At 41.0% G+C, this 206,887-nt stretch overlaps 1 protein-coding gene across 10 annotated transcripts; it reads right to left on the bottom strand.

The window, feature by feature from the left end:
* Positions 1-5,244: 5,244 nt before the first annotated feature.
* Positions 5,245-197,752, bottom strand: CPQ (carboxypeptidase Q). Of its 10 annotated transcripts, none has more exons than XM_040546594.1 (11): positions 197,617-197,752; positions 176,350-176,801; positions 165,535-165,742; positions 140,503-140,710; positions 98,282-98,393; positions 81,906-81,997; positions 70,589-70,790; positions 37,672-37,828; positions 14,066-14,150; positions 8,703-8,747; positions 5,245-8,326 (listed from the first exon to the last, which is right to left on the bottom strand). In XM_040546594.1, exons 2-11 carry the CDS (start codon positions 176,774-176,776, stop codon positions 8,162-8,164), a joined length of 1,701 nt encoding a protein of 566 aa, XP_040402528.1. In that variant the 5' UTR covers positions 176,777-176,801; positions 197,617-197,752; the 3' UTR covers positions 5,245-8,161. The 10 variants fall into 10 exon arrangements, 7 of the variants coding, with proteins under 7 accessions (XP_040402528.1, XP_040402529.1, XP_040402530.1 ...); XM_040546595.1 differs by lacking the exon at positions 197,617-197,752 and adding an exon at positions 177,034-177,388; XR_005816634.1 differs by lacking the exon at positions 197,617-197,752 and adding an exon at positions 13,716-13,914 and having other exon boundaries at positions 8,234-8,326.
* Positions 197,753-206,887: the final 9,135 nt, after the last annotated feature.

The following is a 206,887-nucleotide window of genomic DNA, read 5'->3' as shown; positions in this document are numbered from 1 at the left end:
ATTATCTCCTAAAGCACACCCTTGGGAAGAGACAGATACACTGCGCTGTGTACTGCGACCACACAAAGAAAGCCAAGCGTGCTGATAAGAAACTGGAGCTTTGTTCTTGTTCATAATCCTCTCCTCCTATCAGAAATTTGAATTATTACAACTCCACTAATTAAGACAACGTTGAACAGCCCCACAGTTAAGACATTACTTTGAATAAAAGAGTAAACTTTGGATAGTTTAACAGTTAAACCTTCACTCAGTGAAATGATTTGGGTTTTAACTTAACCTCAGCTATTGGCATCAACTCAAACAATGCAGGACTGATGTTCGGTCCTACCTGCAAATGAGGGAAGTAGAAGCACAGAGACGAAGTGTAAATATATGGACACTATGCTGAAGGTTGGCTCTGATTTCCAGCAACAGGAAGAAAGCCAGCTCAGCTACAGCTACTATCAAATTGCTATTATTGGGCATTCTTGAGAGAGAAAGCACAGAGACTTCTTTAGAGCCTGGCTGAGTGGGAAGATTTGAACTAAGTTTGTGGACTTGTCTCCATTGCTGACACAAAACTTCCTCTTCAGCCACTACAAGGGTCTCAGTTAGATTTCATTAACTGTAGAGAATAGCTCAGAAAGAGAAGCTTGGGTTATAAAAAATATCAATCCATCAGCCAGGAGAAGCACAAGAGCAGAAAGGGCTGTGTGTACGTGCATGTACTGTGATTTGCTAGATGTAATCATATTCGTTAAAACAAAACAAAGGAAAAAAAACAACATGTTCATCTCTTCGAAAGAAAGCGTGGCCTGCTTGATGCATATCACCTAGCAACTGGATGCTGATTTCCCCTTGTGCCTTGAAACCCATCACTTGCCTCCCGCTGGCTTTTCAGCTTTATCAACATTTTTGCCTGTCACAAGTCAGATCTCATCCATGGCTGCTGAACCATGGAGTTCTACCAAGAATTGATTTGCCCTCCAATCTGGGTCCTGCAAATTACCTATTAACCCCCCTTTCCCCTTCCTCAAATTACACAGCAAAGAAAGCGGCTTTCTGTTTAGATTTTCACTTGGTTATGTATTGACTCAACAGAGATAAGACTCTGAGGTAAGTTTGGAGAAATCAGCTGAGCAAAGATGTGCAAATTATTTTTTTCTGGGAGAAGATAAGAGGGGAAAGATTACAACTGCAGAGCAACTGTTCTGCGGCTTATTGCCCGTATCAGTGCAGAATCAAAGCCGGACTGAGTAGCACAGGCTGCTATTTAGGACTGACAAAATGCCTGGAGGGGTCAAACCCGACAAGGGAGGGCCCTCTCCTGTATGTTATCTCCATGATGATGTCTCGAAGGCAGCACTGACCCGGGGAGAAAGGGATGGCAATGATGATCAGGCTGTGTGCCAGCCAGGGAAGTGCAAGCTTGCTCTGGAGTCCATCACCACCTCCCTGAGTACTCTCCAACCCCGATGTGGGTAGGGGTAGGCCTCACTGTCACCGATAGCATCTAGAAGCTGCTGATGGGTCTCACCTCATCTCATCTCAGCTGACAGACTCCAGAGCAAATAGCTGCCAAAGGACACACAAGGGAATGCAAATGATGGGCTGCTTAATCACTGTGAATACTTTTGTCCAAGTTCTGTCTATATTACTGCTCCTACTTCAACCTTAAGATTATCTGGCAGAGTCAAGAGTCTGCCTGAATTGCTCAGCTCAGAGGTGGAGTCAGGTTTGTAACTGCAGGAGTCCTGGATCCCTGTCAGCTTTACCCATGACACTTGATTAAGTTGTTCTTCATAACTGAAACAGTCAAAAATCAAGTCTATTCAGTCCCTCTGTAGTCTCTAAACTCTCTGATTCTGCTCTTAATCAAAAGAAATATCACTTTTCTAAAACCCTGTCACAGCTTTCTGTGCAGGTTACTGTGGTGCTCGCATCCCTTCGGGAGAGCACATTATTCCTCCTCCTGCTCAGCCACCACGTCCAGCTACTTCATGAGCTACCTTTCAGCCTAGGCAGAACCCATGGGCTCCTTTGAACAACTCCTTCAGCTGGGTTGGATAAAAGAAGATTTACATTTCTTTTAGTCACTGACGTGGGACACGAACACTCAGGTGGACACATGCAATTTGCCGTTCCTGGAAATGCCACACAGATTTTGTAGCAAAGTGGTGGATGTTGGCAGAAGGATGATCCCAGCGTGGGCACCTCTTCTTCACAGGGAATTCCTTGAGAACCTGCTGTCACTGAACATCACCGAGCTTTCCAGATGTGCCCTTTCAAACTGTTCTCTTTCTCAGGAAAACATCAATAAAGCTAACACTTTAATGGTTTTTAATAAGGAAAGGCCATAAACTAAGGTTTTTCTTTGCTCTGAATGACACATTTTGGTTTTCAAGCTTTAGACAAATATGTCACTATCTATCTTTATTGCTGTTGTGTTCTGCAGAAATAAGTAGCTAGCTCAACAGAAAGTTGATATACTACATGGAGAGCTGATATACTACATAGAGAGTATACCAGAAATAGCTAACAAAAACACAAAATTACAGGAATACAAATTAGGAAAATTAACAAAAGATTAGGGGTTTGGTAAGTATTATCACTGTGATGTATTAAGCTAGATTTCTGTTACATAATCCTACTAAATTAAATTGATTTACATCACTGGATAAGTCTGAACCCTGTAAAGTAGCTATTTTTAACTTCTGAAATAAGTTTTATTCCATTTCACATTTTGTTTAGTTCTCTGCATTTTATACAGATATTTGCTTCACTGCAAATAGAATTTGGTGGTAAGGCTTATTACTAGGATTCTGTTTGCAAACAGAGCTTAGTATTACTGAAGCCCTAGAGGAAGGAAAGTGTTTGGAGCATTTGAGAATTAGGACATTTGGATCATTGAGAGATTTGGCCCTCTGTCAGCTCTTCCCTTCAGTGAGGTGTGTGATCAAATAGTGTGATGCTGAGGTGTAGGGCTGCTCTTTATGCAATCAGAAGGTAGAGTGATGAGTTTTCCTTGTAAATACAAAGACCAGTGTGTGTTTGTTTGGCCATTGATCAGCTGTGTGCCATCAGGCTATTTACACTCATCAGCCTGCCCACCTTGGAATGGGCCCATATTAGAAATCCTTTTGTCAGAAGTTCCAGTTTGAATTTTGGAATGAATACCAGACCCATAATTTCCAGGGTTCACGTCTATGCATCAAGATGCCTGTTTAGCAAGACTAACGTCAGCAGACTGAGCAGTCACAAGAACATCCTTTCACATGCCTCATAAATGCATTTTGAGCTCCTTTCTTCTCAACCAAAAGCCAAGCATCACTCAAGGGCCTCATAGTGAAGAGAAGCGAGAGTGATAAAGCACAGTTATTTTTCTTGCTTGGCAACATTTCAGTCTATAGAAGATGTATAGAACTAATACAGACAGATGTTAGCTGTCCTAGCAAGAACTATGAGGAGGACTTACAAGAAGCTTAAGCCTGAAGGTAAAGGCTTCAGAAAAGCTCAGATCAGATTTGGGGTCAGGGCCCACTTCATCCTAAAGAGGTCACATAAATCGTATTTGATACAGACAAAATGTTTCAAAAGCTTTCGCTACTTGCCAATAAACTCAGCTGCAATTATGTATATTTAACATCACCTGGAAGTCTCCATATTTATTCCATGGAAGACCACAAAGGTGATCTGAACTACATAAATAAACCTTTTTCTAAAGCGTTTCTGATTAGATGACTATTGACTTGTTGAGATGTTAGAAATTTTGACTAAATACAGTTCCTGATCAAATTTTCGTGCAGAAACAAGGCATGCGATTTTTAATGACATGATCTGATTATCTTTTAGGACAGTCAGAGATACTGACTTCCAAGCAGTAGGTATGTTAAATGTGATTTTGGTGCTTCATGTGGAATAAAAAGCAAAAAAGTGTTATGCTTTAAAAATTGTTATTTTCCTTATATTATTAAAGCTTGGTATTATTATAAATCCAACAACATCTGATACTAAGACACTGCCAGTTTTAGACACTAAGACAGCCAATTTCTTCCAGTATACTTTGAGAAAAGTATTCGAATAAGTGTCAACAGATCTTTTACAATACAAGACCTTTTCCTTAAAAAGTAAAGCAATGTTTCATTTTCACACATTTTTACTTCAGATTAACAACTCCTTTGGACCACATTATTCACTTAAATCCCAGGCTAGGACTAGGTGCAAATCCCAAACAGCTTAATAGCACTGCTGACTTAGCTTTTCATTGAAACATATTTTGTGTTTGTTTTAGTTCATTTGAATTAGAGAACAAGTACTCTTCACACAAGGAAAGACGTTTTCAGTTTCAGTATCTATTTATAAAAGCTGTAACATCTATCATGGTACAGAAATGTCAGGGTGTTTGCAGTGGAACGGCTACTGTGTGTTTCTCCTGGTTTTCCATCCTCAAGGCTCAAGCCTAGGGTGAATTTCTTCCTTCTCGTCTGTGAAATATGATGCTCTTCACCCACTGTGCTCCTGGTAATACTTGAATTACTTCAGACTCTCCAATGCAATTAGCCCATGGGAGCTGAAGTGAAAAGACAAACAAAATGAGTTTTCTCTCCCCTGCCTTCTTGTGAGTAAAACTAGGATTTAATGAACTACAAATTTAAAATTAAATTTAATGAATTACCTGTTCTTGTAAAACGTGGTCTGCATAAAGAAGTAGACACCAGTTACTGCCCCTTCTCCCTTCTGAAAAATGACAGAGCAGATCTGACAGAGCTCATGGAAAAGAGGATGTTTATCCAAGCTTTTATTCCATCATGAGTTCATGTGCTGTAAAATTTAGTTTCATTCCAAAATTCACTATCCTCTTATTCTTCATTTAAGGAATAAGACTGAGACCTTGATGCTATATAGTACTGTGATAACTTCTGCAAGTGTTTCCAAAAGCACAGAAGAGCTGAAGCTTTCTGGAGATCAGATGATTTTTCCCCATCACCACCGACTTTAACAAAATGTAGGACTTGGCCAGGGCAGTACGTACATATTGCAAGCTCTGCTGTTTCCATTAACCACAACCCAAGGTCTCTGCAGAAAGAACTGTGCTCCGGTTTGTTTGACTTTCTAACTCTGGGCCCCCTGAAGAATCAAATATCATAGCTTAAAACCTGTTAAAATATATCTTGGTTTCAGAGCTTAAAAGTTGGTAATCCGTAACTCAGCATCTGAAAACACACTTATTAGCAGAAAGGAGGGATCCCTAAAGATGGCATATGAATGATGAAAGGTATTTTATTTATGTGTGTCAGATCAGTTCACAGTCTCTCAAACATCAATGTTCTTGACTTTGTGTGCAGGTCAGAGCTCTTTGCTTCTTCACGCCCTCAGAGAAACCTGATGCTTTCCTAAGACTGCTACAGATGATTAAAAAGGTGATTTCCCAGAAGCCTGTTATACCAACACACAGCAAAAGTGTCACAGCACGTTCTGACACACGACTGTCTACTGCCCTATGCTGTCTTCTTGATGAGCAAACTCCTTCCAAGTTGTCATACTGCAGTAATGGGGTTGGAGGGTCAGGCAGACATAGATGCTTTTTAAACTTCAGCAGTAGGTTGGTGTAACATGTTTCTCTGGGAGAGAGCACCTTCTTTAAGGGTAGGACCAAAACAACAATAACAACAAAAAACACAAAGAACAAAGAGGAGGGGTCTTCCCCTTCAAGGCTGGAGGAGTTATTGCAAGTGCATGAAGCAGCCCTTGGAGTTTTCCTTGGCAGGTCATTTATTAAACCTTTCCACTTCTATTGCAATGTTCAAGAACCCAAACCTAAAGTGGTCCTGGGTCTTCTTAGTGGTGGTGTACCTGTGCTAACTAGGAAATCAGTTTGCAAGATGTCATGCGAAAAACTGACCTTACCTCCACCATCACAGGTCTGTGTGTGTACCTAGGGCGTGTTGGGATCAGTTGCAGAAGGAGGGCTGGAAATTTGTCATTGGATGTAGTTGCACTTTGTAAGTGGCTGGCACTGTGGTTATCTGTTGTATTGCTGATACCAGTCCTGGATATGTAGTTCAGTGATTTCCAGTTCATTATGTATCATTAATAAATTAACACACCACTCCAACCTTGATTTGGTTTGAACTGTATGAACCAATCAGGTTTTGCAATAATGTTTAGCCACCAAGAAGAGCAATGAGCTGAATTCTGTCCAACCCTCCTCAATCTGTCTGGAAAACACTGAGAAATGAGAGCTTCCCATGAGGAACAGCACCACTTCTTCCCTCCAGTGCTAATCTTCCCTCCATGCACCATTGTATGCGCCCCTGAAAGCAGCATGCCCGGATTTCACTGCATGAATACGGCTGACCCCCTGCATGGCCAGAATGGGATTCCTTTGGTCTGGGAGCAGTTGGCCGATTCTAGTTACACCAATTACTCAAAGCATTGTTCTGCCAAACTATGACACCTGGAGTACCTTCTTTAATCTTGATTTCTCCATATATATTTATTTTTTTGTCAATTTTCCACTTATTTCCAGTGAAAAGGGCAGAGTGATAGAGGCACACCAGCCCCTTTCTGTGTATTTCCACAGAGATGACAGCATGCCACAGCACGTTCTGAAAGCACCAGCAAAAGTGCTGCTCACAGAGTGACAGCAATTTGTTTGCAGAAGTGGGTTTGAATACAGTTTCTATTGGGAGATGCCAGCAGGGGAGATGCAGGGAAAGTTCTCACTGCACTACCAGCATCCAGCACTGATTGTAAGCTACCTGCAGTCATTCTGCTCAGAAAAAATGACCATTTTTATCATATGCATATTTATGCTCAGCAGTAACAATCTTGCAGAGAAATGGGGAGCAGTTTAGCTCTGATGGCTGATTTTAAGTTTTCCCACTATACCCCATGAAAATACAGTTGGCAGCATATGCTGTCAGAGAGCACATTAGCACTGAATTCATTCAAACCTACCCGCTCGGGCAGGAAAAGGGTTGGAGCTATTCTTACATTATTCATGGCAAGCTTTGGCAACTCATTCAGTGTCAGCATTCACAGCTTCAGCTCTGTGGTGTCTCCATTGTCCCACACATCCCCAGTGCTCAGGCTCAGCATTTCCAATGGCAGTAAATACGTTACAGGTTTCCGGTGCCATTATGCAAAGGAAGGCAGGAAAGCATTAAGACAGCCTGTATGCCAAAAGGATGAAGAAGACATCTCCTCCATCTCTTTCTTTGGCTGGTGACTCTGCACCTTTTTTTTTTTTTTTTTTTTTTTCCAGAACGCAGCTCATCCTTTTGGCAGGATCAGCCACATTCAAACTCCTTCTCCACTTCCTTCATTCCCTTTTGTACCATTAAGCAGTTGCCCTTGAACTTCTCTTGGCCAGGCAGGAACATGCAAGGAAAAGACAGGGGCGGTGTGAGGAATGGCAAAAAGCAGACCCAGCAGTAGCAAACAGAGGGGTGTGAATCCCTGCTACAAATATACATTTTGTCAACCCATTGTTGACTCATCCCAGTTCAGCTTTCCCACATACAATTCATAGTTTTCATTCTTTCTGTTGGCATATGTATGGTAATTGAAAGCTCTTCAGCTTTCAATGTTATTCATGCTATTATATCAATTCACCACCAGTAACTTGTTGAAGCTGGAAGTTCTTAAAATTGTATTAATTTAGGAATGTCCTTCCTGAGCTGGTGTGGGATTTCCGATAGCAGCTGAATTCCTTTGAGAATAAGGTTCAGGTTGACTTTTGCAGAAAGCACATGCTTGCAGGCAGCCTGGAGGTTCAGTTTGGGATGATACCTTCCTCCTCTCTAGGTGAAAGGTATATCCTTGGCTGCTTCCTGCTTCTGAGGCTGAATTCATCTTTGGGAGAGCTTTGTGAAAGCAATCTTCTCACTTTTCCTTTAATATCTCCTAGTCCTGAGTGATGGAGAAATATCCACACAAAATTGGATGGTTAACATTTCCAAAAGCTCCAAAATGGCTGTAAAGGACAGGTCCCCAGCATGGTGTTGGACTCCAGAGTCACTTTTTAGATGATTTTGAGAACGTTTCCTTTTGTATCACACAGCTTTCCTCCAAAGCACGTGATTGAACTGAACTTCAATAGCTTTGTCTGGGTCCCTTTTCACAAGTTTTGCTTCCACCATGCTTGAGATGAAATAAAACTGCTGAGGCTCTTTTAAAGTTACAAAATGTGCAGTCTGAGATTGTTGCCCTGGGGTTTGCTGTAGAAAGACAAATGGAAAATATAATTTTGCTTAAGTCCCTGCTGTCCTTTGTTTGAGCATTTGACTCTAATCCTCCTTAGTCGTAAGAAGTTTATTATTTGTTTAATGCTCCTTTTGAGTCTCTGAAAATAACAGACAGAGGAGAAATAGGATGATTAATAGTTGCTCATGAAAATCATAAAGTAAATTGTCAGCTCCTTTCCATCAGCTCTGCACTCAGGCCAGCCACGTGGGGAGGCCACAGGGACAGGGACGCCTCAAAGCCAGGATGTAGGAGCACACGCCAAGCCTCCCACCAAAGCCCGGAGCTGCAGAGCTGGGGACAACTTCTGCTCTGAGACCTATGCCCCAGCTCAGCCCTAATTCAGTTTCAAGCCTCATTGCCATGGAGAGGAGACCAGCACTGCCTGCTCTTGGAAGGACCAAGGCACAAGGCCAACAGTTCCCAGACAGAGGCCTCCAGGACCATCGGATGTGGAGATCATTTTTTTTACCTACCACTGACTCCTCCCAAGTTTGTTCAGAGGGTGTCTTAGATCTCCACTGCAAAAAAATAAGAAAATAAAAGAATTAGTGGCCTCTGAAGGCAAGTGAAAACACTGTCTTCTCAAAACAACATCTTCTCTATGGCCACCAATTTACCGGCAAGTGGAATCCAATTTTTTATTTAGTGAGTGTCCCAGAGGGAAAAGCAAGATCTAATAGACTTCTTCCATTCCTAACTGCTCTAATGCTGTTCCCCTTCTCCACATCCACTTGAGGAGCAAATTCAATTAAAACGTGCTTGCCAATTTACGAAATCATTAACATGTTAATGATTTAGCAGTTTTACAGAAGTGAAAAAGGAAAAAGGAAATAGCTTAGCAAATCCATCTGTACCATTGTGATGAGGATCTACGGAGGGCTGCTGGCACTGGGCTGCAATTAGAAAGCCCAGACCAGAGCTGCCTCCAGCTTTGCCCCTGGCCTGGGGCAGAACAGTGCCTTCCACCACCAAAACTAAAGCCAAGCACTGCTAGGATAGCAGCGAGGTCACCAGGCAGGTGTAAATTGAGGACAGACAAACACTGGATAGTTTTTATCAGCATAATTACATTATATATCAGCATTAACAGCATTTTTAGCAGCCACAATTGACCTCAGGCATACCTACATGAGCTGCAATCACAGGGATTCCTCCAAAACCTGAGGGATTTCTCACTTGCCCAAAATACTCAATGTCCCAGTGAGTGAAGCACCAACTATGCCCTGATTTGGAAGAGAATGATTGTATTTTTTCTGTGTTAACATGTTGTGAAGTTTGCACTTGAACACCAGTGGAGGCAGTTGTCTTTCCAGAGGTGAGCTCTCATTTCAAAACATGGCAGATCTGGGAGCTGTGGGAGCATGTTGCTTCCTTTTTTCCTGACAGGAAATACTAACACTGTTGCCAAACCTCAAATATAAAGTGGCATTTATGCCTTATGCAAGGAAGGTTTAGGAGAGCAGAGCTGGTAACAGCACTAGGTGATGATCGCCTTGTACTTGGGCAATGGGAGCAAGCAGAGCGAGGATCTGCCTGGTCTGTCACAGCTGGCGTGTCTCTTTCTTTGCAAGACAAAAAAGAAAAGACAAAGAGATGTTCCCATCAAAAGTGAAAATATAAAGAGCAATAGGATGGTTGTAGTGGCTAAGCCCTAAGAACTTCTTGCATGATGTTGATGTTCATAGCAGTAGGATGAGGCACCCTTTCAGAAGCATCCATCAGCCCCAAACTTGGGTTACTCAGTGTTTGCCCAATACCCACACTTTCAGGCCTCTTTATTTGGAAGAGCTGTGAGGGAAAGCCTAAGGGACTTGGCAGAGCTCAGCTGCTCTGTGTTTCTTCCCAGGTGCCCTGAGCATGTCTGGGTTTTCCCTAGACTTGTACCAAAGCACACTTGTCCGAGTCTTGATGCTTCATACCAGGGGCTTCTTGTGAACACACTGGTCAGTCTGGTGGGTACCAAATGAACATCAACCTGACTGAATTTTTCTTGCTTAGGACTTTCTATGAAAATGTCTGCATATTTCAGATTGCTCAGTTAGCATAAATTAATGGCAGCTGATGGATTAACCAAAAGGCACATTTAGAGTACAGGAGGCCAAATTCAGCTAAATAAGCAAGACTGCAACACTAAAGCATAACTACCCTGTTAGGATCCATTATATTCCATCAGGTTTGAAAAACAAAACAAAACAAAAACAACAAAACAACACACACCCTCCCTGCACCATTTGTAAGCTTTGTAAAATTGCCTAATTAGAGTGTATTTTACAAGGATTTTTGGAAACTGCATCAATTTGCTAGCCAGATTATAGTGACAGAGCACGACCATCGCTTCTCTCTGAAGTGTGCCAGACCCCACAGCTGGATCCAGGCTGCACAGTTCATCTTGGGAAGATGCAGCACCAGCAAAACAGATCATAGACGAAGGTTCCTGGGAAGCTGAGGATGTCTGAGGATGTCTCTTTCTTTTAGATATGAATGGACAGAAAGATGATTTGTTTCAGCCCACCCAATCACTCGGTTATTGTTAGAAACTACTGCTGAGGCTGCCACTGATTGTCTGTAAACATACAGAGAGAGGCACAGGCCTTGCCCCGAAGGGTGCACATTTGCTGCTTTAAAGAGAAGCTGAATTTTGAGCCCAAGAGACTGAAAACATATTTGAGCTGCTTGGAGAATTTAGGGAGGAAACCAGGGTTTGGATTGCTCCTTTGCAGAGAGCAAAGTGCAGAAGAAGACTGGCCTGGCTGAACAGAGAGCAGTGGCTAGACCTCAGGAAGAAAAAGAGGGTTTATGGCCTTTGGAAGAAGGGGAGGGCCACTCAGGAGGACTACAAAGATATCATGAGGCTGTGCAGGGAGAAAACTAGGAGGGCCAAAGCCCAATTTGAGCTCAATCTGGCTACTGTTGTTAAAGACAGTAAAAAACGTTTTTATAAGTACATAAACAAGAAAAGGAGGACTAAGCAGAATCTCCATCCTTTATTGGATGTGGGGGGAAACACAGTGACAAGAGACATGGAAAAGGCTGAGGTACTTAATGCCTTCTTTGCCTCAGTCCTTAGCAGCAAGACCAGTTGTTCTATGGATTCTCAGTCCCCTGAGCTGGTAGGTAGGGACAGGGAGCAGAATGAAGCCCTCATCATCCATCAGGAAATGGTTAGCATCCTGCTGAACCATGCAGATGTAGACAAGTCTATGGGGCCAGATGGGATCCACCCGAGGGTACTGAGGGAGCTGGTGGAAGTGCTCACCAAGCTGCTTTCCATCATTTATCAGCAGTCCTGGCTATCAGGGGAGGTCCCAGTCAACTGGCAGCTAGCAAACATGACGCCCATCTATAGGGAAGGCCAGAAGGAGGATCCGGGAAAATACAGGCCTGTCAGTCTGCCCTTGGTGCTGGGGAAGCTCCTGGAGCAGACTATCTTGAGCGCCATCACACAGCACTAACAGGGCAACCAGGTGATCAGGCCCAGTCAGCATGGGTCTATCAAAGGCAGGTCCTGCTTGACAAACCTGATCTCCTTCTACAGCAATGTGACACGCTCAGTGGACAAGGGAAAGGCGGTGGATATGGTTTGGCTAGATTTCACTAAGGCTTTTGTTACCGATTCCTACAGCATTCTCCTGGAGAAACAGGCTGCTCGTGGCTTGGATGGGTGCATGCCTCATTGGGTTAAAAACTGGCTGGGTGGCCAGGCCCAAAGAGTCGTGGTGAGTGGAGTTAAATCCAGCTGGAGGCCGGTCACTAGTGGTGCCCCCAGAGCTCAGTACTAGGGCCAGTTCTCTTCAATATCCTTATCAATGATCTGGATGAGGGGATCGAGTGCACCCTCAGTAAATTTGCAGACAACACCAAGTGAGGAGTGAGTGTTGATCTGCCTGAGGGTAGGAAGGCTCTGCAGAGGGATCTGGACAGGTTGGATCAATGGGCCAAAGCCAGCTGTATGAAGTTCAACAAGGCCAAGTGCCGGATCCTACACCAGGGGTGCAACAACCCCATGCAACACTACAGGCTGGGGGAGAGTGGCTGGAAACCTGCCTGGCGGAAAGGGGCCTCGGGGTATTGGTTGATAGTCGGCTGAATGTGAGCCAGCAGTGTGCCCAGGTGGCCAAGAAGGCTAGATGGACTAGATGGTTGGACTAGATTATCTTAGAGGTCTTTTCCAACCTGGATGACTCTATGATTCTATGATTCTAAGTGCTCACCTGCTGAGAAGAGGGACAGCTCTGGGACAGCACACCTGGCTGGCTGCCCTGTAGAAGCTGTCTATCCTTCCAGAAACCTTTTGTGACTGTGGGTTTCTCCTCAAAAGGAATCAGGCAGGAAGGGACCATGATCTGGGACTTCTTTTCATAGCCACGTGGAAACCTGAGCTGGGCAAGGAAGCCATCCAGGGATCATATGTGCCCCTACCTACTGGGTAGATACAGCTGAAAAGAGAAACTCAATATCATTAAAAGGACTGGGGCAGAGCAGGGATCTTGTCCCACCAGCAGAACATCACCTCCTTCCCCTCGCTGTACTGACATTGTTTTTTAATTATGTAGTCCTTCAGCTGTGAATATTCATAAACTAGAAATAGAAGTGCCTGCCCGCCTCTGGGATTAATTCTTCACCATGCATCTATGGAGGGCGCGAAACACAGGTGCAATACTTGCTGGATGGGATGAAGGCTGAGGGATGGCTTAATGCTTTTTTCTTTCTTTTTTTTTTTTTTTTCCTAGCTTAAATTACAAATGAAAATGTAGAGGTTATTTTGGTTGGGAAAATGCTCATTCTTCAAATGCCAGTGAGCTGACTGTGGGTCTAGAAAGATTTTCTAAGCTTTGTGAATGAGTAATGAGGACAGAAAGAAAGATAGACAGAAGGCGTACTTTAAAAGAAAGACTTTTTTGCCAGTGAAATGCATGTGACAAGTGCAAGTAAAAACACCTGAAGGTGAGATTGCTCCCTATGAAAAATTTATATCAAAAGCAAATATAGGTCATTCCACTGGAAGAGGAGAGCGAACACGTTAGTCATAGAAGTCCTTTGTGAAATAATTGGCTTTACTGCTTTCTGCTTTACTCCAGGTAAAATCTTTTATGTGGACTGAGGAGCGACCTGGGCTCAGGCAGACACGTTAACCCGTGTCTCTTCAGCTTAAGAAGTAGATTCTCCCATTGGATCTGCCCTCCTGTCCCAGCACAACCTGCTCTTTCCCTTGAAGCCCACGCTAGCTGTCAGACGTCAGGACTACCGGCGTAACTCACCAGGCCATAGTCTCCTGCCTGCAACTCATTCAGTAGCACACAAGGGGCTAGCATTCATGTCCAGAGAGAGAAAAGAGAGTTTGAGCGACGTGAAGGTGTAGGTGCTGCTCAGTCCTGCAGTTCATAAGCTGAACTGGGTAAATTTGCAGACTTTTGCTGAGAAAGATTGAAGGGGATGCAAAGCAACTACGGTGTCATCTACTGCAGAAACCTCATGCATGACTTTACCCTAATTTAAATGACATCCATGTGAGGAACGGTGCTGTCTTTGATTTACTGAGGTGGGCAAACATAAAAAAGCTCCTCAGAGCTTCCAGTAATGCTCTGCTTCATGTGGATGCTGTCCCTGGGCTGAGGAATGTCTCACAAGGGAAGCCACAGGAGATGTGGTGTGCAGTGTTGCGTGGTGCAGGCCACACATTGACCTCTGCAGATAAAAGAAAATATGGAGCAGCTGCTCATTCAGGAAGAGTTATTCCTCTGCAGAGGACCAGGTGGGGACCCAGGGGGTGTGCAGTGGGATAACAGAGGAGGGGGGCCCTGCTGGCGTAGGCCAGGAGGAGCTGTGGTTTCCATACCATCCTCTGACATCTCAGGCCTCTCCTGACTCCAGGTGCTGGTCTCTCACCCTTCAGGTTCTCAGAACACCAGATGTGGTTGGAGCTGAAAAAAAAAAAAGTTAAAATAAAGTTGTCTTTTGCATGTCTTTGCCACTGCTGATGTAGAGCACAGCACTGCTAATGTTCATCTTTCGTCGCATTGCCAGTTCACATCGGCATGCCACATTTTTCTTTCTGAGCTGTGTGACTCCATGCTGCCTTCCCAGAGCTTGTGCTGATTTCATGGTCTTATCCTAATGCGCAGACCTCTGATTTAGACCCATCCTTGCTTGTTTAATGTTGGCAGCCCTAAAAGGCTGGCCCAGGTTTTTGAGCAACACATTCATTCTCATGCACGCACTGCACTGAACTTTCCAAGCCATCCCTTTAAAAACTCGCCCTGCAGAGCAAGGACAAGTGGCCAGAGATGAGGAAACCTTCAATCCTCTGTTTCCTCCTCCCGCTCCCCTTTATGTCAATATCAGAAGGGAAATGGGCCAAAGCTTGAAGCTTTTAATGTGAATGAGGCACTTTGATATTGCTGGCAAGGGAGCCGATCGGACAAGCTTCGCTATTCTTAATTCTGGAAAACAACGGAGCAGTATGGTATCACACCCTGCCTCAGGCAAGGCCAGCTCAGATCAAGCAGGAAACCAAATGTTGATGTTTCAGAGATTTCTTAGCTCTGAGGTACTCTAACACACTGAAATGGTTGTGCCACAGAAATGGGATTCAATGCGCTCGCTATTTTCTCACACTGCTTGAACACCCACGAGGGGTTCCCATGAATGCCTGCCTGCAAGCAGGCAGGGGGTTGCTGATGCCATAATTATCTTGAAATGGCTGCATTGCTTTTTTTTATTGGATTAGCATTAAAAGCCCAAATATGAGCTTTCTGTGGGATGCTTCTGTGTAATTAGATGCTAGAAGACATGTAAATGTATATCTGCCGGGGCAGGAGCTAACTCAATCCGTCATTTATAAGCAAGCAACAGGGTCACTTTGTTGTCCCGGGATTGCACAGTGTCACCAAGCGAGCCCTAAGCTGGGTCTTGGGGCCACCAGTGAGCACAGGTCCATTTAGGGTCACTTATGACAGGGGCTGAACAAAGGATAAATATGCATCTGACAAAAGCCATGCTTGAAAATATGTTTATTGTGTCAGATTTCATGAGCAGTAGCTATTTCTCCATTCAAGCTGAATGATAGCATTCAGCTTGCACACTTACTCATCCTGACAGCTAACAAGATAAACATGTCAGCGTGTGATTTGCCAAATATTTTCCCGTGGAATTCAGGCAGGAGTTGCCAAAGGAGCTGGCTTTTGGCAGGGGATCGCTGCACTCCAGCATACACACACGCAGCATGCATGGCAAGCAAAACACGCACCACCAAATCCACTAGGGATGTTTTCCTGGTGCAATTCTACTCTGCCCACCATGGCACTCTCCTGACCCGTTATAAAGCTCCAGAAATCCTGATTTTGCTGCACAGGATAATTGCACAGGGAAGATCTGCTGTTCCTGCAGGTTTAGCAGGTGCCAGGAGCTGGACAATGTTCATTAGACCTTGGCAGCAGAGGCTTCAAAGGGCAGCGCTGGCAAGTCCCGAATTGGCTTTGCCTTTCATTGCAGGGCAGTTCTTCCCGGAGACTGAGCTGGTGACCTTTATCAGAGCGAGTTTTATTTACAGATTGGGAAATGGCAGAATGTCCTTTAAGATGAAAGAAATCAAAACACAAGAGAAAAGAAAGATTTTGCAGGAGCAAAAGCTCTGACAGGAGATCTGTTTGGAGAAGTCTGTATAAACAGAACTGTTGGGCTGATATCTCATATTTTAGCCACAGCTCTTTGGAGCCTTTAGCTTGATAATGAAGGGACTTTTAGGCTTTGGACTCCCCAGTGCATCTGTCTTTTAATAATAATGCAGCTATTTCCTCACACACTTTCAGCTGACTACAGTGCACTTGTCCCATCTGCTTGGTTTTGTGTTCCCTCTCTGCTCTGTTACCAGCAGGTAACACTCACCGCCTCAGTATTTTTTACCTTGAAGACACTCAGAAGTGTTTTGCAGACTCCTGGCCTCTTCCAGGTGTCTATTCCCACCTATGAATGAAGACTGATTTCTCCATTGCTAATAAGGGCCTTTGTGTGAAGAACAGAAACATCTCACAGCACAAGGCATGCCAGGGAGCCAACCAGGACCTTGACAGCCCGGCTCATTGCCCCAAATCCCCTTTGCAACCCAAACTGTGCCCTAGGTCTCCAACCTGGAAGCTGGGCGCTGCAATGCTGCAGTTCCCAGTGAAACCCAGGGGAAGAGCCCACTGCTCTCCCCAGCCAGTGTTGGGGATGCTCAGGAGAGCAGGCTCCCCTCCTCCGCATCCCTCAGGATGTCAGCATGAGGCTAGTGGCAAAGGCTGAGAGGGCTCCAGAAAAGCCCAGAAAAAAGTGTGATATAAGGAGACCTCTTTCTTTACCTGGCTGTGCTAGAGCAAGAGGTTTTCCTCTCCTGAGCTGCCTCCGATAGACAGCACTGGGCTGGTGGGAAAGCCCCTGACTTTCCCTTTCATGCCATACCCTCACAGCAACTCGCTACGTTTTAAGCTGAATCTACTGCACCAAAACTTTTACTTAAAGATATTTAAGTAGCAGCACACAACTCTGTGTTATACCAAAGGTGACAAGGGTAAATTATGATTCACTTAAAGCTCAACTCTTCTCAAGATGCAAATCTCCTATAAGTGCTGCTGCTGGTCAACAACGGATTCACCTTTCAGGCACCCCACAGACATGGAGCCATCCATATTAATCACGTAACAGTGAAGGTTCCTGCCATCCTATAAACATGAAATAAAGATACTTTGCATTTCTACAAGTTCTACATGACTTGAGCCTGATAACTCAACTGGGAGGTGTCCCCCATTAAGGCAGACAGGAATTCAGGTCAACCAGTTGTCCGTGGCCACACAGGAGAGAATGGAGCAGAGGTGAACAGGGGATTCCTGGCCACCAGGCTGAGCTCTCCACCTATGTCTCCCTCCACCTCCAATGGACCATCCATACTGAGAAAATATCAGATATCTGGGTGCTAAAGTGCTGGGTGAAATAAGAATGTGGGCAGTCCATAAGGATCTCCTATTTCCCAGTGTTAGTTAGTTTGTTTTTGCTTAGCTTGCTTCTGAAATACTTCGTCAGCACTTTAGTGGAAGTCACTTTTCAAAAGAGCTCACCCTCCGCAGCACTTGTGACAGTCCTAAAAAGAAACACTGCTCTGATTCCTTGCTTGTACGGCTTCCCTCCAACCCATGCTGTGTCCCACCCAACAGCTCAAGTTCTCGCCACCCTACCCCAAAGCCACGTCCCCACCCTGACCCGTCTTTGCTGTGGCTGCACAGTAAGAATGCCCCTGCAGTGTCCCAGAGGCCAAACCCAACACATTGTCTTCACCGTGCTCTTGAGGGTATCGTGACAGAGTCTGCCCTTTTGGCTTTCCCTTTGCAGACTGCCTGCAGGAAACATGCTCCCTCCACTACCACACGGAGGCCCAGGTGATGCTCCCTCCACAGAAGTGATGTGTGAGCTACTACATTGTGGTCACAGCTACAAATCAGAAGATGCTGGAATTGGCTAGCTCAGCAAGGCTGCCCACCATCTTCTGGTTTTGACTGATTTGCCAGAAGACAGCATATGAAAAGACTGCAGCAACAGCTAGGTTTGCTCATGGACCATTCTTCTGGCTGTACTGGCATCTCTGACTCTTATTTCTCCATCCTGGCCTCACCTCCCTACTTCTTGGACCAACTTAAAGGCTGATAAACCACAGTGATGTGCATGAGTGCAGTCCCACGCAACCAGAAAAATGTCGTCTTATCTCAAAATAAGGTACTGGTTAGCCTGGTCTTCAGTCCGTATTTGAAATCTAGTTCAGAACATGTGGTTTCATCTCCAAACACCACATTTGCTCCTCTCTGTTGGACAGAATGGCCTCTATGGGTAGCAGTACTTTTTTGGATAGTGGACGTACCCTTGCTCTACTCCAGCCCTCCTGTTTCTGACCACTGGTGGTCATGATGGGGAGAGAGAGGTTTCTCCCATCTCCTCCCGGGTCTTGGCTAGAGCAGAGTGAAGACTAAAGCCTTAAGCATTGTCTTTGTCCATAAGACCTTCAGGTTGTGCTTCTGCTGCATCCAGTTGAAACCAAAGCTCCGAGGGATGACTGAGCCCCTCAGGCCCTGTCTCGGACCAGCCATAAGGCCAACCTCAGCAGAAAACTGTCACAGGTCCAGGAACTCAAACAACGGAAACACATTGGAATATAGGCAAAGGCAACAGACTTCCCTGTGTGTTTTTAGATGTGGATCTTGGATTTGGAGGCAGGTTTGGGGCTTGCTGGTGCCTGGAAGGGTCAGCATGGGCACATCACATCCTCACTTGGGTATGGTCTGGCTGAGGCCTTTAGGAACAATCCCCCTTCATGAATTTCTTCTGCTCCAGTATTTCTTTACAAGGCATCCACATCTCAGAGCAGCTGAAGGCTCTGCCTCTGCTGGTGGTGGTGGGACCAGCCTTTTAGGGACAGAGAGGTTGTGCCCGGTTCCTTTGCAGAGGATGGGAAGGCAGCTTGTGTCCCTTCCCTGTGTCTTCCATAGGATAAATCAACACTCTGGCTTTTCCTTTGATCCACTGGTATTTCTGAAGGAATTTACACAGCCTTTAATGTGGGCTGTTAAACAGCAAAGGGTTATAAACGGAGGCCACACTTTACCAGAAATCAATAAGTTGCAATGGAAATACTCTGTGCTGTGTGCAAAGGGTCCAGACCGCCAGAAAAAACAGCCTTGAATTATTTTGTGCCAGCATGGGCTTGGTCCAAGCTGGGGGTAGAGACATTCAGCTCCAGGACAGTGCAGAGGGCTGCTTGATCAGAGAGGGACCCTCAGGGAGAGAAGGGAGGGAAAGAAGAGGAGAGGCTGTATTTTGGGACCCGGTATTTCAACTGGTCATCATAGATGATGAACTGGATATTGGGCAAAGGTAATAGGAATAGCCTGAAGTTTGTGACTGCTCCAGCTCTGAAGAATCAGCAATATGCTCAGACTCCACGCGGCTGGGAGAGGCAGGCAGAGATGCAGCTGGTAATTACAGACTGCAAACAGGCAGCACGAGATGACAAACAGGGAAAAGTTTAGCCTATCATGTAGCAACTCAAATCACAGCTCTAAATATGACTGAAATCCAGCTTAAAATGCAGAGATTTGCTGCAACTCTAAGTCCACCTGTGTTTAATCTGTTGTATTATATTTATAATTTCACCATAGCATAATTTAATGCTAGGCTGTGTATTGGTATTTCAAAATACTGTCAAAAGGTTGAGCTGAATAAAGGAAAAAAAAAAAAAAACAGATAGTGGACAATTTCAAAGAAACATAACATCCGAAAAGAAAACACCACAAACCAATACATATATAAAAGAATTTTGAAAATGAATTTGTAAGTTTTCTCCTGAACTCATTAGAATAGATAATATCTGAGGAGTCTTACCTTTGAACTATCCCTTCTATATCCTCATTGTTTGAAAAGTTGGTGAGAGGGGAATAAGACCTCAGAATCTCATAGCCCAGAGACCTACTCTGCCAATTGCAAAGGAGAAGAAAGATGGGGAGAAAAAATGAAGAAATAAAAACCATTTAAGTCTCAAATCTGGAAATACCTAAGTGATTATTTGTGATGATTCTCTTTCCTTTCCAAACTTCAGAAGGAAATGAATTCTTTCCATAAATGTCACTCCTTCTTTGGGGAAAAAAGATGATTCATGCAGAAAATTTCCGCCAGGTCCGGTTGTAACATCTTTGCTATTTTAAGTGGCATGTAATCAAACCGCATTCTTATATCCATTTATAGATATTTATGTCATACAAAGAATGCAACCTTGAACTCAGCCATTCACATACAAGAATATGAGTTGATATCAGGTTAATTTATTTTACATCATCTTGTAGGAATATTTCATTAACAGAGATGATTAAAAAAGTAGTGTCTTGACAAATAAAAAGGAAATCGGTTGTGGAGATCCTGCTGAAATTACATACTGAAAATGTTTCATATGGATGTAAAGTAATACAGCCCAGGAAGAGAAGATGATGAAGCTCTACAATGCATGAAAATGGAGCTATTTTGCAGGAAAGGCATTCCACAGCAATTTCTCTTTATAGGCATGTACTGTGCAAGCCAGGAAGTACACACTGTGAAGCTTGCACTGCAATTTTTTTTCCACCCATCATTCCCCAAACAGTGTTCAAATCAACGGCATTTCAGATTTCTAATCAGTATTCTTTGTGCAACTACTTAGAAACAAAGCAAACAAACAAACAAAAGCAACAACAACAAAACGTTAAAAAAAATAATCATAAAAACTAACAAAACAACCACCACCACCAAAACTGTCAGTGGATGTTTTAATGTATGTTTAATTATAGAGTTGCAGTTTTAAATCCCAGGGCCTGATGCTAAGGTTGGACTGTGCTCCCATTGAAGTTAATGAAATGTTTGTCTAAGTAAAAAAAAAAACAGGGAGGCTAGAAGCAAATTCGAAACTTAGCTGAGATCGTATCTGGCTATTCACAGGTATGGCCAATAGTATACGCAATCTGTATAAGGGCTTGCCTTATACAGCAAGTACACAAAACACAGGTCCAGTATGATCATTTGAGTTTAAAAGTTTTTCTCTTGCTTACACAACTTCAGTGCCGCTAGGACTGGATTTTCTGTATGGCATTTACATGCACATACACAGACTTACTGTGCTAGAGATCTCTAAGTTTTAATGGTGACTCATAGGTATCTAAATTAATTATTGCTTATCATAATAATTAGGACCTGCAGGCCTACTCTAATTTTGAATGAAGGTGTGGGAAGGAGATGAAAGTTTATTGTTTCAAATTATTTTATTTTTCAGTGCATTATGGTAGGAGAGATTTGAAAAGACAGGAAGACTGGGTCAATTCAGCTGAGGTTTTTGTTACACTCCCTAATGCGATTAATATGTCAGTGCTGTGAAAAACAAACGACAACAACAAATGCTGTCAGAAATTCCTGGAACAAAATTATTGTCTGTAACATGGTCCTAGCTGATCAGTGCATGCATAGAATCATAGAAGCACAGAACCACAGAATGGTTTGGGTTGGAAGGGACCTTAAAGCCCACCCTGTTCCACCCCCTGCCATGGGCAGGGACACCTCCCACCACACCAGGTTGCCCAAAGCCCCATCCAGTCTGGCCTTGAGCACCTCCAGGGATGGGGCATTCTGTGGGCAACCTGTGCCAGTGCCTCATCACCCTTACAGTGAAGAATCTATTTCTTATATGTAATCTAAATCTCCCCTCTTTCAGTTTAAAGCCATTCCCCCTTGTCCTATCCCTACGCCTCCTGACAAAGAGTCCCTCCCCAGCTTTCCTGTAGGCCCCCTTTAGGCACTGGAAGGCCGCTGTAAGGTCTCCCTGGAGCCTTCTCTTCTCCAGGCTGAACAACCCCAGCTCCCTCAGCCTGTCTGCATAGGAGAGGTGCTCCAGCCCCTTGGTCATCTTCATGGCCTCCTCAGGACTCTCTCCAACAGATCCATGTCCTTGTGTTGGGGGCCCCAGAGCTGAATGCAGGCTCCAGGTGGGGTCTCACAAGAGCAGAGCAGAGGGGGACAATCACCTCCCTCGCCCTGCTGGCCACGCTGCTTTTGGTGCAGCCCAGGATACGGTTGGCTTTCTGGGCTGCAAGCACACATTGATGGCTCATGTTGAGCTTCTCATCCGCCACCACCCCCAGGTCCTTCTCCTCAGGGCTGCTCTCAACCCATTCTCTGCCCAGCCTGTATTTGTGCTTGGGATTGCCCCGGCCCAGATGCAGGACCTCGCACTCGGCCTTGTTGAACCTCACGAGGCTCACACAGGCCCACCTCTCAGGCCTGCCCAGGTCCCTCTGGATGGCAGCCCTTCCCTCCGGCATGTCAACTGCACCACACAGCTTGGTGTCATGGACAAACTTGCTGAAGGTGCACTCAATTTCTCTGTCCACGTCACCAACACTTCCAGAGCATACAAAAAGAAATTTGGAGTTTGCGATGAGAACGTGGGCTCTTGGCAGGTGACTGGATAAAGGCTCACTGCCTCTGTTTTCTTCCAGGAACTTCTATTGCTGTGGAAAACTTCTCTGCAGGTGGAAGAGCTGCCCACTCTCCTTCACCAGCATCCTTCATTTCCCAGATTTGACCTATGCCCAACACAGAGGACACTTCTTGACCTGAGCCCAGCAAAACGAGCAGCCTGGGCTCTCCCCAGCTGGGAATCCTTTCCCAGGGCAGCCATGGGCACTCCTGACAGGGAAATAAACCATCAGCAGTGAAACAAAAGTATCCATTCTGAACTCCAAATCCCAAACACTGGGCCTTAACACACTACAGATCCATTTACTTAATTATAACTAATACTGCTTGTTCCTCCTTTAAAGAATTCAACATTCATTTGAGAGTCACCACCTAGATTCATGTGCATATGTAAAATGTCACATCTTCTAGAGATCACCAATAAGATCTGCCTTTATTTCCAACCACTGCACAGGCCAAAATTTTGCAGCATGTTCAGTTACTTCTCAGATTAGTTATTTACTTGAGAATCGTGATTAGGAGCTGATAATGCAATATTTCTTAGATGATCCAGTGAGATGTGGGCCTCCTGCTGTGAAGAACAGAAAAGCTGCGTGAAGGGGTCTGCTCTATTCCTTCTCCAAAGGACTGCAGAAGAAACTGGAAGAAGTCAAATTTCTGTGATTTCTACAGCATCTGCTAGGAGCAAGTAAAATAAAAATAAAAGATCAAGGACTTATTTTTATTAAACACAGCTAATCACCTTGCACTGCAGCCTGGTTTTCACTTGGATGTCCATTATATCTCTGACACAAGAAAAAGTCAAATGCAGAAGGCAGAAGGAAAATCCTCTCCTTCTCATCTGTATATGAAAAACAACAACAACAACAACAAAAACACAAATGTAGTCTGGGTGCAGCTGAGCTCAGGGATGCTGCTGAAGGCTCTGTGTGGTGCATAGCTTCTTCCTGCTCACATGGGGAGGAATGAAGACCCTGGCTCTATTTATCCCCAAAGCAGGAGTCTGTAGCTTGGGGAATTACCTGAACTAGACAAATAAACTCTGTTCTGGCTCTTCTTTTATGCTTCTTTTCACAATGCCTCTCCCTACTACTTTCCTCTTCCAAGAACTTCTCGGTATATTTTCTACACTGCCTTTTACACATGGAAAAAAGTTTACTAGGCCAATCAAAGCAGCTGCTGCCTACATTCAACTAACTCCTTCCTATATGTGAATAAATAAAAGGGTAGACCTACTCTGATGTTCTTACAAAAGAACTAAAAAAAACTTTTTTTTTTTTTTTAAATGCATTTAAATTAAACCAACCTGTGCAATCAATAACTTCTAGAATTGCATGGTCTGATTTTTGTCAGGCTTTACCTCCCTCCATATAGGTACCAGTGACTTTAAGTCAGGAATGTGTCTCTAAATATCTTCCTTGTGCATCTAATAAGCTTTATCACAGGACAGAAAACATGATAGTCTTTGCAATATGCATTTGCAAGCAAGCTCTCTATTTTATGTTTAATACACCTGATGTAAGAACACTCCACATCTTACAGCATCATCTAACAAACAGAGGGTACTTTTGTACTTTGCTGTATATTTCATTAACATTGAAACTGCTAACATTCCCTTTACCAGTGTTGGAAAGGAAGCAATGCCAAGGAATATCTTTCAGACTACAAACGGGTAGACTGGGATGGTGGCTGTGCCTCACCCACCGGTCTGTCACCGTGCTGACACGGGTTATCTCAGGACTTGTGGAAAGACCCACTGCTGTTCCTACACCTCCATGTGGAGCCAAAGCAGCTGCTCGCCTATTGGGAAAGCAAATCCCATGGCCAGAAGCCAGCAAACTCCTATTCTCCAGCCCTGGTGTGTTACAGCTGTAGCCTGTTTCAGAAACTGCACAGGCGATGGTAGCCCTCACTTGTGGTCCTTTCAAAGGACCAGGAGCCAATGCCAGGGACCGTTTGGGATTGCTTCAGGGCTGGCCAGCCAAAGGCACCATTAACCTACAATTGCTTTTCAAGTAAGTAGAAAATCTTGGGTAAACATGGATTTCAGTTACAAATGGCTGCTTCCAGCCATTCAGCTGGAAGGGTCAGCCGACACCACTAAATGGATACGGTTCACTCAGATATTGATTTTGGAGATATTAGTGTGATCTTGAACCACTTTCTACAACTCTGTGTAAGGGTAGGCATTACAGTACATTAGTGCAAGATGACTGTGGAGAAGGCCCAGCAACTGAGGTGTTTGAATTTGGCAGTGAGTGGAGCTAGCCTGGCTCTGTGCATTCAAGATCTGCAACTGGCTTTACTAAAATGTCAGCTCTAAATACTCCATAAAATACATTATAGGTTCTCCTCGACAAAACCCGAAATCACAATGATTGTAACTGGCTTTGTGCCTTCACATTTTTTTATCAGGTTTCCCAAGTCTCCTATGTTTTTACACAGAACTAGGTCTATATATAGCAACAACCTAAATTCACTGAGGAACTTACTTTTTCCACCACATCTTCACCATGAAGCCAAGAGAAACAGCAGTTTTATAACTGAGTTTCCTTTGAGAGTATGGGGTTTCTTCAGACTTGAGACTCAGAGGAAAATACAATACAGAAAGCTGTGCTCAGTGTCCAACTTAGTGGAAGTTCCCTCTGTCTGAGGAGCAACACATGCCAGTCACTGGCTTGCAAGCTGTAACGCTGATCCTTCCTGAGCCCTAGTGCCATGCCAAATCTAAGTCCCAGCATGGAGCACGTGTTTATATTCAAGTCTCAAGGGACAGGCTTTCCTCTGGTTGTTTTCATAGACTCAGAGACTCACAGAATGGTTTGGGTTGGAAGGGACCTCAAAGCCCACCCAGTTCCAACCCCCTGCCATGGGCAGGGACACCTCCCACCACACCAGGTTGCCCAAAGCCCCATCCAGCCTGGCCTTGAGCACCTCCAGGGATGAGGCATCCACAGCTTCTCTGGGCAACTTCTCTGTGTTTTTTATTAATTAATTAATTTATTTATTTTTGTTGTTGTTGTTTCCCCAAAGACACAGTCAGGATTAAAGGGATGTTCGCTGCCTATCACCATCCAAACCCAAAGGAAGCAACATGGAAAAAAAAAATGAAAAAAAAAACTCTAAAAATTAAATTTCAAGAGCTTTTCTAGTTGTAATGAGACGTTTCTACATTGTACCAGAACACCACGAAGCTGCATCAGTACATGACAGTTAATACAAGTGCCCAGAAAGCACCACTGGAAGATGGGGATGGAGAGGAGTCTCTTGATGTAAACAGCTTGAACCACAGAGACTGCCTGGGTTTGAGGGTAAATAGGTAGCTGTGCGAACGAAGAAAGAAAAATATTTTAAAGCCTTAAAATATAGCTGGGTTTTGTTTTTGTTGCATTAAAATCTTGTTTGCTTTGAGGTCTTGTTGGGCTTTCGTAGCTAGGTCTAGGGGGAGAGGTGGGAAATAAAAGACTTTAAGCGACACAATGAAAAACAGTATACAGCACTCACGGTAGGGTTGGCCTTTGTGCCAGCAACAGTCTTTTCATTTCACAAAGCACAAAGGAAGATAGCAGCGAGTTTTCTCAAAACAAAACAAAACTCCATCTATCTCTCTGCAGCCAGTCAAGAAGAGAATGCAACTTTTTGTGAAATGTTGCCAAAATGATACAGCCACTTTGAGGGAATGATTTTCAGTTTCTCGTGAAAGCTCTTGTTTTGCACAAATTAGACTGTTGTAACACTTTGCTTCGCAGAAGTTTTGATCTTTTACCTCAGACACAAAGCGCCCAGGATGCAAATGCTTGAATTCTTGCAAGCACCCTAGCTTGCATTATATTACTCCTGTCTTAATGACTTTACGTCGGCTCCCAGGAAAGTCATGTATTGATTCTGAAGTTCTCTTCATTAACTGCCATTAAGAAACTTTCAGAGGACTTGCTACATCATAGCTCTCTGATCTTCTTTCTATTTATTAACCACACTATTCTTTAAAATGCAAATCAGCTGGCTATTTAATTTGAGCTAAATTATGAATCCTTAAAACACGAAAGAGAGATTTGCTGTAAGATACATCATCAGAAAAATTCAGTAGTGAGAAAATGTGCACCTTCCTTTTATCTCCCACAACCACACCTTTCTCCTGCCACGAAACGTGTCACTTCATCTGTGCAGTATCTTTTGCTTCACCCATGATCAAAAATGTGCAATCATTTTTTTCTTTCTAAAGATTAAAGTGTAAAAACAATCTTTGATGCACTCTTATTCCTGTTGTTTACACTGAAGTATTAGATAGCAACCTACAGTCCTACCTAAAGCCCTTTGGGGGGAAGGGATGCAAGTCTGGACATTTCAGAGTCTCCTCTATAAAGACAGGTGAGCCAGAAATGCCCTTTGGATTTCTCAAGCCTGCTCTGGATGTGTTATTGAGATATTGAATTTTCAGTGACATACTGAAGGCAAATAGCACAGCGATATGACGGCCGAAGAGCACTGCCCCCATGATCCATGCATCAGTTTTCCTTCCACCTGTTATCCTCCTGCTGCTGCTGAAATCCCACGAAGGCAGCTGACCTCAGAGAGCTGGAGAAGCAGCAAAACAGTTGGGCTTTTCTCCCTTTCTTTCTTCAATTAAGAATCACTGCGTGCAATATAAATAAATCATCAACATCTGCAGTCGCACGAACTCCATTTTCTCCTAGATGACCAATCAAAGGGCAGATTTTTTATGCCTGAAGATTCTGCAAGCACATTGACCACCAGTGTTATCCCACTGGTCAGTTACAAGCTCCAAAGAAGTTTGCAGAGAAGATTCATTGCAAAGAAAACTTGCTCAGGGGAAATAGTGGGAAGCCCATCAATTTCAAACTTTAAAGTAAACCTTGACAAAAGACTCAGAACTGACTGCATGAAACAATCCTCTGTGAAAGGAAAAAGAAAGATGAAAAGCCCTGCTACAGCAATATTACACACTGCAGTTTCCAACCACAACTTCGTACAAGAGTTCTGGCACCAAGGGTTGTTGTTTCCAATTTCCCTTGAACCAGAATCCTAATAAAAGCGCACCAAGATCAGCTGATTTTCACCTACTTGGGTGATGAACAGTAACGAACCCATCACTTATACACTTCTTCCATCCAGCTGGCTTAGGTCTGCTTAAAGCTGCTTTAAACTTCCAAGCCTGCCATCAGCCAGCCCAAGTCTTGGTCCTATAACAACATCTGAGGCAACTGGAGTGTTTCCTGGATTCAAACTTCTAACTTCTTATGTAGTTGCACTAAAAGTAGGCATTTTGGTCTTCAGTTTCCTCTTTATTTTTTCCAGCTCATGGAACAGTTGAGTGCCTCAGGTATGATAGTGCTATGTTACTGTACGTGGGCGCATTACGAATTTCTCATCTTCCCACTTGCACTTCTTGGCATTTTACTTTATACATCGCATTTCCCTAAAGATGTTGAGGTATTTTTCCACACTAAATGCAAGACATAAATACGGTGTTCATTCCTTCTCTTTGTCATATGACATTAAATTGGTTTTGGTGGTCGTTGCTGGCAAACTGATGTGGTTTCTGAAATCTGGAGCCTGACTCCAGTTTAGAGGGGAGCAGCATCTCAGATCCATTGTACGTAATTGCTGGTTCAACTTTATTCCCCAAAACTTTTTGATTACCTGACTGCCTGCAGGAGGAATAAATTCTCCTCATGCTGCTTTGTTTTTTGGCTGTGTGAATTGTGAATATGCACATTGCTAGTGACACAAATTGAAATTGACTTTTAATGAAAGCATTTGGAAAAAGGTATTTGAGGCCGTGAAGTCGTTTTGAATTTTAGTTTCACCTAAAGTACAAAGAGCAGTTTTATATAACTAAGTTCTGTTGTAATTTCCTTTAGCAAAGTGATGCAGTTAATACCATGTATCAAATCTGGAGCCAGGGGTTGGCAGGTGAAAAAGCAAGTAATTGATGTATTCAGGAGCTTGAAAACAGAGTTATCAGTAAACAGTCTTCTTAAGCCACTGGCATTACTTCAAATTCTCACTTTAATTTATACCCTGAGAAGCCTTCAGTGTCATTAATTGTATCTACTAAGGAAATGGAAAGGAAAGTAAAAGAATTTGTAATAAAACTGAACATAGAGGGAAATCCTCTGACATTTCACTAACTTGTAATACTTTATGAGGGATGACTCCTAATTATTTGTACTGAAGGCTCCGTAACCACATGAACAGAAGCAGCATACGTGAGTTTTGTGTGGATTTTTGTCCAGAATAATGCAGAAGGGTGGAACCTAACTCTCATTTTTGGAAACAGCCAAACAACCAACACTTCAATTTTGGAATACATTCCCTCTTTACAGGCTCATGGTATTACTACGCATGATGATTTTTGTACTAAACGTTTCTATTTTTTCCTCTTGATGCTACTTTCTTGAAGTCTCTGCTCAGGTCTTTGAAGGGAAAGGTCTACAATTTCACATGCAGAGGATCCAATTTTTTAACCAACAGAAAACACAACTCCAAGGTTTCATCTGTTTTGAGGTCAAAAAAACCCACAAAATTCTGATATGTTTTCCATTCCAAACTATGAATCAGTCGCAGTGAAGTCAGGCCACAATGGTATTTAGATTCTAGCCAAGCTGTTATTGTCTAGTTGCAAAGTTAACTCACCTATGGACCCTAATTACGTGATGCCAAAACCTCAGCTGCTTTCAGGTTATGACCAAAGATAAAGGATTCCTCATTTGAACAAACAGTGTTCCATGCTTTTGATAGCATCCAGTCTAGGAAATAGACCTTTTTTGGTTTTATTTTTCACAGATTAAATCCACACAGGAGACGTACCTGTAAGGTGTGCCAAGACCACCCAGCAAGATGGTTACCGAGTCAGGATTAGGGCTTGGGAGTTCCTGCTTTATTGTCGTATGTTAAAACCACCAGACTGAGCTGATCCAAAGGAAAAAAAGTGGCCAGAAAGCAGATTTTTACAGCATGGCAGTAAATTTGGAGCTTGTTAGAATGCTGGGGATTAATGGCAACAGAAAGATTTTTGTAGAAATCACAATAACTTTGGGAAAACTGCTTTCCCTGCTACAGTGCAGAACACCCAATACCATCTGTGCACATTTGCAAATATTTTAAAAGAAATTCCTACTGACGTGACCAATGCTTATCTGAAGCTTCTGTCTTCATTTCTTCATATTTTTAGTCAGTGTAAATCAAAAGAACTCTGGGAATTCTTCCTACAGTTATTTTAAACTGTGCTGACGTTTTTTTTTCTTTTTTTTTTTTTCTACAGAGGAATCTAAAATTGATAACTTAAAAAAAAACAGGTCTTAATTTCATTTTGCTATTTTACAACTAACAGAGATCTCCCAAAGCTCTAGCCGGTCACTATAACATTTCTGCAGATAGTGCAAAACTCCAAAACTTCTGTTTTAAAGGATCATAAACACCGTGCAATAAACAACGTTAGTACATTTGCAACCCCTCTGATGTTTGCCAAATCCTGATGTCTTGTATAATCTCACACCTCAAACAGATTTAGAAGTACTGCAGCAGCAACTCTAAGACTAACCATGGCAGAAACACAGAGCAGTAAGGTTTTCCCCATCCATCACGTCACAGATGAGGATGGGAGGGATAAAGTTTTCGTTGACACCTAATAAAGCACACACAGCAAATGTTTACTCAGTTCTTCTGCTTTGAAGATACCGTCAAGCACTCCACTGACAGCCATTTCTGTTCCTGCTTGTTTAGACACAGTCCTGAAACGCAGAGATATGGAACATGAAAAGTATTCGACTTTGATTTCACAGTGTGATGACAATGTTATATATTACAAATCCATTGCGATTCCAAGTTTAAGACACATACAAGACACATGCTGCAGTTTGAACTATAATTCAGGCTATTTGTGAGGGAAAAAAAAAAAAAAGAGCCTGTGACCCCAAGCTCTTCCTGAACTTCAACCATTTGGAGTGGAAAAAAAAATATATATATATATACATATATATGTATATTTTCACCTACACACAGTCACCAAGCTTGGAAACTCTCCTCTCATTTCAGTGCCATGGATGCAACAGACCTCTGCACCCAGGGGCTGAGCGGAGTCTCTGTGGTGATCCCGCATTAGCTGTGTGGAAGGAGCTTGGGGTCAACCAATCTTCAGTCCTCTTTTCTCTACGTGAGGCCTGGGGTGATCGCCCTTACCATGGGATATGGGGCAACCACCCAGGCTGACACAAGTGGCTGAGCTATCAACGGCTGGTTTATTATTTATAACACAAAGACCCGGTGTCGGGCACAGCTGTATCACTCTTTTCTTGCAAAACATTCCCAGCAAATGCCTGTGGTCCTCACCCCATAAATTCAAGCTTCCACAGTACTTATAGCCAGGAATATAGCACACGCAGTGTGTTATCAAACACGTAGGGGATGGAGAAATCTGGAACCACCCAGCCTCCTGCGGAGCAGCCCCTGCTGATACCAACACACACTGCTGGGAGTTTGATCGACAGACAAGTAGATGCAGATTTGCTCTAATTTGTCCTTTGAGTTCAAGTGAATGCTCAGTGTGACACATCTGAAAGGGGATTTTAATCAAAAGCCTAGACTTCCTTCTATCAAGTCCAGTCCCTTCTATCAACTTGCCAAATGAATCCTCTCTTTATAATTAGAAATTTATTTCTCTTAATAAACAGTCTCATTTTTACAACGTTGATAGGTTGCTGTTTAATGCATACGGTACTTACACAGAGTTTACTGAAATATTTTATCTTATACGTATGGAAACACTACTCTTTATGAGATGAACAAAGACAGGTTTCAGCAACTTCACATGCCAAGAACTAAGGTCAGCTTTTAAACAAGCTAAAGGTATTTGTACATAAAAATGCATTTTCATCATTTTATGAAGAACTAACAAGACAAAATTTTAAGGTAATTAATTCTACTGCTCATACGTAGCCTTCCAATAAGCTTCCCTTACAGCCAAAAGGACCCCTGCACGGAGGGAGAGTAATATTAAAGCCAGGCTCCGTTCCCAGCAGAGCTATATCCTGTTTACCATGCCAAAAAGGGCATATAGGAATTCACAACTAGTGTGCATTTGCTTCTCGACATTTCATGGTTGAGGTTCAGGCTACATTATAAAGACAAAATAAATACTGTGCAGAGCTCAGCATTGAGAATCCCTGCTGAAGAGAAGCATGCACTTCCCTGTAGATATTTATAGCCTCCTCTGCTTCTACGAGGAGCAATTTGGAGGGGTAGAGCAGTCAACATTTTATTTCCATTCAGAAACTATGCAGTGATTTATGCTTGTTAAACTCTGCATGGTTAAATGTCCCATGACTCGCTTTCTAGTAATTCCTTTTATTAAACTCAACTTACTGATGAGCTAAAGCTTGATAATAGGCACAGAAATAACAGCATGGCAATTTTATTTAAAAATGTAGATATTTTGTTATCTGCTTTTAAGCAATCTTCAGCCTCTCTACATTGTATATGATACTAAAAGCCTTGATACTTTTCTGTCCTAGTGATAGAAATTTAAAGCAAAATCAAACATGACAACTTGAAGTATAAAAGAACCGGGAAGGTTGATTTTAAGTACAGGCAATAAGATACAAATTCTCTGCGGCTGTACCACTGACATAACACACCCAGAAAAGGCAGGGGTAGAGATGATTTAGGGTAAGTAAAATATTGAATAATCATATTCACAAAACTGAAGTCAAAAAATTCCAGAAATTATAACACAAGTCACAAAGAACCACAGTGAAATCACATTTTCAAAGACTCCTAAATATCCAGTCCATTCACAAGACTTTTTGTATTTATCAAGATACATGCAAGTACTTTTATCTCAGCTCCAAATAAGACTAAAGACTATAGTTGCCACTCTCTTAACCCAGATTTTTATTTTATTGTATTTTTTTTTGGCAAATTCTGCAGGCAAGATAAATACTTTGATAAAAAGCAGAAATGAAGATGTAACCTTCAGGATAAGAAAGCTTCCCTGTATTATGCATAGAGAGGGAAAGGGGTGTTGCTATGTTTGAATAGCTTTTAAGGTTCATATAAAGGGTGTAGACCTCCTTATCTTCCTTCCAGAAGTTAGTAACTTTTTCAGATGATGGAAAACATAAAAATAACTTTCTCATCTCTCTCTCTTGAATTTGTGTACTGACTCAAAAACATCATTTTTGCGCAAAATTTTACACCTCAGCTTCAAAATGATCTCAGTATAAAAAGAGAGTGACATCTCATTTACAGGCAGTACGCTTTGGGTAATGTAGGAACTTCTGTACCCTAAACTTAGCTTTAGGACTGATTGCCTGTGTGGTTTTGGGGTAAAAAAAAAAAAAAAAAAAAGGACTTCCTCTCTTTTCCTCTTTTCCCATTGAAAAAGGCTTCCCACAATAATACTGAAAAATCGCCAGTAGTCTGCAGTGACTGGGAAGGAGACTTGGTCTGTGTGTGACAGTGCACAGCTGTGAAATGAAATATATAAATAGTACTATGTGTGTAATGGACACACACACAATTGTCCCACGTCCTTCCTGGATGCAAAGTGCCATTGCTTTAAAACAGATACACGTAATGACCACTTTCTATTTCGAAATACCATTATCAGGAATGTTTCTTATTGTTTGTCATGACAAATAGCAGATGCAAATAGCAATGCAAATGCAAATAATACAAGTAATGTATATGCAAATAGTAACTCCTAAAACACACACATTTTACAGATGAATTCTCACGTGGCTAAACATCCCTTATGTCTTATTCTTGTCTTCCAATGGGACCTCAACTCTGCTATGAACTTGCATTTTACATTCATCGTGAATTTTAATACTGGGTTGTTAATTCAGGCTACCCCAAGCATGAGAGAATAGGAGAAACATCACTGCTACCATTGACCACTGAATCTGAGGCAGGTTCAGGTAGCGCTTCTCAGCTCACCCAGCACAGCAGAGTAAAAACCAGTACTTGAAGCCATTGTCCCTGCCTCTGTGTTATCTTGCTCTAATTTTTGTGGTCTCTCCTCTGGAGCTTCCCTCTTTAGTTTCCATACAAAGCTCTGCCTGCCAGTACCGTAGCCAGTGATAAGGGCAAGTGGTGGCCCTGATGGAGCTCTCACCAACGTGCTCTTCAGAGTCATCTCAACTGTACCTTGCAGTTCTTGAGCCCCAAGGCATAAAATATGCAGATTTTCTCAGTCAGTCAGTCATTCCTAGTGTCCGTACCACTGTACAGACACTGAGAAAGACAGAGTGAAAGACCAAAAAGCCTTGGAAAAGAAAAATGTAACATAAATAAAGGAGGCTGGTCTGTCCTGAAGTGAAATCAAACTGCGAGCCAAAAACAGAGCTGGATATTAAGTTGTCACGGAGGTCCCTGCTCCAAGGGCAAAGCAGATTAATAAGAAAGGAGGTGCCTTAAGGCCTCCATCAGGTGCTAGCCGAATATATTTATGAAACAACTGTGATTACGTATCACAGTTCTGTAGCTGGCCAAACCTTCATAGAAAGGGGCTGGAGCTTCCAGAAGTAACTGCACAAAATATTACTCCTTTCTATCATACATGATCCAGCTCTCATATCATTTAGTCGAAAAGAGAAGAAACAAAGTCAAGAAGCTTCTCTTCCAGAAAGTCTTGAATTTTCCCATTCGAGAGTAAGCTGCAATGCATGCATCATTAATTTCTATGCAGAAAACATTGTTCTCTTCAACCAGCAATTAGTGGTAACATTTCTATCCTGTGCAGTGATGAGATTTTTATGCTAATCATTACACAGCAGTAAATTAATCATTTGGGCACATTTAGATGGTATGTATATTTCATGAGACAGATATAGATATCAAGATCAGCTTGATATTTACTCATGGTAAATGAAAGTGTCTCAAATTGTCATGGGGAAGCATACTAACTAAATATGCAGCCAGCGATGTTTGCAGTGTAACAGCAGAAGAACAGCTTCATCTCTTGGCCCAAAGAAATAACTCCCTTCCTTTGGTTTTAATTATTTTAAGAGAGGTAAAACTCTTGTGGGATCATATAAAACTAAATCATTCAAATAGTGGCAGTGAAACTCTGATAATGTCTTGACACACGAAGGACAAAAGCAGCAACTTTGTTCCCAATCCTATATTTTTTCTTTTATTACTGGCAAAATTACCTACGTTACTTTATGCAGTATTGAAAAGAGACTTTTCATCAGCATTTGTGCTATAGTCTGATCGGGTAAATGAATTATGTATCTGACTCGTCCCTCTGTAACTGTGTCTGAAAGCTTTGAGTTGTAGCAGAAAGGAAGCCTACCCAGGGGCCTCCCTTCTTCTCACCAGATGCAAGAGATTTGTAATACCTTCAGGAAGATGTTTATTTGAAATTTAAATTTTTTGACACATATTTAAATACTACTGCTCTTTTTTCAGCTCTAAGCTCACAGACCTTTGCAGGCAAAAAGCAATCTAGTCCAAAGCTGACAGCATTTTATTTTATCAGAGGGAAACATACACATGGTCTCTTTATCTTAGAACGACGTCAAAATACTTACCAAAAGCAAAAATTTATGACAGGTGACCCTGACAATGATATATACATAATATTCTCAACTACTATTTTCTCAGCTGAAGTAAGACAACCAGGTTACTCAAAGATGAGAGGTGGCGTACAAGTGGAAGGGAAAGTTATGTTGGTATACCTGTATCACTTAAGAAGTTCTTTAAATTGAAAATTGATCAACTTATATATGTTTAATTGCCAGAAATTGATACAGCAGAGTTGCTTCACTGAGCAGGGATAATGATGAGCCATTGCACAGCAGGTACAAAAACCCACTGGGAAAGGAAAGAAATTTATTAACATCCCTCCATTTATGGAAATTTTTGAACAGGCAAGGTTATCAGGAGAGCACTGTGAACAGCCAAAATTTAAGATCTGAGACTACTGCAGGTCAGACCAAATAGAAGAGGTGAATCAAAAAGACCATGTCTTATTTTAATCAAAACCAGATTTTATAAGGAAAAAAAAATGTTTCAGAAAAATCAAATTCAGAAATAAAAGTTACTATATATATATAATATGCATATATTATATGTATATAATACACATATATTTTATATATCAAAGTTAATTTCAGTTAATATAAAAATAAGATTGTAATCTTGATTCTTGATATATATATATATTTTTTTTTTCAAAATCTGCCCTGTATGTATCTGAAGTTGCTGTGAAGGTTAAATTTTCTTCGGGGGCACTATGGTTTTAATTTTTATGGCCTATCTTATTTAACCTATGAGCCAACAAGCACGTCTTGGGACGTATTTTGGAGTCAACGTGCATACAGCATCATTGTTCTTCACTCCAGAGGGCATTCCTGACTCCCAAGATGCTCTGCCTGACTTAAGGCAATTAAGGATTTCCTTCAACAATGGAGAAAAACACAAATAAACCCTGTTTTCAGGTGAGCACAGGTGAAGACTCGTAACAATAAATTTAACTTCACTGAAAACCCTTCTGAACCTCTGATGTAGACAGCAGCATACCTTGAGGAAAAAGGATGCAGAAGAGAGTTGATGTATTCTATGAAGGTCAAAAGGCTGGATTCAGAGACAGTTGAGGGCATGTCAGCAGTGAGCATCACTAGCTTTGCTCTTGCCAGACAAGTAAGGAAAAATGAACACACACACACGACATGCCTTGAAAGCACAGGACATTTTTGCCAACTTTATTTCAATACTGTTTCTTCAAAAAGAAATAGCAGAGTATCTTAGGCAGCTTTTATGTTCCTGAAATGATTTGGAGGGAAAATCGAAATATTTAATAAATGTGATGTAAAACCGCTATTAGGGGGTTTATCATGGTAAACAGGTATCACAGTTATTAATTCCATAAAAATGAATGGCCTATCACTAAGCTATTGCTCTAATACAGAACTGATCAACAGCACATGAGATTGCCTGCCATTTGGTTTAATACTGTGCGTTGTTTTGTTACATCCGTTGTTTTGCATTGATTATATTGCAGCAGTTAGTCACATCAGCAAGTCTGCTTGTTGTAAAATTTAAAACCACAAACAAGCACCATGTCACAAAGAAATTAGAAGAAATCATATGCTCTAAAATGTTCCCCAACACCAGTCTTTATCTGCTTTACAGAAACTTCCAAAACTCTGAATATAAAACATCTTTCAGCAGGAAGGCAAAACAAACAAAACAAAGCAAAAACAAAGCAAAACCAAACCAACCAAACTAACAAAGAAAACAACAACAAACCAAACAAAACCAAACCACAGGGTAGAATATAATAATCAGATTCCCAGGTTCACTCCTCCTTAAAAGTGCCCATGTACCAGCGTCCTCTTGCCTAAATTCCAGCAGGGAAGAGCTTCCCAGCAAAGAGAGAGGGGCAGCTCTGTGAATGGCTTCAGCAGCATGAACCAAAATCTGCTCTTACACTTCATTTGGACATCAGTTGGCAAGTAGTGAAGGCCACAAATCACAGCTGTGATGGCTGTCTCTGAAACAACAAGGCATTTCAGAGAAAAACTGCCACGCACAATTCTCTGCATGTCACTACTGTGAGTTTTCCATCAGAAAGAAAAGGACAGGCACAGATTTCCATGGGGAGGTGACCAAAGAAACACAGGAGCTGCTGCTGTCTGGAGAGCTGGAAATCCCGTTATTGACTTTCTATCCTCTAGGTCCTGGTTTATCCGAGCCTTGCATGAAGATCTTTATTAAGATTCAGCAGTAGGGGCTGACTGAGCTATCTAAAGCCATACCATTTTACCAGTTTGACAATTAACTGACCATTTTACTATATATTACCATTAGAACAGCCAAGGTGGCATCCCTGCGCATGCCAGGGAAGGGTTGGCACTAGATCATCTTCAAGATCCCTTCCAACCCAAGCCATTTAATGATTCTATGATCAATTTGTCCTAGAGCCTGAAAAATACAGCATTGCCTTAAAAGAGTAAGTAGAAAAGGCTGTTTTGTTAATAGAATATCATATGAATGCACAGATTGAAAGGCAGAAAATTAACTCATAAACATGTTCACTAACTCAATACAATAATTATTCTGATGCAATGAATTTATTTCCTTACATTTTTTCCTGCTGCACAGGATCAGTTTGTACAGAAATGTATATTTTACTATGACAGAGAGGCATCATACTTTCATCGAAAATTTAAAAAGTACTTAAAAAATAAACTTGAATGGAAAATCACAAATGGAAAACATTAAAGCAGCAAAAAGAATCAGGAATGTGTAAAGGAGTATGCAACTTTGAGGGAAACAGATATAATAATGTGCAAAATCAGGGTGAAAAAAAGGAATTTCCTACAGCTGTAGACCACATGCATTAGTGGACTCACAACCTTTACTGAAGAACAGAAATCTTCTTTCTTGCTGTTTTATTACCTTGGCAACATCTCTTCCATGTCAGCAATTACATAGGAGACAACAGTCCAAACAGCAGCACAGAGATTCATCTGGTTTGGATCCTGAACTGTCATCGTGTCCCCTTGAGAATGATGAAACCAGAAGTATTTACTGAGGTCATCACGCAAGCTGGCACCTACGGAGAAAAATGGGCAATATTCCATTATAGGAATACAAATATTTAAAGAGGAATATAAACTTGAATCCATTCCTGCACTGTTTATTATTGAATCCACATGCAACTCCATATAATAACTGTGAGGAGCCATGGCATGTGCCATTTGTAGGTTTTAGGTTAATTGACTTGAGGGAGCACGAGGCAGCAAAAATTCACACCGGGGAAAAGCTGCACTTCCCTGAGAGGCTTGTTTCCTCAGTAACAGTACACATCCATTTTCCTCTACGATTACCAGAGTCCAACCAGGAAAATCCATGCAATAACCCCCACGTGGCGGCACTTCCTTCTGTTCTTACTCCCGCAGAAACCGAGTCTTTAGTTGTGAGAAGTAATATCAATATTTATGCCTGCTCAGATGGCTAGTGACTGCTTCGTTATGAATCCTTTCCTTGCTGCGATCCATGCTGAGGAAAGCTTTTGGAATTTGCTTTTACTTTTGAGCCTCAGTTCGTGACGATGCTGTGCTGTTTCACTGCAGCTTTCCAGATAGCCCGAGGTCAGCCGGGCCTACCTTCCAGCAGCTGTCAGGAGCCCTTGTCAAACAGAGGCAAGGCAAGTTGGGTGAAAGCACAGTTCTTCCTCGTCAGGAACAGCTGCCTCACCCTGGGGCCCACAGGCACAGAAAGGACTGAGCTGCCTCAAGCTGTGTGGGCTCAGGCAGCACAAATAAAGCCTCAAAGTAGACCGAAGGCAAGAGAAGCAGAAGCTGCTGCCCCACCAGAGGCTGCAGCAGAGATGCTGGTGTGGTATTTGTGCTTTTCATTCTGGCCAATCTCCTGGTCCAACCTCCTATGCCCCTCTTTGACTTCCTTTCTCATTCCAGTTCCTTTGAGTTCATTATCTCTGCCTCTTCTTTGTGGTTTTATCACAGACTGCCAGGGTGGCTGAGACTGGCAGGACCCTCTGGAGCCACCCGGTGCCACCCGCGCCCAAGCAGGGACACCCAGAGCAGGGTGCCCAGCACCACGTCCAGGCGGCTTCTGAAGGGCTCCAAGGAGGAGACCCCACAGCCTCTGGGCAGCCTGTGCCAGGGCTCCGTCACCCGCACAGCACAGAAGTGCTCCTGGTGCTCAGGGGGAGCCTCCTGGGGGCCAGTTTGTGCCCAGGGCCTCCTGTCCTGGCACTGGGCACCACCAGACACAGCCTGGATCCGTCCTCCCTGCACCCCCCCCCTCAGGGATTTACAGACAGTGATGAGATCCCCTGAGCCTCCTCTTCTCCAGGCTGAGCAGTCCCAGCTCTCAGCCTCTCCTCAAAAGAGAGCTGCTCCAGGCCCTTCATCATCTTCATGGCCCTTTGGTGGACTCTCCGTGTCTCACATAACAAAGAGCCCATTACTGGACACAGCTTCCATCCTTCCATTTTATCAGCTTCCATCTGCTTTGTTTTTCTCTCAACAACCCTCCCATCCTAACAGAACTCCACACAAAATTTTGAAAATGTGCTATTTGCCAACACCACTCTGATTCAATGCTTGTAACTCCTATGTATCGATTCATTTACTCAACAAGCTGATCAGGGCTAGAAGGTCCACAGCTCTCTGTGTGGGAAGCACCTAGCACAGAAGATCCCTACTCCCTGGTTAGTCGTGGAACTGAGAAAACAAATTCTGATACAAGCTCAAGAGTAAGAGCTATAGGCTCCAGTCAGAAATACAGACTGAGATTACTCCTACTCTGTCAAGTAATACAGAAAAAAACAGGATTGTTTGATTATAAAGATGAAATAAATAAATCATTCATATAAATAAATAAATATTCATATATTTATTTACATGGAGTAGAAAATCAGCATCAGATGATGAGGGCTTTGATAAATTCACGTGTGTTTGTAAGACTTACTATTATGATCCTTATTGGTTTCACTGAGACGCCTGAAGCCTTTGAAGAGAATGAAACCAACATTTCTCACAGCATAACCATACATTCCTACAACACATATGTTTTGATTGCTCACATAGTCATTCTGGACACAGTCCAGCTCTCACTACGCAATTACTGCCATGATGGGAACTGACCTGGACTGCTTCTTTCACTGCTATGTTAGGGCAAAAGAAAAGAAAGGTAACAAACACATTTTATAAGTCCATCCCATATGGAATGAAGATCCCTTCATAAGAGAGAAAGACCAAATGCTGCAGCATATGGTTATACAGTTTGTGATTTCATTTTAAGAGTCTCTTCTTGCTCTTAAGAGACTTGTTTGCCACTGACTTGAACCAATGCAATCCCACTGAAGTCACCGGGTTGGTTACAGGTGCTGAAATATGTTCCAATAATTTTAGCATTGAATTTATGTCAACTCATACTCACTTTTAAAATTTTATTCTGAATTCTTTTAAATATATACAACCATAAAGTAATTGAACTATGATAAATTCTTTAACTGATGGAATTCTGCCCTACAGATGCATTATGAGTTAAGTCACTGAGGAAAATCCATTATAGTTTTTGAACATTATTATAAGACTTAGGGTAAAAATTTGTTGTCTGGAATTTGTAGTAGACATTCCACTAATCATAGTAATTATGGACTTGTTTTTTCTCTGTGAATGGTACAAGGATCAATACCCTTCCCTTTGTAATGTTTAACTCCCCAAAATGCTGAAATGGATTTGTTTCTCTAAATTGATTTAAAAATCAGAAAATGATCTAACTTTGACACCAGCAATTACTGTGTAAGAACTCTGGCAGAAGGATTTGTCAGGGAGTGTGTGAGCAGTGTGTGAGCAGAGAAAATATTGAAGGGTTCCGAAACTGGCCACATTGTTTCTTCGATGTCTTAGGCTATCATTTGAGTCACTGACCTGTAAACATCTTATGAGACTAATGAAAAGACCCCACAAAAGTAGTTTTATCCTATGTAATCAGAAACAAAAGTGAAAATCTATACTCTTAGCTTTGAATACAAGAGAAGCTTACAGGCGAGCACCTCACACAAGCCTCTAGACATGATACATCCTCAGGCACAGGTATAACTGCAAGCAATTTTCATATCTCCTACTCCAAACTTGAGGCTCCTCTGTACTAATGTGAGTTGCCAGAAGATATTTATGGCTTCCAGAGGTCGCCAGGCTGTGGGAAGATGCTGAATATTGCCCCTTCACCAGCAAATGCATCCAGGACTGAGATGAACCTGTGCAGATGACTGTGAGGAGGGAAGTTCTGAGATACTCTGCAGACTGCAGTCATGTCGAATTACCTAAATAAAGTCAGCAGGATGCTACAGCCCTTTTTCTAAAACACTAACAAAAGAAAAAAATGCTTCGAATATAAACAGTCATCCTACAGAATTTAGGAGAAAGGGAGAGAAGAATTCTGCATAATGTTTCAGACAGTAAGATTTCAACATAGATCAGCTGGCTGACCATACTGGATCCCACATAGCCACTATATTATTAACCTTTCTCAAACAAAGTCTATCTGGAAGCCGAATTTGCCAATTCCAGAAGTTTTAAACACAGTGAGAAATCAGAAAAAAAAATCTAGATACAAAGTTCAAAACTCCATTTGCCAACTCTTTTGCTTTTTCACCTAAATGATTTAAGTTTTTGTTGTTGCTGTTACTGTTTAGATGGTGACATTTCCCTCAGGAACAACAGATAGTAACAAATGGAGCTTTATTTTTGCAAGCTGCATAAGCTAGCAGTCAAGTAAAACAGATGAGTAGCCATGCCTCATAAATCTGCCAATAAATTATTCACCCATCTCCATGCTAGCCACCTACAAAGTGAATGGCATACAGCCTTACGAGAGTGCTGAAAGGTCTAATTAAGTACTTAAGAATCCTCAGAAGGGAGGCATTATGTAGGTATGCATCACGTATTTAATTCTGATTTCCAGGTGGAAACAATACTCAAACAGAAAAACAAGTGATGGGCTTGGTGCTCCACTATCCCATTTTATGGTCTTTTGCTACTTTCCTTGTGTTCCAGATTGCAGAACAAGAACACCCATAAAGAAAAAGGGGATGTTTGCCAAACAACCCCCTTTAATCGGCCTTTTGCAGTCTGTTCACATTTACAGTGATGCAAATCACATGAGGAACACTGCTGGCCAATAAAGAATTTACTGAGAAATTACTTCTAGCTGGATGTAGTAAATGTTATGGCATGAAAATAGGGAATGTTAAAAGCAGCTGCCAAAAATGCTGTACTTATTGTTTGACTGAATCAGAAATACTGGAAATCAAAAACTGAAAATAATTAATCATTTACAGTTTCAGTAAGATAACACCCAGTTAATTCATAATTCCATTACAAAGTAGCAGGAATGCCTCTTTAGGACGGTGGTGCAGTTCAGCTACCTAAAGGCAGATATTTAGTGCCATTCGTGACCCCCAGTGCCTGGGGGGACCCACTGGCATGGGTCTGATGGAGGAGCCATGGAAGAAATACCTCGTGTCTGGAGCAGCCCACTCTTTGGTAGGACCATGAGTGTGCTTAGGGAACTACAGCACGCTTGGCCTGCTTCTCCTTGATGCAGCGAGGCACTGCCTTGCTTGGCTGACATTTGTGGGAAATGCTTGCAAAAGTTGGTCAGATGCAAATAACTACCTGATGCCTCCAACTTCGCAGCTTGGCTTTCTTTGTTGTGAGGGCTGTGGTTTTTTGTTTTGTTTTCCTGCTTTCAGCTCCTGAGATCACCCCCTTATACCTGACCTATTAGTGAACGTGAGCAAGCTGCTGCTGAAATTGATTCTGTGCTCAGTTGCAGAGCAGAGTCCCTTGTGCAGCACTTGCCCAACTTACTCCACAAAGGTAATATTTTTAAAAACATGTAGGACCAGCATATGGTCTCTTGTGATCAAATGCCTGCTGAAAACCCAAATTGCACTGGAGGGTTTAGAGTGATACAGGTGTCATCCAAGCTGGCAAAATCATTAATCACAGGGGTTCCCTTAGCACAGCAGGTGGGTGTCCTGCGATCCAACCCCACTTCTAGGAAGCACACTGATCCTAAGCATTGCAGGCCTGCTACACACAGTTCAACCAGCCCCTCAGATATAAACCTGTCTTACCTTCCCCAGGTGCTGCACCTTCCTTTAAGACTAGCCATCTCCCAAGCCTTGCCACCATGCACAAGCCTTTCTTCATGAATCAAATCACTGTCATGCAGTAGTGAGAAAAATAAGGCAACGGTGTAAAACTGCACCAAAGCAGCCATTTTATTAATGTGAATTACGGTCACTGTTACCAGAAGCAACAACCAAATATAACAACTGCTGTCTGCCGTCCTGCTGCTGCTACCGTTGCAAACCCCACCGCCCTCTCCGTTTGCTCTGTTTGTGACTTGCCTAAGGTACTGTCACGAATATGCCATCAGGATCTTGCTTCCTGCTCCCAGATGGCGGTTACCTCATGGAGCAGGAGTAATATCTGCCTCCTTCTGTGCTGCTGCACCGGGGGCATCATCCCTAGGAACCGCATCTATCCATCTGGAGCTCCTTGATGGAGAGAGTCAGAGGAAGGGCCACTGAGATCATTAAGGGCCTGGAGCAGCTCTCCTGGGACGAGAGGCTGAGAGCTGGGACTGTTCAGGAGATTTCCTCAGTGGGTATTAATACCAAATGGAAGGGGGATGAAAAAGAGGGAGACAGACTCTTCTCTGTAGTACCCACTGACAGGAGAAGAGGCAATGGGCACATGAAAAATAAAACACATGAAAATCTATCTGTACATGAGAACCCCCTTTTTATTTTTTATTTGCCACTATGAGGGTGTTCAAACACTGGCACAGGTCATCCAGCCAGGCTGTGGAGTATCCTTGGAGTACCTTGGAGATCCCTGGAAATACCCAAACCCTGACTGGACACCGCCCTGGGCAACCTCCTGTAGCAGACCCTGCTCGAGGAGGGGCGTTGGACCAGATGGTCCCAAGAGATCCCCTCCAGCTTGACCTGTTCTGTGTGGCTCTGTAACCCTTGGTGCCATTTCCTCGGCTAATTCAGACATCTCCTACAATGGACACACCATAAACAAATGGTGTGTCCATTGTAGGAGATCTTATCAATGTTTATAAACACCTGAGGTGTGGGAGACAGAGGGATTTGGCCAACCTCTTTTCAGTGGTTTGTGGGGACAGGACAAGGGGCAATGGCCACAAGATGGAGCCCAGGAAGTTCTGCACCAACATGCGAAAGAACTTCTTCACGGTGAGGGTGACGCAGCACTGGAACAGGCTGCCCAGGGAGGTTGTGGAGTCTCCTTCTCTGGAGATATTCAAGGCCCGTCTGGACGCCTACCTGGGCAACCTGCTCCAGGGAACCTGCTTTGGCAGGGGGTTGGATCCGATGATCTCTTGAGGTCCCTTCCAACCCCTACAATTCTGTGATTCTGTGAAATTCTTCAGTTCTCTCCTTCATGTCTTAAACTCCTTTCACGAGTCTCTGCATAACCAGCTATTTTACACACAGTTTGATGCGCTGCATATGGCAGGTAAAAGCAGCTGCTTTGGTAATTGATACTGACAATGTATTTTCAGTAATCAGCTGTGTAAGAGTATCTTGATGAAAATCCACAAACATGCGTTGAGGAATTCTGAAAAACAGCCCAGCCTTTCTAGCTTCTGATCTCAGCATGAAATGCACACTGTGAATATTAATTGGCTGCTGAGCGGAATATTTACCTGACTTACAACATACCTACATTAGACAACAATTCTTCACGTGTTAATAAAGTGTATGGCACATTTTTTTCTTGCCAACTTAATAAGATGACACACTGCTGTAGCAGGAAGAGGATGAATGAATCACAAAATGAATGATGAGCGTTGTCAGTTATGACCACTGCTTCTTGTCAGTCACAGTCAGACACACTGCTGCCTTCATATACATTGCTGTAATAGGTCATCACTGGAATTACACTCTGTGGCCAGATATTTTAGCATTAAAATTATTTTTCATTTGTGCAAACAATGACTGGAAAATTAGTTATTATGAGCATGATTGGAAAGGTAGTTTCCATAAAACCCAGGTATCTTCAAGGGGTAAAGCATATAATATCTACAGAGTATTTTTTCAATGCAAAGTATTTTGCATTAAATTCCTCCCTACATTTGTTTTCATTTTTTTAAATACACCACATAGAATTTGGCCGAAGGAAGCCAAATGTGAATCCTGAAGTCAGTATGTCTGCTGTACAGCCCTGTCAATGACCTCACAGTTGTTTTTGCTTTCAAGAAAACTTTGCCACACAACTATTCCATTAAACTTCCAGATAAAATTGGAAATTCCCCAATGTTTGTGTAAGGTCTCTTGGGTGTGCTGGGTCTTCAATACTATGGTTAGATCTTTGGGATACTGACCTCTACGTGTACATTGCCATATATAGTGAAGTTAATACGTTAATGAATTACAACAACATATAAGCAATGTGTAACTTTTTTAGGTTTCATTTTACAGTAGTCCCTAGAGGGGATGACAGAATTGGCACTCCACTGTTTCACACAGCATATATACCTCTCCAGAAAAAAAAAAAAAAAAAGAAAGACTCCAGCTCAGAAGAGCATACACTCTAAATAGACCAGAGGGACTGCAGGGTGAGAGAGGCACGCAGAGATGAAATGGCACATTCATTTTCTCACAGCAGCTGAGAAAGGAATAAATGTTAAACATCTGAGCCTAGACCAGTGCCCTGTTGAGCAAGCTATACTACCTCCTAACAGCAAAGTTGGAAATGCCTCAACTAAGGATATTTTGCCCAATGTTTCCAAAAGTTTATAAAGCTAAAAAAAAAAAAAAAAAAAGCTTTGCAAGATTACTTGTATGTGCACATCTCACACATTCCAAGTACCTACTTCTTCTAGCTTCATCTTACTGTCAAGACAAACCTGCAAGCTATCAAAAGAACTGCTGATAGATAGCAAGATGTAAATACAAATACCTGATCTGAAACTTTATTTTTATTTCTGCACTGATTTTCCTGTCCACAAAAGACAGACTCCTTTTTCATCTATTGGAGATTGCTTTTGCTTCCTGGTTTTTCCATAAGACATAAGTAAAACTCCTTGACTACCAAATTTATTCCAGTTTCTGACCTTTTTAACATTAACGGCACTATTCAGAAACATACGAAAAATACACTGCCTTGGAAATAAAGCAAGACCTGATGAAATACATATATGTTCTTTACACTGAGTACTCAGAAAAAAAGAGGCAAAGGGACACATCACAATCATTATGCAGTTAAAAACTGCTATGTACCAGGAAAATATAAAATGCTGAAGACAAGAGCATTTTCCTACTTACACCGGAGTGCTAACTCTGCTTTGTGCTCCCACATTCCCTCTGAAATTGGGATGTGGGGGTACGTATATGCCCATACAGTAACAGAATCAATAGCCTCTGACTTCTCATAGCTGGAGCATTGCTGCCCTAGACATTTTGAAAGGTCAAAACTGCAGGGAAGAGGTGGGGAGACACAATTTTTCCTCAAAAGGGTATGTGTCAAAGAGCTAGCAAGGAAATAAATAAAAAAAAAAGATAAAAGATTTGAACAGGAATAAAACTTCTTAGTCTATTTTTTATTTTCATTTGGTGTCTTTCTAAAAACCCAGCAACATCACAAGTCTTAAGGCAGTAAATCTCCTACAATATTACCTCTGTTTAGGATGGGCTGGCTGGAGGGCTACCCCATGCCACTGCATCCCCTGTGCTCCAAGCCCTGAGGAGCATCCTGCTGCTCGTGTTGGTGTTGCCCAGATGCTTTGTGAGCTGCCCTCAGTTATACGCAGTCTTCAAAGCTATTACTGTAATGAAAATCCTATTAGTGCAGATGGTTCCTGCATGTATTTTAGTGTACATTCCAACTTCTTCTTTCACGGGACAACCTGTAGTTGATAGCTGGTTTTAATGTCAATTATTTCATTATCCATTTTTCAAGCAGGCAGAGACAATGGAGAATGTTAATGCTGTTTAGTGAGGCGCTGACAGCATTCGTTCTCCTGTCATTTAGTCTCAAATGATGATATTACAGGTTAAGTTGCCCGAGTTTCATGGCTACAGACACTGAAATACTTTCCTGTACAGATTTTATAAATAACATCAGAAGTCCTGCTGTTTCACCTCCTGAGTCATTCTCTCAAAAGTCTTTAAAATTCATGACTCAAACAAGAAGGCAGAGGGAAATCTTTCAGTCAGTTGTTTCAGTGACTAATTACATGAGACTACAGTGTAAGGGAGACAATATGAAGTGTGCACTATTTCTTATTTTGCTTAATGCATTTGAGAATTAATCCTCTGGATACACTAAACAGACTAAATTACAGCTCAGGATTATCACGGCTATGTTTGCAGCGTATTAACCTTTCACTCGTTGTGGTGGAGGAATGGTGGCAGCTGGGGATTCAATTTACACTTGCATAAAATCCTAGAAAATGAGGTTTCAGAGAAGGAAGTAGTTCTACGCAGGTTGACCGGTTTCTAACATTGAACTGCCCTCGATGGGGAATAAACAGACAAAGCTTCAACCATGAAGGTCACTGGAAGCTCTTCCTCCACCTATTCTCCCTGTAGGGAAAGTACCCCATGCCATTTGGCTGGATGTTTCCAGACACTATAACCTCAGAAAGCTGCATGCAGCCCAGTGTGTTTTGAGCACCACTGCTGGAGTGATCCTCCACAGACTTACCAATCCCATTTTTGAACTTATTTACACCTCTGCCCCCCAAAGCTCCCCGTGGCAATGCACTGTGTGCCCATCGTGTCATGTGGGCACACCGTGGTTCTTGTGCTGGGAGCTGCAGGAGCGGTGCCCTGCCTTTCCTCTTTCACCTTCTTCATACTGTTGATGCTTTCATATGTTTTTATCATACACTACCTCAGCAGTTTTTTCCAGTCTGAAGAGTCCTCCATACACAGAAACCACTAATACCTCTGAGGATGCAGGCTGCCGTGACTCTTCTGGTCCCTCTCCTCATCCTGCTTCATCATTCCTGTGACGAGAAGCCCAAAACTGCCTACACAAGTCAGTGTGATGTAACTGCAGCGTCCCACAACACAGACCCCTTGATATTTTCCGCCGGTTCTCCCACTGCAGCACACAGCTCAGTGCTTCTCACTGTGCCTGGGTACTAAACTGACACTTCAGACAATTATCTTGATTTGATTTTGCAGATCTGAAAATAACTAATCTGGATCCTGTTTTCATGTATGCACAGCACATGCGTAACAAACTGCACTACTCTGCGTTTGGTGGCACTGAAATGCCACTGGGTGTTTTATCACTTAAGCACTTCCTATTACAAGATCATTGTCACATTTTTCACAGCTTCACTTTGTATGTGAAACATTTGGAGTAGGCACCAGTAAATTTTGCGAACTTGCTATTCGCTCCATTTGTGGCTAACATTGAGCTAGGCCATCACCCAAAGTTTTCCAAAAATGTTGCTGGGCAGCCTAACAGAGCTCTTTCTCCATTCTGAAAACTGACATTTTATTTCTACCTCCTTTCAGTCAGATATTACTCTGCAAGAGGGAAATACCTCTTACCTCCCAGTAATTTATTTCTCTAAAGGTCTTTGATGTTGTGGCTTTTGAGAACTGAACTGTACTTTGCTGACCAGATCCAATTACAAAAATGGGTATTAACTCCTCTGAAAAAGCTTTACTAGACGGGTGAGTCATGACTTCTTTCTTCATAAGCCACACTGACCGTTCTACTACTTTCATATTTTTTTGTCCTTGGAGTCCTTATAGAATCACACATCCACAGAATGGTTTGGGTTGGAAGGGACCTTAAAGCCCACCCAGTTCCAGCCCCCTGCCATGGGCAGGGACACCTCCCACCACACCAGGTTGCCCAAAGCCCCATCCAGCCTGGCCTTGAGCACCTCCAGGGATGGGGCACCCACAGCTTCTCTGGGCAACCTGTGCCAGGGCCTCCCCGCCCTCTGAGTGAAGATTTTCCTCCCAATCTCTAATCTAAATCTCCCCTCTTTTCATTTAAAACCATTCCACCTTTCCCTATCCCTGTACCCCCTGCCAAAGAGTCCCTCCCCAGCTTTCCTGTAGCCCCCTTTAGGCACTGGAAGGCTGCTGTAAGGTCTGCCCTTCTGGCTTTGTCACCACCCTGCTCAATGACTCACAGATCCTTACGTAGACAGGGCACTTCAGTTTGGGATTATATACCTGTATTAACTGTAGGTATCTATTCTGTATATTTTAATACAGCTTATTTCATTCGTGTTTTCTTTAAAATGAGGTATGTGACTACATATATTATGTAGAGACTACTTAACAAAGCTGATATTTTTTAATTGGTTGTTGAATTTATAAATCCTTTACGTTTTGCATTCTCTTTTAAACACTGCTTAAGATGGACGAAAGTCACTGCAAAATTGGCAGTTTCTCTAATCTAGGATTCATCTTCATGCACTTATTTGTGCCTCAGTTCTGCAAAGCAGTTAAAGTTTGAGCATGCGATTTACTGATTAGCCTTTAAATGTCACACATGAGGGTCAAGCAAAGTGCTTAGTGAGACTGAGAACCATGCGAACCATCTTTCCTAACCACATGCATTTCTCAAAATCTCTATACCTGCTGTGCAACTGCACCGTGTAGCCGATGCCACAAACCTGCTTAGAAACCCAAAGCATTAAAGTCCTTTCTTCAACATCCTCTGTTAGCCACGGAGCTTGCTGTCAGAGCTCAGCAGTAGACACTTGTTGCACGGAGAAACTCTGTGCTACCGACCTCTGAACATCCCCAGACGATCAGGGGAGACACGCATGCCGCCAGATAGCCTGAACCTCTGATGTGGGGAGCTGGATCCAGGGGAATGAGCTGTGCATCAGCGTTTTTGCAGCATACGTGTCTGCAGGAATCATCTATACTCACATTTGCAATCAGTTCAGGAAGCTTCCCTGTATTTCACATTTAATGGAGGTATTTCCTAAGCCAAATTTGCAGCTCAATTTAATGCAAGCCTTTAGGTCTGCCTTCCCAGAGGAGGCATCATATTCAGAGGAAATGTGCAGCTTTCCATTGAAGTTCCCTGCGGGCTCTAACCTGCCCCGGACACGAACACAACTGGATGCTTAATCACAAACTTCCTGCAGGGTCTCTCTAGCAATTTGCTACCTCCTAGAAAAGTTCATGGCACCTGGCTTAGCAGAGCTCTGATCTGTCCAGATGATGACCAAAGCCAGTTAATGACTATCCTGGTGGTGAACTAGTTGTGAAGAAAAATGGCCAACCCTACTGTAAGGAAAACACACCCTAAGCAAACTACAAGCTGGTTATATTTTATACAGCACAAAAAACTGTGTATTTATACAACCACACCAGCAGGACAAGCAGTGTTTTTTGCTGCCTCTCTGCTGTCATACCCCATTGAGACTCTGAACACTTGAAGGGGATGGTGGATTTCATCTGCAGGACCATGAGACAAGGCTGGTATAATACTATGACTATGACAACTCTTAACTGTGACAATACTTAATACTTAAAACTATGACTATGACAACACTTAACATGACTATGACATACTTAATATTATCTATTGTTACTCTGATTAATGCATACTAAGCTACAGTACATACTAAACCAATATAGGCTATTTCCTAATAAATGTTAGATGCTCCAGATATTGGTGATGAAATCCCTCTGTCATTTGATCTACAAACCCGCGTATATCTAACTAGTTCATTATTAATAGAAAAACAGAGAGGTGCTTCAAACAAAGTTCAGATCTGATCTTATCGCAAGGTTCAGGGTTGTTCAGATCTGGGGTTTTGTGCCATTTCTAAACCAAAGTCCTACTAATTCTCCCTGTTCTGGTACACACATGGCATTGTTCCACGGGCTGTGAACACCAAGAACCAGGAAAGAAAAAAAACACACTCCTGAAACTAATGTTTTTATTTTCTTGACCAATAATTTTCATATTTTTCTCAGAAAAGCTACAAAGAAACAACATATTTTAAAAATAAATATAAAAAAGAATCCAGGTATAGTTAAGACACATGCTGCAACACTGTTGGCTGCAGTTTCAAAATCTTTCTATTTTCATGTTTCATGGAGTGACACGGGGCTTCACTCAGAAAAGACGCGGAAAAATTCAAGGATATTTGTCCTTTAAGGGGGGGAACAAAGAAATTCCTTCCACCTGCTCAGGCTCTGCAGCATATCACTAGCTGAATGTGGCCTCTGATTAATCCACACAGCACTACTAATATAAGAAAAACAAAGGGTAAATGAAGCAATGTCCCAACCTAGTATGATTCTTTATTCCTGCAAGTCTGAGTTGATGTGACAGCTAGTTTACCATGGCATAAACAGGCTGAGTCATTTGTCACAATGCAAATATAGTAAGAGTAAAAGATAAGTCATGAAGCTCAGAGAGATCCCTTAGAGATACTGACAATTAATTTTAAGTTGAAAGGTTGCTTCCTTTCGGTGACAGAAACTCAATCACAGCAGTAAGTGAAAATATCATTTGCCTAAAGATAGGTGTACTGCATTCATTCTCTGTGTTACCATGCACAGAACATGCTGGACCTACCTTTTTTTTTCTTATTAATTTGTTATTTTAAAAAAGAAAACTGGTTGGGTGAAACTGTACGGAAGCAGAAGATGGCACTCGTGTATCCTGCCACCCCTGCCTGCTGAGCTATGAGTCCACCTTGGAAAATCTTCCTCCAGATACAATCTAATTATCTCCATTGCAATTATACTATTGCACAAATCAAGAATCAATACATATTTTTCACCATTTGGGAATAAAAATGTCCAAGATCCCATTTTAAATTACATGCTAACGTTCCTTGGTGCAGCTTTTACAGAAATTTCATGCATAGCTCCAAATGGCACGATGTTTTACATGTGATGCAATAAATGTAGATAATTTGATAACAGTGACACTCTGTGCAATGCTAAGTAAACGAACCTTTATTACTTTAAACACTCCCTGCCACCCTTCTGATATACCGTGACGGTGCTAAAGCTTAGAGCAGTGTTTACAGCTGTATAAATCAAAGACACTTGGACTTGAGTTTAAGACAAAGAAATCAAGGGCAAGTGCCCTCTTGTAAAGCTTTTTATGGGGTTGCTTTCAAAAACCATCCACAGCCCGATGCAGAAGGGAAAAAGAGCCAGTGATTGGGAGCAGCCCAGAACAAGTGATGTGATCTACGCAAGATTATTACAAAATGTTTAGAATTATTTTAATGGAGAAAGCTGTATTACACTCCATTAAAAAAATCTTAATCTCTGCATTGCTGTACTTGCCTTTCACAGGAGAGAAAGTGCAACTTTCAGTGCAACTTCTCATAACCAGAATCCAATCTGACAGACAGCTGGGACATTAAACCCAGATTTGATGGATTTAGATCCCTATCCTCGCCTACTTACCTTGATTTTGATTACACTTCTTAAATCGATGAAAAGGTTTGCTATTCTAATTTCACCATTAAGAAAAGGCTGAGAACATAGATAACATTACAGTCTAGCAAATCGTGCCAAACATTCATGTTTCATTGGAAAGGAGCAGATATGAGTAAGGCATTTGGTTCCTCTCAAATCCATGTAGTGAAGACATTTTGACACAGCAAGCACATACACATATACCAACCCACACATAATTAAAAACCTTTCAGGAGCCGAGAATGCTAAATCTGTATCTTGCTATAAACTCAAAGGACTGGAAAGACTACTCAGCCAAGCTAGAACTAAAGGTGTTACTTAAAAATAACATCTGAATGAAAAAGTTTTAATGCTCTTGCCAATATTTATTTTACTTTTACATCCTCTCTTTAAAACTGTCAGGCATTTGATAACAAAAAAAAAAAAAAAAGAAAAAGAAAAGAAAGAAAAGAAAGAAAGAAGGAAAGAGAAAGAAAGAAAGAAAGAAAGAAAGAAAGAAAGAAAGAAAGAAAGAAAGAAAGAAAGAAAAAGGTTGATTTTTGTCTCTTTAGGATCTGTAGTTGCAAAATCATTTTTGCAAAATAGTTTTGCCTGATTATTGCTTGAATACTTTCTATTTCCCACTCCTACAAGGACTGACATGTAAGAAAAAAGGTAGGTCTCATTAGTCTTGTGTAGCCCAAGCTCAACCTCAGCTAGTATCAGATTCCTCAGAAGAGGTGAAAAAAAAATGCCATCTTTTCAAAAATGCAGCCATTGAAATCACAACGCATTGACTGAAGAACAGGAAACTTTTTGCCGTCACATATTCTTTTCAGGGTCAAAAAATACACAAGGAAGATTTGAAATGAGTAGCTCATTGCAGGTGAGTACAGTCGCATTGTTCTGGGCTGACAGACTGCAATTGCTTCCCTCCGATGCCAGCAGGGTCCAGAACTGGGACTCCAAATGTGGCTCAGGGTTTTAAAAACCACGCTGTAGCAGAGAAGGCAATAATAATTATTTCAATAATTAGATTCTGTCTTGCGCTGTGTACCAAGAGCCCAAGGCTTAACTGGAATTAGAAAAGGCACCCAGAGTGCCTCTACAGCAATCTATTTCAGTGAATGGAGCAGCCAAATATCCTTTTCTTGAAGCAGTGAAAGAGCAATCACACTTTTTCCTGTCTCAATGAATTTAAAATGCACTGCAAATCAAAAAGAAAAAGAGAACGACCACAGAAAAGAAGCAAAAGGCCTGGAATAACGCTATCCATGAAGAGGACGCACATTGAATGCTGCCCTATTTCTCTTCAGGAGAAAGGATGCTCTACTTTCTCTCCACTGTACCGAAGTTAAGCCAAACCCTAAAATAGGGATGCAGATTTTTCTTTGCACAGCTTGCTGAGGCAGAAGGGGGGCGAGTGCGGGCGATGTGCAGGGAGCCAGGGAAGGCGAGCTGCAAGCCTGAGAGCTGCAAGGCGAAGGCGAGCTGCAAGCTTTGGCCAGCGGTGGGGAAGGAGGCTCACAGCTGGGGGAGGCAGAGCCAGGACCGTCCAGACCTGTTGGGTTATTAAGAAGAGTTTATTTGCTTTCTTAGCTGAACCCCAAGGATTGCTGGCAGAGGGACGTGACCGCCAGGGATACGTCCCAGACGCAGCCCCGTCCTGCTTGCTCGCTGATCAAGAGACCTGAAGTCACCCCTTGGGCCAAGGGAGAGTGCCATTAAGTTGTGGCTAGGCTGAATATACAGAGTGAAATAGCTTTTAAAAGCCCCAAAGTAATGTTCTCAAAACCACTGCACCATGTCTCAAAATTGTTTTACCGTGAATAGATTTCTTGGTAGCTACTCGTCTGACCAAAAGCAAGGATCTACATGGAAAAAAAAGGAAGAAAGCAAATGGCATTTGCACATCACATGACAAGTGATGATCCCTTCCTTCTCCCAAATCTTCCAAAACAAGAGGCATAAATGCAGACCACTTGGAGGCTTCAACAGCATCCAATTTATGTGCTTTTAATTGCGATGCACATGAACACCTGCCCTAGAAGCTAGCCAGCAGCTTTTGTTGGACAGGAACAGTACTCGTAGCAATTAGCAAGTGAAGGAAGAGGCGGGCGGACTAATTAACTTTTCTCAATGCTTCCCGTTTAGCACATCTTAAGGATTTAAAATTACAGGTGTGTAATCTGGGATGTTTTCAACATCATGATGTTCAAAACATGTTGATCATCTTTAGCTGCCGAATGAAATCTGCTTCCTAGTTAGACGTTAGAAGGGCTAAAATCGCTCAGGCCGAGATGACAAGCTACTGCAGGTGACTAAGTCCTGAAAAGTCCAGCCTTGAAATGTGTTGTTCAAGGCTGACAGTGGCACTTCTGTGCAAGCAGCTCAGGAGCCTCCCTGCAGCTTGCTGTGTACAGGCTGTGAACAGATGACAAAAGGATTATACACTATGGCTTGTCTGAAAATGGTACAAAGTAGGTAGGTACCACCTGCACCAGTGCTGCCTGGTCTCTCCAGGGACTACTGTTAACGTGATGAGCAGCCTCAGTTAGTCTGTAAGATGCACCAGATAGGGTCTCAGAGGAAGAAAAACAACAATGCTCAGCCTTCAGCAGTGTTTTTCCAAAGACTTCTTTTGGTGACATCTGTACCATGTACAGGAGGATTTAATTCAGCTCTGAAATACAAATGAAAAGATACTAACAACTTTATTTATTTATTTATTACTATTAACCCACTAAGGGCAGATTGTGCCTGACAAATCTGGTGGCCTTCTATGACAGGGTTACAGCATTGGTGGGTAGGGGAAGAGCAACTGACATCATCTACCTGGACTTGTGCAAAGCATTCAACATTGTCCCCCACGATATCCTTGGCTTGGAGAGACATGGATGTGACGGAAGGACCACTTGGTGGTAAGGAACTGGCTGGATGGTTGCACTCAGAGTTGTGGTCAATGGCTCAGTGTCCAGGTGGAGATCAGTGACAAGTGGTGTTCCTCAGGGGACAGCATTGGGACCGGCACTATTTAACATCTTTGTCAGTGACATGGACAGTGAAATTGAGTGCACCTGCAGCAGGTTTGTCCATGACACCAAGCTGTGTGGGGCAGTTGACATGCCGGAGGGAAGGGCTGCCATCCAGAGGGACCTGGGCAGGCCTGAGAGGTGGGCCTGTGTGAGCCTCGTGAGGTTCAACAAGGCCGAGTGCGAGGTCCTGTATCTGGGCCGGGGCAATCCCAAGCACAAATACAGGCTGGGCAGAGAATGGATTGAGAGCAGCCCTGAGGAGAAGGACCTGGGGGTGGTGGTTGATGAGAAAATCAACACAAGCTGGCAATGTGTGCTTGCAGCCCAGAAAGCCAGCCATATCCTGGGCTGCACCAAAAGCAGCGTGGCCAGCAGGGCGAGGGAGGTGATTGTCCCCCTCTGCTCTGCTCTCGTGAGACCCCAAACCATTCTGTGATTTTGTGATTTCAAACCCGTGCAGCTTATTTCAGAGTCCCTGTAATTCTGAAGTGAAGGTGTCCTGCTGCACGGTCTCATGTGTTTGCAGATTAGGTTAGTGTTTTTAAAGCACAGAACAGAAATAATAAGCAAGGAATCAATAACAATCACTGGTATAATGCACATTTCCTGTTTATTTCTGGCCTAAACCTGGAAACAAACAAAAAGGTGTTTTCATTTGAAAGCAGATAGTCTGCGAAGCTGCAAGCCTAAGAATCCATAGAGCACTGCCCCAGCCACTTCATCCTCCCTCTCTCCTTCCCCTCCCTATTTGCCTTACACTGCCTTTCAGCTTGGGCCAGATCTTGCATGTGGAGCCCACAGACACCCAGCTGCAGAAAGAGAGCCTCAGATTTGCACGGTACAGAGTCAAAGGCTCAAGGGAAAGAGCTGAAGCATGCTAACATGCTAACACTTGAAAGAACAAGCAAAACATTCCTGCATCTAAAAGGCCACTGACTTTACTGACCGTAAAAGGCCGCTGAGTCTGGTTATCCAGACTATTTGGCACTATGTAGACCATATGTAGACTATCACTACTTAGAACGTTAAAAAAGCCTAACTGGGGAAAAAAAATCCCACACAGCTTCAACTAGCCCGGTAGTAACAGCCAGTGCTGTGAGAAAGAATGGGAGAACCAGAGGGATTTCCTTCAGTGTATCTGCCCAGCCACCTGCGATTTAGGGACTTTTTGAAAAGGAAGTTGCATTCATATCATTGTCATCAACACCCCTTGCTAGGCCTTTTTCCCATGCAGTAGTCCGTCCTTTTAAAATTGATGTTTGATTGTGGTTTCCAAAACATCTTGTGGTGCTGATTTCTTCCATTCAATTACGCATTGCCCAGAGGAGCTTGTCCTTTTGTCTTATGTCAGTTCTCTGGTTGGTGTTGATAATCTGATCCTCCAGTTGTATAAGAAAAGGTGAATAGTTATTCTCTATAATATAATAGAGCATCATTTATAATACAGTATTTCAGAGGATGACTATTTTCCTTTCCTGTGCTGTTCATATACATCTTTCATCTTATTTTAATTTATTTTTCCAGAGAGGATGGTTATGTTTTGTTGGAGATGTCCACCTTAACACACGGCAGGTCAATCTCATAAAACCTGTAACTAGCTTGGTGGTGTATGTTCGCATTTGCAACAAATTCTGGAGTAGCTTGTACAGTGTAAGGATTGGTTTGCTTTGATTAAATTAATAATTTGTAACCCATATTAAACTGCTGCAGTTATATGTGGTGCAGAGAACTGGCATCCTTACAATGGAAAGCTGGGCTTTCCATTTTGCAATAAATGACACAATTCTGCTTTTTAATTCTTTCCAACTCCAAACAGATGAAAATAAAAGACACCACAAACTGTTCTCACAAAGTGAAATAAAGCAGTAAAACCAATCATAAAGTCCAACCATGCACGTTTGTATGACTTGATACATATGTGAAACAAAAACTTAAAAAAAAAAACAGTTTCTATCTTTGCTCAAGATTTTAACTAAATGTTTGTTCTTAGTGGAACTCACCATTCTGTTATTTCCTATTACAATCTCATCAAAATAGATGTTGTTTATAGAAATCAATATTTTACAATATCATTCTTTCCTTAAGAACTTAAAGACCTAACCTGCTTAAAGAAACTCCTTCTGCAATGCATTCTACATACGAAGAAACACCAAAACATAAATTTAGGATGAATACTTTTAATGTCAGTCATAAAAGCACTGCGACATCCAGATGCTACTAGAATACAGTATGATCCAGCACCTTAGCCTGTGTCCTCCATATACATGATGGCTCCCTTTGAACTTACTTTCTGATCCCATAAAACACGTACAAAAGCTCAAAGTTATGTTGATCTCTGAGGACACTAGAAGAGATTTAATGCACCATTATTAATGATAATGCCACGAGAGACAGAGAAAATGCTGTACATTACAAGGGTGGACAGTGTGCTTGTGGACAGAGAAGAATGGAAGGATGCATGGAGTGGGGCACCACAGGTTGGTTGGTATTTTCCCCATAGGCCAAAATGATGGACTAGAGTCTGCCTGTGCTACGGGGGTGCCATCAGGCAGGGACGTACAGCAGCATCTCTGAGGGCAAGAGGAGAATTTGCTAAGTGATCTTCATAAACTGGAGACGCTTGAAAAAAAAACAGGATGTTGTTCAGCAAGGACAAGTATAAAATAGTGCACCACAAAAGGAAAAAATCAACTTCACACAAAAGCCTGCTGCAAAAGGAAAGAAATAACCATGTCTCTGGGTTCATAATGGAGAGAGAGAACTAATGTACTTAAATTGCAGCAAGAAAGAGTTAGATTAGGTACTAGAAAAACCTCCCTAAGCACGGGGACAGACGGGCTGGTGAGACTGTTTCCACTACAGTAGCTCTTCAAGAACAGCACAAACAAATGTGAAAGAAACAACCCAGGCATCAGCGAGACTGCGCTGGAAAGGATGTTTAGAGGATCTCTTGAGACATCCTTGCCAGCTCTGTGGTTCTTTGAAATCTTGTCTGTTTGGATGCCTTTCTAAAATAACTGCAGTCTACTAAACTTTATCTGGCTCTCATCTTGACCCAAGACTACGGCCAATTTTGGCCTGCAAGGTGGACTGAAATTCAGGATCACCAGCCCAATTGGACCTTGCATGCAGCACTCCACTGCATTGCAAACTTCTGGAATAACTTCATGCTGCATGTCCCGAACAGCCTAGAAATAAGAACTTTACATCAAGAAATTGTCCTGCTCCTAAATATTTCATATAAACAGCAATGTGTGTGTGCATTGAAAATAACACTAGGAGTTTTACCCATTTAGTAAACCCAAAGCTTCCCATTTAGGGAGTACAAGGCATAAACATTTTGGAAAAACACATCGGTTGCTTCACTGGTGCTAAGTTTGGTTTCTGCTTCTTCCCATTTGTCTGGTCACAGAGGGCAGCTGAACACCGATGTTTCTCAGCCCACTGCCAGCACCTTTGTTTGTTTGCACTGTGCTTTGTCTGTTGTGGCTGTGGTTTTGGATTTGGGGATCGGGGAAGTAGACAGGCAATGCAGACATCCCTCATTCTGGTAACACCACTCCATGATTCTTCACTACAACCTCTGTCCTCAGATATAAAAACAATTTTAGTTTTTCTGTCTCGTATCTCTAATTTACTTCTGTAAGCTGCTTCCAGTAGCTTCCAGCTGGTGACGTGTTTGCACGTTACCTACCCTGAGGGAATTCAGGATAGCTGTAAAATGCCAATGCTCTAAACCCTAAAGTCTCTCCTAGTAGGGATGGAGAATCTAACCTTTGAAAAACCCAACTGCTAAACGTTTTTTCTCCTGCACAATGCCACATCAGTAGCTTTCAACTGCTTCCAATTTTAATATCCATAAACATTTTCTTACACACGGATGATCCCTACCAACAACAGATGGATAACCAAGCCCACTGACAACGAACCTGCTCTCTTCTTTGCTGCAGATGAAGTTGTACGTTTTCAGGAGTAATCCAGAGTCCTTCAGGAGTCTGGAGACCAGAGTCTGAACATCCCTGCTTCCAGCTATTTCTTTACTGTAGCCTTCCTTAAAAACAGCAACAACTACGGAAATTCTGCTGTCCCAGAAGGTCATTGCTCGGGTTTAATATGGTTAATAGAACTGAACTGTTTTAAAATCCAGTTTAGCCAGCTAAGCAACAGGAAAAGTGCCCATTTTCTTTGGTGGATTTCCAAGCCCTACATGGTGATTGAGACAGCGCTCTGTCACAGGCGCTGCAAATAGCCGAGAGCTGTGGACGGAGAGGCCCTGATGGATAATAATTCTTAATGAGGTTTTCTGGCTCTTCGGATGGAGGACTTGAATAAACTGCTGCTCACATTTAGGTGCACGCTTTGTCCTTGCTGACAGATTTGTCTATGTGCCCCTAAAATACATCTGTAGAAAGCTCTTTCCACATAAGCTGCTGTTTTCTTTACATGCACTCACTCTATTTGATCAGGAGACCTATTCTTGTACTAAATAAATGCAAGATCTGATGATTCAAGCCGAAGATGGACCAGATTAATTATTAAGGAAGGTAATAAAGACTCCTTTTTCTTTATTGCACCTTACAGACAAAAGCAGCTCCTCAGCACCTCTCAGGTAACTGTTATCATTAAAGAAACTGAAGAAGCATGAAACTGGGGAGGATGGCAGCTTATGTCAGAGCCAGAACAATAACCCAGTACCTTCTGTCTTGCAGTCCTATGCAGCCCGCAGTCCTTTCTCATGGATTTGCAAAATACAAACGTGCATTCTGTTTCTTTCAAAATTAGTGTTTTTCTGTGACTCTTCCACGGCTGAATTGACTGGAATTATTATATGAAAACACACATGACATCATTGGAAAGAGATAGATCCAATGGGAAAAATTGGTCAAAAAGATTCATGGTGCTCAATAAATTCTGCTCCTCAGAAATTCAGTAGCACTGCAGACCACATCTGTAAAATCTGTTTTGAAGACAAATAGTTAGAAGGGTTCCGATTCTGAAGTTTATAAATGTTGAAGATTTCCTGGAGAGACTACCACTGAAGTAATTTTGAACTTGCTCCTCTGAGGAAGATGTCTCTGTAAACGTTTTCTGAGGTCTGTATTTGTTCAGCTAGGTCTACCACTAAAAGCATTCTTCAGAAGCCTCAGACATTTACACCTAAAATGCCACCTGTAAATGAAAGTGAGGTGTGTTTGCTGCTTAAGGAGGGGATGAGCTTTCTGAGTAATATCTAAAGCTCTGTCACTAAAAAGCTTCCCGATCCTGGATCAAAACCATACTTGGTTTAAATGCTCAACATGCTCTGCACAGTCAGCCAAGACGTCTTTACAGCCTTCTTTCCATGTAAAACTTTCAGATTGCTTAGGAAAAAAAAGTGCGATATTATTAGCAATATTAGCTATAATGAGTAATGAAAGAATATAACGAAGGTAATCAGGGTGGTTTATTTTAAAGTAACTCTCAGGTCTCTGCCTGGTAGCAGGGTTAGGAGGGAATGGGAACAGGTGCTACTCATGGTATTGGAAGACCAAATTAGGGATTGTTTAAGTAAATGGGGCATATACAAATTGATGGGATTGGATGGGCTGCATGAGGGAGGTGGTCAATGTCTCTGAGAGGTTCCTCTCTACCATCTTGGAAGTTTTGGCAATCAGGGGAAGTCCCCAGTGACTGGAAAAAGGCAAATGTTATGCCCATCATAAAAAACAAAACAAAACAAAACAACAACAAAAAAACACATAGCAGCAGGATTCGGAGAACTAAGAGTCAGGCGAACTAACCAACCTCTGTCCTCAGGAAAATTATGGATTGGAGAGGTGGAATAAAAGTGGGTGGAAAACTGACCAGACTGCTGGGCTCCAAGGATAACCATCCACAGATTGAGGGCTAACTGGTGGCTGGATGTGAGTGGTGCTCAGGGGTCTATACCAGGTCAATACCCTTCTCATCTTTGGCAGTGACCTGGACAACAGGGATGGAAAGCGTCTTTGTTAAGTTTGTGGAAGGAGCAGCTCATATGCTGGAAGCTCAGAGAGCTCAAAACCCAGGAGAAGCGGCCTGAGAAGGACCTAAGAAAATTCAACAGGTCACCCTGAACAAGAGTCATCAGTGAGATGTTGAGGCAATGAAAGTAATGTGGGGCGACATGAGCAACAGGGTAGCCAACAGGTCAAAGGAAGTGATTTTTCTAAATATTGCATCTTTTGGGGAGCCTCCAGTACAAGAAAGATGTGAATCATCTGGACAGAATGGACTGACATGACCAGAGGACTAGAGCACATGAAATATAAAGAGGCTGAGGGAACTGGGTTTATTTAGAGTAGAGAAGAGAGGGCCAAGGGGCACCCTCTTCTTGTCTTCCACTGTCTAAAGAGTGATTATGATGGAGTCAAAGTTTTCTCAAAATAGCACACAGAAAAGAGAAGAGGCAATAGGGACAAGCAGAAATAAGAGAGATTCCAGCTAGCTGACCTAACTTTTTTTTCCCCCTCCCCACAATAAAGGTGTTTAAGCGATGTAACAAGTTCCTCAGAGAGGCTGTGGGATCTCTACTTCAGATATTTTCACAAGATGGATAAGGCCCTGAGCAATGTTATCTAATTTTGAAGATAGTCCTGCTTGGAGCAGAAGGTTGGACAGTGTGACTTCCAAACATCCTGCTCAACCGAAATAATTCTCTAAAACTTCTCTTGAGCTGAGGTTCATCACACCTAACATCTTCAGCCTGCATATCTGGTATCTACTCTAAGCTAGTCCCCTGGCATCTGTCTGTGGGCAATGAAGAAAGAAATACCTGAAGGAAATTCCTTTCTTCCTTAAAACAGGCATCAAGTAAGCACACCTTGGATCAGGTTGGGTCTATTTTACCAAGAAAAAAAAAAAAAAAAAAGCCTTCTAAAAATAAAGCCCTGCCCAGATATCAGCTTGTTCTCATCATCCCGATAGTATTTACGTCAGCTGTGTTTTGTGCGCTTTTTAAATAAGTTGTGATTTTAAACTTTATTCCAAACCACTGATGGAAACTCTGAATATTTGAGGATGTACCAATCCGTGAAGAATCCTATTAGAAACACTCATCATATGACTTCATGTAGGAAACTACTTTGAGAGCTGCAAGCCAGATCTTAATCCTTTTAACCTGTGCCCTTCCCATCAGGAGTAGTTTACAAGTGGTCTTCCTGGAATGCTCAACTACTGAACTGTTTATTTTTTATTCAGATTTTAATATTGATGCCATTACAGTCTGTTTTCCAGGAATGAAATCCAGAAATCCACAGATATTGCTGCTGCTGTTCTGAACAACCATTCAGTATTACACATTTGGCTAGAAATCTCCGTACATTTCCACCTTGTGAATGTACCTCATTTTTCATACAGTCAAATTCCAGAAAGAAAAGAAAAAAGTGGAGAGAATTGCATCTAACTTTCACACTTTTTCGTTGGCAAACACTTTTCCACCTCCAGCTTCCTTACAAAACACCAATTAAACCCCTTTTTTTCCTATTTACTTCATTATTTGCTGGAGCTTCGGTGAAATTGAGGACAGTTCTAGGAATAAGGCTTAAGTAACTTGTACTTCCAAACTGCATATTTAACATGTTAACACTGAGCTCTGTGTGCTAATGTAGGACACTAGATTTTTTAGGATCAACAAATGGCAAATGCTTCCATATGAGAAGAATATTCCCACCCACAGAAACAGAATTCAGCTTTCCTAAGCAATAAACAATAGAGAATTAATATGCCCCTCAGAGACAAAGCCAGAAAAAAAAAAACAACCACACCCCAAAACCAAATGAGATTCACAGTCAGATATTTTTCAGTGTTTCTTTTCTGAGACAGAGCATATTCTCCTGCTAAAAAAAGGTGAGTGGCAGGAACAAATTTATTGATGATTTTTGAAACTTTAAGGAATTTTGTCTGCTTAGAGAAGGAACTTATATAATGGGGTCTTTTACCTCAATTCACCTCCTGTAACTTTTCTGAAGAGCAAGCAACTAAAACTAGGAAATAAAATCAACCATTTGATATTCACAGAAGTAACAGGGTCCAAATATCTTTAAGAAAAAGAAGTCCACTAGCTAAAAAGTGCAATAACCACTGTAATTTATGATTTGGTTTGAAACACCTTAATTTCATTTTTAATTACTATATTAATGGCATTATTTAGTATTTGTAGAGTGCTGAGCTGGAAAAGAAATTTACTTCTTACAGATTTATAAAACACAATCAAAATGCCAGTGTTTCTAGATGATATACTGTAATACTCATATGAAATTATTTTAAAGCTGCCTTGCCTTCGTTTTTTGAAAGATAAATATAAGTGCTATGTAGTATCAGCTGCTATGCCAGTGTGAAGCAATTCAGAGCTTATGACAACCAAGAAAACATTGTCAAATAAAATGTATCACAGATACTGAAGAAACGATAGTAAGTAGAAATAAAGAAATTCAAGCTGTTCGTCAATGTAGGATAGAGCTTTGGAAATATTTTTTTTATTTCACAATTCAAATTTATTCTGGAATTGGCAAGGTAAAAATAGTTGCACATTTTTAATTGTAGTTGGGACTACCTAAATGTTGTTCAAACTAAAGACAAGAGCTTTTGACATTGAAAAATCTATTCTGCTTGAATTAAGTGACATTTAAATAGGAAGGAGGCATTTCACTATGGAAAGTGCTCGTAAAATTTACTGGCAGATCCACAGATTTTTTTAAGGCCAGCAAGACCCATTACCATCTAATCAACTCTTCCGAATAGCACATGGCACAGAACCTCCCCTTGTAACTACTGCCTCAAACCCATTCCTCCTGCTTGAATTACCCTTTACTTTTTGAAGGACATCCAAGTCTTGCTTTACACATTCAAAATGATAGAGAATTCACCACGACTGCAAGTGGCTTCTGTAGCTATCTAACCTTACAGCTAGGTGTTTGCTTTCTTTCACTTTGAAATTTTTTGGACTCGGACTGAATTGCTAATGAACTATTTTTTAAAACAAGGCAAAAAGGTGGTGTCATTAGAAAAATCTGTTCCCAGCCTAATATGTATGCTGTGCCTGAGTCATCATTTTGCATAAACTGGCATACCTTTGCATAAACTGAAAGAGATTTTAACATCTCCAGCTTCTCACTGTAAGGTACAATTTCTAGACTTTCAGGTCTTCCGCAGTTCTTTTGTGATCTTGCTCTCACTGAAATGCCTCTTATATTGCATGTAGTAAAACGGCTTAATGCTACCTGCTAGTAATAGCAGCATTCACCCTTGCTTGAGTTGACCTTTCTCTTCTGAATATTTCTATCTGTCTCTAATAAACTACTCTTAAAACTTATTACTACTATACAGTGGGAGCTCATAGCTAAAGTGGACTTAAGAAAATTCATTTATAAGTAGCCTTAATTTGTGGTAAAATTAGTGTGAATGAGCAGTTTTCAAGTATTAGCTGTAATCATGAAATATTTTGCCCCCAAAATGACACATTATTTTTGCTCTAACAGAACCACCCTGTGCCCTCGTGTTAGAAATGTACATGCTCTAATGAGAAACAGATTATAGGAGCCCTGTTAAAACTACCAGCAAAATTTGCATTTGGGCACTATGCCTAATCTCCTAACGCAATCCCTCTCTCCAGCAGTATTATCCCAGCTGAATATTTGCATGTCTTGTGTCTAGTCTACATCAAACAAACAAACTTGCAATTCTGATGCTTCCTGCTAATTATTAGAAGTAGTTCAATATTCCAATATGCCAAAACAAGAATCATGTCCAAGAAGAACAAAGGTGGAAAGAACTGTATGTAAAGTATGATCAAGCTTGTCTGGTAGTCATATAGCACAGCTAGTAAGAAAACATACCATAATCTACAGACTAGTCCTTTCATTAAACGATTAGCCTTAAAGACTTTATTAGCTTTATTAAAGGTAGAAAAGGTCATATGAAAGGCTAATGTAACTGAGATATTATGCTAAACTATGAGCGTTTTAAGGTATCCACCTTCATAAAAATTTGCAGCATATTAAATTCATTTAATTACTCTAGAGCAATTTCTAATTTGAAAAGCCTATTTTTATGGAACAATGATAAATTAGAGCATAGTTGAATTATTTTACAGATTAATACACACGGTTCGAACTGCAATCAAGATTTTAAATGGTTCTAATACCTGTAGCTCTTATAGTAGGTTCTTTAAGTGCCAAGCAATTAAAATTGTTCTCTTAGCATACCGGTTTAATTTAATACCTCCCAAGTTGCAGAAAATTTGACTTCTGCAGAGGAACACACTCATTCGCTATTTCCCTTTGAAATGATAAAATATTTAAAAGGAAACGAATGACCTGGAAAAAGCAATATGATTTTGCTAATTATCATACAACAGTGCTGATATCTCAGACTTACTAAGATCCAGACTCAGGCAAGACACAGATGCATATTTTAAGTCCCTTCCCCTTCATTTCCACACAAAAGCGAATCAGGCACGTGGCGGCTGGCTCCTGGTGGCAGTGGTGTGCTTCAGCACATTGGAACTAACTCAGCAAGTACAGGAATGCAGCACCTATGGAGTATCTAAAATGATCTAAGTACTTGGATATGATGGGTAAGCTAATTTCATGAGTAGTGTTTAGATTTGTTCAGCTTTTTGCTCCATGAGCAAGCAGGAGACATTCCACTTGTGTTAGTCACTTGATGAAATAACTGGAGCTCTTCATGCGATGCTCTGCACTAAACAGCTCGGATCACAAATCACACAAATATTATAGATCAAAGTGAGGAAGTTATGCTTAATGTCTGTATTTTTTCAGGAAACCAGTTTTTCTTTCCTTCATATTATAGGAAGATCTTTGTAAAATGAAACATTCACTACCCCTGCACAGCCAAAACAAAGGCTCCTCAGCACTGGTCTGTGAAGTCCTAGCCTAGGAGAATCTGATTTTTCTTCCTTTTTCTTACGGTTGCTATTCTTCTGCCTATAAAAAGAAGCTTAGAAAGTGGATCCAAAGATTGCCCAAGTCTGCAGAGACTATGAAGCAGGTATGCTGAGGGACAGGACTTCAAGCATCAAAGTATTACTTCCAAACAGTGATACAGCCAAGAGTTAACGGAGTATACCCACTTAGAATTTGGGAAATAGCCTATCCAACTCTGTGCCCAGCTGGCAAGCCCAAGTCAGAGTGTTTTCCTGTTACACCACTTTCTTAAGCATGCCTCTGGCTGACACCATGCGGAAGATCAGGCTTGGCTCAAGCACGCAGGCAGGCACGTGCTGGTGTTTTGTGCTACAAGGACATGTGAGGATGGGAGGGACAGGGGGCAAGGGTCTGGAAAAGGAGAGGAACTGAAGGACTTGACCTCTTACGTGATAAGAAAGGAAATAGTGCATGTCGAAGTCCAGCATCCAAGGGCCAAAATAAACCTTATTTTATATGGAGGTAATAAAGAAGCACTTGAAAAATTTAAAAATGAGAGAAATGATGTATGATAGTATTTGTTTGCCAGCTCTGGGAAAATGACTAATAGATTGGGTTAGCAATGAATTTTTGATTTTTGTAGAAACATTAAAGTTAGATGAACTACTGGTTTATTCATTTCTGGAAAAATAATTCCTCCCCTCATGTAATGTAACAAAAAAGCAAGACCCTGTCACTGTGGAGACAGAGAGAGCAGGAACAACCAGCAAGGTACAGAGTGACACCATAAAAGGGAGTTTCATCTTTAGGTCCCTGGTTGAATTTTAAATAGAAGAGTTGCCACATGCCTTCTGAGAGTTGTTTGATGTCCTGGGTCAGCTTGGTCTCAAATACAGCTCAGTTCCTCATGGACAAGTGTTCCCATCAGAAGCACTGCAGCAAGAGATAACCTCCCTTACAAGCCCTGCAGAACTTGCACCCTTGAACCAACCCTCTGGAAATACTTTATCATAGCACCTTTCCCTTTGCCAAAATGGGGCAGCACCTGTTTTCTTCTCCTCTGGTACCTGAAGCTGAACTAGTGTTCCTTGAACACCATAATACAAACATAATCACCTTATTCCCCCTTCTCAGTTTCCAAAAGCTTGCAGGGACAGCTGACCCAGCCTCAATGCTATTACCTTAGGAATTGGTTTAAATTACTTTAGAGGCAATCTTGTCATCATCGGGTCTTGCTTTTTTAACAAAAATACTGGTCTAGCTGGGCTGGCTGAATGGCTTTTTAACCCTTTCAGACACTGAACAAGTCTGCTGTGAAAAAGCATGTACAGAAGCCAAACCAAGCCAAAACCAAAAAGAAATCAAGAAATCAACCTGTCTCCCCACCTGGAGAATATTTGCAAATCCTGGTTAAACTTGATTAGGTCATAGTGTGGGAAAGGAACACCTGTATGTGCAACAGTTTAGATGCATGCCAAACTAAAAACAAATACATAATTGAACCCCTACAAAGAAAACTGTGGAAGTTAATTGCATAATTAATAAAGAAGTGGTCTTAGGATCAATGATCACCTCTAAATGTAAAACCACAGCATAAAATATACCAGCACAAAAAAAAAAAAAATTCATTTGATGTCTGCTCCATGAAAAAGCAAAACAAATGCTAAACAAATATTTTCAGTAGCCAAAAACTGGCTATCACTACAAAAACACAGCTACAGACATTCCTCATTGCTGGGCTGAACTCTTCTCAAAATAATCAAATGTAAAGGCCACTGATGGAAATATATTTAATACCCTGCAGACACAAAGCATTAAAATGTGTTCGGTGCAGGTCACCTTGCTTGTACTTTAGGGATGTTTTTTAAGCTTCATTCTATCGTTTGCAAAGTGCTCTGAACTCATCTAGCCTCTTTCATCCTTAATTCTCGGAGTAGTCACCACCTTTTTCTTGCAAAAATTTACGGAACATTACAAAGAACTTTTCACTGTATGTCCATTAAAAATAAAAATGTTGGGAATTTCAGAGAGTAAGATGCTGGAGTTGCTGTGGCTGTCTCAGAAGCAGCTACGAACAGCTCTGAGAGCCACACGTACTGTTGTGCTCTGTGGGTCTTTCCACCAAATGGAGCAGGAGGAGCAGAATTTTAATAGTGTCTAAAAAGTTGAATCTGAGAATCCATTTAATACAGCAAAAGAGCAAAATGCTAGAGAAATGATGTCAGAAACCATTCTCATTGTTCAAGAAGTACACCATATTTTCTCTAACTGTTGCAGAAAGAAAGCCACCAAGTGTACTTTCAAGAAAATATTTAAATAAAACTGATGAAGTGTCAACACTTGACTGCTTGTTTGAATTGGACAAAATTATAGAAGCTGTTCAATTTGTTCCAATGTTATTATATACCATAAGGACTCATTCGAGCAGTGAGAATACTGCAGACAAGGCGTGAAGATTACAAGATGTCTTAGACTTCTGCCTGGTACAGTATGAAATACAATCCAAAGCAGCAGAAACGTTTTTAGTGGAATTAATTCCTTTCCATCAGGGCTCAGCGGGGAAAAAAGAATCACTGTTCCTTATGCTGTAAGAACACTTTGTTATTTGCTTAACAGGAAGTTAAATGAATCGAAGCTTCAGACAGCAAAAAAACCCACCCCACAATCAATTAATGTGCCAAATTTTTAATAGGAAAGCAAATCATATTCATTTTAAAACAGACATCTCAGTGCTGGTGTATTTATATTCTAAGACCTAAGGTGTAAAGTGAGCTAATAGGGTATGGCATTTTTCATAGCTTATCCTTTCTGAAGACACCAGAGTCTTATCTGACCACTGAGACCCATGCTGAGAGATCTGGGCTCCCTCTTTTCCTGGGTCCTGTTCCTGAGAGCAGGGTCTTATTGAACACAGCTGAACACCATTATTTAGCATCTTCTTCCATGATCCACCACCCACTGGCTGGAATTACAATGCAAGTCCCCAGTTACTGTCTGTGACATCCCTAATGTGCTGTCCCCAGTGTCTTACCTAGGAATTTCTTCTGACACACTTGCATTTTCTGAGTACCAGCTGAGTACAGACAGTGTAGACACGTCAGTCGGAAATTCTGGACCACGTGTCTTTGCACAGGCATTTACAGGCTACGGAGGACGATGCACATCACAGCTACAGCCTCTCAGCAGTGCTTACAGTCTCGCAACCCAGCACAAGGTCCTAATGCACATGTGAGATGCACAAGCAGAGCCTAGGAACATGAGTGCACATCCGTGTCACAGCTGTATGACATCGCACTGAACAGCTAGAACATCATCTGCAAAACAGCATGCCAACTGAAGATGAATCTCTGGCTGTTTAACAATATCCATTCATCCATACTTCTTGTCCAGCATAGAAATTTCGCATTGAAAATTAGACTTCCATCCCTTTAATGAGGTAGTCGACGTTATGGTATCTTGGTACACCCAATGTGAGCAAGAAGAAAAGAGTTCTGCCACTAAACGAAAAGAATAAAATCCACAACTCACCGTGTCTTCCACAAGACCAGGTAAGAAACAACTCAGTTAACCAACTACTAAGACATTCCAAGCATATATTAACTACCAGTAAAACTGGCATGAGAAATGCACCAGCCTACTTCAGTCATAAAGCACCAAAAAAAAAGGACCTTAAAAATTTAAAACTGACCATAATTTTTTAAGTATCAGTGTTATGAAACATTTTTCTTTGCAGTATTATTTCAGAGTGGAAACTACCGCGGAAATTCACTAAGGCTTTACCCAGGCTGGCCTCTAATTGGGACTCTCGTGCTCTGTAAAACCCTGTGCAGCATGGGGTCTCCTGGCTGGGGAGGCTGCCAGTGGGGGACCTCTCTCCCAGCTTGCAAGCCTCTTCACCGACAAGCTTCTCCTTACCAGGACACAGATATAATACTCTGAATAAATCCCTAAAACAATTTGAACTTTGCAGAATTTTACCTCTTTAGCCCCATAACATTTTAAATGGCAAGTCTCAAAAATATTGTTTCTTCATATAAATATAAAACAGTGGAAAAAAGCCCCGTATTTCAAAGTTGAAATGGTAATAATAAAAAAGTTATTTGTTTTGCATTGGAGAATTCCCCTCTGCCTTAGTTTACTATTTATAAACCACCAGTCTGGGATTAATTATTATAAATCCTTAAAGCCTAAAAGAAGATTTTAGGCATGTTATGCTATACATAATCTATACCGTTATTAAACTGAAGCTCAAATACCCATTATGTCCTATTTTTGTTGGCTACCTTTTAACATTGCTGCATTTTATCTACGGTAAATATTATTCCTTGAGGGGAAGTGCTTCCTACTATCTTCAAACCACCAAACTCCCAGAGCCCTGCAGAAACTCCCTCCCAATGTGCCACTGCATGGAAAGGGTTTTATTTGCAAAGTACTCTCACCGGGCACCCCGTCCCTCATCCAGTAATCGATGTCTGTTCCATCTGCGTTGTCGAAAACATCTGTAATGTTGATAGGCAGCAGCAGAGCCATGATCTCTTTGATGATGTCACGAGCTTTAGCATTTCCAGTAAAAGCCAGCCCAGATGGCTTGAAGGTGCCCTCATCAGACTCCATGACGATATCGAAGTTGGAGATATTTTCCTAAACATGTAAGGAAAGAACATACGGGTTTGTGATTTCTATTTTAAGTGGCAGCATATATTGGATTCTACAAGTCACTGTGACAGCATAACATACATCTGTTTAAGGATCAGAGAAATGCTTCCTGTGATTGTACATAAGCATAAACGAAGGGGTCTAATATTTCTGTATGAAAACATCACAACAGTTCAAGTTCAGTTATGAGGCATCAATACTTTGTAGAAGCCACAACATGACTGGCCAGCTGTCCCCAGCTACTTGGGAACTTAGGAAATAAAATCATAGAATCATTAAGTTTGGAAAAGACCTCCAAGATCATCTGGTCCAACCATCACCCTACTACCAATGTCACCCACTAAACCCTGTCCCTAAATACCAGTTGGGTATCTCAGCTTTCACTTGCAGCTCTCACTTCCTTCTCAGAGCCGCAACTCCAGAAATTCTGGTGCAGAGGTGAGGGTATGCAGCCCGGTCAGCTTTAAAATTAGACGCATGCAAAGCTTGCTTAGACTGTGAAGGACATCCCACTTGACAAAAACAGCTGTTGCCTCTTCAGAAACATTTAATTTTCAATATACCATGTAGTCAACTGACTTCAGTTAGAGGACTGAAATGCCAAGGTTCCTCCTGACCTGAAGGAGTCATGTCTGTTTTAAGGGAAGTTAGCGTTTTGCAAGGTAAGCCCTTACAGGAAACATGAAATGTTACGTTTTCATGTATAAACGGCATAATAACATTTGCTTTTAGTCTACACCTGGTAGATTCTTTTTAGCTTAAAGAATAAAACTTAGCATCCAGAGCCATTTATTTGCCTCTTGTACACCCAGAGCACTCAATCACAAGGGTCTAATTGGAATAAAGTACTTACAGACTTTACACAAAGGAAAGTTTCCTTCTATTTGAGAGCTACATAACATTTTTTGCGAAGTACAATAGGCCGGGTCAGGATGAAAAAAAAATATACTTCAGACTACCTTGAATGTGACCAAGAGAACCTACTCATACGTGTAGGGGACTGTAGATTTTACTCCTGTGCCCAGGCCTGATTCTAAAATTTTATGGCTGTCAAGGGTTAGTACAAAAAAGTCACTACAAGAGATAAGTGATACCGATGAGTAACAGATCCATGTCATTAGCAGGTTATACAAGCCTACAATTCAGTAAAGAATTTCTTCACATTTTTTTTGGATATAAAACCGCATATGAAGTACAGGTGGCTGTGAATATTGCACAAGTATCAAAACGTGGCCCAGCAAGTTTTCAAAAGTTCTTTACAGAATTTGTCAAGAGTTGTGTTTTATGCTCGTCCTTACCTGGACACTTCTCTTTTGAGAATATGCTCTAACATAGCAGAGGTTACTCACTAATTCATTTCTAACTTAGAAACAGCCATTAATAGAATTAATATCAAATCTTCGCAAAAGAAGAAACAACCATCAATGTTCTAATAACTTAAAATAACCAATCTATCTATCCACCCATCTAACTACTTGAAATCAAGGTGAAAATAACTAACACTGCCACCAAATTGGCAATCACCATTATTATACAATGAAAAAACCCCTACATTTTTTCAAAGAGTACATGTAAGGAATTAGGATACATCTAAGCCTACCATCAAATGCAGTACTACAGGTCATGAGTCTCAACATGAAATCGTGATTCGCTGGCTCTTTCGATGTGGTGGGAGAGAAGCTGGCCAAGAAAAACACACTGTACTGTAAATGGGACAAATGACGTTAAAAAATTGCAGGTACAACAGAAAGAATATTTCAGAATGTAAACCATCTTTGTGTAATAAATCTGAATAGCAAGACTTCATAATCTGCTAGTATTATTACTGTAGTCTTCGATTGTTTTCTTTCTCATATAAATGTTCACATGTGTTTTTAATATGAAACTGAGAAAGCAAACCACCCACGATACGTTACACCATATTCTTCCTCTGGAAGAAAGCTGTTCAATTCTTAGAACGTGCGGGAGTGACACGAAAACAAAATGCTCTTGGGAAAGAAACTAGATTCATTAGGGGACAGAAAAGAAACAGGTCACAACTACTTGAAGTACCATGTGTCCTTGAGAAAGTTTTTTCCCTATTTTGCCTGCTGGAAGATAGGATTAATTTTAAATCTATTTACTGTTAAGTATGAAAGTAGCGTATTGCAATTTAAAAAAAAAAAGGGGGGGGCGGAGTTGCTTTCACTATACCTGCTTTTGTATATGTGTATTAGCATTTCTACTTCTATGGAAAGAAATACACACTGAGAAATATGCTACAGTGAAGATGCATCTTTTGTCCTTTGCACTTTATGGTGCAGGGATAACTGGCACTTATCAAAGCAGGCTGAGACAGTACAGTGCTCCCTTGGCTAATTCAAGGGAACAGGAGAACAAAACAGGAAGATTTTATAACATAACTGTAGGCTCAGCTGTTTCTTTCATTTTTCCCCATACTGAATGCATCATTTAAACAAGCATTTTAAACTCAGTACACTTTTTTTTTTTTTCAGAGAGTAATCCCATTTTCTGCATCCTGGTACTTTGCCACTTCTCTTGGCACATACCAGAAAATTGTATCTCGGTGGCGTAACCTTCTACCTAATTCTCTGAACTTCAAACCAGACTTTTATTCTTTATCTTCCTCTGACTTGGTCACAGAATAGGTCACTTCTCTTTATCTTATCGTGTTTAGCTCTTTGACTAAATATCTAAATGAAACATTACAGTAAATATTGCACGGGAAAATTGGCTTTTTACAGGTTGCTATTTTTATTGAATATGCAAATAGGCATATATCCTTGCCTATACTTATCCTATTTTTTATTTTAATTTCTTTAATTTCTGTTTTAGCTATAAAATGATTTTTTTTAATCTGTCAAGCAAAACCAAAACATAGGTGTTTCTCATCTCTAAGGTAAACATGTGAAAACATGAAACTGCAGTAAAATCCTTTCAATTATGAAAAAACACCTTGCCATACACATGACAAACAATTACTGCTACTTCTGTTGGTGAGAAACACGTACCATCTACAGTTGATGCTGGGAATGCCAGTCATACAGGTAGCTACTCATTCCCTCAAAATCCCCATAATTCTTACCAGATGTTAAAACTAGACTCCAACATCTCATGACTAACCTGAGTCACTAATGGCAATTCCTCCTACCCAGCTAAGGCAGTGAGATATCTGTAAGGATAAGGGAGGGAACAGCTATCCTAAAAGCCTTTGGTAATTTGGGGCTATTTAAAACAGTGTTATAACTTGTCCCCATTACTGGTTTTATTTTTAATTCCACTGAGAAAAATCATCACTTTACAGAAAAAATACTGAAGTTTTCAATGGCAGAGCACTGTCCTTGACTAATGGTTAATTTGTTCCAGTAATAAGGGACATCAGTTAATCTGACAGTGCATTTTCAGCTTTTTGTTATTGATTTACACCTTAGGAAACACCAACACTTGTATTCCAGTATTTGACTCACAGCAGTTTGAAGCCAAATATAGCAAGGCAACGACCATGATGTAAAACTTATGGTGCAACGACAGCCGTCCTGCTTGCATTACTTAGAAGTGTGTTTAAATCGACACCCAAGTTTGTTAGGCTGACAACTAGGACTATGAGAAAGTCAAGAGAAAACACTGTAAACACCTAAGTGGATGTGACAGCTGGAAAAGAAGAAAAAAAAAACAGATAATATTCGTAAGGATTTAATAATATAAACATGGTGTAGTGCATTTTTGAGTTGCTGTTTAGGATCAAGATTGTTTAATGAAGCCAACAGCATAAATAAAAATACAAGAAAAAGCAGACCAGCTGTTAGGGAGCAGAGATGCGCCAGCATCCACATGTAATAAACACAGCTATGAGCACAATCATACAGCTCAGACCCTTTTTGAATGAGGACAGGGAAAATCGGGAACACTGAGAGTTAGAAATCTTTGTAAATCACCGTGTCATTCTATGGGAGAAAGTTGCTGTAAGGATGAAGATTAGCACCGCTTTTGATAGATGATAAGGTATGAACATGACCCATGCTTTTCCTGCCACACTTTGTGGGAAAGTTGTCCATAAAAAGTCCGAGGATTTTATGGATTGTTCTCTAGTTTTAGAGTTACAGGGTAGTGACCTCCGAGAAGCCAACAACAAAAGTCCCAGTAACTTCAACAGGCTTGGAGCAGCATTTGGCCATGTACTTATTAGCATTTCACTCACTATAAACATGCTACTAGCACATCTTGCCCTGTACAATACCGCTGCTGTTTCCTCTGCAACCACTTGCCAGCAGTCACAGAGATCACCATTCAGGACTGTGAGTTCCCAGGGATGATATACAAGAAAAAGCAGGCAGCTCTGAAAACAGCAGCATGCCAAGCAAGGTACGCATCAGATTACCTGTAGCCTTGTCTTCAGACTCTTTTTTTTCTTTGACAAAGAGGCATGTCAAAGAGAAGTGCTCTTCCTGGAAAACATACCATAACTTAAAGCCTTTTACTGTTCAAATACAGGGGAGTCACACACTCCCTGTGACTCTAAATGACTGATCCCTTTTTGAAAAGTTTCAGGTTTTCATTTGAAAACAGGCAACACTGCCAGTATTTTCTAATTAAGGGTTGTGGTTTGAATCAAAGATGATTTTTCCTGATGTATGCATTTTCAGCAAGCAAATGACTACTTGTGTAACTTTCAAGAACAGATTGATTAAAATACATCAGCAACACCTTAGAAGTTAGCACAGCATGCAGATCTTTAATGGTTCTTGTTTTTACACAGAATGCTTTTAGGTTCTGATCTAGATAAGAGGTGCAACGTTAAAAAGAAGAGAGGTCACTGAGGAGAAAGTTCATCATGGTGAGCCAACAGGAGGTGACAGTTTTGTGTGTCCTGCACATCTGCGGGGAGTTTGGATAGAAGGATCCCACCTTTCCTACAGCACAACTTCCCAAAGTACTGACGACCAGTGGTTGGTCTGGAATACGAAGGCAGAGGAACAGCTATCCTCAAAAGAGGTCTCCTTTAAGAACTCCAGTCAGCCTTGCACAATGACAGAACTGGCGGAAGGACTTTGAGGAGGAGAAAGGACACCTACATTGCCAGTTTGTCCTTGGAGGCCATTCCCATACATACTGGGGCTAGCTTCACAGATGAAGCTTACAGATAATAAAGACTTAGTAGGCATGTATGTGTGCGTGTATGTATGTGTATATATGATTCTCTCTCTCTACACTGTTTAAAATTAGTTGTTATACACATTTAATTACTGAATTAATGCTCTCATAAGGCCTAAACAATCCTTTGATGAGCAATATCATTTTTAAGGCAAAGCAAGTGACAGTTGTGGAGGCACTGTATTAAATAAATACTAAAACAAGTCTACGGACTTCATCTGTTGGGTTGCTGTTCATTTTGTGTACCTGATGTAATACAAGGAGCCTAATGTTTCCTTCTGGACAGTACAGGCCGACACCCCACCAATTCAGAAGTTTCAGACGGCAGCTCTGCTGTCTGCTATGAGGGAAAGAAAAGGGAGAAAACATACAAAGACAGAAGTTTGCTGAACACTGGACATGTACAAAATTTGCTCAGATGGAACCAAGATCAGGCAGCCAAGAAACACACTGCCATGACCGATTCTGTGTCCTCCCTGCTTCAGGCAAGGTAAGGAATCAACAATTCTTTGTGTTTTAGCAAAATCTGATTTTCTCTGCAGTTTTCAGTAGCAGCATGACACTTCTATATTAAGAATTATGAAATCCTGCTGACCTAGAACTGGTATAAAATATAATTGTATAATTATATTAGCTTTCCTGTGGTGAATACAATCAAGGATGCTACTGGCTATTAACTGAAGTTCTGAAGAATACAGTGCAATTATTTTCTATTGGTGTTTTGTAACTGAACCCTTCTCTTTTTATTCGTTTCTTCCATTTCTCAAGTTGGCGATTCACGGCAGAATGTTAAAATAGCGCTATCAGCCCGATCTCCTAGAGATCTCCACATTAGGGTATTTGCCTAAATCAAAATGGAGGACAACAAAATGACAGGGAAGTCAAAGAATTCTCAAAATAAGTACTCAAAAAGCAAGGAGGTTTTGTGACCAAGGGCTTGAGGCTTCAGAGGCTCTTTTTTCATTTCTATCTTTCTGCGTCCTGTGCAGTTGTGTTTTTCCCTTTGCTGAAATAACCCTGTATCCATAACTAAAACAAATTGTTTTCTGTTCATTTTCTTGTTTCTCTTCTTTAAACCCTTCTTGCTTTTTAGGCATTGTATTGCACAAATCTAAACTAATAGAACATAGAAAAAAATAACATGGTTATTGTTAATTTGCTAAACACATCCCACATTCATCATGAAAGAAGGCATCCAGAGAGAAGACCAGCAGCATTATTCTTTTGTGTCCTGTTTAAATTCAAATCAAAAAGAAAACCATCGGATTCGTCCACAAAGATCAGGTGGTATTAATGAAGTTTATTATGTGTGGTAGTGTCCACAGGAGGCCTCATGTCCAGCAACTCATGGTGCTATCTCCAGCACAAACACAACATAAAAAGCTAGTCATAGACCCAAGAGCCTCCCATGTCTTTTGAAGGTAAGACAAGAGATGGAAATAGAGGAGATAGAGTAAGGGCACAACAGGACAGAAGTGGTCAAAACGAAAAGCACTAGTTTTAACTTCTGATTACAGAGAATATTTCCCGAGAACAGTTAATAGCCAAATGGTCAACACATTTCTTTGGGATAAAAGAATCCATATGCAAGTCCTGGATGTGTTTGGTTCAAATCACTCACAAACACATCTCACATTTCACCAGAGTATTTAGTATCTTGGGAAATAATCAGAATGTTGAAATCCATGAGTTGTCTGAAAACTCCCGTTTTGAGGAGCCAATCTTTTCTGGGGAAGAATCATTTTACCTGAAAGCGACAATAATTTTTTTGGATATTTGCTTCTTGGAGAAAGTAAGTCGTTAGTAAATTACATGATAAACCTCGTGTAAGCATCAACAAAGAATATTTATATTAGCAAATTTCAGAAAGTCCTATCTTTATGCCGACCCAGTTTGGGCAAAATAGCAGACCTTCTAGGTAATAAACACAAAAAGGAAACCATAGAAAACACTGATGATTAATATCTTCCATAAGGTCAAACCTTTCCTAAAGTTAAATGTTAATGTTAAAACAGTATATGGTATGTGCACCAGGAATTTAGTAAGTACCGTAAACATCATTAAGGCAGCAATAAAAACATGCAGAAATATTGTAAGAATGCTTTCCCTAATACAGTTTTAAATAAATTTATAACACATTAATGCCTCCGATGATGGTAACAGAGTTACTAAAGCAAATTTGAATTTGGCCTAGTATCTCTTTATCTGCTAATTACAACATGTATTTGCTTTCCTGGGAGATTGTATTCAATATTTCTATTCCAAAATAATTACCTGCTATTCATAGTCCCTTAATTCAACTGGGTAAAAACTGGTAACCTTGTGGTCATGGTACATGTATCTTTGGCGGAGACCAGTCCAAAGCAATGAAGTGAAGCGAGAACAAAGGGCCAACACCAGTCGCAGCAACTTGCAAGATAAATGCAAGGTGCGCGTCTTCGGCCTTTCCCTCTGAAAAGCGTAGAGTGACAGATACATTTAAAACAACAAACTGCAGAAGTCTCTACCAAGGCAAGACACTTCATTACATACAATTCCTTCTCCCCTCATGAAGAAAACATAAGAGTAAACGTGTGAAATACTTAAAACCCTACTGGAGGGCACTCAGGTGCTGTTGATGAAGGGTGTAGGAGAGTCTGTACAGAAGAGATGCAATGGGAATCCCTCCAGAATTATTAAACCACCTTCCTGTTTCTTCCATGCAACTTGGAAAGTGGCAGTTCCAATATTTCCTATTTTTATAGTTATCTATATTGTCTATACATTAGAGCCCTCCTCAGCAACCAGGTCACACAACTAAGCACTGGGCAAAGACTTTAAATGTAGTGTTGTACACCAAGATCTGGAGCCTGACTTACACTTAGATCCTTTTATTTCGTTACCCTTCATCATGGTAGGGAGTCTTTACTGTAAAGGAAAATCAGGTCTATTTCCAGCCTAGGATTAGTACTGGCCACCAATTAAAAGCAGTGAGCCCATCAATGGGTGTTTTCTTTGGGAGCGAAGGTGCTGGTGATTCCCCTAGGAGGTTTCTATCCCAGTCTAAACCAGGCAGGTTTTGTGGGATGTACTGGTGGGTGGCAGGTACCCCAGCACTAATGGAGGCACTGGCACTGCTGGATGATATTTGGCTCTCAGCTCTTGGAAGCGTCTTGGAAAAATCATACAAAGGGAGCAATAGATGAGGGCTGTGAGAGTCCCTCCAGAAAAATATTTTATAAAATGAAAAAAATAGTTGCATTAGTAATTTATGTGACTGAGCTTACCCTAACTGCGGTTGGGCAAACACGCTTTTCCTAAGCATCTATTCACTGAATGCTGTCACAAACAGGAGACAGGGTTAGGCTGTGCTTTGGTCAACCCAATATGGCAGCTCTTACTTTCTGATAAAGCTCTTAACAGCTGATATACCCTATGACTCGTTTTAAAAAACAGACACTGCAAAACTGGGCTCTACAGAAATACTTGAGAGTGATACAAATAATGCAATTATGCAGGGATATGAGTTAATTATCTGCACCATAGTAAAATCACCACATTGCTGCTATCTGTTATTTCTGCAGTAACTTATTACTTGTACAACAGTGGCAACCTACTATGACAGATGAGGAAGAAAGACCTGAAATTAAATTGAAAGAAAAAAATAAATAAGCTGCAAAAGTAAGAGTATTTGTACTTGTCCAGTACTATATTGTCTTCATTTCTTCTCCTCTGCCACATTTCCACTGACACAAGGACGTGATTTACAATGTCAAGGAAATCCATGTCTGTCTGTGCTGAATTACAGCATTCATATTTCTACTTGTTTGTAGTGAACTAAAGTCATAATAAGCCCAGCCAGGCAGATGAGTCATACGGCCCATCTTTCATTTAACAAGGCATCTTTAAATACCACTCTTACTTAACTTGTACTCATTAACATCAAGAAGCAATGTTTTGTGCCATACTACCCTAATTGCCAGAAATTTGCACAAGTGAATCATTAAAAGGTTAAGATATTTTTCATGCTAAATATAATGTACAGTATTAATCTGCTTTATTTTGTTATTATGAGTAATGCGATGTCCTAGAGTTGTATCAATTTATAATTATGCCAGATCACATGGCAGGGGGGAAACAAGAACAACAAACAACAGACGGATGTAATTTCTGCTTAAATTCTCCATGCAAATTACAAATTCATGTCAAGTTAGACTGTGGTTTCTTCACAAAGCACACCATCCAGATGGAATCACAACAGCACAGCAAAAATTGAGACACATCTTTGTCAGTTTAAAAGCAAAGTAACCAAATATCTTTCAAACAACACCCAAATCTGTTTTATATTTTCCTATTTGATCCTTAAGCCTACTTTTTGGTATTAATTCTGAATATAAATACTAGGGACAACACTGAAATACAGACTTTTTGGAAAAATATGAGAAGTGGATAAGACAATTTCACGTGTTGCTGACAATTCTAAGAGCATAGGATGGAGCTGGTTTTTCAAGACGGAAATGGGTGTTCTTTTCAAAATCTACAGAGGTGATACACTTCTCACGAGCAGCATGCACCAGGCACAAAACATCTGCTTCGTCCCTTCCAGCTCTTCTAAAATGCACTTCTGTAAATGAGAAGCATCTCTTTCCCTTGCTATGTATTCCAGAATATTTCATGCTAGTTTAATTCTGCTGAACACCAGAGTATCCATGGTAAATCCGGAGCCCTAAATACTTGGCAAACTGCAATCTGTCACCTCCCTGAATCTGAAAAAGCAAATTCCTGTGTTCCTCTTCCAAATGAGAGAGCTGAGCTATCTCTATAATGTAGAAGTATAAAGGAGACTACATTATGCATGGGTAGTTAAACACAGTTCTTAGTAATGTTAAACAAGTTAGTGGGAAATAATTGACCATTCCTCAATTAGCCACAAAACCAAAACACTGTGATGCTATCTCTGACCACTCTATTGAAGATGAAAATTGGTTTAGTCTTGTTCATCACAATGAGGTTGATTCAAAGTGAAACTTTCACATATTTGTTCTGTTAGGCTGTTTACCACTAAAAATTTATTTTAGGAATTTACTACTTTCTTCTGAGTCTGCTTGCCTACGATCATACAGCAGGTGACTTCCTAAACACATTCTTACTTGTCTCGTATCTTTGTCTCAGACATACCAGTCATCATTGAGAGTAAATACTACTACATTAGGGAACAAAATAAAAGATAAATACTTAAGCTTAGTTATGCAGATACAGGATACATTTATGGGGAAAAAGATACGTATTCTAAAGACTTATCTCCAAAAAAGTTTTATGCAACTGTCCTTTATGTCTTGCTGTACTTTGAAAATGCCATTGTTCACAGATGGATCAGATGTGATAATATACAATATTTTTACCCTGATAACCAGTCACAGAGTTTGCCTCATCAGAAATCAAGCATTTAAAATATTCCAGATCCCATAAAATTAATAATTGACACAGAGTATTTTAGATTAGACACCATTAAAATAAGTTAAGATTGCAAAGATTTTTCTTTGTATTATTTCATGTTTTACATTGTAAAATATTATGAGAAAATGCAATGAAGCAGAAATATGTAAGCCAAACAAAATTTATTTATATTACCAACACATGTGGAGCATTCCTCATTCATCCCCAGAAAGCTAGCTATGCTTGAAAGCTATCGCAGCTATCCTCATGAAATAGCTGTTTCAGAAGTTTTGTGATAGAATATGTTAAATCAAATGGAACATGTGTATGCATGTACACGTCACATTATGTTAAATATAAAATGAAGTTTACATTTATGATAGGAGACAGAAAACACACTCTCAGGCAGAACTGGAATCACTATTTCCAGTCAGATATGAAGCTGAATATTCAGACAAAAATAATGGGTAGAAAAAAAATACAAAACTATAGAGAAAAGTGCTGTCAAGCAAATCATCTGAAGACGTTACTTACCTTGTGCAACTGGTAGTATTGCTCAGCACCTACTCCTCCTTGTTCTTCTCCTGTCCATAGCACCATGCGCAGAGTTCTTTTTGGACGAAGTCCTAAAATATAATTTTAAATGTTGGTTTTAGTACTAAGTATTTGTTTATTTGAGCATTTGTCTGCATTTGTCTCCATCTCCCAATTGCAGAAAAGCCAGTTTCCATTCAGTCAGGTCTAACTTCAACAAACACAACCTACTTCTAGTGTGGGTTTTGTTGTCCACAGTGCTTTGGGTTTGTTTTTGGGAAGGACTGGGGTGCAAGGAGAGAAACCGTGAGAGAAAAGGGTAGTTTGTTGTGGTGCTGCTACTAGGCCTCTGATGCAGTAGCAGAGGAAGAGCAAACCTGGGGGAAACAATGTAGGTGTCCGCAAAATGTAACATCAAATGACTACCTTGATAGATTTCTGATACATATGCTGCCATCCTAGTGGTTCGCAGTAAATAATGTACGTATGCTTTCAGCAGATCCAAATGCAAGTTTCATGAGAATTAATATTTTTCCTGTCATGCTTAATTTATTACAATTAATTGGAAATGAGCTACTCGATTTTCAAGATAAATGTTTCCCCTTTCCAGGAACTGAGAGGCACTACAGTATTATTTTGCTTTTTATCAGACCAATGAAAAGAGACAATCTGTACTCTGGAATCTGAAATACAACTGCCTGCTGAATGTATGCAAAGCTTTTTTAAAACACGGCAAACACAATGCCACTCTGTATTTTGTTATAATAGCTCAGCAAGAAAGATAAGTTCTCAGATATATTTTGAAACTGTTTCTGCTACGGCACATCCAAACAGACAGATGTTGTTGCCCTTTATTTATTTGATTGATTGTACTCATAAACAAATACATATGAGACATCAAATCTGAGAGCACTGAAGAGCAAGCAGACCAAGAATAAACAGTGCTTTCTGTACAGTGTAAAGCTAATTATGTTTCAGCAAAAATAACCTCCTCAAAACTATTAAAAAGAAAATAAGCCAGATAGGAGAATATAACAAACAATAAAGCATAAATGACCCCACACACTTCTGTGCTGAGGAGAAATAATATCAGTATCACTGTCAAAACTGAATTAATTTCCTAGCTGAAATGGATGAAGTCTACAAATAGACCTGACCTTCATTAATTTTCTTCCTCAACCCAAAGAAAATCAACCAAAGGTTACCTTCTAAAAATTACGTTAGCAATCCTAATAACTGAAGACAGAGTGTAAAAGTTATATTCAAAATCTGAAAAAAAAAACACCACCTTGGCTTGTCCATTATTTCATAATGAAAGAAGCACAAAGAAGAGAATCAAGGGATTAAAAAGTGTATTTTCTAAATATTGACCTGCTGTCTGTAAACAGACAGGTCATCAGCTCTCATTACTTTAAAAACAGTTCTCCCCCCTCTCCCCCCCTCCATCCCAGTGGATTTCCTGCTCTTCTCCTAAATCATTACAGCACAGGATTAGCCTCCTTCGCATTTCAAATCAGCCAGATGGCCAATGAGAGAAAATTAAGATACTAAAATAGTAATCATGTTGATGTTAGGAAGATTTTACACACAAAATAACCACAAATGTGTCAGTGGCTCCATTACAAGAGCTGGCTCTTCATTTGCAGCTTTAGCAGTGAACAAAGGTGCCAGCAAAAGGCTGTTTGTCCTAGCACAAAACACAAAGCACTGAAGCTCAGCCTCCAGCCCACCACACCAAGGCTGTGCAAGTGGCTTGGGTAAGAGATGTTTGAGACAGGGGAGCAGCATCTTCTGCCTCCTTCCAGGCATGGGAGATGAAGCGCTGTTAGTCTGAAAATAAAGACGCTGCTGTCCAACGGGGGACTAGGACCAAGGGTGAGAGATGCCTGTTGGTGTTTAACCCCTAGAGGCTGTAAGCCTGGCTGCTCTCTGATTCTCTGCCAGAGTTTGAGAAGGTCTCAGCTCACTTACGTGGAAGAATTCTGAGGTCCATACGGCCCCTTTGTAGCTGGTCATAGCATCTTTCTATTAAAATGGAGGGGAGAAAAAGCCCTGCTGAGCTTTGCAAATTCTATGAGCAGATTCACTTGTGCGCTCTACTGAAATTAAATAGGAAATCTTAAAAAAAAAAAAAAAAAGTCATAAAGTCTAGAGGCATCTATTTTAAAAACAAAAGAAAGTATACAGAGGAAAATCTAATTTCCTCATTATCTTGAAGTGATAAGAATTTATCTACCTGTTATTAAAAACACAGCTATTCTGATCAAAGTACATCAAATAAATCCAGTATTCACAAGTAAAATTGCCAAGAATATTCTGAATGCATGCCTTTATTAAAAATACGAACTACTATACTTAAGCTACAACTTTTTTTTTTTTTTTAATTAAAATTACCAGTTTTGGTTCGTTTCTTAAAATCTACTGGTTCGTAAGGAACAAAACACTGCCACAAAATCTTGCAGATCACAGCCCAAATGCGTACTGAAAAGACATGATAAAATAACACTTGGAGTAGAAAACTATGTTCTTTGATGAGTGTCAGGGGTGTGTAGCAAATTTTAAAATTAAGGAAAACTGTTTCAAAATAAAACAGTGCCTCCCCCTTTTGAAATATTACATATTCTAAAGCAAAGGACAGAAGAGATTTTTTTTTCAACTTACCCAGAATATTTAAATATATAGATTGTTTTGGAAAAGTGCAGTAGGTTATAACTGTATTCACTGGTGCAAGGATCCTACTGTGCCTTTCCTGGGTCACTCATATCTGAAATTAAGTAACTCAAGTGGAAGTTGCAGAGCTCAACACCTACTCAAAAACACCCAAATCCTACAGCTTCCATCCTACTTCAGCATCGCAATAAAAAGAACAGCAGGGATTTTACAGGAGGATAAACTTCAAAAGGTTATAGTTGGTACTCAGATTATTCCTTCTAAACTCACACAACTAAGACCAAAACCAATATATCTACAGATCTCCCTCCATCTACAAAATAATTTACAAATGTACATACTTCCAATATTTAAAAAAAAAAATGAAGCAGCTTTTTTTTTTTTTCTCTACGTTACCCTTAACTGAGAAATGTAGTCATAGTATAGCACAAAGGTGCATTTTACTCATCAGTCTCTGCACTCCTATGGTTTATCCCAAGTGAAAGATACACTATGGTGCACCTGGGCTCCCAAGTTAAAGGATGAAATGAAAACATTTATCCCAGGCTACTTCTGCATTATACACCCTCAGTGCTATAGTAGCTGCTTGCGGTTTCACTGTCTCCAGGTGCTGTATTAACGATTGCTTGACCACTTCAGTAATACTTTGATGCAGCTCTTAATGATTTGATATTCTGTTTCTTTTAAATTACGCTAAAGTGCTCAGACTTGCAGATGTCAGCAGCAAGCTTAGGTTAGCCAAAAAACACAAATGCTTGAGAAAAAACAGATTTGTAATCGTACTAGAAAAGAGGTATTAACTAAGAAGTCTGACGTCAACTGTCAACTACAGTAAAGTACTTTGCCAAAAGCCTTTCTTTCATACTTTACATAAGAGATAATTACCAGCAAATAACATGGAAGTGTGTATATATATATATGTATACACATGTATGTACATATATACATGTGTGTATATGTATATATATACACACTTTTACATTAATTTTAAAATGGGTATTTTTTAGGCATGATAGTGTTGATTTAATCCACGTATGTTCGTACGACAGTGGATGATCTCCCTGTGATAAGGCACTTACCAGGACACTATGCAAAACTTGAATTTTATATCCTGCACATCTTGCTCCTGCTTGAGAGATTCCCACACAGCAAAATTGAAACGTATCGTCTGGTATAAGCATATACAAATTATGATAATCTGTCACATATTATGTAAAAAATAAATAAATGTGCTCCACCCTCATGATAGCACATAAACCATGAGGGAGAACTTGAGTTGTGTCTTTTTTAATCAAAATAAAGATCAGTATTGTAAATACTGAATTTCCTTTAGTAAATATTTTTCCACTTTATAAACATAAATTCTTACTGATGGGGAGGATTAAGTATGAAGACACGGTGTTTTCTCAGAAGCCAGTGTATGATACCTAATCAGACTTCTTCAAGAGAAGTCATCATGCTGTTGTAATACCGATCATCTTTTGAAAACATAGTGAAACAAAGGATTTTTTACTCTGCAAACCAAGACACTGGTATCACCCGCAAACGAATCAAATAGCTGTTCAGCTTACAAGAGGCATATTAGCACACTGCAAATGGATGTGCATTGTAGTGGAGTGCCTCAGGCCCAGCACCACCAGCGGGTTGAGGAAAGAGATTGTCCTGCTTTGCTCTGTGCTGGTGCAATCTTACCTCGGGCACTGTGTGCAGTTTTGGGAGTCACAATATAAGGACATAAAACTATAAGAAAGTGGCCACAGAGGGCTACAGAGATGGTGAAGGGTCTAGAGGCTAGATGTATGAGGAGCGGCTGAGGTCCCTTGGTTTGTTCAGCCCAGAGCAGAGCAGGCTGAGGGGAGGCCTCATGGCGGCCTGCAGCTCCCTCACGAGGGGAGCGGAGGGGCAGGCGCTGAGCTCTGCTCTCTGGGGACAGCGACAGGACCCTAGGGAACGGCATGGAGCTGGGACAGGGGAGGGTCAGGCTGGGTGTTAGGGAAAGGTTCTGCACCCTTCACTGTGGTCACAGCACCGAGCTGACGGAGTTCAAGAAGCATTTGGACAACGATCTCAGATACACGGCTTGATTTTTGGGTGGTTCTGTGCAGACCCAAGAGTTGGACTCAGTGATCCTTGCGGGTCCTATATACTATGATTCTATGTTACTAAACTAACAGGTAAAACATTTTTAATTTCCATTTATACAGTATTCAGTGATAAAATACATATGCTGCAATTAGGATATGCCTGTACATAGGAAAGCAGGCTATGCCTGTATATGCATGCCTACACTATCTTTTTGTTTTGAATTTCTATAGCCTATTCCTATTTCTTCAACATATGAGCTGCATTTATTTCCCACCCCTAATGATTTTTAGGACAATTTGTAATAAGTTGCATTACCTGAAGAGAGGAGAAGCTCCTCAGCAGTATAAAGATGGGACTGAAGCTCATCGGTATACAGTACAAAGGAAAATGACTGTAACCCCCCCATGCCCTCTGTAACTATGAAAACCATTAGGTATTTTAGGGCTTTGCCAGTTTTACCCTACCCACACCACACATAAATGGCCTAACAAAGCCTTGAACTGAGTCACAAAGTAGAAAAAATTGCACTACCTGATCCCTTAGTCTCATACTGCCTAAGATGCTGATATATTTGCTTCAGGAGCTTCTATGGAGAGGTACATACAGATATATCATCCCCAAAACTGTCCCACTGCTGTATTTAACATCATGAGCTACATATTTTTCTGCATTATTAGCTGTTGCCTGAAATTTCTTTAAAAGGGTATATATACAAAAAGGACTAAGATACACAACACAATGAACACAGCCAGTCTGAGTTTCTCCCATGCTATGCTTCCTGCTTTCTCTGTTCTCTCTCCTGCTATGTCTTCTTTGTTGCAGTTAACACAGAAATTTCCCAAGTCTCTTGTGACTTTACTGGCAGCCTTCAGGAAAAAAATAAAAAAAAAAAGCAATTTCTGGTACATATTTTAGGGTCAAATTAGCTGTATCAATACTCATTCTTAATTGCTCTGTTTTGCTTACAACGCACTAGCAGTCCCTTTATGCATCATTAAAATCCTCTCCAATCTAGTAATGCTCTGTTAATTTTTTTTAATCTGGCCAAATATTCAGAGTTTTTTTCATTTTCTTTTAGATTTGATCTGCTAAAGTGTTTCAACCATTAACAGATTGGGAAACAGGCAATTTTCTGAAATTTCCAGAATCTCAGCAAATGCTTTATTTGCTGGTTTAATTAAACTGCTGGGCTTCATGGCAAGCTACATATTTTAGCTCTCGTTGCATTCTCATTACACTGCCTCTTTTATATACCACTGATACTTTTAGTTTTAATTTTCCTTATTCCGGTCTAGACCTCAAGTGAACTATCAAGTAAGGTCACTTTCACCAAGCCATGATAACTTTTTAAGCTGGTTTTCCTTCTAATGTATTGTACACAGTTTCGGTGTTGCAGTTTATTTTCCATAGTATTTCCACAGGAGGAGTCCACACTTGCTCTGCAGTTTTGGCCTCTGCTATAGATGTAGCCTAAGGTCCCAATAAGCTGAGAATACGCAAACTCCTAACATTTGCTACCCATCACTATTGCTTGTCTGAGAGAGGTCTGATAGCTTTTGAAAAAGAAGACAGAAATATTTGAATATTCCCAAGTATTTTAGAGACTATTACCTAATTTCTGTATTCTGTGGAATGGGTAAGACCTGTTTTAGAGAAAACTCTCTTCACCTTAGCATCCTGTTTCTCTGGCTAATTTCAAACACTACATGTAAAGATACATTTTATAAACTGTAAATGATAATGCAATCAAATTAGGATGTCCAGACTTTTCCTCTGAATATGAAGAAGTTTTCATTTTAAAACTGAAGGATTTGTGCGTTCATTCTGTTATTAGAAAAAAATCTTCCATGATTAAGAGTGCTAATATCACTCTTTGTGCTGGAAAGCGTTTGTCTAGTTAGACATTGCATTAAAAAATTCTAGTTAGGCATTTCATTTAAAGGAGTTTTTTTTTTTCTTCAAAATTGAGTGAAAAACACTGATTTAACAGAGAAAATCTTAATGCTATCAAAGTTACACGCTTTGAGAAGACAAAGCACACTTTAAAAAATGTTAGTATTATGTAAACCATGATTATGATATATTTGTAATTCTCTAGTGAGCATAAAGTTAAAGAAAGGCAACAGCTTGTTGTTTGAGAAACTGCCCTTGCTTTCTCATTAAAAAGGTATAATGTAATCTACTTGATTTTTCTTTGTTCTGTTGCACAGGTTTTGCTTGTAGTACTGAGGACAAGATGTTGGTTGGACAGGATGCTGGCAAGTGAATAAATCAGTTCATCTTGAAGTTCTGCAGTAAAGAAAAATGAGGTCTCCAAGGCCTGGGAGAAAGCCAGGCTGTCTGACAGGTACACGGGTCAGCTGGAGAAGAGATTTGGAATCACAAGAAGAAAAAGACAGAAAATGGGCAGGACACTGGAAAGTAGGAAATGAGACAAGCCAAGCCAGACAGTGCCTGGAGGTAAGGGCCAGTAGCTCCACCACAACTGATGCCAGTGAAGGGCTCAGATGTTGTGCTTTGGGTGGGAAGAGGACACAGCTGCCGCACTCACAGAATGGGAGAAGCTTTTTGGACAAGCCTCTGAAAAGAGGGGGAGTGGAAACTGCAAGGCAAGCAGGATATGGGGCAGGGCTCATATCTGGAAAGGACTGGGTTTTACAGAGCTAGAGGAGCAGGCAAGCAGCATTAATTAAATCTGGGATTAATCAAAGCATTTTTTTCTGTTTTTAGGAAAGTATAAGCTTATGACAGAATAGGAAGGGCAGATTTACAGAAGAATAAAGGTGGAGAACATGAGAAGTTTTAGGTAGATTTATTTTAAGAAAGTGATGTAATATCCAAGAGGAAACGTTAAGGAAGGAGCTGTATATACAAGACTAGAGGGGAAAGCTGCAAATGATTTGCAAGTCTAGTAACTAAAAATAACACATATTAAGCCTTCTAACAGGGGAGATGGGGAGAAGAGGGTGCCTCAGCCTGGAGCTCCGTACATTGTGCTGCATTTGGGTGAGGTGGCAGAGCTGCTGCAGCAAGCACTCGCCAGGTGCCTGCCTCCGAGCCACCACCCTGCATGGCTCAGAAACAGCTCGGAAGAGGAGCACAGAAATGTGCTCTTCTGTGCTTGGGATTCTTGGGATGTTGCAACAAAGAACCAATTAGTGTAGTGTCATGAAGTCAAAGTCACGTCAAAAATAAATAAATAAATAAATAAATCCTCTATTTGCCTGTTTACCAGCAGAACATGAAAGCAGAGCACTCTTCCATTCCCTACACTGCTTCTGCTGCTGCTGCCATTTCCTCCACATCCCATTAAAAAGAAAAGAACACCCTGAAAATGCACCCTCTTCCTCTTTAGGAAAAAACTCCCTCCTGAAAGGTATTCAGAGATCTCATAAAATTCTTCTGGAGCTAAAAAGGCAATGCAGGCCTCTCTCCCTCTCTTTCTCTGGTGTTACAAGCGTAAAACATGTTTTGACCTTTTCTGTGTTGTGGCTCTACCTTCTGCTTTTGCTGTCCCTCTGTTTGTACTGGCAGAAGCCCAAATCTGTTGCAGCATCTACACTGTCCTCAGAGCTGATGATTCAGAAAATGCACCAGCCACGCTTGTCTCACCATATGGAAAACATACGCCTTAAAAAAAAAAAGAAAAAAAAAAAGAAAGAAAACCTGACAGCAAGGACAAGATGACTCTGACTTCATCCAGAAAGGATTTCAGTATTGCACCATGCCAGCGGAGTTACAGATTTGGACAAAAAATCACAATAGCTTCTGTCACCTGGTCTTTAAGATTGTCATAGATAAATAAAGCACATTTTTGAACTTGAATTTCCTGGCTAAATCACAGCTTGCAGAGTAGCAGCAGTACACAGGACACAGGGCAACATGGTTAAGGAGAGCTGTAAGCCTAAATTTACTGCTCAATTAACAACTTTATACGTCTGCTGTCACCCCCCTGCTATGTCAACTCAGTATGGAAATTGAAGATTTAAGTATTTGTCAAATATGCATTCAGTTGTTTGTTGAAATCAAGGTTTAAATGTAGTTGTAGTGTACCAGCATACACATATACTTCATATCAAGTATAGTTAACAGATTTGCAAAATATGAAGGCCAGAATAAAATGTGCAACTTTCGGGAAGTGGAAAGAATGTAAGAACAAGGAGCTCCTATCAGGGATATTTAATCCAAAAAGAAAAAAAGCCTACTATAAAAGCAGTCATTTAATGATGTTTCACAACATATCTCGTAGACAGCAAACAACTACACCACCAGAGCTACAGGAAATTCCAAAACACATTCAACAAAATTTTTATAAAGTAAGTTAAAATTGCAGTTATATGACTTCAATTAAACTAGCAGAAAAGGAATGACTCCAATAATTTTTTTTAATAAAATGTATCTTTAGTCCTCATATATTAGCCAGTGAATTTAGAATCGAGAAGTGTAACTTCATACAAAGACTACAGAGAACTGAATCGAAATCTGTCTTATGGTTTTTGAGTCACATTAGTCATGGGTATAACTCAGAGGAGAGTTAGAAGTTCTGTTTAAAATAAGTTTTAAGGTGGAAAAAACTGCCTAATCAACTCCTTATGAGTTACATAAAATATAATTCAAGTCGCACCTTGAAATCCTTACGTGTGTTGTTTTAAAAACACTTAAGTTTTCTATGCCTTTATGCTAGGAAATAGAAATTTGGTTGTACCAGATCCATGTCTTCATCTACAGGGAAGTCAGCTCAGGAAACTCCCATTTCCTTCTAACACTGGTAAAGAGAGGAAGAGGGGGAAGTATGCACCGAACCTATCACCATAAATTTCTCCCTTTCTTGAGTGCGTACGTATCATAGTCTAGGAATGTAGGAAGGCCATGTAAAAGGTGTGATGGCTGGGATTAGACTTTGTCAACAATAACCCTTCCTTCATCAGGCTGCTATAGCAGCGACGGCATCGTGCATCCTGCCCTAGCCTGCAGAAGAGGAAAATGTGCCTGGTTCATCTATTTGACTCCTGGTATTCGCTGTCTCTGGCACTTCCCCATAGCAAATATTTTTTACATGGAAGAGCCAGGATTCCCAGAAGCACTCGGAGGCCCAGTCCTAGCAGGAGACTTCCTGGTCTCATGTGCCATGCAGACATGACGGGACATGAGCTCAGTGCACATGAGACAACACCAGAAGGAGGGAAACGTTTACTCTGTGCCACAAACCATCATTATAGCTGTCTTTGGAATGCAGGTGCCTTTCATGAAGTCTCTACCAGCTACTTCAACACGGGCAAGATCTTAGATAGTGATAACTCCCAATGCCTTACATGTTTCTGTTCAAGTAGCTGAGGGTATGTTTGTGATTTGGCAAATTCACAGCACAGTCAATGGATTTCTTCTGAGGATGCACCAGGTAAACACACGACTGGGCAGCAGTGGTGGACATGTGCACATCTGGGCTTCAGAGAACAACACAAGCTGACTAACAAAGGAGTGTTGAGACCCAAACATAGCCATGTAAAGGCAGAAAGCACATTTCTGAATAAGGAGGGAGAGCCTCTGCATAAACGTTGCTGAAAGAAACTCAGGATGTGATCAAAAGACTATTTGATTCCTCCCCTGTTAGCAGAGGTGAGACTGAAAATAAGTTAGACTGTAGTGTCAAGTAGCAACTCCAATCAATGGAAAAACAAACAAACAAACAAACTGAAATTTGGCTCCAGCTGTTTCAATTAAAAACAGACACAACAGATACAATATCTGAAGTTTTTCAGAAGAAAGCAGTGAAATTCATCAACTAAAATCAACTGCATCTCTCACTCCAGTGGGCTCTCTACTGCATTTAAGGGGCATAAAATGTTATGCTTGGAAACCACCATATGATCACCTGCTGAACGCTTTTCTCCATTACTCTTGTTATTCAGTTCCCCGAGCTTCCTTTTAGGGATAAAAGTCCCGTGTTTCCAGAGCTGGAGAAGAAGGTGGCTTTGCCAGAGAGCTTCACCCACATTTTCCCCAGGGAGGCCACCTGCGGCCTCGGGTGGGAATTGCCTACCTGGGCCAAGCGATGCAGGAACACAGCGAGATTAGGAGCAAAGAGAAAGCAACGGCTAGAGCTCTGAAATCACTGGATACATGCCACCTGCTTCCTGCTCAAAAACGCCATCAGCAAGTATTAGTTCTGAGCAAGGCCTCCATGGCAGGAGAAGGCTTGAAATGGTGAGAGAACAGAAATTCCTCCTGTACAGAAACAGGCAATCACCATCCACAGTGGGACCGAGTGCCACAGGCTGTCAGTGCAACCTGTAGAGCTAGGTAAAGGTACAATATGGCATCAAGATAATTCTTGGGGTAATTTTATAGGAATTTTTTATGAATAGCTGTTTAACTAGTCTTTCACCTCACCTGGAAAGCCAACTTCTTTTGTAAACCTCATGTGACACAGGGACAAGAAAACTTGTGCTTCAAATGACACCACAGCTGTAATGACTCTACCATCAGAATGCTGAGGCAAACGGCATTGGGTATCTCCAAAGACACCTTTTTTTGCACATGAACTAGCAAATGTAAAATTGGAAAATTATAAATCCAACCTGAAAACAGGACGGGTTTGAGGTTTCGAGACTGTAATTAGTAACAGAGTTGTTCTGCAAAACGAGAAAACCCCAACTTGCTTGTGTGCTGTCTCTTCTACAATTTCCAAATACCTTCACACCACATCACAGCTCATGCAATACCCTATGGATTACATCTGTTTAAAGACAGGAACCCCTCAGCTGCTTCTCCCCAAAATACCCCCAGTGCCTTCCCATTATCTCTAAATTACCCCCAAACAATGCTCTCACAACAGTAGCAGTATTTGCTACTACCCCACAGAACTTGCTGGCAGAGGCACAAGAAAAAAGACCTGGTGCTTACTCCAAAGCTATATGTGTGCTGATTAAACAGGCATTTGTCATCATTCAAAAAAGGATAAAAGCAGAGTTTCTTCCTGCCTTTTCCTCAGCTGGGACAGAAAGGCACTCATCCATCTCTCCTCAATCACTCATTTGCAAAGAACGTATCAGAACTTCATATTCTAAATATTTCTATGCCTCTATCAAATGTAGTTAGAATTGATCAAAAGGTTAAAAACTGAGGAGGGCTGGGGAAGGCGGCAGCTGACAGACAGAGCTGCAGGCAAACTGCAGCACAGTTGCACAAGCTTACTGCCTTGCAAACCTTGTCTGCAGTATTGAAGGGCATTTTTTCAAGCATCAGAAGTCCTCGGATAATCGTAACAGCCACAGCCCCACTGATGGAAAGGGAGTTTTCCAGTTCAGACCAGCTAAGGCGCCTTGGCGCCTTTAAAGATGTCTCTATTCCCATAAAAAAAGAATAAAGAGCACCAACTGGCTGGAACTTTAATCTTTCTTCACATAAACAACTTCTGTGAAAATGTTGTTTTTTGAGCAAATTAACCTTTGTTTTTTGAGCAAATTAACCACGAAGTAGCTTGCCAGTGTTCTTGCCCATCAGTGGCGTATATAAGCTTCAAGAGTGCTAGGAAAAAAAGTACATATTTTTCTTTCCTTTGTGCTTCATTGAACTTCAGCGTTTACTGGGAGAAAAGACCCATTTGGATACCATTAGCCAGAACAGCCACTAGTTGGTGAATGTTTCTGAGTTTGGCTTCCAGCAAAGCAAGCAGTGGGAAGAGCGTAGCGTGGCACAACAGCAAGCAGAAATTGGTATGGGTGCACTGCGTGAAATGCTTCTGTTCGCTCAGGTCAGGAGATACCTACAAGCTGTGCTGGTACCAACATGTGCACAGACGAGCGCAGACATTTATCAGTACATTGTAGAAAGCTTTTTTTTTTCCAGAGTGAAGCTACAAACACACAGAACAGAAATGTGGGGTTCAGTTTCTGCATTGGGTGGCTGTGGAATAGCCACTTAGAGCAAGATTCACCTTGTTGAATTGTAATCCATCTAAAAGTAGGCATTTAGTCTGAATTTGCTGCCTGTGTTTTCTCTCTGGAAAAGGAGGAGAGACAAAGGCACCTCCAGAAGATGCCCGTTCTCATCATCTTGGTGCGGAAGACGCAGAACAACTCACCCCCAGAAGATGCTTCTTCATCTGACTCCAGGCTGACTCCTTTAGTCTCAAAAAGAAGCAACATCCACGTGAAATGGAAAAAAAAAATCCTACCAAAAGCAATAGGTTCCATTTTTTCCCTCAAAAAAGTTGAAGTGTTGAAGTCTCTGTGTGAAGCTACTTGAGACTGTGCTACTGTTGTGTGTTCTTACAGCGAACATCCAGCTAACTGTTACAGTGTCTGGAAATCTACAAAAACACCATTAAGAAAAAAAAGATATGAATATAGCACAGAAACTGTCAGCTCAATTAAAGAAAAATAAAAGCCAACACTGAAGATTCAGAAAATATAAAACTTAACACATTCAGTACTTGATTTATTTAGAAATAAAAGTAAAACCTGTTAAATACTTTTCACCAGAGCAAGAAAATAAACTTCATCGCTTAAAATGTAATCATTTAAGCAATAATTTTAATGATTTTAAAATGAATTTCATGTATTTGGTCCTACGCCAATAGCTACTAAACGGTTTGGGGAGGGGTTATGTTAAAGTACAGAATACTATTCAAACTACAACCATTTTTCAAGTAATGGAATTACCAAAATCCAAATTACCAGGCAGAACTTGTGTCCCCTCGCCATGCCCGAGGGTCACAGTGATATCATGATGCAGTGCTATTAGATCACCTCTGAAAAGACTTGCTCAAATAGCGTAGCGGTATCTTGCTTTTATGGAACCAAGGGGCTACAGCAGACATGGAAGCAGTAGTCCTCACTACACGTAACAGAAGTTTTATACTGTAAAATTTGTATTTCAGAATGTCCACTTCAGCTTTCAGATCACATATCTGTATTTCTAAGATCAGTTATACAACACACAGACGCAGATTTCATGGCTACACAATGCACCATGACTTTAAGAGTCCCAGTAAACAGCCAAAAATTTGACAAGTGCATCAGACAAGCTCGTTTAGCTGGCTTATTCCCATGCCACGCATGAACTGACGCTAACTTTATTGGGGTCCAGAAGGATATGAAGCCAAGCCTCCACAGTTCAAGAGACAATGCTTGGAAATAGCGCACTCTGAAAATACAACTTATGGAATTGGCTGTAGATAAAGCTAATTAATTAACTTCTCAAACAATCTGCACATCAGTCACTTTGCTGTCATTTTTTGGGGTCAGATTTTATATGCACCATAAGACATAAAATCTGCATTAACCAAACTGCTACAGAAGATGAAAGGCGCTATCCCACGTGGTTACACCTACAGGTTAGATTGGATGACCCAGATATTCTCTCCCAGTTGTATGTTCCTGCAGAACACTGGTATAACAAGAAAAGCTTGACGCAACAGCTAACCAGAACAGAGGGCATCAGCAAAGGCTCAGACATTTCCCAGCTGAGAAAACAGCATTTCACCACAGGTTGTACAGCAAACACACAAGCTACTACTAGAGGAAACCAAATATTTGAACAAGCAGAGAGTGATGCATTTCATTCATGCCTGAAAGGAAACCCAGTGAATACGAATTATACAATGCCACCATGAATTTGCCCTTAAGAGACGCAAAACAGTTTGTTCTGAATAGAATAGAATCAGCAAATACAGACACAATTTTTCTTCCTGGAGGTGGAGGGAGCATAGGCAATTTCCCAAGAATCATAAAAAAAAGATTTAAAAACACTAAAAGAAAGAGTAGGCCTGGTTTCTTCTGTAGAAGAATCCTTTTTAGTTCACTTTTAAAGAACAAAAAGTAAAACACATGCATTTTGTTTTCAGTCACATACTGATATTCCAGTTATTCTGAGGCTGGCAAAACGAGAGATAAGGGGCTCAAATAATGCAAAATAAAGAAACAGCAATACGCAAAGATGTCTGATGTTCATCACTGCAGTATGAGAGTGCCTAATCTCATAACAGAGCTTGCCTACAAAGAGCTCTTCAAGAAACACTGAGATTGTTCAAGTGCACAAATCCTTCTGATTAGAAGCAGGAAAGGCTAGTTTCTTATTTAAACTCTGCCAGAGCCAAGAGCAGGAACAGCAGCTGATTTTATTTTTTAAAGGAATACTTAGAGCATTCCTATTGACCACAGGTTACAGTTCTGGAAAAAAGGAATGATGAGGAAAAATAGGTTCCATCTGATGAAAGCATCCATGGATATCAATGCAACAATCTAAGAAGTCTGTTTTGATCTAGTTTTGAGGGGTGTAGTGACAAAAGTCCATATGGAAGTAAAAATAGCAAAAAACTACACATCAAGGAGTAAGACTGGAATCCGCACTTCAGAGATCAGAAATCACACAGCAGACTAAGAACAGCAGGACGCCAGACCAAATTTTGAGAGGCTAGGTGTATGGAGAACACAGGCAGATGAACTGGATGTTTCGTTCATGACTAATTTAAATACAGTGCCAATTAGGTCAATGTCTAGATGATCTCTGGCAGCAGTACCTGACTGTAGACCACAGTCTGGGAGATGCTGGGGATGAACTGCATTCCCACAGCTGACCTTGGAGCCCCTTTACAATGGCTGTGCCACACTCACCCTCCAGTCTCTGAGGAACTATACCATCACATTACTTGATGAGACAAAATGTTTTGACAGGGCACTGTGGTTAAGTTAAATTTTACAGAACTATATCCTTGTAGTGAGGAAACTCGAGTGTGAGCCTCCTCTGTCCTGGATTAACTTGACAAGGAAATCAGCTGTAACAGTCCAAAAAAAAAAAAACAAAGCCCACAAACACAGCAACATAAAAGAAGTGCGAATGATCAGGAAATCAGCCCTAAAATACAAACCTAAGAGCCCATCATCTTGATGGTCTAGCTGTATCTATCAACATTTGGTGGAACAAGTCTAGGCAGGATATAAATTTGTTCAGGAAGAACATTCAAGGGGAATGGACTCTTAAATATGAATTTCTGTTAAGTTTAGACTCAGTTTTGATGATTATCCCTATATGTAGGTGAAAAAAAAAGAAGTCAAGAGGCAGCATCATGGTCTGGATCCAGTCACAGATGCATGTTCTCGAGAGAGATGTAGATGAGAAGTTATCAAGAGTGAGGTAAGAGTGTGTGAATTAAATTAACTGAGCAGCCACTGGAAAAGCAACTTGTAAGATAGGGAAAGATTTAGGAATGTGCTCAAAGACAGTGCTGCTTAAAAGGCAGAGAAAAATATCAGAAGGCTGATATTCATGTGATTTCATGAAGCTACATCATCTTTAATAGGAAGGAATTCATTAAGAAAAAATAAAAGATTGACTTCTTTCTATGTTACCTAGTTACTATATCTTACACTGTGCTTTCATTCTCTGATAATGGTGACCATGCAGGCTCAAAGTACTTTCTAGACCACTGACTGATGTGTTGCTTTTGGATGACCCCTATGATGAAAGAAGGGGGTTAACAGACAAACTTGCAAAATATTTATACTAAGTATGAATATTTGTTCTCAGAGGAATGGATAAAATAGAAAATCCAGTTTAGACAACACACAAAATGTTCTGGAAATGAAATGCATTAAAAATATTTTAAATTAAATATTTACCCAGATCCTTAATGAGTGATAATGCTTCCCATGATATAAATGCTCCACCACCGTCATCCATAGCTCCCTGCCCAACATCCCAGCTGTCCAGATGTCCACTGACCAATACAATCTGGAAAAGCAATTATGAGAAAATATATCTATATGAAAACAGTAAATCAGAAAAGTCAGTTCAGCATTTATGCATTTTAATGACTTTGTCATAAATTTGACTTTTTAGTTCAAAACACGAGGAAAAAAAACATTCACATAAAACTAAAACATTGTTCTCTAGTCACTGAACATAAATCTGAGATGGCCAAATGCATCCTACTGCCTCAAACCACTGCCTAAATCAAACTAGGTATGCTGTGAGGAAACGTTAAATGAAGAGTTTTGTGTTGTACATTAACGAAGTCCATACTCTCCAGGACTACCATATTGCAGAATGGGGAAAATTTCTTTCACATTCCAGCCGTGAACTGTTTAAGCCCTTAAGTATGAAATTTGATTAGCCCTATTTCTGGGTGCATATGTAAGAAATACGAACATAGACTGAAGTGTTCCCAGACAGAGGTTGTTGCTTTATTATATATCTATGGCTCCTACCACAGAGGACCTCTAATTTATTACTGGATCCCCTATGTGCTACAACAATGACAAGGTATTTTATAGTTCCATTAGTCATAAGGCAATTTTAAATTAAAAACTACATGCTAGCAAGTCCCAGATGGTATTTCTGTGAAGAGACTTTTGTGACTACAGTAGATGATAGCACTGTATGTGTCTCCAGAAACACTCTGAACTCTTTTTGAAATGTTGACAAGCGGAATCACACCAATACCATAACTCACGGAATCATAGAATGATAGAATGTCTTGAGTTAGAAGGGACCCACAAGGATCATCAAATCCAACTCCTGGCTCCACACAGGACTACCCAAAATTCAGACCACATGGCTGAGAGCATTATCCACACGCTTCTTGAACTCCAGCAGGCTCGGTGCCATGACCACTGCTCTGGGGAGCCTGTCCCAGTGCCCGACCACCCTCGGGGTGCAGAACCTTTCCCTAACACCCAGCCTGACCCTCCCCTGTCCCAGCTCCATGCCGTTCCCTCGGGTCCTGTCGCTGTCCCCAGAGAGCAGAGCTCAGCGCCTGCCCCTCCGCTCCCCTCGTGAGGGAGCTGCAGGCCGCCATGAGGCCTCCCCTCAGCCTGCTCTGCGCTGGGCTGAACAAACCAAGGGACCTTAGCCGCTTCTTATACACCTTGCCCTCTAGACCCGTCACCATCTGTGTAGCCACTCTCTAATAGTTTTATGTCCTTATATTGTGACTCCCAAAACCGCACACAGTGCTTGAGGTGAGCCTGCACAGCGCAGAGCAGAGCAGGACAATCCCTTCCCTTGACTGGCTGGCGGTGCTGGGCCTGAGGCACCCAGGCTTTGAAGACTCCACCTGAGTCTTTGAAGAACAGGCACCAGCAAAGAGCACTTGTGGGATGTTGTAGAAGTGTCCATCCTATGACAATTCAGCACTGAGGAAAAACTGAAGGAGACCCTGGAGCACACACCCGTGTCCTGCCCAGAACTGGCCATATATGAAGGGACATTTCCAGCTCCCCAGTCAGCTGATGTCAATAGGGTCTCAGAGTTTTGGGGCGTAGAAGATGGTGAAAAACACTTGCTCCTCCTGCTACCTTCTGTTCCCCGAAGAATTAAGGGATGACAATCTCCTGGCTTTTCATCCTAGCTTTCATTCATCACAGGACAACTACTATAGCACAGATAATGAGAACAATTTTTCCTGTTATCAGCCCCGGAGGGTGAGAGCGTATGCTGCTAAGTGTGCAGCTAACATTGCAAGGAACTAACTAACTACTTTCCTCCTCACATGAGAGATATCTTAGTAAGTTTTCACTGGTTATTAAAAATAATGCACAAACAGATCACGGACTGCAGCAAGACAAAAATGTGCTCATCAAATCACGGCATTTTTTCATCCAACTAAATGCAATCTCAGGTAAAACAGCTAAAACTCCTCTTTGTATTTAACAAGGGCCTTGATAAATTACAGTCATATCTACTGTATTGCCATGGCTCTAATCCGAATTCACCACATCCTTTTATATTTAGAAAATGCATCATGAAATGTTTATAAATGTGTGTATGATAAGAAACAGAAGTGTGATGCTTTAGAAGCTGGAAAACATTGTGATCAAAATCTGAGAATGACCTACTCTTTCCTTCTCAGATGCTTCAACTCTCTTTTGTGCTTATCCAGCTTTGCCTAAACCTGTGTTTGCTTTGCAGCCCACCACAATTTTCTTGGTAGCAGACAGACAGGTTGCAGCCTTTATTCCAAAACCTCTGCTCCTGCAAACATGCTTGAATTTCCACTGCAGGATCCTCTGCAAAAGCTTCAGATTTACTCAGGAGGTATTCCTCCAGTGTAGTGCCATGATCCTCTCCAGGCCCCAAGTGAAAGCCTGCAAACAGCAGGACTTTCAGGCACACTTCACTGCAGAAGTTTTAACTCTGTAGCCAGCCACTTCCACAATAGCAACATATCTTCAAACCAGATAATCTAAAAAAAGCCATGCCAGCTTTCAAGGTAGAAACCTTTCTGAAATGAAAGCAAAACAGCTATGCTTACTATGTTACTCATTGGTCTTTTTGTTTTCTTATACAGGAGGACTGAGAGCACCCGCGCACACACACACACACACACTAGCACTCGTATGAACCATGCTTCGAGAGCTTGTGACACCTGCAGCCCCACTGCAACACATGCATGGAGGACAAATCTCAAAGAATGCTGCATCCTGCAGCCAACTGCTGCAGACTCTGTTGTCCTCTGAAAAAAAAAAAGAAAGAAGAGAAGAGAAGAGAAGAGAAGAGAAGAGAAGAGAAGAGAAGAGAAGAGAAGAGAAGAGAAAAGAAAAGAAAAGAAAAGAAAAGAAAAGAAAAGAAAAGAAAAGAAAAGAAAAGAAAAGAAAAGAAAAGAAAAGAAAAGAAAAGAAAAGGGCTTTGAGTGAAAGGATAATTGCAGTATAAAGGATGTCTATTCCACAACTTAAACGTTGCCATGTGGTTTGTTTACTTAGAGCAAAAATTGGTTTTAGAAAGATAACTATTCACTCTCCTGGGAAATGCAACTTGAAGCTGAAGTGAACTATTTACATCAAGTTTATAAACTCATTGAGAACCAAGTTTACAATAGAAACAATGCCTTGACTTTAGCAGTGAAAGAAGACGGCACTAATGCTGTTCCCTGGCAACAACCTCAACATGAGTGTCTGATAGGGAATTGCTCCTTATTTCTGTGAACACCACATATTGCAACAGCAGAAAATTTTGAATCAGAAGAAGGTGGTGTAATCCTGTTTGTGATTACAGACTCCAATCACAAAGCATCTTTACCAACTCCAGAACGTTACACCAAAACAGATCAAGGTTCAAGTAGATTGAGAAAGTTAGATAATTTTATGGGTGAACTTTTACTTAAAGTGACTTAAATGGATGCCAAGAGCAATTACATAAATACAACCAATGTACTTCTATGTGAAAGCTTTTGCTGAACTGTTGTTTTTTTAACGATCATGTTCCTGCAGCACCTACTAAAATGAAAGTTTCAGTGATCTGGCTGATAGCTAGCCATAGACATTCTTAAAATAAGACACAATCACAAAACAATAAAAACACTAACACTGTGTTTATCTTGGTCTTTAGGGAGATAAAATATATTTGGGACAATGAATGGAAATATTTCTGAAATTCATGCTAAACCACCATATTATTTAAAACAATATTATAATTCTATGTACATGTGGAATAGTAAGAAGGGCAGTTTAAGTGAACAAGGAAATATGATTGTTATATTTTTAACACTGCTTTCAAATCTGTTACGTGGCTCTCACCTCCAAATCTGCACACAGGCTAATGACTTACATTTGCACAAAACACCCATATAAAAATGTCAGCACATGCCAACAGAATGTAATCACTGCAAAGCAATTTAAGTAAGTACATGTAAGTGTAAGTATTTGTTCTAAATATACAGAGAAACCACAAGCATTTGTATAAGACAGCAAAAATACAGCAAAACACATTTGACAAATGAACCAAAAACATATTAAGATAAGATAGCTTACGTGCCACATGACAACTTCAGATTTGGCATTCCTGCAGTGACACAGCTAAAAAAATAAGACCATAGACACAGTCCTGATACAATGCAACAGGAGAAGTGAAACTTCAGGTAACATTTCAAATAGAAGATGAATTATTCTATTTCCATCTGCACTAACATTATGATGACCATTGGTTGCTTTTAAGTCATGCCCAGCATTTCAATCAAGCATATTAAAATGTTTTAAAATTTACATTATTTTTTATATATTTATAAAACTATGTATTTTTGTATTTTATGTTTTAAAAATAAGATCAGAAAGACGAACCACCCGTTCACACACTTCTGCACATGTCACAGGGTTATCCTTTTAAGCATGATGGTTTTTGCCACTAAAATTAATCTTCCATTCCATATGTATTCACACATGCTTATTCAATTTGTCACATAATGACTCCATAAAATGTAGATGAACTAAGTTCTGCTTGGTTAGAGGGTGTTTTAGGAAAAGTCCATTTCACTTCTAGTTAAGTCTCCGTAAACTCACTTGCTCCTCTACAGGTACGAAGCAAAGGCTTCTTTCTATGCAACATTAGAGATGATAAATGATAAATGTTAGGAAACATTTTCAGTCATGGACTCCAATCTAGAATAATATTTGCATCAAGTTGTAAAAGCCAGCGTTCAATGTTATTTCATGCCACTCAGGTAGATAGATGGTAATGGAAGAGTAATGAAGCCATCATTCATCTTTGCCCTTCATGGGTGAAGAAGACTTCATGGAGAGAGGTTAATGTCCTAGGACCTTTAATAAAGTAGGACCTTTATCAAACGTCTTTAGCCAAGACACATTCAAACTCCAACTGCCTGTATGCCTGAAGTTCAAACTAAAACAGTGAAGCAGTCTAGACTGTAACTTAAGTTCTTTTCAACCGCTTGTCTACATTTTCAGCCAACTATGGCCACCATTTAGTTGTTTGCTCAGGCAAAGTCTATGGTGTTCCAACCCAGTTGATGAATTACCTGGAATCTCATGAGAAGCATTTTTATTAATTTTTTTCTGTGGTTCTTTCTTCTTCAGTTTGCTTCTAAATAGGACCATCATTAGCTCTGTGTAGCACAATAAGGTCTTACACTATTTGACTGGATATTTTATCGGCAGGAATCACCTCCTTTCAGTGCATGGGGTATCTGTACAATACATAACCTATACATATGAACACCACATATAGTTGATCCATATTTGGACTAAAATTAACGGAAGACAGAAGTCAGTTAATAATTAGTATTCTAAATTCAATCCAATCCAAAAATTGCCTATAAATTCTCTCCTTCCCCAGACATTTGTTACTCTTCACACATACAAACATTTTCTCACTTCACTATTTTCTGTTTTCCCCAGACTAAAACAAAATTTCTGACACTAAGTAAACCACGACTTAAAAATTCTTAATCCCAACTTCTCAGATAGAGGAATCCACTATGTAATATAGTCCTGTGCTCCTAAGTATAGTGAGTACATCTTGAGTAATCTGCCCATTTGGGCAGTATAACAACTATGAACTGCCAGATGGCTTCAGTTTATAAGAATCTGAAGATTTTCTTCATTTCACTGTGTTAACAACAGAGAGAGAACAAAGGAAAAGAGGAAGACAGCATATCACGTACCTAACTAATGGACAAATAAAACAGCTGGCAGTCCTAAATTTAAGCCCATCACAGTTACCTTGCCTTCAAAACTATGATTAAACAAAGTCTTCACATACACCAATTTGCAAACTGAAGTAGTAAATCTGGCATGGCTCTCAGTCCTAGAATGTATTAGCATCATCTATAGAAGCACTTTCAAATGCGGTCTGGAAAATGGCAACACCAAGCAGTATGTTTTTCTACAGCTTACCCACATAGCAAAACTGGTAGCACTGTCCACAGTCACCTGCCTCTTTCAAAGTAATTCTTAGTGTGCAGACTGTATTCTCTTCTGCATTTTTAGAAGAAAAAAAAAATCTGTCATCTTAATGGAATAAAATTTTGGTGTGTAATTAGGTCTTTTACCCTGACCCATTTTCTTCACTATTCTACCCCAAACCTCAACTCACCCCTTCAAATCAAGCAGCAAAACAAATGACAAATTAAAGAATTATCTACCATTCCTGCTCAGTACTTCATGTCCAGGCAGAATCACATTCCTTTACACGAGCCAACATTCCTTAAGTTTTAAAATATTTATGATAGATATTTATTTGTATCATCCAGTAACATTCTGTAAATCAGTCTGTTGTCCTTTCCATCAAAGGCCTTCCTAAATCTAAACAAATCAGCACTTTTAATCCTATCTGCTTAAAAGACTGCAGCAAATTTGTCTGGCTTGATCTTCCCATCTGGAATCCAACTCAGCTCTTCCAAAACAGAGACACTGCAGCCACTAGAAGGAAACTTCTCAAGCACAGCATAATAACAATAACTATTTAAATAGCATTTGCAGGGACACTGAATTTGTTATCAATACTGCAATTATTTCAAACTCTGCATGGGAGGAAAACAAAACTGCGAAAGCAGAGTGCACATCAGCAACATAGCACTATATGGCACAGAATTAGAATTAGATTTACATGTGAGGTTAGATATATAAATATATAATATGAATATTTTTGAATATAAACTCTATTTTAAAAAGCATAGCTCATTACTACCAGAAATATCCAGTTATGTTTAAACAGAAGTCTATTCTTTCATGTGTAATTCCATCAACTTAAGAGCTAAATTCAAACATGTAACTGTATCAGAGATGTTCAGCTGCAAAAAAAAAACCAACACACTTACTTGATAAAAAGTCTTTGTGAAAGTTTACTCTGACCATTTTCTAAATAATTGTTTTGGGCTACAAATATGTGAAAAAAGATTTGTGAGTTTCTGTACTTGCCTTTTAAGAAAACACCAACTGCCTCCAGTTAAACTGCAATTGGATTAAATCATGCTCTAAATGTAAATCAGGAACATTACCACATTTAGTGGATTTTATTTCGTGTATATAAGAATATTTCTTCAAATTAGTTTTTAGCTTTGGTGTCCAAATAATATGACTTCACTGTACATTTCCTTTTATTAGATTTCATGCACATTAGAAATGGCTTTCAAATAATCAGTCTTGCTGTTTCAACTAATTTACAGTCCTAAAGATACAGTGAAGTTCAGAAAGCAAAAAAAATGATTAAAACAAAAACTGTCTTTTCTACTTAATAGGCAGCGTAGTAAGTCTTAACTTCCAGGCTTCCGATTAAATGATAGATCTGCCCATGAAACAGAAGCAACTCACTTAGTCACACAAAAATCAAACCCTATTACTAGTAAAAAGCTGATTAACCTTCAAAGAGCCTGTGTGTCAGAATATACAGTAAACTCTTTAAAGCTGAATCTGTATTTTGCAAAAGTGGTTGAAAATAAAGTGTACTCAGAAAGTACTGCAACAAAACCTTCCTGTTTGAAGTCAATCTCAAAACCACTGAGTAGTGAAATAGCATGGGCTGATAGCATTTATGAAGTATAGGATGGTGAAGGAGAAAATTAGTCTGAAAATAAGTTATCACTGATAAGGAAACTGTAGTAAAGGTAGAAAGACACACAAACTACATGAATATTCAAAAGATAACCAAGTATTGAAATGATTACCATTTTCTTATTAAATGTTGGGTTTTTAGACCTAGCATTTCCTTATTTAAGTTCCCTAGAATATTTTATTTTTATTTCCTATTTCCCAAACTGCAATGTTTCAGAAATAATGTCGTTCTTCAAAATGCTGTTTCAAAAATAAGGATTGCAATTTATACATTTCAGTCCACCTCTTAGACGCTTTAAGAGTAAAAATCGTACCAATAATGACATCTGAACAAATCAGCTACCATTGGAATATCACCTACACTTGCATAAAGATGATGATGTAGAAGCCATGTTTACAGATCAAAGATTAGCAAAGAATCTCTGCAAATGTCCCTGTTTCAAAGCTGAAAATGTGTGACCTGACGTGTAGAGAGTAACAATCCTTTTTCTACATTTACCTATGGAAGATTTCCCTTACATATGTAGCAGATGATTTATGTATGGAGAAATTTATTATTTTATAGAGTCTTCATTTATGTATTTTTCACTTTAGGGAAATACATGATTCCACCACATTACTACAGATATAGCAATATTCACAAATGTTATAGCTTTGAAATTTCTTTCATCAGATATTTAAATTAATTTCAGCTAAAATAAACACTTACAATGCCTAGTGTTTCATTAAAGTATTAACCCAAACCATCCTATCTGTACCCTATGGTACTATGCACTACTGTGAAAGCATGACTTTCTGAAATTGTAGATTTCTCTGCAAAATGTTACACAGCTATTTTCTTTTCAGAACACTAGAGGACCCCTTAAGTCAGACCCCATGCCCCATTGTCACTGCCTTAGAGCATTCACATGACCCATAATGTCCTGAAAGCCATCCTAAGTAGCCAGCTCTGAAATATCCTGAAGAAAGTACATTTCATTTTCCAAATTCCCAACATTGCTGTTGGAAGCAAGTCAAATAAATCCTTATATGGTCGTAATAATATCAGAGAACTACAAGGCAGGAGGCTATAAAACATAACATTTATGTTCCAGTGCCAGACATTTGGAATCAGAGAACACTTGAGGTTGGAAGGGACCTCTGGGTGCTCATCTACTTCCACACCGTGCCTACAGCAGGGTCAACTTCAACGTGATTGCACTGTCCAGTTGACTTCGGAAAATCTCCAAAGATGGAGTTTCTACAACTTCTCTGGACAAAGTGTTTCAATGTTTGCTATTAGGAAAATAATTTTTCTAACACCTATGTTAACACAAGCTTTTTTAAAATGTGCCCTACTGAGCCCTCATTGCAGCATTCAGAAGCTAAATTGGGATTCAAATGTTGTTAGCTCACAAGCCTACTTCATAATTTTACATCTCTAGAAACTTTTACTTAATTCATCACCACCAGCTGAACACAATGAAAATGAAATTTTTGCCTTTTACCGCACTATTGTCCTTCACCATTAGAATCAGTTCTTCCAAAACTGTCTCAATCCCACTTCTACTGTCATAAAGATCTATCAAAAGTGACAATAGTCACTTTTGCTCCTGGTTCTCTAGTAGAGGTGGCTCCACACCTTTCTGCTGTGATGGCAAAAACCTTCTGCTGTCAGCATTAAGTATTTCCATGGTCACAGATTCACAGGCCTACATTCACAGCTATAATTACAGCCATAAATGAGGCTCTTCTGATGTTCTCCTCTTACTCCACAAATCCACTCTTAGGCCAGGCTCCTGCCACTTCTTCCTTGGCTACTTAAAGGATTTCATTGTGAAGTATAAAAACACCCAATTAGTCCTTCATTTGATTACTGTAACCCTTTCTTATCTCTATGGTTTATCCTACGTTCCTGGCATCTGCACAAGTTTCCTCAGTATTTTGCTAGCTAAGATTATCTTTAAAACTTTTCAAAGCAGCACTAACCTCATGCATTTCCAGAAGGGCAGCTATGGGGGGGTTGGAAGTTACTGAGAAGTGGTAAGGGATGCAGTAACCCACGCCACCTGGGGAGCAGGCAGAGGAACAGAGGGCTGGTGACATAGTGACATGGAGATGGCTGAGGTACTCAGGCCTTTTTTTACCTCAGTCTCTACTGGCAAGATCAGCATTCAGGAATTCCAGGTTACTGAGAAACATGGGAAAGTCTGGAGTGAGGAATATGTACCTCAGTGTAGGAGGATAGAGTTAGCAAACATTTAAATGCATTAGATATACACAAATCCGTAGGTCCTGATGGGCCACTCTTTGAAATGTCATGGCAATTAGTGAGGCTTCTGAGAAACGGAAGAAAGCGAATGTAACACCTTTCCTCAGAACTGGGGGATCCTGGGACCTACAGGATCTAACGCTGGCTTCCACGATATCCTCATAGACAAACCGATGAAGTATGAATTAGCTATAAGGACAGTAATGTGGACTGAAAACTGACTGTACTGCTGGGCCAGAGGGTCATGATCAGTGTCACAAAAGCCAAGTGGAAGCCTGTCACTAGTGCTGTGTCCCAGGCATTGATACTGGGTCCAACCATGTTAAATATCTTCATGGGAGATAAGACAAAACACCCCCTCAGCACGTTCACTGATGATACAGCACTGGGAGGAGCATCTGATAAACCAGAGAGCCCTGCTGCCATTCAGAGGAACCCTGACAGGCTGGAGAATTCAGCCCATGAGGAGCCTCATGAAGTTTAGCAAGCAGAAATGGGAAATTCAGAATCTGGGGAGGAAAAACTCCTGTGTACGAAGGCAGGCAGCTGACCTGCTGGAAACAGCTTGGCAGAGAAGGTCATGAGCCAGCAATGTGGCCTTGCTGTACACAACTGTATCAGCCCTCAGGTCAAGGAAGGTGATTCTTCCACTCAGCAAGTGTGTTTGTACACTCCTGTGCGGAGTCCACTGACAGAGCAAGGGGCAACAAGCACACACTGAAACAGAAGACAGTCCATTTAAAAATAAGAAAAAAAAACTTTTTTCTAATAAGATTTTTAAAACACTGAAACCATTACCCAGAGAGGCTGTGAGGGAACCTCCATCCTTGGAGATACGCAAAACACAAGCCCTAAGAAACCTGCTCTAACTGACCTGGCTTTGAGCATGGGGTTGGACTACATGACCTCCAGAGATCTCCCCCCCTTTTTTTTTTTAATTATAACATTGATTCCAGAATTAATAATTCTCATTTTCTTGTGGCACTATAAATAACCCACATTTATTTTGGCTCTGAAAATTTCATTAAAGAGACCAAGAAACAGAACACAACTTGGACATCAATTCTACCAAACTCGAGTATGTCCTTCAGTATCCAGACAGCTGAAGTACAATTGTAATCTTCAATACAGTATTTTACTGGCACAAGAAGAAAAGACCTTTCTTCTACTTAGGGTAGTCAGAATCATGGTAAAAAAATAAAGTTGGTACGAAATCCATTTCAGGGAATTATTTGCAATTTTCATCTAACACTTTTATGAACTGATGCAAGAACCCTTAGAAACAGATCATTATTTGGCTTGCAACATCAAACTGTCTTTATCTTATACTGATCCTGAAAGAATTGCTTTATATATTGTATGAGACGTGTCTTCAAAGTCTCAACATCATTTTCAGATTACAATTCTTCTTTCAGCATCAACAGTCCCTTTGGTTTCCTTTATTTTCAGAAAATTAAAACAGTACTTCTTCTGAGGTAGAATGCAGACTTAGAAAATCATGAATTTCTCAACTCTAAATTCAAATTAGTTAATTATATTGTATTGATCTCTTTATCAGTAAAATGGGACTAAACAACCGTATATTATGTAGAGATTCAGAGATGATTAGCATTTATTCCTATTTTAATGAGTGTTCACAGAAAGTACTAAAAAATCCCTGCGTTATATTACTGGAAAATATTGGAGCTGTATCTACTTACACAAATGAAAACTCACTCCACAATTTCTAGTACCTGTCTACAACTCCAGCAAATCAGAAGTTATATTCACAGAGACACAGATACGTACTTGCAAATAACACTGACTTTATTTCCCTACTCGATTCCCATTAGTGTATTTCAAAAGCCATGACTTTCGATACAAAGTGATAGCTCCCCATTCATGTTCATCCGTCCCCAATATTTTGTTTATACACTATCATGAAACGTACAGTATGTTTGGCAAAAGTTTTCACCAAGATGGAGAATACGTTGATTTATCAAACTCAACTTCTGGAAAATAACAGATTAGACAACAGCTGTCAGGATAATTCCCAGGGTGAAATTTCTGCTGAAAATCAGACGAGTCTCACTTTGTTACTAGAACCAGTAATGCAACGGCTCTGGAATTCATTTGGAGTACAGGGGACTTCAGAAAACGTGATGCAAAGTGCAGCTTCGGCAAAACAGGAGAAGACAGAGGCAACACACACTTCAACAGGTTTGGCATACCACAAGGCTGGGAAGTGTTTCAAGTGCAAGAGTCATCTGGGCACTCCATGGGTATTGCCTATTGCCGTCTTTTATCATATGCACATACCAGGCAAAAAACACTACTTCCCTTGCACAGAAGATAACAGCAGATAGATAAGTCATGGTTCTGGACAAACCCTGGAGAAAGGTGGAAAGCAAGTCAACTGCAGTAACAGAAAGGGACGAGGTAAGTAAGCCTCTCGTCCTGCCTCATTCCAAAATCATGATGTAAATACCACAGGCTGGGATACCAGAAAGTGGAAATTATCTTGTATGAATTGGTCCAGCTTGTATGAAACATCTGTGTATTCACTGGAAGGGACTCATCCTGAAAGTGGGAGAGGTGTCTTCGTGGCCACACTTGGGGATTGAGCTGAGCCACGCTTTGCTTTGATGGGTCTCCATCTCCTCCCTGTCAAGTGTCTTAGGAATGGCTGCAGATTGATGTCATTTGACATTTTTCACCAGCACAAATTTCTGTATGTCCTGCACAGCATGGGAAACTTTCTGAATTTGTGAACATGTTGGCAGCATGATTTTTCCCCCCCTGTGTCCAGCTACAGAGGGGAAATCTGAAAGAAAAAGACCAGAAACACCAGCAAGGTCTACGTTATACAGATGGGTTTGTGTGATGTGGGTTTCTGTCTACTTGGACTTATCATCAAATTTATGTCCCTAGGCCTCTCAAAATCTGTCAGTGCTAACTAATACTCCCTGTCACTTCACCTTGCACTCGAATTCCTGACCTTCATCTGAAAGGTTTGGTGTCTCATTGCCAATGTCATCCCCCTGCAGTTTCTCTTCCTGTGGCTGCAGGTTGAAATACCTTATTTACTTAACTGTCCCTGCAGCCCCCAATTTCACACATGATAGAGGAATGTAAGCTCATAGAAATTCTGACATCTTTATAGCACTGGCTAACCAGCTGACAAGCTCTACTGAGCGCTATTAGATATCAGTCTTCAATCACCTCCAAAATATACATTGAAAAGACCCTACATTTACTCAGCCTCCACGACCCTTGTACTAAAGTGCAATAAAGATGGTTGATTTTTTTAATGAAACATTGTGTCTTACTAAAATTATTATTGCTGTACTATTTGTACTTCATTTCATATTTGTTTTTGTGGAGATGAATTTAATTTCTCCTTCAGGCACTGTTCTCGGAGGCTCCTATTCTAATTTTATTAGGTTTTGTACCTTTAACTTTCAAAATTAAACACAATGGTTATCACAGTAGTACACAAAACTGATTTTATGTCCCAGATTAGTAAGTCTGAAAGGCATGTTTAGTTAAGATTGTATCAGGACTGTACCTGTTTAAATATTTTAATGGTTGAATGTTCAAAGAAACTAATTCTAGCCTTTAAATTAAGCTCTAACAAAATGGCACACAGAGAATTAGGGGCATGAGGAACAAGATTCTCTTAATATATCAGCTCCAGTCCTTGTTATCAGAAGTAGCTGCATTAGAAAATCTGTTCATATGTTTATCATTACAGTGCATTCAGCAATTTTTATTCCCATGTTAGTGGGTTTAATAACACAACAATTTCAGAATAACTGATAGGAATCTGTAAGCTCTCTCTAAACTCTTCTCCCACCGATGTCTTATAAAATTTACTACTGACTTCCCAAGCCATTCTTGGATGCTTCACTCCCGTTGAAAGAAGAACAGATGCTTGAAGGATGGCCAGCATTTCTTATCTCCTCCACTTTCTCCTCAAGGGACTTAAGCCTTTATGCAGACAGTTCCCTTTTTGTTTACATGTGGCAGGGACAGACAGAAGGGAATGTGAGTGACTGGTTGCTTCAAAGGTGGTAACACTGGAGGACAGTGAAATTATGGCTTTGACAAATGCTGACAACAAAATAAGGTCAGGACAAGCAGGAAACGTGATCTTTTACTAGACTGGTCTTCTAGCAAGCATTTTCTTGGAGTTTGCATGTAACAAATGAAACATAATGCAAATTAACTTGTTCTATTACTATGATCCAAAAAGACAAAACTGCTCTGCTAATGGGCTGCTATTCCTGCCATACTGAAATGCCTCAGCTTGGCAGGATGGCTTACTTGAACAACAGGTGTCAAAGACACTCGGTTGGAGAAAGCAGCTCCAAAGAACAGCTCCCCTGCAATGCACATATCCCCAAAACATGCGAGCTGCACGCTCATTTTCTGAAACCCCTACGTCCGCATAGCCCACAGTGTACTTGCAGATCTCACCCTGGTAAATTCCTTTCCAGCTGCAGGACATCTGATACTAACAGTGCTACCATAATTACACCATTATAACTGTAACTGAGACACGCTTAAGTAAAAAAGACACAGCACCCAAGTATTTCTAGGGCTTTGCCTACAAACTTTGCAATCCAACAAGCAACCTTACTGTTACTTTCTATTCCACAACTGATACAGTGCTATTCTACATTTCCCAGTAAACATGTTTTCCTACAAAAGCTAATGTTTTTTTCTTTAATAAGGCACTACTGAAGAATTTAGCAGAAATAGTGAAGAAGTCACATGAGCTACAGAGAAAGCTGCAGCTAAAGAGTTTCTGCAATTCTGTAGAAAGGGTTGACTCAAATTCAAGCATGGCACCAGAATTGCCCATGACACTCGTTGCCAGTACCATCAAATTAGTATAGGTTTGAGGGGAAGAAATTTATATAAACAGCTCCTTGGGAACAGATCTTGGCAACTCATGTATTAGTGGCTGTGTTGTAATGTCGTTTGCTCCAAGAATGTCACCAGTGAAGACAACTGAATATCAGAAGTTCAGAAAACACACACAAACATATACAAAAAATGTGCTAGACTGCCTCAACAGTGATCTATCTGTGTCTATTGAGCTATAGCAGATTCCTGTAGTCAGGAAATCTCTCCAAATTACCCCCATGAAACACTGAGAACCAGGACCAGCTTGTAAATGTATTGCAGGAAAAGATTTTAAATGGTTATAAGGGACCTAAGTTTCCTCTGGGAATAAGGATAAAGCACAATAAAAGCTCAAGGTACCTCTTAAGCAGTGACATTTTAAGTAGTAACAAAAGTTGTGCCAATGATTTTGCATCCCAAGGTTGTTTCGGTGTCCCCACACACCACCTTCACCATGGCTGCTCTAACAGTGGCTGGAGCCCTTCCTTCACCCACTCTCCAGACTATCTTGGTTAGCAGTCACATCCCTATTTTCACAGTGGTTTTCATGAGCAAGAAAAACTTTACCAGCTTGTAACTAAAAGCTCCCTCCCCGTCTCCCCATCCTGACACGATTTCTCTTACAGATATAAGCGGTCAGCCAGCTTTGGTGTGTAACTGTGGCTACCAAACCACAAAGAAACGGCGCTGCTCTTCTCACGATGTTTCTCTCCTCTCCCACTGCCCTGACTTGGGCTGAATCAGAGCAGCCTTATCTGAAAGAAAGGAAAACAAGCACTGATAGTAAGGACAGAGGGGAGAGGGTAACCTCCGCTCAGCAACCAGAGATGGTGAAAATGAGACGTAGCCTGGAAAGCTACTTTATTGTCCCATTTAATTTTTTTCTGCTGCCTCTCCAATATTCAACCTCAATTTCCTCTCAACTAATTCAGCCACTAGAGTCTATTTATTGACAGTTTGACCACCGTGGAGGAAGCAGAGAAGAAAACCAGAAAACACTTCATAAAGCACCATACATCTTCAGTACTTCATAAAGGACCATATATCTTCAGATATGATGTGTGTATGCACTCTAACCAGAACATGGAACATTTCAAGTACCCCTAAATGCCCCACAAGTTATTAAATTTTTAGTTTTCAGAATCTAATCTCAGATCATCAAAGACTTAAATCAACAACAGTTTATATGTAAAATGAGATGCACATGTTTTTCAATATGAGAAAATGCATGCATGCACAAAACACAATGGAGTGTTACAAGATTAAAGTTCACTTAGTGTGACATTTGTAGCAAATTCCTTTTCTGAAGTAACATTGTGGAACCTAGAATTAGACCAAAACCACAGAAGTACATTTTCTTATACTTGAGAGGAAATACTGATGGTTAGATTACCTAGGCCAGCAATAACAATGTGTTAAAATAAAACAAAGGATCTGCCTTTAATGCTTCTGTTTTCTGTTATCACAAAGCGTTTGTTTTCCCCCAAATCCAGGACCTTATACAGTTTTTCATAAGCCCACATCTTACTGGATATTAAATCATATTTCTCGTCTCCAGCCTACTATTAAATATTTGTAAAGGCATTTTCCTTCCACCAGCCATAGCAAGAAAAAGTGCTTTTCCAGGATTCTCAATAGAAAGGAAATAACTGCCAAGTATATTGCTATCTCATCAGAAGTATGGAGCAGTGAACATATGACCAGTGGTTGAAATTCCAGGGAACATATTCTTGTTTTTGTTTGTTTGTTTACATATAGGAGACAAAAGAACTCTTGAATACAAATGCTTTTAATCCAGACAAGGCACGATGTCAGAGACATCCTAAGAAATTAATATATGAGATAAAAATACTTTACTCCCAATTCTTCCCTCCACATGATCTACAGAGCCTGGACTGTATTCTGAGTTCATATATTTTTCTATTTTTTTTTTCTCTAATTGAAACTACAACCTAGGACTATTATTTCATTTCATTCCATCCCAGAACCCATCACAGCATTTGAGTAACTTCCCTGGTGTTCAGTGATGTGTCCAGCATCCATGTATATGCCCTCCTTCTACCCATCGCAGTGGGAAATCTCGTTGATGAAAAAGCCCAGTTTGCATACGTCACGCTCTGATCTGAAGCAATGTAAAAGATGTGTGCTTTATATCTGCAATGGATGGTTATTGGATTTGGTGCAGTTTGGATGCTCCCTGCATACACAAAGACAATATCCTCATGTCTCTCGAAATGAAGATGTCTACCACAACAAGCTTTTGCCAGGGAAAGTTGTGTGTTTCTGCAGAGAATGACCTGATATTTTGAACTTAAAGCAATAGTCTGTGGCAAGCAGGTTGGTAAACAAAGAACGGGGTTTGCTGCTTTTGTCTGCAAGGGTCCCATTTTACTAATTACATTGTAATTTAAAATAAATTTATATTTACTGAATAAAATTGCTGTTTTCAGTGTCAAGAGCTTTGGCAGAGCACCCTTTACTAATGAAAGTGCTAGCGAGGTTTATTAGTTGGAACATGTTAACCACATGCACAAAGGAGCCATTCATTGTGTGTGCTTGGTGGTTGGGTCTGAAGTTTCTCCTCTCAGTGCTTGCTCTAAGAACTATCCTCGTACAGTATCTGGAGCAACTGAACACTTGCCACACACCTGAATTGTTTAATAGATGCAATGGTAAATAACATCTCCTACACAACATTTTGACAGATTTAAAAAAAAAAAAAAAGAGACAAACAAAACAAAACAAAACAAACACGACAGAAGCAGAAGAGAGTACCATCAGATTACAGAATTAAAATTCTATTAAAAGAAGTACAATAAAATAAAACATTTTTCTCTGGACTAGCATGGCAGAGGATGAGAGCCACTTTTTTTTTATGAAAGGAGATGCAAAAGACAACTACTGGATAATGCATTAAGGACATCAGTGCAAGTATGAACACACATGTCAACAGAGCAGGAAAGCAGAGAAGGGCATAGATCTTTTCTCATGGCTTTTATATAAGAGAAGGATAAGGAAACTCTGACCCTGTGTGAAAGCCTTTGAAGCTGAACGTAAGCCCTCTCTACACCAGCCAAGAAACAATTTGTTCAATCACGTCTAAACACTTACAGCTAACAGTTTAAATATAGTTTTGATTAGTCTTGCTGCAGCCATCTGAACCCAGCCATGTTTAGAGTATTTGTAATTTCTCTTGATTTACATAACATACTCCATGCATTAATGTCCCATGTAAATAGCCAGCTATTAAGACCCCTGTCCAGCAAACGGGCTGTCCTCCGGGAGTGATGCTTCTTACCAGATAGTCAATTCATCTCATTTTTCCATGAAATGTTTAGATGTAAATACAGCTAGATCCCATTTTATCTCCATGTTGGACAAATTCACTTTAAAACAATTTAGTTGGAGCTGCTTTCACGTAGCTCAGCAAAATACATCCAGTTTGGTCAAGTCACTGTTAGCACTGACATAAAATGCAAAATTCCTTGCCTTGAGAGCTAGATTTTACTACACAAGAAGCCTCTGAAAAAAAAAAAAACTAAAAACAGGTCACCAAAATGCATATTAGGAGAAGATGGATTTTTTCAAAAGGTGGATGACATTATGTCCAGAAAGCTGCTGAAAGAGTCCAGGCTAATTTCAATTTCTATCAGAACAAAAGAGATCAAAGGACTGGATGAGCAAGAGGAAAACATCTTAACGACACACTGTGAATACCAAAGCAGCATCAAAGATGTACAAGGCTGCAAGTGCAAGGCCAGCAGAAGTTCAGCCAATTCCAAAAGTCTGTTATAAAGACAACTACAATGGAGTCTTCACCCAACAGCTGTGTAATTTCTGCCACTGCTACCTTTGACTCATTCACTGTCTGCTACATGAATGGGGAATTATCAAATGAAGGTCACCAGTCTTCTGCAGGCTGCACATACAGCTACTTTAGAAGCTCCTTTGTTTTTCCTTTTCGCTTTTCTCCCAAACTTTCCAGGTCACAGAAACAATCCTAAATCATTTAAATAAATAAATAAAAACAACACCTTCCTCAATTGTTCCAAATGACATCCTTCTGTCACGTTCACTGACTGAACGTAAGCCAAAAACAACAAAGGAAATGAAAAAGGGAAATTCAGCTTTGAGCTCATTTCACAAATCCAAGGCTGGGGGGTTTGGATATGATAGACCACAGCCCAGTAGCCCTTTGTCCTCTTTGGATCTGGGGTATCCAAAGGCCTCTCCAGTAAGAAGACAGCTGAGCAAAGCTCAGCTCAGCTGCTTATTCATTCTGACGTAGGATTTGTTTTGCTTTTTTAAGTAGAAGTTTGTTTGATAGAATAGTGAAACTAACAAAAACAGACTGAAAATTATACACAGATGAGGCATAATGTGACGGCAAACTTGTCTTTTTTTTCAGTATTTTGCAGTATTTGAAACATTTAAAACATGAAACGGGGAAACTTTGGGAGCTAACCAATCAGCCATTCTGTAGACACCTAAACTACTCTCTAAGGAAGCTTTTCATGGTATTTCATCTAAATTTTCCCTTCTTAGTTTATCTCAAGCAATTATTCATGCTGTATGCAGACATTTTGTCCTCCTCCCCCACCAACCCACTAATTTCTGGAATATGTAATTACCCCACAGTCATTCTCTCCTGTCATTCCCCATCCTGTGCCTACCTTTTGTGTTCTTTCCACTGAATTCCTTTAAAGTACTCAGTATTATTCCTTCACAGGAGTTAAAACTGAATGATAAAGATGGACTTCCAGGTGAATTCACATCTAACATACCTAAACTGCAAGAAACCCCTACAACTGTGTTACTTAGTGGTGTGACAGCTCCACGAAGTTCGTTCCAGCCTTTCTATGTTAAGCTGGGGAAAAAGGGATTAAAAGCAGGTTAGCTGGGAGTTCTTGACAATATTAATCATAGAAAGGGTTGAAAAAATACTGCATACATACGATTTAAATCTAGGTGTGACCATCAGGAACAAAATAACTGGAAAGGAGAGTTTGTGAGAGCCAGCGGCAGCCAACTGACAGACACCTCTAGGACCTATATGAGCCTGCAAGAAATGCTTGCTATTAGAACAGATTACGGTTTCAGTGGAGCTGAATAGTTAAAGAGACTCTCAAATTTCTTATCTGCCTTTATTTGTTTCTCTTTCTGTGTCACGATTTCAAAAGCTTGGGTCTCCTCTCTCTCAGCATCTTGTGAAGTAATTTTTGTTTTAATTCCTTGTGCACATACTGCGATTCACACCTCTGTCCATCCTTTTTCTCTGCCTCCCCTTTGTGACCTCTTTTTTCCTGGCATTCCTAATTCCTCAGTTAAACATGATCGAGTAAAAGGATTTCTCTTTCTACTGCCCAACCATGTCACTCCCCATGCCTCAAAATCCTCTTAGCGAATTTAATCCCCTTGCTTCACCCACTTCTGTTAAACAGCTTTCTGTAGTTGCTCTGAACTTTTGGAACTTTTATTTCAAATTCTGTACTTCTAAACTTTTACAAAGCAGTGTTTTAATTGCTTCCTATGTGTCATCTACTTAACTCACCCCTACATTCAACTGTAAAATCTTTGGGAGAGTAATTACCCTGCTGTTCTGCTTAAACGTCCGGAAAACTTGGGATACTGTGGACACAACCACAGCTATTTGAATTTAGCAAAATTAGAAGGGCAATCAAGTTATTGTTTCATCTAGATGAAAATACCACTTGGTCTCATTTACATGTTTAGCAGGCACTAAATATTTCCACAGAGGATGACATTATGTGGCTAACTGTACCTGGGCTGCAAGATGTGGATATCTGATCCCAGTTTTCAGTGCCTGTGAAATTCCACCATTGTACAAGCACAAGACAGTAGCTTTTCAGCAACAGACTTCATTGAAAGCAATTAACCCACTTCACTCGTTCCTCTAGAACATCCACTCAGCTTCAAACTATAGGTCTGTATGTTAAGAAACTCCGTGACCTGAATGTAAAAACCTCCAAGAATCCTATAAAGCTCGCAGTCAGTGCTCTGCCACAGCTGCAGTCGGTGTGCCAGAAGACACAAGAGAAAAGCAGAGGTGTGCAGGTGCTACCACACCCATCGCTCGGTGGGTGGGACATTTAATGATACTGGCTAACATACAGCTAACTTACATCCCCCTAAATAAAACAGAGACTTGCCCAAGTCAACAGGACCACTTTCAGACAAAAAAACTTTCTCCCAGAGAAAGAATGTAAGTGCCTGACCCAGAGGTTTTGTTCCCCACACTTGATTTTGAAGTCGCAATGGGTACGAAGCTTTAAGCAGTTATTACTAACTACTGAACTAACAGTCTATATATACACATTTATCATACCAAATAGATGAATAATGCAGCTCTAAACCTCACCTACTAGCACTGTTCAAAACATTTTCTGTTTCCATAAAAATATGCATGAGCTATGAAATATTCATCACCAAATGAATTTCCAAAAGAAACAATTTTGAATGAATGAAAGCGGTAATTTCACACAGATACGGTTACCGCTTATGTCTAGATTCAGAGGTGGCGTCCATCACATCTTTAAAGCTGCTTTCTCCCATCCTTCAAGCATCCTTTCTTTAGCACTGCTCCTGGGTAAATACCTAATTTTCAAATGTATTCTCAGAAATATTTTACCTTATCTATTAAAACTATGTTAAGCGTATAAAACTATTTTGAGTCCTACAGGACCCAAAGAATCAGTATTTTCCAACTATTAACACTGCAATTTAACTGAAGAGTGTCAAAATGCAATCCACGAATATCAATCAGGTAGATTTCCTTATTTGCCTGTGCAAATAAGTTCATTGCATGTGTAACTGTTCTGGTATTGTGATAAAATGCTAGAGACACCTACCTGCCTTATCTCCTGAAATCTTTTTACCAAAGGCTATACAGTAACAGTGCTCATAATTTTCACTTGCAATTATATAGCGTATTTAACTAGTCCTATCCAACTTTTCTTAAGTTCATAATCAAAGAAAGACTTCTGAAGCTCAGCAACAAGAATTCTGAGCTAGTAACATTAACTATTTCAGAACAATTTTTAACATACTTTTATAACATTGAAAGCAACAGTTCATTCCTATTCTCTTTCTTTAAGTCTCCTAAATAGTTTTACAACCTGCTGGAAATAGTCCCAGGATGAGTAGTAGTTTCTCCAGCAGTCATTTGTAATTATTTGCTAACAATTAAAAATAAATAAATCTAAAGTTGTATCTCATCACAGTTCCTTTCAAATGCTCAGAAAACTGAAGAACAAAAAAAGTTTTCTTTTTGCCCTAAAATCATTTTGCTTTGCCCGCTTCATATCACGGTCATCTGCATTTCTGTCATTTTGTTTTTAATTCTTTATAAACAATTTACAGAAGCAGAGAAATTCCCATGATCAGATTGTTAGATATAGGTACAATCTTTTGTCCCCTGCTTAATCACGGTATTATACAAACCATAATCCTCTCACCCAATTTTTAAAACGTGATTGTTGTCCATTAGAACATGTAACAGAAAGCATCCAGTATGGTTCAGTTGATAAAGTCCCTGCATGGAGGACACAGTGAAAGCTAAGCCAGATTCTTCTGCCTGTTTTTTGCTTATAAAAATATCACACTTAATTAAGGGGCCTTTTTTAATTTTCTGACTGAGCATAATATTGGCAAAAACAAATCAGGCACCAGTCAAAACAAATAATCCCTTTGATTTACTCCTCTGACTACTCTAGCTGGTAGAGTGTAATTCATTCTTGAAAGAATTTCAGTCCCCAAATCCCATACTGTGAGCGGCTTTCAGCCCCAGGAACAAAGTGAAGTGGGCTCTGTTTTTAACTGGGAGGCTCAGTGATGTGGAGAACTTTGGCAGGGCTACAAAGGACCGGCAGAATGGAGGCAGTCTAAACAGATACGGCTGTTTGGTTTCTCTTCCGGAACTGCTGAACACAGAAGGAAACTGTATGAACCATGTTTGCTTGCTTGAAATATCACAAAAAAGCACAGTTCATGATTAAGTCCACTTTCTGCTGACAAAAACGTGCCGTCCCTCAAAAAAACCCACCCTAAACAACAAGCGTGCACATAAAAAAATCTCTGTGTGACAAATGTTAAGCATTCTGTGCATACAAAGGAGCTTTAGCCGGGATTGCTAAAAGCTTAGAGGAAACGTGATCAACACAAACAACACAAAGAAGGTCAGGAAATTAAAAAGCAGAATGCCTGTGCTCAGCTTGGAGCACACAGGGCAAAGAACAATTCTGCATTAGACACTTATTTAGGAGTCCTGAAATGTTTGGCCTATTTGCTAGTCTGAGAAACCTCACGTTTTATTTCTGGGTGGGGAAATAAATACGGATCAAAAGGCACTTTAAAGCCAGTCTTCCACTACTGGTGGAAGCACACCTCCATCACGGAGTTATCGGCCTGCTGCTTCCTGAGCGCCTACCTGAATCCTCCCAGCTTCACGGAGATGCTGGCAGAGCCGCGGGCTTTTCCGAACCACGCCTGGAGCAGGGCTGGGGCTGGGTACATCTCCAGGTGGCCTTCTTCCCCTCTCTGTTCGGCTTCACAGAGCTCAGGTTCAACTTCACTAAGCTGATCCTGCAGGCTTGCTGTCACAGCATGGCGGGGTGTGCGAGCGCATACTAAGGCAACTTCAGTACTAAAACTGTGTTGAAATAGAAGGGCACGTATTTCTTCAGCAGAATCACTTGTGGCATCTTAATAAATCTAGTGCTCCACAAACGTTCAAATTCTGCGTGATATCCCAACTCTACCCCTGCTAAACCACAGCAAAATGATTTATTCCATAAAAAGAGTACATTAGCTTGTCAAGTATAGAAAGCACCATTCAAAATATTTAATTTCACTGTAAAACCCTTTTTTTGTTGTTGTTGTATGATTTTGTTAGTAATTCAGTTACAGCAAAAGTGATTCCCTCCGAGTTACTAAACCAGTAATTTATTAATCATTCTGTCTAGCCTGGTAACTGCTGCACAAAATGCACTAAATAAAAGTCACAAAGTCTTTTTTTCCCTTGAGCAATTTTCCCTGGATACACAGCAATCCATCTGCAGCGCACAGAAATTAGCTAGTGAAAGGATTATAACAATTTCTTTTATCTTAAGAAGAGTTATAGTTCCTGAGTGCAAACTCACATATGCTTTCGAGCAAGACAGTAAATCAAAAGTACCAAATCTGCTTTCGGTTGTACTATTTTTCGGCCATGTAAGACAAAGCAAAAAGCCGAAAACAGTGCCACAGGTTTCAAAAGATGTCTCTATGCAGTTAAAAACTGAGTGTATGTTCAGTTCCAAGCTGAAAATACACTGTATGGGTAAACAGTGGTAGAGGTAAGGGAATAAAAATACGCTCCAACAAACAGAATCTGTTTGATTCAGTCACTGCATGTTGTCCTCTGCACTGCCTCGTAAATAAATAGTTTATAAGCCTTTATCAAAACGGAGTTTGCAGATATAATTCTGGTTACTAGATATAATTTTAAAAATCTGTCTACTAAGAAGCTCAGCTGGGTTAGAATTGCAAGAAAAAGTGAGTTGCTTTAGTTATTGTTTTATGTGTGCTCTGGTCCATTCCCAGCTCTGACTACATTCACTGAATATCTTCCTGATAAGATCGCCAAAAGCAACGTAACTCCAAACCCAAGTATGTCAGATATATATTATTTGTGCACTGTCACACCCAGAAACAAAGCATCTTACACAGCAAAAATTTCTCGCAAAATTTTCCAGCTCTCCTTGGAATGAGCAGAGTAACCGAACAAAAATATTCCTGCCTCGGTGCAGAACGTGCGTTTCCAGCCAAAGACTTCTCTCAAAGCTCTGCAAGCCAGGCTGTACAACACAAAACTTCCAGCAACCAAAAAGGGGACTCAGCACATATGGCATTAATTTATTTTTTTAAATAAAAATAAACTTAGAATACATTTGCCTTGGTACTTAAGGTCCCCCTCATCATTGTACCAACACATTCCCATGAAAACAAAAATTGAAAACTCTTTCTCTTAGCCCTAGAAGAAATATAACCCCATTCACTCAGAGACATACTTAGTTGGGACAAGCAGCATGCAAGCAGAAAGGGAATGTTACAATCCTAATAAATGGATATGAAGTCTGATCTTCTTCTCAAAAGAATCCACGTCATTTATTTTCAGTTCCCTTGGCAGTTATCTCCTACTTGTCCAATGGCTGACAACCTAACTGTAGAGGTTTTGAAGAATGTATGTAAAAATGGACAGTGGAGACATGTAGAGCATTAAAATTAAGGTACTTAGCATCAGATCTCAATTCTTTATTTGCTAATGAACTACTGCAGTCAGCAGAAGACCGAAATGGGAGCTCAGCATGCAGACTACTGCTATTTGGTTATTTGCTGTGTCTTGGAGAAGCTGCTTAATTTTCTGTTAAAAAGAAAAATACATATCATCATGAGTCATGGATCTGGCCTACTGCATCTTTTGGCAAACTAAATTTAAGCCAGTGTATACTAGCAGCATGAATATTTGGGCATCCAGGAGGACTACAAAATCCAAGAGAATCCCCAGGCAAAGTAATGACTTCATCCAAGGGCAGAACGTGAATGCGTGGACTGGGAAGTTGGGTTTCTTTTACCTGATGGGTCATGGGCGTGAATCCTCACAGGGACGGCTCCTCTGGACTGTGTATCACCACGGCATATGTTTCTTTGCAGGGGGGAATACAAATGCCATGCTATTCCCCAGTGATTTTCTGTTCTGTTTCCAAGTGCCTGATGAGTCCAGACACAAGTGGCAGGAAGAAGGCAATGCCTCCCTCAAATGCTTTTGCAGACCAGATGCAAACTGAGGAAACTTCAACCAGTTTTTGGTTTCTTACCATCAGTTCGCCTACCGGACAACCTGCTGGGTGGAGGCCCTAAAATTTTGGTAGAGATTTTCATGGAACTGGTGCCTCTTTTATCAGGTAGAACCACCAATTCCCAAAGCCTGATCTTTCCCTGGTATTTAAGACATACTTATTATCTAAATCAAGGGACTAAAATCTAATACCGGCTCCATCCTTAGCTGTTTTTTTTCAAGAATAGTTAGTTTAAAATATCTTTATTCACAGCTTTAGTATCAGAGTACATCCTGGCCATCTATTAATTGCTATAATCAGCACATGTTAAACACCCACTGCCAGTGAATCATTCTGCAGGATGAATATCTGTCCCATACTATTTGTCCTTTAATTTATTACACGGGGAAAAAAACTTGTATTGGAATCTCTTCTTCTAGAAACTTGTGTTTACATTTGCTGGAGAAACAGTGTTTGCAGATGTACGTGACGCAGTATTTCCATGGAAGAGAAAGAGAGATCAAAGGAAGCTGCCTTCCTCTGGAACAGGCGGCCAGTGAAAGTCCTTATTTCCTGAGGAATTTAATTCTACAGTCTTGGACCACCTTTGAGAAATAATGACTCCTACACCAGCTTTGTCAGAATGTGGTCCATAATACCAGAGAAGCATAATACACAGTTTACAGTCTTCATCCTGTATTTTTAGATACCACAGGCCCATAAAATGGAACAGCAGTACAGAAGGTTCCTTACCTTGAATCTGACTAAATCAAATTTATCAAACGGTAGTACCAGATCTGCAGAACTTCTTTTGTTCCCATCAGAACTATGCTCTGTCAAGTTCACCTTTATCTAGCCACTCTTCATTCATGAAATGACCACATCTAAGCATCAGATCAACGTGATCTTGGTCCTATTGCTACAGAAATATGTCTTAAGGAAGAAAGAACATGCAGACTTTGTGTCATCCCCTTATTATTATACTGGAGTCCACGTTGTCTTAACGATTCACCCCACAATTCCCTGAGGTTGTTTAAAAGTAGGAAAAGAGCACTGAATGGTGAGAGCTTCATCACTACTCACAGGTGCTGAATCAGGAACAACCTGGCACATTTTAGCAGAGAACTCAGGAAGACATAAATGTTGTCTCTCTCTTAAACATTATCATTGCAACAAAGGTGGATCATCTTCTGGCCTGGATGTGACGATGCCAGTTCCAGAACATTAAATTCTATCAGATGAGCTTACGGTAGCCTCTGAGTACTGTCTCCATGACTTTGCTTGGGAGTGAGAAGTTCAGTAGAAAGTGGCAGCTGGCACATTCAGTTTCTTTGGGGTTTAATGCTTAACCACCTGAACAAGAAACTATTATCTGAATATTTCTGTCTTGCACTTCATAATTAACCACTTCCCAGAACTAAGGTAATGATGTTGGGTAGGAGAGGCAACTCTGTAGGTCAGCTCAAAATCCAAGAGCAATTACTTTACATTTGTAACCAAAACAAATGTGCCTCACATGACAGGCACCACACGGATTACATCAAGTGGTCAACTGAAGAGGAAAAATCTCTTTAGAAACAATCAATGGCAAGCCCCAGCCTCATACTGCCTTCAGTTTTCCCTGGGATTTGCCCCTGCAGGATGAGAACTCCCCAGCACAAAGCAGCAGCGCCGGGGAAGCCGCATCCATCGCACATGTGAGCACTCAGCAGGGTGACGGCAGAGCGGGCTTACAGTTAAATACCACAAAAGTACATCAAGTTGACAGAAAAAGACAGAATGAGTATTTCAATACAGCTTTTCCACACTATGTATTCATTCAAAAACGTGCTCCTAGCACATGACATGACAGCCTATTCACGGCTGAGCCACGGAGCTGCAAGTCACAGCCTTCAGACCTGCACACCACTTCCTTCCTCCTCCCTAAACTGCGCCGACTCATTTCATCGACCACCGAAAGGGTTTCAATCATCTGCCACTTTGCAGGCCACACTGCAAGTCTCTTGCTGCAGCACAGCAAAAAAATAAAATAAAATGATCCCTGTACTTAATTTCAAACAAATGGGAGAAGGAGGAAAGACTATCTGCACCACTTCAAAAAGGGACTGCAGTAATCCAGCTGTCCGGGATTAAGGCCAGGGGAAGGCTGTTGGTTTACGATGGGATGGGAGGGGAAGGGAGCTAGAAATTTGGCATCTCCACCAATGCAGTCTTCACACTGCAGCTTGTTATCTCCTGTGGGGGTACTGTTCCCATGGTGAAGATTGTACCAGGTCAAAGATTGAAGCAGTAGGTCACGTTGTGGCATCCTCAATTCATTTACCTTGCTTTAGTAAATTTGTAATAGGCAGGTCACATAGAGAGTGCTTTTATTCATCACAGTTAAATATTTTTGTGCCATTCGTTATGAATGTGAAAGAGTGATTTTGCTTTTTGTGGTATCAGTTTTCCTTCATTTTTATTCTCTTCAAAAAGCATAAAAACCAAGTGTAAGAAAACTCTTTAAAAAGGCTATTTCCAGATCTCTTTTAAAATGTTCAAAGAAGTTTGTAATAAACGTTATTATTATTACTTTTGTATTGATCTTACGTATTGATACACACATCCAACCAATTTTGATCTCGATTGTAGAACAAAACCTTTAAACGGGCATGTTTGTTAAAGCTGTAGCAGAAAATCATTTTATATTCTTTTAAAGGCAAAGGTTTGATTAAACCTGAGATGCTGCAGCAAAAAATGAAGAGAGCTCTGAAAACAAAGAGGTTCTTCACATATGACTGTCTAGAGAGCCTTAGATAAACTGAGGTTTCTTAATTATGAATTTGGTTTTAAACTAATTGTACAGTATTATGCTGTTTAAGATAAATAATTTGTGTGGATACTATAGGATACTATACTATATCCTACTTAGTATCCTACTTTAGTATCCTACTATAGGATACTAAACTATATCCTACTATAGGATATAGTTTATAACTGCAGCTCACTCACCAGGGAAGACAGGGACAAAGCTGACTCTCAGTCTACACCACAGGAGGTGGAAGCTTTGAGTTACGTGATGGGAAAGACACCACATTACCTACTTTCACTGCACACGTACCCCAGGTCAGTGCTGCATCCGAACAGCAACGTGCTGTCTTTATTCATGGCAGTACACAATGGTCCCTCATCTCTGGTTCCGCTTGGTTCTACATCCTAGCTTTATGTTGGTATTAGCAATTATAATCCACATTACAGTTAAATATGTGGTTTCAGATAAATGAAAGGAAAAAAGGATCAGTTCTCTGCTTCAAAGATTCATCAAGAGATTTTAAAGTGCTCAAGGAAGCAAAATGAAGTTATTGAAACCAGGCTATTATCTTTTTTACCACCCTGAGAGAAGAAACCCTTATCTATTCCTAAGATACAAATGTAAACGAAAATGCAATTATAGACAAAAAAGATTCTTTAAAAACACACAAAAATTATTTACAGCAGTTCAAACATCTTCAATGCCACTGGATCCAAGCAGTTAAAATTACTGCAACTAGCTGCTCTCTCTTCAACTTCTTGGTGGCTTAATTAAATGTATTAAACGATTCTCTGTTAAGCAGGGAAATGTTTTGTTGGGATTTCTTGTTTTTTCCTTTAGACATACTTTTTCCCTAATTGGGAAACAGAAATGAATTTTCTTTGTGCTTTCAACAGAAACTTGCAGCAAGTGATTTGACAGACAGGAAAAACATGTATTTTCCCATCTACATATTATTGTCTGGATCTTAAATAACTAGCATTCATGCTTTATGATATTGCACAATCCTAAGCTTACAGGTCACTAAAACAGCTTTAAATGTGCTGCACAGACAAATAGAAAAACAAAACCTCTGCATCAGTTACAGCATGCCCAGCGATCAGAAGCTCTCTCAGCAGCTTTAGGCACTCCCGAGGACTGTCTCAGTGCCTCCACCTGCCTCTGTACAAACACCTTCTCCAAGCGCCACCATTCAACCCCTCAATTTGTGGATCTGCCTGAAACATGCTTGCTCACGCAGCAGGACGTGCGTTTCCAAGAAAAGCTGGATGTCATCTCCTCACTTTTGTGTCACAAGTTTTACTACACCTGCTGAGCCCTAAGTACCTCACAACTGTTCTCAGCAAATACGGCAAGGACCCTGTATGAGCCACCCTATCAGGCACACACTGTACATTCAATTTCTTCATCCCAAAGACAAGTAGATCACACTTCATTCTGCCGAGTAATTAAGATTTCTACCAATTTGTCAAGATTATTCTGAATTGTTGTTCTGTCCTCCAGATTATGTAGTATTTTATCTTTATGACCCTGGCAATACTTGCAATCGCATTCTTCCTTCCCTCATGCTGCTCCAGCCATCACCAGATTTGGAAGCCTGCACTGAAGTGTGACCGAGAACATCCCCTTACTTCTTAATTCACAGAAAAACCTGATACAGATAAATAGAAATGCAAGTAATTTGAGTGTTAGCCATTGCTGACTTTCTGCAACAAATAATGTCAACCATTCTGAATGGCCTGTTGGTTATTCTACAGGGATGAGGAGGGTTAAGTCCACATATAAAGAATATAAAGCTTTATATATTTTAATATAATGTAGAACATTATCATTACCAAACGTGTTGAAATTTCACCAACCCATCAAAGCCAGCTTATTTATATTTCTTAATACTTAACTGCATCTCTTTCCTGAAATTCACCATTTAAATATGTCTAGGCAATTTTAAATTAGACTACCAAATTAATCAATGAAAAAGTAGACGCACCATACTTGGTGGGTAAGGGTACAATCCAATTATCCTGTCTAACTTATTTGAAGGTTGGAAACTCTAATGAATGAGAAAAAAAACCTTCAGACTCAGGCTTGCTATAAATAGGCTTATTAACTATAGGCTATTTATATGCACAGTGTAACAGCTGCAGACTTCCAGAAAGACTTGCTGAGCAACTTGCAGAATGTGTTAAGATACAGTCAAATAAAGTATCATCTGAGCATTAATTCCAGTTAAGTGAATAGATCCTGGAGCACTTTAGCATATAAACTGAGGTCAGTGGACTTGAGGCAGAAGCAGAGAACATAGATCCAAGACATCTAAATCTCTGACTTCAGGTTTGCAATGCCAAGAAACAAAATCACACACGCCAGCAGACCACAAGCTGTAGTATCTGCTTGTAAGATAAGACAGAGAGGAACATTCTTGTCAACAGTTCAAGATCTTGTTTTTCCTTTCCTTCACAATGAATAACGTGATCTCAGGTCCTCTTCCTGATTATTTGAAAGGGGAAGAGTGGTGAGGACATCACGTTTTAGAGCTCAGTAATCACTCTGTTGGCAAGAAGCTGGATGACAGATATTTCCCATTTGGAATGGTAGAACATGCTCTACTCTGCTGAGCAGCACACCACAGAAGAAGGTGTCCTGAAACTGTCGTATATATAGCTTACAGCAACAAATTCCATTAGAGTGAAGGAATATTATTTCATGAAATACCTTCTCTCACAAGCAGTACATTAAACTTGGCACACATAAAGGATGAGAAAAGCCTTTGTCCACTTAACATCAGTGAAAGCACAAACTAAGCACAATGAGCATTAGACCAGGCACACGATTAAAACATAAAGCCCAGAATATTAAACAATACAGAAGTACTGAGACAGCATTAACATCCCTCCCTGCTGAGCTAAAATATTTAAACCACAAGTAAAATTCTACTTTATTTGCTTGCTTCTCTGCACTCGAGGAAAAAACCACTGATTTGATGCAACTTCTAAATCAGTATAGTTTACAGACTATTGATTCATCTTACATCATGGTATTATTCCACTCTCCACCCTGTATACGATAATTTAAATATGAATAGATGAAATGGGATTTGGGGTGGGGGGTGGTGGTGAAGTAGTTTATACCAAGACATTATACACTGGTCTTGAGACTAACATTTCACAAAGAGGTCCTAAATTCCAACACTGCAATAGATATCAGATGTCAAGGGACTGTGCAACTATTAGAAGAACAAGCATTTTCGTTTATTTTTGTTCAAATTTGTAAATCAGCCTATGGAATAAATGACAGAATAAAAACTAATGGGGAAAACAAATGCACACAGTGAGAAACACTTTTCAGCATGTCTAAAGATGTAAACCTAAAAAACCTGTAGGACAAATACTTTTTTTCTCTTAAAGGCACTTTAACAGGCCCTTTGATTTTATTCCTTTGTAACTTCAATAAAAAAGTGTAATCTGTGTACTGGAAACTCCCAGAATTTGTACGCTAAAGGTGAATATCTAACCATGAATAAGTTTCCTGAAAAAAAAAAAAAAAGTAAAGATACAAAAAAAAAAAGGAAATTTACTTTGTATTTGAAAAATCAAGTAAGTGTGGTACTTATTTTATGTATATTTATGTTTTCAAATTACCTCATATGTTTACACTTCCATTTCCAGTTTGCACATTGTCAGTGTAGGATCTCAGTCTTAAACACAGAAAGCAGTTAACTTTTCTGACTAGTATGACTGAAAGAAGTCAGAATCCCAGAGTGGCTGAGGCTGGCAGGGAGCTCTGGAGGACCCCTGGTGCCACCCGTGCCCAAGCAGGGACACCCAGAGCAGGGTGCCCAGCACCACGTCCAGGCGGCTTCTGAAGGGCTCCAAGGAGGAGACCCCACAGCCTCTGGGCAGCCTGTGCCAGGGCTCCGTCACCCGCACAGTACAGAAGTGCTCCTGGTGCTCAGGGGGAGCCTCCTGGGGGCCAGTTTGTGCCCAGGGCCTCCTGTCCTGGCACTGGGCACCACTGGACACAGCCCGGCTCTGTCCTCCCTGCACCCTCCCCTCAGGGATTTACAGACAGTGATGAGATCCCCCTAAGCCTCCTCTTCTCCAGGCTGAGCAGTCCCAGCTCTCAGCCTCTCCTCAAAGGAGAGCTGCTCCAGGCCCTTCACCATCTCCATGGTCCTTCATTGGACTCTGTCTGCTACGTCCATGTCCCTCTTGTACAGGTGTATTGGGTTCATGTGGCAAGGTTTTGGTACCAGGGGGCTGCAGGGGTGGCCTCTGCGAGAAGAGTCCAGAAGCTGCCCCATGTTAGATAAGGGCCAGTTTCAGCCAGCTCCTAAGGGACCCACTGCTGCCCAGAGCTGAGCCAATAAGCCATGTTGTTTGTGCCTCTGGGAGAGCAGATTTTAGAACGGGAAAAAACCTGCTGGGCAACAGCAGCTGGGAGAGAGCAGTGAGAAGCAGCCCTGCAGACCCCCAGGTCAGTGCAGCAGGAGGGCAGGAGGTGCTCCAGGCAGGCAGCAGCAGTTCCACTGCGGCCTGTGGAGAGGCCCCTGGTGGAGCAGGCTGTCCCCCTGCAGCCCATGGGTCCCACATGGAGCAGATCTCCACGCTGCAGCCCGTGGAGGAGCCCCCGGTGGAGCAGGTGGATGTGGCCCGGAGGAGGCTGCGGCCCATGGAGAGCCCCCGCAGGAGCAGGCCCCAGGCCGGAGCTGCAGCCCGTGGAGAGGAGCCCACGCAGGAGCAGGGGGTCTGGGGGGAGCTGCCGCCCGTGGGGGACCCGTGCTGGAGCAGTTTGCTCCTGGGGGATGGACCCTGCGGTACGGAGCCGTGTGGGAGCAGTTCTTGAAGAGCTGCTGCCTGTGGGCAGCCCCCGCAGGCTCAGTTCGGGAAGGACGGCATCCCGTGGGAGGGACCCCATATTGGAGCAGGGGCAGAGAGTTACGATGAAGGAGTGGCAGAGATGAAGCATCAGGGACTGACCGCAGCCCCCATTCCCTGAACTCCAGCATCTCTGTCACTGCAGCCAAGGCTGCCTTTGACCTACATACTTCCAAGCCCCTCACTGTTGGTGAGAATCAAGACCAGCAGAGCACCTCTCCTCATTGTTTCCTCTATCACTTGGAGAAGGAAGTTATTAGCAGTGCATTCCTGAATTGCTTATGTCTAGATTATGTTGTCCCTCCAACAGATATCCTTGTGGTTGAAGTCCCTTATGAGGACCAGGACCTACAAACATGAAGCTGCTCCTATCTGTCAACCATGTAAATCAGAAATTTGTCAAAAAATTTCTTCTACCTGTTAAAATGAATTAGAAGTATATTTGCTCTCAATGAAATTCTAGATAACTTGCATATTACTTCATGATATATTGTTGGTATAAGCACCAATAGTAACTGAGAAACTCTATAAACAAAACTTGTTCTTTGACATAATTAAGATTTTATGCCAGCCTTACAAGACCTTTAATGTTTCATACACTATCAGTTTGAATAAACCTTACTGGTATAATGTCCTTTACAGTTTATTTTGCTTTGACAAACCACAATAAATCATTTTGCATTGTTGTGCCTACAATGTACAGTAAAGCAACAGTGGCAAAGTGCAAGGCCTTTAACATCTTAGAAGCCGAAGATACTCTTTTTAGGCTGATGAAACTGTATAAAGAACTGTATAACAATGGTTTAAGATAATAAGAATGAATGATATCTGAGTTTTGAAGCACATACTAGTGAAGCAAACCAAGAAGTTGAATCTAATTCTCTTAAAGAGCACAGCAACTGTGGTCAGCTCATCATTTTCACCATCTCTACTTCTTGTTCTTATAAAGCGGAAATGTGAAGCATGAAATCCTAACAAGTGAATTCACAGTATGTGAAGACTACCCATATTGTTGCAGCTGGTTCAATGTTTCTCAAGAATACCATGTCTGTGCCCATCAAAACTATGAACCCTACATGACTGAGTAATCATTTCTCTCAGCTGCTGCAACCATACATTTCTTGCCATAACACCTCTACTGTTGAACCACTTTGGTTAACATTTCAGTGTGACTGACCAAGTTCTTTCCCACTTTCACCTCAGCCCCAGCCTGAACATTTTAGATTTCACTGCTTTTAGTGTTTCCCCTCTACTTCAGTGACAATGTTAGCTCCATCAACCAGATCTTCCTCCACATTGGTACCATGTGTTGGAACCTCTGAATCTACACTGAACAGATCATCCAACCCACATGTTCTTAAATATGCAGTTTTCCACTAGACTTGCGTGGAAAACGTGAATTTTTTAGCACTGCATTCATCTCCTGGACTGCAGACTCACTAGGACATGAAACTGTCTTGGTAGTCCTCCTTCTCTTGTACAAGGTCTGGCACACGGTCTGCACCTAACAAATAAAAGCATATTACTACAGCTATTTGACTACTACTGTAGTGAACAGATGTTTTTACACTAATCCTTGACACCTGGCACTAGCATTTCTGGCACCTACTTATTCATAATGAAAAGTACAATATAGTTTCTCTCCTCCTTCCTCCTCAATATTGTGCTTTTTTTACTTCATGCCTCAGGCCAGTACTACATCTGCCAAAGCCAGGACTACCCTTTAGATACTCTCGTGTATTAGAATGCAAGAAGGATCCAGTGTAATTTTAGAAGATAACTTTTTCAATGTGGAGAAAAAAAAAAAAGAAGTTTTCACAATTGTTCTCTAAACCCTGTGCGTATTTGTGAATTATTACTGAAATAAAATCCCATAGTAATTCTTCAAACTGCTGTGTGGGAGTAAAGACAAAGGAATGGGTAGGAAGAAAAAAATATTACAGTGTATCTGCTTATACTAGTATCATCAAAAAGACTACAAAACTGTGTGCTTAGATAAATTTGCTAGCCCACAGAACAAGCAATCTAAATGTTACATTTTAATTTCTAGTGTCACAATTTAGTAGGTTGCAGTTGAGGAAGCAGAGTAGCTAAAACCCATGCTCAGATTACTGTACAGAAGGAAGGCCTGACAAGGAGTTTTGGGCAGCATTCAGTTCTTCCAGACTCCAATTGACTCTGGTGAAGAAGGCCACCAAGATGTCCTCATCCCTGGTCACTGTAACACTGGCACTGCAGGAACCTAGATTATAACCAGGTGCCTGCCAGCAGGTTGACTTAGCCCATTTTAAGAAGGTCCTGCCCCCACTGGACACCAGCACTGAAGACAATTAAGGCTAACGTATTGTTCCTTCAGGAAGGTGATAGTTTCCCTGCTGAGGCCGCACCTCAAGTACTGTGTTCAGTTTTGGGCCCCTCAGTACAAGAATGACATCAAGGCCCTGGAAACATGTCCAGAGAAGGGCTACGAAGCCGGTGAAGGGCCTGGGACACAAGTCCTGTGAGGAGTGGCTGAGGGAACTGGGGTTGTTTAGTCTGGGGAAGAGGAGGCTCAGGGGAGACCTTATTGCTCTCTATAGATACCTGAACGGAAGGTGTGGGGAGCTGGGGGTTGGTCTCTTCTCACAGATAACTAGTGACAGGACAAGAGGGAATGGCCTCAAGTTGCGCCAGGGGAGGATCAGGTTGGAAATGAGGAGACATTTCTTCTCAGAAAGAGCAGTCAGGCACTGGGACGGGTTGCCCAGGGAGGTGGTGGAGTCACCGTCCCTTGGGGTGTTCAAGGAAAGGTTGGACGTGGTGCTTAGGGACATGGTTTAGTGGGTGATATTGGTAGTAGGGTGATGGTTGGACCAGGTGATCGTGGAGGTCTTTTCCAACCTTAATGATTCTGTGATTCTAAGACCTCGCAAAGATCAGCAACGATGGCTGACCAGGCCCTTTTCCCTATTCTCAGCTCCCTGTTTATACATATGGTCTAGTCATTGTGGTAACATCTGAACATTACAAAGGTCACATTGCACTGGTGAATGTAAACTGATGCCTTCCAGCAAAACTATCAGAAGAATCATTTTTAAAAAGATGTAAGCCACTTTGAATCTTTCGTCCACATATACACATTCACTTGTTCCACCGATATTTCAAACACAATCTAAGTGGTACAATGTTTTTTGACCACTGCCCCTTAACAACATCAATCATGTCCATACAAATCACCTGTAAGATGTATTTGTTGCATACACAGATATTGAGGTTTCTAAAAGAAATGCCTACTTAAATGCATTCAGAATCAGAAGAAAAACTATTGCCAAGTTCTCCCCAGAAGAATTAAATGCTTTTAGTTAGATCTTGAGTTTTAAATGGGCATTTCAAGTTTTAGAAGGTTTGGCAAGCTCTATACACCACAAAATTTAGCATGCACTTCAGACTTACAATTTTGTAGGCCTTCCGGCAGATTGAACAAAGAAAACATCTGAAAAATGGTGAGGTTACAAAGAAAAGGCTTCCTCCATATCAGTTTCACATTAATTTACCTGTTTTAACAATGACAAGACCTCTGTTTAAGAACAAGTGATGGCAGTATTGCCCCTCCTGCAAGGCACACCATAAAAACTATCCCCCAAATAATAGTACGAAGCCCTGTTACTGATACATATGCACACAAACATATATAGGGTACTATTTCTTTCAGCAAATATTGACCCAAAATTTTCAAAGAAAATACAACATTTCCTAACAATGGCAATGTTCCTTCTTCACCCTTTCTCTGGTTTCTTTTCCACTGTTTCTCTTTAATCTTCTTTCCCATTAGTATGCTATCATGAAGTAATGGGCTGGCACTCTGAAAAACCCAATCTCCATAATCACCTCTTGAATTCTGAGGGTAGCTGTGACAAGCATCAACTTACAGTCGCTCAAGACAGCCTCACAGAAGTGCACTTACAAACCCTTCAACGTTTTGGAACGAACAGCAAAACAATCCACATGGAGAAAATGTGATAATGGAGCCATAACGTGATGGCACCAGGCTCTGAAAACATCTCCACTCCAAACTCCATTGCATGCATGGTTTAGTCTGAGCATAGGGATATCTGGAAGCCACATCAAAGGGCTAATGGATAGACATTTTGTTAACGAGTGTAGAACTGATGCCAGGCCATAAAACAACATTGTACTGAGTATTACACATCTTCAGAGAAGCCTTTTTTTCCTGTTTCTTTTATTTTTTTTTTATTTTCTTCTTTTTGGGGTGAGGGGGGCGGGGAAGAGGTCTACAAATTATTTCTTTCCTTATGTGCATGAATGCCTAACAGACTCAGAAGCCTGGACATTTTTCATGTTCTCTTGTTCCCTGGAGTTTTGCCCAGTATCATAAATTCCAAGAGAGGGCTGATTTTTGAAGCAGGGAAAGGAAGAAGAATGAAAAAGTAAATAAGCTGCTATTTCCTTTGTAGAACAGATTCTGTTCCACCAATCGCAAATTGGTAAAAAAATTCACAATCTATTACCTTAGCATCTCTCTTTCTCGGGTCACTCTCAGGACTTCTACTTTCAAAGTGCTGTCCAAACTTGGCTCAGAGCTACAGCACATTCTTTAATGGTCTTTAATGCCCATGGTGTTCAAAATAGAGTCACTTTTCAAATGGTACTTTTTGTAGATATGGCACTCCATAAAAACAGGAGGCAAGAAAGCAGTGCAGAATTCCTGGAACAGCTATTCAGGATTCTAAAAAACCTACTCATAAGCCCCCCTTTTTGTGCTCTACGGTATTTATGCAAGATCACAGAATAATGAGCACCCATTAAAGGTATGTACTTTGTAGGGCGCTTAGGAAACAGTTTTCCCATCACTTAGTAACTGTAAGATAAGTAAAACAGCACTGCACACCAAGAAATATGCAGTATGGAAAGATACTGAAAGTCAGAATTATAGATGAGTTATATCTTTATCCACTTTGATACCTTTGCAGTTAATCAAATATTTTGTGGTTCCGTGTTTGGCACATTAGGTACGTTGAAGCCAGACTAACAAGAAACAGCCACTATTTATATCATTTCCCCAGAGACGGGAATGGTTGCTTCTGCACTTTAAGACCAATCGTGTTACATCTGTACTAAACTGAAAAGACAAACATGTTTTACTGCCAGCTCTGCCTGAATTTCAAATGAAAACCACACTAGTTAACTTGTGAATTTCTCAGTCAGCCAGTCTCCAGTGTCAGCTTACACAGTTTATACAAAACATCTCACCAGTACACAATGCAGTACGCAAGGATGCTAGCAGCATCGTCCCAGGTTCAACAATGTGCTTCAAAAACTCCTTTCCCAAAACAAAAGTCAGGAACAGGCTGTAAATGTATCTCCTCTGCAACAGCCTGGAACTGAGGAGGCTCTGCTACCATATTTTTTCAATTCACAAACTCTTTGGCTAAACTCTCAGGAGTCATACAGGCTGAAATATGTTAAGTCCCACAACCCACAGGTTTTCCACTCTTGCTGCTGTCCTAAGCACCGTGAGAATGTGATTCCAAGCTCAGGAAGGTTGCCAGGGCATCAAGTCATAGCATGTTTGTTCTCACTGTTCCGAACTACTTGTATGTAGAAAAGCTTGATCTTGAATTCATTATCTTATGGGCACAGGCTCACCTCCTTTGGGCATTTAAAGCGATTCAGGCTTCAGCAGGCACTGAACAAGCACCTCAGGAGTGACAGTGAGGACACTGGATGTCTCTGCTCAGAACACAAAGTCATGCCCACTGTGACTTTATGGGTGCTGTCCAGGGAAAGCAGCCCTTCCCTGGCTTAGAAAGGATAATACAAGGAGAAATAGAACAGAGAGATTGATGAGATGGGAGACTTTACTGGCAGCGTGATACAGTGCACTTACTTTTACTCTTCAGATTTTTTATACACCACTTAAAAACTTGGTAGTGCAAAGTTGCAGCTTATGGTAGGTTTCAAAGTACATTTATCTTGGAGCAATAGATGCTAAAGCACTTGTTTACTGCTACTGGCTGGCCACGTTGGAACGGAGCAATTGATGCTGAAGCATTTGTTTACTGCTACTGGCTGGCCAAACAGAAAGGATATATCAGAGCAGAAACTCGAAGTATCTCTGGGTTAACTGTTCAGCCAACTGTTACTGGGAGCAGAGTTTCCTCAAAAAGCAACAGGACACCTGCACTCAAGTCACGTCAATTGCTTTTGAAGATGCACACATTCCTGAGAGCTTGATGCTTCCACAAAGCAGTAATTAGATTTCTCTTATTGCTTTAAGTTATTCAGAAACGTAGATGTATTAAAGTTAAGCACAGGAACCTAAATAGAGGTCTGCAAGTTCAACAGTTCCACCAGTTGTCATGATAACAAACATTTGTTGCAGCAGCAAAAAAAAAGTAAGTATTACAAAAGTTTAAGAACACTAAGTCTAAAATACAGCAAATTGGTAGGAAAATATGTCAAAAGTATTTCAACTTTATTTTCTGTTTTCAGTAACTTTTTTCTAGTTTTACACCCCTCTCTCCTCCCTCCACTGTCAGATGCAACACGCAAAAAAACACAAAAAACACTTGGAAAAATGACTTAAAAAGGAGACACCGAACTGGTCATGCTGCAAGAGCGGTCAAATAATAACAATAATCAACTCCGCTTGCAACAGAGCAAATTTGCACACAATTATGGTTTCGGTTCTCGGTGATTACATTTAATAAACATGCTAAAGTCTCACAGGAGGAATTAATGAATTATTTATAACCCAGGCAGTATATTAACTTCTAGTCAATACATGGACAAGTACAAACATTCCTAACGTGCAGTTACATCTAGAACTGTGTCACTTCTCACCAGGCTTCACGGTGACCCTCGTTTTCAATTACGTTTCGGTTTTTTTAACTTATAATTAGCCGTGATATCTGTGATCATGTTTCACAGACTGCAGCCTAATTTTCAGCTCTCTGACTTCAGACCTTTGTAATAGCTATTCCACCCGCTGCTAATTTCTCACCCCGAGTTCAGAGATCCAGATTTGCTTTTGTTTCAGTTCAAACTTTAAATTGAAATTTTGGCCCACGGAAACAGCACCTTTCTCTTCCACTGGACTTGTAATGCATTTCCAAACACTCTGGTATAAAAGACATTGTAAGAGTTTGGGTCTGCAGTGTATTTTATTGCCTGAATAGTTAGATGGTTCCAGTTTTTAATGGAGTAACAAAGTAGAATTAAGAGTGCTGAAGCATCCATTAAGGTTCCAAGAGGAACTGAGTACTATACAAAACTAAACATTCACTTGTTTTATTTTTCTGTTTCTTGGTTACTTTTTCAAAGTGTGTACACTACCACTCCCATTAACATCAGCAGGGGGCTTGTAAATAAGTCTTTACCAAGTGTTTCAAAAACCTGAGCTTCTCAGAGTAAGAAGTGAAGCGATCACAATCCATTTCATTACTTAAAGAAACAGGAGTCTGATAGCAAAGGGAAAATAAAGTACGTGCAAGCATCTTTAAGCATACTTGAAGGTTACATTTGGACACTTTATAATCTGAGTTGAAATGCCATAATTTTGAAATCCACCAAACATAATTCAGGGAAGATAGCATACTAGCTGATTAGAAGCATTAATAAAACTTCAGGTGATATATAACTAAATTAGCTGTTCCCTACTTTAAAAGTTTGGGCACCATCTTTAACTCAGTCCACGTGTTTCATAAAACTAAACCAATCAACCACAAATGATCATTACTTTTTTTTTCTTGCCCAGCGATCAAGCTGCAGAAATTGTGCATTTGTGCTAACACTGAGGATTTTGAGACCTCACAAGCCAAAACCACAAAATTTCTATTTCAGAACAGGTAAACCCTTGTAAGAACTACGGCTGGTTTAAAGGACGGAGATAGTCATTCAATTTTCCGTTGAAGTTAGAAAACTACAATGTTTACAAAAATGAATCACAGCTCAGTAGATGTACTTCAGCAGCAATTCCTAGTGCTGCTGTGAGTGAGGCTGCATCAGCATTTTCATGATATACCACACTGCCAGAAAATTCATTCTCTCTTGTAAGCTGACATAGAAGAGACGGCATACTAGAACAAGTCCTCCAGCACAATAAATTTAGTTTGTATGATTTTTGGCCAGGAAATTGGAAGAAAAGAGAAAGCAAGAAGAAAGTCTTAAAATGGAAATGAGCAATTTAGGATCAACCAATGTTCAAACAGAACTAGTAGCTACTTTTTAGTGTTGACGGCTTATTGCTCCAACCTGACACGCATACAATTACAGCTAAATGCAGCAATGGTCTGCATAAGAAAAAAAATATTTTAAAAAAAAGTTTAACTGACATTCTGTATTCACTTTTACAGTTGAAGAAAAACTCGGACAAACAATTTTATTTTCAGACAGCAGAATCTGGCTTATTTGGCTGATAAAGAAACCGCTTGCAGATTATAAACAGAACAACATGCAAACTCAGAGCAAAAATCCTTATGGTAACTATAACTTTCTTTTAGTTATTAAGAATAATAACTGTATTGTTGCAGTGCTAGGATTTCACTTCTGCTTCCATACATGCTCTGTGGCATCTGTGCAGATGGCACTAGTTAATGCGAGCTTTAAGCTACGGAAACAACGTAGGAGGTTAAATTGTGTACAATTTAGTTGAATTTCCTGTTCTTGGAATACAATAATTCTTACAAGTCTTGTAAAATACTACATCAGTACATCCTAGTGCATCAGGACTGAGCCTGGTTGTTTCAAACCTGCTACCTGGTAAAGAATGAAATGCTGAGATATCTGAAATGAGGAAGAACAGGTGACTAAAAGGTGCTTATTTGAGGCATTTCTTAAAAGTGATGTTCTCTGGGTTTGTTTGTTTCTGATTTTTTAAGAGCAAAATAAGTTTCTTCTCATATATTCTCACTCACCTGCTCTGGGTACTTGTTTCCAACTATCTCTGCCACAGTGTTAAAGGAGGGAGAGTCTGGATATGTCCTGGCCCCCATCTTCAGGTACACAACAATCTTAGTGCCCCGCAAAGACATTCGTGACATCATTTCAGCATCTTCCACAGAGATGCAAGCAGTGGGAATCCGGGGTATGCCAGACTGATAATTCTGCCACCCGGTATGTGGGCTATAGAAAAGAAAAATAAAAATACAGTGTTAACAACTTAGCTTGTAAATTATTATCATCGCTACAGAATTATTAAAAAGAATACTTTCACTGCCACCCCCAGCATACCTTCAAAAGAAAGACAGTTACTATGTGGAAATATATCTTTCAATAAAATACCTGAATTGTTTTTATACAAATCAGTATATCTGACTGTCACCATTCTGTATGTCTGGGAAGTTACTCTGTGTCAGCACTATTTAGATCAACATTATGCTTTGATACTAGTCAATAGCACACTTCTTCGCTGCTTCATCAGGAAGAAAAAACAACAAAAAGTCGGTAAGCGAGCAGAAGTAAGTGTAAGAAGTGCATTTTTTTCCTATGACAAGTAATGAAATTAAAGTTCACTACTTCATTTATTTCAATATCAGACTGGCTATCTAAAACACACCTATTTTGAAGAGCACTAATATGACAGACTTCAGAAAAAATAAGACAATGAGACCATAAACTAAATGTACATTTCCTCATTCTCTACAAACTTGAGACTCCAACCACTAACTGTTGATGAAATAAATGAAATTAAAAAAAATCAGTAAACTTTACACAAATTATGCATAAATGAAGAAAAACGTGCCCCACTAGACAAAAAGGCCTCACTCTCTTCTGTATAGGAATAGCTGTGCCTTGTGGAGATTAAATTTTAAATCAAAAAGAAAAAGAGAAAAAAGTTAATGGACAAGTTCCTTAACAAGTTCCTCCAAGTTTGTTTGTTTGTTTTGTTTTTCACATTTAGCCATTATTTACCTATTTCTTACTTTCTGGTGCCTGGGTTGAGATCTTTAGAGCAGATCTGCAGAAAAACTGTATGCAGGGAAAAAAAGGAAGAAATCAGGATGTAGATGTATGCCTGAATTCCTGATATTAAACCATTCATTTCCTTCACTTCCCTCTAATAAATCGGGAACAACACCTCTCCTTGCTTCAGAGCCTGTGATGAGGACAGACTCAAGGAATACCTGAGAACCATTCTGATAGCACAGGAATGACCTGAGATGGACTGGGGTACAACTACATGTCCTAAATCCTAAAGTAAGCTTAGAAGTGCACATTGAAATATTAGGGCAAAGCTCTGCATGGGCAGATCTTCAGTACTGGCCATCCTCTGCACTGAGATTTTAAGCTCAAATAACACATCTGTGACCAGATTTCTCTCTCTTTAGTTAAGGTCTAGTTTGTAATTCTCAGATTTCAGACACTACTCAGGAAAGGCACTTCCAATATCCATAAAATACCCAGTCACGTAAAGGCTTCCTCAGTACCCTTATGAATACGCCATTTATCTCAGTTACTAAATAATGACTATCAGTGAAATGTCTGTGGAATGAAGCTTCCGAAAGTAATTTCTATAGTTTTACCTATCTTTACCTACATGTTACCTACAAAGGAAGGCTAGTTGAAGCTTTCAAGCCAGATTACAGACATTCTTCACATTAGCTTTTACCATATATTAATTATATGTTATCCCTATATTAATCACAGCATGACTGAGGCTGGCAGGGACCTCTGGAGGCCATCTGGTCCTACCACCTGCTCAAGCAGGGACACCCAGAGCTGCTTGCCCAATATGTGAAAATCTTCACCTATGAACCTACTTACAGAAGCAGACACGTAATTCAACAGAATTAGACACTTCTTTTTTAAAAAAGACAAAGACATATTTTTACATATTTAAACAAATAAAATATAAAAATCTGTGATTTTTAAGTCTTCTAATCTGGAAAAAATACTTAAGATACTCCTGGAGGAGATGTGTGGAGAGATTCACTTTCTAGGGATAATTGATTAGATAAAACGGGAGAGATTATTCAGTTCTAGTTGTTTAGAAGAATAAATCCTTCTCAACTTAGCAATATTAAGACATACTGTAATCAGTAACACAACCAGCGGAGTAGATATATAAAAACATTTAATTGAAAAGAAAATACTAAAAATCATGTACCGAGCTTCCATGGGAGCTTCCCCAGAGTGTGGACAGATCTCTTTATTAGGTGGAAACAGTTCAAGAAGTTTTTGCTCCTTGCTGTTTATGGCTGAACCTCATAGGAAGGCTGGAGCCTCTCTGCCTCATCAGCTGTGCAGATGGGGTGACCAGAAGCTCACCTTTAAAATAACCAAGCTTCCCCAGCCTCCAGACAAACATCGAGGTAGGCTGAATGTCTTGTGCCATGCAATCCTTCCTGAGCTGGATGCACTCACAGGGACTTACAAGTTCAGATCTTACATACTTTCTTCTTTCCCTTTGCCCCTGTAACAGTCCCCAGCCCCAATTTTTAAACTACAACATTTTACTGCATACATTTAATATTTCTTTGAGTGTTTGGGGATACACACAGAATGTAAACCAGTAGACTTTCCAAAAAAAAAAAATAAATAAAACAAACACCACCACACTGGAAAAAAAAACCACCCCATGATATGACAATTTTATGTATTAATGTTCAGAAAAACCCTACATTTCAGCAACTGTGCAGAAACAAGCAGTTTCCACTCATTTTAAATGAACCCATTCACCTGTGTCTTCTGGCAAGATAATGGCTCAGTACTAACATGTTGTGGAACTGCTGAACTACAGTAATTCAAGTTTTATCACCACCTGTATTGATTTCATTCCTCCCGTTATTTCCCAGATGCTCAACAAAAGAACCCCCTAAAACTGTTGCTCCAATGTAAGTAGCAATTACATTTCTTTCAGATGCTCGGTCCCAGTGCTCCACAGCAACTGTGAATAAAGCTTCTGACAACTTCTGGAGATGCGTGCGTGCTAACATAACTCACGTGAATGGACATTTGCAGGTAGAGAGTTTACTTTAGCTAGCACAAAAATTAAACCTTGAAGGCAGCTGGAAGTCTTGTCTTCTTCATGCTCGAACCACTACCCTGCCAAGATTACTATGGTAAACCCAAGTACCCAAATTATGAAATTTTGCCATAGGCAGGTAGAAGCAGCAACTGTTCAGATGTTACCAGGATCTGAAGGCAATGAATGACCATCCAAGTGACTGTTACAAAATGGAAAATAGACTAAGCATTACCACTACAGTATCACAGGACCGTATATTCCTACCAGAAGACCAACTCGCATACTCTGATACTAGGAAACATCCATAGCAGAGACTGAGCATCTTGGGATATACCTAAATAAAGCCTACATGCATGTAAAACACACCATGTGTCCAGTGTATCTCATTAAATTGCTTTAAAAAGTGTCAGAGAGTATACTAAGTAAATTACACCCCTTTTATGCAGAGAGAACCAAAAACTTAACACCTGCTGACCATATGGCAAGACTTGAGCAAGAACTAGCCAAAAAAACTAGAGAAGAAATGAGACCCTGTGTGTAAAAAGATGAAGATGGACAGAAGCAGCCCTGCGTCTGGCTCAGAACAGAGCAAAGCGGAAGTGGTTTGGGAGAGAGAATTTGGGTAGTGGTAGACAAGGAAGGTTTCTTTCACTGTGTCTAAACAAATATGACGGTGGATATTCTTTCTAAACAAAAAGGATTTGAAAAAAAATTAATCAGACTTGGACTTTCCATTCCTTGCCCCCTTGAAAAAGAAAAGAAAGAAAAGTACCATAGAGAACCAGCTTGAAAGGGGGATCACAAAGCAAACCTGACTCAGGATCATCATTGGTCTTTGCAATGTTTGTACGTGCAGGCAGGCACCGCACACCTTCAGTGTCTCCTACACACCTTGGGGTGATGCCAGCCTCTGGTGCTTCAAATGTACACTGTCCTGATGCTGTCATCCTGAATTCATTTTGGAAAACATTAAGGGTAATTACATCATGTAATATTTAACATACCCATACTCTAATCCCATAGCTTGGTGTTCAGTAGTGGAGAGGGGGTTGGGCTTTTACGTCCTTTTTTATTTTATTTTTTAACAAAAGCACCTGTTCTTCAGATTTTATCTACTGGATTATCTCATCTCCATGTTTAAACTGTTTAAAGAAATTGAACACACTGAGCTAGAATCATTCTTCATAAACCTGTTCATGGTAATAAAAAGTCATCATCATTCGGTCTTGACATTCCTATTCAACAACAGCTGTCAAGATTCAGATAAATAAAGCTGTTGGGTTTTGCTTCTGATAAACACTTGGATTTCACATCTTGGAAGGTATTTAAGAGAAGTATCACAGTACGAATAACAACAGCAGAGGAGAGGCTCCCACAAATAAAACATTCTCTCTGCTCAAGGTGCATGTCAAGTAAGCAGTACGACACAGATGTGGTTCGCATCCTACAGGAAAGTGCAAAGGAAGGATAAGAACAGTCAAGAGGCTGCTAGCTAATTAGCTTCTCTTCCAAGTAAAATAATCAAATGTGGAGACACTAAAAGCTGTTGATGAAAGGATGTGCTGCTGGTGTCAGGTCAGTTCTAACTATTTTTTACTGTGGTAGCTGACCTCGCATGGTTCATTATTTTGTTCCTTGCCTACCGACCCTTATCCTCGAGATAAGCTAAAATGCCTAAGGACAAATAAACTGAAGAACCAGTGCTTCAAGCTAAACTGGATGCTCTGATAGAAAACACATCTTGAGCTGAAGCCTCAGGTGAAGACAACTTTTTCCCCTAAAGGGAAAAGCAAGCACAGCATTACAAGAACTCTGACATGATTCTAAAACAAACAAACAAAAAAAAAAAACAACAAAAAACTTCTAATACCAAAGCTTACAAAGATCTATTTCAGCCATCACGTGCATACACACACACACACACACCTCCCAGTGCACAATTCTTCACACTAACCCTGTACAGAAATATAGGACTGGGAAATACAATATCTAGGTTGTCTGAGCAGCTTAGCTTATGCCCTTATACTAACATTGAGCATACGTTTCACTGAATTGTGAAATTCCAGTCACATACAGGACCATGGATTTTCTTCAGGTCCCGTGTCATGTTCACTACACCAAACACATGTAAACTCAACATTCGTATTAGATCAGCTATTTCATTATTGACCAAAATCACAAAATGCTTTCTTAAATAGCCCTATGACTGCATTAATCCCTAGCTTACCCATAGCAAGATCACAGCCTTAACTGGTGGTAATAGGACTGCGTCCTCCTCCTCCTTTGGCTCCCCCTGACAAACAAAGCTTTACGTTTTAAAGGAACGATGGAACATCCTGTAGCAAAACAGATGGGAAACGGTACACCTCGATCTCACGCTTAGCTATGGAGAGCAGCTAATCGTGTCTGCCTCACTGCAGTATCTTTCTCTTTATCAAAAGCAGCATGGCAAAAGCTGAACTCCACTCCAGCATTTTCCAGCACCATGAAGTACACAGCAGCAAAGGCCTTACAAAACAAAGCATGTCCTTGTGCACACTCAGACTGTGTACATTCTTCCAAGAGCCTCACCATTATCTGGATAGAGAGGCCAAAATGCCTTAAACTGTAACTTAATTAGTCAAAATGTCAAAAGTATTATTAATCTTCTGAGACAACTTGGGTTTTTAAAAATAAAATCAAGACTATTCCCCATTTACAGCCACTTGGCAAAATATGAAAGGAATAAAGCGAGTTTAATTTTGTGTTTCTGTCATCATTTGTCCCAAATATTCTCTTGCTTTGTTTGCTTTTTATATTGGCTTTGTAGGATTTCATTTGTTGGTTTACTGCAAGCTGAAATAATAGCAAGACTGTTAAATTGGAAACAAAATACGAATACACACAGAAAATTCGGAGAAACTAAGAAGCAAAAGTATAGTCTTGTACAACTATGGAAGATAATATAGCTGTCTGCTACCAGGGATAAAATATTTGGAGTCTAGTTATACAAACTCTTCCAGATTACTTGCACCAACCTTTAATTGGTGTAGCATCTGCAGAAGTGTAACAGAGTGTACAAGAGATTGCAGAGACCGTTGGCCTTACCAAGAAAAACTCCCTTTGAAAAAGACGACAGCGTCGCTCTGTTACCATATGGACTCCATTTAAATCAACATTTGGAAAACTGCATCTAATCAGTACTAGGCATTCATTAAAATTAAGCTTTACCAAATAAGCATAATAGCTTTGACATAATTATATATGCGCTAGGCTGCAGAATGCAACTAACACGTATATGTTTGTGTTTCATTATAATATTCAGTACACATGTACCATGGGAATTCTCCAAAAACCACAAAAGTTTTTAAAAAATTGCACGGATTAGATATGGTTTGTCAAACAAGAAGCAGAAAGCAACTGTTAATGGTAAAATGATCAAATGAAGCAAATCCAATGAATTCCATCCCGGGACTGTAAGACTGAAAGAGGAACAGCCTGCACAACCCTTTCCAAACTTCACTATAAACTGGAGGCTTTTATCAGCTGCTCTTCAACCAAAAAAGACACTTTCTGCATCTTAAAGGCATTAGGCCGATTCTCCAGCAGCTGACAATACCTTGAGGGAACACAGAAGTCACACACCTGTTTGGCCTCCTCGTGCTCAACACGACCGACCGACCTCCTTCCTCCCGTGTTTACATCCCTGCCTTGTGGGACCGCAGCTGCCTGCCGCACGCTACCATAGGTATGTTAGAGGAGGGCTCCTGGAGAGGACGCCAATGATAATCCTAATCGCCAGCAGCTGCAAGACTTCTGGCTTCATGGGGTTTCTTTTTATTTTTTCTTCTTGAACTCCTGGCTCCTCAGCCTTGAGCGGAATCCGTATTTATATCTTCAGTGACCCCACAATCGCCGGAGTCTAGTAAGCACACAGGACAGACTAAAAAACCTCATTGCTAACAGATGTATTTTATACCTACAGGAAGGATGTAAGTAAGTCCAAACACACACAAACAAAAAATACATTTCTTTATTTGGAAAGCAGAGAATCAAAGAGGCTCCACGGGGCTAGCAATACATAAGCAAACTATAGTCAGCCAGCTGTCTAGAATACTTATCTGGCCTTCATACCTTCTCCACTTAATGACGTTCATTACTACCGGTAATGAATGCTCACAATAAAATTTTCGTGCACAAACAGGTGTGAAGCAGCATCCCGGCTTTCAGGGAAGGGCCAAGTACTGTATCAGTGCTTCCAAATCTCTGCTTCGTTGCAGTGAGGAACAGGGAAGGTCAAGGCTTCCCACACTCACGCACGCACATGAAGTGACTCTGGAAACTTGAACTTCCTCTGGCACGGACTGCAGAGCGTTAGGCGATGTTAAGGGGAGGCTCCTCATCCTTCCAGAACGTGGTCCTGCTAAAGGGTGGCACACAGCCAACAGCTTCCAGTGAACTGAAAGGAAAGGGTAGGGAAGGAGGATACTGGTCTTACCCACAATGAAACTTCTTCCTTTTAATCAGGTAATTGCAGAAGAAGATAGAGCAGAGTCAGGGAAAACTTTCAAAATCAAAGATGAGATTTTCTTCCTCCCTTTCTTCTCTACACCTCACATCCTTTAGAGCAGTATACTCTTCAAGCAATGTCCTCCATCAGACAAATGAAATATCTTAAATAGAAATATATTTAGGAATACCTTTTCTCTACAATAGGCTGGTGCTGCAACACAAAGTCGCATGGAAATATGATTTTACAGTTTGAAAAATAAGGCTTTAAGGGTCAACAGGAATACAAGGGCAGTCTAGGAAAAAAACACAAGACAGGAATGTGAATGACAGAGGGGGGAAAAGCCCCTGAAGACTGCAGAAGAAAGAACTGTATCTTAGCACCAAAGGCAAACATTTAGAAGGATAAAAGGGGAGAGCTTTTAACTGTAAAAACTAGACAGTAGAAGAACTTTAGTATTACCTCCATAGATAGTACAGAAGCAAATCCCAGGAGTGAAATACGAGAGAGAAAATAGAGAAATCTAGTGATCTTTTTTGTTGTTTGTGGGGTTTTCACTGAAAATCAGTGGCAAAGTTTCCATGAAATTCAATAGCAGGGAAAAAAAAAAAAAAAAAAAAAAAAAAAAAAACAGGCTTTAAAATCTGACTGCTTGAAGGGATATGAAAAGAAAGAGCAAAGGACCTGACTGGATGCAGTCTCAAGCAGTGAGCAAACCAAAAGCCACCAGAAGACACTCATTGAGCCCCTTTATTTTCTGAAGAAAACTGAAACTCTGAAACATCTTCACTACACAAATGCTCTTCTTACTCCCACAGATTTCATTTCTATAGAATAGTGAACTCCTTTTTGATGTTCCATTTAACAAGAAATAAAATCCAATACATTCTGTGTTCAAGTGGAAAACAAAAACGAGGGCGAGAGAACAAAAAGTATTTCAGTGAAAATAGTACAGAGGAGACACCACTTACTTTCTCCTTAAGTAAGAGGTTTTAGTAGCTCCACATGAAAGCAACTATTTTAGCATCACCTGATCTTTCTATTTGCCTATGCAGTTCATACATTATACAGTGACATTCATGAAACACAAAATGAAATGTAAATGTTTGAGCATTCAGGTTACTTTAGCCAGTAGTGTACACTGACTTGACAAATAAAACTGTCTGCTTTTATTTTCAAAACTCAGGCTAAGTCTGCCTGTCGCTGCGTAGTTATAATCTGAATTTGTCAGTCTGAAGCTTGAAATCCACTGTAAGCAGAAAAGTCCCTTTCAGCAACAGAACATATTTTTAAAGCTTATTACAACACTATAATAACTCCTCAAAATTAGTCCTAATATTGAACAGCATGGCAAAATGTCATGCCAAGCATGAGCACTCGTTCCCCAGCTGTATTTTTTGACTGCGGCAGATTCTCCCAAAAGCTTCATCATCTAAATCAAATGAAATACAAAATCCCCCAGTAGGTCCATATTACCCCTGAACAGCTTCTCTCCCTGCAATTAGTGCTATTCCTGGTAAATGAAGAGTGTCAGGCTGAAAGAAATCTTTCCAGTGCAAAGCATAGGAGGGAGAATGACTGAATCCGTTCTGGGATCTTCCCGCACTGCCAGTCGCCTTGGGAATGTGCAGGAGAATACCCAGCACACGGCAGCTGCTACCAGGAAATAAATGCAGGGGTTTCCCAAGAAAATGGTTCAGTCTTAAGAAGTCAAGTCATTTTCCTTCCTCAAAAAGAAAAGAGAAGCATCTGTAAAATGGCAACATTTCCTCTCTTGCTGTTTTATTTTAGATATCAAGTTTATCACGCTCTTCAATATATTCTACTTATTCATGCTATTTTGCTTATTATTTGAGGATTTGCTCTCTATTTAATCCTGGATATATGATGATTCCTTCATCATCTGCTAAAGGGGAGAGAAAAGATTATTCTCCACTCTGCTTTTATGGATCTCTTTATAACCTAATTAAGAGCGCCTATCAGAGTCTCTGTTGGAAGAGAGACTGCCTGAAACAACACAATTTTCTTTCCGTTTCATTAGTTCATCCAGGTTGCTAACGAAAATGGTTTTGGATAAAAGGTAGCAGGCTGGAGGCTTTACTCAGAAGGTCCAACAATAATCGTGACTTTGGCAGTCTGCAAGTAAATTTAAATGTGCACACTTTTGGGCCCTAATCAAGAGACATGAGTGCACGGACAGTCGTGTCAGAAGAATGGTGGAGAAGGTCCACAAAGGGCCACAAAGATGATACAGGGCCTGGAGCATCTTCCCTGTGAGGAAAGGCTGAGAGACCTGGGTCTGTTCAGCCTTGAGAAGAGAAGACTGAGAGGGGTTCTTATCAATGTTGATAAACACCTGAGGTGTGGGAGACAGAGAGATTTGGCCAACCTCTTTTCAGTGGTTTGTGGGGACAGGACAAGGGGCGATGGCCACAAGATGGAGCCCAGGAAGTTCTGCACCAACATGCGAAAGAACTTCTTCACGGTGAGGGTGACGCAGCACTGGAACAGGCTGCCCAGGGAGGTTGTGGAGTCTCCTTCTCTGGAGATATTCAAGGCCCGTCTGGACGCCTACCTGGGCAACCTGCTCCAGGGAACCTGCTTTGGCAGGGGGTTGGACCCGATGATCTCTTGAGGTCCCTTCCAACCCCTACAATTCTGTGATCCTGTGAAGGTGAATTGGACTTAGGAACATTACGAGATTCCAGACCACCTGAAAAGTGACAGCTGCAGCTCTCCCTGCTCACCTCCAATAGCTGCAGGAGCAGAGGGCTGTCAAGCAGACCATGGGCTTCCTCCTCCCCAGTCTGTCCCAGGTGTCACTTCTGTTCAGGCAGCCTCCACGAGGAAGGGCATGCAGCGAGTCACCTGCATTCACATACACATACACACACCATGCACCACGTACGGCCTTAAAGCTCAGGCCACAAAAAGGCTGAAGCCCACCTTGTGCAGCGCTGCAGAGCAATAACTCAATTACAAGTGGGAATTTTCTTCTGGTGTTGAAATGTCAAATAGGAATAACTTTTAGTTCCTATAGAACATTATGCAGGAAAATTATGTTAGTGATTGCTCATGGCTAATGTTAACACTGAGACCACATACATTACTTTATAAATAGAAAATCTGTTAAAAACTGTATCTATTCAGAAAGAAGGGTAGCATACAATTTTAGAGGCAGAACTGTATTTTTTTTACAACCTAGGACATAGAGTTTGAATTCAGTTTCAGCTGTCAAGCAAAAAGTTGTTTCTGTAAAATACTCTGTACTATACTTATGTGTAAGCATAGTGGAGGTACTTAAATAATTCACTGGAAATGGTATTTTTACCAAACCTAGCTTGTCTATAAACAAACACTGAATGCTACAGAAAACTCCGAATGTATGCAGTTCATAACTATTCATCATGTAGTTTAAAGCAGTTGTTCTCTAAGTGCAGCCCAAAGATGACTTGCAGCTTGCAAAGCCTTTGTACGCAGCCCCACAAGTGGGTTTTTAATACTCATCTACATGAACATAAAGGTTCACTGACTTGCAGGTGAATGTTATGATGACCCCATACACTGATTAATAACAGAGTTAACAAAACTCCTGGTTGAACAGCACAGTGCTCGATCCATGACTTAACCACTGAGCTGTTCACCTGCAATGAGCAGGCGATGGCTGATATGACCCATGGCACATCACACAGTGCCACGTCTTGCTGCCTCAAAACCAAAGCTCTGAACATACTGAATGGCCTGGTAGCAAAGATGCTGATAAAACATTTTCTTTCTTGGAAATTCCTGTTTTGACAACACTGAAACATTTGGGTGAGACAGACCCATCTGGCAGCATCCTTCTGAAACCCCGATGGCCAGGCTGGGTTGCAAACCTTGACAGCTCCTGAGCTCCGCTCCCTGCTAACCCCTGTCAAGTCTTTCTGAAAAACCTGGGTGGAGGTGGAAAACGTTGCATAACTGTGGTTAGAATTTCTCAGCCAAAAACAAACTTGCACTAAAACCCCCTTCAAGTCCCACAGATGCTTTAACTAATATCCCCCAGTTTCCAAAACACATCAAACTGTTCTGAGGGCTTTGAAATACCATCACGTTTACTTTACTCAGCTAGATCTACTTGACAGCAACAGCATCCTCTTTCTAATATCTTCAGCTTAGACAGATATACAGCCAAGCACATCACTTGATGAGCTCACACTGATCTACACATTTCAAAGTGTTCCTTTATTTATTTATTCATTTATTTTAAATGTATGACCAATCACACTAGCTGTTTCAATTTAGACACCTTATGGGGAAGACCCTCAGAGGAACAAATGGCATTTTCCTTTCCTTTCTCCGGAAACTTTGTAGGGCAAGCACTACCTGAATGTCTTTGATGATTCATGGTGGTGTTCTCCAGTTCCCTGTCACCTTTTCCCACTTGCCTGGATTCTGCCACCTTTTCTCTAACTCCTACATCTAACAGTAAGTAACTTAAAAATATCTGAGGAATAAAAGGTACTGCTCTAAATGGGAAAGGGTTAAAAGAATCCCCCACTGAGCGTTACTGAGAAGTACCATACAAAGATTTACCATGATAGAAGCCTAATTTTAGGTTCTGAAAAACATTTGTTTCTAAAATCATAAATTGCAGCTGCACTTATTATTCCAAGTAGCTCTGCTAAGTTTTCTCATGGGTACGCCCATTCACATCACATTTCTGGTAACACTCGAGTATTAGAATTCTCTCAAAACACTGCAGCATACAACTCCTGTTTTCCTCAATTTTCTGCATTATAAACTAGAGCAAGAGAGAGAAAACACAAACAGTTTCATGGAGTTACATACAGCCTTGGAGGACCTCTCAGATGAACCCAGCACACCAGCATACTGGATTCCAAGTGCTGGCTGCATTTGGACAGCGCTGAATCCCTGCTCAAGTGAATCCCTGGTCCCCTCAAACTCTTTTTGGCTCTCCCATGCCTCCCCAGCAATAACTGCAGCCTTCTCAGAGCTTGAAACTGGGAGCCCTGGAAGTTGTTTCCTTCTTTAGAGACTGCAGGAGGAGATACTGAGAGAGAGACAAAGACCGTCCTCAAAGGACCACAGTCTACTCCCTGAAAAGGAGCAAGCAATACACAGGTTATAGAACAACTATTAAAGCCTTCCTTACATCCCTCCCATAAGCTCACTTTTTCCAGACCTCAGACTTCTGGCTCAATCACCTTCAAATCCCAGCACCTGATTTCTAATCTTCATGTTCTCCTTGATAATAAAGAGCTGTTACTTAGGAAAAGCCTTGTACTTTTATGAAATTCCAGCTCCTTCACACTGTTTCCAGAGGCTTCAAGTCTCTCGTGGAGAGTTGTTACTGAATTGAACTCAAAATCCAAATGATTTGAGCTACAGTCAACCAATTGCTTTTAAGTATTTACATTTGAAAATAAGGTATTCAAAATAATGACCTGTAGCCTCTGCCATTCGCCTCCTGCCAGACTCTTCCAACACACCTCTGCTAAGGCAACCTGGAATCTCAACCCAGCAGAGGTTAACAATCGCACACTCCATATTTTATTTCTTAATAAAACCCCATGGTTATATAGTGCATTAATTAGCATAAGTAGCCACCCGCTGTTACGGCATGATAGGATTGTAACTGGTTTTGGTGCAGGCAAATTACAGCAGAATTTATTATTGAATACCTAATCACAGTTTAGAAAAGTCAACTTTTAATGATGTCTTTCTTCAGCAAACAACATAAAATGTTACACGACGTTGACGTTCCAAAAATATTACCTCTGCTCGAATACAGGGAAACAGAGAAATAGCAGTGAGCTTCTCAGGATCCCGGGGGAACCCAAGGGCAGAATCCCTGGTTGAAATTAATTCATGTGATTATTCTCCCCCATCTGACACAAGTTTATTTTGTTGTCCTGTGCACAAATGTCTAGAATCAAATGGTGCAATGGTTTCAAATGTTTCTTACTGAGGTATATTTTGACTCCATAGTCACCAGCTTGCTAATGTGATGGTATCCAAATAGAAATAGTAAATCAAAAATTTTGTGGATCCCTTCTGTTTCTTGTTCTTAGAACAAATATTCTCTTTTTGTGATCACAGTAGACAAAAAAACAGGAATTGTAGTCCAAGCTCAATCCTGCTTAATAGTGAAGAGAAACATATGAAAGACAACACTCCTCTGTGTCACAGAGTATTTGCAATATTCACATTAGACAGACAATGCAGAAATACTGCTGAGAGTGACTAGGAAAACAAGGTATTGGTGAAACAGTTTAGAAGTCACAGACCTTCTTCACCTACCCAGCCAATGACATACGGGAATGATCTATAAATATCAAACCAAAGGTCAGGTTTAAAAAGGAAAGTTGGAAGAGAGCAAAGTTACAGCTTTAGGTTTGCACCATCCTCCTAAATATAGAAGCAGGATGAGAGAAAGTATAAGGAGCCTGAAGGAGAAGACAAGAGGCAAGTAATCAAAGCTGGCATCACCGGCAGAGCAGAGACAGGAGTTGGCACCGCTCATTTAATAAACCAGATGGAGAAGGATCTTCACCATTTAGCCTTACCCTGCAGGAAGATCAAAGAATTAGTATTTGATGCAACAAGATGGACACGATGAGAGAGGCTCAGGTGACTGATTGGATTTGAAGGGGAAAACAAAGCTGGAGAAAAAGATTAGAGTAATTGAAACGGTTACACTTACAAGGCACAAGACATTACTTCTATAAGGAAGAGCCCAGTATTACTGTTGGCTATCAGCAACGGGATATATTTAGAAAATAATTCTAAACAATAACCATGGAATAATTGGCTCTGACTTCCTAGAAACGCAAGTCAAAATTTCTGTGCCAGAAGTATCTTTTCATCATACAAACAGGTCTAGCTGATCATACCCAAATGCCTGACATGCATCACACTACAGCTAACGCAGCAGGGTGAGACCATCCTATGTGAAGACAGCATTTAATGAAATAACACAGAAATATCCTACCATATGGACAAGCCACAAGCACGGCTGTGGGAAGTGGAAGAACCAGCAAAACCAGAGGCCCCCTTCCCCTGAAAAACAATGCAAGCATTCTTCCAGAGAGAAATAATAATCTGTTGGAGCAAACAATGCATGTTTGCTCACGTGTTTGAGCAAACAAGGCAAAACAAAACGAGGAATTAGCACTTCCAAATCCCCTGCATGCCTGGTGCATAAAGCAGAGAGATTGTGGAAATTAACAGTTGACTAGTGCATTAAGTGTATTCAACAAGTGGCACCTCTGTTTGTTTGCTTGTTTGTTTTACAGGACATAAGTAAAAGGTTACACATCAAAATAAAACATTTTGTTGCATGCATCAAACAGATTTTGAAACACAAATCTAGCCCCAGTCCCACATAAACTTGTGTTCACTTTTGAACGTCAGCAGTAAACCTTGAAAAAAAAATACTTCAGATGTTCTAGTGCAGACACAACACGTTTCATAAATAAAACTTAATGAAACTTAACTAAAACATAATGAAACTTCTGTAATTTGTAGATTAAAAAAAATCATTAGATCAAATAGATTTTGAAAAAGTACCTTGAGTAGCATAGGAAGTGGAAGCAATGCTCAGTGGAAAGTACAAACTGGAAAACCAACTACAAGACGTGAAAATAACAAAACTGGATACGCAGGCAAATCTATAAACTAGGCATCCATCCAAGCTGTTTTAGATGAAAATCAAAAAGTGAGTTGCAGTATATCTTGAAATTAGTGGAGGTAATCCCAGAACACATCAAGAAGCAGCACAGCACAGCCCTTCCCATGACCTTCTTTATTTTTTTGTTGAAAAAGTGCGAGTATTAGGCTAGGGTTCCCCAAATACCAATTATGTACCGTTCTGACACAACCACCCTGGTACTGTTTAATCTATTGCAGTCGTCCACAGCCATGGGCTCACAAGCTCTGGAGATAACCACTCCAGATAAAGTCCTCAGCGCTATACTTCCACTGAAAAATCACAGAGAATTATAGTGAAATGAAATGACAGCCCGCACGCTTCTCACATCTTATCAGCAGCTAAGTAATAAATACACCCCTTGTGAAAATAATTTGTTGGCACTGTATTACTCAGATCCCTTTGGGGAATCCTTACCTGCAGTTTTGACAGGTTTTCTTTTTATCCTCTATATTTACGGTCTCCACATATAGGTGAGAGATTTGTCAGTTTAATCAAGAAATTTGAATAACGCAAGAACGTTAAAACAGGACCTGCGACTGACGGAGCAAGACATTATGATCACGGTAGGTGGTTCTGAACTTGCTAACAGGGTTTTCATACACACAGATACTCATACAGACACAGAAGGGGCCAACAGAGCTGAAGAAAGCCAGAGCTGATTAGGGTTAAGGTAACAGGGAATCACAGAAAAGTACAAGAAATCCCGGTGCCCAGCCCACAGCGAGCACAGCCGTAACTCCTTAAGGTTCACTACAAGAAACCCAAGACTTGGCAGTTTTTTAAGGTCAACATCTTTACATACGTGAACCAGTAATGCAAAGGCAGAATAAAATTGTTCCTTTTTATTTTATTGACTGAAGGATATTTGGAAATCTATCAGTGGGTGTTGAGAGTACCCGAACAGGGCCAGAGTTAACATTTGTTACTCATGACACGGGTGGCCATCTAGCCATCAACAAAACCTATGAGTTAGGAGAGTGGGTGGGCCAGAAGAGAAGAAAAAACTTGAATACTACATTGATCAAGGTTTGCCTTGGGAAGCTACTGGTGAGGAATTATGGATTTCAAAAGGACCATTATTCTCAAAGCATCTTTCTGGATAACGAAGCCTATTGACACTGATTTTAGCAGTCTTTTACCTGTTTCTGCTTATATGCTTATAAGCAGGACACCGCTTATATTACTGGAGAGTAGATGGATTAAACTCTTCCCTGTTAGAAGTATATATTCCTGAAGATCAGTAGCCAAAACTAGGTGGAGGTAGAGAAAGCCCTTGTTAGTCTCACTGACATTTTACTGACTTTGTAAGAAAACAAATACGCCTACTGGAAAAAATAAATAAATAAAAATAAAATAAAAATAAAGTTACACTGTTCCAAGCAAACAGAACTTAGGACTTACGAACCATCATCTGCAGATTTCTCACCATTGTGAAGTTTCCTGAAATTTGATTCCTTAATCACTGCTCAGACAGCACGAAAGCACCGTACAATACAATCACCTCCTAAAGCACAGGCTCCTGTTCTCCTAAGGACATCTAAGTTATCTGGCTGACAGCTAGGGTTTGCCCAAAAGAGAGCACAAAGCCTGCACTGCAGAATGCGGTCTGGCATGTTGGCCTTCAGGGAACATAGGAAGGAAAGTAAAAATTAATGAATTGTCAGTCAACGACATACAGAGATGTCCTGGAGGGAAAGCCCCTAAGTGAAGGGCAAGGAAATAAATCCCAGAGCACACCACCAATTCAGACCTCTGAGGGAAACAAGGCTACGTGCACAGTGCCAGGAACATAACTAGAATCTTTCACAACTTCACCAGAGACTTACAAAACATGCTATGTTCTTACTCCCCCTTACTACACCGCAAACCAGGGTTTTATCCTCGTTCCTTCATCCCTCGGTAGAACAGAAGACAACATTGCTGTATCCCATTACCATAGGATATTGCCCTAGGACGGTCTCTAATTGCAACGTTTCCTATGAACAGCTTTTGCTGCTATCCTAATCCATCTGTGAGAAGTGTTCCCAGATACTCGGTGGCACTTTCTGATTTCTTCTTCATTCATGCTACAGAACGACTCTTGCTGGGTGTAGCTATGGCCAGCCTCCTGCTGCCTTTACTCCCTGTGCATTCCTCAAGCCCGTGCAAAGCAGAGAGAGGATGCTGCCTGCTCACAAGGAGACTACTTTTATAACAGTTCTGCAGCATCAAAAGCGAGCACACTCAGTACTGGGCAGGGGAGAACCAGGCTCATCAGTCTCCCAACTCCCTCAGAGATCAATTCTAAACTGACCAGGGCTGCATTCGCCTCCCTGACGCAAGAAAATAACTCTTCAACTTACACATCCACCACTTCACCTCGTGAGCAAAGAATTCACATGCTAGGAAGGAACAAAGCTACCTAAAAAACACAGCAATAGTAACAGCAAGTACTCTGCCACTGCAAGATGGTGGTGAGCAAAGAAAGTTTCTTGAATTAAATAAATGAAGGGGTCATATCCACAAGTAATATAGGCGAAGCCTTTATTTCCAGTCCTTCCAATCCTTGTTGGATTTTACATACACATCAGCATCAAGGAGACACGCTTGGCTGCCACACAGCAAATATCCTGAAGTTCCTTTTCCTGGCACACAGAAAGGCTCAGCTCTGTCCCTGTCCCCTCTTGGAATTGCCATTTGATAATGACGAGTGACATCCCACACCTGGGAAGTGAATCTTGGTACCACAGAAGACGTATCTCTGACCACTACAAACAGTTTCAAGCATTGCATAGATAACATGACTGTCTTAAAGGTCTCACAAGGTGTGTCTGCGCAGCCTTTTAGTTTGAATTGACAGACGTTAACCTCCCAGAGTGCCAGTGCTAGATTCCTCCCTGATGAAACTAAACCAGAAGATGCACATCAGTGCACCTAGCATGGCCCGGCTGCCAACGCATGCTCAGTCTGAGTTGTTGCACCTAAAATAATAAACTTTAATTCTTTAATTGCAGATTTATTTAAAAATATATATTATCTTTTATTTTAATTATATAATCAAATAAAAATCAGTTGTAGAATAAAGATTTGTGTTTTGGAAGATATCAGTATGATGAGCGCTCAGAAGAGCAAAAAATTCAGATAACCAATAAAATATTTTCCCTACTCCCAAGAGAACAAAACACAAGATTATTTCATTAACCAAAAAACAGGGAAGCAGGTTTACAGATGAATTAAAATATATCCCACTCCTGCAGACTTGAGAACCCAAGCCTAGCTTAATTAGAAGCAAAGTGAAATTGAGAGGTCTGAGCAGAGCTGCAGGAAATTAACCAAATGTGCTAACAAACCAAAAGCTGGAGTAACTGCAAATTCCTGAACTGACACAGCTCGAGGAGAGGGCACCAAATTTCAGGAGCACCCAGGGTACTGACAGGTCACACACATGAAGCCTGTATGCCTGGCCAGGGATGTTACGTGTTGGGTTTTCTCCATCACACATCCTGCAGGCATCAGCCTGGTCCCTGAACGTGGCCAGAGATGCCACCGAGGCCACACGCTTCCAGCAGCCCAGAAGATCATGTAACTACCAGGATGCTATCTGTAGATCAGAAAATAGGGTGGATGAGTACTGGGGGGACAAAGGGAAGTGAAGCAAAAGCTTACAAGAATTAATTATACAAAAATCCTACTTCATTTTGTGTATATAAAGAAACTTCATTATTTTCCTTTCAATGGGTGCCAGAGGCAATGAAAATTTTTAGTTAAACTCAAATGCCCGAAAAGCTAAATTTTTCAGTTGAAGAGCCATCTGGATGACCAGTCTCACTCTAAAACAGATGGTGTTACTGAAGAAAAAGTGATGGCAAACTTAACTCCTATTCTGGGCTACCACAGGCTTGCCTGCTTGCAGCGACTGCTTTATTAAATACCTAAAATGAAAAAAAAAAAAAAAAAGTTAGTAAACAGGGAGTAGTTAGCCACAGAGTTCCCAAAATTATTTTATGATGCAGATCAGCTTTTAGAAATTTACACAGAGGTTAAGATTTTTTGGCTGAAAATCCAAATGGTGATCCAGGCCACTTAATGGGCAACAAGAGCAGCTTTCTAGGGCAAAGTGACTTCTCTCATCTGCTTCACCTCCAAGCTACGACACATGGAAGAGAACAGGGGTCTGCTCAGTTAGACTACCCCTACACAGAGCTGGAGAGATGCTGAGGGACCCTCCTACGGCTCATGAGCAGGCTGCACTCAGGTCACGCCAACTCTCATATTACCAGAAAACTGCTAACACATGGGTCTTGGCCTAGTGCTGCTCAGGAGGGCTTACGAGCTGAAATTCAATCCCACGTAGACACAGCAGTGCTCCGCCTTCGTGGCGACGCATGAGGAAAAGAGCAGGACAGGTCATAGGAGGAAAGGTTCCTAAGACTGGCATACATGGTAGAAGGAGGGGCAGAACAGGAGGGAAAGGAGCCTCCAGGGCTCGTGGCACAACCAGAAGCAACAGCAACTCAAAGAAAATACATCAGTTTTAAAGGCCAGATGCATCTCCTTGCTAAAAGAAAAAAAAAAAGGCAAAAGAAATCCTATCAAAACTACTGTACCATTCCAGATTTCAGAAAACTTGGCAGAACAAGTAGAAGACGTCGAGTATCTCTGAAAAGAAGCCCTTACTTTCCTTAGACCTGGCGTTTCAATGAAAGGAGGAAGCTCTCCTTAGCAGGCAAGCTTCACATCTGGACCCAAAGGCAGCAGACCAAGCCTTTGGAAGAGGTGACGTGGTAAGAAGTCACTGTGCCAGCACGTGAGAGCCAAAAAATGACACCCACACTCACTGACAGAGAGATTGAGAAGGGTAAGAATTGTTTACGAAGAATAAAAGAAAAAGCAGGAGAGGGAAAGAAAATACAAGATACATTTTTGAGGGTACAACGTATATACACAAATGGCGTACGTTACAATATAGGGCAAAAGAAAACAAACCAAGTAGGGATAGAAAAATGGGAAATGAAGAGAGAGGAAAAGCAACACTTTTCAAATTCACACATACTCCACAAAATGATATTCCAGCCCTGGCATGCTTGCACTTAGCTGTGTCATATGCATCCCCTCAAGCTATCCGTGCAACCTCTGCAATAAATCCTGAGCTGCAACATGCCACTCACGCACTCAGCTTTCATCCAGACACAGCTTCTGATTAGTCACTAGAGCAGATACTGTGTCCTGGCCACATGTAGCCTGAAGAAGGGAAGAGAAAGTGAAGGAAATTACTTTTTTTTCCAGATGTAAGATGCTGAATTCAGCCCCCCAAGAAAACCTTTGAGAAGAACTTGACTGAGTTCTGGGTCCTTGTTAACAGCCTCCACACTAGGTCAAAGGACTACTTGGCCTATTTTGGCCTTTTACCCATTGGATTTCATATATGCTAAGAGAGACTGTTCTGCAGCATTACAAGAAATATATATAGTAATTGATCCCTTGGCATTTATGTCTTAGAAGTTCAGGGAACTTTCTGAGTTCTTGAAAAACACTCCATTTTGCTTCTTTCTAGTGCCTCTAGAAGGGTTATTATTACAAGACGTCGTGTTACGACTTTATCTAATCTGTGGCTCTTGAGGAACAGAAAGATTTTGTTACAGTCTCGGAGTGATAAGAGTACATTCACCACAGGACAAATATTACTGGGCCATTTCAACAGCAGAAGGCTACCTCTTACCTATAAGTTCTAAAAGCTTAGAGCTAGGAAGCAAAAAAGCAGACTTAGGGCTAGTTTATTAGAACCACATTTTTAACCACACTTTGTAAATTGAGTATTTTTGCCATAAGAATGTCTGCTACAAACTGAGAAATTCATCCAGTCATTGTACACATCAGCAAATGTATGTATTACATGCATTAGCTTGTACAAGACCATTAATCACAGTACAGCGAAGTTATAAAGCCAAAAAAGTCAACATCCTGGTTTCTCCAAAAAGCCAAACACCACGGATGATGTTGACTAATTACAATAACATGTTGTTGAAGAAGGTTCATTAAAAGTAGTTCTGTCACTCTTTACTCCTAATATCCAGATTTAAGTGGTCTCACCACCAAATTGCCCCCACCTTGGAATTTCTTACTGGGAAGAAGGTTGTCATAAACACACCATCTGCAGGGAGGGCAAGGCAAATTACCTGCCTATTACTATGACTTTCTCTTAAGTAGAAAAATTCACTCATAACATGGTATCTATGAAGTAGTAAGAGAACTATTTGACTCTAAAACAACGTGGGGACAATTCCAGGATCTCTCCTAAGGAGGCACAACAGCTGGACAACGTGGTAATACAAACCATGCAACTACTGTCCTCTCTGCACAGGCCAAAAGAGATGCTCTTGGCAATTTTATTTCTTATTCAATTACCACTTCAGTCCTAAGTAAATGAATCTACTCCTGGAAACTCAACAACAAATCCTTCACGTCCTTCACTATCACCGATGAGTTGGCATGAGCCCTAATAGAAACACAGCAGTGAGTTTTCCTGAGTATACTGAAGTTTATTCCTTCTTGCCCTCATTCAGCGTTGGTGTGCCTGAGACCCCTACCAGTTTCATAGCTTCCATACCTATGCTGCCATATCTTGAAGAAAAATAAGCTGCCCACATAACCTCTGCTCAGAGGTTTCTTTCAGGATGCACAGTTTTTGCCCTTGACAACATGGCAGCTGCTTGCCATCTCTGGAACAAGGAACAGCCAGCAAGCTGCCAGCAAGAGAACACTGATTTAATTCACACTGGAATTTTACCAATTCTGTCTTGTCGGTAAATTTTAATAACCTGCCCTAATAAGCCCAAGATGTTAATCTACTAGAATGTACCTGTTTTTAACCTGCCAATATTTTTTTTTTGCATTGCAAGATCACCTAGAAGTCACACTATAAAGTAGTTTCCATTCTTCCAGCCCATTTCATTTCTTGCAAATAGAATAAGTGACAAGATCTGTCCAAAACAGGTTGCAATCTTAAAAAAAAAATTAATATAATTTTTAAAGATTGTGAAGTTTTGCCTTTCGCTGACCTGAGGAAAGAGGAACAGTGTAGTATGAGGAGGAGGAGGACACTTTCTTTCAACATGTTTCCAGGATGCTTTGGAAAACTGCCACGCATCAGCTACTCATAAATAGGTGTGCATGTACACACACAGGTTCCCCAAAGTAAAAGCTCTGGTCAACAAAATAGCAGTAGGCAAACCGTAAGAATGCAAGAGTTTCTTTCACAACACTAAGAAGCCTTTTATCAGCTCTTTACCTTTCATCTCTCATCCTTCTAGCACCCTGTTCCCTCCAGCAATGCAGCATTTGCCATCAATCAATCCAAAAGGCAACAGCAACTTGAACAAGCAGAGCCTCTGACACTGACTGAGGAGAGGCACCACGTCCAGCAGAGTCCGCCAGCACAGCAAGTCAGCAGGACAGACAAGGAGACAGACAGACAGTGAACAGGAGAAAACACAGGAGGAGGCACAGGAGGCAAGAGAACCCATCTTGCCTACAGCAATGCCTCTTTTCTGGTAGAAGCACAACAAACAGACCTGTGCATGACAGAGGGGCAGAAGTGACACACCAGACCTGAACACTTCCCTTATTACAGGCAAAAGGAGATTAACCAGTTCCTCCCCCCACCCAGAAAACCCTAAGTGAAGGTAAATGGAGAAAAGACAGAAAGAACGTTTCATGAAAAAAATGCTTCCTGGCAGCATCTAAATTCAAACTTGCTTTTGCGTATGACACCTCAGCCCCCAGCCTAGATTAAGGATTGCATACTTCTAAACAAACATGCATTTGGCATCTGTTTCTCCTCTCTTTTCATTCAATTCTGAAATAACTGTAACGCCAGTACCCAGACCTTATAAACAGGCTTGACTACCTTCAGCCTCCACCTCTGCTCCTCAGCTCTGAATTTTCCATTACTTGTTAAAATACACTTCCAGAAATAGTCTGGCGAACAGAAGATATGAAGAGTAACTTCCAAATGGACACCTCTGCAGGGCAACAGCAGTAAGGACTGGAAAGAACAGCGTTCAGATCACCTTCTGGTTTTCAGACAATCAAAGGATTATAGGTTGCAATATGCTTTGATGATAACAAATAAGACTATTTTCAAAAGATAACTTTTCCTTCATAAAACTGTTTTGAAATATATTCTAGTCTCTGTTCAATATTATTACATTTATTAGAAAAGTATTAGTATTAGAAAATATATTGTAAACTGCTACATTTGTGGAGCACCAAGAAATACACTAATATAGTTTGGATGATACGTGAATTCAAAATACTTTATTTCTGAGAAAGTCAGCTTCTTTAGGGGAATATGGGGCATATATTTTTAATATGTTCCTTCAGGGGAACATGAAGCGTATAAAAATGCTATCAAACTACTCTGGCAGCAGAGCTGTCCTCGGCACATGACCAATTCAGTCAGTTGGCATTACTGCATTTCTCAGGCTTTCTGAAGTATCACAAACGGTGAGGCTTGCACACTTGATACTGCCGAAATGTGACCACTTACGCTGTCTCAAATGGTGGAATCGAGCATGCTTCCAAGTGCCCATCCCAGCCACGTCCCAGTCCCAGCCTGAACCAAGACCCAAAGCCAGACCGCCCCTTCCCAAGACTCCTGTAGAAAGAAAACTGAGGAGCACAGATCAAAAAGACTCATGCCATTATCCAAACAGGACACAATTCCAGTTTATGACATTCAGGGTCAGGGTCACTGCAGCCAATGACTCCTCTTTGGGTAAAGACCTAACGGGCAGCTGGGGGTGTGGGGACAGATGACCCGCACTGCTCCGATCACACGTATGCCAAACAGATCAATATCACAAAATACAGCACCTCTTTCTTTTTCCTTTTATGCTGTCTTACCTAAGGGGTTTTATTGCCACAGCCCTTCCGTGTAGGCAGTCAAGCTTTGTGCCTGACACCAGCGAAAGCCCCTGCTACTCCTGCCTGCAGTCGTGCCGGCTGGAGCTCAGCCTGCAGCTCACGTTCAGGAGGGAGGGCAGGGAGAAGGCTCTGGCTCGTCCACGGCCCTCAGTCCAGCTCTGCGGTCTGAGCCTGTGGGATTTCTCCTCTCAGCCAGCAGGCTAGCATAGGCAAAGCTCACCACAGGCATTAAGCTCACGTAGAAATGCGTCGCAGTTTAAAAATGCTGTGTTAAAAAATTGTGTGTAGCTGATGGCTGGACTCTTCTCCATTTTCTCTCTACGCCTCAGCTCGTGATTTTCAGCCCAGGTGAGCATTTTAAGTATAAGCTTTCAGAGTCAGAAAATAATCACCAGATAAAATAAAGAACTCTGTTACCGATCAGAGAACTAAAACATGTTTATTTCAGTAATGTCAGACTACTGCTTCATCTACTACAAGTCAGCCTAGTGCTGGGAAAATACCGATACAGTAAAAACTGCGCACCTCCATTCCAGCCAAATATATAGATATCACTCACAGTCTGATACTTGTTATCACCACAGCCATTTGATTGTGGTTATCTCGGAATATTTATGGTAGCCTCGAGAATGCAGGAAGTTCTTTAAAAAAAATCACACAATTTGGATCAGTAACAAAAAATGAAAACATTTTGAAAGAATGACAAAGCACAGGGGAAAAGAACTATTGTGCAGCCAATGGTTTCAAAACCAAACACCCACTCATAACTGGCAACGTTTAGGTTGTAAAGAACAAAAATGCCTGCCCACAAATGACACGTGAACTAAAAGGCTGAAACGTGAGACACGGGGAGAAAAGAGAAAAATGCTTACCTATCGATAGAAAAAGAAGCAATGGATCTAATGAGGGATGCCACTGCTCCGACTTTTGCAGCTTCCACAGCTCCCTGCGATCTGTACCGCACAGTTTCACCATAACTGACGAAAGGCTGGTTGTAGACAACAATCTTCCCCTTGGCCTCTTGAGCTCTTCTGTGCAGTTCATCAAAAGAGGCTACCACTATAACTTCCGCTGTAATTCCTGAAAGAAAGTATTCCAGTGGTTTTACACTGCTTTCCTATAACTCTCCTAAAAAACATGGGTTGTACAGAATACAAGAAATCTGAACCGAATTCTTAGTGGAAAAGGAAGACAACATAAAAAGCTTCATTGGGGATTGGTACTGAATAGCTGTAACAGCACCCTGAACCAAGCACACGCGGTTCTCTAAGTGCCATCTATCAGGTTGGTGTTAAAACATATCTTGAAGGGCAAGAGGGATACACGGGGGGAACTCTGTTCTCGAAATGTGCTTTAATGCCTCACAGCAATCATTTACAGTACAAAAACATTTGCAAAAGCTGCCTATGGGATTAATAAAAAAGATAGCAATCTTTTCATGGAATTGTTTTGATATGTTGCTAAACAACTTAGCTTAACATCAGACAAATGAAAGAACATATTTTTAGGCTGAAACACTTAGAAAATGATTAAGTCCATAAATGAAATGAAATTAAGGCTCTACAGTTTCAAAAAAATGTTGCGGTATGCTTATATGTATCAAAAAATCTTTGTATTTCATTCAGAAGAATATCACAATTCTACTGCAACTCCTTTGGGGAATTTTCCCAGGAACCTATCTTTCCCAGCTACGATACAGGAACACAGCAGGTACATATGGAAAACTCTTCACACATGGTTAGATCCCACCCAGCTGGTTGTTTGTAATAGCTGGAATAGTTTTAAATTGCTACATTATCCTGCTTGAAAAAAAAAAAAAAAAAGGAATTTACACATAACTAGCTTTTCCCAAGGCCAGAGAATGCTTCTAACTTTTCAGGACATGAATTAAACAGCTTTATTTCACGCCATTTAAGAAGTAGTCCATTAAAATTACCACTATGCTTAAAATCCAATTTTATTGACTGATTACAGAGATAAGTCGGAACTCCTGAACAATGTAGGCTAGGACTTCTCTTCTAAATATAGAACTAGTAATGGATGCCTGAAATTTTAGTGCTGTACATCTCACCTAGAAGTCACAAAATACGTCAGCGAAAACTTAAACTAGTAACAAAGGTCTAGTAAGGATTTGTCGAAGAAGTCAAACTATCAGGTTTTAAAAAGAAAATGTTCCTCCTTTAAATTCCTTTTTTTTGGTATAAGATTTGCAGAGTTTTTCAGTCTTGCATTTAGCACTGTGATATATGAAAAGAACTGTCAGAAAAAAAATGGGAAGATCACCTCTCCCGGCATCTGTGTATCCGGCTCATGGTTTCTTTAAGATCAAACTATAGAATACTTCAAAACCTTAAAGAAACTGTTTCATACAAAAAGTCTGGTTTCTTAAGAGTGCACCACTAAGAGGGCATGAGACATCTACTGCCACAAGAAAGGTCAGTGGATTTTAGCTACAGAACTAAGCTAGTGTGAGAGGTGTAAAAATTGTAAGTGAATAACTATTCAGATTCTCAGCTTTACAAAAAGAGGCGCAGAAAGCCAAACCAAGACTCACCTTCAAACCTCAGTTCAAACCTCAGACTCCAGCTGACTAATGAACTAGAGGTTCAACCACCTACCTAAGGAGCATCCCAGTGACAGGATCATTCTGCGCGTGGAACCGTGCCACTGGAAATAAAGCCAGGTAGCTGCAAAATTTCATTTTCCACAAGACAAGTCAAGGTCTCAGTAGGCTGATGCTGCAATCCGTATTTCACAGCAGCTCTCGTAACAGATGAGAGTCGCTCAGCCCAACGCTCCTGTCGGGTTGTGCAGCACACGCTGGAGGGGCAGACGTTGTGTTACTGACTGCTCATCAAGGGAAGCAAGGAGTGTAACTGTTCTTGGCAGTGCTTTGCTGCATTAATGAACAAACACCCACTCTGGATGGTTTTTAAAGAATGCCACAGACAGCTAGCAACTATCTATAATCCCTATGAAATGTCAGAGACCGGTTCATTTACGGCCCTCCCTAGAAGGCAGGCATTAGGAATTCATGCAGGGAGCCTTATGGGAGCTAAAGCTATGGAAAAGAGTGCAGAGCTGCAAACTCCAGCCCAGCATCTCTCTACTTCTCAGTGTTCTTAAAGCAGCTATATAAAGGTATCCTTTGACAAAGCAGAACAAAGGTTCTCTCTGCAAGTTTAACTTAAATGGCAGCATGCTATACATAAAGCATCAATTACGGTGCTTTCCATAACAAAACAGAAGTTCACTCTCGTGTAACTCCTGACTAATTCAATGTCTCATTTGCATTTTGGTCCCATTTTATACCATTTCAGTCTCATCTATTAAAGTGACAAGAACAATGTTTGTTTTAAATAAATACGTGAACACACACAAACCACCCTAAGACCTCCAGTGCAAAGGCAGAAACGAAAGAAAAAGCCCAGCAGTTTCTCTCAAAGGAGAGTGAGTTATTGCTTTTTAAAAAGAGAAATGCCTCACCTTACTGAGCCTTTAACCTAACTAACCAAACTTTTCTCCTGGCATCGCCCACCAATTCAGTGCCTCACGGCTCTGCTTCCCATGTCCAACGCTGTTCTATTTCTTTCTTACTCTTATCAGTACCTGACCCAGAGCTTGGCTGCGTGCTATTGAACAGAAGTGTTCAGAAAATCCATGTAAGGAGGGAGCTGAACTGCCTGTTTACTTATACAGAGATTATAACTTGCACTGTCCAGGAGATTAATAACATTTGGTGAATTAGCTAAGCAAAGGGCCCGAAGCCTAGAGGACAGAATTATGAACATGGCTTGGCTGACTGTATGAAGCTGAAGACTGTTTAGTTGTTCTCGCCACGTCAAACAGTATGCGTGTTGTTGGGTTGGGCCAGGGAGACGAAGAATCCAGGCAGTACTGTGGCTTTCCTCCCGTTTCTTGCATTAAACAGTGAACCACACCATGCTGTTTCTTATTAAGGTACAGAAAAATTCTCATTAAGGTACAGAAAAAGTGTTAATGGTGGGAACAAGCAGGCAACTGAGCAGAATTGCAGCCCTGGACTTCAGTAGGGCCGACTTTGGCCTTTTCAAGCATTTGCTAGGGGAAATCCCATGGGACAAGGTACTTGAAGGAAAAGGGGACCAAGACAGCTGGTCGGTGTTCAAGGACTGCTTCTTCCGAGCTCAAGAACAGAGCATCCCAAGAGGCAGGAAGCCAGGAAAGAGAGCCAGGAGACCTGCATGGTTAAACAGAGAATTGCCGGGCAAACTCAAGTGGAAGAGGAGAGTCTATAGATCATGGAAGGAGGGGCTGGCCACTTGGGAGGAATATATGGCTGTTGTCAGAGGATGCAGGGAGGCAACTAGGAAAGCTAAGGCCTCCTTAGAATTAAACTTTACAAGAGGGGTCAGGGACAACAGAAAAATCAAATACACTGTGGATAAAACTAACACTAGAGGCAATGTAGGCCCACTAATGAATGAGGTGGGTGCCCTGGTGACAGAAGATAAAGAGAAGGCAGAGTTACTGAATGCCTTCTTTGTCTCTGTCTGTAATGCCAGAGGCTCTCCTGAGGAGCCCCATACCCCTGAGACCCCAGATGAAGTCAGAATAAAGGAGGAGTTTGCCTTAGTCGATGAGGGCTGTGTTAAGGACCAGTTAACCAAGCTGGACATCCACAAGTCCATGGGTCCTGACGGGATGCATCCGTGGGTGCTGAGGGAGCTGGCGGAAGTCATTGCTAGGCCACTCTCCACCATCTTTGGTAAGTCATGGGCATCAGGAGAGGTGCCTGAGGACTGGAGGAAAGCAAATGTCACTACGGTCTTCAAAAAGGGCAAGAAAGAGGACCCAGGTAACTATAGACCGGTCAGCCTCACCTCCATCCCTGGAGAGGTGATGGAACAACTTATCCTTGGCATTGTCTCTAGACATATCAAGGATAGAAGGGTCATTAGGGGCAGTCAACATGGCTTCACCAAGGGGAAGTCGTGCTTGACCAACCTGATAGCCTTTTATGAGGATATAACCGGGTGGATAGATGACGGCAAGGCAGTGGACGTGGTTTATCTTGATTTCGGTGAAGCCTTTGACACCGTTTCCTAAAGCATCCTTGCAGCTAAACTGAGTAAGTATGGTCTCGATGCCATGAAGACCTAGACTTCGGTCTATTTTCTAAAGAAAACAAAAGTAAACCTACTCTGCAGCAGCACTCAATGTCCATGGTAGTTATGTTCATCATATTAAATGTCTAGGAGAAGGTTTTCTTGGACTCCTGAGAAGAGCAAAGGTTTATGCAGGTTATTACTTAGCAAGGGGGCCTAAGCCAAAAGCTTTCCAATGGAATGGCTTCCAACGAAGAATGAACTTGCATGTGCAATTCTGTAATTGTAAGCTACGAACAAGAGCCAGTACCTGTCACAATTTTATGTATTTTTAAGGGCATGTTGCTTTGCAGCTTTCGCTGGGAATTAGTTCAGCTTTCTCCAGAAGTCCCACACAACTCAACACGATTTTCAGAAAAACTAACCCAAATTCTGTGTTCACAGTGATCTCATCAACCTAAGGCTTGGTGTCAAGGTGAAGCAAATGAAAGATTCACATCACCACATTTTCTCCTCCCTCAAAAACTGTCAGCATCTACTGAAAATTTAAGATACTCTTAGCATCTAGGAACACCTTTGTTCTATCAACACATATCAATGCGTTGAAAACAATTATAAAATGAAGAGCAAATATTTTAAGGGAAACTGTGAAACAAAGAGGAGGGCTTTTATCAGGAAGAAAGATTTTGTAAAATCTGAATATACTTTTGGAAAATGTGACCTCACCTACTCCGTGGAACAGCAAAGAGAATTACTTCATGAAACTAAAATTACATAGGAGAGTTATCCAAAAGGATATGAGGCTATGCAGCTCTGATGCACGGCACAGAGACTAAATATACTACTCAGTTCTTCAAGAAGAACACGGAGAAAAATAAACACTACATAATAGTTACATTTTCAACAACTGTGAGTTACATTTCCAGCAAGTACTGGATCTCATTACAGCAGTTTGGTTTCAATAACATGTAGCTTACTGTGCGGCAGTTAATCCCAGCAGCCAGGGGGCTGGATCCGACCCCCAGCACGACGCCGTGGAAGCCAGCCGAGCAGGGCAGTAGATGCAGGGAGGGCTGTACGGTAGCACTGCAGCATCTGCTGCTCCCAGGAGCAGCCCTGAACGGTACACGGGCTTGCCACACAACCTGTGGGGAGTCTGGATCCTGTTCCTGGATGCCTCACACTACTGGTGTATGATTTTCCGAATGCACAGGAAACACATGGGAGGGAAGGTGGCAGCACCCCGCTGTGCGTGCGTTTCCACGTGCACTCGGAAAATCACACACCATTAGTGCGAGGCAGAAGCTTCAGCCTGGGCTTCCTGGCTTTGAGATAATCACCCTAAATTCTGCAACCCTGAAAAGGGTCAAGACCTAAAAATCCAATTTTCTGCTGCTGCTGGTCTATACAGTTCATTGAATATTCATTAAAGCAGCGACTGGAAGCCACGTCCTTCCCAGACAGCACGCTCACCTCAAAACCACAGAGTACTCCCACTCTCTAAATCTTTAAAATGCCACTGGAATAGCTTTCAGCCCAGATGTCAGGCCACTGAAAACCACAGCGTCTAAGGTCCTTAATGGACATGATCTTTTACATTCCAAGAAAAATAGCAGTGTAATTATCATTCTGCAAATAGCATTGCTCTAAGTAATAATAATAATAATAATAATAATAATAATAATAATAAAAACAATCCAGGCATCCAATATTTAGGTTCACGGTCTCAAAATGAAATGTCAATCCTACGCACAGAAAAACGGGGATCCACTGAACATGGAAGGAGAGCTTTGCCTTGCACTGTTCTCTCCACCCTGTGCTTGTAAGCACTGAAGCCCTCATCAAAGTGAGTACCATGCTAGGTTAATGGTTGGACTTGATGATCTTAGAGGTCTTTTCCAACCTAAATGAATCTGTGATTCTACCCTTCCACCAGAAGAATGTCCTCTCCCAGTAGGTCAGTGGTCACCTAAGATGTTGGCATCTCAAGGTTAATTCCTCTGTTACACATTAAAATCAACTTTTTTGTTGGCCTTTTGTTAATCCAGCTGGATTCCCTAATCCACATCACCACTGAGAAACAAAAAAGGAGGGTCAGCACTAGTGGAAAATACATCAGACAGGACTGGGGCCAGACCACTTCTTTCAGCAGCATCCCTGGCTTAAAAAGACTGTGAAGCCTACGGCGACACCACATTCCTTCAACAGCTTCGTGACACATTACCATCCCTATTTCATAAGCAACAGGATGGAATTATATTCTTATTATGTAAGTGGCAAAACTCCCACCACCTTCTGTAAGAGCAAGACTGGACCAAATGTTGTTGATAGTTAAACAAAAAAATCCCATGACTCTAACAAACAAACTAGGAGAAAGTCTGCCAATACATCATTTTTATATTTGGGTTACTTCAGTTTCGCTGCAACAAACAGTACATAGAAACCAGAGGATGTTCCTTTCTAGGGGAGGCGGTTAGGGCAGGCTGCATTCTGGGGTTTATTCTCCTTGTCAGTATTTCTTTAAAATGAAATGTCAGAGGCCGACATCCATCAGGAAAAATAATGTGCATTTTAAAACACATGCAAAAAATATGAATTCTTTGATACTTTATGGTCAAACATCTGCTGAACTACTAGTTTTCTTCAATTATGGGATACTCAAAGCAACAATTATATCTGTTTTCCTCAGAATTTTGGGGATATAATCAGAACTACCAGAAAGCAACACAGCCACTCTATATATATCTGAATGTTTTGCCAGTGTTGAAACACTGGAAATGACACAAGGACTTTGACTAAATATGGTAAACCTCTAGTTTCTCAGCTCCCTAAACTGAGCGCCTTCTAACATTTAATCCCGTGTGTTACCTAGGAATCCATTTCTTTGAGGCGGTGACCATTTTCAATCTCTGATGACTTCTGCAAATCCAGGTCACTCTGCATTTCGTGTTTCTCTTCTCCCTGTCACTAAGACAGGCATGAAAATTACTCCCTCCTTGTAATGAGATCAAACGAAGAGAAAGCTTTCTCTCTGACCCAACACCTTCAAATCTTGGGATTTGAAATTTAAAAAATTTAAAAGGGAATATGGTTTTTCCTCTTAAATACAAATTCTAATCTTTTCTGTCCTGCCCTTTTTGCTCTGTAAATCAGACCGAATCTGGAAACTTGTCATCCTGGCATGTCGCCCAGTCCTGAAGAATAAAATACGGAAATGCGGATCTTCTCCACAAGATCATAAGGTACCAAAAAGCCTCCTGCACATCATCAGAACCGTTCCAACCTTGAGCCAGCCAACCAGATGCGTGCCAAACTCCTATCTGGGCCAAAGCAGGCAAATCCAGGCAAATCCAAGAAAGTGGCAAAGCTCTGTCCTCGTCCCATAAGGTTTTCAACCTCACAGGGATGGGTTAGATAAAAAACCTCCAGGAAGCGAGGCACTCCGTGTATCCCAGAGTCAACACTGCCTTAAGATCCAAATCTAAAATACTGCTACTATTAAGAGCTTCCTGTTTCTGCCCCAAAGTATCATGGATTTTTTTCCAGATGCTCACAGCAGACGCCGAAATGGAAAGTGAGCAGACTTAGCGTGTGCTCTGGCCATTGGGTCACTCTTAGGAAAGATGGGCTTGAATTTCCATAGAAGAGAAAATAAAATAAACCCTGAATTTCCAGCACCCAAAGCCAGGTTTCTAACCACTGTTACGCTACTGCCATTTTAATAAAGAGCCCTTCAGACTGCTAGCTGTAGGAGCAGAGCTCCACTCACAGCTCTGCGGGCACAGTGGGGCCACCGAGTCCAGAGTGAAGCACTCGTCACAACCAGGGAGAAGCAGCTTTTAAAACATCTGCCAATGTTTCCTATTATCTTAGCTCATCGGCTCTCAAGACTGGTGGCACATAACGGGCAGGGAGGAATTCAGAACATGGCTGAGAGGTTGAGAAAGCAAGAAATGGTCTCCTGTGCCTGCCACTGGGTCCCTCGCCTTGCTTTAACCCTGTCCCCAGATCCTGAAGGACAGAAAGTCCGGCCAGAGCTGTCCTCTGGGTGCCAGCAGGGATCAGTAGTGTCACGGAAGGGATCTGTCAAGGCTCCACAGACAGTGCTTTGTAAACTGAGGGGTCTGAAATATATCCCAATTGGAGTACTGTGATTAAAAAAGCGTGACAACCACCGAGCTAGTACCAAACACCTTTGGGATTACCTGTAGAGTCCGCTCTGGGTGCAGCTCTGATGGGTGTCTGCACCCCTGGGTTAGAGCCCAGGCTCTAATGGCCAGATCTAGCAGCTAGCCCTCGGCCTTTACAGCATCCCTCTGGCACAGCTCGGCGCGGCAGCAGTGGATCTCCACGATCGGATTCTGTGCAGCAACAGCAGTGCAAAGCCAGGACAACCAGCGTTAAACATCTTGTATCAAGTTGCCTTATTTTGATTACAGGATGACTCACATTCCCACAGCTTCTTGGCTAAAGCAAGAGAAATCAGAACTGATGATATTCCCTGACTGAGGGAAATGGTTCAAATATTTCAAATGCAATTTACAGCAGCCGCCTATCCCTTTTTCTCAAGAACAGGGCAGAGTGACAATCACTGGTTAGAGCGGAAGGAACGGACCTGGGAAGAAATTCCTCAGAAACGATGAAGTGGCCATTTTAAAAAGTCAAAGCACACGGATTTCACTCCTTGTTTGGGATGAGTGTGAGCCGTAGGGGCCCTCTGAGCAGCACATATCCCAGGTCTGGGCGTTTCCGTCCGGCGGAGTGAGAGCCAAGAGCTCACTGGGGACTGGCAACCTTGCGTGCCCTCCTCCTGCACCAAAAGCTGTCACAGCTCGGACAGAGCAAGATGAGACCAGAAAAAATCTCAACAGCCACAAACAGAAATGTAGACGTTAAGTAAAAGAGAAGTAATTCAGGCAAGGTGATTCTACCAGGTATGAGAAGCTGCCGGCTCTTCATCAGGGAGCTTACCACCGTGCAGTTCTCTCCTATCTGCATACACCTCTTCAGAGCCATGGTCGATCTCAGTCATCAACATAATAAGATCACAGACAAAAACGAAGGACATAGTTAGCCACTGTGAGCATTTTTCAGCATGTAAATTTGGCATCTCTCTAAACAGCAAACCCAGGAGTAAGACGAGGCAAGTGCAAACGACCACGCAGCTGAGGAAGGGCAGCAGCACAGACTTTGCAGGATGCAAAGACGTTCACCACGATTTAATTGCAGGTTCTCTTTGCAGGTTCAGTACCACTTGCACAACACCAGAACACCATTTTAATTTTAGCTTCCGTTTTAGAAAGCTTGGAATAGGAGTGGAATGGATGCAAAATAAGCTGTAGGTTCAACCTTTGCTGTAAATACTCTCCTGTCAAACCACTAAGCCTTAGACATATCGTGGGGTAAGCAGATACTGTTAAATGTTTTAGTTGCTTTGCATTTAGGCCCATTTACCTCAACATGCAGAAATACCTCTGACAAAACTTAAAGGAGTAGCTTCTCAGAGCCAGTAAGGTTTATTCTAAATATATTAAAATTTGTTGTATTTTGAAGGGCTATACATTTTTTTCTAAACCAAACAGCTTATATACACGATTTGTTTCATTTCAGACAGAAAGCTCACTATCAGAAAAAATTACAGTTTCTAACAAAATATGAGCATGATGTTACTTTCTATGTCCTAAACTAAATTTATTTTCTCATAAAGGAACATGAATGCTTTTGAAGCCATCTAGGAATAAGCCTATTGTTATTTATGCAGAGCAGTCCCAGAAGAAGGTTGCCATCCAGGCTCTACACAGCAATCCTGAGCAGGCCCCTCAATGATATGCACGAAAAGAGAATCTTACAAACTGGTTTGTTAGCAAGGAAGATAAGATTTTGGGGCTCGAAATACCTGAGTTTTGCTGAGCCCTAAAGATCATTCATGTTCCTCAAGTAACACGTCATGTATGATCTACTAAAAGGCAGCGCACCTTTGTGCAGCAGGTGCCAAAGATGCCTCCATACAACAGCGAGTGGAAAGAAGAGGGAGGAGGTGGGGCGAAGGAAAGGACAAACAGATACCGATCGCCACACTTAGCAAGGGGCTAGCACTTCCCGCTCAGCATGAGATTCTCCTCCTCTTCCTGCTGTCTCGTTTTCTGCCAGAGCTGAGTGCTCAGCTTGGCAGGGCACAGCATGGCAAGCAGAGCAGAAATCAATCGTCAGCTCAGCACCCCATGGAGAGAGGGACTTTCTCTGGCCAAAAAAATGAAGGGCCAGAGAAGCCCAGATCACAAAACAAACTGCCCACCCTCCTCAGCAGAGGAGCAGAGCGTTTGTGAGCAAGGCTCAGCAGCATTAAAGCAAAGGTTATAGATTTAATGGAGGGTTCAGGAATCGACTGGAATTTTACAGTTCAGCCAAACTGAACTCCACCAAACTGCATCATTCACAACCATGTCAGACATAAAAATCCCAGAAAATCAGTGTCTCGTCTCACAGAGCAACTACAGCCAGAAGAAAACTTCAGTTTGTTGACCGAGAGAAGATTTTGTTGGGGTACGATAGTTTGGTGTTAAAAAGCAAGTGATACTTAATTCCAAAAAGAAATATCACCTTCTGGAGGAGTTGCAACACTGCTCCCGAGTCCCAGAATAGCGATGCTGTGATTCCTCGGTTCCAGCATCATGGCAAGCTCTTCTCCTCTTTCCCAGTGAGGCACTTTCACAGGCTCCAGGTGCACATTTTCCAGCCCGTCTTTCTGCAGGGCACTGAACATATACTTGATGGCTGCATCTAGATTTTTCGAACCGCTGAGTCTAGGTCCTACGGTATCAGTGAAAACCGCTAACCTTTCGTAGGATCTGTTCTGAGCTTTTCCGTGAACAGCAAGATCAATAATAGCTTTAGCAATATCAGAATAGCCGGCTATCTCATTTTTAATATCTTCAAATGTTTTTGGGTGACTGCCATCTCCGCTCAGAGACTTGCCAGCATATTGTGGTAATAAACTCATGAAAAATATTAAGGATAGGTATTTCATTTTTTCCCTCTTTTCCACAGATGGCCTGTTGGAAGAGAGAAAAAGAATATTAAAAAACACACACACACACAAAAAAAAATCATACAGTTATCAGCAATATTCTTTTCTTGTTATTTGGATTGGCAGACAAAGCAAAATGAAAAGAAATCAGTTTATCATGAAAATGCTTTGATCAGAACTGGCAGGAAAGCAGAATCAAATAGAGGACACAATTATTGAAAGCAAATGAAAAAGATACTTAGACAACTGGACACAACCTTTGTTGTGGTCTTCAGAAACGTCTGTGGAATGCAGCATCTCTTTAAATAATCATACCCTCCACTGAATAAAAACCCAGTGCTGCTTCCATCCAACAGGAGCCTTGTGAGTCCTTTCTGCTAGAAGCAGGATTTGCCGTAAGTGCGGAACTGGATGCCTTCACACAAAACATCTGGACAAAAACATTTCTTAAACCATTCATGAATAAAACTCCTTCTTAATCTCTATCTTCACGATCAGGAGAGCACTTTCTCTTGTTCTAGAAAGATGTCGAAGGAATTTAGGCCCAGTGCTCCCCCTGAAGAAAGTATTCATTTCTCCAGTGCATAAATAATTAAGAAAGAAACAAAATTTCATATTATCTGGTGTATCTCTTCAGGACTGATGCCAGCAGCACCACAGAGAGGTGCAGTGCCAGAGGCATTGATTCCATGCTGAATACCAAAAGTAAGCTTCATTAACTTTATAGTGTATCCATTTTATCATTAAAAGCCCTCATTTTTAAGATTTTTTTTAAATTTTCAATCCTGTGAAAAAAGAAAGTTTATCTGCACTTCATCTGTAGTAACTGAACTGACAAAGAAGCCTCTGGATCTGCTGGAGTAGCTGCAAAGCTCTTTTACGACACACAAAGCATGACTATCCAAACCCAAAATATAAAGGTCTTTACTGATATACACAAAAGGAAATGTAATTGTCTCATTTTCCTTTGAATTTAAATCAGCCTGACATCTGCACATTAAATATTAGTCTTCAACACTAAAGACCTAAAACCAAACACTAGGAAATAAGGCCCTTAAATCAGTCCTATACCTGCAGCTACTAAGAAACTTAAAAAATAGTGACTAGTGACAGCCAGGGAAGTGACAACTACTAGTAGGCAGAGAAGATTTGGATTCAGCACTCTTGCCATTTTCATGAACACATTGATATTTTTCAAAGAGAATGAAGTTTGCCCCTGAAATATAGTAATACTAAAGGCTAATGTTCAACTTCACTCTACAAAAGATGTTTTACTTTGAAACAATTTTTCTACAAATAGCCAAGGACTAATTAGTTGGGTAATGTGGATAAAAGACAGATAAAGCAGACATGTACAGCAGAAGTATTGCTAAAACCTCTCACTGTTAGATTTCCAAGATATCCTTCTTTCCTATTTGTATTTAGTTAGTATTTCTTACGAGTTATACTCTTCATTTTATAAACACTGACCTGAGGAATTATGATAATATACTCAGCTTGTGGTTTTGGTTCACGATGTTACAGGCATCCAGTACAAAAGCAGGGTGAAGGCAGTGAATGTGTAAGCATATATCCATGTATTTGCACATATTATATCCACATATATTCTCATGCGTTGTACAAAGAAAACTGGTCTTTATTTCCATAGCATTCCACACTACGGGAGCTTTAACTGAGAGCATCAATCCCAGCCATTTCACAGAGCAGGCAAATTTCACAAATGACTTTGTAAATCAAAACGTCAGAAAGGAGCAGAGTGTTTGTCTCGTTCGACCACCACAGAACACTGATTGCAAGATATTCTTGAATCAGCTCCCACTACCAAAAGCCACAGAGCAAGCCAGCAGCCAAGCCAATGCTTGAGAGAGCAGAAATGAGCACACCAGTTTTGCACCCCAGGGAGAGCACACCACATTTGTGTCCAGAGCTTCTGCAAGCTCCGCTCTGAATGATCTAAGCTAAGAAACTACCTCTCTGTCTACGGTTGTTAAAATGAAACACAAATAGCCAAACTCAGTTTCTCAAGAAGTTTATTCTGGACCATTTTCCGGCGTTTGCTATAAATAAACGAATAAAAAGAAGCCTTTGAAACAATGAAATGACCTCAACATACAATGAATTCTGACATCGCAGCTAATATGCGTCGTGTCCCATTTCCTCCCCATCCTCTCTTAGCTTCAGTGTATTTATATTTCCACCCAGAAGTCTTTGTTTCGGTGTAAGGTTCAGGAGCTACTCCTTTGTCTTCCCCTCTTTCCAGAAAACTTATGAGATAAACAAGAATCTAGGAAATGCAGATGTAAGTTTGGTAGTTTGTACAGTGGCCACTTCTGATTTTTTTTCTCCTTTTTTGTATTCACCTTGTCCTTCCAAAGAAGCTTCACCTTAACAGTGACAGAGCATGCCAGGAAAAGCTGAATTACCAACCACAGTGAAGAGTCTAGTTGGTACCAGTCTCTATGTATTGCTATAAGAAACCACTTGTAACTTTAAAGCATAACTTCTGGAAAGTGAGGAAAGTACCACAGGATTGTGGGATGGTAACACTGGAAGGGACCCCTGGAGGCCATCAAGTCCAACAAACCCGAAGAGTTGGTATCCATCCATCGCAGCACTCCAGGCACCTGAGCTAGCTCACCACATCTCCGTGATCCCCACAGGACGACAGCCCCGCACCTGCTCACAGATCTCCAGTTCCTTGGGTGTACTCCCCATGCTGCGTGTATTAGTGCACCTAGAAGCACGGCTTCATCAGTGGAAACAGAAGAAGCAACCCACAAGATGGACTGAGAGCTCTGATCAGCTCCCAAGAAACGGGGCAGACCCACCAGGCATGCACTCATAAGACACCATCTTAAACGCCGGCTGGTACAACAAAAATTCTGTAGAATTAAAACATAGGAAGAAAAAGATTAAACCACATTTCCAGGACTCATCAAAATCACGGAAATTCAGATCCATCAGAATCCAGGAAATCACGGTAAACAAACAAAAAAATAATAATAAAATAAAATAAAAATGTACACAAGACTTTTGGAGCCACCAAGCCTAGTTCATATGATAATCAGTACAAACTGCCAGCCTTTCAAAAGCCTTTATGGGCCTTCTCACAAAGAGCAAGTTAAATAAGTTACGTCAAGCAAGTTAAGTAGCTTGAGCAATATAATATTAAGCTATTCTCCTCAACTAGTCAAATGTCTCCTAAACTTGAGATGGAGGCAGGAGAAGATTCTTCATCGTGAAGTGCTATTTTGTTTTCCTAAAGGAACAGAAATTACAAGGGCGGTGAGGCCCTGGCACAGGCTGCCCAGAGAAGCTGTGGATGCCCCATCCCTGGAGGTGCTCAAGGCCAGGCTGGATGGGGCTTTGGGCAACCTGGTCTGGGGGGAGGTGTCCCTGCCCATGGCAGGGGGCTGGAACTGGGTGGGCTTTAGGGTCCCTTCCAACCCAAACCATTCTGTAACTCTGATTCTCTGAAGTCACCTGCGATCTTACCCATGAACGATAAAGCACAGATCTCCTCTCTCATTGCCACAAGACAGGGCAAAGGTCTTACACCAGCAGGAGCAGAAGGCTCCGGGGCTATCTCAGGACACTGACAGAGAACTGCAAAAAGCCTGTGACAGTCTGAGTTACTGCTTATTTGTGGTTACACTACACAGAGAGAGCATTGGTGTATTTTTATTGCTCAGTTCTGTACTTTCCCCATGCTCCTTCCCTTTGGACCAGTTAATTACATGCTCACAGACATCCTCTGCAAGAGACATCAGTAATTTTCTCAGGATGACCATGCTCCTTCCCTGATTTTTGCCAGACTCATCATCCACAAAGAAATAAGCAAGATAATCTGATTTTTGCCGAAAGACAAATTCTTGCCGAGTGGAGTAAGACAACAATTTTGTAGAATTAGTTTCAAAAATTTTAAATTTGGGCTTTTGTTTGTTTAAGGGTTTGAAAATCTACTAGACAATGCTGATGCACTTAGGTTGTTAAACGGAAAACACTGGGGGATTTTTTAATTAGCATTTAAAACCTCAAAGAGCCCCGAGCTACCAACTTCACGCGTTTTTTTCAATGGAGAAATGAAAACACAGTTATCACACTCTCCTTAACTAAGAAATGTTTCCTTTGCTCTTCCTGGCCTCGTTCAAAACCAGCAGCATCCTCGCTCCAAAGGCTGCCCCAGAGAAGCTGCATTTAAGAGCCACTCTTCTTCCAGGAATTTCCTCCTGAACACTGAGAACAGATGTGTTTCCAGGGCTTTTGAGGATGCAACATACTCACCACAAGCACCCTGCCACTGCCCTGTGGTGGGGCACATACCTGGTCTCAAACCCTGGGCAAAGACACAAGGATAGGAAGATAATTTACTGTACCTTCTTTGAATAGTCTAATAGCAAAATCTAGCCAATGGCTAGTAGCATTCGGAAATAATTCCTTACTAGGTAGTGTCATACTCTCTTGCACTGCAATACAGGAATCACTCCACTGCTAATTCGGCAAGAGAACAGCTCATCTGTCGTCTCAGTCTCTGCAGCATCAAGTTTGTCACCCCTGTGAGTCAGCTGGGAAAAGAGTACTGATTTTTGCACATTTCACTAGCAAATGAACATCACTATGCCAGCCAAATTCAATAAATAAATTAATTAATAACAGGGCAGGCACAAATTTTCAATGCATTTAATTATTCATTGAATGTCTTCAGTAAAACTTTAAGAGCAAAATGAGATAGGAAGAAAACACATTTTCAGGAAGTACTGTCCTTTCTCGCAGCCCTGTTAATGCAACTCATTCCGTGGGTCTTCAGTGCAAAATAAGCATTTTCTAAATTAGGGTTAAGCATCTGGGATTCTCCTTGCCCTTCCAGCAGGCAAGGATGCTCAACAGAGCGTTCCTGTTAAGCTTCCTCCGCTTTACTTCCCTGACCTTGCAAACCCTGCAAGCATGGCAAGGACACAGAAGGGTCCCGTTCCAGCCCTGCCCACACTCATGTTTAGGGTGTTCTAAAGAGTGAAGCTCTCAAGGAGGTGTGAAACCTACAACTCCCACCTTCCACTTCTTGAGATGGACTTCCGATTGCTGGCATGTGAAGCAACAAGTGGGAGCCACCACTGCTCTTCCTGCCATTTTGAGCAGAACTGAGAGTCTGAGCAGAACTCAGGCACTGCAGGTTTCTGCCAGATGAACTCGGTTTCCCAAACTTCAGCACGGCTCAGGGCTTAATCAGCTCCAGCTCGAAGGGTTATACACACTCCTAACTTTCCAGGGTAGAGGAGCATGCTTAGCCACCTTGGCAACTCTGTGGTCCAAAATGAGGGGCAAAGCTGAAAGGCAGTAAGGTAAAAGGGTTCCGGTTCTTTTAGCTTCAGGTGGAGTAGACAGTGGGCATCCAGCCAACGCACTACCTGGAACCCATATGCAGAGGGATGGATTTGTTCTGAATATAGTCTGAGTAGAGAGATTTCTCCCTGAAAAAATCCTAATCAAAAAAAAAGGGGGCGGGGGGGGGGAAGCAAAAGACAGTGAGAAAAAGCTGGGAAACTTTTCAGTGAGAAAGCCCGGAGCAAGGAAGACTTACTCTCAGTGGAGGAGCACCCACTTAGTGAGCACTTAAAACAACTTGGACATCTGTAAATCCATAGGGCCTGATGGGCTGCTCCCCCAAGTGCTGAGAGAGCTGGCTGATGGCGCTGCGAGGCCACCCTCAGCTGTCTTTGAAAGGTCATGTCAGTCCTACCCCCAAGAAGTAAGATGTGGCCAAGCACAGGCCAGTCGATCCCTGGCAAGGTGAGGGGAGAAGATCCTCCTGGAAACCATTTCCAAATATATGAAGGACAAGAAGGTGACTGGGAATAGTCATCATAACCTCACCAAGGGGAAACCACGCTTAATTAACCCGAGAGCCTTCTGGGACAAAATGACTGGCTTGGTAGATGAGAGAGGAGCAGTGGATTATCGTGACATTAGTAAGGCTTTTGTCACAGTCTCCCATAAGATCCTTGCAGGGAAGCTGAAGAAGTATAGGCTGACCCTGCTTAAGTAGGTGGGTATGGACTACATGAGCTCAAGGCTCTTTCAGCCTAAATCTGCGACTGAATGAGACGATGTATGAGATGAACCCATAAACACAAGCTGAAAGGACTGAAATATCACGGGGAAAAGGTCAGAGAAGTAAAAGAGAAATAAAAGGCAGGAATTAAGTGCTTTACAGCTCCAACGAGTAGTATGAGAGAATAAAATGTACAGCACAATGTTACCTTCTTTGTGCAGAGACTGTAACAGATGCATTTACCAGAAACTAAGCAGCTACTTTAAAGATGCTTCCACCTATTGACTGATCCATTTGTCCACAGCAAACTACTGTCTTTGATGTTAAAGGGCAAGATGATCGGAATCTTCATCTTTTGTGGTTTTCTTCTTTTCCTTATAAAAAAGAGCTTTAGCACAACTGATCTGTAAACAGACTACCTACGTTACCTCCAGTATAATCATTGTAATACAAATTACTTACATGTAACAGATAGAAAAGCGCAACAGAAAGGATAAAATAAATAAATACCTCAGCTGAGAACTCCACCTCCAGCAACCAGATAACTGAAAGAGGGGCAGAGGGAACAGATATAAGATAAACAAAGCTAGAGCAATGCTTCTGCTCCAGTGGGGCAAAGTTTTCCCAAAATCCCAGTTGAAAATACAGACAAAAGGGTAGAGAGAGTTCACAGGAATCGTGATTATGGGAAACGAGGAAAGAAAACATTAAATCGAGGATATTAACCACTTAATTTCTCTCCAGAAAATTTGTAAAATCTGCTAAACCTGTGAAGTGTCTATCAGTTTCCCAACCATGTACCATTTGATTTTCCTCCAAGGAATGTAGGAAACCTTGAAAGCACGCAGGAGTTTTGATAACATTAGAATAGACTGAGAAGCCCCAGGGTAACAAACTCACACGCTGCACAGCGATGTCTCATGCACTTAACGGCATCTGAAAGGAAGTTTGTTGTGACAGCCGTGGAGCAGGATGGCTGGAAGGCTAGGTGGACTTGCAAAGTGAAGAGGAGATTTCTGCCTAAAAATAAAGTCACTGAGTTCTTCCATCACGTAGAAAGACAAGGGGAAAAAAAAGGGGAAAAAAAAAAAAAGAAAAAAAAAGAAAAAAAAAAGGCTTTATGACCTTGAAGAGTGAAGCAGGAAAGTGGACATTCCTCAAAGGTTGCTCTTGCAGAATTGTCAAGACTCCTCATCTGGGAGCACATTTTATTCACAAGTCAGTTAGAAAATCTTGGCTTAGGGAACAGACACAGTCAAAGTTCCCTTTTATATTACTAAGTCCTTAAAATCAGCTTTTTTACACCTAAAGCTAAGGAAAGAAAAAGCGTAACACAATATGGATACAAGACTTTGAAAACATTACCAAATCTTATTATACTTGACCATGAAGTCCACAGAGAACACCAAACTGTGAGCTGTTTTACCTCTGCTAACTCCAGAAGAACTATCCAGATTTACTGCAACTCAAGATACATCCTGAAATCCTTGAAAAGATAAGAATGGCCTAGTTGTGCAGGACCACGTATGACCAACTAGTGATACTGACTTCCGTGAACACAATAGGAAAGAAAACATTTAAAGAGGTCTAAGGATCAGAACAGAGAAAGTCCAAATCTGCTCAGAGACACCACAGATGTAGCTCCCAATCTGGCAAAGGAAAACGGTCAAACCATATTTATATTCCGTGTGGGAAGTCCTCCAGCTTAACACAGGAAGGAAGCAGTAAAAGGAACTGCACTTAATTCTTTCTGCACCTCCAAGCCTCAGAATAGCAACAGGTACCTTGATACACTCAGCAGATGCTGCTAAAATGGAAGAGAGTAACCCCAAAGAATCACGCCGCAAGCCATGTGCAGAGCTCCCTCCCAGCAAAGCTCCAGAAACAATCACTCTGCAACTTCCCTAAGAAGCAGTGGCAGCCAAGACAAAAATTTTAAAAAGGAAAAAAAAAAAAAAGAAATTAGCACAGAACAATGCCTAAGCCATGTAGCAGCTGATGTAATTCTTAATGAGCATTCAAAATACAAACAGTTCACAAAAGGGAGAACATTATCTTTTCAGAGGCAAAAGACAAGAATTCAGTGGGATTTTTAGAGGAGAATAACTGAATAGAGCAGAAACATTCACTGAAAGTAAGACAGCAAGGAAGCAACAATAAAGAAGTACACAATGTTGTTCATACTCCAGTGAATGCCAAAGTATGGAGCCAACGCCAGCTGATGGCATTAAAAGACAATGAGGTGGGCAGATTTTGGACAGTTAAATCATAATGTAACAGAACAGGGATGTAATTAAATTTATCTGGTATTTTGATGCTCAACTTAGGTGACATTTCCTTCAAGCTCGTCAGTATTGTTCTGGTATAAAAAACAAGAGATGTTGTCTTCAGACACAGAAACACACACACAAAAAAGAAGTGCATTCATGCACACCCCTTCCAAGATTAAACCTTGGTGGCCTCTTACTAATTCAGTGAGCCTTTCTTGATTGTGAAGGTCCTCTGGACAGATGTACATCTTGTATCTTTTCACAAAATTCCTATGTAACTGAGACATAAACTCTTCAGAGCTGCATATTGTTCCTTCAGCCTCTCCTACAGGAGAAAAACACACCCTTCTTCTTGAGACAATATAAGCACAGGAATCTTCTCTCACAACCTCTTCTTATTCTCTTACCTGAGAAGGTGAATTAGGCTATGGAAAAGGATAACGGGACCAAGAGAGAAACAAGAGGCTATAAATTAGGGGTCAGCAAAGACAAAAACTGCCCATATGGTCTCATACTTCAATAGCTATCACCCAACACCCTAAACCAAGCTTCTTTTTGAAAACATGTTCAGCAAGACATCTTCTATGCTTCACTTAATGTTAATTCCAGTAATTCTGATGCTGAATATTTTCCTTCTGAGTTTTTACTAAAAGACAAGCAGATTGCATCTGGCCAAAAGATGAAATCTATCTTCATACCAGGACAAAGCCTAAATGAAGAAGGTAAGACCTCGGAGCAACTGAGCAGTCCTTATCACTGGTTAGCATAAACCGCTGAAGTTGATGGGTCGAAGTTGTAACAGGAGCAAAGCGAGTTTTTCTACCAGCAGCCAGCACAGGGCTGTCACCGTCACAAGTTGGTCTGCGACCCCTGTGAAAGGCAAAAGCAATCAAAATGCCAAGTATCTGGCACACGCAGGCGCCTCTTGGCGCTCCTCCAAGCAGCAGGCCAGCAAAAGGCTGCTCAGTCCTAGGGAACACGTGTGTGCTTCATGTTGCTCCGCATTTGGGCCAGGAAACACAAATACTTTCGGTGCCTCCTGACAATTAAAGCTGAGTTTTGAGGGTGACTGTACGCTACTAAGGTTGGGGTTTGTTGTCGTTTTTTGCCAAAATGAAGCATCAAAATAGGTAACCTGAGTTATTAATTATGTAGTGAAGTGTAACTGGCCACGTTTTGTGATGAAGTGACCTGTCTGGCCTTACTGAAAGTTATGTCAGCTGATAATCTCAACTGTATTCCTCATATATCACTCTGGATTTGTAAACTCTTACATTAAACTCTCTGCTTTTCCTTATATGACACAGCATTCTTCTATGAGTACATACCTACAAAGAATATGAAAAAATATATTCATTTTAAGTCAACCAGTTATGCGAATTGTAAATGCTTTGAAGGACAAAAAAGACCAATATATTCAAAAGCATCCAACCACTTTAGTTAATTTTCTCCATACACCTACAATCTAATTTTACAGGTATAGCTAGCACCACAATTCCAAACTAATAAATAAAGTTCCCAGATTAAAATTATTGTAACTTGTCTGAATATCTTGAAGTTTTTTCATAGTCTTTGTAGTCACAAGAAAAGTTGTGCTCCTCATAGTATAGTATCGACATTCAAGTGGTTTTGTGAAGCTGATAAATGTGGTGAACATATTGCTAGACTTGCTAAGAAAACTGATATTCTAGTCTTTTGCCTCCTCACTGTGAGATACATCCACCAAGCCCTCGCATTCCAGAGCAACAAAGGGCAAATTTGGAAATACAACTAACCATATGAAAGGGGGCAGCATCAAGAATTGCTCACTACACTTGACAGAAAAACGATTTTTATGATGTACACGTTTCTTTGCTCGTATTAAGGGTGGAAAAGGATATTAATTTCAACGAGGCATGCTATGAAGTATGTCGTTTATGATTTTGTCATGCTCACAAGGGCATAATATAGGGTGCTCAAATATCTTACTGTAGTCCAACATGTCAACATCAGACATAAATCGCTACAGCTCAGCAGCGATGTACGGTTGGGGCCACCATGCCAGAGCAGACTGCATTGCAATGTACAAACAGAAGAAAGCTTCACATGTTTAAATGTAAAGAACCAAGGAAAAGAACAGACTGTAAACAAGATAAATATACTTTCCTCCAAGAGCTTGACACAGAGCTGGGGTTTAGCCAATTTTGAGAAACAAACTGCAAAGGCAAACCTCTTTCTGATGCTGAGGAAAGCTCCAACACCATTTCTTAGCCAAAGCTACTCCCCAGTGCAGCACACGTTTGCCTACTCTGCTCAGCACAGCTACTATGCACGAGGAGGTTCTGATTCCAGATAAAACTTCTATTTTTCACTGCCATTTAAGAGAAAAGTTTTTCAACAATTTTGCTATTGCAGAACAACAACAACAAAAAGTCAGTTATTAGAGAAGATATCTATCACCGTAAATATTCTTTTACTTTTTTTAAGTCCCAGTTCAGATTAGGTTCACAGCACTAGCCACTGCAGAGGCACTGAGACAAGCACGCCATTACAAACTTACAACTACAGACAGACGAAATGGATAAACGACTGGAGGAGGAGGAACCCAAAAGCGACATCTCCAAGCTCCTCAGTAGCAACATGAAAGACGTTTCAATTAGCCTGACCATTCAAGCCCTTTCTGCTGACACCACCAAGAGGAGCCGATCAAAAGCTTGCTGCAGTGAGACATATGGTCGGAGTACAAAGAGTCAACTGGAAATCAAAGCAAAAAAAAAAAAAAAAGAATAAAAGAACATTCCATGGAGTAAACACACCAATTATACAGAGATAACAGTAACAAATGCTGACACAAGTGAGGCTGGGTATGGCGATTCATGCTTTTCTGAGTCAAGCAATTCTATTTCCAAATATGAATTTTTAAAGATGTATTTAAGTTTTTTTATGGGGCAGAGCAAAATATTTCTAAAGGTAAACACTTACAGTTTCTAGTATGCTGTTATTAAAAACCCAAAAAAGCCTGTTCTCCATTTGTTTCTGTTCATGCACTAACACAGCTGGCATGTTTCTATCCAGAATTCTTATGCAGGGACTCCAAGGATTCATCAGGCAGGTGATCTGTGGAAGATCTTACACTGAGCAGAGCTGTTACAGGTTAGAAGAACTTCTTTAAGTGTTAAACATTTTATGTGTAGACAAGATTTTAAGATGGGAAAATACATACCGCGAAGCCTAGATGTATAAAATTTTCAGGTGAAAGCACATCAGTGCAAAATTTGAAGTTAGTTTTGAATATTTAGTCCTCAAAGATACTGCAGCTAGAAGTAGCAAGGTGTGTGTTATAGGTCCTCTGTTTTTTAATGAGAAAGGCAGGAGCACACTGCTCAGAACCATGACACCTGAACGAACACCAATTTCTTAATACCTTTTGACGAATTACCGTTCAGCAGAAGGCTGAAAACAGAATAAACTTCTCTCTGAAGTAGCCAAAAGTAACAGCACAAGCCTGAGCAGATGTTCAAAGTGGAATCAAGAGTCTAAAGCTTCTTTTGGAGGACTATGTTTATTTCTCAGTCCACAGATGTATCACCAGGAGAAGCAGTCGCATTAGCAATTTATATGTTTAAATCCCACCCACGTGCTCAAATTAAAATATTTCAGTATAGCAGCACTGGACTAATGGTATCACTTACCATAAACTATATTTGCTACTTAGTAAGATGCTTACATAACAAATTGTCTCTAAAGCTAAATGCAGAATATGCGTACAGTACAGTTTTCAGGTTCAGGATCATTAACCACTGCCCTTGAGTAGCATTTCTCAAGAGAAGCCACTGGGTTCCAGAATTTTTTTCTTTTTTCAAAGTTTCATCAAAAAGTCTTTAGAAAAAAAGATCAAAAGCAATGTAATATAATATAATATAATATAATTTAGACAATGTTGTTAGCACAAGTAACTCTCCAAGCAAAAATAAATGCCTTGTTCTTGCACAGGTATACCTGCAGAGTTAACACAAGATGTACACACAGAAATACCAACAGGAGTTCCAAAATACATGAAAAAAGTACCAATGCCAAAAGATGTTTATGAGCTACACTGGAAACGGCTTTCCAAAATGGCAAAAAAATATTTGTGAGAAGGAAGGTGGTTTAATGAACCATGAAACTGCCTTTTCTCAACACAGTTCTCGTTTGAATCCCACGGTATTGGAAAAAGAAACAGAGATCCACCCTTTAAAACACTCACAGGTTCTTTATTCTAGCTTTGTTCTAGCTGTCCAACTAGCTGTGGTACCACCTCCTTGACCCAGATATTTACCACAGTTTTGAATGTGACTGCACAAAAGCTGATACTGTACTTGAGCATCACGTGAAGGGAAGATACTGATCTTAGCAGGCTGGAGCCGATGAGGTGTACAGGTGTGTCATTGTCTGGCACGCATCGTACAGCATCTGGCACGCCTTGAACAGCATCTGCAGCGCTATTAAAGACAGGGTGATCAGCCCTCTTTCCGCAAATATTATGGTAAGACATCTGTCTTTACGCTGACATGACTTTACCGCTGCGCCTGACTGGTAATACTCACGGATTAAATGATGCCAAGGAAATACAGGAGGAAACAAAACACCTAAAGGTTTCCTCCCAGGCCTTAAACACTGCCGCATCGTTCAGACTGTGTAAGACAAAGGTGACAGGCAGGTGTCAGCTCCCACACTCCGAAGGAAGTTTTTACACTGGTTGTTTTAGAGAAAGCCAGCTCCCAGCTGCTGCCACGAACACACCGGGCCCAGGAGAAAGGATGCACTCGAGCTCAGGAAGCACACAGAGCCCGGAGGGCCCTCACTTCCACAGCCAGACCCCAAATGGCTCACCCTGTCCTTCTGCTCTCGCACATGACAGCCCAAAGCTCTTGGGTCTGCTGTAGGTTTGTTTACGGTTGCGATTTTCCCACAGAAATGTGAAGTGGCCTGGAACACGCTAAAAAGCGAAGCCAGTTCCTCTTTAAATTGCTTTTAGCCATGGTGCTATCAAACTGGGCAGGGTCCCCTCGTGCTGGGACACCTCTGGCTTTTACCCTACCTGTTAAGCAGCTCTCTGCAAACGCAGCTCTGGGAACGCCACCTTTAAGTGCTTCTAGTCACAAGGCCAACCATTAAGGAGACAAAAGCTTGTAGAATCAACCCACTCAGAGCACTTTGATTGAGTTATAAATGACCAGTGATCTTCAAAACCACTCATTTGCCTTGTCACACATGGCGTAAAATTCAGGGGGCTTTGTCCACAGCATGAGCAGGGGGACTATTTAACATTGGGGGTCTGGCGTTATTAGTGGGAGGAAAAAACGCAGCCTCTGCCTCCTTCAGCGAATCCAGATGATGTAAATGTCAGTCCCTTCATGAACTGAACTGCAAGTCCAAATTAAAACACAACTGATATTGGGGGATACATAAATTACCCCTTAGAAATCACTTACGTAAATTGTGGTTTAGATTTTATCACATACATTAGCCTGCAAGCAGGGTCAATCTATCAGGTAGAGCTCACATAAAAGTAAAGCAGCGTTCCGTGCAGGATGACAAGCTCACCACACCTGCCCATGTTTCCATGGTTTCCTATTAGGGTCGCTCCTCAAGAAAGCTCTTCTTTGAAACCACCTGGAAGCCGGGCTGGGCCCCGTGCAGTGCTTTGGTCAATGCAGGACGTAGCAGTCTGACAACTCTGACAACTTCCCAGTGAGCCACTGGCACAGGACTAAAGGCAACGCTAATCCTACACCCCTTACTCCACGCTTACCACAGCCCTGCTCGTTGAATACAAAGTACTTTGATAGGTACATGTGGAGAGAGGCAAGGTCAGCAGAAAGCCTGCATTTCTTAAACTTCCTTTCCCATTTAATTCCCGGATGAAAGCTTTTGCTGCAGTGAAGTTACCTGCTGCTGTCAGAGGAGCAGCTGAGCTTGCGCAGCCCACCACCCACAGCTGCAGAGATGCTTGCAGCGCACAGCCCAGCTGTTACCTCACCACAGCCGAAAATGTTTTCCAGGAAAAAAGGCTCCTGTTAGCTGACTTCCATCCTTCCCGTGCCGCTTCTCTGCAGGGACAGCTGTTAGACAGCATGCTTCACTCTGATAGTTTGGGGAGGTTGTATTAGATGCCTACTCGAGTTATTATTATTTATCTAGCGTGCATCTGTTTTTTTATATACAGTTCACATACTGATAAGCTTGCAATAGTTATTTTTATATAGCATTCTTCAAAGGAACTTTCCCATGCTCCCACTCCTGTTTGCATGCTACTCAACTGGGCTGCATGCTCTGGGTTTCAGGGAGCAGGCGCCTGACTACATTTAATTCCAATACCACCGCACTGAGAAAAGAAGCAACAGAGAACTGCCATGCCAAAGAAGATGGAGCAGCATGTGAAAGGACAGGAAAAAGAGCTGGAAAATCAAATGCCTATTTACTATCGCACACACGCACAAATAACTGCTCTGGCTTCGGTAAACACTCGAGAGCTGCAGAAGCACGATGGCAGGTCAGACACGCGTGTGGTATCTAGCTCAGTGCTAAGCCAGCTGGGAGGGCTGCGCCATAGTCCCAAGGAAACAGATCCGGTTTCAGAAAAACAAACAAGCACATAAAGTCCAGATCTGCTTCACAGGCACACATATCGCAGCCCAAACGGTTTTTAACTGCCGGGTTCACCTTTTGACTTAATATTAGGGTCACGAATAAAGGACTCACTTAGTAGGCTTAGTTTTTACCCTTCTACTTTCAATAAAATTTGTCTTATGATTTGGATCAAAGAAACGTGGGATCTATCACCATTGATAACCGATACCTCTTCAAATAAAGCCTAACACACACATAAACTTCTTTCAGCCTAATAGCTTAAGCCATAAAGCAATTTTCACAGATTGTTAGAGTATAAACAACATTAGACAGGAGAGTATGATGTGGAAAAAAAAAATCAGCATTTCTAGCCGTGCCAAAATTCCCATTCTAGGGAAAGCGTAAAGTCTTGCTCACTTACGAACACAAAACAACTCATGCTGTTGTGTCAATAGGATTATCTTTTACTCAAAAGCAATATTCTGGGCCAAAAAAAAAAACAGACCTACTTTGAGCAATGAGAGGATCGCAAATAGAAAAAATACTGAGAAATACCTTTTTCTCTAGGCGAAAAGACTTGCTAATAAGTTTTCAGCTCACCTAGAGCCATATGTAAAAAAAAGAACAATCATTTTATTCTGCCCATATCTTCTTGTTGTCCCAGCCAAATTAAGATGTGAGGCTGAAGACACTGTTGCCACCTGCTATAAGCACAGCAGACTTTTAAAAGCTGTTTCAACCCCCAGGGTAAGCTGCTCCCTCCACATTTCTTCCAGGTCAGCTACTTTCTCCTCTCTCTCCACCAGATTTGCTAAAGGACCCAGAGGTGCCCAGTGGTTCTGCAGCAGTCCAAAACTGGACAACCACCCAACAGCCCCGTATGATCCACCTGCACCAGATGTGTTGGGTTTGGCTACGCCAGGTCTTTTTAGTAATTACAACTGTACTGCACACGAGGTAACTCTGCAAGATGTACCTGCTGGCCTGGGCAGCACGACTTGCTGGAAACATGCACATCCATCCTCATTTGGTTACTCCTTGAAGAGTAGCCATGGAGAGACTCCTGCTCATCACCACCCTTTCTGCAAGTTTTTTCTTCAGCCCTATCTGGTAAGTCCGAAATAAAGCATGAATCAGAGATGTTAGCTGCAGTAGTAACGTGTATAAGTCACTGTAGGTGTATTTTAACAGTCTACGGACGGTGCAACAACGTTTGGATCAGTGGTGGCTTAAGTCCATCTAGGTCAGCACTGCTGTGGCTTTGCCCTCCACAAAATTACACCAGAACCTTGCCCATGTGGCCAGGCAACAAGTCGGTTCTGGGAACCAATCCAGTGAAAAACATCTTGATTCTCTGTTTGCAGAAATTAATCATGAGCATTAGTACCAGTAGGTGACTGCCGAGGAGAAAATGGGGCGTACTACTCAAAGGAAGGTTGGTTGGACTGTGCAGTGCCTGGATTCTAAAAAGCATCCTGAAAACTCTGCTCCTTCCACCTCCTCTGGCACTGGGGTGGAAACCCCTGCAGTAACTGCAGCCAAATTTGACAAGGGCAGTAACTCAGAGCCTATACACAATTTCTTTCCAGCCTGTTCCTGAGACTTTCTTTTGCTTCTGAACAGCCTCTATACTTTCCTTACCTAACAACTCTTTCAAGACAACCAAACTGAACAGGTAATTAAAATTAAGTTGACTTCTCCTTCTAGGGTATCTCAGAGTGCATCAGCAAGGTAGAAATTGTCTGCTCTGTATATGTTTTGGCAGTGCTGAATACATTACCTGAGATGAGTAGTACACCCTTCTGGCTTATCTAGTTGTCGTAAGAGGAAATATTAACAACCCACTGCACTACATGATCAATCTTAAAGAAATTAGTAACTTAGAATTCTTTCTGCTTCCCAGGCAATAAAGAATTTCAACAAACTAGAACTCCAAGGCGTGTTTTTGCAGTCTGCCGTGGAAGAGCACTCACGTTTTGTATGGGAGAGCACAACTAGAGAGCCCTAGAAGGTGAGCCCTGCGATTCAGAATAGTAAGAATCAGCAAGACCAGAAATGCTAATCTCAAAACCTGTGAAGAGTAGAAGGGGAAACCATTACAGATAAATCAAATTTATGTTTTGGTTTTCGACAGCTACGGATAAAAAAGTGCCCGCTCTCCCAACTGAGTCTACTGCCTCAGATCTCACTTCAAGGCCTTGAAAAAGCACAGTGCTTTCTCAAATGTCTATTGGCACATGCACAATATTACATAAGCCCCTTTTGTGGGGCTACTTGAAACACAAAATTACTTTCGACTCACTTGTCTTATGTAAATTCCCAGTCAAGTGCCTCCTCTGAAAAAAAAACTAACACAAAAATTAAAGACACAGGATATCAATATACATGTAACAGATGAAAGCTAGAAAAATTGGGGGAGGGCAGAAGAGTGATCTCATTCCCTTTCATACACAGTGTTCTAGCAGGAAATGTACTAGTGCTATGTTTGAGTAAAAGATCAGACACTATAATGAGCAACTGGAAAAAAAAAAAAAAAAAGAAAAATCAAATAGATTAAAACCAGAACCGTTTCCTCACATCAGTACTAAAATGGACTTCATGAGGGTAACAACAATTCTCAGTTGCACGAGATGCTAAATCAGTGGGGTCGAAAAACAAGTTTGGGCAAATCCTGAAGTGGTGGCAAATGTCACTGTTCTACTGAAGGCAGAATGGTCACTTGGAAAAGTTTAAAGTAAATCTTCCTAGCTGCTTGTATTTCCTATCATGTAAGGAATGTCTATGATACATTACCCAAGATTAACATGCCCTCACTATAACATATAGGTTCCTGATTTAGAATTCATCTTCAGAGATTAAGAACTGAGAACAATTTGACTGCAATTTTTATTTTCTAAAACAAATTTTGCATCTTTTAAAGTCATGTTTAAAGATCGCAGATCTTTTACCACACCTCTCACTGCAGCAGGTAGTACAGAGAAACATTTTGACAAAACGTACAAACAGCTTCTCAGGGAGATGTTTTAATTCGAATGCCTGTTCATTAGATACTTCAGCTGAATCCCTCCTTGACAGCAACAGTACCAAAAGGATTTTCACTTTTTTCTCTTACACCCACTGTGGAGAAAATTCTTCAAACAGATCTATGTTAATTAGATTTAAAAGACTCTGAGAAAACATTGCTATTCTTAATACCCGTACAGAAATAAGAAATCCAAATGAGAATTAAGAAATCCAAATGTCTCAATGCTCTCTGTTAAAAACAAAAACCACCACAACAACAAAAACACGGGTCCATTCTCTCTGTCTCAAAAAGAAATTATGCCTCTTGTAAAATCAAGGTACCCAAAGCATCATTTTTAAAACTAGAGGCTAACAAGATTAACATTTTTCTCAAGCTGACATACAGTTTTGTCTTCTATTGTAAAACCGAAACAAAAAGGAGTGGAACATTCTCCACAGATTCTGTCTGAAATTCTGACTTAATCAAGAAATTGGCATTTAGGAGATTACAAATCAGAGCTAAAAATTCACTATTGCCATCAGAGTGAAAAATGTAAGTGACTGGGGGTCAAATGAAGAAAGAGCTTACATTTATTTCAGTACTTTGAGATTATTGTAGACATTTGGTAACAAAAACGTGAAAGATTGCTGCAATGCAGTTTTTGACAGATAATATTTCCTGTCGAGGCAGAACAGAAAGAACTGTAGAGCTTCAAGATTGTAATCGTTTTGTACATTTCTACGCACAAAGTACTTTTTTAAGCAAAATATTTCACCCCTGCAGCTGCTATCTCTTAGATGTACTGCCATCCTTCATCTTCATCCTCCCACAACTGGAAAGGCAGGAAGAAATGACATGACAAAGTTTTCAAGCTTAAAACAAGAAAGTTTATATGCTATAGCAGGAACAGAAAAATGAATGCTGTGAGCATTACGAGTTTGTGCAATTATATCAACAATGAGAGATTAAGTTACTTCCTTTCCCGATTTGGTGTTAAAGACACGCAGGCATTTGCAAAACCATGTTATAAAACAAATAAGAATTTATATGAGCTTTTACTGACAGATGTCTCCCAACAGGGGTCAATGGCAGGTTGTTCTTCCTCAGCCCAGATTTGCAATCTGCTCTTATCTGATTTAGCATCTTACTGTTCTGCTGTTCAGAAGAATTACATATATTTTAAACACCAAGAAACAAGATCAGGTAAGACAAAGGCTTAGTATGAATCTGTAAAGCTGCAGTAGCTCTGATCCAAGTTTATCTCTACAAACTACATCAAAAAGACTGAAGTTTGGGTAAAGCAACACCGATAGCAAGGCACAACTCATATGTTCTATTAAGATAGAGCGGGTATGTCTGAAGAAACGAGTCAAAATTTACAAGAAAACAAGAGACTTACAAACTCTCACAGATACAGTAGGTGTTGCTGGGTTTCGTTGGGGACAGAAGCATTGTAGATTTTATTTAAAATAATAATCTAACAGAAAAAAACACCAGTCAAGACTAGAAGATGTGTTTTTATGGAGTGATAGTAGGTAAGCATGAGAATGGCTTCGTCCTTGCAGACAAATAACTGAAGCTAAATCAAGGCCAACCTTTGTCATCATACCTTAAATCTTACAAATGTCTCAAGCTAAAAGAGAAAGATACATTCTAGATAAAGACGTAGATGTAAGCAGTCCTTCCAATTCCCTCACAGGGAATCTGTTCTACAGTCCTACCAAAGATTGCTTTATAAGAGAAAACACCCACACACGCCCCTTTCATCGACAGATTAATACACTCTCGCAGCGTTTTGATATAAAAAGGATAGCAGATGTGGAACAGTTTCCAGAAACAGTAAAAATTAATCTAATTTTGAACTGAATGAAAACCAGACAGACAGATTTTTTAAAACTGAGGCCTAAAAAAATGCAAAATCGGGATTCCAGGTGCTGGACGAACAGGCCTTTTGGGTGCTCATTCAGCACCTGGAAAAGTCAGGACCCAAGAATTCTGCAGCTTGAAGGCAAAAGCTGGTAATCAACAATCAAATACAAATCCAGTGCTTGTATTTTGAACTTTCACTTGTGTAGTACTCAAAGTAGACTTGCAGCTTGTCAGACACAGGCATGAGATTCAAAAGGCTGCTCTGTATCTAATAGTTCCTTAGAAAAATCTGATTTAGTTTGCAGAATTTATAGGTTTTTGTATCTTACTTTTCTTTCATATATGGAGTAGTCCTATAAAATATGTATATACGTACATAAAATTATATACACTTATGTAAAACTGCCCTTCTCCTTCTACACTTTTCTCTTTTCCATCAACTTGGAAAAGGTAGGCTTTGAAGAATAAATTCCTGTCAAAACAAACCTAAACGGCACTAGTTACTGAAGCTTCCTGCTCAGAAGCACAAAACCACTTTGCACGCTTGCACTTCTCCGCTATGATGTGCCATGAAACGTAACATCTAATTTACGCCCGCGTTTCCAGTGGCATTGCTGTGGGGGCAGCACCGTGCCCGGCTCTTTGCAGGGGCGCTGACCACGCGTCCCACGTGCGTAGTGCCAGCTATATCCTGACGTCTATACATATTTTTTTAATTCCTATGAGAGGAAGGAGGCGGGAGGAACGTGTTTCTGGCTGTGTGTGGGGAAGCAGGGCTGACGGCTGCCCCCTCCGACCCACCGCCCCCCAGCCGGGCAAGGCAGGGCAGGGCATGGCAGCACCCAAGGGCGCCATGTCGGGGGGGAGCCGGCTCCGGGACAAGATGGCGGCCTCCGCCCCCCCCCATCCTCAGCCACAGGAGCGGTCCCCGCAGAGCGGCGAGGGTGCCCGGGCGAGCTTCCCCGCAGGATGCCCCCCGAACCCCCGCCCCGCCCGGCTCCCTGCGAGGAGGAGGAGGAGGAGAAAGAGGAGGAGAAGGAGGGGAGCGAACACGCACCTTCCCCGAGCACACCGGGCTGCCGCGGCGCCAGCACGGCCCCCGCCTCCGCCGGGCCGGCTGGGGCCGCAGGGGGCGGAGGAGGAGGAGCGGCCGCGGGGCGGGGGACGGGGACGGGGTCAGGCAGGGCCTCGGGGAGGAACCGTCTCGGGTGCAGAAATTCCCTGTCCCTGCAGTTTCAGAAGTTTCCTACTGAGCCCACCGCGGTAGTTACCCTGCTATGCGGGTCTGCGGTTCTGGATCATAGAATCATTAGGGTAGGAAAAGCCCTCCAAGATCACCTGGTCCAACCATCCCCCTGCCACCAATGTCACCCACTGAACCATGTCCCTAAGCACCACGTCCAACCTTTCCTTGAACACCCCCAGGGACTGTGATGCCACCACCTCCCTGGGCAACCCGTCCCAGTGCCTGACTGCTCTTTCTGAGAAAAAATGTCTCCTCATTTCCAGCCTGAACCTCCCTTGGCACAACTTGAGGCCATTCCCTATCCCTAGTTACCTGTGAGAAGAGGCCGACCCCCAGCTCCCCACACCTTCCTTTCAGGTACCTGTAGAGAGCAATAAGGTCTCCCCTGAGCCTCCTCTTCCCCAGACTAAACAACCCCAGTTCCCTCAGCCGCTCTTCACAGGACTTGGGCTCCAGGCCCCTCACCAGCTTCAGGATGGCTGTAGGATGGCTCGTTGTGTCTGTTGTGTGAGGGTGTGTGGCAAAGGGACAAGGCACAGAGAGGCTTTCACACCTCCTGCACAGTGGCAATTGCCTTCTCAGTGGGTATTTCAGAGCATAACAGCATCACATCGCCTGCTGATGGTTTCCAGCACTGAGAGCTGTCACTTGTCTTCACACTGCTGTGAACTGATGTAGGGCCACCACTCTTCACGTTAGGGCCTCATCCACAAGTAACATCACATTCATTTAAATAAAGGTGTGTTTATGAAAACACTTAAGTAAATGGGTGCAATTTCTTCTGTAGATAAGATCTTAACATTCAAACATAAGTCTTAATCTGCAAACACTTGAATTTAAGCACTTGATTAATTCCATTTAAGTCAATGGGACTACCCAAGTGCTTACAGGTAAGTGTTTTGGGGATCAAAGCCCTTGGTATGTTTCCAAAAAGCTGCTTTAGCAGGAAGACGGTGAAGAATTTCCCTCTAATGTTCAACACAGTGTTCTAGTATTCATGAACTTTCTCCCGAAGTGAAAAGGCTGTAATACTAGTAAGTTTCACCAGTGTGTACCTTGCTGGGGGATTTGGAAGAGACATTATTATAAGAAATGGCTGTCCCTGCTAGCCTGGCTCTTCCACCCCTTTATTTGAGGCGAGTCACTTGTATTTCTTCACTTGTGTTTTTCAGTGGACAATCTAGATAACACATTTTTTGCTGCACTGGCTGTGTCCTCTTCTACAAAGATCACAGAGCACTCCAGTGGGACGCAGTAATATGTTCCACTCAAACAGCCACAGTCCTTGAGAGCCCTGCTCCACCGAGGGTGGCAAAATAACTGTTTAAATGAAACTGTTACACATATAAATTGTTATTACAGATCTGCCTGTCCTTCTGTCTCTTCCCTGTGGGTTATGTATATTCTTTACATACCCTGCCTTACAGGCTGTCAGCATCAGAGTCAGGGACTTTGTAAAGAGATTATACACAGTGAACGAGTAGTTATAAATGAGTTGCTCTAAGTCCTGCAAGAAAATATACCACCTATCCTCAGAGGCTGGGAGTTGCCACCACAACTTCTGAAACTTAACTACCAATGTATGAATTTCCTTTTTGCTTCCAATGAGAGATGGAACATAGGACAGATCTGCATGAAGGAGCTCATATAAAAATGCACTTGTATTTGAATTTAGAATCTGGGTTGACTCCTGAGAGAGGGTTGATTCCTTCCTTCTCTCTCCATTTTCCCCCTTTTCGATTAAATTACTTCCCAAATCTGGCTTCCAATTAATTTTTCCTGAATTAGCTTCCTTTATTAATGCTTCTCCAGCCAAGGATTTAGAAGAATGAGTGATGATAATGAGCCATCTTTTTACCTGTCATCAAATAGTCAGATGGATGGAGAAATCTTGCCATGGCTGTCACTGATCCCGGGTCAGAAGGAAAAAAAAACACACTGCTCATGTCTGCTGCTGTCTTTGCTTGTGAAGCAATAAATAAGAGCATGTAAAGAGAGGTAATAACACAACCTAGAACTCCACCCCACTCCTCTTCAGCCAGGAACATGCACAAATCTGTTTATGGGTTTGAAACACATCAATACCCACTTAGCCTCAGGAAAGGTATTTTCATCACACCCATCTCTTACATTATTTTCTCATATTTTGCATTATTCACTAAATGCATAATTTTGTTTTCCTTCACTTAGCAGCTTTAGGACTTTCAGATTACTGTTCTTCCCTCCTAGGGATTGTAATTGCAAATCAGGGAGAGGCTGGAGCTGAGGAGACCTGCATTAATTTTCCCAGACTTTATAAGCTACACCAGGCAAAACCGTAGCCCCCACCCCTCTCCTGAAATCTCCAAATCACCCAAGTGATCCATCTTGCATAAATTTGAACTGATTTAGACAATTCAAGTGCTTGAAGTCACCCATACGGATGTATCTTTACAGGGCTGCTATGATGACACTGGTAGGAACAGTGTCAGAATAAAGAACTTAATATTCAAGAAGGGGATTGGATATATATGAATGTCAAAAATAATCAGAATTATCTGATTGTAACTTTGTGCTTCAGGGAATAAGCCAGTATCTAACTCCTAGAAAGGGGAATGAAACCAAATGTGAGGAAGGATGACACTTCTTACTGCTGGATTTTTTCACCTTTTACTACACAGTATATGAAGCAACTGCTGCAGTCTGCTGTTAGGCACAGGAAACTGGCTGAAAATATCTTGAATCTCTTCTGAAATGACAGTTGCTTGGTACTATGCTTCTCCCCACATGGGATCAGTATGATGTTATTTCTTGGTGCTTTGTTTTTCCAGTCTGTTTAGGCTGCATATTTTCTGGAGCAAGGGCTGTTTCTGTGGCATTCCAAACTTCACTGAAGTCTCTACATTGTGACTATATTAAAATAATATGAAGAAATCACAAGCATATTCACATACTAATTATTATGTAAAGTGGGGGGGTGGGAAGAGAGGAAAGTATGAGATTCCTTTGAAAAGCTGCCAGTGCAGGTACAAACACAAAAGGTGTTTGAAGTGGGAGCACACTGTATCAGCCTGAAGGAATTACCAATATACCAGCTCCCCGTGTTTATCAGCGTGCTCTCTACTTTCATTTTATGACATTTGTTTACTTTGTTGAAGTATTTTCCATTTTTCGACACTCTCCCAAAGGTCTCTTCTAGGTCCACATCATTTTTCAGTACCACGAGAAGATGTTTTGTTCATTTAAAGTTTTTTGTGGTTTTTTTTTTTTTGCTTTCCACTGTAGGCAGATAACCATGGACTGCTAATTAATGCAAACTTCACCTTTTCTTTCCTTTTCTTTTTCAGTTAAAGGAGCTGAAAAGAAATATTCTTAAGTTCCCAAGAAGTGCTGTTTTTCAGTTCTGCCTAGGAAAAAGTGTTCGAGTTTAACCCTGGCTTGTATGTCTTTCTATACATGTAGCATGGCAGCAAATTAATATATCCTAATTGCGCATATAATGGAGAAAAAGGTAGGGACACTATTGAAAAAGAAAAAAGAAAAGAAAAGAAAAAAAAAGAAAAAAAAACAACAGCAAGCACCTTCTGGCATCTATCTTTCTACACAGTTCTTCATTTTTCTAGCTTTTCTGCTGCTGTGTTGGAGACTTTTTTTCATATATTGGGAAGATCAGCAGAGAGCAGAACACCTGAAGGCAGTGGGTTGGTAGGGCATGCTTGCCTGGGAGACATCTCAGCTGAGCACATGCTGTACAGGTTTATCATCAGAAGTTGGCATTAGTTGCCCCAAGTTTCTATTCATTCTCAAACTAATTTGATTTACAAGCCAACAAAATCCAGCCTCTCTACCTTAAATTTCCTCTCTGAACAACACAAGGCAACATATAGCTAACAGCAACATGCCACTGTGTGCATTCTCCAAGGACATAGCAAAGTTGTCAGCTGCAAGCCTTGGGTTCTTACCCCGTGTGCAGCAGCCTTCTGCTGTTACAGCCTCTTGCAGCGGGGGCATGCAGCACCTCAAAGAAGCAGCAATGAGCGCACATGCTCCAGGGACATAAAAATATCAGTAACTCATGACCTGACAAAAGTTCTGGCAGCAAAACCAGCTAGTAAGATATGGCCTGGCAATGAGAGTTCTCCTGTAGATTACTAGAAAACTATTTACAGTGGCAATACATTTGCCATACTACAGAAAGGTTTTGTTAAGCACTGATAGAATCTGTTCCCATTTGAATCTCCTTATAACCTGGGTGACTTGTGCTGCCACTGATGCAGGGCAAGGGCACCTAGTGTAAAACCACAGATTCAAGGAGCCTGCTCTGTTCATTCCTGTGGATCTCCAGTCTTCAGGTAGTAGTTGGGCCGGTAATACATGAGTCCTCCTTCATTCCTGCGTTTACAAAAAAAAAAGGCATATGGATATCTAACACCAATTACCATATATTTGCATTAAATATACATTAAATAATACTGCTATAAATAACTTTCCTTATGAAGGAATTCAATTATGAGCAATTTTTTCTCAGGAGCTCTCTCCACTAAAGCTATGGACCTTTGTTCATCTCAATATTTTCATGATTATAAAATCCAGGTTCAACTTATTCAACATATAACCATCCTCAATGTCTTTAAATCCACCGATTCTTCTAAAAATGTAAATAAAATACATATTTTCTTTTTGGTTATATGGACTTAGAGTAAATGGTGTTCTCTGTCTTGCCATGTACCAAAGCAGTATTTTTTTCATGACACCTTAATTGCAACAGTGAGTTCCAAGTTCAAAGGACGTTCTTTGCAACCCCGATGTCCTGCATGAAAACATAGTTACTCCCTGGGCTCAGGACCGGGTTGAACTGTGTTGAACATGGTACAGACTGTCTTCATAAAGGGTGAGCCAATAAAATATCCACCTACTGGAGGCAGATGGAAAGCTGAACAGGAGTTTGACTTCCCTAGGTAATGCTGCTTTGGTCAACTGGACTGGGAGAGAGAGAGTTCCTGGAGTGGCAGATATGAGACAGGTGGACAGAAACTGAGTGCCAAAATAGCTTGTTACCACCTAAAAATGCTTAAAAGTGGGAGGATTTTGGTTTCGTTGGGTTTTGAATGCAAACAGATAAAACTCCCAACTCTGTACAACACTGCATACTTTACCAATACGTTGTTCTAGGTTTATCTGCAAGATTCCTAACTGGCCACTGAAGTCAAGAAGAGCTGGTATATCATTAATCACTTAAATGCAGAAAAACTGTGATTCTGCAAGAGAGTCAATGTGTTACAATTAAAAAATAAATAAATATTTATGTGGCATCCATCTGCAGGGTACAATGGAAAAGTTTGTTCACCTCTTCTGAACCCCCACAGTAAATATTTACAAGATGGCATGGTTCTTACTCAAATTTGTAAACGTCTGTCTGACCTCAGTTTGAAAGGTTTGATACACATGTTGCAAAGATCCTAAGAGCTTGTGTATGGAATATATTGCTTTTTTTAAGACCAGGTATGGTATTTCTTGGAATCCAGAAGAACCAGACCTGAACAAGTCTATGGAGTTTCAGAATCAACATTAAAAGTCATATCAGGAAAGGCTGAAGTAAAATTCCACTGAGCTTTTAGTGGTTGAATGCATTATAAAAAGACTGGCAGAGAAAAATGATGATTTCTACTGCCAGGGCTGTTACAAAAATCAAACTATGAATTGGGAGAAATCACATGGCTGAGCACCGCTAACCAGTTTGAGAGGATAAAAGAAAACTTTAGACTCTCTGACAGCTCTTCTGAAGGTATAAAAATCTCTTTTTTTTTTTCTTCATTTTCAGTCCTTTTTTGATAAAATCACTTAGAAGCTAAAATAAAAAAAAAAAAATCAGGAAAGCTGGTACTCTTCCAACCTATAGAAAATGAAAGATTGAGACCTACTGGTTTCAAGGGCTTAAAAGACACTGTGGTTGAATTGCTCAGTCAATAAGGCAAATAACAGCTATAAATTGAGTCAGCTGGTAAATAAATATTTATTTACCATTTTTAGCATAACAGAAAGGCAAAACTAGAATTAAAGAGTGTAAGGTAAGTTATGTAGTAATATAAATATGTAAATAGTGTGTGCTCCTGCAGAGCAAGAAAGACAAAATTGATTATAAAGTTTATGTTTAGTTACAAGTAAACCAATGAAAACTAATTTTATTCAGGAAAATAACCGAGCATATGCAAAGCAAGGTAAAAGCTGATGCTTTAAAGCAAGGTTTCTTGCTGCTGCTTTAGTTATAATCAATAACTTAAACTGATTGTGATCCTCAGGGAAGGTTTTCCTCCAAGATGGAGCTCAGATGGTAAAGATTTTCTAGAATTGTTCCTCACGCCTTGCATCAACAGCATGAATATCACAGCTCAGAAGTGAGGCACCAGGTCCGAGCACAGCCCTCCCTTCCAGCTTTTCAGCCTGGACAGAAATTAAACCGTGCCATCAGCAGCCTGAGCCTCGGCCCCAAGAGCTGTTCCTTCACAAGAAGCTTTTCTTCCCCAGTCAGCATTAACTCAGCTGGCATCGTGGGCTGGTCCCGAAGGACGCACATGTTGCGCTGCTCCTTCTGTGACAAGAGACTCCTCGGTTAGTTCTGCGGTATTGGAAATTACAGGGATGAATGAGGAAAACTGAACTTTGGGCTGTTTTACATTCTTTCAGTAGTATTTAGCCTGGTGGTTGTTGACTTCTCCCCGGCTGCTATATTTAGAAAGGGGTGTAGGAGGGAGATGAGCGTTAGTATTATGGGCTATGACACAAAAACATCAAAAGTAAGTCTGTTCCCATTTCTCTTTGGTGTCCTCTGGAGAACTACAGTGTTTACAGAAAGCTCCAGTTCCACCACAGGAGTTCAGGAAAATGGGCACCAAACTTTGTTTGGGCTTTAGGACCACGTATGGCCGTACGAAGGGGGTGAGTAACTAGGACACACATTTTTCCTCTGCAGAGCTGAGTTTCCCACCACTAGATAAGCTTCAAATAGCTGCCATGCCTGGTGGAATTACTGTTTCTTATACGTCAGTACCGGGTTCATTTTAGGATTAAAAACAGAATAAATAAAGAAATAAAAAATCAGAAGCTTCCTCTGCATTCAGCAAATCAACAAAAGTTCCATGAGAAAAATTGCATAATGCCCCAGAAGAAAGATAAATGAAGTCACCTCCTACGGAGAGCTTAGGCTCTGTTTATTTTAAACAAACTATTACAGGTTTTGTAATATTTTTTTCTGGATTTTTTTCCACGAGCCTTCCTAATTCCTCTCACTCCAGGCTGAACTGCCATGCTGGAAGAACTCTTCGGGCCTGACCTGCAGCCATCAGAGAGCGCTCCTCAGCCCCAGCCCAACTCCAGCACAGTTTTAAAGCTGCAATATGAATTAAAAAACTCAACCATAAATACATCTGATTCCAAAAGAGTTGGGGGTAGTGAAAGCTCAACATCTCCCAAGCATGAAAAAGAAATGGGAAGTTGCCTCAGTGCTCAACAGCACGCCCCAACTGGAAGGCCCCAGTTGCGTCTCGTCCTCTACGTCCTACCTTGCATGGACAACAGGATGAGACCGTCCCAAGTGCAACGCATCACCCTCGCCTCCTGCTGCCCTCTCTGCACCTCCTGGGGACAGCAGAAGGTGCAGGGGTCACCCCTGCAGACCCTCCACGTGTTTTGCTGTTTTAATTCCTCTGCAAATCTGGGGGGCAGGTAGCCAGCAGAAGCTAAGGCTGGCAACAGCGGCAGCAGGTAGCACTGTCTTGGGTTCCTGTATGCAAACAGGGAGTCTCTCAGGCAACACCACCACCATCTGCCCCTGCTCCTGCCCACAGATTCTCTCCAAAGAGCAAATTCAGTGTGACAGCAAGAACTCAAGGAGACAAAAAGCCTTGTAACTTGCAGCAGAAAGCATGCGCTGTCAGGACAGTTTCTCTTCTTGCCTTCTGACCACTCACCCCAAATTAACGTCTGTGGTTCCACATGGTCCCTGTCTCCTCCACACATGCCCCTCACCCCCTCCCAAAAATAAGCTCGGATACTGCAGGCACACAGAGTGTTTTTTCAGCGTTTCCACCCACACGAGTGGCTATTCTGCACATCTGATGCACGTGAGAAATCGCTTCACAGGAGCCAGGCCAGGAGACCACGTTTCCATTTCCAGCTACACTGAGCCTAAGCTTTATCGTTTGTTTGCTTTTAAAGCAAAAACATACAACTCGCTTGACTTGAGAGAGGAAGAAAACTCTGCAAAGCATCTTTTCCACCGGCGGAGTTGGGTTACAGCTCCTCCACGTCCCACCCACACAGCTGAACCCAGCGCCGGGCCATCAGAAGAGGCAGGAGGAAATGAAATGCACATGTCAGCAGTCCTGCTCCTGTTCCAGCTCCTTAGCGAAGCCCTTCTGCTACAGCCACGAGCAATCCCAGGGCCAGAGGACGTGCCAGGAGGAGGGACACTTTGCTCTATCTTTTCTCAGACAAGCTGTGCATCAGAGTCGAGCTTCCTGAACCAGAAGAAAGTTAGGGATGGGCAGGGATCTGAAAGTTCACAGCACTATGTTTTCGCGCCAAGACTCAGAGCTGTGTGATACACGTATACAAAAATATAAAAATAATTGCTATATTATTTCCATCCATCAGAATAACAGTTTTCTTAGAGATCTGTCCCCCAACAGATTCCTTTTCACATCTCGTTCACTTACTTGAACAAACTATACTAAGCATACTGTCATAATCTCTATTAAAATTAATAAAGACCTATAGTTTTAATCTTTTAAAATCTGGATAATTCTTCCCTAACAAAAAATTCCTGTATTGTTAAGTTGCTTAAAAATAGCGTCTGTCACTTAAGACCACACTCCATAATCATTTCAATACACAAATCCAAGGGAAAATAAGCAACATGTAGCCAAAGTCATGGATATGCAATATGCAATTCTCTTGATATGCAGATCAGTTATTGACAAGAGGACAATTTTGTTTTTAATTTCTGAAGTTTTGATGAATTGTAATGCTCAAAGAAAAAAAAAAAGAAAAAAAAGAAATGCAGCCTGTAAACACGAGCTACAATTCACTTTTAAAGTCAGAAAGA

The sequence above is a fragment of the Cygnus olor genome, chromosome 2, assembly GCF_009769625.2.
Source record: "Cygnus olor isolate bCygOlo1 chromosome 2, bCygOlo1.pri.v2, whole genome shotgun sequence".
NCBI lineage: Eukaryota > Metazoa > Chordata > Aves > Anseriformes > Anatidae > Cygnus > Cygnus olor.
The sequence above is the reverse complement of the archived record's forward strand: the minus strand, read 5'-3'. Positions and strand labels throughout refer to the sequence as shown.

What these genes read in the sequence shown, in the direction of transcription:
- CPQ (XM_040546594.1), bottom strand. Translation starts at nt 176,776, where the DNA reads ATGAAATACCTATCCTTAATATTTTTCATGAGTTTATTACCACAATAT. An exon ending in GATGAGGGACGGGGTGCCCG is followed by an intron (nt 37,829 to 70,588) that starts GTGAGAGTACTT and finishes TTTTCTCCGTAG; the next exon opens with GTGCCAGCTTGCGTGATGAC. An exon ending in ATGGAAGAGATGTTGCCAAG is followed by an intron (nt 14,151 to 37,671) that starts GTAATAAAACAG and finishes TTTTTTTTTCAG; the next exon opens with CTCCAACCACATCTGGTGTT.